This window comes from Chionomys nivalis, chromosome 7 (assembly GCF_950005125.1).
Source record: "Chionomys nivalis chromosome 7, mChiNiv1.1, whole genome shotgun sequence".
In the NCBI taxonomy this organism is placed as follows: Eukaryota; Metazoa; Chordata; class Mammalia; order Rodentia; family Cricetidae; genus Chionomys; species Chionomys nivalis.
The window spans coordinates 78,008,152-78,276,250 of NC_080092.1; the positions used below are offsets into that span (position 1 = coordinate 78,008,152).

At 43.3% G+C, this 268,099-nt stretch overlaps 5 protein-coding genes, 1 long non-coding RNA gene, 1 other non-coding gene and 1 pseudogene across 21 annotated transcripts; 5 read left to right on the forward strand and 3 right to left on the reverse strand.

The window, feature by feature from the left end:
* The first annotated feature begins 2,228 nt into the window (after window positions 1-2,228).
* Window positions 2,229-6,251, forward strand: Rpl19 (ribosomal protein L19). Of its 3 annotated transcripts, none has more exons than XM_057774866.1 (6): window positions 2,229-2,250; window positions 3,257-3,363; window positions 4,030-4,152; window positions 5,275-5,395; window positions 5,692-5,802; window positions 6,045-6,251. In XM_057774866.1, the coding sequence occupies exons 1-6, from the start codon at window positions 2,246-2,248 to the stop codon at window positions 6,166-6,168; spliced, it is 591 nt and encodes a 196-aa protein (XP_057630849.1). In that variant the 5' UTR covers window positions 2,229-2,245; the 3' UTR covers window positions 6,169-6,251. The 3 variants fall into 3 exon arrangements, with proteins under 3 accessions (XP_057630849.1, XP_057630850.1, XP_057630851.1); XM_057774867.1 differs by lacking the exon at window positions 2,229-2,250 and adding an exon at window positions 2,425-2,716; XM_057774868.1 differs by lacking the exon at window positions 2,229-2,250 and adding an exon at window positions 2,425-2,608.
* A 5,485-nt stretch (window positions 6,252-11,736) lies between these two features.
* On the reverse strand, window positions 11,737-30,164 carry Stac2 (SH3 and cysteine rich domain 2). Of its 2 annotated transcripts, none has more exons than XM_057774945.1 (11): window positions 29,653-30,164; window positions 18,292-18,598; window positions 17,107-17,204; window positions 16,869-16,959; window positions 16,170-16,285; window positions 16,005-16,077; window positions 15,852-15,913; window positions 15,155-15,252; window positions 14,797-14,848; window positions 14,387-14,524; window positions 11,737-13,168 (listed from the first exon to the last, which is right to left on the reverse strand). In XM_057774945.1, the coding sequence occupies exons 1-11, from the start codon at window positions 29,740-29,742 to the stop codon at window positions 13,064-13,066; spliced, it is 1,230 nt and encodes a 409-aa protein (XP_057630928.1). In that variant the 5' UTR covers window positions 29,743-30,164; the 3' UTR covers window positions 11,737-13,063. The 2 variants fall into 2 exon arrangements, with proteins under 2 accessions (XP_057630928.1, XP_057630929.1); XM_057774946.1 differs by having other exon boundaries at window positions 16,170-16,282; window positions 29,653-30,163.
* Window positions 30,165-54,008: 23,844 nt separating this feature from the next.
* Window positions 54,009-121,338, reverse strand: Fbxl20 (F-box and leucine rich repeat protein 20). Of its 2 annotated transcripts, none has more exons than XM_057773642.1 (15): window positions 120,960-121,338; window positions 96,562-96,623; window positions 85,402-85,456; window positions 82,884-82,958; window positions 80,710-80,804; window positions 79,130-79,198; window positions 73,082-73,177; window positions 69,914-70,040; window positions 68,464-68,538; window positions 67,282-67,412; window positions 65,422-65,482; window positions 63,974-64,018; window positions 62,725-62,781; window positions 61,331-61,543; window positions 54,009-60,310 (listed from the first exon to the last, which is right to left on the reverse strand). In XM_057773642.1, the coding sequence occupies exons 1-15, from the start codon at window positions 121,005-121,007 to the stop codon at window positions 60,203-60,205; spliced, it is 1,317 nt and encodes a 438-aa protein (XP_057629625.1). In that variant the 5' UTR covers window positions 121,008-121,338; the 3' UTR covers window positions 54,009-60,202. The 2 variants fall into 2 exon arrangements, with proteins under 2 accessions (XP_057629625.1, XP_057629626.1); XM_057773643.1 differs by lacking the exon at window positions 120,960-121,338 and adding an exon at window positions 120,184-120,489.
* A 2,072-nt stretch (window positions 121,339-123,410) lies between these two features.
* Window positions 123,411-124,576, forward strand: LOC130876889 (uncharacterized). Its single transcript, XR_009057372.1, has 3 exons — window positions 123,411-123,543; window positions 123,987-124,158; window positions 124,441-124,576. It is a non-coding gene; the product is annotated as an uncharacterized LOC130876889 (long non-coding RNA).
* On the reverse strand, window positions 123,537-168,955 carry Med1 (mediator complex subunit 1). 3 transcript variants are annotated; one of them, XM_057773591.1, is made up of 18 exons: window positions 168,735-168,955; window positions 163,964-164,070; window positions 160,215-160,293; window positions 153,904-153,958; window positions 153,666-153,798; window positions 152,469-152,497; window positions 145,157-145,228; window positions 144,177-144,251; window positions 143,488-143,561; window positions 141,703-141,792; window positions 140,086-140,197; window positions 138,097-138,221; window positions 137,681-137,799; window positions 135,893-136,094; window positions 132,091-132,186; window positions 131,888-131,993; window positions 128,995-129,135; window positions 123,537-123,817 (listed from the first exon to the last, which is right to left on the reverse strand). In XM_057773591.1, exons 1-18 carry the CDS (start codon window positions 168,757-168,759, stop codon window positions 123,787-123,789), a joined length of 1,671 nt encoding a protein of 556 aa, XP_057629574.1. In that variant the 5' UTR covers window positions 168,760-168,955; the 3' UTR covers window positions 123,537-123,786. The 3 variants fall into 3 exon arrangements, with proteins under 3 accessions (XP_057629574.1, XP_057629571.1, XP_057629572.1); XM_057773589.1 differs by lacking the exon at window positions 123,537-123,817 and adding an exon at window positions 128,551-128,800; XM_057773588.1 differs by lacking the exon at window positions 123,537-123,817 and having other exon boundaries at window positions 124,152-129,135.
* LOC130878937 (U6 spliceosomal RNA) lies at window positions 139,768-139,874 on the forward strand. Its single transcript, XR_009057543.1, has one exon. It is a non-coding gene; the product is annotated as a U6 spliceosomal RNA (small nuclear RNA).
* LOC130876888 (ubiquitin-conjugating enzyme E2 variant 2-like) lies at window positions 147,276-148,476 on the forward strand (annotated as a pseudogene).
* Window positions 168,956-180,026: 11,071 nt separating the features above from the next.
* On the forward strand, window positions 180,027-259,011 carry Cdk12 (cyclin dependent kinase 12). Of its 9 annotated transcripts, none has more exons than XM_057776754.1 (19): window positions 180,027-181,108; window positions 187,036-187,914; window positions 196,148-196,324; window positions 198,013-198,152; window positions 199,494-199,664; window positions 205,482-205,671; window positions 212,190-212,246; window positions 213,024-213,125; window positions 218,761-218,838; window positions 223,611-223,727; window positions 225,090-225,221; window positions 227,841-228,052; window positions 229,293-229,745; window positions 233,729-234,146; window positions 247,436-247,537; window positions 247,999-248,117; window positions 251,670-251,778; window positions 253,980-255,682; window positions 256,027-259,007. In XM_057776754.1, exons 1-15 carry the CDS (start codon window positions 180,066-180,068, stop codon window positions 247,452-247,454), a joined length of 4,188 nt encoding a protein of 1,395 aa, XP_057632737.1. In that variant the 5' UTR covers window positions 180,027-180,065; the 3' UTR covers window positions 247,455-247,537; window positions 247,999-248,117; window positions 251,670-251,778; window positions 253,980-255,682; window positions 256,027-259,007. The 9 variants fall into 9 exon arrangements, with proteins under 9 accessions (XP_057632737.1, XP_057632738.1, XP_057632736.1 ...); XM_057776755.1 differs by having other exon boundaries at window positions 255,576-255,682; window positions 256,027-259,003; XM_057776753.1 differs by having other exon boundaries at window positions 247,999-248,121; window positions 251,670-255,682; window positions 256,027-259,011.
* Window positions 259,012-268,099: the final 9,088 nt, after the last annotated feature.

Here is a 268,099-nt window from a genome sequence, read left to right on the forward strand (position 1 = left end):
ACCCTAGTACTCAGGAGGCAGAGGCAGACGGATCTGAGTTCGAGGCTAGCCTACATAGGAAGTTCAGGCCAAGTAAGGGCTACAGACCCTGTCTCAAACAGCAACAGCAGAAGAGGAGGAAGAGGAAGAGAAAGATGTGTTCTTGATCTGTTTCTTAAGTTGTAAAGTGAAGTGAGTTGTTTGTTTGTCTTAATTATTTGATTGATTGTTTTGAGACGTGGCTCATTATGAAGCCATGTCTGGCCTGGAACTCCTTCTGTAGACCAAGCTGGCCTTGAACTCTCAGATCTGCCTTGCATCTGCCTCCCAAATGCTGTGACTGAAGGCGTTCATCACCACCAAAATGAAGATTTTTAAAAAAGTTGCATTCTTGTGAGGCAGTACATACATGTCTCCCCACACCTCCTCCTTTCCTTTTAAGCTCTCAGTTCATTTAACTGCCTAGAAAATTCAGATGAAAATGATAGGAACAGCTGGGCAATGGTGATGCACATTTTTAATCCCAGAATTTAGGAGGTAGTGGCAGGTGGATTTCTGTGAGTCTGAGGCTAGCCTGGTCTACAGAGCTAGCTCTAACACAGCTAGAACTGTTACACAGAGAAACTCTGTCTCAAAAAACAACAAACAACAAAAACAAAAACCAAGGGGGAAAAAAGAGAGTTTTTTTTTTTTTTTTCCCTTCGCAATAGGGTATCTCTGTAACAGTCCAAGCTGTCCTGGAACTAGCTCTTGTAGACCAGGCTGACCTCAAACTCACAGGGATTCGCCTTCCTCTGCCTCCCTAGTGCTGCACATGGTGGTTCACAACCATCTGTAATGAGGTTTGGTGCCCTCTTCTGACCTTCAGGCACATACACAGACAGAACATTGTATACATAATAAATATTTTTTTTTAAAAAGGGGAGGTTACTTTTGTGTATGAGTTTGTATGCATGCATGCCAGTATGGCTGATATCTATGGATACATGAGGCGGTGGAAGACAGCAACAGATACCAATGAACTGGAGTAGCAGGCAGCTGTGAACCACCAGATGTGGGTGCTGGGAAAGCAACTATAGTTGTCTGGGGGAGCCGCAAGTACTCAATCCTGCGCCATCTCAGCTCTTTTTTTTTTTTTTTTTTTTTTTTTAAAGACAGGGTCTCATTCTGCAGCTCAGACTGCCTGCAATCCTTCACCTTGGCCATCTTGCTACCTCTATCTCATCTCCTGACTGCTAGAATTAAGGGAGGGAGTCAGCTTCTCTGCTCCAGACCGCCATGTTTTAACTCTTGACCCCCAGAACATTCTCCTTGGATGATCGCTCAGGGGTATTCAAAGCCGTTGGGTTTTTTGTTTGTTTGTTGTTGTTGTTGTTTTTTCGAGACAGGGTTTCTCTGGTTTTGGAGCCTGTCCTGGAACTAGCTCTTGTAGACCAGGCTGGTCTCGAACTCAGAGATCCGCCTGCCTCTGCTCCCAAGTGCTGGGATTAAAGGCGTCGTTGGGTTTTTTGTTGTTGTTGTTGTTGTTTAGACAATTCATTTACTCAGCCAACGTAGTTCTTCTACGTGCTTGCTACAGTGAGCCAAAAATTGGTTTCGCTTGCTTGTGCTAATGCCTTCCTTGTAAAAGTAGATGCATATGATTTTCACAAGTGGATGACAGAAATTAGGATTCGGTTCAGTCTACAATGGAGGAAGTATCCGGGGATTGGGGATTTGCAGTGGTACCAAGATAAATTTTTTGGTGATTTAGCCTGCATACCAGTTCTTCCTCTAAGAGAGTGAACGCGAGGTTACCTTTTCTCGCTTTCTGCTTTCATTATCCTCTAACGCTTCGTTCGCTAATTTTCTCCCAGTGAAGAATAACAGCCTTCACTGATGACAGGGCCTCTGCAAAGACTAGGCCATTCGGGCCAAACCCTCCTCACTCCGCCTTCGCGACTTAGTGCGACTTCCGGCCACCCAAATACCCACGTGATCAAATACCCTCACTGCGCATGTCTGCCGAGAGGTTGGACTGAACCATTTTGCCAGACGAAAGGGGTACACCGTCTGTGTTTTAAAGCTTAAAACCGATTCTCGACCTTAAGCATCTATGATCACAATTTTTTAGGAAGGATTTAAGTGTGTATGAGAAGGAATAAGACGAGAGAGCGGAGTGGAAATACAGATGAGAATGGGGTCGGGCTTGGGCTCTCCCCTTCTCAGATAATGGGAGGAGCCCGCGACCAGCAAGCTCTTTCCTTTCGCTGCTGCGTCCGCAGCCATGAGGTGAGCGCGCGCGGCTCTCGGTTCTCGGCCGATGGGTCCGGCGGGGTTTGGCGGGGATCAGGGCCTCGACCCCGGATGACAAAGAGGAGGGGGAGGCGGGCGTGGTGCGGCCGCGCCGGGAGCGAGGGGAGGACACGAGCACGCGCGGCCTGGGGAGGGTGGGGTGCGGGACGCCGGGGCCTGGAGAGAATGTCCCACGAGCGCTGCTCTCCGCTCGGCTTGCATCGCGGGCGACTGCGCGGGTAGAGCGGCGGCATCTGGGCCGCTTGTGGCTCCCTGGCGTGCCTGGCGCTTAGCGGACCTCCGCCATGTGACGTGGGACAAGTCTTGGGCAAGCCCAATCCTCCGTCTGCCGAGGGTGAGCCGCCAGGGAGGCTTCCAGTCGGACGGATGTAACAAACTGGAAGGACGGCTGGACGGCGTTTGTTACAGTGACAAAGAACCCAGCAAGCGCCTGCCCTCCTGGGTAAACAGGCTACGTCACAGTCCTGATCCATTGGTGTCTGTCTGATCCTTAACACCAAATCCTAACTACATCTAAATACTTGTACGGGCTCAAGTCTCCTTTTAGATCCTTAGTTCGGACTTAAGTTTTCTTACATCTGCATGCACCGCCCACAGCCTTAGCAACGATCTTGGTTTGGAAATGGTTGTGGAACACGAAGGGATGGCAAGAATCATGGGACTAGAAAGTGTATTTGGCCCTAGGAGTAACGATGTGTAGACAATAATGCGGTTTTTTTTTTTTTAGAGACAGGGTTTCTCTGTAGCTTTGGTGCCCGTCCCAGAACTAGCTCTTGTAGACCAGGCTGGCCTCGAACTCACAGAGATCCGCCTGCCTCTGCCTCCCGAGTGCTGGGATTAAAGGCGTGCGCCACCACCGTCTGGCTAATGCGTATTTTTTTTTTAAACAATACGCAAGACTTTGGAGAGAAGATTTTGCTTGTGTTTGTCGTTGTCCAGAAGTGACTTCCAGGGCCTAATACTGCTTTCTGTGTTTCCCCAGTATGCTCAGGCTACAGAAGAGGCTTGCCTCTAGCGTCCTGCGCTGTGGTAAAAAGAAGGTCTGGTTGGACCCCAACGAGACTAATGAAATCGCCAATGCCAACTCCCGTAAGTATAATCCTTCACCCTCACCTCCTACCTGCGTCAGGTAAAGGACATCGCAAATATGTTGGCTTTTTATGGACCTAAAAAGGCTTACATTCTACAGGAGCCGTAAAATGAGGTAGAAAATGCAGGTCCTTTATTTGCCTGAGACTAGGATGGAGGTTCCTGCACCTATCCAGTGTAGATTTTAAACTGTATGCAAGATGACGTGTGTGTGTGTACAGTGTTCTGTCTGCTCGTGTGCCTTGGCACCAGATCTCATTACAGATGACTGTGAGCCGCCATGTGATTACTGGGAATCGAGCTCAGACCCTCTGAAAGAGCAGTCAGTGCTCTTAACATCTGAGCCATCTCTGCAGCCTGCCAAATGGAAGTGTGAAGAGAGATTTGAAGACTAGAAGGGTGTTGGATAGGAGAGGCTTGTTAGTATATTGTTTTCCTGACAGGTGATTCCAAGTCATCCTGTGTTGTGTCCACATTTCAGGTATACTAAGTATACTGTGAAATATTTAAAAACTAGAAATGCTTTTTTTTTTTTTTTTTTTTTTTTGACAAGTACACCAGGAATTCATCTTTTGAGAATGTTGGGTCAAGGATATAAGCACTGTTTCTATTTGAGTTTGTGGCTAGGCCTTTGCTAACTAAACAGGTGAATTGATGCTTTCCCAGGTCAGCAGATCCGGAAGCTGATCAAAGATGGGCTGATCATCCGGAAGCCTGTGACTGTCCATTCCCGGGCTCGCTGCCGGAAAAACACTTTGGCTCGACGGAAGGGCAGGCATATGGGCATAGGTGAGAACAGTCTTCCCTTTCTCCTGCCTCTTAAATAATGGGTTCAGAGATCTAGTTCAGTGGTAGAGCAGTCATCTGGGTTCAGTTCCTGTCATTGTCAAAAGACTGTTGAAGTTGGCACTAATTCTGGTGATCTTTTTCTCGCAGCCTTTATTTTGCTGCTTTGTATCTTCTTTTGCATGGATACAAGTTGGAATTAGCACTGGGTTGTGTTTATTCTTAGGAGAAAAATGCTAATGTTAAGTCTCTATGCTGGGGTTTTATACTGGATATTTTTAAGCTGGGGGTGGGGGTTGGTGGAGAAATTGGGACTGTTCACTGCTTGTGCAGAAGATGGGAGGTTTGATTCCCAAACTCATGTCAAGTGACTCACAGACACCTAGACAAAGGTGTGCACGTGCCCCACATAGTTTGAGAAACCGCTTTCTGGGGCTGTGTTTTTTTTTTTTTTTTTTTTTTTTTTTTTTTTTTTTTTGGTTTTTCGAGACAGGGTTTCTCTGTAGCTTTGGAGCCTGTCCTGGAACTCCCTTTGTAGACCAGGCTGGCCTCGAACTCACAGAGATCCGCCTGCCTCTGCCTCCCGAGTGCTGGGATTAAAGGTGTGCACCACCACCGCCCGGCTGGGGCTGTTTTTGAAGAGATGAGTTAGGGTCACACTGCATCCAAAGCCATGCTAATTTTGGGGCTTTTGGTTGTGTGTTTTTGTGGGGTTTGATAGGCTTTCTCTGTAGCTTTGGAGCTTGTCCTGGAACTCACTCTTGTAGACCAGGCTGGCCTTGAACTCACAGAGATCCGCCTGCCTCTCTGCCTCCCCAGTGCTGGGATTAAAGGTGTGTGCCACCACTGCCTGACAGTCATTACCTTCTGTCCTCTGTCATAACAACATGCTTATAGAATAAGAGGACAATACTTTCCATGTTTGCACTAAATCAAGCAGGTAGATCTCAGTTCCAAGGCCAGCTTTGATGCTTCTCCCCAGAGAAGAAATTGAGTTAAACATTTGGGAGTAATATTGTTTAAAATGAAAGAGGGTTAAGTGAGGTGAACTTGGCTGTCTCTAGTAACTGACTTAACAGTGAGCTTGAAGCTATTACTCAGAGTCTGGTCCATAACTTTCAACAGGAAAGCGGAAGGGTACTGCCAATGCCCGAATGCCCGAGAAGGTGACCTGGATGAGAAGAATGCGGATCCTGCGCCGCCTCCTCAGGAGATACCGTGAATCCAAGAAGATTGACCGCCATATGTAAGCCACTTTGTTGGTTTTGTCTTTTCGTAGATCTCTGTCTCGGTGACTTTGGATTATCTAACTCTAGTAGGGTTGCTTTCTTGGTTTCCCCTGTGCTATCAGAATAGCCCAAGAACTGGTTTACTAGGCAGGTTCCATGTAGAAGCTGCCCAAGGAGGTTTGGTTTGGGAACGGTAGTCCCTGTGGTAATGGGAAAGAGACTCTGAACAGGTTGAGTGACTTGGGGAGAGAAGCAGCCCACAGGTGCCATCTCTGGTCCCATCACTAACCAGAGATGTTTCTTGACCCTACAGGTATCACAGCCTTTACCTGAAGGTCAAAGGGAATGTCTTCAAAAACAAGCGGATTCTCATGGAGCACATCCACAAGCTGAAGGCAGACAAGGCCCGTAAGAAGCTCCTGGCGTAAGTTTCCTTTAGAGTCACCTTTGTTGTGGCAGTACTACTGAGGGATCTGGTGCTTCTGGTGTTGCATCTGTTAGGAGCACAGCTGTTGGCTTGCATGTTCCCATGCCACCTGCCCATCGGCGGGACGGCAGCTGCTGTTCTTTGGGGTGATGAAGCTCTGAGGGTGTAGAGTCTGGGGTGTGTGTTTGCCCTAGCTGTTCCCGTGTCCCCAGACTGATAATCTCTTTTCTTTGTACTAGTGACCAGGCTGAGGCTCGCAGGTCTAAGACCAAGGAAGCAAGAAAGCGCCGGGAGGAGCGCCTCCAGGCCAAAAAGGAGGAGATCATCAAGACTCTGTCCAAGGAGGAAGAGACCAAGAAATAGAACTTCCCTAGAGTCTGTACATAGTGGGCTGCCTGTGACCTCAGGTGGATCAGTCATTAAAATAAAACAACCCTTTGTCTGGTGCCCTCTTTTTTTAGTGGTTTTGCCTGCTGCTTTTTTTTTTTTTTTTTTTTTTTTTTTTTTGGTTTTTTGAGACAGGGTTTCTGGTTTCTCTGTGGCTTTGGTGCCTGTCCTGGAACTAGCTCTTGTAGACCAGGCTGGCCTCGAACTCACAGAGATCCACCTGCCTCTGCCTCCCGAGTGCTGGGATTAAAGGCGTGCGCCACCACCGCCCGGCTTTGCCTGCTGCATCTTAATCATTCGAGGGCCCCAGCTGACCACATGAGCCTGGGAGGATGTCAGCCATTTCAAGTTTGGTAGAGGGTATTTTTTTTTTAACCTGGTTTCTGTGGAGTGTGGGTTTTGCAAAATTAGAAGGGATACAAGGGGTGGCTTCTATCCTTGCCTTCAAAATACTGTATTTCAAAACTGTCCTTTATTGGACACATGGTGACCTGATACTTGTGATTCTAGCTCTTGATGGTTTAGAGAAGTTCAAGGCCAGCCTGGCTTCTAGCTTAGCACCCAATAGAAGCTGTCTGTCAAAGAGGCAGGGTTACGTGGCCTGCAGGGTCAGACCTTTCTACCCTCTCCAAGGTAGTGCGTGGGGAAATAGGCTGGAGATGGCTGAATATAAGATGAAACCCCAGAAGCTGCAGCACCCAGGAATTGAGGTTTTTGCCTATTTCTTAAACCTAGTGCATAGGTTTAAGTGATTATGCAGCCATTCTCCAAAGGCTGAGATTTGGGGCATGTGTCAAGCAGCCTGGTCCTAGTCAGAAAAATACTGCTAGAAGCCCGCTCTAGGACTGGACGGGCTATTGTGAGCCTATTTAAATGGGTCTGGCAGTAAATTTCTCACTTAGCTGTGGTAGTGGCTGCCAGGAAGGTTTTCGGTGATGAGCCAAGTATCACTTTTCGTGGGTTAACATAGACTAATCCTCACAGTATAATGAAGTGGGGTCCACCACCTCCATTTTCCAAATGAGTTGGTGAACTGACGAAGGCTTCATAGCCTGAGCTGAGTTTGCTACCATGTGCTATGGGCAGTCAGCTTGATTCCCAGGTCTTGGAGGACTTCCAAACCTCAGTGAGAAGGAACCAATGGGGTGGGGACAGCTGCAGAAAGAGTAAGGGAGGAATGAGTGCTGGTTTGAAATAGGGTGTCCACCAGTGGGGCTGCTGTGAGATGCGGGAAAGAGTGGGAGGAGGCACGGGGACCAGTGGACCAAGCAGCTTTACCTCATCGGTTCTGAGCATGGTAGGAAAAGGGGTGGTTACTCTGAAGCCCTCTTAGGACCTCCCCCATCCTGCCATGTGCAAGGCTTGGCAAAAGGAGCAGTGATTTCTGGATTCTGTCCGTGGAAGCTACCTGCATTTGCTACCTTGAACTCTTGCTTTAACTTCCTAATAGATCTTTCTAAGGTCTAAAAGTGGGGTGGCCTTAGCCAAGCTCAGCTTAGCACAGACATCTTTTCCAGCCCAACTCAGAGGGGAAAGGTTTAGGAGACCACCCAATCTCAGAATCTCAGCCTCCCCCATTGTAGAGACAGGGATCAAGCATGGCTCCCTGGATCCTGAGACCAGGGACCGTTTCCATTCCAGGCCAGAAGGTGGTGCTGTTCGCTCACTGGCTCGGACTTTTCTGGGGCTTTTTGTTGGTTGACATTGGGTTGTCTCGAAAAACCAAAAAAAAAAAAAAGTTAAGATGACAGGTTTTAATGTCAACCTGCCACAAATGAGTAGTGAGCCTCAGCTGAAGAATTCTGATAGTTGCTGGGCGGTGGTGGCGCACGCCTTTAATCCCAGCACTCGGGGAGGCAGAGGCAGGCGGATCTCTGAGTTCGAGACCAGCCTGGTCTACAAGAGCTAGTTCCAGGACAGGCTCCAAAACCACAGAGAAACCCTGTCTCGACCAAAAATAATAATAATAATAATTCTGATTGCCTCTTCTAGAAATGACCTAGATAAAAAAAAAGGGTCACGGCAGATGGAAGGTTAGTCTCTCTCCGTGCTTGGTCTTCCCTCGGCACCAAATTAATTCACCCTTCACTGATACCAGAACTGGCGTTTTCAGGTCTCCATCACTGATTAAGGATAAGGACTTTCTAAGAATTTTCCAGGTTTTCAGTGCTAAATTGAGACTACCAAGGTGCCAGCCAGTCTAAGCAGCATTCTCCCACAGTCTCTGCTTCCATTCCTACCTTGAGTTCCTCCCTGGATAGTGATAGGTTGTAATCTGTATGCTGAATAAACCCGTTCCTCCCCCCACCCCCCACCCCGCCGCCTTTTTTGGTCACTTTATCACAGCCATAGAGATTCAAACTAAGCAAAGGTGGAGGAATCCCAGAACTTGGGAGGCAGAGGCAGGTGGATCTCTGTGAGTTCGAGACCAGCCTGGTCTACAAGAGCTAGTTCCAGGACAGGCTCCAAAACCACAGAGAAACCCTGTCTTGAAAAACCAAAAAAAAAAAAAAAAAAAAAAAAGGTGGAGGAGTCCACCTCTCGGAAGAGCCCCTTCACTGACTTTTCTGTTCACTCATGACCATGGCTCTGCTACTGAGCCACACTCCACTCCGGGGTCATTTCTTTCTGAATGTTACCCCAGGCCTGGAAAGTCCGTCCCTCCTACCATGAGCTCTGACAACCTTTACAGGAAGTGTATGGAGGGCTTCTAGTTTTCAGGGAGCTGCAATCATTAAGAACTAAATAACCATTGAATCCATTCCATGCCCTGGAAATCCAGGCAGTTTAGCACTGAAGATAAAGCTACAGTACAGTATGTACTTAGCATGGGTTCCATCTCTAGCTTCACTACTCAGTCCCTCCACCCCTAAATATACGCCCTCTCATTCAAGAGTATATGACTTGGGTGGGGAGAGATGCTTGGTAGTTTAGAACATTTCCTGCTATTCCAGAAGATGGGAGTTCAGTTCCCAGAACCCACATCGGGCAGCTCACAGCCACCTGTAACTCCAGCTCCAGGGCTACTGATGCCCACATACGTAGGCACCCATATACATGTAACACACACACATAGAAATACATAAAAATAAAAAACAAATCTTTAAAATGTATATGACTAGCCAGGCAGAGTGATACGTGTAATCCCAACACTCAGGAGCCTCATTGCTCCAAGCTTGAGGCCAGCTGGGGATACATAGCAAAACAGAACAAAAGCGCAGAATTGCCGGGCGGTGGTGGTGCACGCCTTTAATCCCAGCACTTGGGAGGCAGAGGCAGGCGGATCTCTGGGAGTTCGAGACCAGCCTGGTCTACAGAGCTAGTTCCAGGACAGGCTCCAAAACCACAGAGAAACCCTGTCTTGAAAAACCAAAAAAAAAAAAAAAAAAACAAAAAACAAAAAACAAAAGTGCAGAACTATTCCATAAAGAACATATATGTCTTCCCAAGGGGCTCGCTCTCCCCCAGGCAAACACCCTGAGCAAACCCAACTCTCATCTTTTTTCTTTCTTTCTTTCTTTCTTTCTTTCTTTCTTTCTTTCTTTCTTTCTTTCTTTCTTTTTCTCCTCCTCCTCCTCCTCCTCCTCCTCCTCCTCCTCCTCCTCCTCCTCCTCCTCCTCCTCCTCCTCCTCCTTCTTTTTTTTGTTCCCCCCAAGACAGGTTACTCTGTGTAACAGCTCTCATTGCCCTGGACCTCACACTGTAGACCAGGCTGACCTTGAACTCACAGAGTTCCACCTGTCTTGTCTCTGCCTCCTGAGTGCTGGAACTAAAGGCATGCGCCACCATGGCTTTAAGTTTTCTACCTGCATCTTCCTTGAGCCCAGATGGAGTGTACTAGCTGAGCTCAGGAAGAAGGGTGTGTGGAGGTCAGAGATGGTACTGGCAGCAGATTTCTGGGGATCCCAGGCCAGTAGGATTGCTGGTTCAGCCAGACCCCCCCAAGAACGGGCACAGAGGAGGACAAAGGCTATAGTGGGGACACCAGCTGTTCCCAGCCCCTAGGCTGTGAGCCTGCTGTCAGTGGTTCAACCACCTGAAAAAGCTGCTGTACTCAGCAGTGCGGCAAACCAGTGGAGGGGGGGGCTGTTCCAGGCCAGCTGCTGACTGGTGGCAGACACTGGGGCTGCATCAGGCTGGAATACAACATTCCCACTTGTCTCCAGTGAGGTGGAAGCATCTATTTCTGGAGGCCCTGGCCCAACATCTCAGGCTGTTCTCTCTCCTAGTGGTGTATGGCACTGAGAGCCACAGGGCAGGGCAGTAAGATGTCTGGGCCACTGATCGCTTGATAATCAGAACAAGTCAATAGCGTTCTCCAGGCATTAGCTTTCCCAAGTATGAAAGGAATGGGTTTGGGTTGTATAAACTGTGCCACCCTCGGTAAACCACTTCCCATCTCTACGACAGTGTCCTCGTCCTTGTCTGTCAAAGGGTCGGTGAGAGGACCCAATAGCATGAAGTTCCTGGCGTGCTCTGTGGGCCGCACCCGGTGTCCCTTTCGAGGCAGGCAATTCACCGCACACCTGTAATCTCAGCTACTCAGGAGATGGCCTGCCTGAGTTACATAATTCTCTCTATAGCCTTCAGAGCCAGGCATGGCGCCTCATACCTGCAATCCCAACCCCTGGGAGCCTGAAGCAGGGCGGTGACTGAGTTCAAAACAAGACCCTGTTCCAAAGAAAAGAAAGCCTTCAGTCTTGGGGGTGAAATTCCCTTCCAGTTCCAGTTCCAGGGCGGGAGATTGTAGGAGAGGGCTGCCCTTCTCAATCTATAAGGCTTTTACTGGATGAAGGGGCCCAAAGGATGCTCAAGAAGGAGGCACCACAGTCTGGTCCCACCTCGCCTACCTAGCTCAGAAGATGGAGGCGGGACCCAGACTGGGATGGACGAAGAGTGTACTTGTCAAAAGAGGCAGATTCCCACCTTCTGTGCCCTGTCACCCCCGCAGCAGCCTCGGGCTCGCTTGTTCCCCCCGCGCCTAAAAATAGCTCGGGACACGCGAGCCGGCGAGTGACGCGGCCGGGCAGGCGCTGGAAGGCGGCCGCTGGGCTGGAGCAGGTGGGCGGCAGAGGGGCGCGCGCGAGTCCCCCTCTCTCTCCGCCAGGCTCCTGATGACGGACCCTGCTGAGTCATCTCAAGGCCTCAGCGTCCACCACGGTCTCCTCCACCATGTTTGAATCTTGGGCTTGGGGGGCTGCAGGGAGAGGCTGATCCCCAGCGCTATAGCACCCTCCGAAGCAGGCGGTCTGCGTCAACAACTGCGCTGTGGGTCCGCCCCCTGCGCGACTATGGGGCGCGCGTGGAATTCAGAAGTGACCTCAGCCCCACCTCCTCCCCACCCCCGCCTGACTCTGTTTCCCGCTTTCCTCTGGTCCTTCCCGCATCTTTCTGCGGTCCCCAAGGGAGCGCATCCCACTCACTGTGACGCCCTTCCTCGCAGAGATCAATGACTTCTACCCTCTACCTTTCTACCCTCAGCCCTCACCCCCACCTCGCTGCCCGGCTTTTTCTATTCCAATCAGACACACAGAGCAGACAAGCTGAGACAAGAAACATTTAATTATGGGCCTGGGGGCTCAGCAACTCCCCCGCAGACCCATCATGCAGCCTCGTGTACAGTGGGCATTGGGCCCGCCCCGGGGATTTTGCTGGGGGGGGCTTCATGGCAGCAAACAGGGCAGTGTGGCTTTAGTCCCCTGTTAGGGGGAAAAGTGGAGCAAAGTGTGTTGGGCGGGAGAAACTGTGTCCTCTCTGTGCATGACTGTCCCCAGAAATTGGGGTAGCATTGACTGACATGATCAGGGCGCAAAAGGAGGTTCTGAGCTTGGAGGGAGGGGGGCTGGCACCAGGGGAGGGGGAGCAGCCTTTGAGGGAGAGGTCCTTTGTCCTGCCCACAAGGACCAGGGGTTCCTAGACCATCGTTTTGTGGTGGCCAAAACGAACATTCCAAATCCTTGCTCTATCTCTCAAGGTATTCCTCCCAGGGAGGGCCCTGTAGAGCCCAGTAAGAAGGGTAAGTTCGGGCCCCCTGAAAGGAGAGTGTTTGGAGAGACCAGAACTCACAACCACAGACTACCCTGGCTGGCTGCTTCTCGCTGCTTCTGGAGTCTTAACAGTGAAATGTTTTGATTAAACAAGGGCCAGTGTCTTGTCCTCAGCTGAGTCTGTGTCCAGGCCGCTCTTGGACACCAATTTTTAGTAGACAAGGTAGGACGAGGCTGCTCTGTGGGGACTGTCTTTAACGAAACAGTCTCGACATGTCACATCCCCTCTGGCCCTCAGTCCTGCCCTTGCTCTGTCCGGACGCATGGGTTTCAAGTAACGGAAAAGATTCTTGAACTTTCCTGAGAATTGAAGAAGGCAGGAGGTGGATTCAGGGCTCTCGCACAGACCTGTTCCCTCTCAGTTGAGAGTGAAGAGCTGAGGAACACCGAAAGGCCCTCTCACAAGGTCCCAGTTGCAAAGGGGTGGGTACACAGACCCAAGCAAAGGCTGTGGGCAAAGAGTCAGGCATGCAAAGGCAGTATGGGCAGGTAAAGTCTTTGAAGACAGCAGGAGGCTCCCTAGGGTGGGATTCTTGTGGCAACCCGACTAGGTGGTACCTGGGCACTGGGTGGGCCTACCTGGAGCTTCCTCACTTCTTCCCACTTTTGGCTTCCTTCCCCAAGTCCCAGAAGATCACCCCATTCAGAATACCCCACCCAAGAAATAAAACCTTCCTCAGCGCAGAAGGCTCCTAAGTGGGGGTGGGTGATGCTTAGGAGAGAGACGGAGAGGAAGGGCGTGGCCAGGATGCCGGCTTCCTCCTCGGGCCAGAAGCAAGGGCCAGGCATGGGCAGGGGTAGCATCTGAGTTCTCTGGGTTTCTGTCAGATCTCTGCCAGGGAGTCGGCTGGCACCAAGCCCCGCTTCTTGCCACTGCTGACGCGGATAAAGCCATCAGCATCCTTGCTTCTGCCCATGCCTACACAGATCTGAGTGGATACAAAGAGAGATAGGGCCTGGAATGAGTATTGCTGATGGCTCCAGAGGACATGCCCCAGGGGAAGGTGGGGTTGGCGTATCTGCAGTGGATGGAGTTGATGCAAGCAGATCCTAGGAGGGACCAACAGCATGACCAGGACCCAGGGTATAGCAAACAGGACATCAGCGTCAGGATTGAACCTGGGGATCAGTTAAACCAATGCCTCAACCCCATTTCACAAAGCAGGTGGCAGACGGAAAGGGGCTTGTGTGAGGTTATGCAGAAAGCCAGAGGCACAGTCAGTGCTTGAAGCTAGCCAGGGGCACCCTAAATCCTAGTACTGGGAAGGCGGAGGTAGACAGGTGTCTGTGAGTTCAAAGCCAGTCTGGTCAACGTAGTGAGTTCCAGGCCAGCTGCATAGCAAAACACTATTTAATTAAAAACAAAAAGAAGCAGGGCGTGGTGGCGCACGCCTTTAATCCCAGCACCCAGTAGGCAGAGGCAGGGGAATCTCTGTGAGTTTGAGGCCAGCTTGGTCTCCAGCCAGGGCTGTTACACAAAGAAACCTTATCTTGAAAAACCAACAAAACAAAACAAAACAAAACAAACAAACAACAACAAAAAAGCAGGGGCTGGAGAGATGACTCAGTGGCTAAGAGCACTGGTTGCTCTTCCGGAGGACTTGGTTTCAATTCTCACCACCCACATCGGCTCACAACCATCTGTAACTCCAGTCTCGGGGGATCCAACTACCTCTTCTGGCTTCTGTGGGCACCAGGCATGCACATGGTGCATAGAAATACATGCAGACAAAACACCCATACACATAAATAAATTAAAAACAAACAAACAGTAAACAGCGAAGCCTCCAGATTCATCATTTAGTGCTCCTGTTTTATTCCGACTGCCTCTGACATCAGCCACCAGCTCAAGTCCTCTGGGAGGGCCTTGCTAGCCTATCCCTTTGTTTGTCTTTTTAAAACAGGGTCTCACTATGTAGCCTTGTATATAGGCTTGAACCCAGGATAATCCTCCTGCCTTAGCCAGGTTACAGATCTACACCATCACATCTGGTTCATGTGCTGTTGGGAGTGGAAGCCAAAGCAAACACGCTAACTCAGCTTCATCTCCAGCTCCAAGGGCTCCAGCTCGACTGTACCAGGCTTTCAGACCTTCCCTTGAGGTACTTGACACCCTTGCTCAACCCCAGGAAGGCCCTGGAACCCACCTGGTTCTCCTTGAGGCTCATGTAGCCCTGTTCCTTGTTCCCAGAGAAGGGCTGACAGCAGCGCCAAACACTCTCGCCTGGCCTCACCCGCTGCACAAAATTGGCTGGGAAGAAGCCAACCCGGTCGCCGATCTTGCCCTGGGGATGAGGTTGGCAGTGAGCCCAAGCACCAGCTTTACCCCTACTCTTTCTCTAGACCCAGGTCCTGCAGACCTTAGGTCTGGTGGGTGGTGGCTTCCGGCCTTGAAAGGCCACGAGGTGGGCAGAGGCAGCTGATTGACGTGGTGACCCAAGGGTTGGCTCTAGGCTTGGCCTGGGAAAGCCGTGGGAGGAAGGGAGGTCTCTGGGGCCTGAAGGGAAGGTGGAACTGCACCTACCAGAGTCCCGCCAGACCCCATCCCGCTAAGTACCTTCCACCAGTCTTCATTAGAGTCATCCACCAGCAGGATCCGGTCTCCAGGCCTGGGAAAGAGAAAGCTGGGGCAGCATGTGGGTACTTAGGTGCCCTGCGTGCCCCTCTCAGCAGGGAGAGCATTCCCAGAGCACCTTGCGGCCATTGAGACCAGACATGGCGGGCTCCCTGGAACAGTCCCGAATTAGGGCGGAAGACAGGAAACTGCACCCATCATCCCGACCAACTCCGACCTCTCTGAACACAGTATATTCAAAGGTACAAGGAAAAAATGCCTGACGGTCCTCATCACCCTGTGTTGCAAGGTCAGTAAGGGTTAGGCAGGACCAAGGGGCTGGAGCACAGAAGGAACTCACTGCAGAGCCAGGTCGTTGTTCTCCTGGGGTAGGAACTTGTAGAGCGCAACGTAGGAGTACATGGACCCCACATCTTTCCGCAGGGACAGCTTTGGGGGCTGTAGGAAAAGTTCTGGGTTAGCGATGGTGGGTCACAGCCTTGGTTCACCCACAGTCCGCTTGCTATGAGTTGGCCTGCCCTGGGGTAGGACAAGGACACTGTGAGGTAAGTGACTCTCTGGTAAGCAACAGGGCCTAGCGTATCTTCCTAACCTAACACAGTCTGTGTCTGCTGCATTCAGGAGCTGAATGCCCTTAGGAGAGCAGGAGTGGAGCAGAGACAGTGGAGACCCCTCCCACCTTCCAGGCCTCTCTTATTGTGGCTTCCCCCAGGGGACTGAGGACACAGGAGGGAGGAAGCAGTGAGTGCCCTATGTACTATGCTCTTTTTTTTTTTTAAGATTTATTTATCATGTATACAACATTCCTTCCATGTATGCTTGCATGTCAGAAGAAGATCTCATTATAGATGGCTGTGAGCCACCATGTGGTTACTGGGAATTGAACTCAGGACCTCTGGAAGAGCAATCAGTGCTCTTAACCGCAGTCAGTGCTCTTAACCTCTGAGCCATCTCTCCAGCCCTGTACTATGCTCTTATGTACACCTTGATCTATGACAAGAAGTGACACTCCTTCCCGTTCTGGCCTTTGGGCTCACCTGCTGTCCCGGGCTCTTCTCCTCTGGTCCTGATCCTTCGTTCTCAGCTGGGGCTATGAATACTGGGGACACCAAGGTGAGACCAGAGCATCAAGCTTGAAGAAGTGCCTTCCCCCCCTCTTCCTGCCCCTGAGGCTGTCTCCTGTGGCTTACCACTATCACCAGGCCCCTCTTCTGAGCTGCGGATGCTGCCTTCCCCATCTTCTGTCAGCTCATCACGTTCACTCTGGGGAGAGACAGGAGGAGGATCAGCACCTGGGCCCACAGTCATGGTCAGATACCCTCCCCCCGAGGGCTCCCCTTCTGTGCCCAGCATACCAGGCTCCGTGTGGGGGACTCAGACGTGCTGCTGAAGCTGGAACGGTTCATCAGTGCCAGGGAGGTGCCATAGCGCAGGGTCTCATAAACTGGGTCCACCTTCCCAATGGTCCCTGCTAAGCAGCCACCTTTAGTGCCTGGCACCTAGCTGCCAACCTGGGTTTACCCCAAGCTCCACCATGTGGGTCCCATGGCTAGAACTCAGCTCATCAGGTTTGGTGGCAAGTGCCTTTACCTGATACGCTAACCTAACCCTAACCAACTCTATTTGTTATTATTATTTGGTTTATAGAACAGTGTCTCACGTAGTCCAGGTTGGCACCCACTTGCCAGCCTGAATTCACCCTAGACTCTATATATGATGGCTTTGAACTGCTAACCTCCCTTCCTCTGCCTTCTGAGTGCTGGAAAGCCTGGCATGGGACACCGAACCCAACTCAATCCCACCTTCGGTGCTGTCTTTCAGGGTCTGGTACAGTGAATCAAACTAAGTAGGTGCTCGAGAAGTGGCCAGTTGAGAGACGAATGGACCAATAAATTAACGGAGCCTACATTCAGGACAGGAGCATTCAGGAAAGGAAAGCAGGGAGCATCAGGAATAAGCGGTACCCGTGTGCCTCAGGCATGGAAACTGAGAAATGTGTGGGGTTTCTAACAGGACATCCGAGATGCGGGCCATGGGGTGTAGGGGCCACTTACCAGTAGGTGGGGACTCTTTGCTCATGACACAGGCTGGTGGTGGCTCATGCACCAGGAGTGGGGAGCTGAAGTTGCGTCGAAAAGAGGTGGACTGGAGCAAAAGGAGGCAGAGAGAAAACACAGAGATACAATGAACCGTGGAGAGACCGGTTCTACCCAAGCGTGGGACCACCCCGCAGGGAGGACCGGCCTTGCCGGGTTCCTTTGCTCATTCTGCCACAGGACAGCCCCTACTCACTGTCTTGCCCGGGCATTGCTGGTGGGAGATCTCCTCGGAGCACCAGAGGTGGACGCTGACTTTGCATGTTTTACACCGCAAGCCCTGCTTGGAGTTTCCTAGGAGAGATGCAGGTTCAGCAAGAGAAACTGGCCAAGAAGGAACACGCCCATGGACAAGGAACACTACAAAAAGCCTGATGGTGCACGCCTTTAATCCAAGCACTGTAGTGGTAGAAGTGGGGGAGTCTCTGAGTTCAAAATCAGCCTGGTCTACAGAGTTCCAAGACAATCAGGACTACACAGAGAGACTATGTTTCAAAAATAAAAATAAAAAAAGAGCCCGGTGACCACTGCCTGAGTCTTGGGTTGGGCTTCAGGGCCTGGCACCTCCCCCTCCTACGGTGAAGATGTTAAATGGCACCAGAGCCATGTCTGTGAGCTTGGAGCAAGAGCGGGGACAACCATCACCTACTGTAAGACTTTAAGACAATCCTGAAGCCATTTTGACAATTCTGAATCCTCTCAGCCTCTGTGCCATAGTGCTTCCCCTCCTCCCCTGGGAACCAAGGACCTAACAGCTACACTCGCACGTACTCAGTTCCTGAACAATTACCCATATACGTGTGTTTTGGTTCAGTCCCCTGGGAAACGGGGTCAAAATGACCTCTTACCTCACCTGATCTGGCAACAACTCTCCAGTCAATTATTGGTAATAGCACTTTTGAATAAGCCAATCAAAATAGTCAAAGAACAACCTCCCTTGCTTCTGTGGCCCCTTTAAAAGTAGCCTGTGCCATCTATTCGGGGTCCCTCGGCTTCCCGAATGCTGGGGGACCCTGTCATGACAGAATTAATAAAATCCTCATGCTTTTGCATCGGCTGTGGTGTATGAAGTGGTCTCTGGGGGCGACTCCTCCTCAGTGTTTGGACACTAGAGTCCAACACTATGACTCTATTGTTCTTGTTCTTTGGCAGAGTTGGCAATGTAGAATGCAAGGCCTAATGCATGGTAGGTAAGGACTCAAGCCATGAGTTAAAGGGCTAAAGCCCAGCCCCACCGACACTCAGTTGGTCTCCCCAGGAAAAGAGGCGCAGTAGGAAGTGTGACCCTGCGTTGCAGAATCCAACACCAGACAGTTCCATGGCTTATTCCCAGGTGCCCACCAGCTCCTCCTCTGGCCTGCCACAGGGTCCAGGTACCTACCGACAATGAGCTGGTGGCACAGCTCACAAGGGCTGGCTCTCTTGAAGGTGTGTTCCTGGAAGCTGTGCAGCCTCACTGGTTTGAGTGGTGCCAAGGGGCGTGGGACTGGGCATGGGGAAGGTGCTGGGGTGGGTAGACCCCCATCTGTGGATGCAGGTGGCGGAGAAGGAGGAGGCAGCGGGGTTGGCGGCGTCAGCAGCACCTCTGTTGGGCACTTCAGCTCAGAGCCTGAGCGGAGGAAGAAGTTCTCCATGCTCTTACTTCGAAGGATGGTTTTGAGGGAGAGGGAGCGCTTGAATCGCTGGAGCTGGGAGAAGACGGGGCGAGCTGTGAGCGAAAGGCTGCAGGGCTGACTAATGAAGCCTCCAGTGGAGGCTGCATGGGAGCCCAGGACCAGTGCCAACAGAAAGAACTACCAGAGATTCCTGCTGCAACCATCCAGCCTCCCAGAGCCCACGGAGAACTGGCAGGGAAATTTAAGGGAGTTCTAACTGGGCAGGCACTTAGAAGTGGTGGGGACTATGGAAGCCAAGTGGCCAATAGACTGCTGGTCTCCTCCAGCAGTGAAGGCTGACCCAGTGAAGTCGGCTTCATCATCACCCCCCCCCACTTTTTTCCCAAACAAACAAACAAATAAACAAAATCTAGACTTTTGGCTAGGTGTGGTGGCATACTTCTGTAATTCCAGCACTCAGGAAATGGAGACAGGAGGGTCAGAAGTTTGAGGCCAGCCTGGGCTACACAGCAAGATCTTGTCTCCAACAAACAATAAAAGTAGACTTTTTCAGGGTGTGAAGGCACAGGACTTTAATCCCAGTACTGAGGGGAGAGGCAGTGAAACCCTGTCTCAATGCAAAACAGAAAGTAAAACTAGGTTTTTGGTTTTTTTTTGGTCTTCTTGAGATGGTGTCTCATGTATCTCAGACTGGTTTCAAACTCTGCAGCCAAGGGTAATGACCTTGACCTTCTGATCCTACTGCCACTATTTCCTTCAGTGCTGGGATCACAGGCATGCAATGCTACCCCAGCTTTACTCAGAGCTGGAGATCAAACTCAGGGCTTCACACACGCTAGGCAAACACTCTTATCAACTGAGCTATAACCCTAAGCCTCCCAAACTAGACTTATGTGAAATGATATAGAAATGATTTTTAAGTATTTTAAAGTAAAATAGTACATTTTTTTCTGTTACCAACCCCCTTACCTCCCCATGTCTTTTTTTTTTTTAAATTTATTTAACTTTATTTTATATGCATTGGTATGAAGATATCTTTTTGGACCTTAAAACATCTTTTTATATAAACAACTTAAGCTTTTATGTTTCTCAACCTTATAAACTTTACATTTTGCCAGGCAGGCCATGGTGGCGCACGCCCTTTAATCCCAGCACTTGGGAGGCAGAGGCAGGTGGATCTCTGTGAGTTTTATGCCAAACAGGTCTACAGAGTGAGTTCAAGGATAGGTTCCAAAGCTACACAGAGAAACTCTGTCTAGAAAAACCAAAATAAATAAATAAATAAATAAATAAATAAATAAACTTTACATCTCTTAAGTTAGTTTCTTGCTTTTAATTTGGTAACAAGTTAAATTATAAATCTATAGCTATCTAATCTTTGACCCCATCAAAGACCCAAGAAGGATATAATATTACTCGAGTAGACAGGAAATGAAAAGCAAACAATTTCCAAAGCCATAGAAATGACAGAGACAGCTAGCTTCCTTCCAAGGATCTTCTGCAATGTTGGGGCATCTACCTTTAGTCTACAGGGCCAGAATATTTGACAGACTATTTTTGTGAAGCAGGAATTTTGAAGGACTCCTCTACCTTGTCTTGGCAAAGTTCAGCAGTTGCCTTCTTTTGTGTCCTGCTTGTCCAATTTGGACAGCATACTGTCCTATGTTGAGGCAATGGTAGTTTCTTGCCCGGTGGTTAACTTTGCCACAATAAAAGCAAATCTTGTATGGGGGTTCTTCAATGCCCATCATTCGTTTTTGAAGTAAATTGGTGATGCCAGGAGCAGTTATCTATCACTGTCATGAAAAGCCTTATGTCATTAAAACATCTTTTTTTTGAAGCTGAGGACCGAACCCAGAGCCTTGTGTTTGCTAGGCAAGCGCTTTACCACTGAGCCAAATCCCCAACCCCTATTAAAACATCTTTTTTTTTTTTTTTTTTTTTTTTTTTTTTTTGCTTTTTTGAGACAGGGTTTCTCTGTGGTTTTGGAGCCTGTCCTGGAACTAGCTCTTGTAGACCAGGCTGGTCTCGAACTCACAGAGATCCGCCTGCCTCTGCCTCCCAAGTGCTGGGATTAAAGGCGTGCGCCACCACTGCCCGACCTAAAACATCTTAAATGCAATATTCTAGGTCTCTGAAGTGTTTGAAGACCACCTATCTAAAATATATCTGTTTGAAAACATACCAAATATGACACAAGTTTGATTATTATAGATGACTAACTACTTACCTGTCTTTCTTTCTTTTTTTCTTTTTTCTTTCTTTTTTTTTGAAACAGGATTTCTCTGTGTAACTTTTGGTGCCAGCCCTGGAACTTGCTCTGTAGACCAGGCTGGCCTCAAAGTCATAGAAATCCTCTTGCCTCTGCCTCTCAAGTTCTGGGATTACACCACCACCCAACTAACCTGTATTTCCAAATTATACATTACATTTTTAAATGAGCTGCATAGATACAATACCTTATCTATGTATCTATCTATCTATCTATCTATCTATTTATGTATTTTGGTTTTTCAAGACAGGGTTTCTCTGTGTAAGAGCTTTAACTGTCTGGGAACTATCACCATAGACCAGGCTGGCCTTGAACTCACAGCGATCTACCTGCCTACCTCCTGAGTGCTGGGATTAAAGGCATGCACCACCACCACCTGGCAGATACAATACCTTAAACAAGAGTAGAAAAACATACAGTATAACAAAATAACCTTAAATTTGTATCAATATATGAATCCATACCAATGTTAAGGATTTAAAACTAATAGTTCTTTTTAGTTTATAAGTAGATCCAATAATCTATTCTTTATCCTGTCATTTCTATATTATATCCCCCTTTTTTTCTGTCAGAAAGAGATCCCTCAATCTAATCTCCTCTGTTTAGCTTTTTTTTTCTGACCATTACCAATAACAACATGTAACCAACCTTCCAAATGTGACAATCATTCATAACACACTGACTGACCAAAACTTCCCTCTTGGGAATACGCCTGTCATGTTCTCTAGATTTCTTTCTGCTTTCTGGGGGCAATGGAATCTTTAGAGGACCCTGAGAAAATTGAGATAATGACCAAATCCTGGAAGAGAGCCAGCTGTATCACCTGTTGTCCAGTCTCTGTGTAAATGGGAATATCCAGGTTTTATCTGAAGTCCTGGCTGGAGTAGTATGTGAGACTAGACCATTTCAGCTAGCAGCTTTGAGGTTGTTCTGGTACAGAATTTTGGGAAACTGCAAATTTTGAGGCATTTTGAAGCTGGATCATCTGGGCTACTTGTCCTTATTGATGTCTGGTTCTTTTTTTCTGAAAACACATAAACCCTGTCTTAAAAAAAGAAAAAAAAAGACTTTATTATTTTAAACTATTTTGTTTTGTTTTGTTTTGTTTTGTTTTTTCGAGACAGGGTTTTTCTGTAGCTTTGTAACCTGTCCTGGAACTAGCTCTTATAGACCAGGATGGCCTTGAACTCACAGAGATCTGCCTGCCTCTGCCACCGCCCGGCCTATTTATTTTTTCTATGACTGTCTATACCCATTTTCTTTTCTTTCTTCAGCAGCTAAGCACATTTTCAAAGGTACTATACCTTTTAGTCAGGCAGTGGTGGCGCACACCTTTAATACCAGCACTTGGGAGGCAAAAGCAGATAGATCTGTGTGAGTTTGAGGCTAGCCTGGTCTATAGAGTGGGTTCCAGGACAGCCATAACTGTTTCACGGAGAAACCCTGTCTTGATAAACCAACCAACCAACAAACAAAACAACCAACATACGTTTAGAGGGTTTTCGTGTCTGGACCTGGCTTTACTGAGTGTCTGCAGGGTCCTCTGATCCTGTGGGAGAAAGCCTAAACTAGCACGTCAGTTGCCATGTTTGACTCAGCATAGGGCACGGTGCCGGTGCATGACGCTGGCTGGTTCAAGCCTGCAGGCGGCGTCCAGGAGCTGCGCCTCTGTACACTGAGCGTCAGCCTACCTGAAAGACTGCATGACTAGGAATCCACATCTGCTCCTTGCCCAGAACTTTCCTTAGCTTTGTTTGGCCTCCACGCTGGATGCCATATGTAGTCTGATTTTTCTTTGGGCCACTAGCTCATAAGTACTGATATGGAGACCTAGTCTTAATTATGAAAGCTTGGCCTTAGCTTAGGCTTGTTTTCAACTAGTTCTTACAACTTAAATTAACCTGCTCTTATTAAGCTATATTTTACCATGAGACTCTTTACTTTTCTTTCCTTCTATGTGTCCAGCTTCCTTCATGTTTTGTTGATGTCTCCTGCATGCCTAGGTTCTTCCTCCTCTTCCTTTCTCTTCAGAAATCCCGCCTACACTTCCTGCCTAGTTATTGACCGTTCTGTTTTTAATTACACCAATCCCAGCAAATACATTTTCACACGGTGTCCAAATATCGCAGCAGTCCATCGGTGGACCCATTTTGTCCTCTGATGCTTGCTGTGGGATGTCTGTACACTCTGTGAAGATGAGTTGCTGGGATGGGTGTAAGAAAGCTGAGTGGGCAACAGCTAGGCCGGAGGTCTAGGCGGGACTTCCAGGGTCAGCGGGACTCCGGGAAGAAGAGAAGTGAAGATGGCAGGAGACCCAGAGCAAGCAGGATGTGCAGAAGGAGAGGTAATAGCTACAAGCCATGTGGCAGAACATAGAGTAATAGAAACGGATTGATTTGTTATAAGAGCTCGTTAGAAACAAGTCTAAGCTATAGGTTAGGCTCTCATAACTGATAAGAAGTCTCCATGTCATTATTTGGGAGCTGGTGGGACAAAGAAAGGCTTGCTACAGGTACTCCCCGAGCCTGCCCTAGGTCAGAACCGCATCAACTCAGGTTCCTCTTGTCAACCTCTTTTTCGTTTTGAAGACAGGGTTGCTCTGGGTGTCCTCAGCTGTCCTGGAACTCACTCTGTAGACTAGACTGGCCTGGAGCTCAGAGATCTGCCCTGAGTGCTGGGATTAAAGGTGTGTGCCACCACTGACCCACTCCTCATGACACCTTCTAACTCCTCCTGAGACCAAAACAGGGGACCTGTCACCTCCAGTCCTCAAGGTCCCCACCACACAGTAGGTACTCAGTCACTACATGTCTGCCGAATACATCACTGGCTGTGGAGTAGGGGCCGTTTCTGCACTGAGGCTGGAGTTCTTCACATCCCTCACTGAGTCTGCCCAGAGCAAGGTATGGTGACCTCCTTATCCAGAGCCTCACCCCTCTCTCTTCCTGTGGAGAGTTACCTTATTTCTGCCCATTCCTTTCCACCAGGATGGAAAAGGGGGGCCTAGGCCAGGCTCCAGGCAGGGAGTCTTGGCCAGGGTTCCCAGCTGGCATGCCAGGCAGCCTGTGTGCTGTGGCTGTCTGCCTAGCACCTGCGTATGCCAAAGGGATGGAAGTAGTGGCCCCTCCAGCCTCCCAGAAGCCAGCAGGCAGCAAAATGGAGGGAGAAGCAGAGGGGATGTTTGGGCACAGGGCAGACTCTGGTGTGCCAGCTGGGAGGCCAGAGCCCTGGGGTGTCTGGCACACTGAGTTGCTCATTCCTTTCCAAACTCAGCTTCCTGGACAGCACTGTGGGCTCCTTTGTTCATCTATGAGAAGCAAGGCCTGGGGCCTCAGATGCCCATGCGCGGGAGCACAGGTGGCAAGCCAAAAAGGACAATGAAGAACTAGACTACGTATACCAGCTCAGGTCAGGCCGCGGCTGCCAGTGCCAGATAGGGCGGTAGGGCTTTGATGGGGTCCAAGAGGAAAAGGAATACCAATACCCCCGCCACCCTTTCTGACCCCACGTCCAGCGGCCGATGTCCTGCTCAGGGGCCTCAAGGCATAGAACACACAGGAGGTAAAATTTCAGAGATGTCCTGGGGGTCGGGCAAAATTAACCTGTTAATGGGGTATCAATCACTTTACTTCCTTTCTCTGAGCCTCAGTTTCCCCACACCCAGGAAGGAGGAAGCGGCTCTGGGCCCAGACAGATCAACCAACTGGAAATTAGGCTCCACCCAGGGTTCTCAGCATCAGAACACCAGATCTGGGCTAGCACCTGACACACAGTCTGCCATGGGCTCCAGAGACACCCTCTGGGGGAGACTGTCATTGTCCCATGATTCAGATGAGGAATGGCTGTCAAAGGAGTTAAATCTCTCCAGCTGGCAAGGACCGGGGTCAGGGCCTGAATGGTGGCTCAGGCTGCTCAGATCAGATAACCAGGAATATCTCACTGCCTTGGCTCTTGCCTTGGTCTCCCCTCCCTTCCCTCAGCCCCTCCAGGGACTTGTCTATTGTGTCGATCAAGGAATTCAGGGTTAGAAGGGACCAGAAATGCTAGACACCTAATCAGTCTCCATCCCACCCCACCATTGCTCGGGTCACGTTGTTTCTGAATAGACTGTCCTCGGTCTCCTCTTGGGATGGGGCGCGAACGCCCTTGTGGGATACTCATTCCATCTTTGGGCAGCTGCAGTTGCTAGGAAGTGCTTCCCTATACAGTACTGGAACTTCCTTTCCTGTGACTTTTGCCTATCAGCCCCCAATACTCCCTTGCTCTGACTAAGCCATTTCCTCCTAACCACAGCAGATATTCCAATATGTGAAGGCATCAGTCATGTTTCTCCTCCCAAAGCCATTAATTCCGGAGTAATCCCTATAAATCTAAGTCCCTCCCCCCAAATCTAGCCTACACCCTTTACTGGTATACCCCCTCTCTGGAATTCATGCCAATGACCACCTCTGCAAAGGTACCAAAGGTGTCTGGAACACAGTGTTTCTGGGCATCAGCGCAGCCTTCCCTCTGCCTGCGGATTTCTTAACTCAGCCGTGGGCCCCAGATTCCAGGAGGGCAGAAAAGAGGGGGGGAAATGGAATTGCCGTCTAGGTGACCGGAAGATGACAAGGGCTTTGGCCAGAGGGTGGGTAGGACATAGTTGTCAAATGGCTTGATGCCTGTGGGAACCCACAGAAGTGGATCTGTTCCACCTTACCCGGAGGTCAGAGTGTTCAGGCCTATTCTGCTCCTTCGGATATATATATATGAATGAGGTTTGACTTAAAGTGTGGCTACTAATGAAGTTATCTTGACCTAGGGTGTGGTTACTTGGTTTAGGTATTGAGGCGGCCCACAGAAGTGAATCTATTCCACCTTTACCAAAAGTCAGAGAGTTCAGGCACATTCCTGCTCCTTCAAGTAGTTGACAGGAGGTTTAACCCAAGGAGTGGCTGCCTATAGGATACTTGACCTAAAGTGTAGTCACTGCACGTCTGGCTAAACAAACAGAACCCTTAACTCAGGGTATGCTTCAGGTATTGAAGAGGTGATTGCTCTGTTTATTCTTTGTGTTATCTTAAAGCAGCCTTTTGCCTCCCCCCTTTTTGGATTGGGGTGCACAAGCATATGGAAAATAAACGTGGGCGAATTCAGTGTTCACTGGATTGCCCTCCCTGTTCTATTCTGTGTCTCTGTCTTTTTCTTTCGTTTCTCTGTGTTGTCTGCCTGGCGTTTCTAATCCACATGCCCCTACCCTGGAACATGTGAAACCTGTTGAGGCTGGACCTCGACAGATGCCCCCCAACGTGGGCCCCCAACAATGCCTGCTTACTCCAGAGATATGAGTTTGGTGGTTCTGCCAGGCCAGGTATTCCAGCTTCTTAGCATCCTGGCCTCTGTAGCTGTCCCCACCATTTTACATTTATTTACTTATTTGTGTGTTTACAGGTGTGCACATATGATCATTCCATGACACGTATGTGGAGGTCAGAAGACAACTTGTGGGAGCTGGTTCTCTCTTTCCACCATGTTGGTGGGTTCTGAGGATTAACTCAGGATTGGTGGTAAATACCCTTACCTGATGTAGTAGTTTGAATAAAAATTGCCTCTATATACCTGTCAATTGTGGCACATGCCTTTAATTCCAGCACTCAGGAGTCAGAGGCAGCCAGATCTCTGTGAGTTCGAGGCCAGCCTGGTCTACAGAGCATATTCCAGGACAGACTTCAAAGCTACACAGAGAAACCCTGTCTCGAAAAAGAAAAAAAAAAAAAGCCCCCCCCATAGATTCATAGGGAGTGGCATTATTGAAAGTGTGGCCTTTTCGGAGTAGATGTGACCTTGTTGGAGGAAGTGTCGCGGGGTGGGCTTTGAGGTTTCACAAGCTCAAGTCAGGCTGAGTGTCGCTCTCTCACTTCCTGCTGCCTGCTGATCCAGATGTAGAACTCTCAGCTCCTTCTCCAGCACCGTGTCTGCTGGCGTGCCACCATGCTTCCCCTTAAGATGACAATGGACTAAACCTCTGAACTCTAAGCCAACCCCGATAAAATGTTTTCCTTTAAAAGAGTTGCCATGGCCATGGTGTCTCTCCACAGCAATAGAACCCTGATTAAGACACCTGATAAGCATCTTACCAGACCCTACCAGCTGTCTTGGCGTCCCCAGTGCCAGGGATCCATTTCTGGCATACACCTTAGTAAGTTGTTTCATTTGGATCCAGTTCCCTCCCAGTGCACCTGCAGACTGTCTGGCGTGTGGCCCAGGTCACCAGGTCTCTTCTGAGCTCCTCAGAGCAGGAGCCCCACCTCCCAGCATCCTCTCCCTTGAAGCTCGCTGGAGGTCCCTTTTCCCTCAGTTTCCCATGCCATCTCTTGAAACAGTACTAGGCAGCCGGCAGTGGGTGGTGTCGGATGTGGTGAAAGATGACTCAGATGGCAAAGCAGGCATAGTGGGGTCTTCCGGGATAACACCAAAGAGGGCGATAAGCAATATTATGGGATGAATGAGAGCCCTAAGAGAAGGTGGGCCTACCTAGATCACTGAGTAGGCTGGGTACAAGGCTGAGACCCTGCCACAGACTAAGCAAGACACTGGGTTCAGACTGGCAAGAAATGCCTGGAGGCCCCAAGCTGATGGCTAAGAACACAAGGTTGGCTTCTGGGCACCCAACCCTTGTTGAGCCTGCCTTGCACTGAGTTGAGTGGGCAACCCCCTTCTTCCTGTCTTTCCTTCCTTGGAGTCTAGAGGCACAAACTTCTTTGGTGAAGAGCTGGAAGGGGGCTATGAAATGACCTCATAGACAGCCCCTTGGCTTACCCCAGTCCTGTTTGAGAGGTTATTTTAGAGGCCTTCACATGGATGAAGGGGGGCAAGGCTGGGGTCCAAATGGCCTGGCACAGAGTGGGCCAGTGTGGTACCCTCCCCTCTACTCTTCCAGACCTTCTGTGGCTCTGACTCAGAGCAGACGACATTGGAGGGTCCTTGGGTTGGAGGAGGGAGACAAGGCCCTGCCAGGATCTGACCCCCCCTCCCCATACAGCTGAGCAAGCAGCCTGTGGGATTGCTGAGGCAGCACCACTCCAGGCTCCTGCTTGCCTTGGGGAATTCCTAAGGAGGGGCAGGAGGCAGACGGGTTCTCATGTGCCAGGCATTGGGAGCCCCTCCATTCTCAGAATGGCAGCAGGGGGACTGTATATCTGCCCAGGATGACAACAGAGCAGGTGAGGAGGCTGAAGAATTGGAACTCGGCGAGAGGTCCAGCTCCCAGGATCCCGTTTGTACCTCAGATAACCCAAGCAATACCCTCCCATTTCAATCCTTTCCAGGAGAGATTTGGCACCCTAAGGGGTCTAAAATGCTGACCAGGAGTCAGAGTCTCACTTTTAAAAGGAATCAGAAGGCCAAGTGTGTGCTGAATCTTGAATGTGAGGGGCTCAGGAATGGTGGCTCACTAAGTTTGAGGTCAGCCTGGAATACACAGTGACTGCTATGCCAACCAAGGATACCAAGCAAGACCTTATCTCAAAGCTGGGTAGAGATTTGGACTTGGAGAGCGGCAGGGTCCCCAGACCCAGGCGGCGCCCGGGTAGCTACCTGGAGAGCTTCAGGCCACCTCCATTCTCCCTGTTCAACTCCCCACTGCGGTAATGACCTTGACCTTGAATTAACCTCACGTACTGAGGGGTCGTCCAGGTGGGCTGAGGTGGAAGAGGGTCGTGGGAAGAGCTGTGCCGGAGTTCGTGACCCCAGGGAGCCCCAAGACACCACCCATTTCTGCTTCGCACACCCCTCCTGGTCACAGGACCAGGATGGTAACAAACACTAGGGTGGACGGGAAAAAAGAGGGAGTCTTGGCCTGAAGTCTAGGGACGGGTAAGGGCTCCCTCCTACAGCCCTTTCTCTTCCCATTCTGGAGCTGCTCGGGCACCTTCCCACAGAACTTCCTGAGCTCCTAGAAGTTGAGGAGGGGGTAGACACGTTAGGGTTGGGAGGCGGAATGTGGCCTCCCCCACCCCTTTCAGTTCCCGCAGGCTGGGCTCCGGTTGCCTTCACAGGAGAATAATTTATTCACTGTGACTCCCACAAGAGTAACAATCATACATAATTAGGGTTAATTATGACATTCATTAATTACGATGACTTCTTTTGATTCTGCCCTCTCTCCTCCCCTCTCCAGGCTCTCCGAGTCGGGGGTGGGGCCGCCTCTGGCTCTGGAGCCGCAATGCTCCAGGTCCCCGCCCGCCACCGACGGCCGAGCTGCCGCAGCCCCCAGCACCGACTCTAAAGCTGCGCACCCGGGGCCGCGGCCTCCAGGGCTTCCAGGCTAACCCGTCCGCGAGGCGGATGCCAGACTGCTGTGGGTCAGAGAGGGACACCGGAGACACACGGAGAAGCACGTAGGGAAGCGGAGAGACGCACGCCCAGAGAGAGGAGACGGTTGTGGAAACGGATTCAAAGAGACCGGAGAGCGGGGGACCGGGTAGCCGCAGACACCGATCTGGCGGCCACGGGAGGGGTGCGCCTCGCACGCACACACACGCGCGTACACCGGCCCCCACCCGCTACACACGGCCACACACGCCCGGCGCCTCCGCTGCGCCGATTCCCTCCAACAAAGCCGAGTTACAACCGCCCAGGAGGGAGCCAGAGCGCGTCGGCGCGCCTCGCGCGTACCGGAGGGTCGTGGTCTTGTGATCAGCTCCTTGGATCCCCTCATCGCGAACCCTCTCCTCCCTCCCGGGTATGGCGCGCAGCCTTAGGAATCACGCGGGCCGCATTTAGCTTCCGTGACCCCAAGGGGACCCGCCACTGTGACCAGAGCTCCGAGCCAGAGATGCCCGGGCGGGGCCAGGCCTCTCGCCCCCCGACTTACCTTGGTTTCTTGGAGGGTGGAGACGGTCCCTGGGGGAGTATGGGTGGCCGTGTCATCCGGTTCATTCTCCTTCTCACTCATTTCGGTCATGGTTGGATATAAAGGAAAAGAGGGTGCGGAGATCCGACGGCAGACCCGCCGGGGGCAGGCTGTGGGTGGCGGGCGTCACTTTGGGAATCTAAAGCCTATTTCCAGTGGCTGCTCTCCAGTGACCCTCAGGGGAAACCTTCCCTGGCAAAGCAGCCCCCTAACCCCAGGCACCAGAGGAGAAAGTTGTCCAGGTGGCGGGGGAAAAGGAGGCAATTACCACGAGCCGCGGGAGCGGGACGACCCGGGATTTGAGGACCAAGGGTCTGCAGAGGATGCTGCGCTCTGCGAGAGGAGGAGGGAAGTGGGGATGCGCGGATGAGCAGAGCGAGGGAGCGACGGAGCTGTCCGAGTCCGGCCGGCTCCGCCGTCCTCTGCGCCCGCCCCCCATCTCCCTCCCCTTCCCCCGCCAGCCCCAGTCTTGCACCCGGCGGCCCCTCCGCCCAGTCCTAGCCTCCCAACTTTGATTTAGGAGGTCGCCTGGTCCCTCCCCCTTTCCTCCGCCGCGCCCCCGCGCAGCTATGCAAATCGAGGTTTTCAGCTATTGGCTGCGGAGGTGGCTAGAAGGGACAGCTGGGTGGAGTCTTGGGGGGCTCGACCAGATGGGGTGGGGTTTGGAGGATAAATAAGTGGTGGGGTGGGGTAGCTTGACACTGAAAAACCCGAAATGGAAGGGGGTTGCGGGACAAAACTGAAGAAGGGCTCGGTCGAGCATGGTAGCGTCTCGAAATATGAATAATTCGGGGCTGCAGTAGAATAGCCGAGAGGGAAAAGTTACAGCGTTCTGATAGTGCAGATAAGAAGATGCTGCACCTTGGCAGAGTAAAAGACAGGACCGGTTCACCCACTGACCCTTTCACCCGTTCACCCTTTCTGCCCAGGAAGGGAATTCACTAAATGTCCACAGCACTACTAAACTTTTAGGCGTTTCCTAAAGCGAGAACAAGCTGTTGTTGGTGTGTGTATACGATCCGCATGCGTGTACATCTGAGTGTGTGTGTGTGTGTGTGTGTGTGTGTGGAACGTGAGTGGCACATGTGTGAGTGTAGTTGCCGGAGGTTAATTTTGGGTGTCACTCCTCAGGAGCCTTCCACCATGAAGTCAGAGTCGGGTCTCTCACTGTGAGCTAATTTGACTGGCCTGGCCTTGGAGTCCCAGAAACCCCTCTCTCTCTCTACTTTCCTAAGGAGGTGAATTTGGCCTTTTTAAAAACAGATGCTGGGGATAAAGTCAGGTTCATGAATGACAGGTACTTTACCCTCTGAACTATCTCAGCAACCCCTGTTTTTTTGTTATTTTCGGGAGAGGATCTTTCTATGTAGCCCAGGCTGGCCTCAAACTCTTCATTTTCCAGCCTCAACTTCCCTAATGTTGAGATCACAGACTGAAGACACCTTTGTTTAAAAAAAATTATTTTATGTACTTTGGTATTTTGCCTGCATGTATGTCTGTGAGGGTATTGGGTTTCCTGGAACTGAAGTTATAGACAGTTGTGAGCTGCCGTGTGGATGCAGGGAATTGAGCCTAAGTCCTTTAAGCAGTTAGTGTTCTTTACCCATGAGCCTTCTCTCCAGCCCCCCCCCCCCAACCAGGTCAAAACTCAAGCCAATCCAGGTGCATGCCTATAGCATCAGCAATTAGGAGCCAGAGGAAGACATGTCTCTGTGAGTTCAAGTCCAGTTTCATCCACATAGTAAGTTCAGACCAGCCAGGTCTTACATAGTGGGACTCTGTCTCAAAACGAAATAATAATTAAACCAAAAGATAAAAAACCAACGCTGACAGTTCTTCCCTGTAGATGGAAAGTAAGTCAGGCAACTATGATCCTTTCTAGTCTTTCTGTCTAGAGCAAAAGGGGTGGGTTTCACCCTCATTCAGGAAGTCACCAAGCCGCAGGAAAATAGGCCCCTCTTAAAATCCTGCACCAGCTGAGTTTGGTCAAGCATAGGGACTGACTGGTGTTCTCTCCCACCTAGTCTGAAGGTGCTTCTCTAATGTGTGGCCATAAACTGGGGCTGATTTCCAAAGCCTTCCAGCACCTTCTTTCCAGCAGCCTTCTGGCCCTGAGTCCAACTTTATCTCACAATGTATGGATGGAGAGACTTCTGGGTGCATGCATGCCCCTTCCTCTGCTGCTGGCGGTGGCACTCAGGGACCCAGGTGATGACAGCATCCAGCTTCACGTGAGGCCTGAAGGGCAGAGTGGCTAGCCTCTCAAGGATGAGATCACCCTTGGAGCGCTGCTCAGGTTATTGTGTCCAGGAATAGAGATCTGTTTTCCAGTGGCAGAAATAGGACAAGGGCAGGGGTGCGGGCTCACTGTTGTGGGGGCTTGCTCCCCTTCCTCTCCAGCGAGACTGCAGCTGCAGGATTCCTCTGGCTCTGGACTCTCTTGAAGGGAGCCAAGGTGGATACTGAGTTCAGCTCTCAAACCTTTCTCCCCAAAGGGACACTCCATGTCAGCCCCTGAGGACCTTCTGGTCGCTCTGAGGATTGTAACCCCATTGTCCGTTCAAGTTCCCTTCCCTAGGTAGTTTAGATTTTGGATGCTCAGCACACTCTGAGAGTCATCAGGCTCCCAGGGCTAGACTAAGCTTGGTGGTGCATAGTGTAATCCCAGGTATTCAGGATGCTGAGGTAGAAAGATCACAAATTCAAAGCCTGCCTGCATTAAAGAAAGATTTTAAGCCCCTCCTTAGCAAGTTATTGAGACACTATTTTTGTTTGGTTTTGGTTTTTTGAGACAGGGTTTCTCGTGTAACAGCCTTGGCTGTCCTGGAATTGACTTTGTAGACCAGGCTAGCCTCAAATTTACAGAGATCCGCCTGCCTCTGCCTCCCTTGTGCTGGGATTAAAGGTGTGCGCCACCACCGGCTGAGACATTATTCCTTAATGAGAACTGGAAACTAGGGAAGGACTGCGGTTTGGTAGTAGAGAACTTGCCTAATATACACAAAGCCCAGAGTTCATTTCCCAGCATTGCAAAATATGAACATGCTTCCTGTTGGGTCTTTCTGTGTAGTCCTGGCCAGCCTGGAACTCAATATGTAGACCAGGCTGGCCTCGAACTCAGATCTACCTGCCTCAGCCTCCTGAGTACATACACCAGCCCTGCTTTTAATTTTTTAATTTTAATTTTATATGTATGAATATTTGACTCCATGTATATATGTGTGTGTGCCACGTGCATGCCTGGTGCCTGTGGGATCCTGAAGCTGGGAACGGAACCTGGTGCTCTGCAAGAATAGCCAGTCCTGGCCGGGCGGTGGTGGCGCACGCCTTTAATCCCAGCACTTGAGAGGCAAAGACAGGCGGATCTCTGTGAGTTCGAGACCAGCCTGGTCTACAAGAGCTAGTTCCAGGACAGACTCCAAAACCACAGAGAAACCCTGTCTCAAAAAACCAAAAAAAAAAAAAAAAAAAAAAGAATAGCCAGTCCTTTACTGAGCCATCTCTCCTGGCCCTTAAAAAAAGCTTTTTGTTTTATTCTGTGTATATGGATGTTTTGCCTGCATCTATGCCTATGTACCATGTATGTGTGTGGTGCCTGTAGCTGTAGAGGCCAGAAGAGGGCATTGGATCCCTTGAAGCTGGAGTTACAGATAGTTGTGAGCTACCATGTAGGTGCTGGAAACCAAACCTGGGTCCTCTGGAACGCAGCCAGTGCTCTTAACCACTGAGCCATCATCTCCCCACTACCAGACTGGTGGTCTATAGAGTCTATTACCTGTATAGTCAATAACTAATGGGAAGACTGTGGGTATGTAACTATATCACCTATGAGATAGTAACTGTGGGGCTGGTGTGTCAGCTTAGCATGTAAAATGCCACTATCACATAAACAGAGAGTGTTGGCACATGCCTATAATGCCACCCATGAAGAGGTATGTGCAAGATAAATGAGAGTTCAAAGTCAACCCCCCTTACATAATGAGTCCATCCTGTGCTACATCAGACTCTGACTTACAGTGGGAGAGGTGGGATGGGGCAGGGGACCGGTAAGATAAAGGCACTTGCTTCCAAGTCTGATGACTTGAATTAGATCCTCGGGTCCCACATGGTGGAAGGAGAGAATGGACTCCTAAAAATTGAACTCAAGCTGAGTTGTGGTGGTACACACCTTTAATCCCAGGGCTGGAGAGGCAGAGGTAGGTGGATCTTTGAATTCAAGACCAGTCTGGTCTACAGAGTGAGTTCCAGGACAGCCAGGGCTACACAGAGAAACCCTGTCTCAGGGGGAAAAAAAAGAAAAGAAAAGAGAAGAAGAAAAACAAAAATTACCTCTGACCCTTTGACCTCCACATACATACCAGGGCACACATGTGCATACACACATACACACACACATGTAAATAAGTGTAATAATGATGACGAATGGTGATTACGTCACTGTCATCCACTCTAAATTGCTGTTGGAGAATGTACGAGTGACTAGAATATCACTTAGAGTAGGCAAATCCAGCTGACTTTTTCCCTTTCTCTCCTTTCTTTTGGGAGATCTGTGTTTTTCCAGTACTTTACCCAAGGGAGAAAGAAGAATGCCTTGGCCATTTGAAGCCTGGTATTCTAGTTTACGGGGTGACCAAGAAGTGACTATCCGTAGGCAGAGCTTCTGACTAACCACAGGGAAGAATTCCCAGGGGAGCAGGTGGTACCACTCACCAAGGAAAACCCAGGAGTCTGGAAGTCGGTAGACAACCCCCCTTCAGGGAGTTTCTGGTCCAGGCATTTGTGGGGCCATGGTGGAGGAGGCAGGGGGCTGGATCCCATGACCTCTGGATGTCCTTCCTGGCTGCAGTTCTTGTATTTCAGAACAGTCTTTCATGAACTAAGTGTGAGTCATTGCTTCAGAGCTGACTACTCCCACTGCAGTGGCTCAGGGACACCGCCGAAGCAGCCAGGGCTGCTACTCAGGGAGGAGGACCACTGTCCCCGCTCAGACGTGGGGTAGGCAGAGCGAGAGCCAGGTGTCTGGAAGGGTAGCCAGCAGTTCCACACTGAAGGGCCCCCCTCAAGAGGGGGGAGGGGATTGATGACTGCTTCTTAGGGGGCAACAGAACTGTACAAGTGGCCAAAACACTTGGGAGACCTGAGACGTGGGTTGCGGGGCCCAACCAGATCCATGTAAGGATGCGACAACGTCCAGCCCCTCGAGGGCTCATTCTTATTCCCGTCTGACCTTTGCTCCCTGCTTATGACCAGATAGAGTCTTAATTTGGGAACGACTTTGGTTTTCTTTTTAGAATGACTGAATTGGATTTGATTAGGTTGGAATGAGTCGGTTGAATAGGGGCAACAGACCGAGGGTGGTGATCCACACAGGCAACCCCAGCACTCTGGAGGGGAAGCCGAGGCGGGAGGACTGCTCTAGATTTGGGTCTAGTCTTGGTTCCATGACTAACCTTAGCTGCCATATTGATACACCTCCACTGAGGAACTGCCTCCATCCGACTGGCCTATGGGCATGTCTGCATAGCATTTTCGTTTTGATTGATGGAGCAGGGTCTAGCCCACCATGGGCAGTGCCTCTCCTGGGCACAGGGTCCAGGGTTCTCTAAGGAAGCTAGCTAAGCAGGAGCAGGGAGGGACCAAACCAGCCAGCAATGCTTCTCCATGCTCTCTCCTCCAGTGCCTGCCTCATGAAGTTCCTTCCATGAGGGACGGTAAAGGGTAGGGTGAAAGAAACCCTTTCCTCCCTGAGTTCCTTCTGGTTGTGGTGCTAATCACAGCAACAAAAAGTGACTAAAAATGGTTTTAGAGTGAGCTCCAGGGCAGCCCAGGCTACACAGTGAGATCTTGTCTCAAACTCCCACTCACGCACAAAAGAGATAAAATAGGGGTGATAATGTTGTGTCTTGGCACACTCCTAAGAAATTTTGTTGTCAGCTGGGCGGTGGTGGCACGCGCCTTTAATCCCAGCACTTGGGAGGCAGAGGCAGGCGGATCTCTGTGAGTTCGAGACCAGCCTGGTCTACAAGAGCTAGTTCCAGGACAGGCTCCAAAACCACAGAGAAACCCTGTCTCGAAAAACCAAAAAAAAAAAAAAAAAAAAAGAAATTTTGTTGTTTTGAGACAGGTTTTATTTTGTAGCCTGGGATAGCTCAAGTTAACATAGTCTAGTCAGGTTCGTGATCACCCTCCTGCCTCATCCCCCCAGGTCCCGAGAGTATAGATGTGTCCCACCATGACTGGCATGCACACACACACATACTCGAGTGCTCACACGCCAGAGCAGCATGGTGGTGATGAGAAGACAAAGAAATGTTGATTCTCTCATTTTGTGCCTTCTACCTCACGGACTCAGGGATCGAACTCGGGTCTTCAGGCTTGGCAGACACTGCCATTACCCACTGGCCCTCTCCCCACATCTTGTTGGGATGAATGAAAAGCTGGCTAAGGTAAGAACATGATTAGAAGGCGTTATCAGTGTCCTTGGGGACCCTTAGCCGTGGAGGGAGCTCTAGAGTGTGAACCCCGTTGAAGCTGGGTAAGGTTTTGGAGCTAGTAAACATTGTCTGGGAGAAAAAACACAAAACAGAGAGCAGATGGCCTGCCTGCTTCAGGGAGCCCAGAACATCCCACCTGCTCCCCAGAGACTCTGAGATCCTTGAAAGACTGAGACTCACTGGGCAAGAGCCAAGAGTGGGCGGGGCGGTGGTGGCGCACACCTTTAATCCCAGCACTCGGGAGGCAGAGGCAGGCGGATCTCTGTGAGTTCGAGACCAGCCTGGTCTACAAGAGCTAGTGCCAGGACAGGAACCAAAAGCTACGGAGAAACCCTGTCTCGAAAAATCCCAAAAAAAAAAAAAAAAAAAAAAAAGCCAAGAGTGGTGACACATGCCTTTAATCCCAACATTTGGGAAGCAGAGATAGACAGATCTCTGTGAGTTCAAGACCAGCTTGGTCTACAAAGTGAGTTCCAGGCCAACCAGAGTTATCCAGGGTGGCTGTGTCTCAAAAATAAATAAATAAACCATTCTGGGGAAGATGATGTCCATGCCTCCACTCCCAGAGTTTGAGACGCCCTGATGTGAAGAACCACTTCTCATATAATTTTTTCTTAAAAATGCCCCCACTGCGGCCCCCCTTCAAGGGGCCTCTGACAACAGGATCATCTGGTCTTTCCCTCCAGCTTTTGAATGGAGTGTCTAAGCCGGAGGAATCCATCTGGCTGGGAGTAGAGTCTGAACTCCCAGCTGGGGAGAACACAGTGTGCTCTGTAGATGCTACTGATCAAGGCTGGATGTCACCCCAACCTCCCATACCTTCCCCAGCAGCCAGTCTGGGACCCCAGAGGCTGATGCCACTGTCATGAGCTAAGGCAGCAGTAATTATGATTTTCTGGAAACACAGAAGGCTCTTACGCAAGTACCTGACACACTTCCCGGCTGTGGCATCTGGGACAGCCAGGTCCCCAGGGGCTGGAGGAGGGCCCCTGCCAGCCCCTGCTGCCACCAGCCTCTGGCACTCGGGATGCTGGCTCAGAACTTGCCTTCCTACTGCCTGTGGCCCTGTCCCTAACCCAGCATGAGTGAGCTGTCTGTGGGCCCCATGTGCCCCAGGCATCCTGAAGGGAACAACATGCGCTCCAGACTGTGTACTCCTCCCTGCTGCCCCCACACTCTCTAGAACCCCAGGATACATGTTCTCTGTGAGGGGACATGGAGGTGGGGACAGTTCCTTCTCAAGGAAGCAACCCCCTCTCTCCCAGAGACTCTCTTGTTTCTTTTTCTCCTGAGGCCATAGCAGCGCAGCTGTGCCCTTGTGTGGGGTCCTTGTCCCAGCAGCCACCCTGGCCCTGTGCTGGAATGCTGCCCCTGGTGGTTATGCCTCTGAGCGTCTCGAACCACAGTCTTCTTTCTCCACCCCCCCCAAGCGTCTGTTACCAAGGTAACAGCAATGCCTTCAGCTTGGGGGTAGTGAGGGCTGAGGGTGTAGAGTCCTGTGCAAGGGGAGAGCTAGGGGTTAGAATCTGGGGTGATGAGCACTGTGAGCCCCCCAAGTCTTTGGGGATAATATCGTGCTGAAGCAGGGGTTGGCACAGACTGGGCCAGGAGCCCTTACTTCAAGTGGACCAAGAGAAAGGAGGGCGATGTGTGGGCGCAAACAGGCTGTGTTAGAGGTGAGGGGGCCTCCAGCCAACTGTGGGGGAGAAGCGCCAGCCTCATGGCGCTGAGATGTTGAGACAGAGATGTGGCCTGCCTTCAACTCCTCCCTCAGGCTGCCGCTGCAGATGGAAAGGTTCCAGGCTTGGCTGGCAGAGTCTAGGCCCAGCTGCAGCATCTCAGTGCTGGGGCCAGTGGGGCTCAGCCCACACCCAAGCAGTGCTGGCCATCTAAGCTAGGAGGTCCTACCTACCAAACGGAGAGGCAAGGGTAGTGGTGATGAATTATATTATAGAGCAAGCGGTGTTGAGTGACTGGAGGCCACAGTAGGGTCTCTCCAGAGTGACTTGGGCAATCTTGTCAGTAGTTTATGACCTTGGACAAGATGAATACCTATTTGACTGTCCTGCCTCACTGAGTGGTTGAAGATACAGGCTGGATCTGGGCTTCTCCCAAGATGGTCTAAGCTGACACTTTTGGGGTTCCCTGCTCCCTTTCTCCCATATATCCCCTTTCCACAGGCTGCCCTGGACACCCATCCTGAGGGAGTTCCCAGATAAGCAGCAGCCCACCCAATCACAAGGAAAATATGCAGATCCGGCTCCTGTGTCACCCTCCTCCACAGCGGGCCACAGCAGCCAGCCACTGCCCTGCAGTGCTGCCTAGGGCTCGCAGCCCAGGAGCAAAATGCAAATATTCAAATATTTTATCCCCAGCTTGCAGTTGGAGAGGCTGAAACTGGGCGGGTTCCGCAGAGGCTGCTATGGCTGAGTCTAAGGGTTCCTTATGAATTTTGAATGAATGAGTGACTGAGGGAAGGGAGGGAGAGAGAGTGGGTGGGTGAGGGAAGAGGGAGTGAGGGGGTGAGGAGGAGGGAGTGAAGGGGTGAGGAGGAGGGAGTGAGGGGGTGAGGAGGAGGGAGTGAGGGGGTGAGGAGGAGGGAGTGAAGGGGTGAGGAGGAGGGAATGAAGGAGAGAGGAGGAGGGAATGAAGGGGTGAGGAGGAGGGAGTGAGGGGGTGAGGAGGAGGGAGTGAAGGGGTGAGGAGGAGGGAGTGAAGGGGAGAGGAGGAAGGAGTGAAGGGGTGAGGAGGAGGGAGTGAAGGGGTGAGGAGGAGGGAGTGAAGGGGAGAGGAGGAGGGAGTGAAGGGGTGAGGAGGAAGGAGTGAAGGGGAGAGGAGGAGGGAGTGAAGGGATGAGGAGGAGGGAGTGAGGGGGTGAGGAGGAGGGAGTGAAGGGGTGAGGAGGAAGGAGTGAGGGGGTGAAGAGGAGAGAGTAAAGGGGGAGGAGGAGTGAAGAGGTGAGGAGGAGGGAGTGAGTGTCAGTGAGCCAAGGAGTGCAGACTGGCTTTAGAGCCCCACTTGTTTGTTTGTTTGTTTGTTTGTTTTTGATTTTCGAGACAGGGTTTCTCTGTAGCTTTTGGTTCCTGTCCTGGAACTAGCTCTTGTAGACCGGCTGGCCTCGAACTCACAGAGATCTGCCTGCCTCTGCCTCCTGAGTGCTGGGATTAAAGGCGTGCGACACCACTGCCTGGCTTAGAGCCCCACTTGTGATTGTCTAGCAGAGTTGGGCATAGGGAAGGGACTAGGAGCAGGGACTGTAACTCAAATCTTCTTTCCTCCTAACTATATGACATAGAGCTATCTACTCTGGAGCCTCAGTTTCCCCATCTGTAGAATAGGGGTTTAACTGAATAAGGAGAAAAAAAGCATCTATCACTTGAAGCAGAATGTTTGGAAAGTACTTTGAAGTTCTATTGAGCAACCAAGGAAGACTTGCTTGTTATTCAAATAGACCCGAGCAGGATGAAAGCAAGAGAAATTTACACAGACACATTCAAGGACAAGCTAGAGTGGAGCGAGTGCAGCTCAAAGCATAAGAAGACTACACACAGATGGGAGGCAGAGACTGGAGATCTGTGAGTTCAAGGCCAACCTGGTCTACACAGTGAGTTCCAGGACAGCCAGGGCTACATAGTGATATCCTAGCCCAGAAAGATAAAGCAAGAGATTACATGGAGGGTTCCCTAATGCCTTAGTGGTGGTGCAGAGATTCTCAACACCCCTTTCTTGTAGGTGCAGCATGAGGCTCAGGAAGGCTAAGACTCGCCCCAGGAACTGTGCGTGAACTATAGTGTGTCATAGAGAGCACATTCAGCTCCACCAACACGCCCCTCTTCCCTCCCTTTTTACTTCATTTCCGTTTTTAAAAAATACGTGTGGTGTATGCAAGTATACATGTTCATGTGTGCACAAAAATGTGTATGTGGGCACGGGCATGCATGTGTGTGCAATTGGAGCCCAGAAGACATCCCATGTCTTTTCAATTGCTTTCTACCTTATTTTGGGGGGACAAGGTCTTTCCATGAACCCCGAGCTCACCCATTAGTCGAAGAAGAGAGCTTCCGGAATCTGCCCTGCTGGCTCCTATGGTCCCTGCTCCTATGGTACCGGGGATACACGGCAACACTGCGTCTGGTACTGAGCATGCCACCTTGGGTCTTCATGCTTGCATAGCGACACTTTGAGGTGACTCCCTGACCCAGAGTGCACTTCTCTTGCTGGGCATGGTGGCACACACCTAGGAAGAGCTTGGAAGGCAGAGGCAGAAGGATCTGGAGCTTGAGGCCGCCCTATACTGCATAGTGAGTTTGAAGTCAGCCTGGGACACAGGAAACCGTAGCAAGATGGCTCAGTGGGTAAAGGCATTTGCCTTCAAATCTGAGGACCCGAGTTCAGTCACTGGGACTCATGTGGTGGAAAGTGAGAGAATCAGCAGCTTCTGGAGGCAGTCCTCTGCCCGCCACATTGCACACCAGCATATGTATGTGCAGACACACACGTTTACGACAGCAAAGGAGCCTGGTGGGGTGGCGTAGGCCTTTAATCCCAGGAGGTAGAGGAGAGTGGATCTCTGAGTTTGAAGCCAGACTGCTCTACAGAGTGAGTTCCAGGACAGCCTGAGCTACACAGAGAAACCCTGTCTCAAAAAACACAAACAAAAATAACAACAAAAGAGTTGGAAGACTAGCCTGGCTACCAGCCTGGACTGCCAAAAAACCAAAAAACAAACAAACAAGAAAAAAAAAAAAAAACAAGAGCCAAGATGGGTGGTGGTGTACACCTTTAATCTCAGCATTTGGGAAGCAGAGACAGGCGGATCTCTGTGAGTTCGAGGCCAGCCTGGTCTACAGAGTGAGTCCAGGACAGGCTCCAAAGCTACAAAGAAAAAGCTTGTCTCAGAGAAAATAATCAACTATGTATTATGTGTGTGTGTGTGTGCACGTGTGTGTATCGTGTGTGTGTGTGGTGTGGGGGCCTGCAGCACCCTGAAGCACACAGGCAGGGTTTGGAGAACAGAAGCACAGACCAGCAGGGCTGGAGAAGAGGTAGGAAGCATGGGATTGGAAGCCTGAGCCAAGGGCCCTATGGAGCAGAGGGGCTCCCACAAGCACATACTGCCTTGGGGAGGCCCTGAGGTGGCCGCTCTGTGCACCACTGCCCAGCGGCTCAGCTTCAACTTGCTGGGAGGCAGGTCCTCCTCTGAGGATGGGGCGTGTGTGTGTGTGTGTGTGTGTGTGTGTACACTGGCTGCAGATTGCCATATGGTGTTTTCTACTCTGTATGACTGTGTGCACACACCTGTGAGTGCAGGTTTGTAAATCTCACAAGCTTTTATTCCATCTTGAATATTCCAGCTGGAGCTCAGGGCCCAGTCCTCTGGCCACCCATGAGGAAGAGCATGGTGTGCTCGGTTCCACCCCACATGGTCCAGAGAGAGCTGGCAGGTGACAGGTACACTAACATTTTCTTAAATGGCCAGGAGCAAAGGGAGAAGTCCTGCCCCTCCACTCAGTGTTCTCTCTCTCTCTCTCTCTCTCTCTCTCTCTGTCTCTCTCTCTCTCTCTCTCTCTCTCTCTCTCTCTTCTGTCTCTCTCTCTCCTGTCTCTCTCTCTCTCTCCTGTCTCTCTCTCTCTCCTGTCTCTCTCTCTCCTGTCTCTCTCTCTCTCTCTCTCCTGTCTCTCTCTCCTGTCTCTCTCTCTTTCTCTCTCTCTCCTGACTCTCTCTCTCCTGTCTCTCTCTCTCCTGTCTCTCTCTCTCCTGTCTCTCTCTCTCCTGTCTCTCTCTCTCTCTCTCTCTCTCCCTCTCTCTCTCTCTCTCTCTCTCTCTCTCTCTCTCTCTCCTGTCCCTCTCTCTCCTGTCTCTCTCTCTCTCTTTCTCTCTCTCCTGTCTCTCTCTCTCCTGTCTCTCTCTCTCTCTCTCTCTCTCTCTCTCTCTCTCTCTCTCTCCTCTCTCTCCTCTCTCTCAATCTCACATTTATTCATTTATTTTCAACTTTTTTGTGTGTGTTTGCTGTGTGGGCCTGTGCATGTCATGGCCGGTTTGCGGAGGTCAGAAGCCAGCTTGTTGGGGTCGCTTTTCTCTTTCCATGATGTGGACTCTGGGGAAGGAACGCAGTGGATGACTTAGTAGCAAGCCCCTCTGCTCACTGAGCCCTCTCACTGGACCTAACTGTTAGTTTAAGATAGGGTCTTGCTAAATTACTCAGGCTGATCTTAAACTCTCTCTGGAGCCCAAGCAGACCTTGAATTTACATTCCTCTTCCGTCAGCCTCCTGAGTAGCTGGGATTACAGACCTGTGTCACTGGACCCAGCTGTGTGGAAGCCTCTTTTTAACCTTTTTTTTTTTTTTTTTCTTTTTTGAGACAGATTCTCACTATGTAGCCCTGAAACTTGCTGTGTAGACAAGGGTGGCCTCAAACCTGCAGCAGGTCCTCCTGCCTCTGCCTCCTTAGAGCTGGGATAGTGTGTGAGCCACTATGCCTGGCTTACAGGAGGGTTTTCAAAGGTGTCTTCTGTCACGCAGGGACTTAATCTTGGAGCCAGATGGACCCCTCACAAAATTTCCTATACTCCTCACTGCTCCAAGGAGGGGGGGTGGCCTTGTTCCTCTTGACCCATGAGGAACTGTGTTAAGGGGTGTGGAGAGGTGAGTCTGTGTACATTATTGCCTTGTGAGGCCTCATAGCCTCCCTTCCTGGGACCCCAGAACCTCTCTGGGCCTGAGGGTGGGTGCATATAGCCCCAGTGCTGTGCCCAGGCCGGCATGCATGACAAAGGCCACGGCAGGGGCTGCAGCATGACCTTTGCTGAATGTGCCTCAACCGGTAATCTTGCTGGGTTTGCCCTTAGGGGCTCAAGGTGCCTCCTGGTGTCAGATTTGGGTTGATTTACAGAGGGAGGGGGGTCCTCAGGGGAGACTTCTTCGGGGACCCCAGGCTGACTTACAGAGAGGTCTCAGGGGAGACTCCTTCCGGGACCCCAGGCTGACTAACAGAGGGGTCTCAGGGGAGACACTTTCAGGGACCCGTGGCAGAGAGTTCTACTCCCTCATACTGTTACCTCCTTTTTCAGTCTATGGAAAAAGAAAGCCAGGCTGTGCCAAGGGTCCAGGCACCAGAGATGGAAACAGCAGTCCAGGGAAGATGATCCTGTTTCCCCATCCTGTGATTAGACTTGGTATCTGGGGTTGTGTAGGGCAGGCTGTGTGATTAGAGTAGGGGGTAAGGGGAGGTGGAGGGAGACTAGGCTGTCTGTGTATGATGAGGACCAGGCTTAATGTGGGGGAAGAGAACACTTCCCCAGGCAGGCTGTTTGCCCAAAAACATAGCAGCTCCATGCCCCAGGACATGGAAGGCAAAGAGACCAACCCTGTGAAAGTCCCCTCCCCTGAGTGCCAACCCCTGGGTGGTTCCCAGTCAGTTACCCTCAGTGAAGGGACAGGTGTCCTGCCAGCATCTGGCCTGTGTGTGGTGTGTGTGTGTGTGTGTGTGTGGTTCCATAGAGAGGTTGGAATTGAGGAGCAAAGGTCCTTTTGGGGATCATGTGATTCTATGTCTACTTGTTCTGTCTCCTAGAGTGAAGAGGTACTTCCTGTGGGATCATGTGAGTGTCCCAAGGCCAGGGATGTTCAGAATTCTGTATGGCATGTGGATTTGGTACAAATAGATGTCCCTTACTCCTTGGACCTCTTGGGACCACTAGAGAGTAGGAGACCACCTCCCCTTACAGTCAATGATTGGCCCTGGAGACACCAAGTTGGTCTATCCCAGTGGGTGCTCATTTTCCAGAGTCCTGAGTGCCCAGCCAGCGAGAGGCTGTTCCTCATCCTCTGTGCATTGCTGGTGTATAAAGGCTGGAAGGAGGCACAGCGGCGGGTCCAGCCTAACCCTGTGCCTGAGCTCTCTCCCAAAGATGTTGTTTTGGTAGAAAACCCGTGACCCAGTCTGGAGAGCTGTGTGGTACCCCTCAGCATCCTGCTCAGGTGAAGCAGGGCATTCAAGGCCTTGTTCTCCAGTTCAGGGAACAGGCAGAATCCCTGCTCTTGCACTTTTTTGGAAAGTTGTCCAGTGTTCTTAGAACTTATTTACTAATTAACTCTGGGATATCGCAAAACACCCTGAGCTCCTCCGGCTCTCCTGGATCATTGCTGGACCTGGCTGATGTTAAAAAGGATGCCTTATGCCGGGCGGTGGTGGCGCACGCCTTTAATCTCAGCACTCAGGAGGCAGAGGCAGGAAGATCTCTGTGAGAGTTCGAGGCCAGTCTGGTCTACAAGAGCTAGTTCCAGGACACCAGGACAGGAACCAAAAGCTACGGAGAAACCCTGTCTTGAAAAATCAAAAAAAAAAAAAAAAAAAAAAGATGCCTTAGGAGTCACAAAAGCAGGGAATAGATGGCCCTTGTTGAGTGAGAGCCACATACTGACAGTGGAGCTGGAGGCCAGCGGAAGTGGAAGAGGACCCCCTGGCCCTGGTGGCCCGTGGGACGCTGCAATAGGAAGCTGCGGATTCTTTGGGGATGAAGGCAGAGAGAGACAGAGCCCCTTAGGGGATGGATGGACATGGAAGAAAGAGGTGGTACCCTCTTCCTGTCATGGAGCCCCTGCTCTGTTTGAAGCAGGAAGAGCTGTCCACAGTTTCTCATACTGGTGATCCAGGACAGGGCACTTGGGGGTCTATGCCTGTCCACAGTCCCTCACGCAGGGGGTCCAGGACAGGGCACTCGGGGTCTATGCCTGTCCGCAGTTCCTCACGCAGTCTTCCTGCTCCAGTATGTGCTTATATGCAGCCACCCGGCTGACCATGAGGAAGCAGGAAACACTCATCTTCCTGAACCAGGCTAAGTTGCCCTGGGGAACTTAAACTTGGGAAGAGGCTCAGGGTATGCTGGAAGGGACCTGCCACTGTGCCTCTCAGCGTGGTGATCATGATCACCTGATCTCTCCCAGGTCAGTCCTATGAGGTGCACATCTACCCCTCCAAGTCGGGTGATGCCAATCAGTGGCCCCCAGCTGCTGTAGGTAGCACCCCCTCCCTTGACCTGGCAAAGACTGGGTATGACTGTTCCTCTGGGCAGGAAGCCAGTGTCACCACCGTGACGTCATCGTGAAGTAGAACTCTCTGGAGTCTATTATTTAATTTGACCCTCACTGTAGCCCAGACCTGGGTGGGTAGGAACGCTAAGGAAACAGACCCAGAAGCGCTGAGGATTTTCTCAAGGACACAGTCAGTCGGCAGCCCAGCCGAGCTGAGATTTGGAAATTCACTGACACAGTTATCCTCATGCATGAGCTCCGTTCAACTAAAAACTGCTGGGCAACGGTGGCGCACGCCTTTAATCCCAGCACTCGGGAGGCAGAGGCAGGCGGATCTCTGTGAGTTCGAGACCACCCTGGTCTACAGAGCTAGTTCCAGGACAGGCTCCAAAGCCACAGAGAAACCCTGTCTCGAAAAACAAAAACAAAAACAAAACAAAACAACAACAACAAAAAAAACATAAACCATGATAACGAGAAGAAGCCCTGGCCTCCCGTACTCCAACCAAGTACACGCTGAGCTACATCCTCCATCCTTGGTGCTTGGGAGGAGGGAAGGGGGTGTGGATGAAAATTTGCAATTCTTCCAATGAAGTGGGACCTGGGACTACCTGCTTGTTGACACCCTGAAAGAAGGAAAGATGGAGAAAAGGATCCTTTTACCTCCAGCCTGACACCAGGGCAAGGGCTGTCCACTGGAGCACCTTCCTGCTGCTGCTGCCTTATCGAGACATCTGAGGGACAGGCGACCTTGGGCCACTCTTTCTCTACCCAGGCTCGCTCCCTGCCTTGCTGGCTGTGAGGGTTCTAACCATGCCTTGCTGCCGACTCTCAGCCTGCTGCTGCGGGGTAGTTGGTCTTGGGATTTGCCTCACAGTTTTTTTTTTTTTTTTTTTTTTCCTTCACAGTTTTGAAGCCCAAAAGAGGTGACTGACCTGGAGAGGTTTGGGAAACAGCCCCTGCCTAAGAGTATCAGACAGCCTGTGACAACACTCAGCCTTCTTACAGGAGTCCCCACTGCAAGAGCAGGACAAAGGCCCCACCTGACACTGAGGCCCTAAAGACTGGATCCAGGGACTGGAGAGATGGCTCAGGGGTTTAGAATCTCTTCCAGAGGTTCTGAGTTCAATTTCCAGCAACCACATGGTGGCTCACAACCATTTAGAAGGAGATCTGGTGCCCTCTTCTGGCCTGCAGGCATACATGCAGACAGAATTCTGTATACATAAATTTTTTTTTAAAAAGATCTTTAAAAAAAAAAAAAAAAGACGCGGTCTGCCAGAGGACTCCTCGGGCTCTGTGCTTGCTCCCCCATCACCCTGACCCTCCATCCGTGGCTGTACTGTTCCTTCAGCCTGTTTCCAGCAGCTGAGACTTCAGGTGGCCAGTCCTGCGCCCTGCCACTCCTTGCCTGCTGTCTTGGTCCCCTCCTCCACCCCTAGCACTGTAACAGGTTGCCTTTTCCTGCTAAATTTTGACCTCATCAATGCCTTTCTTCCAAACAGGGACCTAACCTGGCCCCTTGATATCCCTTAATGAACCCCACCACACCACCGCCCTTGAAAAGGCCCTCTCTGCTATTCGCCATACACCCCTCTTCTGTGGCTGTAAACTCACTGCGGGGTCCCAGAGAAGTGAGGTGGGGCTTAGCCCCTGGGTGTGAGAACGGGGGCGGGGGCGGGGGGGTTGGCATAGAGGATGGCAGGAACCGGATGCACCGACGCCTGAAGGAGTCAGGGTGCCTTGGGGACCTGGCTGGCCACACTCCCCTGAGACTCAGCTTCCCTTCACTGACTCTGTTCTTCAGGGATTCATTTGGACCCTTGGGGAGTAGTCGAGTTAACAGTCTGCTATTTTCCTACCCTAGCCTAAAGCCTCAAGGCTTCTTCTCATTCTGCAGAACAGGTTGTCTCCGCCTCCTGGTGGCCAAATATGGTACAACCACAGACTGTGCCTAATGGCAAGGATCCCGATGGCGCGCCTCTCAGGTCAAGCTTGTGAATCTCCAAGGGAGGGAGAGATGTCTCCTGCCCACAGCGATCATTGATCCCTGGGCTCCTAGGGTTACCTTGGTGGTCTTCACGCCTCGGGACCCAAACTCCAAAGACTCCATCTCAGAGGTGAGGTTATGACTGTATTGGCACCGCTTCCTCAGCTACCGTGGGACGCTGGGCAACTTTCCTGGTGGGGCTGGCATCTGGCAGGGACCAAACTATAAGCAACTGAGGGTGGGCACTTTGGAAGAAAACCTTCTATTTTTGGCTCGCTGTGTGTCCTTAGATTAACTTTTACTGAGGACCGAGTGCTACATGGCACTACTGTCCCTAGCTTTTCCCCTGTGTATTTGGGAACAGGTTCCAGGAATGCTAACTTGCTCAAAAACGTACAGCTAAAAGTGGTCGACCCTGGGTTTGGATCTACACCTCACTCCCATGTCTGAGTTTCTTAGGGCCGGCTGTGGGTTAGTGGAGTGTCTCCTGCCTCCGCAACCCCAGACTCCTTCCCCGACCCTGGTCCTGTGTGCCTCTGTAGGCACTTCTCTGTTGATGCTCACTCGCCAGGACCTTATCCAGATCTGTGGGATTGCTGATGGGACCCACCTTTTCAATACTCTTAGAACCAGGAGCTGGGCACTACCAACCAAAGTCTCCATCCCACGGGAATGAGCACTACAATCTAGACTAGCAGGTGTTTCTGAAAATGTTTGAGCCTGAAGCACCTTAATGACCACTTAAGTGTCATGCCCGTCTCCCTGACAGAGTCTCATGTAGCCCAGGTTGACCCCAAACTCACTGTGTAGACAAGGATGGCTTTGAACTCCTGACCCTCATTTTTCCCTCTCCCTAGTCTTTGGATTATGGTAGTAAAAGCTTTCTGCTTTGTTTTTCTAGAGGAAGAAGCTTGGGCCCAAGGCCGGGAGCCAGTCCAAAGCTTCCTAGAGCAAGGCTAGCAGGGATGGGTGGAAACTTAGCTTGGGGCTCCATATTCGGTTCAAGAGCCGAGTGTATACTCAGTACATTCATGAGGCCCAGGGTTTGATCCCCGGCAGCAAGAAATGAAAGGATTCTATGGCATCCCCTTTCTGTAGCCACTCCATGGGGGCATCACGCAGGGAGAGGTTTTTAGTTTTCCTACATCCCAGGACACACATTCGTCAAGTTACCCGAGAAACACACTCGTAAGCTTCTTCCCTTGTGATGTGGAAGGCAGAATCTCTCTTAGGGCTGGCAACAGAGAAGCGGACACCGAGTTGTTCACTTTTGAAGGGTCAATGGACTTCTTCTGGCTTATGCCCACCTGACAACGCTGGCTTTCTCTGCAGCTTTGGAGGCAAGAGAACAGGCTCCAAAGACACCCAGCCCAGGTGAGGTTCCCATCTCTTCACAGAAGACGATCAGGGGAGGCTTCCAGAATCTTCTTCTGGACTGGAAGAGGCAGATGACCTGCCCTTCCTGACACTACGCTGCCCCCTTCAGTCCCCATCTTCTTGGTCCTTTGTCCTCCCCAAGTCTCTTGGGTTCATTCCCCTGTGACAGACTTCCCTACTCCTGCCTGTTTGTCATTGTTAGTGAGGAGAACGCCACAATCTTACTGCGACCTTCATCTGTGAGAGAACGCCACAATCTTACTGTGCCTGGGTTTCTGTCATTTGTCACCATCATAGGTTAGTTAAGTGTCCCAACTCTTTAAACTGGGGACTTGCCATCAAAGTGTTCTTTTCTTTTCTTCATTCATGCTTTCATTCTTTATTCCATGAGGTGGCCACCTTGACGACACCTTCCTCCAGGGTTAACCATCCTCCCAGCAACCCCTTCCCTCCCACCTGTCCTGCCCATTCCCCAGGCTTCTATCAAGAGATCTCTCTGGAAGAACTCAGTGCTGTAGAACTGTTTGGGAAATTGGCTGAGCGCCTGGTCCTCCTGGCCAATCGGATCCACCACAGTTTTGACCAGGGCCCCAGAGGCATCCTTGTTCTCAGCAAGCAGCAACATGTTCCCAAGGAGGTCCTGACCAGTCACTGACCCAGGTCCAACTTCCTTTCTCTGCCGTGGACTCCATTTGCCCCAAAGACAGGTGTGTCTCCTTGGCTCATCGTTCTTTCAGGCATTGCTGATCTTAAAAGATTAATCTTATTTTGGGGTTGTGGTAAAGCAAAGTGTCCCTCCAGCTGGCCTGAATCCAGCACACACCTGGCTGGGCAGAATGACCCTGAGCTCAAGGCCAGCCTGGGCTGCACAGCGAGACTGTTTGAAAAATGAGTAAATAGGTTTGAGAGAGAGCGACATCTGCCTAGAGAGGGTGACATCTGCCTAGAGGGGGTGACATCTGCCTAGAGAGGGTGACATCTGCCTAGAGAGGGTGACATCTGCCTAGAGAGGGTGACATCTCTGCCTAGAGAGGGTGACATCTCTGCCTAGAGAGGGTGACATCTGTCTAGAGAGGGTGACAGCTGTTTAGCACACCCTCTGCCTCTCAGTTGACACAGGGAAAGGTGAGGCCAGGTCCCTCCAGCCCCGCTCCAACACTTGTTGCTAACAGTGTGGCTGGAAGGATCTCACCAACCTGGCTGTGAGGATCCCTCCTGCTAAGCCAGCATGGCCCAGATGAGGGAGGTGAGGACGTTGCTCTGCCGTGAGTCTGAAGGAACATCTGGCTGTGGAGGGTACTGGGCTCTATGACGGGTAGCGTGGACGGTGGTGTGCTACTTTCAGTGCCCAATTCAGATGACTAGTACTGGATTCTGACCTAAGCCCAGGATTGCTGCCAGCCTGGCTCTATGTGCCCAGAAGTCATGTAAAAATGTCAAGCTGACCCTTAGGTACTGCTTTAATCCCCTTTGTTTTCTGTGCTGGAGGCTGGACACAGCCTCCCTTGCCACTCCTCCTGAGCTGTCCAAGCTGAGGAGGCAAGAAACCCCTGGCAATACAGACAGCGTTTGCCATGAGCAGTGTTGGTTGCTCAACGCTGTACCAACAAAATATTTTACTTACTCCTTCCTTGTAAAAAGTTTTGAATTGGGGCTGGAGAGATGGCTCAGAGGTCAAGAGCATTGCCTGCTCTACCAAAGGTCCTGAGTTCAATTCCCAGCAACCACATGGTGGCTCACAACCATCTGTAATGGGGTCTGCTGCCCTCTTCTGGCCTGCAGGCATATACACAGACAGAATATTGTAAACATAATAAATATTTTTTAAAAGTTTTGAATTGAAAATTAACTTTTTAGCTGGGTGTGGTGGTGTTTGCCTTTAATTCCAATTACTAGAGGCAGGAGACTCTCCGAATTCCAGGCCAGCCTGGTCTACATAGTGAGTTCCAGGACAGCTAGAGCCATGTAGCGAAAAAAAAAAAAAAAAAAACACATAAAATGATTTTTAAAATGTCTGTGCTTCACATACGTGCCTGTGCCAATGGAGACCTGGTGTCAGATGCCATGGAGTCAGTTACGGACAGTTGTGGGCCACCGTGTGGGTGCTGGGAACTGAACAGCAAGTGCTCTTAATCACTGAGCAATCTCTCCAATCCAAAAGGCAACTTTTAAAGGACATAATGTTTGGTTTTATTTTCTTTCTTCTTTTTATTTATATATTCATTATGTATACATGTTCTACCTGCATGCATTCCTGTCCACCAGAAGAGGGCACTAGATCTCATTAAAGATGGTTGAGAGCTACCATGTGGTTGCTGGGAATTGAATCCAGGTCCTCTGGAAAAGCAGACAGTGCTCTTAACCTCTGAGCCATCTCTCCAGCCCCGCTTTAGAATTTCTAAGTAGAAACACTCTTTACACTCTTCAGGGAATGAGATGTGGCCCAGGGCAAAGTAAATCGATCTGACTGGGTCTGGAGAGGTGGCTAAGCAGGTAAGAGAATTGCTGGCTGTTTCCCTAGAGGACCCGAGTCCTCTAGGACCAGCACCCACATTGCAGCTCACAACTGTCTGTAATTCCAAGATCTGACACCCTCACACAGATGTACATGCACACCCAATGCACATAAAATAAAAATTCAAAAAAAAAAATTCATCTGGCTGGATTCCCGCCCCTCTACCCAGTTGATTTGGGCAAAAACTAAGGACTACAGCCTCTGAAACTCAACATTCAGACCTCTTGCATTCTTGAGATTCAAGGACAAACATAGCTGTTCTCCAGCGCTGAGACTAGAAGGCAATGCTGAGGAGCAAACAAGGACTTTGCACATGCAACCACAGACACAGTCTGCACCTGCTTTTAATGACTTAAATAATGGCTTAAATAATCTTTCCCCACATTGAGGTCATTAATTTAGTATAGTTTCCAATGTGTCTTTCTCTTTGTGATCCTGAAGACTTGAGCACAGCCTTGGAGATGCCTAACCGTTGAGCCTCGTGCAGTTTTTCAATTAAAATCTTAAATTACATTTAGTGGGTTGGGTGCACACATGCATACGAGGAGGTACATAGGAGTTGGTTCTCTCCTTCCACCATGAAAAATCAAGATTGGCAGGGCTGGCAGCAGGCAGCTTTACCGCCTCAGAAATCTCACCAGCTATCTTCCAAAACATTTTTTAGGGCTCAGAATAATAGGTTTCATCATGACATTTTCTTTGCTCATTTTCACTCTCTTGCTGAATCTTAAACCTGATGAGCTCTGGCAAGAGCAAGTGACTTGAAAGACAATTTAAACTGACTGGACCGACAGAGGGGAAGGGAATCTTGCTGATCTAAAGACTCGGGCAGCGTCTTCTTCAGAAAGGTAAGGGTTAACAGCCAGGCAGCCACCTCTGCACGCATCCCTCACAGGGACTCTAAGGCCCACAGATGACTAATTCAGACCTCATCTGTGATTTATACAGCATAAAGAATAGATGTCACACACCTGTAATTCTACCAGTCAGCAGGCTGAGTCACAAGGATTGCGACTTGCCTGGGATGCGTGACAGGATACTGTCTTTAACAGTCTGTGGGGGGAGGAGGAAGAAGGGGTGAGGATGTCAAGTGGGATTCAAGATTTTATCACCCCCAAGGGTTTTTATAGTATTGTAGATAACTCTCTTCCCCAACCCCCAGACAAGGTTTCTCTGTGTAGCCCTGGCTGATCTTGAATTAAGAGATCCACCTGCCCCTGCCTTTGCTGGGGTTAAGGGCATGGGCCATGATGCCCGGCTGATAACTTAAAAAAAAAAAAAAAAAAAACATTGTTTATTGACCCAAGCGCCTTTCCTACATTAGGCAAGTGCTTCCTCAGACCTTTGTTTCTATTTTGGTCTGAAAGAGGGCGTCATGTAGCCCAGGCTCACCTCAAATTTGTCATATAGCCAAGGATGGCCTGATCCTCCTGCCTCCACTGGAACCTTTTTCAAAAGGAAGATTTATTATGTACACAGTGTTCTACCTATATGCCGTAAGAGGGCACCAGATCTCATTATGGTTGTGAGCTACCATGTGGGTGCTGGGAGTTGAACTCAGGACCTCTGGAAGAGCAGCCAGTGCTCTTAAACTCTGAGGGATCTCCCCAGCCCATTTTTTTTTTTAATTTTTGCCTTCTGTGTGTGAGTTCTTGCATGTATGTTTGTACATTACATATCTACTATCAGCAGAGGCCATGAGGGGGCATCTGGGCTGCTGAAGACAGTTGTAGCCGAAGCTACAGGTAATTGTGAGTCACTTGTTGTGGGTGCTGGGAACCAAACTTGTTTTTTTAAAGACAGGGTCTAACTATACAGCTCAGGGTGACCTTGGGGTCTGCACTGCCCCCATCTTTCAGGTGTTGCATCAGAGGGATGCATCAGTGCGCCAAGCCAGCAGATCTGACTCTCGCTCATCTTTACACAGAACCTGCTATATTTACCGTTGTGTATCCAAGACGTTTAACAAAGGCTGGATACTGAAATATTTGTTAAAGGGAGGCCAACAAAAGCACCCGACACAGTAGCGTTAGCTACCAGATCTGTATTAGACATTGCTAGTGGAGACAGGAGCTGCCTGCAGTCTGCACAGGTGGTTGAGGCTACAGATCTGAACCTAGACATTGTGACTTCTACACTTGCATGCATCTCTCTGCACTCACTCCACCTGATCCCACCCCTTCCTTGACAAGGGAAAGGCAAGTCCTGCCCAGGAATCAGGGGTTCAGGTCAAGGGGCAGTGCTGGGGATGGAACCCAGGCACACATAAGCGTCCTGCCACTGATTTACATTCTGAGACTTCAGGTTCCAGTTAGAGATTTATTAAGGCTAGGCATGGTGGCATATGCCTTCAATCTTGAAGCTCAGGAGGCGAGTTGGTCAGATCTTTTGAGTTTGAAGCCAGTTTGGTCTGCATATTAAGTGCCAGGCCCGTCAAGGAGAGACTGTGTCTGGTTCAGAGGTTAGGAGCACTTGTTGCTTTTGCAGAGGACCCATATCAGGCTCACAACCGTGCAGAACAAGACATGCACATGGTGCCTGTGGAGGGCATCAGCTCCCCTGGAGTTCCAGGCAGTTCAAGCTGCCACACCTGTGCTATGAACTGATCCCTGGTCCTCTGCAAGGGCAGCCAGTGTTCCAGACTGCTGAGCTGAACCCAGTTAAGGCAGCTCTTATTTATACCATGTTCTTTGAGTTTCTTAAAGTCTTGTGGAGGTGGGGCAGGAAATAAAGTTATTAGAATATTGACTAAAGCTATGGCGTGAACGAAGACAGTAAGGAATATTTACAAAGCAAGGATGCCGCCCCAAAAGCTCCCTCATTCAGCCCCAAGAGCTCTGCAGTTCCAGGGCCACATTAGGATTCACAGTCCAGAGTCAGGCTGTTCCCACAGGAAAATGAAAAGTCTTCACAGCTTATTTCCTTTAATTACATCATAAAACAAAATTAGAACATACAGGAAACAATAATAGTTACATAACAATTTACTTTTTATATTTATATATATATATAAAAACATTTCTTTAGTCCAAAGATTTTTAAAGCAAAAAGAACCGTCTACTGCCTCCTTAGATTTTATTTATTTAAAACAATCTTCCCCACCCCCACATCCTTGGGTGCTGGAAGTATTGTACATAGTCACTTAGCTAATGGAACCTGGTAAGTCCCCACTGGGGAACTGTGCGGGGCCTGGGGAGTGGCTGAGTGTTGGCGCAGGCCTGGTGAGAAACAAGCAAGCAGCGGCTCCCTTACAATGTCCAGGTCAGGCCCGGCAGCTGGGGCGCAGGGAGTCGGCGGAAGAAGGGGTGCAGGAGTGAAGAGCTCCTCAGACAGCACCAGGTACTCATCAGTTCTGGCCCTGAGCAGTCAGACAGGAAGGGGTGGTCCTCACAGTGCTCTGAGCTCTGCACAGGCCAGCACTCAGGTCTGTGCCCTCAGGCTCACTGGAAGGGAGGTAAGGTGAGCAGAACCATCAGGAAATAGTAACTGGAAATAATGCCTGGGAGGAAACAGGAGGCAGCCAGAGTGGATAAAACAGGAACTGAGGAGAAAGGCAAGTTGTAGCCTCTTCCAGACACCCTTTCAAGTGGCGATCACTGATTCTTGGGGGTCACATCGCAGGGAGGAAGAGCTGGCCTAAAGCTTACAGAACACAGGCCAATAGGATCTAGGAGTAAGTGCATCATGTAGGGGTGTGGCAAGGGATTGGGGGGGGGAGGTCAAAGATATCAGGGGCTCACCCCTTCCTGTATTCGTTAGAGATTAACAGTCTTCAAAACTAGGTAAGAAATGATCCTGTGTACAGTAGACGCGCCTTCTATGGAAACCCAGAGAGCACAGCACAGGTCTGGTACTGGGGGTCATGTGTCTCTCAGGAGAGCAGTAAGCTAACCACAGACCAGTCATTTTCAAGTAGATTTTTCTAAGACTTTGGAGGTCCTCATTCTTTAGTGACACGAAATTGAGTGGATGGATGTTTCAGGAGCTGAGAAATGTTAGGCTAAGGGAGAAAACACAAAAGCAGCGACTCAGGGCAGATCCGAGCTAACACAGGTAGTTAGTGGAGCGGAGATCTTAGATCTGGTTCTGGGGGTTGGACAGGAGACACTCCTGTCCCCTGATCTCTTCCTGGGATGAAGACTGTATTCACTGTCCCACACTCACACCCAGAGCAGCAGGAAAGCCCTTCTTGCCACCAAGGGGCAAAGACTGATGAGCTGAAGACAACACACAGTGAACGTGTCAGGCCAGAAGCAGCGGTCCTAGAGCTCACGACAGATGCTCTTCCTGAGGCAGCGCATCCCAGCTCTAGACTAATCCTCTCCCGTGAGCCCTGCCTGCCATTTCTGCATGCCAACTCTTCAAGAAAAAAAAACCACACACACAACACAGAAGGTCACCCACTAGGTTTCTGTTCCATGTGCCACGCCGGCTGAGAAGGGCTGACACTCATCCACAAACTCCTAGTTTCAACTCTTAGACCAAACGCTCACGGGGCAGATGGAGGATGGCAAAAGGATGCTCTCCAGCATTCCACACGTGAGCTGCGTAACAAAAGCTTTATCCTCCTGAACATTACATGCAACTTTCTTGAATTCCCAAGATTTGCTCAGACTCAAGTGAGAGGCTAATACTGACTTTCCTAAATGCCCTGGGCAGATCACAGCCTCCAGAGATGCAGAAACTCAAACGGGCAACACGGGTCCTCTTGGCTTGAGTGGGAGGCTGCAGAAGCCCTTCATATAAAAAGCTCGCCTGCCTCTTGTGGTAGTTCCTGGCAGGTGAGAACAAGAAGGTAGGGTTGAAGCAGCTGGTGCTGAAACAACATCTATTCTCTGCTGGAGAATGAAGGAAGATGTAGTCAGGACACGTGGATACAGCACTTACAGCCAAATTTTATTCTCAAACCAGCAGGGCTAATCACACCCTATTGATACTCAGTTTTCTGCATCTTCCAATGCAAATTTAAGATAAAAATAAAGGTGAGGAAGTGAGATTTACTCCCCCTCATCCTTGATTTAGAAGTTTTTGTCCTCAGGTCATTTAAGGGTTTCTGCTTTAAGACCTCCAACCAAACATCTAGCTCTTCTCAGACAAGGCTGGGCTCATCCCTGGCCTGTCAGCAGGACTCCCGGGACGGAAACCCATCTGTACAAGGCAGAAAAGGTCCAACAGGGTTCTTTCCTCGTCTGCCCTCTCACTGATGCCAACCAGATGAGCTGCCTGACTTGCAGAGCCTTGTGTTTTGTTTTTTGAGAATTTTATTTATTGCCAGGCAGTGGTGGCGCACACGCCTTTCGTCCCAGCACTCTGGAGGAAGAGGCAGGTGGATATCTGTGAGCTCGAGGTCAGTCTGATCTACAGAGCAAGTCTCAGGACAGCTACAAAGAGAAACCCTGTATCCCAGCAGCCAGCCTCCCCTTCACTGTCACAGCTCTGGGGTCAGGCGTGTCCAGCAAACACATGTACCTGCTGAGCTATCTTAGCCCACGAGCAATCATGTTTCTGGTTTCAAAGCTGCCACCGACAAGGTTGCCCACATGACAGACAGGAAGTCACTCTCCTCTTTCCAGTGACAGCTCTCACACTTCCTAGCCATGTCAGGTCAAGGAATGTTCCAAGCACATTTTACAAGATAACTGAGCAAAATCAAATGGACATCAGGGCTTCACAGCTCCAAACAGTCCAGACCGGACCTTAGCACCCACAGCACTCATTCATGATGAGTAAGTTACAACAAACATTCCAAACAGCATAGAATGCCCCCAAAACAAGTTTCCCTTAGAGGTGCTTAAAACGTCGTTCTTGACTTACATGTGCTAAATCAACCTCGTAGTGTGCTTTCATATACCAAATACTGGGGAAGACAGAAGTTACGTCCCTTTAGTCTTTTAGAATCATCAGTTTGACCTCAAATTTAATTCAAAGTCAAAAACCAAACACCAAGAGCCATCAAGTAAGAAATGGCCTGAGCCACTTCCACTTGGCGGCTCAGGATTCACAGCTGTCCTTGATAGCTTGCTCAGACCAGGAAGAGGGATCCCAAGATTAGCCAGACCAGACATACCCCACAAGAAAGAGGTTTTAACAGAGGGCCAGGGCGGGTGCTGGAAGAAACGGCTAACTACCTCAGTAGGGCTGCCGAGCAGTGTGTGCAGCGCCATCGCTGGCAACGCTAAGATCATCTCCCTCCCGAGTCAGCCTGGCGGCCTCCGGCAGGCTTTCCCAGGGGGGGCATTTTCGTGGTAAGCTTTTCCAGGGCTGGGACTACAGCTCAGTGAGAGAACATACTCACTGTGGGCAAGGGCCCTTGCTTCCAGCCATGACCCCGAAAACAACCCCAAACCCAATCAACCAAGCCAGAACCCTACTGAATTCTTAGAAGTGTTCTGCGCGTACAGACAGGAAGCGTTTATATTCAGATGTCAGGGCTTTCCACCTGCTTGAAACTTACCACGAGTCTTAGTGTAACAAGCTGGTGTAGGATTCAAGTCAACACTTGAAAAAACAATCTACTTTCCTCCAAGCATGATGGGCCTGATGTGACTTGAGAAAGGAACATGTCTCCTGCCTGACCGTATGCAGCCAGGGCTGGACACCCACAGACCTCCCCCTTTGACTTGTGTTCTTTGTCCAGAAAGGTTGGGATTTGTCTTAACAGCAGAGATCACCAAGACAAATCCAATGAACTTGCATGTGGCAACACACTCTAAGAAAAACAGCATTTTCCAGACCTTTGACATACTGGTGGGTAACAGACTCTTTCAAACTTTGATGGGAAAAAAGAAGTACCCGAGTGGCTAAGATTTGGGCAATTCAAATGTCTGTCTACGAAACCATTAGTATGCAGGGTTTAATATCAACTTGTTAGGCACTTAGGGGGGAAAATATCAAACGATATAGTTTGGAGCTGACGTTCCCTCAGTTTCTTTTGGTTTTGCATGAGACCCCAGGGATCCAACCCTAAATACACTTGGGCGCGTGTGTATGTCTATGTGTGCGCACCGAGTCTAACTTTATAGTGAATCTGACATGGTGGCTCACACCTATCATCTCAGCATTTGGGAGGCCGAGGCAGAAAGACAATCACAAATTCCAGGTCAGCCGGGGCCAGAGAGTAAGACGTGGTCTCTGGGGGTGGGGTGTACACAGATGTAAGTGCCCCTGCAGCGCCATCCACTCAGGATGCTGGCTGAGGTGGAAGGGAACTGGAGCCCAGGTGCCGATACCAGACAGCTTGGCAACATAACAAATGGTCTCAGAGGGAAAAAAGAAATTTCTTGCAAGGTAATTTGACCATGAGGGGGAGAAGGAATAAAAAAACACAAGTAATTTAGTTTTCAAAAGAACATAATAAAATAAGATTTTAAATAAGTTTAATACGATAAATAAATCTGGTAGTATAGAATTCTAGGACCTTTTCATCTGATTGTTTTCTACATTAATGGAGAAATTAATCAGATTTTATCCTTATATATTCTGGTAGAACCAGTACCTATAGCAGTAAACCAGTCCTTTGAACATCCTGGGATCATACTGGCTTGCACATCTACCTCCTAAAAGCCTTTCCCCCAACACCCTGTTAAACATCACACAAGGCCTCTAACATTGGAGTTTAGAAATATGCTTTAGAAACTCATTTCATTTCTCTTGTTTTGTGTGAGCTTCTGTGAAGAGGCTTCTTCTTAATAAGCCAGATACTAAACCCCTTTCTCAGCTCGGGGGGTGGGGTGAGATGGGGGGCAGGTCCCAGGCTCGGTATAGACCCCGAGCCTCTTACTCCCTTCTCGAGGTTCTCTGGCTGCCTTCATACCATACTCAGAGGAAGGCTGCAACAAGAGAGAGTGTTAGCTGCTACGCTTGGGTCTTCTGAGGTGCCAGCATTATGTACAATCCCGCCAACACTGACACAGGCAGCTGACTGATACAGGGCTCTTCTCGTACCCCCATGGGATTAAATGGGGGAGGGGCTCCAGAAACTAACCACAGCCCCCCGCCCCCCAGCACTGCTGCACTTGGGTAGTGGGGGTTCGCCCCTCACTCCACACGAATAATGCACTTCTCTCTTCTTAATACGCTCACCAGGTTTGGGAGAGGGAAATGTGCAGGGCGCACTGAGCACACCGTGCAAAGACACAACAGAAACCAAAAGGCCAAGTTTCTTTTCATCAAAACAGTTCAACTCTTTCTTAGCCTAACTTTCCTGCTCTTGTTAGAGTTTTCTTCTAGACTGGCAAAGATTCAGGCAGGTCCCCTAATAGTAAAATTTAGATTAAAAAAATATTTATTGATGTTTCTTTTAAAAATGTTTGGTAACCCCAACTAATCATCCAAAATGCAAACTGTAAACAACCAGCAAAGGAGTAACAACTGAGTGTGAGCAGCAGACTACGACCGGGGACGGACAGCCAGGGTGCAGCAGTGAGCAGAGCACGGTGATAGTGACGAACTGAGCAGGGAAGTAAAAGTGATCACATGTGGACCCCAGCAATTTCAATATATAGCTGCTAAGGAAACCTCTGGGCCAAATACTAAAATATCAGATGAATGGACGAGCCTTCTTTGTGAGCATGCTCAGCATGTTGGCATGGAAACAAGGAAGCACAGAAGTTGCATAAGCATCTCCCAATGGATAGCTACCATTTCTAGGATGCAAAGAAATTTTCTTTCTGGTCCCTGGATACATCATCTATTGTTTTTCCATGCTACCTTTCACCCTGGAAGATTGCAGTTACTGATTCAAAATCCCCACAGAAACCCCTTAATAAAAGAAACCACAGTAGCAGTAACACTGGGTTTTGCTGGAATGTCCCCTCCCTCTACCATGGCCTAAGATTTCTTCTGGGCACGTCCAACGGGAATGGTTAGGCTTTACCAGTCCACTTGTTACAGCCAGTATGAACTTCGGGGCCACGGTCACAGAACTGCAGCGTATGGGATGAGGGCATGTGCCTGTGTATGTGCGGCTCTGGGGATCTGGACGCTGCCCTCGCTTTGGAACCCTGCCCAGAATGCTGGGATTGCTTCCACTGGAGAGACTCCACGGCAAGTCTAGCAGTGTCCTTAAATACTCAGTTCACCAAGGCTGACCACCTCCACCGTCATAGGATGATGCAGCACCTGCAGAAGCGCTGTCTGCTGCCCCCTACTGACGGGGGTGGAGTGACAGGTGCGAAGTAGGCGTGGACTTTAATGTTGGGCAAGTGGGTCTGAAACAAGACAGAAACATCACTCAGAAAGTGCTTAGACAGAAGGAGCAATGCTGTTTCTCAGAGGAGCCAAGGGGCTGAAGGGCGGGAGAGCAGGACTGGCTCAGCGCTACTTAGGGTGCGAGGTGCCCCAGGCTCCATCTGCTCTGTGGAGGCGGATGGGAATGAAAACAATTCTAAGCTTTCACCTTGTCCCAGAGAGATTCATAGTTAGAATCCCATAGCTGGAAGAAACGAGACAAGTTTAAAATGATTACTTTTTGAATTAAAACGTCTTCCTAGTCTTTACTATGTCTGAATACTTACTAGGCTTAAGGCAGTGTGGTCCTTACTAAGCATCATCTCTAGACACACCCCTCAGCTCAGTAAACGGGATCCAGAGATGGCGAGCCTCCCGATAGTCAGATCCAGGCATCACACACAGGCAGCCACAGCGGAGGCTCTAAGCCAGGCTTGGAGGCACAGACCTCTAATCTTAGCAAGTAAGAGGAGGCAGGAAAATTATGAGTTCAAGGCCATCTTCTACTACACATTGAATTCAATTAAAGTCAGTCTGTGCTACGTGATACCAGGACACACTGCTCCGCTAGCCTGTGACTGCCCGCCCTGTTGATGCGAGTTCCCGCTATTCTAGGAGCCTTTTCTCTGAGAGAGGAGCTGCAGTCACTACAGTGTTTATCTTGCAGCAAGTGTGGAGATGTTCCAATCTTCCATATCTATCTCCCCCTCTTTCTCCAGGTTCACCTCTCCCTGTACACGTTAGGCAAGCTCTCTACCCCTAAAAGACTTGATTCCGCTCTCAGTCCTCTGACTACCAGGATGCAAGCCTTGCCAGATACTCCCTTTCCTTTAAGACCAGATTCTGGCATGCGGTCTTTTTAGGTTGTTAGTTCTTCTTCCTCTACTAAATATTCAAGAAAATTAAACAAAACAAAGAAATCACGAGACTCTAAATCTGAAAAAAGAACAGGCGAGACAAGAAGGAGATGGGGGAGGGGCCGAGGAGCAGCGCGGCTTTACCCTGAGTCTCTTGATCCCAGCCCGTGTGATCTGCTGGCAGTCATAGAGCTCTATCCGCTCAAGGCTGTGGCAACTCTTCAAGTGTTCCAGGGACGCATCGGTGATTAGCGGGCAGTTGTCCAGCTCAATCACCTCCAGCTGGTCATGGGCGCAGGCCCCATTCCCCAGGTGACGGATTCCATCATCTGTGACCAGCTCACAGTGAGAGAGACTCTGTAACCAGAGAGCAAAGATGGCAACCAAGCATCTTCTGGCTTATGTCCAGTTCCAACCCAGACCCTTCTGGTGACTACAAAGCCACCTAGAGCCACTCATGATGAAGCAGGAATGCAGACCAGAGCTGATGGCTCTGCTTTCAGCATGTACGACTGGCTTTTGTTTCCAGTCTAATTTTAAACATATTCTGTGAATTCATGGAGTGACTGCGAACAACCTCACGAAATCAGACAGTCAGGTAAAGGTACACCCCCTTTAATGCCAGCAGAGGCAGGAGGATCTCTGTGAGTTCAAGGTCAGCCTGGTCTGCACAGGAAATTCCAGGCCAGCCAGGACTACACAGTGAGACCATGGTGCCTCCAAAAAAAAAAAAAAGTCCACTCCCCAAATTAACACTTCATACCTGTAGGAAAGACAGGGCTCAAGCTTTTCATATTCAACGTTTTAGGAAATCGGAACTAAATACTGAGTATCTGACTCAGGGCACAGATTAACAACTAGCTAAGGATGACCTTTACAGCTATCAGGAACTAGCATCACACGTAATCTGACTGGTTTCCCTTCAACTCTAGTTCTGGGAAACTGAGAACACAGGGCTCGCCAAATATACAGTGTTTTGTATTCTGTTCTGGATACAGAGACATCAACCAAAACACCTGCTACAGAGTCAGAGGAGCTTGTCCTGGAAGACATGGCTCAATCCTGGGTTTTTGCACTACAAATGCACACTATTATATAACCCAGGATGGCCTCAAACTCTGGGTTCTCCTCCTGCCTCAGCCTCCTGAGTGCTAGGCACAGGCACACAGCATCACACATGGTTAGCAATGTAACTGGTAAGATACAGTAACACAGAACACGCTAAGGTGGGGACGGTGAGAGGGCTCAGAAGGTAAAGAACTTGCCAAGTCTGGTGACCTGAGTTGATCCCTGGGATCCACGCAGAGGTGGCAGAAGGGAATTAGCTGCAGAAGGTTGTTCTCTGACCTGCACATGTGCATCATGGCACACATGTGCACACAATAATAGGTTAGAGAGGGCCTGAGTTCAATTCCTAGTACCCACTTGATTCATAAACATGCGTGAAGGCAAAACATCCATACACATAAAGTAAATAAATCTAATTTTTTGAATAAATAAATAAATTTAAAATACAAAACAGTGAAAGTAAAACTCACCAATACTTGAAGCCGAGGACAGTGTATAGAAAGCTGGATTAATGTGCTGTCTGTGATCTGAAAAAACAAATGGGTAAAATCCTATCAGCTTAATGCAATTCATGAATTGTGCTCTAAGCAACCATACCTGTAGTTCAGGTGCCATTAAACAACACACCTTTCGGCTTTGTGCTCCAAGCTACAAGAGCCGGTAGAAAACAGAGATGACACGCAAAAACACCCAGGCTTTCTAATCTCCATCCTTATTCAAAATTCTTTAAGAACTACAGATATTTACTTCTCAAACATTGTCTTTAACATACAGTGGTCAGGAGCCTACAGAGGGCTGACGCATTGGTTAAGAGTGTGACTCTATCCCAAGGACTGACGGGAGGTTAGACAGCAACACTTGAGTCAGTCAGCTCACAGGAATCTAATACACCCTCTTCTGGCCTCTGTGGCTCACTGTGCACATGCATGTGCACACATATACAATATAGACATCAAACTTCAAAGGTAATTGATACTATTATGGGGTTGCTAACTCAGACAACTCCTCGCTTTAAAAAAAAAATTTCTCTAAGATTTGCCTCAATTGCCAGGCTTCTAAAAACCTTTTCTGGGTTCATTGTTTAAAATTTTGTTCAGTTTCTTTCAAATTGTGCGATATTTTAATTAGCCATCTGAGTATTTTAAATTAAATCAAAATCTGTCCTCTTAGAGCTCCTGTTCACCAGACTTTAATGATGTCCTTTCTTTGGACCAGAAGAGGGAAAAGCCAGAGTATATGATCCATTAAAAATCAATACCAAAGCACCCTTAAATTTTTAGGTATCTGGCCCCGCACCTCCTTAAGGCAAACCACCACATAAGACAATTGGAGTCCCTTCTGGAACCTGAGAGGCTTACGACTGTGATAGAAGGAAAATGTTTCAGAGTGATGCTAGGACTGGAAATAAACCCTAAGGTCGCCTCTTTGCAAACTCCTCTCCAACCTGTATTTCTATTACACACAGCCGAGAGCAGAGAGAGAACTGGTGAGGGCAGAGGGACTCACACAGTAAAGATGCAGGGGGTGCTGAGGCACAAACACGAGCTGAATGGACGGGAGATACTAATCCACTAATCCACGGTAGCTGGGATGCAGCACCTGGTCAGTGACTTTCCTGGTGGGCTGGAGAATCAGTGACACTGTCAAGTACGTCAGTGTCCTCCATAAGGGAGAGCTTCAGACATTCAGACACACTGTCCCTGAGAACAAACCTCTCACCTGAACACACTCTTCCAGGTCCATCTTCTCAAGCTCGTGGCAGTTCTATAAAGGACAACGACAGATAATTCAGTGCAAATTTTAAACACTGCAAACCACAAAAGTCAAAACAGCTAAGTGACCGTATGTATTAAACACACGCTTTAAGTCTTGGTATTTCAGAGTTGCTGTTAGCCTAGTGTCATTTTCAATTTTTGGTTTTTTGAAACAGGGTTTCTCTATGAAATGGCCCTGGCTGTCCTGGAACTCGCTCTTGTAGACCACTGGCCTCAAACTCACAGAGATCCACCTGCCTCTGCCTCCCGAGTGCTGGGATTAAAGGCATGCACCACCACTGCCTGGCTACTACCCAGTTTTTCTATTATATCTTTTTGTTTTTTGAGATAGGGTTTGGCTCTGTGGCCCAGGCTACCTTCAAATCCATGATCCACCTGCCACAGTTCCCCAAGGACCGTGATTATAAATGTCCATCGTCATCCCTGATTAAATAATAAATTTAAGAAGGCTTTGACTACACTAAAATGTCTCAATTATTTAACATTTTAAAAATTAATACAAGGCTAATACAGAGATCGTGTGTGTGTGTGTGTGTGTGTGTGTGTTTCCACTAGAGTCTCTCTGTGTAACAGCCTTGACTGTCCCGTATCTCATTCTGTAGACCAGGCTGGCCTCAAACTCACGAAGATCTGCCTGCCTCTGTCTCCTGAGTGTTGGCTGGGATTAAAGGGGAGGGCCACCACTGCCTGGCCAAAGAGATATTTCATAACTAAAAAATAACTCAATAAAAATTGTTTTTTGGGGGAAGAAAGGAAGTTCTATTCCTTCTTTTAGCCAGGTATGCTGGCTTTCACCTCCTCAGTACTTCATGGACTGGCCTAAAAGCAAATTACATCCCCCTTGTTCTTTAATACTGACAGAAGTCAATCTAATTTAAATGTTATTGAGCCAGGAAGACCTGGGCGCCAGGACAGGCAGGCTACACAGGAAAGCACTGTCTCACCACGCAAACAAAACAATCACCACCAAAGGCGATGGTTTTCTGTAGTGATTTGTACAGACCACTGTATTAAAATCACCTGGAAATACACAAAAGTCTCTAGTGACTGGTGTAATATTCACCAGGCCTGTATCCCCTTGAGCATTATTCTCGCTCAATCACGTACCAAATCAAAGTCTTATGAAATACCAGAAGCCTCGGCTTGGGTCAATTCACCATCCTCATGAAAACACGAAAATTCAGGCCTTACCAGAGTGCACGTCTGCACTTCCAGAGCTGACCACCTTTTCTGCGGACATCAGGTCGATAGCTCGTGCACAAGAAGGCTCAGACAGCCGCAGAGAACGCAACCCTGGTCTCACACCTATACTACTCTTTTTGCTGCTTCCTCAAAAATAAAAATGCCCAAGAAAACCTATGGACATAAGGTAGAACCTAGAGAAATACTCACCCTCGCCAGAGTAGTGAAGCCCACATCTGTTAACTGGGAACATCTGGCCACTTCCAGTATTCTATTCAAAGAACAACGTGAAAAGAAAGTTAGGTCTTGGTTCGTGAAACCTGGTTTTACTAAAACAGCAAGAATTTAAGAAATTCCTGAATTGACAGCTTATAATTCACAGTGACTTTAATAACTAAACAAGTCTGTACACAGGTCTTGCTGTTTGTTTTCATGTGGTTATCATAAATGGTCCTGTCAATACCACATTATCAGGGAGATGTAATCAAAGAATACAGAGGAATATAAATGAAGCTTGTAGTTAACGACCAACTGCATTAAAAACTTCCTTGATGGCACACTGCTTACCCAGAGGGCAGCCTGCTCCTAGAAAACAAAAGGAGATGGAGATAAATACTTGGCTTCAGTTCATCTGCTGCTGACGTAAACTAGTCTGGCTTTCATGTAGGTCTCTGCAGATTTCAAGAGCTTTAAAAACTCGACGAGAGGACAGGTCTGTCCCAGGTATGAAGTCCTGTGTTCAAAGCTGCCTGTCTCCTGGGTATGCAGAAGAAAGCCAGGATGGCAGCCACTCTCCTATTCAGCCAGCTGCTGACCACTGACCTCATACCCACAGGGCTGGGAAATCAAAGGTTGCTCTTTTCTGTGTAAAGTCAGGTAACAGCTGTGCTATGTGATGGTGCCAAAGGTCACATTCCCTTAAGAATCTTTATAACTGAAGCCGAAAGGTAAATCAGAACTCAGTAAATCATCATCAGGTAAGAGAAAACAAATGCTGCAAAGTGAACATGGCCACAGCCGTGCAGGAAATTCTCACAATGGAACAGACACACGAAGGTGGAGCTGAAGAGCCCCGGCTTTAAGCAGAGAAGGCTGACACAGACTGTCTTCTGGATGTTTGGTTATTTCTCAGCCATGGAGAAGACCTCTACTCTCAGACTGAAGGCACTATAACCTAGGTACTTTCAGCATCCACAGTTAGGCCACCACTAGGCAATCATCAAAAAAGTCTTTAGATTTGAAACTTTATCTGAACGGAAACACTCTGGGTAAGCATCCAGACACTTTCATATTCAAGCAGAGAAGACCTACAGAATAATGTAGCTGTTCTAAAAGATGATAAACATGGTTAGGCATGGTGGTGCACGCCTTTAATCCTGGCACTCAGGAAGCAGAGGCAGGCAGATCTCCAAATTTGAGGCCAGCCTGCTTTACATAACAGCCAGAGCTATATACTAGAGAGACCCTGCCTGAGAATAAAAATAAATAAATAAATAAATAAAAAGGAGGGTAGAGGGGAAGAGTGGAGGAAGGGAAGGGAATGGAGAGAAATGTAGAGCTCAATAAAAACGAATAGATAAGTGAGGATAAGCACAACACAAGAGGGTGTCCTGCAGAACTAAGTTTAAAATTTTTTCTTCATGGATTACAACAACATAATAGCCTCAGGACGGGGCTTTCAAAAGTGGAGAAAGCAATCTCCTTGAGTTCGAGGCCTGCCTGGTCTCCAGAATGAGTTCTAGGATAGCCAGGACTACATGAAGAGTCCCTGTCTCGAAAAACCAAAGTAGAAAAAGGAATTTTAAGAAAAGTACTAACTTTTCCTATATGATCAGTAAGATCAACTCTTGATTCATGTCACTTACAAAGCCAGTAGATAGCCAGCTAGAAGGGTAGTGGCCTTGCAGTGACCTTAAAGTTTCAAAATTCACTTACAAAGCCAGTAGATAGCCAGCTAGAAGGGTAATGGCCTTGCAGTGACCTTAAAGTTTCAAAATTCCAAGGAAAAACATGGATAAAGGCAGCTTCTTCATCCCTTGATTTTTTTTGAGCTAAATGAACAATGTTTACCTAAGACGAGGGCAGTTCTGACCTAGAGCGTTCAGGATGGCATCTGTGATATTGGAGCACCCAGAGGCACAGAGGGACTGCAACTTATGACACCCTCTGCATATGGTGATGAGACCTTCATCTGTGATTTGCTAAAACAGACACAAAAGTGAGAAAAATCAATATACATTATTTACAAAAAATACTTCTGTGGAAGCAGCAACACTTAGAAGTCTAGGCAGCCTGAGCATCCAGAGACCACCCCAAACCTAGAGGCAACAGTCTCCTTCTAGCTCCTGCTGACTCTGTGGCTCTGTTTGTGTGTGTGTTTTTTTTTAAAATATTTATTTATTATGCATACAATATTCTGTGTGTATGTCTGCAGGCCAGAAGAGGGCACCAGACCTCATTACAGATGGTTGTGAGCCACCACGTGGTTGCCAGGAATTGAACTCAGGACCTTTGGAAGAGCAGACAATGCTCTTAACCACTGAGCCATCTCTCCAGCCCCTGTGGCTCTGTTTGAAGGGGAGGAGTTAGACCAGCTTGGGGAATGTCATGGTGAAGGTGTAATTAAAAAGTTATAAAACCTAGAAAACAGTTAAGGACATCAGTATTTTTTTCTTTTTTGAGACATGGTTTCTCTGGGTAACAGCCCTGGCTGTCCTGGAACTCACTCTGTAGACCAGGCTGAGCTCAAACTTCAAGTATAGCTGAAAATGTCAGAGTTGGTTTATGAGCAAACACAGGTAACCCTAACACTGGAAGGATGGAGGCAGGAGGATAAGCTCAAGATCATCCCGAGCTATGTAATCAAACTATGTTGAAATAAAAAAATATAAAAAAGGGAAGGATATATAAACATTTGTGCGGATCTCACTGTAACTCAGGTTTGCTTTGAAATCACGGCAATTCTGCTTCAGGTTTTCAACTGCTGGGATCACAGGTATGATTTATTATGCTTGTTTGTCTTTGAAATGGTTTACTATGCAGTCTAGTCTGGTCTAGACCTTGCTACATAATCCATGCTGGCCTCCAACCCATGATCCTCTTGCCCCGATCTGCTCAGTGCTGGGGTTTCAGTGCAGGGACTATAGGTGTGCTATTATCATGCCTGTAAGATACTGCTTTTGACGTAACTTTCGTAATAATGTTACTAGGAGAAATTACTAATACAGAAGCATTATGGGAAGGGATGCTTACTAAGCAAGTTTGCAAGTTCAAAGTCACCAGCTCAGGGCAGTGTGCACCTATGTACTTGAGAGCTTCATCTTCTAGCTGGAAAGATGAAAAAATAAGGGATTACTGACATTGTTTCAAAGTAGAAAAAGACTATACCCAGTGATCAATACATTCTCAATATAGCTTACCAAGTTGCAAAGGAACAATGAACCACCAAAAACAAAACAAACAAACAAACAAAAAACCCCCAAAACCAAAATCTAAAAACAAACAAAAAAAAAATGATCACATCTCATTCCTAGTAGTAATAGTTACCAGGATTTTAGAAGTCATTTTTTTCATACCAAATTCTTATCATTACTATCAAATCCAGAAAAAGATTAAGGATAGGATTCATTCTCTTTTGTGAAAGAGTCTAAATATGTAGTCCTGGCTATTCTGGACTCCCTATAGAGACCAGGTTGGCTGTGATCTCCATTCCTGTGTGTGCCTCCTGAGTGCTGGGACTACAAGCTTGAGTCATCATGTCTGGATATGTGTTTTATTTCTAACAAATTAAATATTTATAATAAGTTGTGAAAATATTATAAAGGCAAAGCAATTTTCACGTGCTTACATTACAACCCATACAGAGTCTGTGCTGTCTTTTTAACAGTTTTCGGGAAAAGGAGCTGAGAAAGGACTTGCCAGAGTCTATCTGCTACTGAGCAGCGCTGGGTCATAGTGATGCATCCCAATCAATATTTTTCAGGATTCCACAAATAACCAGAAGCTCACGCTGCTGTTTAAGGCAATTGTATACCCAGAGTTCTGCTTCAAACAAAGGAATGCTTCCTATTATGGTAAAATCGAGGGCATCTTTAACGGAACCCACAGTATATCGTTAGCAATCCCCGGCAACACCAGGCACACCTAACCCCACTACTCTCCGATCGTTTCTTTCTAACGCTACCCGACCAGTTTATTTCCTCTTCTTTTCATTACCCAAGAAACGGAGTCTTATTTGTTTTTAATATCACTTTTTTTTTTTGAAACAGAGTCTTACGATGTAGCCTAGGCTGGCTTTGAACTCACAAGAATCCTCCTGTCTCAGCCTCTCAAATGCTAGGATTAAGGAATGTACCAGCACGCCTGGGTTTGAGAATTTAATGAAAAGAAGCGCTATCCTGTGGCGTCACAGCAGGAGGTAAGATGCAGCTGCTGTGTACCTGGCACCCCTGTGGACAGTTCCTGCTGGTTACAAGTATAAATCGCCAAGATCGCCCTTTCTGCCTAAGCAGCTCTAGAAACTTTCTCTTTCGTGCAGACAAGCGGCTCTGCATGAGTGTCTCTCCACCTTGTCCCTTCTGCCCCATTTATGCTTTGGCCGGGTATCAGTTCTCCCCATTCTTCAGCTCTGAGGTGTGTCTTCACAGTCACCTCCAAAGAGCTCACAGACCCTCACTTTCACAAGCCATCCACGGAGCATTACCTGTGTGCAGCCTTTTAAGAACAAGGCCTTGAGACCCCCACAGCCTCTCACTAGTGCTTGAATGCCATCCTTGGTTACTTGGTCACACCAGGAAATGTTCAACTGCTCCAACAGTGGACACCCCTCACTTAGGATAAAACAAAACAAGACAAATGTATCACAACCTCCACTCCCATTGCAGTGTTCACATGGGATGGTGTCACTCGGCAGGGAACTTGAAACCCAGTAGTTCACCAACAAGCACAAAGCACAGACTGTTTTCCAGGTACAGATTGGAAATGGAAATTAAATGACTAGTTTAACTTTACAGAGTAACTAATGACAGTTCAGTCAAGCTCAGATTTTTCCATCAAGGAATTTTACTGGTATCAAAGGCCTACTAAACTTTTTTTTTTTTTTTTTTTGAGACAGGGTTTCTCCGTAGCTTTTGGTTCTTGTCCTGGAACTAGCTCTTGTAGACCAGACTGGCCTCAAACTCACAGAGATCCGCCTGCCTCTGCCTCCCGAGTGCTGGGATTAAAGGCATGCGCCACCACCGCCCGGCCTAAACTTTTATTAAAAAAAAAAAAAATCAGAAAGGCTCTATATATTTCCTTATCTGGGACATTTCTATAGAGTACTATTTCCACAGGCCGAAGTAAAGCTAGATCATGTTCAACCTTTCTCCAGAATACACTAGCTTCTCCTCTGAATCTCTAAGTGTACTCCACATGAAATACTGAAGGATTTTAAATCTATCGCTGCAAACACTGCTTGAATGGTTCTAAGTTCCTTATTATTCCTATTCCTGCTTATAGAAAAGTCCTAAAATAAAGCCAGGAGATCTAGGTTTAAGCTCATCCTCAACATAAATCGTCTGATTCCAGGCAAGTCACTTTAAGAAGTTTGTCTGAGGGGGCTGGAGAGATGGCTCAGCGGTTAAGAGCATTGCCTGCTCTTCCAAAGGTCTTGAGTTCAATTCCCAGCAACCACATGGTGGCTCACAACCATCTGTAATAAGTAAGGTCTGGTGCCCTCTTCTGGCCTGCAGGAATACACGTAGACAGAATATTGTATACATAGTAAATAATTTTTTTTTTTTTAAAAAAAAGAAGTTTGTCTGATTAGCCACATCCTGTCCCCAGTTTGCCCAGACTGAGACCCTCATGCCTATCACCCGCTAGCACGGTAATACAATGTATGCTTACAAGTTTCTTTCCACCCACAGGCTCTGTGAAACTGATGGGCACAGCATCTTAGACATTTCATGGCAACTTCAGTAGTACCCAGAACCTTTTCGATTTCTTAAAAAAATCTACACATGCTTGTCCTATCTATTGCATAAGATAAATAAATGAGGTCATTTGTAGGAAAGTACCTTATAAATGTCAAGGGTCACCATATTTATGGCCCTACATGCCAATCAGCTTTAGATTCATTGTATTCATGAGGAAGTTCCAAAAGGAGCCATGTTTTATGTCACTTACACTCTCTAATTCTTTCTCTCGTTCTGAGATAGGGTCTTGCTATGTAGCCTTGGCTGGCTTAATACTATGTAGCCTCGACTGAGCTTGAATGTGCAGTACGTCTCGGGCCTCAGCCTCCTTAGTGCTGCGACTGCAGGTATGCAGCACCATAATAATATAGTGTGGCTAGCACTTTAATTTTGTTGTTGTTGCCTTTTCTACACCAGAGTTCTGGCTGTCCTGGAACTCATTCTGTAGACCAGGCTGGCCTTGAACTCACAGATCTGCCTGCCTTTGCATCCCAAGTGCTAGGATTAAAGGTGTGTGCCACCATAGCCCTGGCCCAGCTTTACTTTCAATGTGTGTAAGCAGAAGCAACACAAAGAACCCTAATTATTAAGGAAAGTCTAATTAAAAAGTAGATTTCCAAAGGGAATGAGTATTCCACTCTTTTAAAATACATTTTATTTGAGAACTGAAGGCAAGTTCAAGGCTAGCTTAGAATATATGACATGCTAGTTTAATTTTTTTTTCTAAGTCAGGTCTGGTAGGTCTCTATAATCACAGCTACTTGAGAGGCTGAGGCAGGAGGATCATAAATCCAAGGCCAGCCTGGTCTACATAGAGAGACACTGTCTAAAAATTAAAAGACAAAACCAAACCAAAGAACCCCAGACACTTCTGGACACACAGGCAAGTTTATCTCTGAGTTCCAGGGAGACCTGGCGAGGACCTGTCTGAAGGAAAAGAGAGGCTGGGCACTGAACTTGGTGACAGCACTTGCTTTGCCTGTGTAAACCCTAGGTTCAACTGTGAACCTTCTGCAAACCTTCCATAAACAGTCTGTTTTCTAGACTCAGTCTTACTGTGAAGTCCAGAGTGGCCTTCAACTAAGGATCCTCCTGCCCTAGCCTTCCCTGTGCTGGGATTACTGGTGCGAACAACCTCCACCTTTACAGCACTCAGACAATATGAGAACACTCAAACAATGAGCACTGATCACGGCAGGCGGGCCTTCCTTCCTTCCTTCCTTCCTTCCTTCCTTCCTTCCTTCCTTCCTTCCTTTCCTCCCTCCCTAATTCCCTCTTTCTTCTCTTGTCTGAGTGTTCTGTCTGTAGGCCAGAAGATGGCATCAGATCCCATAATGGATGGCTGTGAGCCACCATGTGGTTGATAGGAATTGAACTCAGGACCTCTAGAAAAGCAGCCAGTGCTCTTAATTGCTGAGCTATTTCTCCAGCCGGCAAGGCAGCTTTGAAAGTACTTTATCTGTGTCAGGTTGAAGCACATGAAAGTCTTCAAGCCCACCCTGTTGAATACAGGCACGACTTTCTATAGTGCAGGCTGACAGTATCTCATGTAATTCTCGTAACAATGCTACAAGATTACAAGGAAAAGCTCTTCAGGCCACGTTCAGCCACAGCTGTCAAGACAACCTGGCTCCCGACTCCATTCTAACCACTAAGCTGTAAAAACATACGGCATTTCCTCTATGAGTGTCTGCTTACTAATGGATAACCCATAATGCTCTGTTCAAAATCCCTAGTTACCTCTGGACTTCATATTAATGTACCGGTGATTTAACGTGAGCAGGGGCAAGAGAAAAGGTCTCCTGGGGACTACAGTACACATTCATAAAACAACGCTGTCTTCAATTCTAACTGTATTATCAGTTGTTTTTTCAAAGTATGTATTAATAGGCATAGTGTTACAGGAAGTTTACCTCAGAGCTTTGAGAGACATGTTTGTTATTGATGTACAGGAAGCCAAGTCGAGGTGTCTGAGTTTGGAGCAGAACTTGCTAAGGCTAGTACAGGTACTGCAAACAGAAAAAAATAATGAATACACATTAAAAATAAAGCAACCTGGGTACCAAGACGGCCCAGTGGGTAAAAGCACTTGCCACGCAACCTGAATGATTGGGGTTCAGTCCCAAGGTCCCACAGTGGAAGACCCTCCCAAAAGTTGTCCTCTGACCTCATTCCTGTGCTGTTGTAATTGTGCGGTTGCACTAACAGTCACACAAAAATAATAAACCTCAATTCTGCTGTATCACACCACTTGTCAGCAAATATGCATCTGTGTATCAGAACTATAACAACAACAACAACAACAAAGCCTGCTTTGGGAACTGCATGGAACTCCATCTTGCTGATGTGTATTCCAAACTTGAGTCTGAACTGATCCTCCATTTTAAGTTGTCTTTGCTTTCTCTTAGTTAAGTCTGGTAGTTTTCAGTGTACAGGACTGGTACACCCTTCACTGCATTTATTTGTAAATACTGATTCCTTTTGAAGTTATTAAGCTAAATCTTCGTGAAGTTTGCCTCTGTGTGTGCCCATGTACAGATGTGGCCACAGGACCTTGTGTGCTCTTCTTCAGCCTCGTTTCTTGGCACAAAACTTCTCACTGGCCAAGAGCTCACCCAGAAGATTAAGCTGGCCACAAGACCAGGGATCTGTGTGTCTCTTTACAAGTGTGCGCCACCATAGCTAGCCTTTTTTCCCCCCTTTTTTTGATTTTTGAGACAGGGTTTCTCTGTAGCTTTTGGTGCATGTAATGGAACTAGCTCTTGTAGACCAGGCTGGCCTCGAACTCACAGAGATCTACCTGCCTCTGCTTTCCGAGTGCTGGGATCACAGCTAGCTTTTTAAAAATATTTATTTATTTATTATGCATACAATATTCTGTCTGTGTATATGTCTGCAGGCCAGAAGAGGGCACCAGACCTCATTACAGATGGTTGTGAGCCACCATGTGGTTGCCGGGAATTGAACTCAAGACCTTTGGAAGAGCAGGCAATGCTCTTAACCACTGAGCCATCTCTCCAGCCCTCACAGCTAGCTTTTTTTTTTTTTTTTAAAGATTTATTTATTTATTATGTATACAACATTCTGCCTCGATGTATGCCCGCACGCCAGAAGAGGGCGCCAGATCTCATTACAGATGGTTGTGAGCCACCATGTGGTTGCTGGGAATTGAACTCAGGACCTCTGGAAGAGCAGCCAGTGCTCTTAACCTCTGAGCTATCTCTCCAGCCCCCCACAGCTAGCTTTTTAATGTGGGTTCTGGAACTGAACTCAAGAGTCAGTACTGAGGAATCTCTCAAAATCTGTTTTTTTTTGCTTGAGACATCAGGGTCTCATGTAGCACAGGTTGGCTTCAAACTCACTATGCCACCAAGGATTGTCTTCATTTCCTGATCTCGTCTCCAACCTCCTATGTGTTTTACACTTCCTGACTTGAAATTTTTTTCTTAAATTTCATTTTTTCTTTGTGTCACTAATATACAGAAACAGATGTTTTTGAATACTGATCTTTTAACCAGAGGATTATTATTGTTTGTTTTGTTTTTTGAGTGTTTCTCTGTGTATCCTTAGCTGTCCTGGAACTTGCTCTGTAGAACAGGCTGGCCTCAGTCTCCTGAGTGCACCACCACACCCTGCAGACAGTGGTGGCGCACGCCTTCACGCCTTTAATTACAGCACTTGGGAGGCAGAGGCAGGTGAATGTCTGTGAGTTCGAAGCCAGCCTGGCCTACAGAGTGAGTTCCAGGACAGGCTCCAAAAGCGACACAGAGAAACCCTTTATCAAAACAAACAAACAAAAAATCCATTTCTCTATGTTCTCTGTGTAGCCCTGGCTATCTTGGAACTTACTATGAAGACCAGGTGGGCCTTGAGTCTAGATATTCACCTGCCTTATCTGCATTGACATGAATCACCACGCATGGCAAAATAACTTTAGCATCTTACATAGTTGAGGCTAGCTGGCCTTGCTCTCCTGACCCCTCTTACCTTTGGCTCTCCAAGTGCTATGGTTTCAGGTGTACACGACCAACCCAGAATTACATGTGCATGTGTATGAGGCACCAGATCTCCTGGAGCTGGATGTGGTGCTAGGAGCCGAACACCCCCACATCGTCCACACCCATCATCCCAGACAAAGGGTTTTGGGCTAGACTGGGCTACAGAGAGTTAACGCAATAGCACGTTTGTACTGGGGATTACACTGAGGCCCTCAACCCTGGGTGCCAGTGTGCACTCCCTTGTTAGCCATGCATAAACTGGGAAAATTCCCTAAAATTAATGACTTAAAATAGTATTTCTTTCAGTTTCTGTTATTTTGCATTGATGCCTACTTAAAGTCTCCTAAGACTATTCACAAATTAAGAATGGTTGCACGGTTTTGTTGTTGGTGGTTTAAAAAAAAAGAAACAGGATTTCTCTACATAGCCCTGGCTGCCTAGGAACTCACTCTATAGACCAGGCTGTCCTCGAACTCAAGAGATCTGTCTGTCTGCCTCCCAAGTGTTGGAATTAAAGCCACCATGCCTGGCTTGGTTTTATATTTTTATGCTTATTCTGTTAAAAGAAAATGACCCTTTTATGATATGTGAAGTTACATTTAATTTTTCTTTTTCTTTTTTTAAAATTTATTTATTTATTTATCATGTATACAATATTTTGTCTGCGTGTATACCTGCAGGCCAGAAGAGGGCACGAGACTCCATTACAGATGGTTGTGAGCCCCATGTGGTTGCTGGGAATTGAACTCAGGACCTTTGGAAGAGCAGGCAATGCTCTTAACCTCTGAGCCATCTCTCCAGGCCCACATTTAATTTTTCTATTTTGAGATAGTTTCATGGACTTACACAAGCTGGGTAATCACTATACCCAAAGCTGTTCTGAAACTCAAGAAAATACTCCTGCCTCAGCCTCCCAAGTGCAAAGACAATAGGTACGGAATCTTTATGCCTGGCAACTTATTTCCATCCTACTCAAAAGACTTGAGAGTTTTTTCCTCTGTTGAAGACGTCTAGTTTAGCTCTTTAGTTGTGGAGAGAATACTGTTCGTTACTTATTAATCTTGTTTAATAAGTACTATGACTATGGTCTACTCAGGACTATGCTCTAAGTGTGACAGAAAACCATGTGTATTCTCCAATTACTGCGTACGCAGAGACAACATTTTCCATTCTTTTGTTTATGTATATTTTGGAGGGACAGTGTCTTACTATGTAGCCCTTCAGGGCTTAGATCTTGCTATGCAGATCAGGCTAGACTCCAGCTCACAGAGACCTGCTTGCTTCTGCCTCTGAGTGCTGGGATTAAAGCATTAATGACCATGCCTAGCCACCCATCTTTTTATATATATATTTTTTGTATGTGTGTTGCCAGAGACTGAATCTAAGGATTCATACATGGTGGTCACTCCAAGACGAGATGTTTTCGATAAAGGATCAGAGTGGTCTAGCCTGGCCTTAACCTCCAGAACCTCTCATCTCTACTTCCCAAAGTGCTGGGATTTGAGCACACCTCCTTACTGAATTCTATTTTTCCCGAGGGAGGTTTGTTATTTATTTGTTTAGTGTGGTCTAGAGACTCTAATGGAAGTCTGTCTCATCCAGACCTTTGAGGCTGCTGGTGTTTCTACTCAGCCCTTACTCAGCCACAGCTTCAGCTAAGAGCCCAGCTCTCTTAGGTGTCATTTCATTGATAAATGAAGTAAGCCCACCCACGCAGTAACCCCAACATGTTGGTTTTTTATAATCTGCCTTGTTTAGAGATTATTTAGAGCTTCTCTCAGAGTTGGTGGGCCAGGAGCCCCGGGCAAGAATTTCACAGACTCGAAGCGAGGGTTTTAGCTAAATGGTAGTTTGCTTAAGACGCACAAGGCTTTGCACTCGATGTTTAGTACTAGTATTTATAGATAAGATGCCATGTCTAGGATTTTCAAATAATGGCAAAATTATAGAGGATAAATCAGTAAAAGGGGTCAATGGAAAAGAATGTCCACAAATGTTAACAACTGAAGCTGGGTCATGGGCTCTCAGTGTTCATGAGAAGCACGCTAGGCCATGCGCTCCACCTCCTGCACTGAACGGAAGTCAGGAGAGGGAATTTCTTTACTAACATGGGTTAGAATTCAACTTGAGTTTCAGTGCTTACTTGCTTTCAATTTCTAGGAACTGCTATGAGACCTATTCCTCCTCCACCCCATTTTTGTTTTGCTTGAGACATATAGTTCAGGCTGGCCTGGAACTCACTAAGTAGCAGAGGCTGGTCTTGAACTCATGATTCACCTTCTATCTCCCAAACATCAAGCACTGGGGTTACAGACACATGTAACTTTTTCCTATCATGCCTTGTGTTTTTGAGACAGGATTTCATAGGCTGGCCTTAAACTGGAGATTCTCCTAACTCTGCATATATGCAAGCAGAAAAGTATAATAAATTAATCTTAAAGGAAAAAAAAAAAAAACTTAAGTTTCCTGAAAAACCCCAATCAGTTTAGAAATAATACTTATTAATATTAATAAAACTCAGTGCTAGGGATCAAACCCAAGGCCTGAGACATGCAGCATATAATCCACCACAGAGCTTTGTAATTGTTTTACTCTGTTTTTGGTGGTACTGGAGATCAAACTCAAGGCCTTACATATTCTAAGTAAGTGTTCTTACATCTCAGTCTTTTTCATGTTTTTTAAAAGATTTATTTATTTATTTATTTATTTATTTATTTATTTATTTATTTATTTATTTATTGTGTATAGAGTATTCTACCTACATGCATGCCTGCAGACCAGAAGAGGGCACCAGATCTCATTACAGATGGTTGTGAGCCACCATGTGGTTGCTGGGAATTGAACTCAGGACCTTTAGACGAGCAGGTAGTGCTCTTAACCACTGAGCCATCTCTCCAGCCCCCTTTTCATGTTTTTGAGACAGGGTCTCATGGCCTCAGCCTCAAACTAGCCCTCCTGCTTCAGTCTCCCATGGGCTGGGATTAGAGACACGAGCTGTTACCCAGTCCTCAGTCCACTTCTTATAGTAAAAGAAGCAACAATGTGACCTCAGAGAAAAGGACTAAAACACAAAACATACATTCCGTGCTCTAGGCGTCTACTTCTCTCAAGTAGCTTCAAAGATTCATCTTTGCAGGAGTACATTTTGAATGGCAATTCCGTAACCAACCGAGTTCATAACTGTCAGCACACTTCCATGGCTTCACCTCACTTGTCTACACTGTGTTCAAGTGAGGTTTGATTTGCATTACTACCAAAGGGTACCCCTCAGAGGAAGCTTTTCTGTCTGCTTGTGCATTCTACTGTGACTAGAATATTCTATAATATTACAGAATATATAATATTATATATATTTTTTTATATATCATGAATGACAGGCACAGTCATTTTCTTTTCTTTTCTTTTTTTTTTAGAATTTTCTTTATGATTTTTAACTTTCTATGCACTGGTGTGAAGGTGTCACCTGTGAGGTCACCCTGGAACTGGAGTTACAGACATTGTGAGCTGTCATGTGAGTCCTCTGGAGAACAGTCAGTGCTCTTACCGCTGAGCCATCTCTTCACCCCCACAGACATTTTCTTTTAATTTTATTAGCTGTTTACGTCTGTGTTTATGATTTTAATCTTTTTATAGAATTATCTGCTATGTGTCTTTTGATAATTAGCCCTACAGTGCGTACATTAACTGCAATTTCAAGTTGCATTTTAAGTATCAAAGATGAGTTCAAAATAAGCTTTCTGTTTCACTTCTGCTTTCAATCAGTTTTTCTTTTTAGGATTCTTCTTGGACTAGGGACACGGCCTACAGGTACACTGCGAGGCCCTGGGTTCATCCCTAGCATCATAAGTCCAACAAAAACTCATTCACAGTCAAGAAAATGAATCAATGCCTACAGCCAGTCACAGCTAGAGTAGGACAGACTACGGACTATGTATGGTGCGCCCTCTGAAACTCAATACTTACGCGTCTGTTGTCTTTGTACACCCATTTAGATTCAGTACTTCAATATTCCTACAATTTTGGGCAAAAGTCCTTTATAGGGAAAGAAAAGTTAAAGTTATAAATAAGATGAGCAAAACCCTAGATATAAAAAGGCATCACCACTGGTAATACTGGTTGTTGGCACCCATGATGCCGTAATATGCAAAATACACACTTGGTTTTCACTCCTAGCTTTTAGGATAAAGGTCTTAAGCCCCTTGCAATTTCCTGAGTGACAGGTCAGAGAAGTAGCATTTGCTCTCATATTGGTTATTTATGTCTTTGTAATACACCTCCATAAAGCCACTGAAAACGGGACCAGAACTTCTGGGTGGCTGTGCTGAGAGGGTGGCGGGCTCCAACTCCAGAACGACAGATGTTCCTGTGGCCCTGTCCCGTCTAAACCTTCCCCTGTGTAGCACTTCCTATGGCTACTCATTCATGCACTTTATAATGGAACTTAATCGAACCTGATGTCCCTCAATTATGGGACTCATTCTAGCAAACTAGCAAATCTGAGACACGTCATCAACACCTGATTTGTACACAGTAACGTGCGTGTGACTTCCGACTGGCATCTCCCGCAGAGACTGACTACTGGGGCCGATCTAACTGAACAGTTAGTGTCCATGTTGAATGGAAGCATCCAGTATCTGCAAAATCAATGAACTGGATGCTGGGCAGAGAAAAAACAAACTATACATCTGTTGTGTGGGGTGTGAATAAGAAGAAAATTAATTTCCCACAATAAAATGCTCTTTAAGGGGCTGAAGAGATGGCTCAGAGGTTAAGAGCACTGATTGTTCTTCCAGAGGTCCTGAGCTCAATTCCCAGCAATCACATGGTGGCTCACAGCCATCTGTAATGAAATCTGCTGCCTCTTCTGACTTGCAGGCATACATGCAGACAGAACACTGTATACAAAATAAATAAATAAATCTAAAAAAAATGCTCTTTAAAGCTGTAAATGTTTCTTTTTTTAGAATTCTCAGAAGGGTCTCACTGCATAGCCCTGGTTGACCTTGAACTTGCAATCTTTCTGCCTTAACCTCTTAATTTCTGAGATTAAAGGTTGATCTTTTTTTTTTTTTTTTTTGGTTTTTCGAGACAGGGTTTCTCTGTGGTTTTGGAGCCTGTCCTGGAACTAGCTCTTGTAGACCAGGCTGGTCTCGAACTCACAGAGATCCGCCTGCCTCTGCCTCCCAAGTGCTGGGATTAAAGACATGCACCACCACCGCCTGGCAAAGGTTGATCTTTGAGTTAACAAAAGCCTAAAAATCGACTTACTTAAGGTCCCCAGGAACTGTTTTAATTTGAGAGCTTTTCTATTCTATCTGCTGTGTAGCGCAGGCTGACTCAAACTCACTCTCCTTCACAAACACGCTAACTCTAGAGTACGCTACTACACCTGGGTCCTCACTTCCTATCAGATATTTTGTTATAACCAATGTATATGCTTGCATTTTTAACAGCTTAGAAACTTAAAAGCTACTTTAGCCTTTCTGAGTGAGATGGTGCTGTCTTCACTTCAATCTAAGAGGTTGAAAGTTATGTTTTCTTACCTTAATGCATTATCTCCTACTCCAAGACACCCACGAAGACTTAACTTTCGTAAAAAGCCTCCACATCGTTTTGAAATATTTTCTACTACCCGACCCTATAAAGAGACAGTTAAGCAAAAAGATGGCCTATGTTACTCTTTTGACAAGAACACATCCTTTAAAAAAAAAAAAGATTTATAAACAGAAAAGGCTTGTAAGAAGTTTCTTCCTATGAAAATTTCAACTTATTCTGAGAAAGTCTTTCTGATTAACCCTTCTACTCAAAACACAAGCACAGTCTATATTCTTTCTTTGTTCAACTAGGATAGCCTGCACTCGAGGAGCGGTGGCATCCAGTTCTTGTGGAGCTCTGTATGCACGTACGTGGCTCACTTGGGGTAAATGCAGACATGGAGGAGGAGCACCTTCCACACTTAACTTCTCTGTCCTCTACAAGGACTCACCATAAAGCTTTGCACACAGCAAGAGCTCAGTGAGCAGGAACCACCTTGCTGAATGATACTGTGGGTCAGGTTTTTAAAGCATATATATCTACAAGATCAGAGAATTGTGGTGTAAATGCACCATAATGTTAGCGGGTTGTTTTGTTTAATTTTATGTGCATGGATTCTGGTTGCATGTATGCCTGTGCATTTTGCACGTATGCAGTGTATCACATGTGTGCAGTGCAGTGCCTGTGGAGGCCAAGAGAGGGAGACTGATTACCTGAACTGGGTTAGAGAGGGTTGTGAGCTATTCCATGTGGGTGCTGAGGGTCCTCTAGAGGAGCAGCCAGTGCTCTAATCTGATGAGCCCACTTGGGCATGGTCTCTTATACTATAAATGCAGTTGTAAAGCCTGCGCTCACTCTCTTGCTTCTGGCTCTCACTTCTGGCTGCTAGACTCTGTTTCTGTTCCCTGTTGGTGCAGAGGACTGTTATCTAGGACAGTGATCTTTAAGTCTCCCCTAAATAAATAACCCTTTATTATTCATAATTCTGAACTAGTGTGGGATTATTTTGTGACTTCCGCCATCAAGTCATCTTTTCAGCCCCACTGTTGTTGATTTTGAGACACATCTCCTACACTCAAGGCTGGTGTGCGTGATTACTACGCAGCTGAGGATGAACTTGAACTGTGTGGTCTGTGCATGTGTAAACAGGCCTTCATCTCTAACTGTTTCTTCATTCTATTTTTTGAAATAGGGCTCCTCCTGAACCTGGAGCTTCCACTATGGCTAGCCAGCAAGCTCCTAGGATGCACCTGTCTTCGTCTCCCCTCCTTCAGTCTGGAGTTACAAGGTGTACCTCCACTCCTCACTTGTACATAGATGGTGGGGATCTGAACCCAGGTCCTCATGCTTGCATGGCAAGGACTTTATCTACTGAGCCATCTCCCACCCTGACCTTGAATGTCTTTCAGTTCTTCCGGGCTCTGTCTCTAAGTGCTGGGATTATAGGAATGTGCTTGCCTGGATGCTGTTATACTTTTCTATTTAGAGTTAACAGGCTATACTAAAAATTAAATGAAAAAGTAAACCCACATGCAAGAAAATCACCTCTCGTTAGTTAAAACAATTTAATAATTCTAGTTTTAACCATTCTATATTTTCCATAGAAGCTATTTCCACTTTTGTTCCCCTGAGAATCAAAATACACATGAAGAATAAACACAAGTATCATTCAGCAAGTTTAAGCCTCCTGACTGTATAAAATTAACATAAAATAACTTGCTTTACATGAGCAAAACTACAAAACACAAAAACTACAAAATAAAATCTGGTGGTCTCAGTTCAGGACTAAAGTTATTAAAGAACTTAGCATTGTATCAAGGAAATAAGAAGAAAATTAGGGGCAGAAAAACGAGTCAGTGGGAAAAGTGTGGCCCATCATGCACGAGGCCCTGGGTTCGAATCCTTGTACTCCCTTCCCAAACAAGCTGTTGCATGTTTGGAGCCATAGGCTCACTGTGCAGCCAGAATGGCCGCCGACCCATCCTGATCCGCCTGACTGCTGAAACTTAAGCCAGCGTCATCATGTCCACTTCAGAAAATCCGGAGGACACTGGAGGCTTTCGTGAAGTTCAGCTGTACCAAAAATAATTTCTTCAGTGAAAATAAAAAAAGATTAATATGTCTAGGATTAATACTGTAACTACTAATGAAATAAATGGGGCCACACACCACGTAATTATACCTCAATATCCCTCTGGAAATCAAACAGGTCAATTCGTTGCCAGTTACTGCCATCTAGAGCTAGGACGTTCCAGGCCTAATTTGAATAAAAAGAGAAAGAATGAGCAGAGGTTGAAATGAAAACAGAAATTGGCAATGTTTAAATTCACACTTCAACTAACAAGTAACTGAGACTGACCAAAATCCCCCTCAGTCCCCACCAATAACATCTGTGAGCACTTGCAGCACGGTGGGGCGGTGCGGGGGTAGTGGCGGTGAGCCTGGGACACAGTCTTTCTAATTGTGTTTTCCTTATTATCAATGTTCTCACGCAGGTATGCTTTATAATTAATCAATATCCTGTCCGACTTGACTCAGCGACAGCTTTGTTTTATTGCTTGTCATGCTGGGGACCCATAACCCTGGGCCTTGAACATGCTAGGCGAGCATCTACCACCGAGCTGCACCCTGCTTCGGCCTCCTCCGCCCTAGGATGCCAGGCCCTGGACTCGGGTAATTTTAATACTGCAAACTGTTTAGTCATCTCGTACACTAGAGGCAGCAAGAACATTTGTTAATCTTTTCAGCATTCAGGATTGGGTGAGAAATGATTTCAGTAAGAGATAATTTGTTGTGGATCACTTGGTATTTTAAAGACTTTAAAAGCTTCCCCTAATTAAATAACAAAAGCCAAGTACTGTTCAGAACAATAAATGTACAGTCCATTGTGTGTGTGTGTCTGAGACAAGGTCTCACTATGCAGCCGAGGGGTGTCCTCAAACCCAAGATACTCAAGTACCAGGGTTAAAGGTATGAGCCACTATAGCCAGCTCTAAAGTATCCTTCCTTTCTATTTATTTATTTATTTGTTTGTTTGTTTGTTTACTGAGACAGGGTTTCTCTGTATAACTCTGGGCATCCTGGAACTCACACTCTGTAAACGAGGCTAGCCTTGAATTCAGAGAGACCCACCTGTCTCTGCCTCTCAAATGCTAGGATTAAAGACATGTGGCACCACCACGCAAGCTTTAGAATATTCTTTATTATGACAAATTTAAGAAGCAATTTAATGTAGGTTATATTTACAGCCATTTTTCTGAGAAACAATTTTTTTTTTGATACCAGGTCTCACTGTATAGCCTTGGGTGACCTTGAACTCTGCCTCCGAAGTGTTGTGGTTAAGAGCTTGGGCTACCATGTCTCACTTTTGTTTAAAATTTTTAAAACCAAATTCTAGATATTCTGAGAAACCAAGGGTAACCACCATAAGGTCATTAGAAACATGTTGGGGCGTGGCGGTAAGCAAGAAGCTATTCTAAAACTAGGTCAGGTTCTCACGTGGCCAACGTCACTTCTCTCTTTGTGGCTTCACATTTTTCCAGTGGTTTGTTTGTTTTGTTCTTTCTTTTAAATAGCTAGCTACAGAAGAAACAAAAACTCTTAAAAACCACATGTTTAAGAGATTCTTGAACTAAATATATCTCTGATTGTGTGCTAGTCCTTGCCAGGTTCTTCAGGGAGCAGGAAGCATGCAGAACTCAGCCTAAAATTAGGAATGACAGGTTCCTCCCTAGAGTCTGCATTAAAAAACAAAACAAAACAAAAAACCCTCAAAGTGTTGGCAGCATGGCTCGGGGTTAGGCCTGGCCCAGTGTACGCCAGGCCTTGGACGCTCCCCAGCACTGCAAGAGCAGACACCTTCCCCCAAAACAATCCCTAACTCCCGAGAACAACAGACACCAATGCACCAGCCATCCGGACTTAATGACATTTGGCGCAGTTCCCTTCTTTCCTTAAAAGAAAACCACAGTTAAAACTCTCTTGTGAGCACCCTGGATGATGACTTCAGCTCACATGGAGTCAGGAAGAGAAACTGCTCACTTGTAAGAACAATGCTTGCACTTGCAGACCGTACAGCATAAAGAAGCATAACACCACTGATGATTTCCAAAATGGTATGCAAATAAGTATGGCTATCAGGATGGGAAAAATAGTTTAAATTACCATAAAGGGGAAACTTCCACACTAAGGTTTGATTTCCGTATACAGTGGCAGCAGGAGTTAACTGGTGGTTGAAGAGACACCTGCGCCCACCTAACACAGAAACAATATTTTATGGGATCTTCAAGAATGCTGGTCTACTCTGCAGCTTTTGCCTCCTTTCCTGTCATGTTTGGAAGAAAGACTATGTGGAAACAACAAGAATTAGATGTTCAAGAGTCTAATACAGACGTATGCATGTCTATGTACCATTGTAAAAAGAACTATAAAAACAGGAAATTACAAATTTGCTACATTTTGTTGAATCAAGCTTTGTTATCATTAGCTGAGTCAATGCTTTCAATGATTATAATATATAAATGTTAGGAATAATACATAAAACAGAACCCATCATAGAACCATATGGGACAGATGGCGTACTTGGAGTAGAATAGTATCTTCTGTAGAATATACAAATAACACCTAAAATACCAGTTGGCTCCAGAAGCTATCAGCCTCAGAGCCAGGAAAGGTCCCTCTAACCGTGCCAGCCATCTTACCCTGGAGACCTGAGCACAGCGACACAAGGTAACAACATCCAGGAAAGAAAAAATCCTAAGAAGAAAAGAGAGGCAACAAACTATCAGTTCTCTCACTCTTACACTGTCTCACACATTCTTTCCTGCCCACCCCCGTGTTGATCAGGATGACCTTGAACTCCTGATCCTCTTGCCACAGCCTCTGGAGGGCTAGGCTCACAGGTGTGCAAACACCTTATCTATAGTTTTCTTTATTAAAAAGTTTTAGTGTTTAAAAACTTTAATAAGTTTCATTATAATTTAACTTATGTATATCATTGTACACTGCTTTAGTCATCCCTCTAGTATACTCTTCTGTCTCCGCCCACACCTTGCTAGTCCTCTTTCCATGCCCAAACAGCTGGGCAGTGGTGGCACCTGCACCAGCACTCAGGACAGGGACGCAGAGGCAGGCAGAGTTCAAGGCCAACCTGGTTTACAGAGCTAGCTCCAAGGACGGCCAGGCTGCTATAGAGAAACCCTGTCTTTAAAAAAATGGAGAAATTTCTCATGGATTTAGCCTGTAATGATAACACTCAATTTCATACACACATGAACACCTCCACTGGCTAGAAGCAGTTCTTTCAAACAAATAAAATAACTGCCCACAATGAAAGACATAGCAGTTGAGGGCCAGCCTCTGACCTAATTATACAAAGTGTATAGTTCAAGAGCATTAAGCATTGGCCCTTACTATGCAATCTCTATCACTTTATCTTGTCAAAAGAGAAACTTTTTATTAGACAGTAATTCCCCATTATCTATCTCCCTTGCAGCTTTTGGCAACCACCATTCTACTTTCTCTCTGGGCAAAGTACTTGCTATTATTTCCTTTGTAAAGTTAAATACTAGTTCATTATATATAAACACTGTATTCTATATATTCATTCACAGATACTAGTGTTACTTTCCCAATTGTTACTATGAATTCTGTTCCCAAGGACAGAAATACCCATCTGAGTCCCTGTTTTCAAATGTTTCAGATATATACCCAAGAGCCGAATTCTGTTTCTATCAGCTGTACCATTTTAAACACCTATACCAGTACAAAAATGGTCCAACTGCCTATCTTTGTTAACGTTCATTACTTCTTGTTTTTTAGCAGCCACACTAAAGGCTATGAAATAAGAACTGGTATCTCTCTGTGCCTTGTGGTGGGTGTTTGGAGGCAGAATCTCACTCTGTAGACCAGGCTGGCCTCAAACTCAGGACACTTTTGTGCCTTGGCTCCCATTTGAGTCACCACGCCACAATGTGCTTGGCCATGTGCGTATTTTGAGAGCTTTGTGGCCGCACTGTGAAGTTCTTTGCGCACTCGATACTACACTTTTTCTACGTGTAAGTGGTTTCTTCCGTTCTTAGGCTTGCCTTATTGCTGCAAAATGTGCAAGTTTTATATTATGATGCAGAACAAGTCACATAGTTTTCTTTCACTTCCTGAGTGTGTGGTTTTATACTCAAGAAATCATTTTCAGGTATTATGTTACGAAGTCTTCCCCCTATGTTTCATTCTAAAATTTTTATAACTTTAGCTTATGCGTTGTTTTTTGGGGGAGGCTCTATTTGAGGTCAACACTGTATATGGTATACGGTAAGAGTCTAACTTCATTCTGAGGGTGTGCTGCTGGGCACCAGCACAGAGTGTTGAACATGCGTCTCATTAGTTACCACTGAACCACATTCATATTCTCCAGTTCAACGTCACCTTTTGAATGTGAGTCATGTTTTCCCAACATCACCAAATTCCCTGCAAGGTGCCTCTGTCACAAGTCATTGAAGGCAGTATCTGTGTGTGTGCTGGAAGTCTGTTCTGACTACTTTCCCACTAGGCTTTATGTCTTCTTCTTTTTTGTTTTTGTTTTGTTTTGTTTTTCAAGACAGGGTTTCTGGGCGGTGGTGGCGCACGCCTTTAATCCCAGCACTTGGGAGGCAGAGGCAGGCGGATCTCTGTGAGTTCGAGGCCAGCCTGGTCTACAAAGGGAGTTCCAGGACAGGCTCCAAAGCTACAGAGAAACCCTGTCTCGAAAAACCAAAAAAAAAAAAAACAAGACAGGGTTTCTCTGTAGCTTTGGAGCCTGTCCTGGAACTAGCTCTTGTAGATCAGGCTGGCCTCGAACTCACAGAGATCCGCCTGCCTCTGCCTCCTGAGTGCTGGGATTAAAGGCGTGCGCCACCACCGCCCTGCTATGTTTTCTTTCAGTATCACACAATTTAAGTATTTTCAGTTCTGATGCCAACATTCCTTTCTTGTTCTTTCTTCTGTAGGGCAGGACTTCACTATATAGCTGGGCTATGCATGAACTCCTGACCCTTCCACCTCATCTTCCAGAATGCTGAATTACCACCCAGCTGCAGAAAGTGGTTTGGATGATTCAGATAGTTACATGGTGTCAAGAAGAAAAAAGGAAAACTAACAATAGCACTGAATTGTTACAAGAAATTTCCCTTATCTGAAGGCTCTGCTGTGTTAGTCCACAGTCCTCTTCACAATTTGAGACAGGGTCTCAGGATGCCATAAACTCACCCTGTATCCCTAGCAGGCTTGAATTTGTGATTTTCCTACCTCAGTCTTCCAAGTGATTGGGCTCACATACCTGAACTACCAGGCTCATCTTAGATTTCTGACACCTTTTTATTTGTTCCACATAAGAGACTGATAACTAAAGGCTGGGCAGTGGTGGCGCACACCTTTAATCCCAGCACTCGGGAGGCAGAGGCAGGTGGATCTCTGCAAGTTTGAAGCCAGCCTGGTCTACAAAGCAGCTTGGTAAAGTAATTGTCTTGCATGCTCAGGGACCTGAGTACACACCTGGCTATCTCGTGTGTTTGATGTCATTTTCCTGAGACATGGTTTCACTATGTAGCCCTGGCTGACCTCCAATTTACACAGGTCTGACTGACTACCTTCCAGCCAAGTGCTCCACCTCCAGCTCATGTTTCCTTTCTTTTTTTTTTTTTTTTTTTTTTTTTGGCTTTTCGAGACAGGGTTTCTCTGTGGTTTTGGAGCCTGTCCTGGCACTAGCTCTTGTAGACCAGGCTGGTCTCGAACTCACAGAGATCCGCCTGCCTCTGCCTCCTGCCTCCTGAGTGCTGGGATTAAAGGCATGCGCCACCACCGCCCGGCTCATGTTTCCTTTCATATTTATTTCATTTTCTGAGTACGATTGTTTGACCCAAATACATGTACAACCTATATGCCTGGTCCTTACGGGCATTAGAAGAAGGCATGCTATCCTCTGGAACTGAGGTATGAGTAGCTGGGAATCAAACCTGGATCCACTGATGAGCCGTATTGCTGGCTCATGTCCTGTGATTTTGTGTCTGTTAGGAGGAAGGGAGGCTGAGACAGGGTCTTTCCAAGTAGCCCTGGTTGTCTCAGTACTCTCACTCTGTGGACCAGGGTGGTCTTAAAAATCACAGTCTTTGCCTCCTGTGTTGAGGTTAAACGTGTGTGCCACCATGCCCAGCTTTCTCATATTACTATGTTGAACTGCCTGGAGAAGATCTATTGCTCTAAGTTAAAGCAGGAGGGACTGAGAGATGGCTCACAGGTTAAGAGCATTTGTTCTTGCAGAGAACCTGGGTTCAACTCCCAGCATCCACATGGTGGCTCACAACCATGTATAATTCCAATTTCCGGGGATTCGGTGAGGACACCAGACATGCCAATGGTGCACATACAAACATAAAGGTAAAACACACATTAAAAAGATAGCATAAAACAAAAGCACTGGTTTGAGTCTCAGCACCCACATGACAACTCACAACCACTTGTAACTCCAGTCCCAGAAGATTTAATGTCCTCTTCTGGCCTCTATAGTCACTGTGCACATGTGGTACGCAGACAAAACACCTAGGCACATATAGTAAAAATAATGTGCCGTAGGAGTACTAGTGACATGTCTTTTTGACCATATTGGGCCATTAGCAATGCCATTTTCTATTCCAAAGGCATCACAACCAAGTTCTGTGGTAAAGGAATGCGTAAGTGGTAAATGGGTGTTACACTGACAGGCTCACTGTAATGATGATCACGAAGCACACAATGAACAGATACAAAGGCTACAGAAAAAGCAGCGCTCCCATGCCCTTTCTAGGAGCTCCCTTCTCAGACTGATCATATGTTCAATTATCAGGAAGCTCCTGGAATATTTTTTTTCTTCCTTGAGGAAATGCAAAAGTAGGACGAGCCACCGGGTGTGGTGCTGCACACCTGTGATCTCAGCACTGGACAGGTAAGCGGATCTGAGTGTGAGGCCAGCCTGATCTACATAGTTGAGTTCCAGGATGGCCAGAGCTATGCAGTGGGAACATGTCTCAAACAAAAAAAGGTAGGATATTGTTTTACTGAGGTAAAGGCGCAGTTATTAGAATTCTTATTTTTCAATAAAAATAATAAATCTTGTTCACTTGAAACACAGAAAATTATCTCTGATCCACAATTAAAACAAAGACTATTTTCACAATGTCTGTAACCCCAGTTTTAGGGGACCCTATGCCCTTTTCTAGTTTCTTCAGGTACCAGTCATGTACACGGTATACACGTGCATGAAAAAACAAAACAAAACCAAACGAAACAAAAAACCACCCAAAATTAAAAAAAAAAAAAATCAAGAGGCAGAGGCAGATGGACTCAAGGAGTTTGTTTTTGAGACAGGATCTCTCTACACAGTCATAGCTGTCCTGATGACTTCAAACTCACAGAGATCCACCTGCTTCTGACTCCCAAGTGCTGGATTAAAGGCGTGCACAACCAACTCTGAGTTTGAGGCCATCTTGGTCTAGGCTAATCATATCTCAAAAAACAAAACAAATCAAACTAGCAAAGCAAAAGATTATACGCTATGAACTTGCAAGAAATACAGTCAAAGTTTTAATCTCTATTCTAAAACCCATGTATAAATGTACTGCCAATAACAGCTATAAGAGTTTAGACTTTAAGCCTGGTAAAACTTTTCTCAAACACCAAACAACAGAAAGTATACGGGAACATTCTTTTTTTTTTTTTTTTTTTTTTTTTTTGGTTTTTCGTGACAGGGTTTCTGTAGCTTATATTGGAACTTTTTTGAGAGGTAGTTAGCTTATGAGGAAGACTGATAGTGCTTTTATCAAGGTTAAGGTCCTTATAAAAGAGTAAACCGCTGGGCGGTGGTGGTGCACACACCTTAAATCCCAGCACCGGGGAGACAGAGGGAGGTGAATCTGTGAGTTCAATGCCAGTCTGGTCTACAGAGTGAGTTCCAGGATAGCCAAGGATACACAAGAGAAACCTTGTTGGGGGGGGGGAAGGATAGCCCCTCTTCTGACTGTTACAATCTACCTAAGAAGATCATCCCCAGTGGCCCCTCTTCTGTCTGACTGTTACAATGTACCGAGAAGATCATCTCCAGGCCCCCCCCTTCTTCTGACTGTTACAATGTACCAAGATCACCTCCAGTGACCCCTCTTCTGTTACAATGTACCAAGAAGATCATCTCCAAGGGCCCCTCTCTTCTGTCTGACTGTTAAAATGTACAGAGAAGACCATCTCCAAGGCCCGCCCCCCCCCTTCTGACTGTTACAATGTACCAACCAAGAAGACCATCTCCAAGGGCCCCTCTCTTCTGTCTGACTGTTACAATCTATGGAGAAGATCACCACCAGGGGCCCTTCTTCTGTCTATAAAAAGCAACACCTTGATCTTGGACTTCCTGGTCTCTAAAACTCTTGAAAAACCAACCTCTGGTCATTATACATTTTATCTAGGCCCAGACACTGTCATACCAGCACACGTCTTTGTGCTATCTGAAGTCTATCAAGAGCCTGCTGAGGGAAATCACTCTTGGGGAACCCTAACTGAAGGAAACTCAGGCTCCTTCACCGGGCTCCATTCTGCAGTGACTGCTTTCAGGATTAGGCTAACTGGCTAAGATCTGAGAAAAGACTTTATTAGGGATCACTATTAACTACCACTGTACCCAGAGTGAACAAGGAAAGACAGTAATCCAGTATTTGCTGGCAGCCATTATGTACTTGTAAGGAAAAGCAGCTTTGGAGCCAGAATGAGGCTGGTTACCACAGAACACAGGAAGAAATTTGCTTAAAACCTTGTAGATCCCTAAACCAATCAACCTGATAGCCTGGTTTATTTTTGTGTATTACTTTATATGAGATAATCATACTGTTTGGCTTGAGCTGGAAGTGTTAATTACTGGCAGCTGAAAACAGTTTTAGGTCAAATGAACTATCTGAAACTTGCATGTTCTAGATGTTAGTGTTGTCTTAACTGCTGTACAGAATGCTACAAGGTGTCATAAAAATCTGTGATTAAATTTGCTTACAGAACATTATCTTGTATCTAAGGAGATTTCAATTTGTGAAAAGCTAAGAAAAGCTTTACCTTTAAGCAGTGATAAGGGCCCTGGCAAATAGGTCTGACGATTTGACCTCAATGCCCAGGATTCACACAGAGAATGGAACGAACCAATTCCCAATTTAGTCCTTTGACATCCACACATGTGGCACAGTTATCTGCAAAGCCTCACTATCTTCCAGACATTCCCAGGTACTACTTACTCCCCCAGACTCAGAAAATTACCACTCTGCGCTCTGCCTCCATGGACATTATATACTATGGGACTAGAGTAATAAGGTCTTTTGTGTCTGACTTTTTTCTCTGTGTAGCTTTGGAGCCTGTCCTGAAACTCAGTTTGTAAACCAGGCTGGCCTTGAACTCACAGAGATCCGCCTATTTCTGCCTCCCAAATGCTGGCCTTCAAGGCATGTTCCACCACCACCGGGCCCAGACTTCTTTCAATTAGCATGTTTTAAAACATACACAGAGGTCATAGAGCATTCTATCTCTATGATGTTACTCTAATAGAATAATTAACAATACTTCATTCTTTAAGTTAAAGTAATGGGGCTGGAGAGATGGCTTAGTGGTTAAGAGCATTGACTGCTCTTTCTAAGGACCTGGGTTCAATTCACAGCATCCACATGGCAGCTCACAATGGTCTGTAATTCTAGTTCCAAGGGATCCGACACCCATGGCAAAACATCAATGCACATATAAAATAAAAATAAATAAATTTTAAAAAGTTAAAGTAACAAACAGTTCAGTCTGTTTACTCTTCAGTTTAAAAAAACTGGGCTATTTATACTTTTTGACTATTATTAGTAATACTGCTATAATCATTCCAACTGTTTTATTATATTTAATTTATTTGATGGGTAAAGGGTACCAGGGATCAAGCACAGGTCTTCAGGCTTGGAGGAGAAAGCCTTTAGTCACTGAGTCATTCTATCAGCTCTCATTCCAATTATTATAACTATAAAAGTGGGAATGCTGATGATATGAAATTTCTAAATTTAGCTTTTTGAGAACTGCCAAGTGTTTTTTCCATATACTAGTTGTTTTTGTTTTGATTTTTGAGACAGGCAGAGGCAGGAGGATCTCTGTGAGTTCAAGGCCAGCCTGGTTTACAGAGTGAGTTTCAGGATGGTCAGAATTGTTACACAGAGAAATCCTGTCTTGAAAAAAGCAAAATGATAATGATGATGATGAAAAACACAGTAAAATTATAATTGACATGCTTTCCATAACATAACAAAGTAGACAATTTATGAAACAACTCAAGTTATCAAGACCTATAATAAGCGAAATATGGTGGTTTAGTCTATAATCTCAGCACCTGGGAGACTAAGGCAAGGAGGTTGTCTGAGCTAAAGAGTCAGATCCTGTTATCAATAAAACAAAAGCAGGCTGGCATCGGCCTATAATTCCAGAACTTGGGAGGTGGGGGATAGAAGGGAAAGCCTGCACAAGGAGACCCTTTCTCAAAACCAGCAAAAACCAACAGAAGAAACCGAAAAAAAAAACACTCCCTATGATAAAATATACATAAAAAGCAATAATAAAAACAAACAAACTCATTTAAAAATTACTGCAGTAGGGTGTGGTAGTGCTTGACTTTTTTATCTCAGTACTCAGGAAGAGGAGTCAGGTGAACTGTGAGTTTTGAGGCCAGCCTGGTCTACATAGTGTATTCTAGGACAGTAAGGGAGACCTTGTCTCAAAAACAACAAGCAAATAAAAAAATTCAAAAGCAAATCACCTCCATAAGGATATAATGAAGACAAATAGACCAGGGCCATAGCTCACTGCAGAGTGTTTGCCAAGCATTTTTTGAGCCTCGGGTTTGAGTCTTAGTACTGAGCAAGAAAGGAAACAGACAGCAGAGTCTGATCTTCTTGTTTGTTTGTATAGTTCTGGCTGGCTTGGAACTTGCTATGGGCCCGAGCTTACCTCCAACTGAGGCATGTTCTGAAGTGGAACTGTATTTTCTTATCTTACAAGCCAGCTCTCCTCCATTCCTTCCTTTCTTTATGAAGATAACAGAAGCTGAGCTCACAAGATAGTTTACTACCTTTTGGCCTTAAATCTTCCACACAAAAAATTTAGTTTTAGAAGCCTTTTAAAACCTTTTATTTAGTATGAGTGGTGGGGGTGGGGGGAGACAGGACACTGCCAGTGTGCGTGTTTGTGTAGAAGTCAGAGAACAACTTGGTAATCCATTCTCTCTCTCTACTTTCCATGGGTTATGGAGATCAAACTCAGGTCATCAGGGTATTGTAGCAAGTGCTGAGCTCGCTTATTGATCCAAACACGAGGAACTGTTAAACAGCTCACCAGGAATTGTCATACTTGCCAGTGTGCTGGCACATGCCTTTACGCCCCAGGCCTTTACAGGCAGGGGTTCAGGCCAGTTGGGACTATAACTAATCTCAAAAAACAGGCAGAGCTCTGTGAGTTCAAGGTCAGCCTGGTCTACAGAGCAAGTTCTAGAATAGCCAGGGCTACACAAAGAAACTCTGTCTTGAAAAACCAATAAATAAATAAATAAGCTACTGAGGTCAGGAAAAAAAAAAGCCTCTCATGCTCTGACTGATGAAGTGGAACACTAATATTGCTCATTATTAAACAAGAAAATGTTCACTCTCAGATTTTTTATTTTAATTTCATGTTTGGAGTAAGAGTCTTTGGCCCAGGCTGGTCTTGAATTTACTATGTAGCCAAGAATAACCTTCAGTCTCTGACCTTTCCTCCTCCACCTCCCAGGAGTCACACTCACTGCAGACTGATTTTTTTTCTTGTTCTTGTTTTTTACACAAGTTCTCTCTATAAGCCTTGGCTCTCCTGGAACTCACTCTGTAGACCAGGCTGGCCTCTGCCACCCGAGTGCTAGGATTAAAGGCGTGCGCCACCAAGTCTGGTTCAGACTGATTTCTAATAGTTCCATCCATGTCAATGATGTCTAATATTCTCCAACAAAAAGTGACTGAAAGCCACATGTAGCTTGGAAGACAGCAGAGAAGACTCAGACCTCCTTATCTGTGCAGCGTTGTCTGTCTACGGCACCCCAACATATCACACAATACCACAATCCACATGTGATCAGGTCTCCTATATAAAGCAGAATGAAAAGAACTATTTAGGGTTTTTATGACTTTTATCCTGAAAAAATCATGGGTGGCAGTAAGTTTAGAGAGGTGAAATCCGAAAGAAAATGCAGATGACCACAAACAGTGGAAAGGAAGAGATGCAGAAGGTGGGAACATAAATTCGACCGAGCTTGAATGACTTCTGAAAACTGTATGCAAGGACTCTAGTCCAAGCAGCCAAGGCTGATTCAGCCCAAGTACAGCAGTGCACTCCTGTAATGGGCCCGAGTGAGTGAAGCAAAGGAGTCTCCAAGCGTGAGGGTCACTGTGAATCTGTCTCTAGGAGTCAGGAGCGATTGTACATTCCTTTAATCCCAGCACTTGGGAGGCAGAATCCTGAGTTCAAAGATAGCCTGGTCTACACAGTGAGTTCCAGATCAGCCAGGGCTACAGAGTGAGACCCTGATTACAAAAAGACTAAGAAACAGCTATCTTGGCCAGCTGTGGTGGAGGCAGAGGCAGGTGGATCTGAGTTCAAGGCCAGTTTGGTCCCCACAGCTAGTTTCAAGACAGCCAGGGCTACATAGAGAAACCCTGTCTCAAAAAAAAGAAAAAGAAAGGGAGAAACCGCTGTCCTGCCCTGTCCTTGAGCACAATAATTTGTTAAATATCAAAAGAAAATATATTTTCCTTCTCAGTAATGATACCCTATATAAATACAGAATATTCTGTGTAGGGACTCAGCAATTTCCCAAATGTCAATTTTTTCCTAGGGAATTCTTAAGTGAGATATCTCTAAATTAGAGGCTGCATTTTGAGTCATGGATAGTGCTACAATGTAGTTTCTACAAATCAAAGCATTGTAAAATCCTAATCCTAAATATAATCCAAGGAAGAAAAGAACCATTGCTTTCACTTTTAAAACAAGAGGACAGGCCTCGCGGTGCATGCTTTTAAACCCAGCGTTTGAGAGGCAGAGGCCATGGTATCTCTCACTTCCAGGCCAGCCTGATCTATATAGTGAGATTCCAGGCCGGTCAGCCTGAACTACATGTAAAATCCTGTCTCAAAGGGAAAAAAACAGTGGCTGGGCACTGGCGGCACACACCTTTAATCAAAACACAAAGGAAGCAAAGGCAGGTGGACCTCCGTGTTTGAGACCAGACTGACTACAGAGCAAGTTCCAAAACAGCCAGGGCTACACAGAGAAACCCTGTCTCTCAAAGGGGCAGGTTGGTGGTGGGGATTTAAATCTACACCACAGAAGGAACATAAAAAGGCTTTAAAAACAAGGAGCAATAAATAACTCCATGTAGTTCCCAGTACAGGTAACATTTTAATATAAACATGAAGGAGTAGGAAAATGGTATGGCCTAGAATTTCTCTTCAAAAGATTGAAAATTTTCTGTCTTACAATAAGGCAAAGTCAAGATACAAAATCATATGCAGGTCTAAGTTGAAACACTGCTAACAATTTTTAAAAAACTGTTACAATAAATTAAAAATTCCAGATAATATAGACCAAGCAGGTATAGCCTGTGAGTTGAGTCTCACTGAAGGCCACGAACTTACCCTAACACATCTGCAGAGGACAGTGTCAGAAGGCTGGTCTCTCCTGACACTGGAACACTGGGAACAGAACACTAGCAACAAGTTTATGCTTAGCATGCAAACACGATGTACACCACCAACCGAAACAGAATTAGGGCTCAGACGTACCTTAGTAGGAGTTCTTTGGGAAGTTTTTTATTGATTACAGCTTCATCACTGTTTGAGAACATCTGTTAAAAAAAAAAAAGCCATTGCATCAGGCATTAACATTTGATCATGTTCACAGGTGGGATGGGAGGTCTCCCTCTGGAGTCAAAAAAAAAAAAAGTGGGGAACCAGCAAAATGATTTAGGAGGTAAATGCTGCCAAGTTGATGATCTAGTTCAAACCCTGGAGCCATCATCAGGAGAGAACTGATGGCTGACAGTTGTCCTCTTTTTGGGGGGTGGGGTTCAATACAGGGTTTCTCTGTAGCTTTGGAGCCTGTTTTGGAACTCACTCTATAAACCAGACTGGTCCCAAACTCAGAGCTCTGCCTGTCTCCACTGCCTGAGTGTGCCCCACCAAAAATCTGTAAAGGTTGTCCTCTTACCTTCCTCACAATGGGGATCCATAGCCAGATATAAAGGCCCAAGGTATGGTGAGACAATACACCAGCTTCCTAAATTACCTTAACCTTATATCCAATCTAGCACCTACACTAATCCAGAAACCCCTCCCCTCCAACCTCAAGAGTTCCCTAAACTCTAATGGCGGAAGCCCCTCTCCCAGGTCTGTTAAAGGGACTTTCTCTGAGTTACAGTTGGAGCTCCTGCTACAGACCCCAGAGGTAGGTGGATTTGAGTTCAAAGCTAGCTTGATCTAGACAGCAGTTTCTGGACAGCTAGGACTACAGAGATCCTCACTGAACACTGACTAGAGAGTGCCATTCACACAGAGCTGGAGGACACTGCTGTCCTAAAGCTAATGAGTTCCCAAACTAGAAACACGGATTATGTCTCCATTTATTTAGGATTACCTTGATTTCTGCCAGTACTGATAGTTTTTCAGTACATAAGCTTTTAATGTTTATTTCTAAAAGTTTCTTATTCTTTTTAATGCTACTGCAGAGGGATCACACTTCATTCTAGGATTCCCAGCTCCAGCATACACAGCGCATCATCTTTCCATCCCTCTGTTTGTGACCTCTGTGCCTTTGAGCCCAGTCTATCTTCTCTACACAGCATGAAATTCAATCCTATTATCTACTCTCACAACCTAAGCCTTTCAAAAAATTAAACAGTAACAAAAAAACCCACTATTGAATCTCACTATTGTAGCCTTAGCTGGTCTGGAACTCACTGCACAGACCATGATGGCTTGAACTCACAGGGATTCACCTGCCTTTGTCTCCTAAGTGCTAGTACTAAAGGTAAGTGCCACCAGGCCCAGTCACAATCATTAAAGAACATATGCCTTTTGACGGACATGTTTAACCCATTTCTCCTTGATTAGACGCGTCTCTCAGTCTACGTGTTTCTAAATGTGTTATTTTATTTCTTTCCATCTGAACGGCCCTGAGTGCCATCTCCTGTGCTTCTTTACAGAGCCAAAATGGCGTTTTCTCTTGGGGGCTGTACTTGATTTTGTTAACCAGCTTCCAAGGCACTCAATGGTGAATGAGTAATTTTGCTTTGTTCCTTTCTAGGATGTGCCTGATTCTTAGAGGTAAGAAAACTGCCTTGGTCACACCCTGATGCTAAAGCTGGGGGTTAAAAGCAGAGCATCTCAGTAACGCTATCCCTCCTTTACTTCCTTTATGCTTTTGAATAGATATTTTCTGTTGTCCATTATAATGCCTTCGTTTGAAAGATTTATTTACGTGTATGAGGTTTTGCTGGTTTGTGTTTCTGCACCACATGTATGCCTGATGCTTGCGGAGGTCAGAAGAGGGAGGCTGATCGCCTGGAACTGGAGTTCTGCACAGCTGTGAAGTGCCCATGCAGGTGCTGGCAATCAGAGCTGCTCCTCTATGAGGACAAGTGTCCTTTTCTTCTTTTTTTTCTCCTTTTGGTTTTTCTGTAGACCAGGCGAGCCTTAAACTCACTGACCCACCCATCTCTGTTGAGAGTGCCGAATTAGGGGCATGTGTCACCAGCAGCAGCAAGGAAGAACAGTTTCTTTTTATTTTATTTTTTGTTTGTTTGTTTGTTTTTTCAAGACAGGGTTTCTCTGTAGCTTTGGAGCCTGTCCTGGAACTCACTCTGTAGACCAGGATGGCCTCGGGAAGAACAGTTTCTTAACTGTTGAACCATCTCTATATTTCCTAATTTTTTTCCCCTTATGTTTGTTTGTTTTTCAAGATAGGGTTTCTCTGTGTAGTCCTGGCTGTCCTGGAGCTCAGAGATCCACCTGCCTCTGCCTCTTATGTGCTGGAACTAAGGGCATGCACCACCACCACTTGGCTTTAATTTCTTCATTTAGAAAATGTTTTTGAAATTATTTTCCTAATGGTTGCTCTAGCAATTCCAGTATATACCCTAACTAGCCACAACATATTTCAGATTGCTCACTTTCTATAAAATACAGAAACAACAAGAGAACTCTGCTTTTAAAATTATATATTAATCTGATAAACCAAAAACTATATAGTTCTTAATTACACAACTTTCAATTTAGCTAAGACAATAAAAGGACAGCTTATTTATAGTCTTTTATATTTACCTCTGTAACTAACATTCATAGTGGTTTTTCTTTAAGGTACCATCTGGTACCATATTCTTTAGTTTGAACAGCCTTTAATAATTCATGTAAGACAGATCTGCAAACAAATGTCTTGGTGCTTGCTTATTAGGGATTTAAAAAAATTTCCTCTAATGTTTTGAGCTTTGGTTTGAGTTTTTAAAACAGGGTTTGATCTATAGACCAAGCTAGCCTTGGATCCATATGCCTCAGTTTCTGAACAACAAAGTTTCTCTGGAGAAACAATTATCAGTAGGTCTGTGCATCTATGTATCTGTGTGTGTGTGTGTATCTGTGTGTGTGTGGGGGGGAGGATTAATGCTGGAGATTATTAGCATGTAGCATGTAGAGATGATGTCCAAAAGCTCAGGAGCTCTGATGTCCAAGGGTAGAAGAGGGATGTCTTAAGAGCATGGTGAGGGAAATACCAGAGAAACTCTTTCTTTCTTTTTTTTAAATATTTATTTATTTATTATGTATACAATATTCTGTCTGTGTGTATGCCTGCTGGCCAGAAGAGGACACCAGACCTCATTACAGATGGTTGTGAGTCACCACGTGGTTGCTGGGAATTGAACTCAGGACCTTTGGAAGAGCAGGCAGTACTCTTAACCTCTGAGCCATCTCTCCAGCCCCCTTCTTTTTTTTTTTAAAGAATTATTTATTTATTAAGTATACAACATTCCTTCCATGCATGCCTGCATGCCAGAAGAGGGCGCCAGATCTCATTACAGACGGCTGTGAGCCACCATGTGGTTGCTGGGAATTGAACTCAGGACCTCTGGAAGAGCAGTCAGTGCTCTTAACCTCTGAGCCATCTCTCCAGCCCCCAATACTTTATTTCTTATGTAAGTTTCCACAAACCCCTAAAGTTGACACAGAATTTGTTTTTTTTTTTTTGGTTTTGGTTTTTTTTTTTCTTTGTTTTAGTTCGAGACAGGGTTTATCTCTGTAGTCCTGGCTGTCCTGGAACTCATTCTATAGACCAGGCTAACCTCAAACTCAGAGATCTGCCTGCCTCTGCCTCCAGAGTGTTGGAATTAAAGGCGTGCGCCACCACCCAGCCAAAAACCTTTTTTAAAGAGAGAAATTCATGTAACAATTGTTTTGAAGTGTACATTTTAGTGGGATCTTAGTACATTTTAATATACTTAAAACTGCTGTGCTATTACCATCTTCCTAGCTCCAGAATGTCCTTATCCCCTCAGAACATTCTGTATCTATTAAGAAATCACTTGGGAGCCACACTGTTCCTTATAATCCAGACAGCCACTGTTTTTCTCCAGTATATGAATTTTCCTATGCCTGGTTACTTCATACAAAGGGAATAGAAACATGCTGTGTTATGCATCACTGATCTCTTTTAATAATGGCTCTGAGTCTTTAAAGACCTCGAAAGAACAGTACTCAACTTCATATGGAAAAGCAAAAAACCCAGGATAGCCAAAACAATCCTGTGCAATAAAAGAACTTCTGGAGGCATCACAATCCCTGACTTCAAACTCTACTACAGAGCTATATTATAAAAACAGCCTGGTATTGGCGTAAGAACAGACAGGAGGACCAATGGAACCGAATAGAAGACCCAGATATCAATCCACACATCTTTGAACACCTGATCTTTGATAAAGAAGCAAAAAATATCAAATGGAAAAAAGAAAGTATATTTAACAAGTGGTGCTAGCATTACTGGATATCAACATGTAGAAAAATTAAAATAGACCCATATCTATCACCATGCACAAAACTCAAGTCCAAATGGATCAAAGACCTCAACATAAAGCCAGCCACACTGAACCTTATAGAAGAGAAAGTGGGAAGTACACTTGAACGCATTGGCACAGGGAACCACTTCCTAAATAGAACCCTAGCAGCACAGACACTGAGAGAAACAATTAATAAATAGAACCTCCTGAAACTGAAAAGCTTCTGTAAAGCAAAAGACACAGTCAACAAGACAAAATGACAGCCTACAGAATGGGAAAAGATCTTCACTAACCCCACATCAGACAGAGGTCTGATCTCCAAAATATACAAAGAACTTAAGAAATTGGACACCAAAAGATCACATAACCCAATATAAAAAATGGAGTACAGACCTAAACAGAGAACTCTCAACAGAAGAATCTAAAATGGCTGAGAGACACTTAAGAAAATGTTCAACATCCTTAGTCATCAGAGAAATGCAAATCAAAACAACTCTGAGATTCCATCTTACACCTGTAAGAATGGCCAAGATAAAAACACTGATGACAACTTATGCTGGAGAGGCTGTGGGGAAAAGGGAACCCTTCTGCATTGCTGGTGGGAACGCAAGCTTGTACAGCCCCTTTGGATGCCAGTGTAGCGATTTCTCAGAAAATTAGGAAACAACCTTCCTCAAGACCAAGTAATACCACTTTTGGGTAAATATCCAAAGGATGCTCCATCGTCCCACAAGGACATGTGCTCAACTATGTTCATAGCAGCTTTGTCATAGCCAGAACCTGGAAACAACCTAAATGTCCCTGACCAATGAATGGATAAAGAAAATGTGGTACATTTACACAATGGAGTACTACACGGCAGAAAAAAATAATGACAGCTTGAATTTTTCAGGAAAATGGATGGAGCTAAAAAAATTATTTTGAATGAGGTAACCCAGACACAGAAAGACAATTATCACATGTACTCACTAATAGGTGGTTTTTAAACATAAAGCAAAGAAAGCCAGCCTACAAACACAATCCCAGAGAACTTAGGCAACAATGAGGACTCTAAGAGAGACTTACATAGATCTAATCTACATGGGAAGTATAAAGTTGAAAAATACAAGATCTCCTGTGTAAATTGGGAGTGTGGGGATCTTGGAGGAGGATTAAAGGGGGAGGGGAGAGGCAGGGAGAACAGAGAAAAATGTAGAGCTCAATAGATATCAATAAAAAATGTAAAAAAAAATGGCTGTGAGATTTCTCTACACTGCAGTGCTGTCAGTACTTCACCTCTTTTCACGTCCTCTGCATATACACTTTCTTCATTCATTCACGTTAGTGGTCACCTTGGCTGTTAACAAGCCTTTTGGATATTGTGAATACTGCTATCAGCATCAGCATTGTTTTCTTTTGAGAAAACAGCACTAGCTGTCCAGGAACTCACTCTGTAGACCAGGCTGGCCTTGAACTCAGAGATCCCTGCCTCGGCCTCCAGAGTGCTGGGATTAAAGGTGTGCACCACCACGCCTGGCCATGCATACCTATTTTTAATTCATCTAGGCAATGTGACACTTGGATAAAATTTTAAAGAAGTCATTAAATTGATTTCTGCAGTGACTGCACCAGTCTACGTTTCTATCACAAACAAAGGCTCACATTTCTCTATGCTCCTGCCTACACCTATCTGTGATGTTCTGGGGACAGTGTGTGTGTGTGTGTGGGGGGGGAAACAAGCCTTCCACAACCAGCTCTATACCTATTCAAATCCTTTAACCTCAGAACTGGGCTGTTTTATTGACTAGCAAGGGTTCCTTGTAAGGGTTCTAAACACTAAAGCTTTCTTCAATATAGGACCATGACTTCCATTTTTTAAGGTAATCTGTTTAAAGTCTCAGGGGTCTGAATACACAGTTAAGTGCTTTTGTTCTTTGGGTTTTTGTTTGTTTGTTTGTTTGTTCTGGGTTTGTTTTCAAGAAAGGGTTTCTCTGTACAGCTTCAGAGTCCTTCACAGAAGGCATTCTGCAAACCAGGGTGGCCTTGAATGCTGCCTGTCTCTGCCTCCTGAGTTATTTGGTTTTTGAGGCAGAGTCTCACTGCGTTGCTTGGGCTACTTTCTAACATATGAACTCAAAGGGATCCTACCGCTCAGCTTTTCTGGTTGTGACTTTTGGCATATGACAACCAAGTCTAGCTAGAATTCTTTCTATTTTCTTTCTGGTGGTGCTGGGAACTAGACCCAGAGCCCTACACAGGCTGCCTAAACGCTCCATTGCTAAGCAACACCCAACCCCACAATCTTGATCATGTTTTTTCTGAAACCCTGAATATCATCCAACGCTTTCTGGCTCTTCACTGTTCCTTCTGCTTGCTTCAGGCTAGAGATCCTACCACAGACTCCCAAAGGCTGGGTTGTGGGTACATATCACATCTGAATAGCTAGTATTTCTGATCAAAGTCAGCTGTTAACCATAGTGCTCTTCTTTGTATATGAATTATTTTCTTTTTGTTTCCAGATTTTGTCTTAAAACAGTTTGATAACAATTTAGCCAGGTGCAGATATCTTTGTATTTACTCTACTTTAAGATCACTAAATACTGGACTGTACAGATCAATATTTTCTTTCATCTGGCAGGGCATGGTGACCCACACGTTTAATCCCAGCACTCAGGAAGCAGAAACAGGCAGATGTGTTAGTTTGAGGCTAGCCTAATCTACACACTGATGTACACAATAAAAACCCAGAGAATTAGGATTCAACCTGAAAGTCAGAAAAAGCAAAACAGCCAGCCACTGGCTCTTACCTCTACTTCAGTCCAAATAGAGATCCTGTCCCCAGGAATTTCAGAGTAAGACTGTGCGTGAGAGCTATCTCCTCCCATTTTATAGTCCTCTCTAGAGCTAGGATTAAAGGTGTGCACCAGTACCGCCTAGTTTCTAAGGCAAAGTAGTGTGGCTACTGGGACTAAAGGTGTGTCATCACTGCCTGGTCTGCAAGGTTGACCAGTGGGACTGTTTTATTCTATGATCTTCAGGCAAGCTTTATTTATTAAAATACAAATGAAATATCACCACACAATGACTTCTAAGTCAGCCAGGGATACACAGAAAGACCATGTCTCAAAATAATAAATACGGGTATTTTCATCAAATTGTTGGTCACAGGCTCAGCATTATTCCCAGTAGCCCAAAGACAGATGTAAGCTGAGTGTCCAAGTACAAATGAACGGATAATAAAACGTGTCACATGCATGTAAGTGGAAAGTTTAAGATAAAAAGAAGCCTCTAGGCTCCCACCTTTCCTTATGAAGGAAGCACACTGAGGAGTTACTTAGCTTTGAAAGGTAGCTCTCAGCTGGCTACAGAGTCCATGCCTGCAACAACAAAGCTTGGGAGACAAATGCAGAAGGATCATGAGTTTGAAGCTAGCCTGGGCTAAATACTGAGACCATATATATCTATAAAACCAAAACCAACAACGAAAAGACAAGGCTGAGGAGACTATCCAGTGGGAAGGGTTCTTGTTACCCAAGCATGAGAACTTGAGTTCAAATCTCCAGAATCTATTTAAAGCCAGATGGGCAGTGTCAGGCAGATGGGAGGCAGACACAGAATCTCGAGGGCTCACAGAACAGCTACAATGACGATGAGTGACCCGTAAGGTTGTCCTCTTTCCCAAGCCCACTGTGGCACGGGCACAATCATACTCACGCAGATGAACGTGGCTGTGAGCACACAGATCAAACACATAAAGGCTAAAAGAAAACAAGCACTGTGCAGTGGTAACGAGTGGTTTCCAAGGCCTGGCCTAAGAAACACAGCGGCATCTTCCGGAATCACTCCTGCTATCACATAAGAAGTCTAGGCTAGACTTCCGGACAACAATCATGTGGAAGCCGGAATCAGCTGACGGCAGCACCAGTCTCGTGCTCTAATTAAGGCCTATTACACACTCCAGAAACAGTCAAGAGGGATGCAGCCTGCTGAGTGACCTTTTAAAAAGACAAGCACACCTGCCAGGGTGAGCTAATCATTGTAAGCTACTCAATGGTACTTAACGTTAAGAGGGTACAGGACAGCAACTACTAAAAAAAATGGCACTTCATTGAAAGAAAATGTATAACTTGTGGTCTCCTTTTCATAGATTTGAACAAACTAGTAGCCTGGGACAAGTCAAATCTTATAGCAGTAGGAACACTTTGGGGAAAGTTTAAGAGAGAACAGTCATAAAGAAACCCATAATTAAAGATGGATTTGTTTTGGTTTGTTTTTTCAAGACAGGGTTTCTCTGTATAGCACTGGCTATCCTGGAACTTGCTCTGTAGATCAGGATGGACTTGAACTCAGAGATCCTACTGCCTCTGCCTCCTGCATGCTGGGATTAAAGGTGTGCTCCACACCACCTGGCTGAGAAATTTTAAAAAATACTTCTCCTATAAGTAGTTTTTACAAGGTTTGCCATTCCCTCACTCAACCAACACCAGATGTTTTTTCAATTGGCTGTTTTTCTTGCCAGAATCCAAAAGGAAAAACATTTTTGTATGCTAATAAATTTGAAACAAAATAAGATTATAATTTCCCCACCCAACAGCTCTTCCTTAGTAGAAATATAATTGTTTCTTAGAGACAAACTGTGGCCAGTATATTACCACACCCTGACTAAGATATCTCAAGATAAAAACACCACACCACTTAACAGTCAAGCTCTCTGTGATAGACACTTATAACATCTGACTCAACAGCACACATTTTTCCTTTATGTTGTTTCTACCTTGTCTACTTGGCGTACATCCACCACCAATTCTTGGTTTGCACTTGGCTTTAAAGCTGTTTGTGTATATACACACATCCATGGAATGCCCTGCCAGAGGAGGATGTCGGGTGTCCCGCTAGAACCCTTGAGACAGGGTCTCTCACTCACCTGGAGATGTTTTCCAGATAGGCTAAGGCAGTCAGCAAACTCTAGCAATTCTCTTCTCTCTGTCCCCCATGCCCAGTGCTGAGGTAAAAGGCAGATATAAGACCACATATGGGTCTTACACGGGTACTAGGGATCTGAACGTGGGCCACCATAATGGTATTATACACGCACCGAGCCGTTTCCCGTTCTTTGCACTTTCATTCCTTTTTCTGCTGAGTATTTTGTCTGCTAACTTGGTTTTACTATATGAGCAATATTTCAGGTCCCTAAGGACTCCTAAGTTTAATTTCCAGGACTCATACTGAGGAAGGAGAAAACATGTCTGCAAGTTGGCTTCTGACTTCCATGGTTCCTTGTGGCATGTGCTAAATAACTGTAGTATTTAAGTAAAATGCACAAATCGTATGGCTCCTGCCTTCTGAAGACATAATCACAGAAAGCATTATTTGAGACTACACTAAGAGGTTAGAAGAGGCAGTAATATTTTGTAGCCAGTGACTGCAGAGGGGATGTGAGAAATAGTTTTATTCTGGCCATGCAGGTCAGGAATCCCTTTTTTTGCAGGGGGTGGTGGCACATGTATTTAATCCCAGCACTCAAGAGTGCTGTTTGTTTTGTTTTTTTAAGCAAAGTCTCTCTATTACATAGCTCTGGCTGTCCTGGAACTTACTACGTAGACCTGGCTGGCCTCAAACTCCCAGAGATTCACTTGTCTCTACCTGCCCAGTGCTGGGATTGAAGGTGTGAACTATCATGCCTGACAGAGATCATAGCCTTTAATAACAGCAAACCCAATCACCTCTACTTTCACAATATAGGATATCCTTAATCCAAAACATCAAATGCTTCAAATTCAAACTTTTTGAGTGCCACAATTGGAAAATCTTCACCTGACCTCATGTGAGGGAGCACAGTCAAAACATAGCACATTAAAATAGTGTATAAACTTATGTCAGTCTACAAGTAGATGCAAATGAAACAGATCAGGGCTACGAGATGGCTCAGAGGTGAGGAGCACTTGCTGCTCTTCCAGAGGTTCTGAGTTCAATTCCCAGCACCCACACAGCAGCTCACAACTGTCTGTAACTCCAGTTCCAGGGAATCCAACACCCTCATACAGACACAGATGCAAGCAAAACACCAATGCACAAAAATAAAAATAAATAAATCATAATGGGGAATGAGGTGAAGCACATGTTTAATCCCAGCACTTGGGACGCAGAAACAGGCAAATAGCAAGTTCAAGACTAGCCAGGGCCGGGCGGTGGTGGCACACGCCTTTAATCCCAGCACTCGGGAGGCAGAGGCAGGCGGATCTCTGGGAGTTCGAGGCCAGCCTGGTCTAGAAGAGCTAGTTCCAGGACAGGCACCAAAAGCTACGGAGAAACCCTGTCTCGAAAAAATCCAAAAAAAAAAAAAAAAAAAAAAAGACTAGCCAGGGCTACAGAACAAGTTCCAAGACCAGACAGAACTACACGGAGGAACAGTCTCAAACAATGTTTTATAATAGTCTCAAAGACTGTTTTATATAATTATGTCTCCAGAGGACAGGAGTGAGATTTTATTTTGGGGGCAAACCAGGGCTTTATGGCTACTAGGCAGCTAGTCTATCATCCCAGCTCAGCACGACATTTTCTCCAGAGTTTAAATGTCTACAAGGCTATTTATCCTCTCCCCCCGCCCCATACACACCAGCAATTCCTACTGATAAGTCTTTACCCTTTATTTATTAGTAGTATTGTATATATTACATATTATCCTTTATAATTTACCAATATCCCCTAATTAGATTTTCAACTCCGCCAGGACAAGATTTTGTCTGTCTTGTTCATTTTCACACCCCCTGGTATTCATAACAGCAGGCACATACGAGGTACTCTGTAAATATTTGATGACTGAATTAGTCATTAGCAAATGTGACTGAAGCGGGTGTGGTGATGCACTGATGCATGCAATAATCCCAGCACATGGGAAGCGGAGGCTGAATGATCATGAATTCAAGTCAGATGGTACCATCTTCAAACCTGTATCTCTGGTAGAGACAATGACTAATCAGGTAAGAGCTAGTCTGACAAGCAGTGCTGGGCCCTGGCTTTCCCAAGCTGTCCTCCGACTTTCACATCTGCCTGTAGCACACAATTACCTAGTCCCTCTTACAGGCATAAAACTAATACAGATATGCTCTGTGTGACTATCACAGTGACTCAAAATATATCTATGTAAGTGCCTGGAGTGGTAGCATACATGCCTTTAATCCTAGCACTCAGAACAGAGGCAGGTAGGTCTCAAAAAAAAAAAAATTCAAAATAAAGTATGTATGGGAAGCCAAGGAAGCCCTGAGTGAGTGTGAAAGGAATGGAAGAAGTCCTGAGAGACTGAGTATTGTTGACAAGGACCAAAGCCTCATAGGAACAGGAACTGGCAAAGCCTTCTTCCAGGTGAGGCTTAGAGGCATGGAGGATTACCAGTGTTTCTGAACCAACTGCCTGGTGTGAAACTAGCAACTGCAGCTTTTTCCTTCTGGATGACGGCAGCCTGAGACTGCTCCCCACCGAGACCTCCTACCCCTCCCTCTTACAATATATATACGAGATGCTCTTATGATAGATACAGGAGGCTCCAGGATGCTCCATAGTTGATGCTGCTCCATCACCTGACCTCAGTTTCTGTGTATGTGTCTGCCATTTCTTCATTCCCTCATTGCCCCCATCAGGACCAAATTGTGCTGGACAGGGTATGTACATGGTGTGTGTGTGTGTGTGTACGATCATTTATTAGTAGAAAGTAATGTACAGATACCATTGTTTCAATGTATAAAGCCAGATAAGGGGCTTTAAATGTAACCTAGCAGGAAGAGTACTTATCTAATGTGTCAAAGGTCTTGGGTTCTATCCTCACTACTGCAAAAGCAGGAGTGCTACAACATGCCTGTGACACCAGACCAGCACTTTGAATGTGAGGGAAGAAATCAGGAGCTCCAGGCCATCCTCCGCTACTTAGCAAGTTGAAAGCCAAACAAGGAGATCTTGTCTTAAAACAAAAGAAAGAGGCCTGTGACCCACACAAGGAAGCAGGAGAGTTCTATAGGCCAGCCTGGGCTACAGAGCTAGACTCTATCTCAAGTAACAAAATAAGAAAATAATTATCAGGTCTGAATGGCCTACCTGCTTTTGAAATGGAATTAAATGGGTTTTCCTGTGTTGACAGAACTCCTGGGCTCAAGCCCTTCCCCTGCTTCAGCCTCCCAAGAAGGTAGGGATTCAAGCACCACTGAGCCTTCAGGAGGTTTGTGTATGGAGCACGGCTCCTCCAGTAGACCTACACTTAGCTCCTAGAACCCATGTCCAGGGACTCACGATTGCCTGTAACCCAGTTCCACTGGGCTGCTTGGCACACTGCACTCCTGTGTACACATACGTACTGACATTCATAATTAAAATAAAAATGGCACTTTAGGAGTAAGTTCCCTTTACAGATTTCCATTGTCTAACTCTAAGGTTCCCTTTACTATGATTCTCTGCAGAGAGATTAGACAGTTAATTCATTGTCAATGTCTTAAATATCTTTATAATCCTAGTAAAGAAAAGCAAATGAGCCTTTGTGGTCTTAATGTGATGCTTTGGATACCTTGCCTGTTTCTGCCTTGACTATGGAGAAAAGTAGACGTCTGAAGGCTGGGATAGGGGTGGGAGTCTGCAGTATTATGACCATGCAAATGCTTTTGCTGAGAAATGGGTATAATGATTGTGTGGCATCCTGGAGTTTGGCATGCTGTGGTTCTCAGCGCTTAGCAACTGAAGAATTTATATTTACAGGGCCCATTTACCAGCATTAGCTTTGAAGCCTGGGTTTGAACTATGGCTTAGCTACTTACCATCTGTATGACCTTGGAGAAGTTTTTCAGATTACACTCTCTGTGTCTGATTTCCAGTCTCTATAATGGCTATAATACTTCCACTGTGAGGTCTAAATTCTAAGTTTGTGTAGCATTAGCAGACTCCCTGCCATACAATGAAGGTGCCGGTAATTTGTGCTTACTGTTGCCACTTTGTAGCATAAGTGTTTGTAAATAGGCCTTTTTGTTGTTGTTGTTGGTTTTTCGAGACAGGGTTTCTCTGTAGCTTTTGGTGCCTGTCCCGGAACTAGCTCTTGTAGACCAGGCTGGCCTCGAACTCCCAGAGATCCGCCTGCCTCTGCCTCCCGAGTGCTGGGATTAAAGGCGCGCGCCACCACCACCCGGACCTTTTTTTGGTTTTTCGAGACAGGGTTTCTCTGTGGTTTTGGAGCCTGTCCTGGAACTAGCTCTTCTAGACCAGGCTGGTCTCGAACTCACAGAGATCCACCTGCCTCTGCCTCCCGAGTGCTGGGATTAAAGGTGTGTGCCACCACCACCCGGCTGTAAATAGGCTTTTGTGTGTGTGTGTGTGTATATGTGTGTATGTGTGTGTGTATGTGTGTGTGTGTGTATATGTTTTTCAAGACAGGGTTTCTCTGTAGCTGTGGAGCCTGTCCTGGAACTAGCTCTTGTAGACTAGGCTGGCCTCGAACTCAAACAGATCCACTGCCTCTGCCTCCCAAGTGCTGGGATTAAAGGCGTGCGCCACCACCGCCCAGCTGTAACTTAATATTTTAAATACTTTAAAAGGCCTCAGTTTCTTTTTGTGGATTTTGCTGTTGCTCCATTTTAAAAGAGTTTCTCACTACAGCCCTGGCTTGCCTGGCTGGACTTCAACTCAGAGTTCCCTGCCTCTGCACCCCACCAGTTTTGGTCTTGAGAACAGGGTACCATGCAGTTGTCGATAACTTCAGCTTTTTAATTCTCTTGCTTTCACCTCTAAAGTGTTGGGATTTTAGGTGTATGACCCTACACTCGCTAAGAACTTACTATTCAGAGGAAAGATCTTTTACAAAGGGAGAACTATAACTGGTCATCTCCTAATTTGAGTCGGTTTTCCACGTTGGTTACTAAACGAGAGCCCCCCTGAATTCTCGTCTGAAATGTGGAAAGAACTCAGCAGCACTTCATTACGGCCATCACTGCACTCATTGTTGGCAGCTGTGATAAATGTCTGCCGAGATGAGACGCTGGCACTGAATTCTAAGTTGACATTTTAAAACACTGGATCAGTCAGCGTTTACCCCGGAAACTGGCTGTTCTTCCCGCTCTAATTGTAGAAAATACAGCTATGATGGAACTGAAGACAGGCAGGAGATGCATTTGTTCTGTGAAGGAGCACTGTGTTGCTGACACTCAACACTCTTCCAACCCTCACCCTCATCAGCTGTTGACAACCGTTTCATGCTCGGGATGTAAAGACGTTTATGTAGAAAACACATTACAACTTATTCCTGCAATACACTTATAGAAAACTGATTTTGAAATGTTCTTTGAATAAGTAAAAATATGTGCTTAATGTTGTAACTTCCTAGTGCATTATCATGAACTGTAACTGTAAAAGAGGCTTCATTAATATTCAGTATTCTTAGTCACAACTGATGTGTTATATAAATGCCTCTGAAATGTAGCTCTGCCTCTAAAAAGTACAACAAAAATATAGCTTTGCTAAGGTCAACATATTCTCAACATGTTCCTTAAGAGAGACTAGAGGAGGTAGAAATGTAGTTGAGCGAATACTTATTTAGCATGCACAAAGCCCTGGGCATGAATAGCAGCACTGTGTAAATATGGGGAGGTAGAGGCAGGAGGATCAGAAGTGCAAGGATACTCTCAATTGCATAGGAAGTCTGAGGTGAGCATGGATACTTAAGACCCTGTCTCAAAAATGGAACAATCAAAAACAGTCAGCACTGCACGGGGCGCTAAAGCAGGGGGAATGCTGTAATTTTAAGACCAGCCAGGGCTATATAAGCGAATTCAAGGCGAGCCTATGCCACTTATGCAAGACCTTGTTTCAAAAACACACCTGCTGGGTGGTGGTGTTGCATGCCTTTAATCCCAGCACTTGGGAGGCAGAGGCAGGAGGATCTCTGTGAGTTCAAGACAAGCCTGATCTACAAGAGCTAGCTCCAGGACAGTCAGGACTATTACACAGAAAAATCCTATCTTGAAAAACAAAACAAGAAACCACATGAGAATAATTGTATTTACTGTGTTGTTTTGTTTGTTTTTAATGCTGGAGATCTAACCCAGGGAGTAACCATGATCTGCCACTGAGGAAGAACACTCAACCCACCAGTGCAAAATAATTCTATTTACAGAGACCTTATATTTCTCCAGCAGTTACGTGACATAAACTGCATGAGTTTATCAAACTTTCATGTAAACACAGGAATCGAGATCTCAGGGGACCTAATCTTGGCATTGCTGTGAACACTGAGAACTGAGGAAATCCATTTAACTTTGTCTTTATGGCTTTAAAATGAGATTGCCAATAATCATTTCCTCGTCATGAGTTGAACTGATGTCACTTAGAAATTTAACATCAAACTCTTATTGTATAATAGAGCTTTTCGAGCTATGATATTATTAAGGAAAAATAGCTGAAAATAAATTTTCCTTACTGCAACTCTCCCAATTTTCAAAGATAAATTGGTAACCTGTGTGGCCTTCAAATCTGACACTGAGTTTTTACATACTACTCATCCCTTAAAATGGTAGTTTTCGCCAGAGGGTGGTGGTGCACGCCTTTAATCCCAGCACTTCCCAGCACTCGGGAGGCAGAGGCAGGCAGATCTGGACAGGCTCAAAAACTACAGCAAAACCCTGTCTTGAAAAACAAACAAAAAAAAAAATCAAGGATAAATGATATCCCACAATCCAATATAACTCTCTGTTGTTAGCTGTGACATACTAGAATCCTTTTGACTAAAATGCATAAAGACATATCACTATAAAATTACAGTTGGAAGCCGGGCGGTGGTGGCGCACGCCTTTAATCCCAGCACTTGGGAGGCAGAGGCACGCGGATCTCTGTGAGTTCGAGACCAGCCTGGTCTACAAGAGCTAGTTCCAGGACAGGCTCCAAAACCACAGAGAAACCCTCTCTCGAAAAACCAAAAAAAAAAAAAAAAAAAAAAAAAAAAAATTACAGTTGGATGTCTTTTTTCCTGAGTTACTATCTGGGTTAGGGTCTACCTAAAAGTTCACTAAGCCTAGAAGGTCAGGGAGGAAAACAGCACAAAGCACTTAAATTTGGTCCCTCTCTCTCTTGGATTTCTTAGAATATTTTACTTTGAATATCTAAAAATACAATTCCAGAACCATAGCACTACACTAGCTAGAGTATTAGAATTTTCAATTGTTTCCAACTTGTTACAAGTTAGGAAACAGTATCTCAAGGGAGAGAAACGGTTCTTTAAACAATAACAAAAGTACTCATTAATTTGCAAGGAAAATGAGGCCAAGGTTTGAAATGGAACAGTTTTGGAAATTAAAATTTATTTTATATGTACTTTTAAATTTTTACATAGTGGGTATTGAACCCGTGGCTTCACTCATGCTAGGCAAGTGTTCTAACACTAAACTATTTCCCCAGCTCAGAATTGAACAACTTTTAAGAGAGCTTGTGGCTCTTCCAGGGGACCTGGGCTCAGAGAAGAGTGCAGTTCTCGGCACCTGCATCAGGTGGCTCACACCCAAGTCCAGCTCCCAAGGATCTGATGATCTCATCTAGCCTGGGTGGTGCTTGTCTTTGAACCCAGCAGTCCAGAAGCAGAGGCAGGAAGATCTCTGTGAATTCCAGACCATCCTTGTCTACATAGTGAGTTCAGGTTAGTCAGGGATACTCAATAAGACCCTGTCTCAAAAAAGTAAAAACAGATTCAACAGCAGCACCTGTCTGGCCTGGTGGTGCAGGTCTCTAATGCCAGTTTCAGGCGAATACCTGAGGACCCGCAGTTCAGGGTCACTGGGCAGGCTCAAGGTCAGCCGCTGGGTTGTGGAGCAGTAGGAAAGATCTTGCCCAGTGTGGGGAAAACACCTTAACCCCATACTGACAAATGACCTAACTGGAAGAATACTAGAGTTTGAAAGTGTGACTACTTTCAACATAAATGATGACTTAGTAGGGTGTGACAGCTCACACCTACACCCCAGTATTTAGGATGCTGAAAAGAGAATCATGAGTTGTAGCCAGCCTGAGCTTTCGAGAGTTCCATTCTAATCTGAGTTATGGAACAGGAGTCTATCTCAAGAAAGTCCAAATAGGAAACAAAAGAAAAAATATTTTAAAACAGGAGGTGGTGGCCCATGCTTTTAATCCCAGCACTCATGAGGCAGAGGTAGGTGCAGGAGGATCTCTGAGTTCGAGGCCAGCCTGGTCTAGAGTGAGTTCTAGGACGGTCAGGGCCATTATACAGAGAAACTTTGTCTTGAAAAAAAAAGCACTTTGTGGAGTTTTTGCCCAGTGAAGGTTGTCAGATATATGCGAATGCAGCTCGGAAGAAGAGGGCCTGACTAGCATACATGAGGTCCAGGTGCAACCTGAGTCTAAAGAATCAAGAATGGAAACAAACCGTCAGGTAACTGTTTTCAAAATCAATCCCTACAATGTTCAGAACAAATTCTTGCCATGTGTTGTGCATACACCTTCAATTCCAGTACTCTATAGTCAGAGGTAGGTAGATCTCTGTTGAGTCTGAGACCAGCCTGATGTATGTATGGAGTTCCAGGGTGGCCACATGGGAGACTCTATCTCAAAACGATAGAAAACACGACACAAGACAACTAACAACAAAGACAGGCCTGGCAGTTCTGCCTGTAATCTCAGGCTTTGGGATGAAGAGACAGGAGGACTGGGAGTTCAAGGTCAGCCTTGACTACACAGTAATTTTGAGGTCACCATGTCTTAAAAACACAAAATCAGGGGCTGAAGAGATGGCACAGAGATTAAGAGCACTGGTGGCTCTTCCAGAGGTCCCAGGTTCAGTTCCCAGCATCCACATCGCAGCTCACAACTGTAACCCCAATTTCAGGGAATCCAATAACCTCACACAGACATACATGCAGGCAAAACACCAATATACATAAATAAATACATCATTGAAAAACAAAACAAAAAGAAAAAATCCACAGAACTGGGACTGGGAAGATGGTTCAGCAAGTAAAAGTGCTTATCTACTCAAGCATCATGACCCAAGTTCAACCCTCAGAACCCAGAACCCACAACAGGAAGAATAAAGTGACCTCAAAAGAAAGTTATTCTCTGACCTCTACACTGTGGACCTGTATTCACACAATTACACACACACACACACTACTTAAAAAAACAAACTGAGACACAGTCTAAAACAACAGAAACAAAAGAGGGAGCTAGAGAAATGGCTTAGAGGTTGATAGCACTGGCTGTTCTTCCAGAAAACCCAGGCTCAGTTCCCAGAACCCATATGGCAGCTCACAACTATCTCTAACTGCAGATCCATGGGATCTGATGCCATCTTCTGGCCTCAGAGGACACTGACACACATGTGGTGCATATACATACATGCAGGCAAAGTACTTATACACATAAAATAAAAACAAATGTTTGAATGGGTAATATGCAGGATGTTCTTCGGAGGGTATAAAAACTTAAGGAAATAAAAATGGAGTTTTAATGCTTTGTTTGAGATGCTGTGCTTTGTTCTGAAATCTGTCATACCAGTGCTGTGAGACTGAGGCTGCAAACTCTTTTTTCTGAGGCTAGGTCTATGTTGTTCATGCTGATTTCCAACTCATGGGCTCCAGTGTTCCTCTATCTCTGCATCCCAAGTGTCTGAAATAACAGGTGTCCCCCACCAGGCCAGCCTGAACCAAAGTATGAGAGCCTTGCAGAAGAAATGATCAAGGACGTCTGGCTTTGTATATTTATTTTTGAAAAGTCACAGATTCACAGGTTACTAAACCAAAAGGTACTTAAATAATTGCTTAGTAAAAAAAGAAGGAAAATCACCAGGCCAAATAAACTATTAAAAGTTGGCCCAGAACTCGGGGAGGCAAAGACAGGCAAATCTCAGTGAGTTTGTGGTCATCCTGGTCTACAGAGTGAGTTCCAGGACAGACAAGGCTACACAAAGAAACCCTGTCTCAAAAAACAAAACAAAACAAAACAAACAAACAAAAAGGTTGGTTCATGGCAAAGCCTACATGGACAACCAGATCTCCAAAGAGATACAGGATGTTCTTTCATGGCACCAGACAATTTTTGTTATTTTGGATAAAGTGAGTTGGCAAAACAACAAAAGCAGGCCAACAAAACAAAACCAGAAAACAAAGACAAGACCTAGTGTCATTGATGTCTGTAGTATTATTTATTTATAAGAAAGCGAGTGAAGCATAATGAATAATGAATATAGATTCAGTATGTCCAAAATAGTGTTTTTCACTTCCTAACTTACAGTCTTAACAACTCCAGACACTGATTATAAAATATTCAATGTCAGCTAAAGGTAACACTATGGCTTTTTAAAAATGTTAATTAAGATTTAAAAAAAAGTTAAGAACTTTTCCCCATCATTATTGTATCTTTACTACAGATCTATTAAAAACATGGCAAAGTCAAAACTGAACTGAAAAAAAATCTCAATTTGAAGCTAAGGGCCAAGACTAGATATTTAAATATGTCTCTTGGCAATCTGAGTGTTAAGGTAATGCTGTTTAACACAACTAAAATAAAAGACACACTCATTAATTTGACAGCATATACAAAATAAAATATATTCGGTGGATTTTAGGAAAAGCACGTTTCCACACATTTAATGTGCTTTATGGTGAGGTACACTAAAAACAGAATGATATGAAAAGATTAAGTGTAGAAAAATAGAGATTGGTGAGCTGGAGATCATTTAACTGTTCCTGGGGGGGACACAAGTTTGGTTGCCAACACCCACACCAGGGAGTTCATTATCGACTGGAACTCTAGATTCGGGATCCTATCTCTGACTCCCACAGCACCTGCACTCCATGTATACGCACATGCACACACATATACAGTCACAAATTTAATCTCTAAAAACAAAAACAAACCCCTCTAGAGATTAGAATCTTGGTCCTCAACTGTTTCGTTTTTCGAGACAGGGTTTCTCTGTAGCTTTGGAGCCTGTCCTGGAACTAGCTCTGTAGACCAGGCTGACCTTGAACTCACAGAGATCTGCCTGCCTCTGCCTCCTGAGTGCTGGGATTAAAGGTGTGTGCCACCACTGCCTGGTTCTTGGTCCTCTACTGTTAAACTGCACAATTTTAATACCTTAACCTCTTGGGTCCTAACTTTTCCTTTTTTTTTTTTTTTTTTTTTTTTTTTTTTTGGTTTTTCGAGCCTGTCCTGGAACTAGCTCTTGTAGACCAGGCTGGTCTCGAACTCACAGAGATCCGCCTGCCTCTGCCTCCCAAGTGCTGGGATTAAAGGCATGCACCACCACCGCCCGGCTGGGTCCTAACTTTTCTTGAATTTAAGATAGAAGAATCAAAATTAAGATAGCATGTGGGGTGGAGCCTGAGGACTATTGGAAGTTTCATGCTAGCCTGGGTTACACTGTGAGTTTCTGGCCATCCTGGGCTATCGTGTGAAACCCTGACTCACAGTGTGGAGCTGGAGAAATGCCTTGAGAGTTAAGAGCACTTGCAGCTCTTGCAAAGAACCTGGATTCAGCTTCTAGTGCCAAAAGGGTACTTCACAACCATCTGTAACTACAGTTCCACAGGATCTGATGCCACTTTCTGACCTCTGTGGGCACCAGGCAAGTGTGAAGTAAACACAAATGCATGCAGGCAAAACAATCAGACACATAAAATAAAATGTATCTTTAAACTTTTTTTAATTAAAAAAAGACACAACGTAACAGAGCACGAAGCAGGAAGTTTTACAGCTCTAGATCTCTTTCATTCTCTATCCTGAACTCACCTACTTTGGCTTTACACAGATGTTGCATATTTGACTTATATAACCAGTGATCTCTTAGTTTTAACTTTATTTTTTTTTCCCCTTGGGGACAGTGTTGGAGGGCACGAGGTTTGAACAGGGTCTCGCTCTACAGCTCAGGCAGGCTTGGAACTCAGTATATAAACCAGACGGACTGGAACTCGGACAAATCCCACCTCAGTCTCCAAGTGCTAGGGTTACAATTTGCAGCCACTAAGTTCAGTTTAGCGTAGAAACTTTTTTGTGTACCTGGCTCTGAGAGTAAGATATAAAGCATGTGGCCTCTGGTCACAATATTCAAAAATATAGAAAACAGTCCCAAACTGGACACTGTGGCACCTGCCTGGCATCCCAGAAAGCGAGAGACAGTGTAAGAGGATGACTGAGAGTTCCAGGCCAATGTTGGCGACATACTGAGAATTCGCCTCAAAAAAAAAAAAAAAAAAAAAAAATGAAGGCTGGGGATGCAGCTCTTGTAGGGTCTTGTGCTGGCTCCCCAGCACAACAAAGACAAAACAAAGAAACACACACACACACACACACACACACACACACGGGGTGGGGGGAGGACGGGACAGAGGGGGGTGAGAGAGAGAGAACATTAGAACATTCCCCATAAAAAGGTTACAATGAATCAAGTATGCAAAGAGAAGTCTCTTTCATCTCTGGGTGGGGCAAGAATCTTTCATTTGTATTAGTCATGGCCACAATTTGAAATTAGCTATTATTTTCTATATAGATTTCCTCAACTTACAAAAATTCACATTCTGAGCTTACCGACTTAGAATTAATCAGCCCCTTATAAAAGATTATCTTAGTTCTGAGGATTTTTGTTTCGTTTTTATTTTGAGACAGGAGTTGTCTGTGTCCCTGGAACTCTCTATTGTAGACCAGCCTGGCCTTAAATATGCAGAGACCCGCCTGCCTCTGCCTCTTGAGTGCTGGGATTAAAGGTGTGCAAACCACAGGCTGGCAATTTTGAAGATTTAAAATTTCATCAAGCCGGTCATGGTGGTTCACATCTCTGTGATTCCAGCACTTGGGTGAGTGGATGAACACCTCAAGGTCACTGACTATCAGAGCCCCTGTCTCAAGAAAAAAACAAAATAAGTAACTATTTGAAAGTAAGAAGCAACAATGTAGTTCTAAAGCATAAATGCCAGTAAGTCTTTTCCACAACCTAAAAGGGAATAGCAAATTGGTAAAAAACTCACTGCAATTCAGGTTACACCCCACTCAATTTTCAGCATTTTGGACTGAGTACCCCTACACTGCCAAAAGTCTAGTTAGTAATTTCAAAGGTTTTACAATAGTACTGAGTTTGAAATTGCCATTTTAATCTTAGTGGATGTTCCACTTTAGAGCAGTACAACGTCCTACATAGGTCATTTTTATTATGCTTCCCCCCACACCCCATCCCCGTGGTTAAGCTACACATAAAACTCTAATGTAACCAAGGACTTTGATTTTCTCCACTTCCTCACTGCACCTCAATACTGTAACGCTGAATTTAAATTTTCTGCGCAGGTACACTACCTTAATCTAGCTGTAACTTTATGGGTTTTTTTTTTCTCCGCATACTCTTAAAAACTACAAACACTAAATAGAGGTTCCATTCCTAGGTAAGACTTTCACCCCAAGCCCATAAACTTTTGCCTTGTTTTCATCTTTCAAAAGAGAGCTGAAGGAAAACACTGCATGTTAAAAATACAACGCGCGAGGGGAGGAGAGAGAAACACCAGTGAGAAGTAGGCTGGGACTGGAGTGACCCCAGGTCGGCCTGAGTCTCTGCCAGAGAAGGCCAGGTAACATTTACTCTTGCTGTGTAAGTTCCTTTGTCTCGCAGGCTACCAATGAAGCCTCTTGCACATTACTGTACTACTGTATTTCTCAGTAGTTACAATACTTCTCAATGGGATCCCTTGCTCAGTCCGTGAATCCTCTTTAAAGAGCTTGCTGACGATCTACTATTCAATTCCAAGACTACAAACCTCCCACTGCAGAGGACAAACCTAAGACAAAAACAGAAATGAATTCTCCGAAGGCTCTTGGACCTTCCTCACAGTCTCTGAACCGATATCTAAGTTACAAGTAACACTGACCCACAAAAGTACAGGCTAAACGGGGAAGAGGAAGTATCAGAAGAGCACCAGAAACCCAACAGTCGCCTCTAGCATCCCAGTTTCCCACCCCCACTTCCTACTTCCACCGAGGACTCATCGATTCTCGCTCAGGAGGTGGCAAACGCTTCACGAAGGCAGCAGGCGCTGACCAGTCGGGGACGGGTGCTTTCACTGCGTGGTGGAAGGAGGCTAGCCAAGGGCTGGGCAAAGAATGGGAAGCTGAGTGTTATGGGGGGAGGGGGGATTTAGGGCGCCAGGGCTAATCCCGTCCGGGGCCGGCGGGTGGAAGGGGCAGCGGGCGAGCCTCCCGCAAGGCGAGGCGAGCCGGGGCGCGGAGCTTTCGGGTCGCGAGCAAGGGAGGACGCTGACTGCCCCACCGGGGCGGGTGGCGGGCCGCACAAGGGAGGCGACTCCGGTAGGGGGACTGTTTGGGGTGCGAGAACTGGCCTTCCTCGCCGCCCGAGACCCCTCCGAGCTCACACCTCAAACCTGCTCTTGGTCACTCCGTTCACGTCCCTCCTCATGGGGCCAGCGGGTGCGGCCCGGGCAGGGCGCTGCGGCGTGCGGAGTGCAAAGACAGGGGCCAGGGCAGGCCCGGGAGTTCCGGGAGCGGGAGGCGGCGGCGACGGTAACGCGAGGCCCGCCCGTCGGACGCGGAGGACAGACCGCTCGAGTCCCGCGGGGCCTCCACCACCGCCCGCGGCGTCCGCGGCCGCGACGACTGCCAGTCGCTAGCTCGGTTCTCTCCAAAGCCTCAACTTCAACCCAAAACAAAAACACTCCCCACCTGCCAGCAACGCCGCTCCTCATTGGGCAGAGCCGCCCGGGCCTCGGAACGCCGGGGGAGGGGAGGAGCGCTCGGCGGCAGCGGCGGCGCGAGCCCACCCCTCCCCCACCGGGCGCAGCCCCGGACGGTGAGCCCGCGAGCAGTCGGAGCGTGGGGCGGCCGGGCGCGAGCCCACCCGGACGAGGAGAGGCAGGGAAGTGCCCCAGTGTGCGTGCGTGCAGGGGGGGGCTGTGGGGCGGGTGCGAGTGCGCGCGTGCTCGCGGACCGGCGTGGAGAGCAAAGCAGGGACGGACGGACGGACCATCACCGGAACCCTCTCCGCCGCTCTGAAGACTCACCGGCACGCACCGACCCACGCGGAACCTGAGCCCTCAGCTTAGTGTCCCCAGCCCTAGTCTAGTCACTTCCCCGGGGGCCTGAGCTGGCACCCACATCTTCCTGGCCCCCCAACTCCCGCCCTCTATCACTCACTGTCGCCTTGAACCCAAAGTGCAGCAGGCGGTCCCTGCTCGGAGCCATTTTCCTCCGTTTTCTAGACGTCTCTGGGTTGGGGTAGTGCTGCCGCCGCCGCGGGTGCTGCTGCCGCTGCCTCCCCCGCCCCGGTGAATTGCATTCCGGGGTGCTGCGGGGAGGCCTGGGGGGCCGCTGCGGGGCGGCTGTCTCTCAGTGCCTGGCTGCCCAAGGCATGAGCTGGTGGCACTAAGAGGCGGACCTAGCGCCCAGCTCTGCCCAGGGACTGGTAGCGAAGCTTCACCTCGGGGTCAGGGGGTGCAAGGCCCCAGCACTGCACCCATTCCTTGGGCCGGGGGAGGGGCGCACGCCGGTGGGGTGGGGGCAGGCTAGGCACAAGGGCCTGTGGCATCCCCGCCCCTCCGGCCGGTGGCGCCCAATGGGCTGTAGTGGCTGCTTGCCCTCCAATCAGGGCGCTGGTTGGTGAGAGCCTCAACCTGACGCCATTTAGGCGGGAGAAACAAGCATGTAGGAGCGAGTAGGCGGGGGGGGGGGGGGGGGGAGCGTCTGCCCACAGGAAACTAGGACTTTCATTGGACTAGGCTTCTATAGTCCGTGTCATCTTATTATTAATGTAAACTCCAGCCTTCAAGATTCCTAAACCTATGACCTATTGTCCATGAATTAGGAAACAATCTAGAGTGAGTTACCCCTTCAAAGAGACACAAATTACACAATGTACTAATCCTGAAGTATTAAAAACTACCATAAATTGCGCCCGTGCTCTATGAGGCCACAATACTGCTTTTAATTGCATACTCAAAAGCAGTTATGAGTTTGCCTCATACTCTTTTTAGTTTTAATTAGAATCCGATCAAGATGAAAATTTACAAGTGACAAATGCTGCGAACCTTTACAAAAACTTATTTTAGCTTGCTTACCTTAAAGCACTTTTTTTTTTGGAAACAGAGTTTATGTAGTAGCTCCAGTTTTCCTGGAATTCAAGGGCTCCACCTGCCTCCGACTCCCCAGTTATGGCATTTAAGGTGTGAATCACCACGCCTGGCCAAACTTTCTTTTTCCCCCTAAAGAGGACTTCTTACACAAACTTATTTCAAAAAAATTCAGTTCTTGGGCCCACAAAAACCTAGGTCCACGTTATATTGTCTTTGAATCCTATATGCTTTTAAAGCATTTCCTTTACTTCAGCCAATGGAAAAAAAAAACAGCAAAATTTAGAAACATCCCAGCAAGAATTACTGGTGAATTTATAACTGCAATTCAGGAAAAAGTGAGACAAACTGACACACAGATGAATCAAATATAGGAAAAGAAAAAACCCTGTCTCTTAGGTCTACCAACTGTGCATTCCTTTGGTCAATTTAGAAAACTGGTTTTTATTAATTTGGACTTGTGAGAGGCTTACCAAATGAAAATACTCAAACAGGGCGGTGGTGGCGCACGCCTTTAATCCCAGCACTTGGGAGGCAGAGGCAGGCGGATCTCTGTGAGTTCGAGACCAGCCTGGTCTACAAGAGCTAGTTCCAGGACAGACTCCAAAACCACAGAGAAACTCTGTCTCGAAAAAAAAAAAAAAAAAGAAAGAAAAGAAAAAAAGGAAATACTCAGACAGTAAGATTCCATGGTGACGACTCATCCCTGTAATCCCACCACTCAGGAGGCCAGAGCAGTAAGGACTGCTAGTACTAGATCATACTATGCCATAGCAAGTTCTTGCTCGGCACTGTCTCAAAGAGACAAATCTCAGAACAAAAGACCATCACCCCAACTCTTGGGAAGGAGGATAGAGTTCAAGGTCTGGCTAGGCTACATAAAACCTAGTCTCAGAAAACAACAGAGGTCAGCCTGGTCTACATAGTGACCCATTTTAAAAACAAAACCTTCAGAGGCGCATTACTTTTTATCAAAGAAATTTATTTGTATGTAAAGCAACAGTTTTTTGTGATGTTTTAGAGGGGGGGAATCCCAGAATTTGTCCACTTTCAAAAAATGAAAAACAAAATATTTACAGAACAGCCATACACACAGAAATTAAATCAGAACTACTGTAAAGACCCTTCCCACTGCTCCTTATGGACATTTCTAAACTCAGAATTTAAAGCTCTGCTCTATCACTGAGCTTGTTTCCCAGCCTAGTTTCTAAGATAACACTTCCTGCCCCTCCAAAAGTTAACTCAAGAAAAATAATTGGGGGCAGGGCTAAAGAGGAAAATAAAATACAAAATGAGATTACCCAGGGATTGTGAATGTTTCCTACACTGACATCTGCTGTGACTCAACTTTGGATACTATGTGACTCACCGGCTCCTCTGAAAATTCATGATATTGCTGTTCTAGATTTTCAGACCTTGGCCTGACAAAAGAAAAATCCCATTCAGGAGTTATCAACCTGAAGCTGGCTTTGGCAATTATATAAGGTCCCCTTCCTCACCTTGGAAACACTTGTTTTAAGATACACTGAATTTGAATCTGAAAAATTCTTGTACATCAGAGCAGACTTTGTCCAAAGACCCTTAACATGAAGCCAGAAGACAGAAGAATCAGGTCAAACTAAAAATACAAGAAGTCCAGCAGCAGCAAACAGGTAGATGTTGTTGACTTCATGTCCATGCCGTCTTTTGAAACAGGAAACTGAGTACACCTGAATGGGAGGGAGGTGTTCCAGGCTTGGTTTTTTCTGCTTCTTCTCCTCCACCCTGTGGAGAAATGTAGTGCTCCCTGGTTCCCAGGCAGGGTGAAGCAGTTTAGCCCCGGCTCCCTGTTAAGCAAGTTCAGATGCTGGGTCATTGAGTGGGGTGTGCCCATCGACATTTCAGGGGCTTATCCTTCATCCAGATCCTAACTCGGGATTCTTTGATCTGGGATGAAGACAGAAAGAGAGAAAAAGCTTCCCAGTTTACTCATTTTGGTATTTGTTGGCTCTGCTTGGGGGGACTGAGCCCCTTATAACTATGCAGTACATTTCCCCATGAGATCATCCCCACCCAGAACAAACTTTAACACCATATAACTTTAACTTTCCTGCAGAAACTAAGAGGAGAGGATTCAGAACCAGGTGACAGACTTCTGAGAAATCCAACCTGGCTGTATATCTGAGATACTGCCACTGCATCAGCACCACAAGATAAAGACTCCAGTGTCACCTTGCTCATGTCCTCGTTAGTGTCACCCAAGACAGTGAACTCTGATAGGGTAACAGGTAACTTTTCTTGCTCCATTTTACAAAGTTTTGTTTCCTATTTATTGCCTTGGGACACAGAAATGGCAGAGTTGTTGAGAATCGATGACCAGAAAAGGGAGAACGCCACAGGAAATGAGAAACAGTCAGGAAAGAAAGCCACAGTACATTTTCCAAGTCTATGCTAACTCCAACCTGCAGAGTGTTGGATATAGAAATCGTCCGCACTGATGAAGTCACTCCACTTTATAACATACACAAACATGAATCACCTGGCTTTTTTTTTTTCTTTTTGTAATCCAGAAGAGTTGTGCTGGGGATTATGCCTCATCCCGCTGACAAAGATCCTGAACGGAATCATCAGGAATGGCACAGTGCAGGTGGCAAAATCAAAGTAAGGCCGCGGATTTTTGAGAGGACCCTCCAAATACTGAGAACTTCTGTTGCACTCAAAACGGTCTCCTGGATTTCTATATTTATGAGAAGGGTTTCATTTGATGTCCCTCAGAATCCAGACTCAGACCTGTTTCTCCAAAAAGGTCCAATTGTGTGCTACACAGTAGCAAGGTTTATCTTCATGCTCACTTAGCATTCCAGGCCCATTACTTCAAGTGAGCTTGAAATTGTTTTAAGTGAACTATGGCTGCATTTTTTAAAACTGTTTATCTCGGGGAGCAGACAGTAGAGTGACTTAAGTCTGAACTCTTCCTCCTCGTGATGAAGAGAAACAGAGTCCAGCTCTTAGGAATGGCATCAGCTCTCCTTCAAGCAAAATGCTGGGATGTAGACTTTTGGCACATTGTGGAACTAGGAGAACTATTAGTTCTATACTGGTTTTCATACCTTAGGGTTTAGAATCTGAAAACCCTTACACCCCCAAAAGCTACCCTTCCTTTTTAACAAAAAAAGATAAATCTTTTAACTGCATAGGGAGGTAACTTCTATTATTCCTATGTCTGAACCCTGTGAAAAACCTCCAAAGATAATAGTTTTGGTTTTTCTATTTAACTCCAAAGACAGGCTCTGATTAACCTGTGTGGTCTTGACGCTGCAGCATCAGCAAAAACTGCAAGCTCCCCACCACCAAACAAACCTTGCCCTTCCTGCCTATCATTCTGTACCATAACCTTCATAGATTTAAGAACAAACATTGCATAAAAACAAACATTACGGATTAAAATATTACAAATAAATAGCTAAAATAATTTTCCCTCCCCCAATCACTCCTAGGAAACAGACACCAAACAATGCTTTAAGTGTCCAAAACTGCCAAAGTCCTTCCCTTGCCCATGCTTCAAATGGACAACTACCAAAGGTGAACAACCTTCATGCAAATGCATCAAGGAATGTATTGCTTTTTCATTTTTCTGCCCAGCCCTTCAAATACATGCACTAAAATGAGTTTAAAGCATGTCCTGAAAATGGAAAAAGGGAGAAAAAATATATATGAATATTTCCCACAACAGTTTCCCTCCCTTCCCTCTCTATACCCTTCCCACCCCTCCCTATCTTAAACAAGTATTTTTTAACATTTTTCTGGCAAAGGAATATGACTTGGTGAATAACCAACCCCATGGTCCCTTTAGTAGGGTTTAGATATACTTTTATAAATGTACCCAGCGTGGTGTAGAGGCCATGCCCATTAGAAATCTCAAGCACAAATCAGGCCTATCTGACTCACCCCTTGTGTTGGTTTACATGTAAATGTATCATTAGTTTCTTCTCTAGACTTATCTGTTTAGAAAATAAGGTTCTTAATTGCCAATCAGGGCCACATCCATAAGATCATCATCTTCTTCCCCAATCATAAAGTCAGGGCTGAGCCTTGAAGGCCTGTCTGCAGATAAGATTGGGTTATTTGTCATAGACAATGTCTGATCTGAAGAAATGGGTGATTTAGACCAATTCTCTGGCTTGATGCTGTGAGACTTTTTCTTGTCTCTGTCTTTGTCTCTGTCGCGGTCTCTGTCTTTGACTTTCTTCTTTTCCTTTTTGTGCTTCTTATGCTTCTCTGTGCTGTATTCTGGAAGTGGTCGGACCCCGTCATCGGAGCTCGGACTGTTCTGGTAAGATTTCTCCGCTATGGAGGAGCCTGACTCACTTTCACTGTCCACATTCTGGGGTGTATAAGCTGGCGACTTACTGTGGCTGGGAGAACCACGCTCATGCTTTGGAGTGGAACCACTGATCAATGGAGAACCATAGTTTTTTGAAGAGGCGATCTGTGGCCTCAGCCCTTCTCCACTACTTTCTCCTGGTTTCTGTAGAGTCACTTTGGCTTTAATACTAGGGGAGCCTCCATCATGTTTGCTGATGATAATTTTTGCCACACCCGTGCTCCCCACATTTTTTGACTCTGAGGTCTTCTTAGAAGAATCCACTGAGCCTCCTGAAGTAGAAACCTTTGATTTGTCTTTATCGCTTTTCTCACGTTTGCTCTGGAATTCCCCTCCTGCCACGTTATGTTTAGAGGACATGGGATGGTTAGAATTTGTGCTTACTCCCATCTGACTCTCCATTGGATCCTCACCCCCAGGCCCACTGGTGACAACCCCGTGCTTCAGCTTATCTATAACAGCTGTCAAGGAAGGCTTCTTATTCCTACTGGGAGATTTCCCTTTGGAACTCCCATGCTGATTCTGAGAGGATGACATGGAAGAACCACTTGAGGAAAACGAGGAGGAAGATGGTGTACAAGAATTAGATGCTGGGGGAGTTTTCTGAGACATTGAGCCTGAGGATCCTGACCCTGAAGATGACTTTGTGCCAGAACTTGAACTAGTTCCTGACATATGAGAACCACCAGAACCTGAACTGATAGGGGACTTGGCTTTAGAGGATGGGGGAGTCCCAGGAACAGGCTTCATTGGAGAGGCAAGCTTATCTGATCCTCCAGGAGGCCTTGAATGAGAAGGGGATATGTTTGGTTTACTTATAGAAGGATTCATAAGTGATGATGGCTTGCCTTGAGGTTTCATCTTGGTACTGCTAGACCCACTGCTCAGACCATGTTTGGTAATGGGAGACGAGCCTGGCTTTCCCCCAGTCTGAGATGAATTTTTTGACTGGCTTGATCCAGAGGACCCCTGGCTAGAATACATACTGCCACTTAGCTTGGAACTTGATGAGCCTTCAGACTTACTGCTTTTCATCTTGCCTGAGGTGGAAGCAGAAGACAAGGAAGAGGAAGAGGAAGAATGACTATGGTGGCTTTTACTGCCAGAGGAAGACACAGAACCACTGCTAGTGTACTGACTGTGAGAGGAAGGCTTGCCCACCATCACTGTCCCCTTAGGAATCTGAATAGTGATTTTGGGGATGGGTGGGGTGGCAACACCTGGGGGAGTCTGAGACCTTCCTGAACTGCCTGGAGATTTGGATCCACCTGTACTGGTGGGTGGGGTGAAAGGCCTATTAGAAGAACTGTGAGATGGAGACTTGCCCTCAGTGTCTGCTTTCTTCCGCTTTGGAGGCTTATCTTTGCTCTTTCCATCATTGGAAGGAGTTCGGCTGCGCTTGCCTGGTTTGCTGTCTAATCCAGGGCCTGATACACTGCCAGCACCAGTGCCATTACCTTCCTTTACCCTCTTTTGAGGTTTTTCTTTCCCTACTTCTCCTGTGGTCATTAAAGGACTCTGACTACCACTGTGGTGTTCCATAAGATCTGCAGAACCCAAAGCCTTACCAGCTACTGATACAATACTGAAGTCAACTGTGTCAGCTTGGCTACTGCTCTTAAATTTTGTCTCCCCATTATCACCCCCAAGTATTGGCATCCCTAAAGTATTTAGTGCCTGAGATGCAAATCCTTTGAAATCATCATTATCCCCACTCTGACTACTTTCATCAAAATATTCTTCTCCAAAACCACTTTGGCTTTGGCTGTTCAACAAATCAGGATTGAAATCTACTCCATCAGGGAAAAAATGATTGGTAGGAGAATCACTACTGGGGCTTGCAGCTGCATCAGCAATAAGGTCAGCTGGATCAGTGTATGGATTTTCATTATTATTAGTTTGAAAGACATCAGAGTCAAAGAGGGCACTCTGAGAATGCCCAGAACTTGAAGAATCTCGAACAGGGGTGCCAATGGGTGGGCAATCATCACTAGTGCTGGGAAGCTTTGAGGCTTCTTCTGCAATGTCTGAAAGGATATCAGTTACATCTGGGCCAATGCTGTCTGAACTGGATAGTCGGACCATCCTTTGAATACTGGGCTGGGGGTGAGGCACTGGTTGGGGGTAAGTTGTAGGGGGAGTACTACACTGACTTGGAGCTGGAGTGATATGTGGTGTGTCCAGCGCGTCAGCCGTCATGCTGACATCAAACATAGGGTTCTGGGAGTCAACATCCATTGAAAAGAGCTCTCTCTGAAACTCGTCTTCAGTCTGGTGCTTGGATTTGTCAGGTGGCGCTCTTGATGACTTCTTCTTCTTGGTCTTGTTGCTCCCTGAGCACATTTCCATCCGGGGTGATCCGGAAGAGGAGTTCTGCCTTTCTAAAGGGCTGCTTCCATAAAGGGTTGAGAAATCCTGGGCAGGGTTATCTTTAAGAAGGTTCATGAGCATCGGGTGGTTCTTGGTGTTGCCGGCCATCGAAGAGACAGGTGGCGGCGTGTGATGAGGAGGGGTCGGACTCGAGCCAATGGTAGACCCCCCGTTCCCTGTGATTTGCAACAAACTGGTAAGAATTGGGTTCTGAGACACCTTGCTGAAGTCCTCCCCATGGCCCACCGACTCATGCCGATCTCTGATGCTCATGCTCATGTTAAACAAGGTGGTAATGGGACCCCCCGGAAAGGTGTTGGTTGGTGTGGTGGTACCACTCATTGGGTTGTTGCCTGTGGCCATGCCATACCCTGGGCTGCTAGCCGGGGGCAGGTTCTTTTTCACCATGTCTTCAACTGTCTCTGCAATGAGGGACAGTGCTGGGGTGTCAGCCTGTATGGTTTCAGCCTTCCTCCGAATAGCCCTCATCGTCACAGGGATGGACATACATCTGTAAGATAGGAAGAAAGAAAGTAAGGTAGCACTGGATTCATTAGCTGATGAATAAAACCTAACATTTATTGGGAACAAAGAGCTGTACTTTTGCCTGAGATTTAGTTAAGCCTCACGAGGTTTTAGTTAGCAATTTTCAGATAAGTAATCTGTAAGACAAGAGTAATTTTACCAAATTCTAAAGCTTTACGTATATTAATCCTAAAAAGAACTGTGATTCAGTAAGCAATTATTTTTTAAACATATTTATTTATTTATTTATTTATTTATTTATTTATTTATTTATTATGTATATAATATTCTGTCTGTGTGTTTGCAGACCAGAAGAGGGCAGCAGACCTCATTACAGATGGTTGTGAGCCACCATGTGGTTGCCGGAAATTGAACTCATGACCTTTGGAAGAGCAGGCAATGCTCTTAACCACTGAGCCATCTCTCCAGCCCCCTCAGTAAGCAATTATTAACTGCTTATGAAACACACACTAAAACTAAACCAGAGTCCAAAAATAGTTTACAGTGAACTAAAGAAAGCTAGTCCTCAAGCATGGGTAGGACAAGAACTGTGAGTTCAAAGCCAGGTTGAACTACAACAGCCAGAGACCCTGTTTCAAAAATAAAAGTATGGAGGACAAGGGAAGGAACTGTAATGATAATGGAACTTAGTAAGAAAATGCCTTCCTTTTGGGGGTTTCACATGGCCACAGGTGATATAGCAAAAGGACCTGTGAAAAGTACTGATGCTGCTGTGCAGTACTGCTTACTTTTAACTCCCAGGTAAATTTACACTATGCACATTATTTTGAAAAAATTTTGCTTTAGTATGTATGTCAGCAAATTCTGTCCTAAGCTAAACAACTTGTAAATGTTCTGCCTTAAAGACACTAAATTTTTGATATTTTTGCCAGATATATGTAAAATGAAGAGCAGTGCTACAATAAAATTTAATGGGAATCTATTAAAATGTGTTTTGAGGCGCGGGGATGTGACTCAATTGTTACAGTGCCTGCCTGCCATGCACACGGTCCTGGGCTTCCTCCACAGCACAAAATAAAACCAGGAGGCTGGGTCTCTAATGAAAGCACTCGGGAAGTTGAAACAGAATGACCAGAAGTTCAAGTCATCCTTTGTCACATTATCAAGGCCCGCTTGAAATACAGAGGCCCTGTCTCAAAACTTAAATGAACAACATCTATTTTTAAAAATAGGCTGTCAGCCCTCTACTTTAGAAAGAAATATTAAAAAATTACATATTAATGTTCCCAGGAAGCTGACGTAAATATTACTTGCCATGCATTGCCATTTAAAATGGTATATCTCGGGCTGGAGAGAGGGCTCAGAGGTTAAGAGCATTGCCTGCTCTTCCAAAGGTCCTGAGTTCAATTCCCAGCAACCACATGGTGGCTCACAACCATCTGTAATGGGGTCTGGTGCCCTCTTCTGGCCTGCAGGCATACACACAGACAGAATATTGTATATATAATAAATAAATAAATATTAAAAAAAATAAATAAAAAATAAAAAAAAATAAAATGATATATCTCTTAAAATGTGATAAAATAAGTTAAAGAAAAAAATCTTTAGACCAGCCATGGTTAGACCTGCCCTTTCAACTTAGCACTCCAAGAAGAGGCAGGCCAATCTCTGAATTCAAGGCCCACCTTTCCTAAATAGCAAGTTGTAAGTTATATGTACGCAATAATGAGAACCTGTCTTAAAAAAGAAAGAAAAGAAAACATGTATCTTTTTCCAGCTCACTCTCTCTCTCTCTCCTGAAAAGTATTTTAATGACAAGGCTTGAAATTACCAGCCTTGGGCTGGAGAGGTGGCTCAGCAGGTTAAGAAGCTGTTCTTCCAGAGGTCCTGAGTTCAATTACCAGCAACCACATGGTGGCTCACAACCATATGTAATAAGATCTGGCGCCCTCTTCTGGCATATAGGCATATATGGCAGTACAGAACACTATATACATGATAAATAAATCAATCTTAAAAAAAGAAAAAGAAATTACCAGCCTCACCCCTATGGCTTTCACAGTAACAAACAAAATTCACATTTTTTTAAAACCAAAAATATAGTGAATTCAAATAAATGGCAATGTTTTTCTTTTCTTTTTTTTTTTTTTAAAAAGATTTATTTATTGCCGGGCGGTGGTGGCGCACGCCTTTAATCCCAGCACTTGGGAGGCAGAGGCAGGCGGATCTCTGTGAGTTCGAGACCAGCCTGGTCTACAGAGCTAGTTCCAGGACAGGCTCCAAAGCCACAGAGAAACCCTGTCTCGAAAAACCAAAAAAAAAAAAAAAAAAAAAAAAAAAAAGATTTATTTATTATGTGTACAGCATTCCTTCCATGTTTGCCTGAATGCCAGAAGGGGGCACTGGTTCTCATTATAGATGGCTGTGAGCCACCATGTGGTTGCTGGGAATTGAACTCAGGACCTCTGGAAGAGCAGTCAGTGTTCTTAACCACTGAGCCATTTCTCCAGCCCCGCAATGTTTTTCTTTTAATTTTTTTGAGACAGTTTTTTTATCTTTTAAATTCATGTTAAAAATAAAAGCATATAGCATGGTGATGCACACCTTTAATCCCAGCACTCTGGAGACAGAGGTAGGCAGACCTCTGAGTTCTAGGTCAGTCAGGGCTATACAGGGGAAACCCTGTCTTGAAAAACAACATAAATAAATAAAAGCATACACATACACAATTTGTACGAATCTTAGCGAAATTCTGATGGACAAAGGGCCACCACTACCTTTGAACAACTTTGGCAATGAAGTCATCTGTGCAGATGAGTGCATCTGACAGTCCCTTGTAGAGTTTACAGCTCACATGTGTTGAGTCCTGCACATCCATTACCACTGAAAGACAAATTGTACAGATACTTGTGATACATTCAGCTTCTCACCTTTCAAGAAAAGATACACCCCAGAAAGATGTTTCCACCTAACAACTCACCACACACAAGGGAGTCATTCACAGGGTGCTGAAAAGATACACTGAATCGAGACTCTGAGAGGGGACATACTTCAAACTGGAGGAGCCCAGGAGAGTCTGAAAAAAATAAAACAACAAGGAAAAACATAATAACCATATTTAAGACATAAGATAAACAAATAATTATCTTTATATAGACAGTGAAATAGCCAGCTGACCACCAGGCTCACACATGGCACAAATACATACAAGGCAAGCAAAACATTCCTGCATATAAAATAAAATATAAAAAAAATTACGATGCATACTGTCTTGAGAGTGAATTAAGAAACCAAAAATGGGCAGTGTGGCCCAGTTACAGAAGAAGCAAGATGTGACTGCATCGCTGAAAAAGAAATGTGGGAGATGTGGCACTTTCAACCAAGAAAGAAGTTCAATGCTTTAAGTGGGACTTAAAGGGCCGTCCTAGTAAGAAACTTGAAAGACAGCACTGAGAGCAATGTGGACTATAGATGCCCAGCTCAAGTGGTTTCAGAGGGGAACAATGGTGGCGACTGGGCTAGAGACCATTCTTTTGATATTTTGGTTAAGAATGTAGCTGCTTTTGGCACTTATCCTAAAAATCTGCTGAGACTACATTGAAGAGTTTTGGAATAATTTCATTGGCAGAGACAACCTAATCTTGATTATGTCATGTGGCTATTAGAGATCATGCATATGCAGATCTACAAAGGAAACCAGCAAGCAGGGAAATATAAATATAAAAAGAACAGTTTGAAGAGGTATAGAACAGCAGGAAATTTAATGTTTGAGCCAACTCTCGTGCTCAAGAGATGAGAAATCTAAAGCAAGACTTGATGCAAAATGGAATAAAGGGAGTAGTGTCCTCACTGCAACTAGTAAAAAGGAAAGCTCAAGCAACAAAGAAAGCCACCAGCAAAGCTTATGCATATGTATTAAAGGAGGTGGCTAGGACCATCTCAAGCATAGCTTGGTCGCATTAGTCACATGGTTCTGGCTTTATAGTCATAAAGGATACAAGAGTAAAGGGGTTCTGGAGTTTTCTATGAGGTTAAGGAGAGCCACTGAGGCAAGATGTGTGGCAGGGTATCCCTGCTTAGAACCCCAAAAAAGCCACTGTGTGAAGCTAAAGCTTGGATTGTGTTGGAGACTCCAAAATGTTGGAGATGCCAGAGCTATGGTATATTTGCCAAGTGGAAGCAGCTGAAGATAGAAAAATATGTTGCAGTTAGCAAATCTGGAAGGATGGAGCCATCTAAGTCCTTAGACACCCAACAGAGAGCTACAGGATTTGAAGTCTGCCCTGATGGGTTCTGTATTGCTTTGAACCATTATTTTATTATTTTCCCTTTTGGGATAGTAATGTATATTGTATGCCATTTTATTTTGGAAGTAGTATGATTTTTAATTTTATAGGGGATTACAATTAAAAGGTTGCCTTGAGTCTCAGAAAACAACAAACAAAAATGGCTAAGAAAAGATTTTAAAATGTATGATATGGTTTTGTTCTGTAGTCTAGGCTGCTCTTGAACCCATAATCCTCTTGTTTTATAGCCTCTCTAGTACTGAGGGATGGCTATTCACCATCATGCATAGCTCTCAATTAGAGGGTTTCAATTCTATTTGACAAGTAGCCATAAAACCCACGTTTTTTGGGTTGGTTGTTCTTTTGTTTCTGATCCACAATTCCACCAACTAGCCCAGGGCGACCAAGAACTACTGTTCCACTACCATTCACCTCCCTTTACTGGCTAGTATGGAGATTAAAATCTGTACCATGAAAGCCAGAATAAAACCTACTTTCTATCAAGGTATTTATCTGTCAACTATGCATCGTATAATCTGGTAAACAGAGAAATACGGGCTATTATCTAAAATGAATTGAGGTGGGCATGGTGGCACACATCTTTAATTTCAGCGCTTGGAGGCAGAGCAGATGGATCTCTGTGAGACTGAGACCAATCCAATCTGCATAGCAAGATCCGATCAACCACGAAAACAGTGACACCAAGTCTCTAAGAACACACAGACACACACATATGCACACTTATACCATATACATAAAGCTTATCATTACAGATTTGTTTTGGTTACTGTTTTTAGATTTGTTTTTTGCTTTGTTTTTTGCTTTTTTGGCAGGGTTGGCAAATTGAACCCAATGACCTCACCAGTGGCAAGAAAAATTATACCTAAAGTCACAACTTTAATCTGTTGTTTTTTGTTTTTTTTTAAAACAGGGTTTCTTAGTGTAGATCAGAGATTCTCTTGCCTCTTCCTCCCAAACACTGGGATGCACCACTATGCCAAGCATTCTGGTTCTTAATCCAAACATCTAGTGGCCTAGGCCCAAATCTTAATGCATACATCACATACACATACAGTTTTTTTCCTGCTTCTCATTTTTACATGGGAATGGTAGTACATACCCATAAACCCAGCACCTGAGACTTAGAGGTAGGAGAATCAGGAGTTTAAGAGCAGCTTCCACTGCATACTCAGTTCAAGCTTGTCGAGGTACGTAAGACCCTACCTCTAAACAAAATGTCTAAAGCACTTCTCTAGATTTACATTCCCTGTTTCTTGTTGCCTACAACTTCCACTGATTCGTACCCAACAAAGATCACCATCACTAGAATGTTACATAACAAAGGTAAAAAATAAACTAGAGTAGACAAAATTGACATAAAAGCTTCAAATGTGTTAGAAAAACAGCCCTTCAGAATCCAGACAGAAAAAGGAAGGGTCATATGTCTTAGCTATTTAGAGTTATACCTAGATTTTCCAAAGAATGGAGGTGGAGTGGAATAGTATCGTAATGACAAGATCAAGCACTTTTTAAAAAAAAAAAATAAATCCTTTTGCATTAACTTTCTCTGTCTTTAAGTGAGTTTATCTCATGTGCATGGTATGGTTTTTCTGTGTCTTTTTGTTTTTTAATTTATTAGGTATACAATGTTCCTTGTGCAGGTACATCTCCATGCCAAAAGAGGGCACCAGATCTCATTACAGATGGTTGTGAGCCACTACATGGTTGCTGGGAGGGAACTCAGGACCTCTGGAAGAGCACCCAGTGCTCTTAACCTCTGAGCCATCTCTCCAGCCCCTAGATCCAGCACTTTTAACAACCTAAACTTTAGTAACAACAAACCATCTATCAAACTCCAGCAAGATAGGAAGTACAGACACAATGCCTAGGTATGTTTCTGTTTTCAAAAAGTGGGCAGGAATGGTCATGCAGACCTTAATATTAACATAGGAAAAGCTGAAACAGGAGGATCACCTCAATTTCAAGGCTAGCCTGGGAAACATAGTGAATTCAAGTTCAACCTGGACTACAAAATGAGCCTTTTTCTCAAAAATAAAAGCAAAAGAACCAGGTGTATGCCTTTAGTCCCAGCACTCAGGAGGCAGAGGCAAGCAGATATCTGTGAGTTTGAGGCTAGCCTGGTCTACAGAGCTAGTTCCAGGAATGCTCCAAAGCTACAGAGAAACCCTATCTATAAAAACAAAACAAAAAGGGGCTGGAGAGATGGCTCAGAGGTTAAGAGCATTGTCTGCTCTTCCAAAGGTCCTGAGTTCAATTCCCAGCAACCACATGGTGGCTCACAACCATCTGTAATGGGGTCTGGTGCCCTCTTCTGGCCTGCAGACATACACACAGACAGAATATTGTATGCATAATAAATATTTAAAAAAACAAAAAACAAAAAAAAAAGTCATCTGGGCATGAGCTACCAAATTCAAGCGCCAATGGAGAAGTCAACATCAACCTTCCTAGGTATAGCAAAAGGAAAGAGAGTACCTTCTTTTAAAACAGTTCTTTTGACACAGCTTCCAATTAGGGTGTTATAGGCCACTTGGTGTCTGATCATATTCAGGATAAGAGGAACTCTGCCAGGGTGCTGAAAGGTGATTTTGCTAACCAGTGTTCCCTGCAAGCTTTGGCCATCTGGAAGAGGAGCATCCTTATTGAGGAAATAGCAGTGCTGCTGACCTGGGAGAGCCTAGGCAAAAAAGACCATAAATCAATGATATTACTTACACTGTACCTAACCACAAACTATTCTGAAAGAAGAATACAAAAGGAGGGAGCACACCAAAGCAAGGGAAGTAATGAATTTCACAAACACACACACACAGAGACACACACCTTTCAATACCTGATATTATGAATACCAACTAGTTATTCATTTAGCTAAAAGCTATCTGTCTATTAATGTACTATTAAGGTAGATTCCTAACACAGAATACACCTCAGAAACTTAATTAGTGGTTCCTAAAGAGCTACAAAACTGTATAGTTTTAATGTAGCTCGAATTGTTGTATAAAGGAGCGTCTCTGTTGTATAAACTAAACTCTAAACATTCATATGAAATTCAAGACCAAAAAGTTTGGGGTCTTTTATATTCATGAACCTCAGCGTTTTGTTCTCCATTCACATTTAGAAGATCTTTCTCATTCTAAATCCACAGTGCTTAAATGGGCTAGGGCCAAAGAGACGGCTCAGCATTTAAGAGCACTTGCTGCTCTTTCAGAGAATTTGGGTTCACTTCCCAGCACCCATCCACATGACAGCTCAACAGTCTATATAACTCCAAATCCAGGGGAATCTGACACCCTCTTCTGGCCTTTCTGGGTGCACAAATGTGGTACACTTACATACATGTAGGTAAAACAGTCACAGACATAAAAATAGAGTTTCTCTTCATATGCCTGGCTGTTCTAGAACTAGCTCTGTAGACCAGCCTGGCCAAACTCACAGAGATCTGCTTGCCTCTCCATTCCAAATGCTGGGATTGAAAGTGTGTGCCACCATGTCCTCAAGAAAAAATTCTTAAGATCTTTAACCTCCTGTAAGTTCAAGTTAGCATTAAAAGATTTTCAACTGAGAGTACCTTTCATTTTATTTTATTTTATTTTATTTTATTTTATTTTGAGATAAGGTCTTGCTTTATAGCTCAAGGTGTCCTCTAAGTCAAGGCAATCCTTAAGCCTATGACTCGCAAATGCCATTAAGTACTGGCTTTCTTTGTAGATATTCTCAGTGTGCCTATAGTCATAGCAGTCTAGAGATCTGGTTTAAGATCATCCTGTTAAGTTCAATGCCAGCCTGGGCTACATGAGAACCTGTCTAGAAAAAAGATGAAGGGGTACAGAAAAGAATGCTCCTTGGTTAACAGTCACTTGCTGTTCTTCCAGAGGACCCAGGTTGGTTCACAGCACCTACATATCTGTTCACATTCCCTGTAACTTCAGTTTAGGTAATCTTAAGGCACCAGACACACATATGCTGCAAAACACCAACACACATAAAATTCAAGAAATATATTTATATATAATAAGTATATATAAAGTAAATAAAAATATGTAAGTGTGTATATATGCATGTGTGTGTACAAATAAGTGTATGCACACACAGAAAAGTACATGGTTGTTTCTTAACTTCAAAGCTCATTCTCTTTTGCTTTATTATGTTTAAGATGACTTTTTTTGCCCAACTAAAGATGATTAAGCCATCAGAAAACAATTATCAGACCTCACTAATGCTAAGAAGTACCAACAATGTTCCAGACCCACTGTGCCTACTTACAGCATAAAACCGCATGTTGTGATTCAAGGGTACAGGGTCTGGATCCTTTGACAGCTCAAATTGAGTGATGAGCTCATAGAGGGGCATGTAAGTCGGCGGAGTCTCAAATAATGGGATTCCTGGAAATACAAGGACTGATTATAATGATCACATTAAGATAAAATTAGTGACAGCTCTAGTTTCCATTCATGGTTTTCTTATTTATTCACCTATGTATTCAACAAGTCCCTATTAGTATCTAACACCTAATGTCTGTACTTATAAATACTTCCTTGAGGCCTAAAGAACTGTAAATTATTTAAGATAATCTGAAGTTTCCCATTCACATTTATAACTAGTAAATTTTATTTTAATAGGTAAAACCTACTTTTATTACAGTTTGGTAAACATTCTTTAAAAAAAAATAGAGAGATTACCCGTGCAGTTCTGCAGTTTCTGAACAAATGCTTTAGATACTGGGATTGGCTGAGGAAATTTCAAGAAGAAACAGGCAGGAAGATCAACACTGTTGGCACTAGTAACTGAGGAGAAAGAAGGGGTCCTGCAAAAAAAAAGAAGAGGGAATATTTTCCACTTTGAAAACTCTGAACACCTTTCCTTAGACATGTATATATTATACAGACCCATATAACATCTACCAAGCAAAAGTTCACTTTTGTACTTTCCTACCCATAATTTAAAAATAAATTATCTTGCCGGGCAGTGATGGCGCACGCCTTTAATCCCAGCACTCGGGAGGCAGAGGCAGGCGGATCTCTGTGAGTTCGAGGCCAGCCTGGTCTACAAAGGGAGTTCCAGGACAGGCTCCAAAGCTACAAAGAAACCCTGTCTCGAAAAACCAAAAAAAAAAAAAAAATTATATATATATATTATTTATTTTATTTATTTATTAGGTATACAATATTCTGTCTGCGTGTATGCCTGCAGGCCAGAAGAGGGCACCAGACCTCATTACAGAATGTTGTGAGCCACCATGTGGTTGCTGGGAATTGAACTCAGGACCTTTGGAAAAGCAGGCAATGCTCTTAACCGCTGAGCCATCTCTCCAGCTCCCAAAATAAATTATCTTGTTAAGTAGGAAATATTTAATGAAGGATTTATAATAGGATTAAGGGTCTAATTCAGTGTGATGGTATGTGCTTCTCATTTGTATCCCTGAGTTCAACCCCAATACCAAAACCCAGAAACAAAATCTGTTTAATTTACTTAAGACAGATAATATGGTCTAAAACTAGGTGGTGGCGCACGCCTTTAATCCCAGCACTCAGGAGGCAGAGGCAGGCGGATCTCTGTGAATTCGAGCCCAGCCTGGTCTACAGAGCAAGTTCCATGACAGGCTTCAAAGTTACACAGAAAAACCTTGTCTCAAACAAACAAAAAAGAGCCAGGTGGTGGTGTGACGCACCTTAAATCCCAGCACATGGGAGGCAGAGGTAGGCGGATCTCTGTGAGTTCAAGGATCTACAAGGGCTAGTTTCCGGACAGACTCCAAAGCAACACGGAGAATCCCTGTCTCGAAAAAAACAAAAACAAACAAACAAAAAACCTAGGGGCTGGTGAGGTGGCACAGAAGTTAGAAGCACTGGCTGCTCTTCCAGAGGTCCTGAATTCAACTCCCAGCAATTACATGATGGCTCACAACTATCTGTAATGAGATCTGGTACTCTCTTCTCACATGGAAGTATACATGCAGGAAATAATACTGTATACATAAATAAATCTTTTAAAAAATGTGATCTACAGGAAATGTTGACATAGCTCAGAACATGCCTTTAATCTCAGCACTCAGCAGGCAGAGGCAGGCGTATCTGAGTTCAAGGCCTGCCTGGTCTACATAGTGAGTTCCAGGACAGCCAGGACTATCACAGAGAAACCTTTTCTCAAAAAACAAAATGAGAGAGAGAGAGAGAGAGAGAGAGAGAGAGAGAGAGAGAGAGAGAGAGAGAGAGAGAGAGAGAGAGACTATCTAGTCTAAAGGAAAGGACCAGGATTCAATTTCCAGCACCCAGTGGCAACTTAGACCATCTGTAACTGACAGCCTCTTCTAGCCTCCAGACGGTGCACAGACACACATATAAAATTAAAGAGTGCTTGCTTTGGCAGCACATGCACTAAAACTGCAACAATAAAGAGAAAATTAACATGACCCCTGTGCAAGAACGACATGCAAATTCACGGACCATTCCATTTTTTTAAAAAAAGAAAAAAAAAAAAAGAAAAATATTAACTATAACAAATTTGTAAAGTATGTGTCCTAATGTCAAACAGTAACATTCAGATAAGATGACTATAGAGGAAGGCAACATCTAGAAAATCAAGTAAGAGAAAAAAAACAAAGTATTTCATACTGAGTTTGATGCTGAAAAAAATGGACTTCACTACTTCCAAAATCTAATACAACTTACCATTTGTTGTCAACTGGATGTGACCCCATAATTAATGGGGCAATTGGGAGTTTGTACATAGTAGAGGTTCCTTCAATTGTCACTGATGCATTCATGCCCAAAGATCGAGGAACTGGGAATATAAAAAGCAAAAAGATTTTCTTCCTCATAATATAGATTATAAGGATAACACTAAAAGAAACAAAACCAACAAATAGCAATGATGGTTCCGGCTCTGTAAACACAGCATTAGAGAGAAGAAGAAAAATGCTGTGCTGAGGCCCTGCCTGAACAACCCACTCTCAAAAATAGAACAAAGCACAATAAAAAGAAAAAAAGCCAGACATCATTAGAGGCTACAGACTGAGTCTGAGGTCAGCGTGAGGAGCAAGACTTTATTTTTCAAAAGAAACACAACAACAAAATGCAAGCAATCAAACAAAAAATCCTGCACTAGGAGTCACAATCAGATACTCTAATTGCCACAAAACTTAAATGCTACAAGCTACCTTTCCACAGCCAATCAGTATTTCTTTCTGCTAATAATTAAAACACTATAGCCCAAGGGGGGGTGGTCGTCTTAAAGAGAGCATTATCAATACTTATTTTTACTCACAACTTCCAAATGTATTTAAATGTGTTTATAATTGTTATAATTACAGGACAGAGTCAATGATTGAACTTATAATGAGGTCAAATAAAGTACTGGGCTATTTCTTGCTCTTTTGCAAACACAAGCCTGGTGTGGTATGTACATCCAGAAGGTCAACATCAATTACATAACAAGTCTGAAGCCAATTGACGCCACCCCTCCCAGTTATGACTACATGACATCCTTAAAATGTCAAAAGCAAAAAGTTAAAATACAAAGTGCCATTCATAGTCTCGAAACCCCCCCAAAAAAAGAAAAAAAAAAGCAAAGTGCCATTCATTACTGCACTTTTAGTAACATTTATTTATTTGATCAATTTTGGTATTTATTTATTTGATCACTCCATAGCTTAGGTTGGCCTTCAACTCAGGTTCCCCTGCCTAATCCTCTTCAGTACTGGCATTTAGGCATGTCCCAAACCCAACCTTCTCCTATAAAGTAATAAGAAAAACTGGTTACTTTAAGTCAGTAATTTATATTCCATCATGAACTCATTTACACCTTAAGCTTATATACATACATACATATATATACACATATGTATGTATATGTGTATATATGTCGTGTGTTTAGGTATACAAATACATACACATGTATATATGTGAGGTGTATATATGATGTATGTTTGTGTTGTATCTGGAACATGTTGTAAGGACAGAAAATTCATTAGGAAATAAATAATGAATTACAGGGATGGAGACTGGGCATTTGAATTTTACAAGTATTTTTAACACATTAAAGAAAGGTAAACATGGTGGTGTACGCCTATAATCCCAGCACTTAAGAAGTAGAGGCCATCCTGAAGTATACAGCCAGTTGAGGTCACCCTGTCACACATCCAGCTGGGAGGTTTACACATACAACCTCAGTTCTTAGAAGGCTGAAGTAGTACGTATGATCACTACCCTGTAAGTTTGAGAGCCAGCCTGTGCTACACAGTAAATTCCAGAACAGCCTAGGTTACAAAAGGAAAAATAAATGCTTACCATTCTTTTCATGCAAAATGATAGGAGATGCAGTCTTATCATCCAGCAGGTCAGAAGGAGAGGCATAGTATTTCATGTTCATTAAATGACCTATCATAAATGAAACATTATTTACAGCATCTTTATTAATAAATTATACTTTTAAAAAGCCATTCATACCTGTTGTGGTGTTGCTCACCTATAATCTAGGCACTTGGAAGGGAGAACAAGAAGCTAAGGAATCTTGGCTACATGAACCCCTATCTCAAACTAACAAGAAAAGGCTGGGGATAGCTCAATGCTAGAGTGCTTACCTACAATATCCTGGGTCCAATTAAATACTTCTCCCAAAACTCCTAACTAAATACATACACGAATGCTGAGTGTGATGGCTCACACTAGCCAAGATTACAGAAGGAATGCCACAAATCCAACGCCAGCCTACACTATATATATAATAAGTTCAAGACCCACTTGGAAGACAGTGAGACCCTAAAAAGCTGGATAAAAATGTAGTTCAGTTGATAAGAGTATTTGCCTAGCATATCTGCCTAGGGTTTGGGCCCCGGAATTGCATAGAACTCAGAATCTATGGAGAGATGTTTCAAAAGATAGAAACAATTGCTATACTCCCAGAGGACATAGGTTTAACTTGCAGCATCCATATGGTGGCTCACAGCCATTGTAATTTGAGTTGCAGGGGATCCAAGTTCTCTTCTGGGCTCTATGAGCACAGCATGCAGACATTTGTACAAGCAAAATACCCTTGTACATTAAAAAAAAAAAAAAAAAAAAAAAAAAGTAGAGCCGGGCAGTTGTGGTGCATGCCTTTAGTCCCAGCACTTGGGAGGCAAAAGACAGGTGGCTAGCCTGGTCTACAGAGCAAGTTCCAGCATAGCCAAGGCTAGACAAAGAAGTCCTGCCTCAAGAAAACAGATACAAAATCATTTCTATAAGCCTATATGTAAAAAACTATTCCACAGGGAGAGTAGATAGTTCAGAGGTAAGGACATTTGCCACAAAGTCTGACAATCTGAGTTCCCAGGGACCTACATTGCAGAAGGACAGAATTGACTCCCATTAACTGTCCTTTGACCTCAACATATTTAACAGAACACCAACACACACACACATAAAGAGAGAGAGACAGAGAGAGAGAGACAGAGAGACAGAGAATATGTAATAAAATAGAGTTGCAAAGATGTGAAAAGTCATGTTCTAAACCAGCTCATGAAATCTGACAATAAATCATTGATTCTGGGAACAATATATTTCACCCAATAAATAAAAGGGAGAGGGCAAGTATTAACATTTTAGAAGTCATTACAAGTAACTGGCAAATGTCTCCTTTAGCTTATGTCTTCAGAAGCTCCAGGTAAAATTAAAAGTAGTATCTCCTCAGGACTGAGCAGATAGTTTAGTGGGGCAATTCCTGGCTTAGCAAGCACCAAAAAAGAACAACAAAATGGTAATGAGGGTACTGGAGAGATGGCTCAGGGGTAAGATTACGTGCCGTGCTAGCAGGAGCACCTAGTTTGGGGTCTCAGTACTCATGTAAAAAGCCAAGCATGGCAACATGCACACGTGTAATCCCAGCACTGGTGCTTACTGGCTGCTGGTCTAAGTTCAGGATCCCTGAGAAACCCTGTCTCAAGGGAATAAGGCAGAGTGGTAGAATAGGACCTCTCCTCCTCTGGCCTCCACACAAACATGGATACCACATTCACATACGTACATATTAAAATAAAACAATACCCTTAAACTAAATCTAGACATTTTCAAAATAATCAAGATAAGATAACGTACCCCCACTCCGTGGAGTGAGATAGCCAACACTTCCATGAAGGATCTTATCCAATGGAGTAGCATTAGTTGCCTTCCTACAAGACAAATGATCTACGTTTGACTGAATTTAGTACCTGGCAGTTTCAGAACAATCTGATACTGAGTTAAACTCACAAAAGTTTTACAATACTATCGGAATGACAGAACACATGAGAAATGCATTTCACCTCCAATGAAAGGGTCTATTTTCAAGTAAGCATCAATATGTAACACAGTAAAAAGTAAACTAAATCAGGTATGTTTATTTCCATAAGTCTGTAACTTGAGAGCATTATACTGGTGCATCCCATGTTAGCCAGCTTGGACATCCTAGCGACACTCCATCTCAAATTAATGAATAAAAAACAAATAAGACTACTATTTATCAGATAATGAATCCAAGTTTGAAAATATTTCAGATAGAGTCTATGGAATAAGAGTCAACAACTAAGAGAAATTAATACTCAGAAAATGGAAGGCAATCATTGGGGAACAACAGCAAAAGCAGGTATGTATAATATAGGTGTAATACAGACAAATGCTACATAGTTATATGAAGAGTTATGTAATCAGATATATCCAAAGTACACCCATGTAAAAACTAAGACCTTAAAAATCCTCTGGATGAGAAACTAAGAGTCATATAAAATGGCCTAAGCAGCCAGTCTTACCAGTACATAATTGCCATTTTAGAAAGGTCTTGTTCTAAGGATTGGAGAGCCAAATACATTTTAGTCTTCAGTTTGCTAGAGAGCAGATGAGAAAATGAGTTAAACACTTAAAAAACAAACACATACAAGCACTAATACAGGCCAGGCAGATCTCTCTAAGGTCAGGCTAGCCTGGTCTACAAAGCAAGTTTCAGTCTAGCCAAGGTTATAGAGTGAAACCCTATCTCAAAACAACAATAGCAAAAGCAAAAAGTACTTAAAGGGTTGGAGCCAACTCACAGGCTTTACTCTTACTAATGGTTAAAAGGCACAAAGCCAGGTGTGGTTTGCACACCTTTAATCCCAGCACTCAGGAGGCAGAGGCAGGCAGATTTCTGTGAATCTGAGGCCAGCCTGGTCTACATAGTGAGTTCTAGTACATCTAGAGTTATACAGTGAGATCCTGTTTCAAAAAACCAAGTCAATAAATGAATGAATGAATGAATGAATGAATGAATGAATGTTAACAGCTGGACACACCTGTCTCAACACTTGAGATAAAGAAAGGGGAAACTGAGGAATTCAAGGGCATCCTCAGCAACACACTGAGGTCAAGCCTGGGCTACTATACTATTTTTTCTCCAAACTAAACAAAAGTTTACTTTTAGAACCACCAGAGCTTATGTTTATTTCCCTTTAATAAGAGTCATGGAGATTAATAGGATCCAAACTAGGCTAAAATAAACAGGAAAGCCAGTCTCATATACTGGAAATCAATACAGGAAGGCAAAAAAACAAAAGACATGTACAGAAAATAAAAATTTAAAAACTAAGAAACACATACTTAAAGTCAGAAGCTGAACTATAGATTACAGTATGAATAGAAACCAGGACTAAACATACAGCAGAAGAGTTAGAAAATGTGTACCCAAACCAGCTCACAGACATTCTCATTATTCCAAAATGAAAACTTATATAAATGAATAGATGAAATTACTTACTTGTCTCCTGGAAGGTTATACAGATTAACAAGACCCTTAAGGTGCTTAGAAAACTCATCAAAATTCTTTTCCCTGTAGGGAATTCAGGAAGGTGGAGAAGAGAGAATACAACATAAAATTACTACTTTATTCTACAAAAAAAAAAGACCCAAAACATGGCTATCTACATTATTTTAATAATCTGCTCACATTGTTATCACGAAAAGAGCTTTTGTTTGTGTTTTAGATTTTCAAGCAAGGATTCTGTACCCCTGGGTGTCCTGGAACTCGCTCTACAGACCAGCTTGGCCTCAAACTAAGAGATCCTCCTGAGAGGGCATGTGCCACCACCTCCCAGGTGCCAAAGAGTTTTACAGTCAATGAAGAACAGGGGGAAACACTGGGGGCTGGGAAGATGGCTCAGCAGTTTAGATGGCTGCTATTTCAGAGGCCCTGCTTTCACTTCTTAGCGCCCAGAAGGTGCTAAGTTTCCATCTGTAACACTAAGTTGTTACAAGGCATCTGACGCCCTCTGTTCACCTCCACAAGCACTGCATGATATGGTACAGATGTAACATCCACACGCACAAAATTTAAAAATTGAAAACAAGAGGGCTGGAGAGATGCATCAGCATATTAAGAGCACTGGCAATTCTTTTTTTTTTTTTTTTCTTTTTTGAGACAGGGTTTCTCTATGGTTTTGGAGCCTGTCCTGGAACTAGCTCTTGTAGACCAGGCTGGTCTCAAATTCACAGAGATCCGCCTGTCTCTGCCTCCCAAGTGCTGGCATTAAAGGCGTGCACCACCACCACCCGGCTGAGCACTGGCAATTCTTACAAAGGACCTAAATTCAATTCCCAACACCAACATAGGCTCTATAATGGGATCCGATACCTTCTTCTGGCATGTAGGCAGACATGCAGACAAAGCACTCATATACATAAAACATAAGTAAATAAATCTTTTAAAAAATTGAAACAAAAATTTAAGTCAAAAAGTAACAGAACTTGGTGCTGTATTCCTATTAGCAAGCACTCCAGAATCAGAGCCAGGAGGATTGTGAGAGATCAAACTGGGTTACCGGGCAAGACTTAATTTCAAAACCAAAAAGAAAGGGAAAGTTGAGGGAAGAAGAAAAAGAAAAGGAATAGGCCTAACGTCAGAGAATAAAGAATATACTAGTGTGGTGGCTGGTCTTTGATCCCAATATTCAAGCTTAAAATTTTGTTAAGAAAAAAAAAAGTCAGGCAGTGGTGGTGCACATCTTTAAACCTAGCATTCAGGAGGCAAAGACATGAGGATCTCTGTGAGTTTGAAGCCAGCCTGATCTATAGAGCGAGTTCCAGGACATCTAGGAATATTACACAGAGAAACCCTGTCTTGAAAAACCAAAAACTATGAAAAACAGAAAGTGGTTGAAACGTAGTAACAGTTTTCTTTTCTTCCACCCTTTACCATGTGTTAATTTCAGTTATAATCCACAAAAGCTCATTTGAATAATTTTTTCTCTTTATGAAAAGGATTCTCTGTGTAGCTCTGGCTGTCCTGGAAGTCACTTTGTAGACCACGCTGGCCTCAAACTCAGAGATTCGACTTCCTCTGCCTCCCAAGTGCTGGGATTAAAGGTGTAAGCCATGGCTACCACTCAGCTTTGTTATTCAACCTTAAAAGAAAATAATCCTATGACAAAAATAAACAGCCCAACAATGACAGACACTTTATCCTCCATACTGTAAGCACTTAAACAGCAGAATGCCAATAAAAAGAAATAAGAGTGGCAGCAAGATATATTCCCTAACATGTTATTACCATGCATACTAGGACTAAAAATATCAGCTAAAGAATAACTTTCATTTTGAAAAATGAAACAGGTTTACATATTAAACTATCACTAGTTCCTACGTTAATACAATCTTCTACTCCAGGTGAAAGTCATACTCACTCATTCTGGAGTATCTGGGTTACACATTTTGGTAAGCTTTACAAATTCAATGAAATGGCTATATGGTTTATTTTACATTACATTACCACTCTTTGTATGCTTGTTTTAGTTAGGGTAGTGCTTTGTAACTCAGGCTAGCCTGACATTATGTACCCAAAGCGGCCTCAAAAGTGAAGCAATTCGTGGTAGCAGGTGAAGATGGCGGTCTCCACAGGAGTTAAAGTTCCTCGGAATTTTCGCTTGTTGGAAGAACTTGAAGAAGGACAGAAAGAAAGGAGTAGGTGATGGTACGGTTAGCTGGGGCCTTGAAGATGATTAAGACATGATACTTACAAGGTGGACAGGCATGATTATTGGGCCACCAAGGACAAACTATGAAAACAGAATATATAGTCTGAAGGTAGAATGTGGATCTAAATACTCAGAAGCTCCTCCATCTGTTAGATTTGTAACAAAAATTAATATGAATGGAATCAATAATTCCAGTGGAATGCTCAGGATCTCAGCCCATGGAATGGTGCCACCCACAGTTAGGGTGGATGCACAAAGCATACCAGTATTAGCAAAATGGCAAAATTCCTATAGCATTAAAGTTGTCCTCCAAGAGCTAAGACGTCTAATGATGTCCAAAGAAAACATGAAGCTTCCACAACCACCAGCAGGGCAAACGTGCAACAACTTAGTTTAGTGGATCCCAAACTTGTCTTAAATCAAAAGCCTTCTACTCATGTTAATATCTTGATTAAATATCACCAGGCAAAATACCCACACATTAAGTAAAAGAATTCCAGCTGGTAAACATGACCTGGACAGTTGTAAGAATATATTTAATATATGTACACCTATTATGTTTTCAGGTAACAGGAGAAGTGCAGCACAATTTTTCTTTCTCAAAGCACTGTCATTTAGACATGAGCCTGAAGTATTCAAAATTGAATTCAGGTTTTCAAGACAAAAGCACGGCAAAGGAGTGTCAGGTGGCAGTGGAAACCTTTGTCTTTCTGAACAATAAAGTCTCAAGAAGGAAGAGCAGAAATGGCATGCTTTATCCATGCTTAGACTACAGAACTGTTTAAAGTAGCAGGTATAATGAGTAGTCACAGTTGTGTTAACTCAAAGCGGTGCGGGTGTGGGTGCTGACTACTATTAGCATCAAAATAGCTTCAGGATTGTTTTGATACCTGTATTTATAATAAAAAGATGTTTGGGGTATTGATGAATCTCTGTTAAAAGCTGTTCCCGTTTGTTCCATGTAACAGACATGATAAATATTTGTTTACAGTCTTTGTTTAATAAAATATGCTTAGAGGTTTTAAGTGAAGCAACGAAAAGGAAATAGGTGTATGGATATGTGATTTCAGATCAAAGTTAGTCTTGAAATGTAAATAAAATGCGGAATGTGTCCTCAAAAAAAAAAGTGAAGCAATTCACCTACACTGGCCTTGGGGTGCTAGGAATAAATAAAGATATACACCATCATGATTACAGTACAGTTTCTTATGGTTTATTTATTTAATTTATTATGTATGCAATGTTCTAACTGCACTTATGACTTCAGGCTAAAAAAGGGCACCAGATCTCATTGCAGATGGTTGGGAGACAGCATGTGGTTGCTGGAAACTGAACTGAACTCAAGAACCCTGGAAGAGCAGCCAGTGCTACACTATGTCACAGCTTTTAAAAGATGGCTACAGAACTGGCTCAGCAGTTAAAGAACTGGCTGGTCTTACAAAGGACCCAGGTTTGGTTACCAGTACCCGGTGGCTCATAACTGTTCATAGACAAGACAACTATGTGGTGAACATTCATACATCTAGGCAAAAATATTCATATACACAAAATAAAATAATCTGAAAAACAAAAATTATGGGACTGGAAAGATGCCTCAGCAGTTAAATGCACTGACTGCTCTTCCAGAGGTCCCAGGTTCAATTCCTAGCACCCATACTGCAGCTCAAAGCTCCAGTTCCAGGGGACCCAAAACCCATGGCAAAACACTAAAGCACATTAAAAATATATAAAGGTTGAAATTTGGTATATTTGACCATAAATAAAATAAACTACTAACACAGAAGCCTGACTATAAAACCTGCTCCCCCAAAGTTAAAAATCTTTATAAGGCATTCACAGCTATCTGAAAATTCCCTTATGTTCAAAACAAAACTGAACTTCCTCAAATTACCAGGAAGTCTTAAATATGGGTTTAAATTTAAACAATGGAATCCCATTCAATTCAAAGGGAAAAATCAAGTCAGTAGGAAAACCCACCAGATAGAATGATATCATCAAGCCTACTACTTTTATTGTGACAGATAATATATAGCTTTCTCTCAATCTTAAGTGAAAAAGTTTGTTTTCATGGTATAGAAATATTCATAATTCTCAAATATTTCTGATTCAATGGTAGGGCTATGGGATGCTTAATCTTAAATGTTAATTAGGTGGGATTTAAAATCACTGGGGAAACAAGACTCTGGGCATATCTGTAGGAAATTATCTAGGTTAGGTCAATTGAAGTGGCATGACTCATTCTAAGATGTGGGTGGTACATCTATGAGCTGAGGACATAGACTAAGAAGAAAGAAAAAAGAAAGAGAAAGAAAACAAGCCAGGCATGCTGATGAATACCTTTAATCCCAGCGTGGGAGTGGGGGTCTGTGAGGTGTTAAGACAGGATTGCTCTGTGTAGCCCTGGTTATCCTCAAACTCCTCACTCTGTACATCTGCCTGCCTCCAGAGCACTGGGATTAAGGTATTAAGAATTCTTAGCATTCTATTTATTTTTGAGCAACAAAATATTCCTAGGAATCCTTTAGTACTTCTTACCCAGTTGTGATTTTATCCTGCAGATCATCTGACAATGTGTTTATGATGGTGTATGTGTGTGTGTACATGTAAGTACAAAAATATATAATTATGTATGTACATGTATATAAATAGATTAGTGGCTGGGGAGTGCTGGCGCACGCCTTTAAGCCCAGCACCTGGGAGGCAGAGGCAGGCGAATCTCTGTGAGTTCAAGACCAGCCTGGTGTACAAGAGCTAGTTCCAGGACAGGCTCCAAAACCACAGAGAAGCCCTGTATCGAAAAACCAGATAGATAGATAGATAGATAGATTAGATAGATAGATAGATAGATAGATAGATAGATAGATAGATAGATAGATAGATAGATAGATAGATAGATAGATTTGAATTTTGTGGGGCTGAAAGAAATTGAACCCTCAAGGTCTTATAAGCCAGGCAAATACCCCACTACTAAGCCATTTCTCCAGCTTATACAGATAATTTTGATTATCATAATTGAGTGGATACTGATGAACTACAAGGGGAGAGGCCAGGGATGCTGTTAAATGCCCTGTAATGTACTGAGTAATTCATTTGAACAAAGAAATGTCAGTAAGGTTATGCAGGTAGTGCACACCTGTGATCTCAGTGCTTAGAATGAAGTATGAGATCAACAGTTCAAGATTACCCTAGCTACACAGTGAATGTGAACGCAGCATGGACTAACACACTTTCTCAAAAAGACACACACAGCCAAGCCTATTGGCAAATGCCTTTAATCAAATCATTCCAGAGGCAGAGGCAGGTGGATCTCTGTGTGAGTTTGAGGCCAACCTGGTATACAAAGATAATTCAAGCCAATCAGGGCTATAATACTCTACCACGAAGAAGAAAGAGAGAGAAAAAAAGACACAAAATTATCTGTAATACTCTTAATTTCTGAACATAGGTGTAAAAATCATCTTGACTCAAAGCTAGGTATGATAAAGTGTGCTTATAGAAATTGAGACGAGAGTTCAGGAGAACCAGCAGTTCAAAGGCTGAAGTGGGAAGGTTAATTCAGTGGTAAAGGGTTTCCCTAATATGCTCAAGACCTTGGATTCAATACCTAGCACGGAAGGAAGAAAGGAAGGAAGGAAGGAAGGAAGGAAGGAAGGAAGGAAGGAAGGAAGGAAGGAAGGAAGACCGATCAGATGTAGTATTGTGCACACCAATAATTCCAGCACTCAGGAGGCAGAAACAGGCAGATCCCTTTGAGTTTGAGGCTAGTCAGGTATACAGATGAGTTCCATGACAGCCAAGGCTATACAGTGAAACCCTGTCTCAAAAAAAAAAAAAAAAAAAAAAAAAAACCCTAATAGTAATAATAATAAAGTTAAAAAATATGAAAAGTTAAAGGCCAGGCTGGACTATATACTAAATTTAAGGCCAGTCTCAACTACACGGTGAGACCCTATCTTAAGAAGAGCTAAGATGGGGGCTGGAGAGATGGCTCAGAGGTTAAGAGCACTGACTGCTCTACTGGAGGTCCTGAGTTCAATTCCCAGCAACCACATGGTGGCTCACAACCATCTGTAATGAGATCTGGTGCCCTCTTCTGGCCTGCAGGCATGGAGGCTGAACATAATAAATAAATCTTTAAAAAAAAAAAAAAAAAAAAAAAAAAAGAAGAGCTAAGATTAGAACGCCTCTAATCCCAACATATAAGAGGTAGAGGCAGGGTCGGGCAATGGTGACATGTCTTTAATCCCAGCACTTGGAAGGCAGAGGCAGGTGGATCTCTGTGAGTTTGAGGCCAACCTAGTCTGTAGAATGAATTCCAGGCCACACAGAGAAACCCTGTCTTGAAAAAAATAAAACAAGAGGTAAAAGCAGCGGAATGATCAGGAGATGAAGATCATTCTTGGCTATACAGTAAGTTCTGAAATCAGCCTAGGCTACATGAGACCAAATCTCAAACTCACGTGAACTCAATTCTAAACACAAGCAGAAACAGACTGAGAAATGCTAATCAAGAAAATAAATCCAGCCGGGCGGTGGTGGCGCATGTCTTTAATCCCAGCACTCGGGAGGCAGAGGCAGGCGGATCTCTGTGAGTTCGAGGCCAACCTGGTCTACAAGAGCTAGTTCCAGGACAGGCACCAAAGCTACAGAGAAACCCTGTCTCGAAAAACCAAAAAAAAAAAAAAAAAAAAAAAAAAAAAAGAAGAGGGCTAGAGAGATGGCTCAGTGGTTAAGAGCATTGCCTGCTCTTCCAAAGGTCATGAGTTCAATCCCCAACAACCACATGATGGCTCACAACCATCTGTAATGAGGTCTGGTGCCCTCTTCTGGCCTGCAGACATACATACAGATAGACTATTGTATACATAATAAATAAATAAATAAATATAATTAAAAAAAAAAAATAAATCCAAAAAGTCCAAGCTATAGAGAACAGTAAGGAGATACACCTTTATGCCTAGCTATTTAGAAAGTTGAGGGATGATGACACAGAGTTTCAGGTCAGACTGGACTCTAGAGCAAGACCATGTCTATCTCCCTCCAAAGAAAGAACAGGACTACCTGTCAGTGCAAAGGAATATACCAATATTATATGCTTACCTTAACTGCTGTACAAGCTCTGGACAGCTCTGGAATCAAAGAAATTATGTTAAAGCATTAAACTAAATTAACAGAATTGAAAATAGAAGTTTTATATTAATTACACATGCTTTAAAACAAAAACAAACTACAGAAAGCCCTTAAATCAAGATATCAAAAAAAAAAAAAACGATATCAAAAGCTCCGTGTGCATGTGTGTGTGTACACGGAAGTCATCTATTGTCTTCCTCCATCACTCTCCTTTATATGTTCTGAGACAAGGTCTCTTGCTGACTTGGAGCTTACCCTGCAACTCAATGTTTCTTTCTTTTTTTTTTTTTTTAAAGATTTATTTATTATATATACAATATTCTGCCTGCATGTATCCCTGTGGGACAGAAGAGGGCACCAGATCTCATTACAGATGGTTATAAGCTATCATGTGGTTGCTGGGAACTGAACTCAGGACCTCTGGAGGAGCAGCCAGTGCTCTTTTCCTCTGAGCCATCTCACTAGCGCCAGAACTTGCTGTTTCCATGAGGCCAGCAGATGAGCCGGCATCCAGTCCCAGAGACGCTAGCACTGCGATTATAAGTGCACCCTCTAATCAGGTGCTAAGGCTCAGAACTCAGGTCCCCAGGCTGATGCAGCAAGCACTTCACTCATGGAGGCATCTAGCCCTTCAAAAGCCTTTTCTTTCTAGACAGACATGCACCATGAATTTGGGGTGGGATATTACAAATCAAATATATGAAATCAGTTATAAAGGAGTCATCTTTTTAAGTAGTTTGTTTAAAACATTATGGTCTCCAACATCATCCCTGGAATCTAAAACTGCTTAATTATACACATTTTATATCCATTTTTATTTCAGGATTTTTCATATTATCTGTCATGATTGTAATCTTTTAATAGGAATTGAAAGACTATTTCTGTATCTCACAATTTGTTCATTAAACCCAAGCTGTAGTTTGTTAGTATGAAATGAAAAGGGTCCCTATAGTGTTTCCACCCATCAAAGCCCTTGTATATAGCAGAGGACCAAAAAGTTTATTCTAAAACTACCAATGTAGACCCATCATATCTCTACAGTAGCTTATAAAAACAAAAGAAAAACAAAAACAAACTTAAGAGACGAGCTATACAGACCCCCAACAATTAATTTTTAATTATGTTCCTAAGTAAAGCCCATAGACCACAGTGAAATGTCACACATACCACAGGATTCTCCCCATGGTGAGCCACTTTGACATCACAGAGCTGTCCTGCAGGATCTAACTGCACTTCCACATAGAACATATCTGACGTGATGTAACATTCAGTGCCACTGGCACTGAGATGAGAGCCCAGTCTAGGAGGAACAAATTAAAACAAAAGTTAATAGAAGACACGTAAAATGCTACCTATAATTAGCACTGTGTTGAACATTTCTGCCCACAGATTAGAGATTACATACCCATTCTGTCTGGCTATTGATTCCAAACGATCAGTCATCGCTGGCAAAGATGTTACTATAAAAAGATGGGGGAGAGGAGAAAAGAAATTAATAAAGAATATTCCAAATAAATTAATATATCCTTCTGTGCAAACACATGATGTGGGAGTGATTTCTTTCTAATCTGTTGCTTTCATTGGTTAACTAATAAAGAAACTGCCTAGGCCCATTTGATAGGCCAACCCTTAGGTGGGTGGAGTAAACAGAACAGAATGCTGGGAGAAAGAAGCCGAGTCAGTGAGTCTCCGTGATTCTCTCACTCCAAACAGATGCAGGTTAAGATCTTTCCTGGTAAGCCAGCTCGTGCTGCTACACAGAATATTAGAAATGGGTTAGATCAAAATGTAAGAGCTAGGGGCTGGAGAGATGGCTCAGTGGTTAAGAGCATTGCCTGCTCTTCCAAAGGTCCTGAGTTCAATTCCCAGCAACCACATGGTGGCTCACAACCATCTGTAATGAGGTCTGGTGCCCTCTTCTGGCCTGCAGGCATACACACAGACAGAATATTGTATACATAATAAATAAATAAATATTAAAAAAAATGTAAGAGCTAGCCAATAAGAGGCTGGAACTAATGGGCCAGGCAGTGTTTAAAAAAATACAATTTCCGTGTAATTATTTCGGGTAAAGCTAGCCGGGTGGCAGGACACAGCCCCGCCGCCGCTTCCACAACAGAGAGGCCCCCTTATAGATATGAATAATTTGTATTGGTATGGATTATAAGGTTAATTTTGTTATATGTATATGTATTTTTGATATTAAGGTATTGTGATTGTGTAGTTTATTTAAAAATGTAACATATATAGGTTGTTAATGGATAATCATTGATAATAGTAAAGCTTGTAGGCATGTTAGATTTTTTTAGATATATAGAGATATATTTTAGTTGGATAGGCATTTTTTATATCTTTTAAAGACTATAAAATACGGCATTTTAAATGTTTTAATAATTTAGGGCTTTTTATGACAATGAGATATGTCTGCTCCTGGCAGCACCAAACTACTTTAAGAGGAAGATGGACATCGAAGAGGCTCGTTATGGAGTTTGATAGCCATTTGGGCAAAAAACCGCTTTTGTCTGGACTACTGTATAAACTGGACACAGAGAACCCTCAGAGAGAGGACTGTTAAACTTGTCTAAAGGTGAGATGTTCTTTCGGGGTTTTTGACTCATAAAAGAGTTTGCAGGACACAGCAAAAAATGACTAAACTGTCTTTAAAATTTTCTGTTTTATGAAAATGTCTGCTAAACACTATGGGCCTGAAGGCCAAAGACGGATGCCCCAACGGTACAAAAGAACTTTGGGTGACTGTCCAGGCAGCGAGATGTCTCTGTCATTTCTAGAGTTTTAGATTTCTTGTTTGCTTAGGTAATATTATATCCTTCTGGAGTCTTTGATGGAATTAAAGAATGGATACATAGTTGTAGTTTTCCTTAGTTATGATAAAAGATAAAATAGATATAAATATTTTAATTGTAAATCTTGCTTGATAACTGTTTTGCTATATGTAATTTTACTATGTTAAAATGAAAGCCTTCCTTTTTATTTAAACAGAAAAAGGGGAAATGATGTGGGAGTGATTTCTTTCTAATCTGTTGCTTTCATTGGTTAATTAATAAAGAAACTGCCTAGGCCCATTTGACAGACCAACCCTTATGAATGCTGGGAGAAAGAAGCCGAGTCAGGCAGTCGCCATGATTCTCCCACCCGACACAGACGCAGGTTAGGATCTTTCCTGGTAAACCACACCTCGTGGGGCTACACTCATTATTAGAAATGGGTTAAAGCAAGATGTGAGAGCTAGCCAGTAAGAGGCTAGGGCTAATGGGCCAAGCAGTGTTTAAAAGAACACAGTTTCCGTGTAATTATTTCGGGACATAAGCTAGCCATGCGGGCAGCCAGGTGCCGGGGATACAGCCCTGCCGCTCATATTACTACAAACACATAAACATATTTAATAGTTCAGACATGCAGACACTTATAATCTGCACCAAGTTTAGCTGTGACCTAGGACTCAGGAGACAGAGATGCGGTAACAAGGTAAACAGTGATATCTGCACGAGATTGATGCATAGTCCACATTGTTAGTTGGGCTGGGTTTAGAAGCACCAAGTGGCATACTGCTATGCATTGTTATTTTTGAGACAGGATTTCTATGTGTAGCCCTGGCTGTCCTGGAACCCACTCTGTAGACCAGACTGGCCTCAATCTCAGAGATCTACCTGCCTCTGCCTCCTGAGTGATGGGATTAAAGGCGTGTGGCACCACCATCCAGCAACTCTGTGCGTTTTTGACGGTGTTTTTCTTTTATTTTTCATATATATATGGGTTTCTGCTTGCATCTATGTCTATGCATCTCATATGTGTGCCTGGTGAACACAGAATCCAGAAGAGGGCATCAGATCCTCTGGAACTGGAGTTATAAATGGTTGTGGGCTGCTGGGACTCCAACTCTGGTTTAGTGAAAGAAAAATCAGTGCTCTTAACCACTAAGCTAATGCTGCAGATTAGAGTTTTAATTGAGGTGCTAAGCTCACTCTGAACATGGGTGGCACAATCCTATAGGTAGGGTTCCTAGACAGAACAGGACAGAGGGGAAAGTGAACTGAACACCAGCACTCTTCGTTGCATCTCACTGTAGGTGCGATGTGACTAGCCACCTCACTCTGGCTGCCATGACTTCCCCACAATGATGGACTGTACTGTTAAAATGTGAGGCCAAAAACAAAAAAATTTTCCTTCCTCAAATTGCTTTTGTTAAGTATTTTAAAACAGAAATAAGGAAAAGTAACCAATATTAAGATCTATTTATGGGGCTGGAAAATAGCCCAGAGGTTAAGAGCACTGGTTGTTCTTCCAGAAGTCCTGAGTTCAATTTCCCAGCAATCATAGAGTGGCTCACAACCATATATAATAAGATCTAGTGTCATCTTCTGGGTTGCAGGAATACAGGCAGGCAAAAGACTGTATACATAATAAGTAAATAAATAAATATTAACAAAAAATCTATTTAAACCAGATGATGGCAGCACATGGAGATAATCCCAGCACTCAGGAGACCAGCCTGATTTACAGCCAAGCATATAAAAAAAACCCTGTCTCGAAAAGCCAAAACAAAGCAAAACAAATGAAAACAAAACAAAAAAAGAAAGAAAAGAAAGAGAAAAATTGTGAGACCAAATGATAGATAACTAACACTTGGGGGACAGAGGTAGAAAAACCCAAGAGAGACAGGCAAGAAAAAAAAAAAAACCATGAACACCAGGCATGGAAATGCACACTTGTTATCCCATCCCTGTACTGTATACATAAGTTTCAAGTCAGATTGGTCTATGTACCTAACAAGAATAACAACAAAAAGAACAGAAACCCTGTTGCCTTTGGGGTCCTTGAACTTGCTCTGTAGACCAGGCTGGACTAGAATGTAAAGATTCACCTGCCTCTGCCTGTGGAGTCCTGGGGTTAAAGGCAAATGCTATCACTGCCCAGGATCCTCCTTTTTATTATTACTCCTTATTTGAGTCAAGATTATCTTTATTTGAGTCAAGATTATCTTTTTTTTTCTTTTTTTAAAGATCTTTTTATTTGTTATGTATGAGGTATCCTGCCTATATATACCTGCAGACGGGAAAAGGGCACCAGATCTTATTACAGATGGTTGTGAGCCACCATATGGTTTCTGAGAAATGAACTCAGGACCTCTGGAAGAGCAACCAGTGCTCTTTTTTTTTTTTTTTTTTTTTTTTTGGTTTTTCGAGACAGGGTTTCTCTGTAGCTTTGGTGCCTGTCCTGGAACTAGCTCTTGTAGACCAGGCTGGCCTCGAACTCCCAGAGATCCGCCTGCCTCTGCCTCCCGAGTGCTGGGATTAAAGGCGTGCGCCACCACCGCCCGGCTGCAACCAGTGCTCTTAACCGGTGAGCCATTTCTCCCACTTTGAGTCAAGGTATCTTTAACTTAGAAAAACAGTATGAAACTAATACAGAGGTAAAAGCAAAGGTGATCAAGAGTTCAAGGTCATCTCTGACTACATAAAGACTTTTTGAGGGGCTAGAGAGATGGCTCAGCCATTAAGAGCAGTAGCTCCTCTTCCAAAAGACCCAGGATCAATTCCCAGCACCCACATGGCAGCTCACAACTGTCTGCAACTCCAGTTCTAGGGGATCTGACATCCTCTCGCAAATGTGCATATAAAATAAAATAGAATTTTTGACCTGCCTGATTATATGCAACCATATCTAAATAGAGAAGGGGAGGGGGCTGGAGAGATGGCTCAGTGTTTAAGAGTACTGCCTGCTCTTCCAAAGGTCCTGAGTTCAATTCCCGGCAACCACATGGTGGCTCACAACCATCTGTAATGAGGTCTGGTGCCCTCTTCTGGCCTGCAGACATACATACAGACAGAATATAGTATACATAATAAATAAATAAATATTTTAAAAAAATAGAAAAAGAGAAGGGGAGTGATGGGAGAGATGACAACAGTTAAGAGCACTTGTTGCTCCTGAAGACGACCCAGGTTCAGTTACCAGCACCCACATTGCATTTTCCAAACATCTGAAACACCAGTTCCTGGTGATCCAATGCTGTCTTCTGACCTCCACTGTCACTGTAATCACAAGGTACACTTATGTTGAGGGGTGGGATGGGGGGTAAGGAGGGTTAATGGTAATCCCAGCACTCGGAAGGCAGAGGCAGGCGGATCTCTATGAGTTCGAGGCCAGCCTGGTCTATAAGAGCTAGTTCCAGGACAGGCTCCAAAAGTTACAGAGAAACCCTGTCTCGAAAATTAAAAAAAAAAAAGTACACATACACACAGGCAAAACATTCACACATACAACATATAGATCTGAACAAATTTAAAAAATAGAACAAAAGGACAAAAGGGAACATGGATATAGTTAGTATTACTCTTCCCCACCCCCAGTACAGATGGTTTTGCACATATCAGCCGAGCATTTATTATTTAATGTTAAAAATAAAGTTATAGTCCTGTATGAGAGCATATACCTATAATCCCAGTACTCAGGAGGATGAGGTAAGAAGATCTTCAGATCAAAGATAGCAAGGGTATCAACTTGTAATAGTTAAGACCCTATGTCAAAAAGCCCAAAGTAAAAATAAATAAATGTTTCAAAGCAAGCATGGTGGTAGATACCACAAATCCCAGCACTTGGGATGTAGAGGCAGACAGCTCTCTGTGAGTTCAAGGTCTACAGAGTTCCAGGCCAGTCAAGGAAACATAGTGAACCCCAGTCTCAAAAGCAAAAAGCAAATAAATAAACAATAAATGCTTCGCGATTGGGATTTTTTTTTTTTTTTTTTTGGTGTTTTGAGACAGGGTTTCTCTGTAGCTTTGGTGCCTATCCTGGAACTAGCTCTTGTAGAACAGGCTGGCCTCGAACTCCCAGAGATCCACCTGCCTCTGCCTCCCGAGTGCTGGGATTAAAGGCGTGCGCCACCACCGCCCGGCTGGGATAATTTTTTGAACTGAAAAAAAGCATTTATCTTGTAGGCCTAACAACCTGAGCTCAAGTCCCATTCCTTACACCAGAAAGAAAAAAAGCAACTCATTAAAGATTTCCAACTCAAGACTTCCAGTACTCAGGAGGCAGAGGCTGGTGGATCTCTGTAAGTTTGAGGCCAGCCTGGCCTAAAAATGAGTATCAGGACAGTCAGAGCTGTTAACACAGAGCAACCTGTCTTGGGGAAAAAAATTCTGGTTGCTGGAGAGATGGCTCAGCGGTTGAGAGCACTGGCTGTCATGATGATGGGTCAGTCATCTGTAATGAGATCTGGTGCCCTCTTCCAACCTGCAGGCATACATGAAGATAAAACACTACACATAATAAATCTTTTAAAAAATTTTTAAAAAAATTCTGACCTTCGCATGTTGTTGCATGTAAACATTTGCATATCTCTGTGTCTCTCTCACACACACACACCATAAAGTAAACAAGTCAATAAAAATTTTAAAAATTTGCCAGGGGGTGGTAGCACACGCCTTTAATCCCAGCACTTGGGAGGCAGAAGCAGGTGGATCTCTGTGAGTTCGAGGCCAGCCTGGTCTACAAGAGCTCCTTGTCTTTTAAAAAAAAAATTAAATTAAAAATTCCATAAATGAAAATAAAGGCAACATCCAATATAGAAAGTTATCTTCCTTAATTTATATTTCTATTTAAGTTTAGAATTCAGCCATGCCCCAAAATCCACCTTAATGTCAGTTTTATTAAGTTTTAGTAAGATCAACAATTTCAAAGGTGTGTACATACCTTTGAGGGCCTTTTGCAATGTCTCCAAACAGCTGACCAAATGCTGATGCCCTCCAGAACTCATGACGACCCTCTTCTCCTGTATCAAATCACAAAACAATTGAAACAAAAACATCAACCAAAAGAATGTTTCAGTTAAACACATGTTTGTTATCCTAGCAGGAAAGTTACTGACTGAAAATAGATCACAGATTCTTTCTTTTCTTTTGAGACAAGGTTTTTAGCCCAGGCTGGCACTGCTTTCTAGCATTGGATGACCACCACTGCCGGGCTTCACTGTTGCATTTTTATCTTCCAGAGGCCATGAACTTCTCGGCATTACTGAAATTTTGTTTCTGAGAATTATTCAACTAGGAAGCAGATGCAGGCAGAAATTTTGTTTCTGAGAATTATTCAACTAGCAAGCAGATGCAGGCAGATCTCTTTGTGTTGGAGGCCAACCTGGCATACAATGGAAGTTCCAAAATAAAGCTGTTACACAGAGAAACCCTGTCTCAGAAAGAAAAAAATAATACTTTTCTTTGTATGCAAACTAAATAAGGATGCACATGCATTCATTTATAAAATCATAGTTTCAGAAGCCTTATTACCAGGATGGAGATATAGCTCAGCTGGGAGAGCAATGGCCCATATGAACAAAGTCCTGGCTTCAATCTCAAGGCATGGCAGTAACTGGTCATGAACATGTAACAAAGACATGGTGGCATTTGCCGGTAATCTCAGCACTGAGAGGTAGGAGGATGTAAGCTAAAGGTGACTTCAAGGTCACCCTCATATGTAACCTGGATCATATGAACCTTACAAAAAAATTATGTTGGGGGGCTGGAGAGATGGCTCAGTGGTTAAGAGCATTGCCTGGTCTTCCAGAGGTTCTGAGTTCAATTCCCAGCAACCACATGGTGGCTTACAACCATCTGTAATGAGGTCTGGTGCCCTCTTCTGGCCTTCAGGCATACACACAAGAAAGAATATTGTATGCATACACACAGAAAGAATATTGTATACATAATAAATAAATAAATAATATTTTTAAAAAAATTATGTTGTTTGATCTCCAAGTTTGAGGCCAGTCTGGTCTACAGAGTGAGTTCCAGGACAGCCTGGACTATAGAGAAACCCTGTCTTAAAACAACAAAACTACACTAAGAACATTCACCCATTAATTAAAAACAACAACAACAACAACAAACAAACAAACAAACAAACAAAAACACTAGGAGCTAGAGAAAGGGTTCAGGATAAGAGAACTGGCTTGCTTCTCCACCCACCCCCGAGACAGGGTTTCTCTGTGTAACAACAACCCTAGTTGTCCTGGAACTAGCTCTTGTAGACCAGGCTGAATTTGATCACAGAGTTCTGCCTGTTTCTGCTTCCTAAGTGCTAGGATTAAAGGCATGTGCCACTACCATCTGGGGAACTGGCCATTCTTAAAGACCAAGATTTGATTCCCAGCACACAACATGTTGGCTCACAACCATCTATAACTCAAGTTCCAGGGGATCTGATGACTTCTTCTGGCCAAGATATATGCAGACAAAACACCCACACATACAAAACCAAAAAAAGAAACAAAACTTGGAAAAGCAAACCAGCATTATATGCTTTCATGAGAAAACATAACTTCACAGAGATTACATAATTTATTCAAATCACATAGTAGCAAGTACTACAATCAAGTCTGATATACAGGGTTTGGTTTTGGTTCATTTATTCTCTCTTGCTAGTGAATGAACTGTGTATCTTATACATGCAAGGCAAATGCTCTACCACTGAAATAATTACACACCTTGCCTCTAAAACACAGTTCTTAGCCGGGCGGTGGTGGCGCACGCCTTTAATCCCAGCACTCGGGAGGCAGAGGCAGGTGGATCTCTGTGAGTTCGAGACCAGCCTGGTCTACAAGAGCTAGTTCCAGGACAGGCTCCAAAACCACAGAGAAACCCTGTCTCGAAAAACCAAAAAAAAAAATAAATAAATAAAAATAAAACACAGTTCTTTTCTTTAAAGATTTTTTTATTTTTAAGATTTATTTATTTATTGCATATACAATGTTCTGCCTGCATGTATGCCTGTACGCCAGAAGAGGGCATTAGTTCTTATTACAGATGGTTGTGAGCCACCATGTGGGTGCTGGGAATTGAACTCAGTTCCTCTGGAAGAGCAACCAGTGCTCTTAACCTCTGAGTCACCTCTCAAGCCCCTAAAATACAGTTCTTTATTAACAAATTTACCTCTTTTATTAGCAATAGTCTAATGATTGGTCAGGTAAATGATAATGAACTGGACTTACCCTGGAGCTAAAGGGAACTTTGGTGGGAAGGAGAGAATAGTCTCATTAAACTATAATATATACACAGAGGTGTTAAAATATAAATCGCTGACCGGGCGGTGGTGGTACACACCTTTAATCCCAGCACTTGGGAGGCAGAGGCGAGTGGATCTCTGTGAGTTCGCGACCAGCTTGGTCTACAAAAGTTAGTTCGAGTACAGACTCGAAAGCTACAGAGAAACCCTGTCTCGAAAAAAACCAATAAAAATAAATAAATCACTGTTTTTTCATGATCACAAAGTGAAGTGAAGGAACACTTAGCATAATTGTTACCACGCTTTTCAAGGGTTCCATCTTCCACTGAAGTAGCTCAAGTATCACCACACCGGTTTATGACTTAGAGGGAAGTAATAATACGACAGGGAAAGACACTCATTCACAGTGAATGGGCACCAAACAAGAGTTAAGAAAAACAAAGAACAAATAAAAAAAACCTCAAAATGAATGAATGAGACCCTATTTCAAACAGACCAGAGAAAAACTAGATAGAGTAGAGATGGCAGGACTCAACTGTAACCTGGGCACCCGGGAAGCCAAGGCAGGATGGCCTCAGCCATAGACCAAGCTGAAGGCCGACCTAAGCCACACACAGACCCTGACTCAAAAGGACTGTGCTATAGGCTACTCGGGAAGCTGAAGCAGAAGGATCTGTACACTTTTCAAAGGCTGCCTGAGCTACACAAGTTCAATGCCAGCTTGGGTAAGTGCCTGACCAAACCAAGTTCAGGGCCAGAGACTAACAGGTAAGATTCTGCTTCTTGCCAGGCGGGCGGTGGTGGCACATGCCTTTAATCCCAGCACTTGGGAGGCAGAGGCAGCAAGAACTCTGTAAGACTGAAGCCAGCCTGGACTAAAAAGTGGAGTTCAAGGACAGTTAGGGCTACACAAAGAAACCCTGTCCCAAAAAAAGATTCTGCTTCTGAACCAAAAACAATATTGCTCTGTACTGACAATGAACAGCACAGCAGAACAAATATGTACACTATTTATCCTGTTTTAACTATTGTCAAGTAATGTAGAGATTTGCTTAAAGTATATAAGAGGATGTTTAAAATATGCAAAGATAATGCTTTTTTTTCTTTTAACGTTTTTTGAGGCAAGGTTTCTCTGTGTAGCCCTGGAACTCACTCTGTAGACCAGGCTGGCTTTGAACCCTCAGAGATCAACCTGTCTCTGCAACTGAGTGCGGGGATAAAAGGCATGCCAACAAGTCCCGTTGACAAAGTCTTTTAAAACAAGGAACTTAAGAACTCATGGATTTTAGGATCTATGAGGAGTCCTAGAATACCCCTGTAGATACGGGAATTTGAGCCACTTCTTCCTAAGCTGGCCTCTGAAATCAATACCCACCATGGATTCAGAAAGATTGCTTTATTAAGTAATTCCCTTAGTACTTAACCCATTTAGCCACAATTCTCACCATGACTTGACGCACAAGCTTAATGGTTTCACTCCAAGGTCTATTTTGGTTAAATTTTGCATGGAGCCGTTCCAAGAGGGAACTCATCTTACTCAGCTTTTCCGACTCTGTAACAGAAAACAGAGAACATCATTAGACACTCTGACATCAAGACCTCCCACCATTTCTCTTACAGAGAATCCCTGTATTTCACTTATGAACTGCCAAAATATTTTTATTATCATTTACTCTAAAACAAAGAAAGCTAGGCATGGCTGCCCACAGCTTCAATGCCAGCATTGGAAAGACTGAGGCAGGTTTGTGAATTCAAGGCTAGCCTGAGCTACAGAGGAAGATCATGTTGTAAAAGTACTTGTACACACAATATTTTCTAACTTATTTTTCTAAGAGACAGGGTCTTACTATTCCATTTTGTAGGCCTTGAATTCTTAGACGCCAACAATCCTCCTGCACTAGGCTCCTGGGTAGCTGTGATTACATGTATATACTATGTACGGCTTAGAAGATAGTTTTCAATTCTTATGCCAGGAATGGTGATGTACACTTTTTATCCTAGCGCTCAGAAGGAAGAAGCAGTCATATCTTTGTGATGTCAAGAACAGTCTAGTCTATATGAGACCCTGTCTTAATACAAACAATAAAAACCAAGAGGCTAGAAAAACGACTAAGTAGTTAAGAGCACTAGCTGCTCTTCGCGAGGAACTGGTTAGATTCCTAGCATCCGTATATCAGCTTACAAACATCTCTATCTCCAATACCAGGGGATCTGACACTTTCCTCTGGCCTCCTGAGGCCCAAGGCACACATGCTGTGCAGACGTACATGCAAGCCAAATACCCACACACATAAAACAAACATTTAAAATACTACTAGTAACAAAAACAATCTGGATGTCTGTGGATGTGTATAAGTACAGGTCTGAACCTACCACAGTACCCGTGAAGGTCAGAGGACAACGTGCTTCAAGCTGTCTTTGTCTTTTATTATGAGGCCAAGGAATCTTTCTAGCCTAGATATTTTGTTGTTTTGTTTGGTTTTAGACAGGGTCTAAACAGTCTGGTTTTGAACACATAGAGATCCCCCGCCTCTGCCTCTTGAATACTAAGATCAAAGCAGTGTTCCACAATGCTTTACCTTCCTTTTAAGCACACTAGCTGAACTTTTGAAGGATCTGGGTTCGAATCTCAGAATCCACATAGCAGCTCATACCATATCTAACTCCAGTACCAGAGGATCTGATGGCCTTGTCTGGCCTCCAAGGACACCAGATATATACTTGGTACCCAGAAATACATGACGACAAAACAACCACATACATGAAATATTCTTTTTTTAAGTGTTATCAACCAAGCAATGGTGGCACACGCCTTCAATCCCAGCACGCGGGAGGCAGAGGAAGGAGGATCTCTTTGATTTTGAGGCCAGTCTGGTCTACAAAGTGAGTTCCAGGACACCCAGGTGTAGCACAATTAATAAAAATCCAGAGACAGAAACTGGGGTTCATCCTGAACCATCCACTGGCTCTTACCTTGACCTCAGTCTGAAATGACAATCCTGCCTCCAGGAATGTCAGAATGAAACTGTGTGTGAGAGCTGTCTCCTCCTATTCTATATTCCTCTATAGGGCTGGGATTAAAGGCATGCAACACTACCGCCCAGTTTCCATGGCAAACTAGTGTGGCTACTGGGATTAAAGTTGTGCATCATCACTCCCCTGGTCTATAAAACTGACAGTGAGGCTGTTTTACTCTCTGATCTTCAATAAAGTTTTATTTATTAAAATACAAATGAAGCCGGGCGGTGGTGGCGCACGCCTTTAATCCCAGCACTTGGGAGGCAGAGGCAGGTGGATCTCTGTGAGTTCGAGACCAGCCTGGTCTACAGAGCTAGTTCCAGGACAGGCTCCAAAACCACAGAGAAACCCTGTCTCGAAAAACCAAAAAAAAAAAAAAAAATAAAATACAAATGAAATACCATTACACCCAGGGCAGACACCCTGTCTTTAAAAAAAAAAAAAAAAAAAAAAAAAAAAAAAAAAAACAGTTACTTATATGTGAGGTTTTTTGCCTGCATGGATGTGCACCCCATCTGTTCAGTACTCAGGTGGTCAGAAGGTGGCACCAGGACCCCTAGAACTAGAGTTACAGATGGTTGTGAGCTGCCATGTAGGTGTGTGGGTTCTGGAAATCAAACTCTGGGCCTAATGCCAAGAGCAGTAAGGGCTCTTAATCACTTAGCCCCTTTATTCCTTTTTAAGATGGTGTCTCAAGGCCCGTGCTGACCTCCAGGTCTATTGGGCAGATGACCTTGAAGGCTGAAGTTAAGGCATCTGTTGCCATATAAGAGCATGAGCTCAATTCCAGAATCTACAGTGGATAAAGGTAACTGACTCCTGCAAGTTGTCCTCTGATTACCACACTCACCCTGAGGCAGATGCACCACCTCTAAACAAATAAATTTAAGGGATGCCCTTGACCTCCTGATGTTCCTACCTCTACCTCCAAACTGCTGGGTTTATAAACATGAGCCAGATCCCAGGCTTGAGTTTTAGCCTAGATTATCCTCCTATGGATGTGTGCCACTATAAACAGACACCCTTGGGGGGGGGGGGTCCTCTAACTGGGACCTGGGGATCACTGATTAGGCTCACTGAGAGAGCTCCAAAGACTTGCCAGTCTCATCCTCCACAGGACTGGGGCTCAAACTCAGGTCTTTAGCACAAGAAGCATTTTCCCAACCGACTAGACTGTCTAGCCTCTCCACCTCCACCCCTGAGGGAGGGCTCCTACAGCCCAGTTAGCCTTGAACTTGCTGAGCAGGGGAGGACAGTCTTGAAGTTCTTCTCCTCCTACCTCTACTTCTCAGTAGTGCAATTACAGGCATGCTGGACCCAGCTTCTGACAGTTAATTGGAACCAAAAAATATCTTCTAATTACATAAATACACATGTAATATCTTGAATAAAAATTTTTAAGTACAATCTGAAAAAAAAATGTAACTAGTTTTCAGTATGAAAACACTGACTTCATTAATTTGGGGGCATAATTGTTACTTCCCCTTTTTTCCTTCTCTTTTGGTGCTGGGGATTGGACCTAGGAAGATGAACACCCTTGCTCTAACCACTGATCTATACCCCCAGTCCCTAAATCATTTTTTAAGTTAACATACAAAGAAATGGGGATCATGAGGCCAGACAGTGGTGGCGCACGCCTTTAATACCAGCACTCAGGATGCAGAGGCCAGTGGGTTTCTGTGAGTTTGAGGCCAGTATCGTCTACAAGAGCTAGTTCCAGGACAGCTAGGACTGTTACACAGAGAAACCCTGTCTCGAAAAAAAACAAACAACAAAACAGAAAAAAAAAGGAAAAAAGAAAGAAATGGGGATCACTTTGGCATTCTCATGCATCTAGTACGTCACAATTTGTCCTAATTCTTCCTCCGACTCCATCAATGCCCCGACCTCCGCACAGCCCTGCCTTCCACTTTCATAGCACATTTCATTAACCTTTCTTCCCTTAAAATCGCCTCATGCCAGGCGGTGGTGGTGCACGCCTTTAATCCCAGCACTCAGGATGCAGAGGCTGGTGGGTTTCTATGAATTCGAAACCAGCCTGGTCTACAAAGCAGTTCCAGGACAGCCAGGGCTACACAGAGAAAGCCTGTCTTGAAGAAGAAAAAAAAAGTATCCTCACATGGGTCTGCATTTTCAAAGTCAACACATACATAAACACATACTTAAGTCTAGACTCCTCATAAGAGGGAAAATGTGGCATCTGTCTAAGTATGGCTTATTTCGCTGCCCCATTTTCCTACATGGGTCATGGCTCAGTTTGGATAAACCAGGTGATATGCATTAAGGTAGTGAGGGGAGGATCTGAACCAAGATTCGGGAGGCAAAGGCAGCTGGATCTCTAAGTTCCTGGTCACCGGGCCTACAGATAAGAGTTCCAGACCACACAGGGAAACTCTGGGTCAAAACACAAAATAAATAAATGAATGAATGAATGAATGAATGAATGAATGAATGAATGAATAAATAAATGAATAATAAAACAAACAAACAAAAATAATTGCTGACCGTACAGGGTACAGGTTTGTAAGCTGGTACTTGGGAGGATGAGGCAGGAAGATTGTCCTGAATTGAAGGCTAACTTAGGCTACACAGGAAGACCTTGTCTCAAAACCAAAAAGATTCAATCTCCCCCCTTTTTTTTTTCTGCCCTCTTCTGGAAAATTGCTTTTTTTTGCGGGGGGGGGGGGGACTGTTCCTAACACATCCTTCCAATCTCTCTTCAAAGCCACTGTTCAAACACAATCAAAAGAGCAGCTTTTGAAATGCACGACACAGGACTTGAACTCTGATAAGAGACCTAACCGTGTCTGTCACTCACGCTAAGCCCTCCACGGCCCTGGCACACTGTTGTGCCTTACTGTCATAGCATATTCAGACATCGCTCGCGGAACAAAGAGTAAACAAGTTTCCGTTTTCACTCTCCCGGCGAGACACCAGGTTAAGCGACCCTGAGGCTCAACCAACTCGTGCTGGTGCGGAAAACCTTTCACAAAGGGGGAGGGGAGAGCACCTCGGAGCTGGCGCTCCGTCCTCTCCAAGACAGGGACGATCTGATATACACGATCTAATACACACATTCCACCGGACCCAGTTCCGTGCACTGTGGCCCTGGAGGGGCGTGGGTCCCCACCTCCTCTCACAGATTGGCTCGCCACACTTGTGTCCCGCCCCCTCTTGCACCCCCGCTCCGTCACTCACCCTCGGTTTCCCCCTGAGCCTTCATCCTGACAGCGGCGAGGTCTTGGGTCGGCCACGGGAGGGGAAGCCTTTCCCCACCACTAAGAGGGGAACCAAGTTGGCTTGCGCTCCGGGGAAGCAGCGCACCAGAGGCCCCCACTCTTCCGGGGAAGGCTCAATCTGAAGTCCCTGGCGGCAAGAAGAGAAGGGTGCTCGCGGCCGCCGCCATCTTCCCCAACGGAACTTCCCAAAGATCGCGAGATTAATCGTGTTCCTGTGAGACAGAGGAAGACGGAAAAAAAGCCCCGAAATCTCGCGAAAATTGGATGATTCGGCCTTCCTTACCGCGGGATTTCGAACAGGCCCGTTCCCGATTGGCTCAGTTTGCACACCTTTGCGTTTTCAGGTGCGAGCTCTTAGAGTTGGCGTCTCTTGGAAACATTCTGTTTTTTTTTTTTTTTTTTTTGCTTTTTCAAGACAGGGTTTCTCTGTGGTTTTGGAGTCTGTCCTGGAACTAGCTCTTGTAGACCAGGCTGGTCTCGAACTCACAGAGATCCGCCTGCCTCTGCCTCCCGAGTGCTGGGATTAAAGGCGTGCGCCACCACCGCCCGGCCGGAAACGTTCTGTTTTCATTTTGACAGATATACAATTAAATTAAAAGCTTTAGTTCTTTGGATGGGCAGTGATGGCGCACGCCTTTAATCCCAGCACTCGGGAGGCAGAGGCAGGCGGATCTCTATGAGTTCGAGACCAGCCTGGTCTACAAGAGCTAGTTCCAGGACAGGCTCCAAAACCACAGAGAAACCCTGTCTCGAAAAACCAAAAAAAAAAAAAAAAAAAATTTAAAACCAGTCTGGAATTTGTGAGACTTTATCATAAAAGGGGGGGAGATTGCTGGAGAGATGGCCCCCTGCTTAAGAGCACTTGTTCTTGAAGAGGACCTAAGCTCAACTTCTCACACCCACAAGGCAACTTGCAACTGTAACTCCAGGTCCAGGGAATCCAAAACCCTCTTCTGACCACCGTAGGCACCTGTGATGCGCAGGCATATGAGAAAGCAGACTCCCACACGTAGAAAATAAATAAATTTTTTAAAATGTCTTTAAAGGAAGACGAAAAGCATTCTGGTGCTGAATCACATAGGTTTGTGTGTGTGTGTTGTTTGTTTTGTTTTACTGTTTACACTGTCTGCCCTGCTAGACTGAAGCCATAAGACTAGTACTGTCTCTTATACAACTTTGCATTGCTGTGCCTGCCATGGTGCCTGATAAACATTAGATGCTTAAAGAATTATTTCAGTGAGCTGGAGAGGTGGCTCAGTGGTAAAGAATACTGGCTGCTCTTCCAGAAAGGACAAGAGATCGATTCCCAGCACCTACATACGTGTTGGTTCACAACCATCGACAACTTCAGTTTCAGTGATCCAGCCTTCTGAACTCCCGGGCTAGGTATCAGGATGCATCTGTTGCACCTACATTCATGCAGGCAAAAGATTCGTGCATATAAAATAAAATAAGGGCTGGAGAGATGGCTCAGCGGTTAAGAGCACTGACTGCCCTTCCAAAGGTCCTGAGTTCAATTCCCAGCAACCACATGGTGGCTCACAACCATCTGTAATGAGGTCTGGTGCCCTCTTCTGGCCTTCAGGCATACAATCAGAATACTGTATAAATAATAAATAAATAAATATTTAAAATAAAATAAATCTGAAAAGTTTTTTAGAATGATTTCACACACCACACAAAGAGATGACTTTGAAAAACAGTAGCCTAGTTTGTCACGCTGAACTTGACATTGTACAAAAATGAACAGTCATATTGATCTAAGAATGTTTTTTTTTGTTTTTTGTTTTTTTTTGTTGTTGTTTTTTTCGAGACAGGGTTTCTCTGTGGTTTTGGAGCCTGTCCTGGAACTAGCTCTTGTAGACCAGGCTGGTCTCGAACTCACAGAGATCCTCCTGCCTCTGCCTCCCGAGTGCTGGGATTAAAGGCGTGCGCCACCACCGCCCGGCTGATCTAAGAATGTTAAGCTTAATTTCCCCCTTTGTACAGAGGTCAGGCACTAATTATAATCAACAAGGACTTACATATATCAAACATAGAAACTATTAAAGTATTATTTAAAATTATTTAGAAGATGATACCATTACTTGTGAGGTTTTGTTATTTTGAATATTCTTGGTTTTGAGACAGGCTTCCTCTTTTACCTTCATAAACTGCTACTTGACCATGGACCATGTTTGTCTCCTTTCTATGAAGAGGCAGTCCTTTGTCCCCTGGGACAAATATCCCTTTCCCCTTCTCCCTCTTCCTCTGTCTCCTGTCTTTGTCCCTTGTCCCTACTCTCTGCCCCTCTGGGCAATACATCTCCTTTGACCTGAGAACTTGGTTTTAAAGTCTCTCAAGCATGCATTATTTGAGGTAACCCACACTTGTGTTGATAAATCCTCATAAACAAAAATGACAAGTTCGAGAATAACTGCTCCTTATAGTTTGGATTTTTTTCCCCTAGTTTGCTAAATTTTAATCAAAACCTAAGTTTATTACCAAACACACTTTTTTCTTTGAGATTTTATTATTTTTATTTTATGTGTATGAATGTTTGCCTGAATGTATACCTGTGTCAATGGAGGGCAGAATAGGACATCGGATCCTCTGAAACTGGAGTTACAGGTGGTTGTGAGCCATCATGTGGCTGGGTATTGAATAACAGTTTTCTGGATGAGAAACAAGTTCTCTTAGTTGCTGAGCCATCTTTCTAGCCCCAAACACATGCAATCTTAACACTCTGTAAAAGGACTGTGAGTTCCAGGTCAGCCTGGGCTACATTTGAGAAAGTCCTTCAAAAACAAACAACAACCAAAACCAACCAGCAGTGATTGGTAGCACATGCCTACCATTTCGGTGTTCAAATGTCCTAACAGGGGCTGGAGAGATGGCTCAGAGGTTAAGAGCATTGCCTGCTCTTCCAAAGGTCCTGAGTTCAATTCCCAGCAACCACATGGTGGCTCACAACCATCTGTAAGGAGGTCTGGTGCCCTCTTCTGGCCTGCAGGCATACACACAGACAGAATATTGTATACATAATAAATGAATATTAAAAAAAAAATATGTCCTAACAGGTAAGGTGCTTTATATGAGTAGGCACCATAGCAGAATACATCTAATAAGAAGAAATCTTTATACATATCCGCAAATGTACAAAGATTTTTTTCTTTTCTTTTTCTTTCTTTCTTTCTTTCATTCATTCATTTATTTATTTATTTATTATGTATACAATATTCTGTGTGTATGTCTGCAGGCCAGAAGAGGGCACCAGACCCATTACAGATGGTTGTGAGCCACCATGTGGTTGCTGGGTATTGAACTCAGGACCTTTGGAAGAGCAGGCAATGCTCTTAACCTCTGAGCCATCACTCCAGCCCCTCTTTCTTTTGTTTTTTTCTTTTTGGTTTGTTTTTTCAAGACAGGGTTTCTCCGTAGCTTTTGGTTCCTGTCCTGGAACTAGCTCTTGTAGACCAGGCTGGCCTTGAACTCACAGAGATCCACATGTCTCTGCCGAGAGCTGGGATTAAAGGTGTGTGCCATCACCGCCCAGCTTCTGTAAACGTTCTTAGTGTATTTGTGTATTTGTGATGTATATGGGGATGCTTTTGTGTGATAGCACCTTTCCTAGGCAATGCACACGCGCGCACACACACACACATCTACTCACGCCTAGACAGGTAGCTCACTACAAGATAGGGCCAAATTCCAACTAGGTAAACCAAAAAGATTTACTAGAGTTACTGCAGGAATATGACTGAGGGGTTACTTCCAGAACAGAAATGATTCAAAGCCCACCCCAGCACGGTGACATCTCACAAAAGCTGGGAACCTGGAGCACACTGTACAGCTGGTGGTCATCGCCACAGGTTGGACAATCTCTTTTCCAAGTGACGTAGTTGGTCTAAACTTCTTCAAGGCAGTTAAGCTGGCTTCTGCTTCTTCCAGGCAGCAGGACTTGTTTAAGAATCTTTGTGAGCCGGGCGGTGGTGGCGCATGCCTTTAATCCCAGCACTCGGGAGGCAGAGGCAGGCGGATCTCTGTGAGTTCGAGACCAGCCTGGTCTACAAGAGCTAGTTCCAGGACAGGCTCCAAAACCACAGAGAAACCCTGTCTCGAAAAACCAAAAAAAAAAAAAAAAAAAAAAGAATCTTTGTGGCGGCCGGGCGGTGGTGGCACACGCCTTTAATCCCAGCACTTGGGAGGCAGAGGCAGGCAGATCTCTGTGAGTTGGAGACCAGCCTGGTCTACAAGAGCTAGTTCCAGGACAGGCTCCAAAGCCACAGAGAAACCCTGTCTCGAAAAACAAAAACAAAAACAAAACAAAAAAAAGAATCTTTGTGGCTTAGATTTTCTGGGAATATCCTTTGTAGCTTGGCTCCTTTGCTCTGGGGAAGAAGGGACCTGGTGAATTTGGTCAGTTTTAGGGACTTCCTGAAGCGATTTTAAGTTGTTTACCTTGGGGTTTAAGGAGTGTCTCTGAAGGGTAGGATCCCCACCACCACCACCGTCCACAGGGGTTCTCTGTGTAGTTCAGGCTGTCCTGGAACTCACCATATAACCCAGGTGATCGTTTAACTCACAGAGATCTTCCTGCCTCTACTCCTCGAAGCTGGGATAAAAGACATATGTCATCATACCCACTCTGTACCCAGGATTTTAAGTGCTTTAGACACTACTATTGAGTTATATTACCATCTAGGTCTTTTTCAGATCCCTGTGTCGTTCTAGATTAAAAAAAAAAAAAAATGCTATAATCTAAAGCTTCCTTGAGGTCTTCTGTTAGTCAGGTTTTTTGTTTTTTTGTTCTTTTGTTTTTTTCTGTTTTTGTTTTTTTGTTTTTGTTTTTGAGACAGAGTTTCTTTGTTTTGGTAGAGTTCTTTTTTTTCTTTTTTAAAGTGTTCTTTACTGCCATGTATGCCTGCACGCCAGAAGAGGGTGCCAGATCTCATTACAGATGGTTGTGAGCCACCATGTGGTTGCTGGGAATTGAACTCAGGACCTCTGGAAGAACAGCCAGTGCTCTTAACATCTGAGCCATCTCCAGCCTTTCTTTCTTTTTTTGTTGTTTTTTGGGTTTTTTTTGTTTTTGGTTTTTTTTTTTTTTTTTTTTTTTTTTGACAAGGTTTTTCTGTGTATAGCCCTAGCTATCCTGGGACTAGCTCTTGTAGACCAGGCTGGCCTTGAACTCACAGAGATCATCCTGCCTCTGCCTCCCTAGTGCTGGGATTAAGGGCCTGTGCCACTATTGCCCGGCTTGGTAGAGTTCTTGCTTAGCATGTTCAAGACCCAGATTCAAACCCCAGAACTGAAAAAAAATTTTTTTTTCAAAATCTGTGTGTGTGTGTGTGTGCTGACAGGGTCTGTCTGCTTGCTTCTCTGTCTAGACTAGATGGCTAGCAAACTCCAGACGGATACAAAGTATTGCGCAGTAAACAAAACAAAGCACTCACGATTGTGCAGTAAACACTTTGCTGATTGAACCATTCTCTAGCGTTATTTCAAACCTTTTATTAGGACTTGGCCATCAGAACTGTGTGCTGATGGACAGTGCCAGTCCTCGCTAGGAGGTGCTGCACGAGGTCTCTCTGACTGCTATCCCCCGTGCCAGCACAACCCAGTGTTGCTGGGCAGACACCAGAGAAGACTATTAGCCAGCCTTATCAGAGGAGGTGACAGTACCTTTAAAGGTCTTTGCCCAATGAGTTTTTTTTTTTTTTTTTTTTTTTGGTTTTTTTCGAGACAGGGTTTCTCTGTAGCTTTGGTGCCTGTCCTGGAACTAGCTCTTGTAGACCAGGCTGGCCTCGAACTCACAGAGATCCGCCTGCCTCTGCCTCCCGAGTGCTGGGATTAAAGGCGTGCGCCACCACCGCCCGGCCCCAATGAGTTTTTTGTTGTTAACTTTTTTCTTTTTTCTTTTCCCCAAGACAGAGTTTCTCTGTGACTTTGGGGCCTGTCCAGGAACTAGCTCTTGTAGACCAGGCTGGTCTCGAGGACAGGTTCTAAAACTACAGCAAAACCCTGTCTTGAAGCCGGGCAATGGTGGCGCACGCCTTTAATCCCAGCACTTGGGAGGCAGAGGCAGGTGGATCTCTGTGAGTTCGAGACCAGCCTGGTCTACAGAGCTAGTTCCAGGACAGGCTCCAAAACCACAGAGAAACCCTGTCTTGAAAAACCAAAAAAAACAAAAAAAACAAAACAAACAAACAAACAAACAAACAAAAAACCTGTCTTGAAAAACCGAAACCAAAAAACAAACAAAAAAAACCCCGCAATCCTTTAGGATCGATCATATCATCTTATTTCTGGTGTTTTTTTTTTTTCTTCAATTATCTGGAGCTGAAATCTTTAGGAGGACACAACTGCTTCTAACCGGTTGAGGTTCTTTTTTTTAAATTTTTTAAAATTTTTTTTTGGTTTTTTGAGACAGGGTTTCTCTGTGGTTTTGGAGCCTGTCCTGGAACTAGCTCTTTTAGACCAGGCTGGTCTCGAACTCACAGAGATCCGCCTGTCTCTGCCTCCCGATTTTTTTTTAAATTTTATTTATTATGCATACAGTGTTCTGTATGCATGTATGCCTGTAAGCCAGAAGAGGGCGCCAGATCTCATTACAGATGGTTGTGAGTCACCACGTGGTTGCTGGGAATTGAACTCAGGACCTCTGGATTAGTAGCCAGGGCTCTCTCTCTCCCACTCGAGGTTCTTATTATAAGGGAGAGCACAGGCAGAGAGGTAGAGACATCTGAGAGCGTCCAGACTGAACGTGACCAGCCAGGCGACTGAACCCAGCCATGTGAGGAGAGAGGGGAACGAGAAGCCAAGAGGCCAGGAGAGTGGGAACCAACAGCTCGTGGCCAAGAGAAAAAAAGAACTACATAACCAAAATGGTTGAGTTCTGTAGGGAGTAGCAGCTGGGGAGAAGACAGTGAGCTGGAGAGGTTGAGGTGGGGGTGGTGTGAGATGTTCTGTGGAGCCTGGACTGAGTCCCCTTTGATATGTTAAATAGGCATGGCAGGTGGCCATTTGTCCTGGGGTTTGAGACCTAACACTTTCACATAGAAACTGTCTATTCACATAAACACAAATGTCTATACTCAGTGTAGCTAGGAAAATGTAAAGTTTACAAAGCTTATAAATCTCTTAAGTTTGAGGCCAGCTTGAGTAAGATGGGACTTTGTCTAAAAATAAAATGAGCTGGTAGTGGTGGCACAAACCTTTGATTCTAGCTTGTGGGAGTCAGAGGAAGACAAACAAACTTCTATAAGTTCTAGGCCAAGAGCTCCACATCTCCCCCTCCCCCCAATCTGGGATTAAAGGCATGCGCCACCACCGCCCGGCTTAATTAAGTTTATTTTAAAAAATGTTTATGGTTTCTTTTTATGGGCATTGGTGTTTCGCCTAGGTACATGTCTGTGTAAGGTGTCTGATTCCCTGGAGGTGGAATTGTTACAGACAGATGTGAGCTGCCCTGTGGGTGCTCTGGAGGAACAGCCGCTCTTGCCCTCTGAGCCCTGTCTTTCCTGACCAGGATCTGCCACTGCAGAGTTCCAGCACCCTACCTCTCTGGTGGGTGTGCAGACACAGTGCTGAAGCACTCTTGAGTCGTGGAGGTCAAGGTTTTTCTGCAAAGTGATACAATCCTCTTTTTCCCGTTTTTTCCTTTTATTTTTTATTTTTTTTTGGTTTTTCGAGACAGGGTTTCTCTGTGGTTTTGGAGCCTGTCCTGGAACTAGCTCTGTAGACCAGGCTGGTCTCGAACTCATTTCCTTTTATTTTTGAGAGCAATCTTTTTTTTTAAGAGTTCTTTTTTTTTTAGATTTATTTATTTATTATGTTTATAGTGTTCTGTCTGCATGTGTGCCTGCAGGCCAGAAGAGGGCACCAGATTTCATTACAGATGGTTGTGAACCACCATGTGGTTGCTGGGAACTGAACTCAGGGCCCCTGGAAGAACAATCAGTGCTCTTAACCTGTGAGCATCTCTCCAGCCCCGCAATCATTATTATTATTATTATTATTATTTGGTTTTTTTTTTTATTTTTTTGGTTTTTGAGACAGGGTTTCTCTGTAGCTTTGGTGCCCGTCCCGGAACTAGCTCTTGTAGACCAGGCTGGCCTCGAACTCACAAAGATCTGCCTGCCTCTGCCTCCTGAGTGCTGGGATTAAAGGTGTGCTCCACCACTGCCTGACCGCAATCATATTTATTTATTTATTTATTTATTTATTTATTTATACAGTATCCTGCCTATAGGCCAGAAGAGGGCTTGTGAGCCACCATTGTGGTTGCTGGGAATTGAACTCAGGACCTTTGGAAGAGCAGTCAGTGCTCTTAACTGCTGAGCTGTCTCTCCAGTCCCCCTCCCCCGCAATCATTATTTTTCTCATTGTTATTGTGAGAATTCATGGAATTCACAATTTCCTTTTTCACTTTTTTTTCTCTGTGTAACAGCTCTGACTGTCCTGGAACTTGCTTTGTAGACCAGGAGTTTACTAATTTTGTATTTAAAAAAATCTGAGAGGCCCACATGGCAATACTTGCCTATAATTTCAGTGTTTTGACACCTGAGCAGGTGAATATGAGTGTCATGCTAGCCTGGAGAACTTCTCCACAACAGCAGGAGAGGTGAAGGGATGAGGAAAGAAAAGGAAAAAAGAAATTTTAGACACAAAATTTCCTAGGATAGAATTTTATTGCTGAGTGGTGGTGGTGCACATCTTTAATCCCAGCATTAGGGAGACAGAGGCACGTGGATCTCAGTAAGTTAGAGGCCAGCCTGGCCTACCTGAAAAAAAAAAAGATTTTAATCCACCAGAAAAAGTGTAATGCAATAGAAATACTCCTTAGGGAACCACAGCTGGTATTTCCTGTACCGAGTGCAAATGTGCTTAGATCTAGCTATTCTGAGTCTCATTTTCTTCTCTTTTTTTTAGAAATTTGACGTTTGTGATGGCAAAACATCAACCTTTTTTTTTCCCCAATTTATTTTATTTACATAAGTGTTTTGCTTGCATGTGTGTCTATGGGAGGGTGTCAGAAGCCCCGGAATTGCCATGTGGATGCTGGAAACTGAACCTGGGTCCTCTGACTGAGGAGCCAGTGGTCTTAACTACTGAGCAATCTCTCCAGCTCAACAAAACATCTATCTTAGGTGTAGTATATCCCAGAGTTTTCATCCAGCGGCCCTTCAACTTTTTAGGATAATCTATCCTTGTATAAAACTTGTACAATGCATCCAGTCATTTTTTTCTTCTTTTAGTTAGGGTCTCACTATGCAACACTGGCTGTTCTTCCTCAGCCTCCGGAGTGCTGAATTTAAAGGTATGCTTTAGCAGGTCAGGTTCAAACTGACTTTTGTTTGTCCAAGACAGGATTTTTTGGTGAAATTGAGCCTTGACTGTCCTGGACTTGATTTGAATAACAGGCTGGTGTTCAACTCACAGTGATCCAACTGCCTCTGCTTCCCGAGTGCTGGGATTAAAGGCGTGCATCATTACCACCAGGCTCAAACTGACTTTTAATACCATTCTTTTTATTTTATTATTTATTTGTTTTTTCGAGACAGGGTTTCTCTATAGCTTCGGTGCCTGTCCTGGAACTAGCTCTTGTAGACCAGGTTGGCCTAGAACTCAGAGATCCCTCTGCCTCTGCTTCCGGAGTGCTGGGATTTAAAAGCATGTGCCTGGTTTTTAATACCTTTCTTAAAAGGTCTTCAGAATCTGGATTTAAGTAAGCCATTCAGAAATGGAATCCCTTTTCCAACCATTATTAACTCCATATATCATTTGCATCTACTTCAGTCGTTGTTCAGTGGACATTTAAATTTATTTAAAAGGCTGTGAAAGGGGGGAGTGGTGGCACAGACCTTCAATCCCCAGCACTCAGGCTCAGGCAGAGGCATTTCAGTTTTTGTGAGTTCCAGTCAGGGTTACACAGGGAGACCCCATCTGAAAAATAAAAACTAAAAGAATGTAGAAAATTTAAAGTATTAAAATACAGGAGTAAGTTGTAAAAACAAAGATCCAGGAAAAACGTTTTCGCTTGTCATCCCAGCAATAGGGAAGCTGGGGCTGAATCCCGCAATTCTGAGGCCAGCCTGGGCTACAGGGTGACATCGCTTTGGCGCTCTGCACTAACTTTTCTACCCCTAAACTAACTTCTATGAATCTGGGATTCCTCGCCTGTAAAATCGCAGTGAAGACAGTGTTAAATTCCTTGCTGTGCCTGCCTCTGCTCCCGAGTGCAGGAATTAAAGGGGTGTGCCACCACCACCCGCCCCAGTGGTTAATCCTGAGGACACAGAAGATAAATACAGACTGCCTGGCACTTAGTAACAAGCTTTGTTTAAACGTTCAGACTTCCGTTGTAAGAGCCCCAACGTTCATCTGTCCCTTGTTTAAAACAGATTCCCAAAACCGAAAGACTTCTTAGAAGCGTGCTAAAACGCGTCTCCACCCGAACCTGGCAGTAATTCCCCCACGAATTATCAGTTAGGTTTAAGTTTTAAAGGTGAGCGCCGCAACTTCCGCTTTCATAAAGCCTCTCTCAAAAGGGGGAGTTGGAAACGTATCGCGAGAGTCTAACGGGACGCATATGGGGCTTGGGCCCTGCTCTCGCGTTGTCTGGCGAAGTAATGGATCGCGGTGAAAAGGAAGCACGAAGTATCGCGGGAGCCTAGTCGCCTCTCGCGAGACTTCGGGCGCTCGCCCCTCCCCCTCCGCCAAGTGCCGTTTCGGTTTAATCTAGTGTGTGACTGAGTCTGGGTGAGGGAGCGGGATGTGTATGTGAGGTGTCGGGGTGAGGCGGAGGCTAGAGAAGGGGGCTCCCTCGGGAACGAGGGACAAAGCGGGAGGTCAGGCCACGCAGGCTGCCGAGCCCGGGCGCCGAGTCGGGCTACCGGGTAGAGGAAGGGCCCGCGCAGTCCTCCCGGGGCGCCAGAGCCGGAGTCGGCCCCTCAGGCTCGGGCACTCGGCTTCCTGCTTCCTTGCGGTCCCGGGCTCGCGGGCCTGAAGATCGGCTCGGCGCGGGTGGGCGGCGGCGGCGAGCAGACTCGAGTTGCTGCGGGTGTCTCGCTCCTTCCACCGCCGAGGAACTCTCATTTCTTCCCTCACTCCTTCCCTCCCCCCCCCCACCTCATGTAGGAGGGCGCTGAGGAGGCGAGAGGGAGGAGGAGCCTGGCCTGCGGTCCCTTCCCTCCCCACCCCCTTTTAGGGGTTCCTTGGTGGGCGTGGAGTCGGGGTCGGGGGGGAGGGTGGGGCTTTTTGGAGTGCTGGGGAACTTTTTCCCCTTCTTCAGGCTCGGGGAAAGGGAATGCCCAATTCCGAGAGACATGGGGGTAAGAAGGACGGGAGCGGAGGAGCTTCTGGAACTTCGCAGCCGTCATCGGGAGGTGGCAGCTCCAACAGCAGGGAGCGTCACCGCTTGGTGTCGAAGCACAAGCGGCATAAGTCCAAGCACTCCAAAGATACGGGGTTAGTGACCCCCGAAGCAGCATCTTTGGGTACAGTAATCAAACCTTTGGTGGAGTATGATGACATCAGCTCGGATTCAGACACCTTCTCGGATGACATGTCCTTCAAATTAGACAGGAGGGAGAATGATGAGCGTCGTGGAACGGATCGGAGTGACCGCCTGCACAGACATCGTCACCACCAGCACCGGCGGTCTCGAGACTTGCTAAGAACTAAGCAGACCGAGAAAGAAAAAAACCAGGAAGTCTCCAAATCTGGGTCCACGAAGGACCGGATATCAGGAAGTTCAAAGCGTTCAGCGGAGGGGAGTGATGACTATGGGAAGGCACAAGTATCCAAAAGCAGCAGCAAGGAATCCAGGTCATCCAAACTCCACAAGGAGAAGACCCGGAAAGAACGTGAGTTGAAGTCTGGGCACAAGGACCGGAGTAAAAGTCATCGGAAAAGGGAAACACCCAAAAGTTACAAAACGGTGGATAGCCCCAAACGGAGATCCAGGAGTCCGCATAGGAAATGGTCTGACAGTTCCAAGCAAGATGACAGCCCTTCAGGAGCGTCTTATGGCCAAGACTACGACCTTAGCCCCCCAAGGTCTCACACTTCTAGCAATTATGACTCTTACAAGAAGAGTCCTGGGAGTACCTCAAGAAGGCAGTCAGTCAGCCCACCTTACAAAGAGCCTTCTGCTTACCAGTCCAGCGCTCGCTCACCCAGCCCCTATAGTAGACGACAGAGGTCTGTGAGTCCCTATAGCCGAAGACGGTCATCCAGCTACGAAAGGAGCGGCTCTTACAGCGGGAGATCACCCAGTCCCTACGGTCGAAGGCGATCTAGCAGCCCTTTCTTGAGCAAGAGGTCTCTGAGTCGGAGTCCTATCCCCAGGTGAGCTGTTACCTGTCTTTCCTAAGGTCGGGTGGGTTGGGAGCGGTTGGCAATTCGTCCTTACAACGTTTTGTTAAAGCTTGCAGTGTTCGTCTTTGGCTAGGGTGGCTAGTCATTTAGGTAAGTCTGGCTTTTCCCTTAACCCAGAATTGAGAAGTAAAGATTTCACATGCCTCCAGCTGCTCAAGCAAGGTAGGTAGGTACTTGCAGTAATGGGAATGTTCAGTTGTAAGAAATCATGCATTTGCCTAGGGAGTGCATGATCTCCAAACTTATTTAGAACCACTTGTTGCTTTGTCTTAACTTTGTAAGTCATATTGATACCAGTGCTTAAACTCTATTGAAATTAAGAAGAAAAACGAGAAATTACAAATTTTCATTAAACAATTTATTTAATTTTATGTGCATTGGTGTGAGGGTGTCAGATTCCCTGGAACTTGAGTTAGAGACAGTTGTGAGCTGCCATGTAGGTGCTGGGAATTGAACCTAGGTCCTCTGGTAGAACAGCCAGTGCTCTTAACCTTAAGCTGAGCCATCTCTCCAGCCCCATGAATTTACATTTCTACTATTTTGAGTCCGTTTGCCTATTATCCTACCAATTTTGTCTTCTGGGTTACCAGATCTAATTAGTTATATATATCTTACTGAATACCCCTATCTTGTAACTTTAGTAAAAATTGAGCTAATGAGGGTGTTTTCTTTTTTTGGTTTTTCGAGACAGGGTTTCTCTGTGGTTTTGGAGCCTGTCCTGGAACTAGCTCTTGTAGACCAGGTGGGTCTCGAACTCACAGAGATCCGCCTGCCTCTGCCTCCCAAGTGCTGGGATTAAAGGCGTGCGCCACCACCGCCCGGCTGGGTGTTTTCTTTTTGACATACAGCCTAGCAGAAAGTGATTCCAAAGAGTTTGAATTTTTTTCTAGCACCACTGTTGACTTATTTTAACACTAGTACTTTTTTTTTTAAAGATTTTTGTCTTTTTTATTACATATATGAGCGTTTTATTTCCATCCATGTATGTGTACATGCTTTTATGGTATCCTCAGAGGCCAGAAGAGGGTGTGGAGTCTCCTGTTTCTGGAGTTACAGACAGTTGTGAGCTGCCATGTGGGTGCTGGGATTTGAACCCCGGTGCTCTAAGACCACTGAGCTATCTCTCTAGCCCAACACTAGCAATTTTTAAAGTTTTCCTTGAAATATATGGTAATAATTGTCTTTAGCTTGATATTTTTGTAAGAAAGATGTGTTAATTTGAAATTGCCTATGGAAAATTGTGTTCTTGTTTCATGTCTGAACCCATCTCTTTCCACAAAAACAATAGGAGCGTTAGTGTTTTTGGTTTTTCGAGACAGGGTTTCTCTGTAACAGTCCTGGCTGTCCTGGAACTCACTCTATAGACCAGGCTGGCCTGGAATTCACAGAGATCCACCTGCCTCTGCCTCCTGAGTGCTGGAATTAAAGGCATGTGCCACCACTTTCCGGCAGGAGCTTTAGTTTTATCTGAGTGGAATCTTAATATTTCTTTGTAACCTTTGGCAAATGATTAATTTGTCCATACCTGAGTTTCTATATGTGAAAAATAGGAGTACTTGTTTCAAGGCTGTTGTGAAGATTAATAAATATGAAGCATGTTACTGTATCTTGTGCCTAGAATGTACATTTTATGGGTGAAAACCACAGGTAAAGATTAATTCATGCATATGCTTTGTAAGTCAGAGTATATTTCACTGTCTTAAAGGTAATTACAACTAAAGTGTATTTGCCTACCTACAGTGCTTAAATTTTCTTAGTATTTTCTCATTCTGGTATTAGAAAAAAAATCAAACATAGGTTGAAAGAATTATGATAAACTTGCAGATATCTAACACCTAAATTCTGCAATTAACATTTTGTCACGTCTGTTTATCTTCATTATTTCATCTTTTGTTTAGGTTCATCTCAAAATTGTAGCAAACAGCATACTTTTATAAACATTTACCATGCAAACCATTTCTTAGAGTTCATAATTTTTTAGAGAGGTATGATTTATATCTATTGGAATACGTAAGTGATAAATGTACCATTTGTAATATTGCATAGTTATAAAAGGGAATCTAAGAATTTTGTGTTTTTTATACAGAGTTTCATTCTGTAACCTAGAATGGCCTGAAATTTGCTGTGTATCTTATGCTGGTCTGAAACTGGCCTGAAATTTCCAGCAATCCTACCTTAACCTCTTGACTGTTGGGATTACAGAGATTATCTATAAAATTAGGCAGAATATTTGTTTTCTTTAGAGTATTAACATTAAGGTTACTTGAAAAATTTTTTACTCTTGAGTTCAGAAATTTAAAGGGTTAAAAGAGAATTTTGGGTGAGAGTTTTTGTTTTGAAATCATTCTTTTTAGATTCTTAGATATGTGCAGATAACATGTTCTCTTAAGTGAACTGAGAAAGTTGTGTTCCTTAGTTGAAATGAATGTAGTGATGGCAGGTATAAACCTAGTAGTGTGTGGAGACAGTATGCTGGTGGGGTATGCAAATATAAACATAAAATATTGGAAACATGCACTTTTTGTTGTGTTGTACAGAGCATTATTTATATTCATCCATTATATAATTTTATTTATTGCAATTCCCAACAGTAAGTAGCAAAAAAAAATTATAGAGTGTGGAACCTGAGCAGACTGGCACACATCCATAAGTTCAGTGTTTTGAGAAACTGTAGCAAGAGAATTTTGATTTCAAGGCCAGCCTGGACTGTTGTTTGAAACCTTATCTCAAAAAGACCAAACAATGGGCTGACAAGATGGCTCTCTACCTGAGTTTGAGCCTTAGAACCTCATCTAAGGTGGAAGGAGAGAACTGACTTCAGAGTTATCCTCCAACATCCATAGATCATATACATACACAATAATAATAAAAATCTATTTCTTTCTTTCCTTCCTCCCCAGCTTCCTTTATTTCTTTATTTTTTCTTTTCGCAATAGAGTTACTCTGTGTAGCTCTGGCTGTCCTGGAACTCACTCTGTAGACCAGACTGGCCTCAAAATCAGACTCAGAGATAAATCTGACTCCGCTTCTCTAGTGCTGGGATTAAAGGCATGTGCCACCACTGCCCCACCAAATTTCTTTATTTTTGAGATAGGTCTTATGTAGCTATGGCCAACTTACAATTTTTTATATAGACCAGACTGGCCTAGAACTCAGAGATCCACCTGTCTCTTGCCTCCATAGTGCTATTAAATGCTTGTGCTATCATGCTGACATAAGAATTGAAAAGGCTCCTTTCCCTCCAAAAAGAGGGCTGATGATATAATTCAGTTTACATAGAATGGTTAAGGCCCTATATTTAATTTTCTATTTTTTCAAGAGAGGGTTTCTCTGTGTAGCTTTGGCTGTCCTGGCACTCTGTGATAGATTCTTCATTTGGGAAAAATAGACTGGGGAAAAACACCATTTTGGTTGTGGGTCAGTGCTTGGGAATGAACTCAGGGATTTTTGCATGTTAAACAAGTGCTCACTATGTAGACCAGGCTGGCCTAGAACTCAGAGATTTCACCTGTCTGTGATTCTCTATAGACATTATAGTGTGTCACTAAAGGTGTTTGCTATAACACCCAGGCTTGACACCTCTTATTTATTTATTTGGCACAGGGTCTCATTATACAGCCCTGGTTGGCTGGAAATTCATGTAGACCAGGCTGTCTCAAATGCCTGCCTACCTCTTCTTCCCAAGTGCTGGACTAAAGGCTTCATGCTTCGCTTTAGTCAATTTTAGTAGTTTGGATTGGTTTTCTTAATGAGGATTTTTTATTTTTTTTTCGAGACAGGGTTTCTCTGGCTTTGGAGCCTGTCCTGGAACTAGCTCTTGTAGACCAGGCTGGTCTCGAACTCACAGAGATCCACCTGCCTCTGCCTCCCGAGTGCTGGGATTAAAGGCGTGCGCCACCATCGCCTGGCTGGATTGGTTTTCTTCACACTGAATCTTGAGCAGGACAACGTAAAAACGTAATTAATGACACTTAAAATAATCTGTTCTGTAGATTTCCAGATTTTATTTTACAGTCATTCTTCATAATTTTTTTTTTTTTTTTTTGACTGGAAAAATGGCTTAGCAGTTAAGAATATTGACTGTAGCTGGGCAGAGTTTGAAGCCAGCCTGGTCTACATATCAAATTTCAGGCTAGCCAGGGCTACATAGAATGATCCCATTTCAAAAACAAAACAAACAAGTAAGTTTATTTGTACATGTAGTAATTTCTTGTTTTATGTGTCTTAAAAAGTTGATTGGAAATCATTTTTGTGTTAAAGGAACTAAGTAAGACCTTTAATATGAGCACTCTGGAGATGAGGACACAACTTTGTAATAAGCTGAGGCTGTAAGTAGTACCCTAGTTAAAGGGTTAGAAGTTGGGCTGAAGTGTTAGATCAGTGGTTAGGAGCACTGGTTGTTCTTCAGGAGGAAGATTCCCAGCACCCATACAGTGACTCACAAACATCTCTGAATCCAGTCCCAGAGATTCTGATGCTCTTCTCTGAACTCTGTGGACAGTGGACACAAACATGGTGCTCTTACATAAATAAAGGCAAAGATTTATAAAAAAAATTCTTAAAGTAAGCTTTGTGACTATGACTACATAGTGGGCAATTTTGATGCTTTCATTTTTTAATTTTTTTAAATTTATTTTTCCTATTTTCAAGACAGGGTTTCTTTGTTAGCCTTGTCTGTCCTAGAATTAGCTCTTGTAGACTAGGCTTGCTTTGAACTTAGATCCTCCTGCTTCTGCCTCCCAAGATGAGATTACAAATAGGAGCCAAGTCCTAGCCAAATTAATTTTTAGTTTTACTTAATTCAAATGTATATTCATGCATGATTTAGAATCTTTAAATTTCCTTTTTTGTTTTTAGATAATAGTCTCAAGTAGCCCAGGCTGGTTTTGAGTTTGCTGTATAACAGAGGATGACTTTGATTTTTTTCTTTTTTAAATCTTTAAAATTTTATGTGTGTTTGCATGCATGTATGTATGTGTTCCATGTGCATGCCTTGTGTTCAAGGAAATAAGAAGTGACTGTTGGATGATTTGAGCTACCAAGTAGGTGTTGGGAAATGCGTTTAACCACTGACTTTTTTTTTTTTTTTTTTTTTTACTTTTCAAGAGAGGGTTTCTTTGTGTACCTCTAGCTGTCCTGGAATTCACTCCGTAGATCAGGCTGGTCTCGAACTTGCATATATATGCCTGCCTCTGCTTCTGAAGTGCTGAGAATAAAGGTGTGCACCACCACCCGGCCAATCCTTTTCTGTAGTGCCAACTTTGAACCTCTTTCTCTGTGTGTATCTGTGTATGTTTTCTGAGATGGGGGTCTCAGTATGTAACTATGGCTGTCCTGGAATTCACTCTGTAGACTAAGATGGCTTTGAACTCACAGATCCACCAGCCTGTCTGTCCCAAGTGCTGGGGGTAAAGGCATGTACCCCAATGCCCAACTTGGTTTATAATTATTTTATATGTATGGATTGTTTGACTGTATGTCTGTGTACCATGTACTTGCAGTGATCTGGGAGACAATAAAGGGAGTTGAATCACCTGGAACTAGAGTAACAGTTAATTAAATACCATGTGGGCTTTGGGATTAGAACCCCAGACCTCTGGAACTTCCAGTGTTCTTAATCACTGAGTCAGTCTCTCCTAACCCCATTTTTCCCCTGATTTTTTTTTTTTTTTTTTTGAGATGGTAAGCTTGTCTTTGAACTCAGATGTTCTTATGCCTCTGCCTTTCAAGTGCTAGGATTAAAGGACTGTGCCACCATGCCTGGCTTTAATCTTCTTTTAAAATTGATAACTCAGAATGGGATCCAATTTACAGATGTAGACCCTGTTTTGCTGACCTATTGTCTTCTTTTATCTCTGTTTATTGTCTATTTCAAACTGCCTTTTTTCTTTTTTCAGTAGGAAATCCATGAAGTCCAGAAGCAGAAGTCCTGCATATTCAAGACACTCTTCTTCTCATAGTAAAAAGAAGAGATCCGGGTCACACAGCCGTCATTCCAGTATCTCACCTGTCAGGCTTCCATTGAATTCCAGCCTGGGAGCTGAACTCAGTAGGAAAAAGAAGGAAAGAGCAGCTGCTGCAGCAGCAGCAAAAATGGATGGAAAAGATTCCAAGGGTTCACCCATCACTCTGACTAAAAAAGATAAAGTTGAGGTTAAGGAGTCAGTGTTAGAGTCTAAAAAGTTACCCAGAGGTATAAAGTCAGAAAAATCTATCCCAGATACTGAACTGATAAATGTAGCACATTCAAACACAGAGGTAAAAAATTGTTTAGATGTAGGTAAAGTTAAGTTGGATGAGAACCTGCAGAAGCATCCTGTTCTTAAGGATTTGAAAGCTCAGGGAGTAAAAGACACTAAACCTGTAGCACTGAAGGAGGTGATTGTTACTTCTAAGGAGACAGAGACGTCAGAAAAGGAGGCCCTTCCACCTCTCCCCACAATTACTTCTCCACCCCCTTTACCATCTACTACCCCTCCACCTCAGGCACCCCCTTTGCCACCTTTGCCTCCACTACCAGCTATTCCAATGCAGCCACCTCTGCCTCCTCCCCAACCACCATCTAGTCAAGCTCCTGTTTCTAGTGCTTCAACTTTGCCCTCTTCTCCTCGCCCAAGGACATCTACTCTGTGCTCTCAGACAAATTCTCAGCCCCCTGTACAGGTTTCTGTGAAGACTCAAGTATCTGTAACAGCTGCTATTCCACATCTGAAAACTTCAACATTGCCTCCTCTGCCCCTCCCTCCCTTGTTACCTGGAGATGATGATATGGATAGGTAAGTTCCATAATAGAATGGAAGAAGTCAGTTTTCTTGATCAATACTGTATTTGCTTTTTAAATTTTTTGAAACTATTAGACTGCATATCTTTTCAGGATGCTTTTTTTTTTTTTTTTTTAAAGATTTATTTATTTATTATGTGTACAACATTCCTTCCATGTGTGCCTGCAGGCCAGAAGAGGGCACCAGATCTTATTATAGATGGCTGTGAGCAGGACTTCTGGAAGAGCAGACAGTGCTCTTAACCGCTGAGCCATCTCTCCAGCCCCTTCAGGATGCTTTTATTGTTAGGAATTGCTTTTTTATTTTTTAGTGGAAAACAATCCATTTTGTTTTGCTTTAGACTAGAGAATTAAAACTTTGTGGTTTTTTTCTTTTCATTTTAAAAAAAAACAAAAAAAAATTACATTGTTTATTTTCAAGTGTGTATAATGTGTCTCAGTGTGGAGACCTGAGGAAAATTTGGTGGGAGTCAGTTCTTTTTTGTCCTGTGTATCCAGCCTCAGGCTTGGTGGCAAGTGCTTTTACCTGCCGAATTATCTTGATGGATAGCTTTTGGGGTTGGGCAGGGGTAGGGTGCTGTTGTCCTCACTGTGTAGTCTCAGGTAACCTTAAGCTCACAGCAGTCCTGCTTCAATCTCCTGAATGCTGGAATTATAGATATGTATCACTATGCCTGACAAAAATTAGATTTTATGTGTGTGTGTGCTTGTATGACTATTTTGTCTATACATATGTATGTGTACTGTGACTGTGTGGTCAGAAGATGATGATGGAACTTTTGGAATAAGAGTATGGATGGTTCCAAGCTACCATAAGGGTGCAGGGAACTGCACTCAGGTCTCTGGAAGAGTAGTAGTTAATTACTCTAAATTATATCTTTCCAGCCCCACTTTTACTCAATTTGAGTATTTTTTGTTTGTTTATATGCATGTGTGTGAGTCTGTATGAATTTATGTACACCACATGAATGTAGGACAATGTAGGCCAGAAGTTATTGGATCTCTTAGGACTGTAGTTATAAGTATTGGTGAGCTGTCATGTGAGTACTAAGAACCAAACCAGTTCCTCTGGAAGAGCAATAATCACTCTTAAACCCATGAGCCATTTTTCAAGGTCTAAGTGTACTTTTTTTTTTAAATTTGTGTGTGTGTACATATGTGTGCATCAGAGTACAGAAGGCACCCTGATACCTCATGTCTTACATAACCATATTTCTCCGCCATATCTTTTATTTTAAAAGTTTATTATGGGGCTGGAGAGATGGCTCAGTGGTTAAGAGCACTGGCTCTTCTTCCAGAGGTCCTGAGTTCCATTCCCAGCAACCACATGGAGGCTCACAACCATCTGTAATGAGATCTGGTGCCCTCTTCTGGCCTGCAGGCATACATGCAGACAGAACACTGTATACATAATAAATAAATTTTAAAAAAAGTTTATTGTGTGCTTGTGTGTGTGTGTGTGTGTATGTACCATGTTTGTTTGTTTTTTTTTTTTTTTTTTTTTTTTTTTTTTTGGTTTTTCGAGACAGGGTTTCTCTGTGGTTTTGGAGCCTGTCCTGGAACTAGCTCTTGTAGACCAGGCTGGTCTCGAACTCACAGAGATTCACCTGCCTCTACCTCCCGAGTGCTGGGATTAAAGGCGTGCGCCACCACCGCCCGGCGTGTATGTACCATGTTATACATGTGGAAATCAAAGGGCCACTTTGTGGAGTTGGTTCTTACCTTTGTTCCTTACATAGGTTCCAAATGGAGCTCAGGTCAGCAGGGTTTCATGACAAACATACATCTTTACACCCACCCAGCTATCTCAATACCCCTGTTTTCTTTTTGTAATATTTTAATTTTAATATCTATAAAGAATTTTTAGAGTGATACTTTTTGCTTGTTTGTTTATTCCTTCAGAGAGGGTTTTCTCTGTGTAATGGCCTTGACTGTCCTGGAACTTGACCAGGCTGGCCTTTAACTCACAGAGATCCTCTTGCCTCTGCCTACTGAGTGCTGGGATTAAAGGCATACACTACCACCTCTGGTGGATGATATAATTTATAAAGATCACTTATCCTAGAGTTAAAAAAAGAGCAGTATGTAGAATCTTTGATAATTAGACTATAACTTACAATGGGATGATCTTAAATTTTTATTAGTATTTTGAGTGTTGATTACTGAAATGATTATGAAGCATGCATCTTTTTTTTTTTTTTTTTTTACTTTATGTCAATTGGTGTGAAAGTATCAGATTCTCTGGAACTGCTGGGTTACAGACAGTTGGGAGCTTCTATGAGGGTGCTAGGAATTGAACCGGGTCCTCTGGAAGAGTCAGTGGCCTTAACTGCTGAGCCATCTCTCCAGCCCCAAAGTGTTAATCTTTTTTTTATTAATTTATTAATTTATTTATTATGTATATAATATTCTGTCACTGTGTGTGCCTGCAGGCCAGAAGAGGGCACCAGACCTCATTACAGATGGTTGTGAGCCACCATGTGGTTGCTGGGAATTGAACTCAGGACCTTTGGAAGAGCAGGCAGTGCTCTTAACCGCTGAGCCATTTCTTCAGCCCCCAAAGTGTTAATCTTATAAATGACATTATGAAAGTTGTTTTTTTTTTTTTCAATCTATTGGCCATACTAGCTGAAGAAGACCTCCAAACAGATATGCTTTAGCCATATAGAAGTCTATAGTCTTACTGGTTTTTCTGTTGAGATCTTACCCTCTTATTTTCTAGGGGATGAGTTACATTTACTGTTGTAGACCTCATTGTAAATAGAAAAATGAGTGCCATTTATTTTAAATTGCAAACCTATTTTCCAACTTTTTCTTTTTTTTTTTTTTTTTTTTTTTTTTTTAAATATTTATTTATTTATTATGTATACAATTTTCTTTCTGTGTGTATGCCTGAAGGCCAGAAGAGGGCACCAGACTTCATTACAGATGGTTGTGAGCCACCATGTGGTTGCTGGGAATTGAACTCAGGACCTTTGGAAGAGCAGGCGATGCTCTTAACCACTGAGCCATCTCTCCAGCCCCCCAACTTTTTCTGATATCAGTAGTTTGACATCAGTAATTTAAGTATGATTCTGTGTGTGGGTGCATGAGTATGTGGAAGTGGAGGTGTGCAAACAGAGGCCTAAAGTCAGTCTTGTTCCTCAGGAGTCACTCACCTTGTTTTTGTTTTGTTTTAATTTATAAATATATTTAATCTAGCTGCGGGTGAGCCATTAATACTAATACTTGGGAAGCAGAAGTAGGCAGATCTAGTTTGGTCTACATAGTGAATCCCAGGACAGCCAGGTCTATTAAAATCCTGTCTTAAATTTTTTTTTTTTTAAATTTGAATTATAAATGTTTTGCCTGCATATTTGTATGTGCATTGTAAGATTGGGTTTCTCTGTGTTGCCCAACTATCCTGGAACTAGTTTTACGGAGCAAGCTGGCCTTGAACTCACAGAGATGTCCCCCCCCCCCTTTGCCTCCTGAGAGCTGGGATTAAAGTGTGTGCCACCACTGTCTGACCAGGTCAGCTCTTTCTTATATACAAGAATTACAGCAACCTAATCGTCACAGTTGAACCTTTAAAAAAATGGTGAATGAGCCAGGCGGTGGTGACGCAAGCATTAGGGAGACAGATCTCTGTGAGTTCAAGGCCAGCCTGGTCTACAGGAGTGAGTTCCAGGACAGGCACCAAAGCTACAGAGAAACCCTGTCTTGAAAAAACAAAAAACAAAAACAAAAAGTGAATGAGAAACCACAAACTATACATACAGACAGAGTGTGTACATCAGTATTTCCAGTATTTCCTAGGAACTATTTTGGCATATAACATCTCTTTATGTCAGGTTCTCTATCCATACTTTGCACATTTAGTGCCTTATAGTAAAAGCTGTAGTGTTTGTTAAATTTGGAATTTTATGGATCTTCATTTTTTTTTCTAGGTTTTTAGTATATTGAAATTTACTGAAGCAAGATTTTGACCCCTTCAGATTGGTGTAGTCTGAACTGATAGTACATGTCTTATTAAAGACTCATCCTTATAAACTTCCTTAAACTAGAATCATCTTCTTTTTTTTTTTTTTTTTTTTTTTTAGACTAGTCAAATGCAGTAGTGAGAAAGGGGGAAAGTGTAGAACAGGAGTTCAACCTGTAACTGACTGTGAACAATCAATTGAGATAACTCACTACCTTCGGACCATTCTTGTAGAATGTCTTTTTTCTTTTTTTTTTTCTAAAAAGACTGTCTCTCTTTGTAGCCCTGCCTGTCCTAGAACTCTCTTTGTAGACCAGGCTGGCCTTAAATTGATAGAGCTCCTCCTGCATCTGCCTCTTTGTGTATTAGGATTAAAGGCATGTGTTAACAGGCTAGCAGGATGCACATTTTTCAATGGTAATAAACTATATTTGAAGCCATTAAATAAATCTTTGAGAAAAAAAAAGTCAAACATAGACTTAGTGATAGTCCTAGACATTTCAGATATTTTGAGTTTTCTTGTTTTCTTAAGTGAACAGAACTAGGAAAATCTCTTAAAATCCTGAAAAATTGAGACTATAAAGAATATTTTGACAGTGTTTTTTTGTAGAATTATAATTTTCCTTTATATATTTAAAAATTACAAAAATTTTGAAAGCTTATATTCTTTTCTCATCTTTTGCTAATAAACTTTTATGCTAGGAAAATCTGACTGTAGATTCTTATGAATGCTCATCTTTACTAGGAGTATTTAAATAGGAAGCGTTCGTGATTATACTTTATTGACTTCCCAGTTGTGGTTTATGTGGTACAAACTAAGTAGATTCCTTAATTACTCATTTATAGGGGATTAAGATGATAAAAACTAGTAAGAAGCATTACCTCTTTTTTTTTTTTAAAGTTTTTTTTTTTTAATTTATTTATTATGTATATAGTGTTCTAGGCACCAGATCTCATTACAGGTGGCTGTGAGCCACCATGTGGTTGCTGGGAATTGAACTCAGGACCTCCGGAACAGCAGTCAGTTCTCTTAACCTCTGAGCCATCTCTCCAGCCCCAAGAAGCATTACCTCTTAAAATTATGTTCTTGGGGGTTTGTTTTTGTGTTTTTGTTTGTTTGTTTTGTTTTTTGGAAACAGGGTCCCTTTACACACGCCCTGGAACTCCACTACAGAGGCTTGGCTGGCCTTAAACTCAGAGATTAGCTTGCCACTGCCACTTGAATGCTGGAATGAAAGGCATGTGGTAAATGTGGGGGGCCAGCCACGATAATGTTAAGTCTGGGCAGGTCACCCAAAGGAAGTTCTTTACTTCCAACCATTATCACCTGGTACTCTGGCCATCCATAGATTTAAATAAGAGGCCTGAGTCTCAGTAGTTTACCACGAAGCAATACCTGGTAGCCAGAAAACACCACAAACTGAGATTACCCGACCCCCACTCAAGAGCAGACCATTCAAAGGAAATGTATATAGGATCACCTGCCAGCACACCTCACCAGGACACCCCTAGACAAATGTCAGCCAACCAGGGGGTCTTGAACCTCAGAAACCCCTAACCCTCACCTTTTCTACTATAAAAACCCGATTCTAATTTAGCTCGGTGCTCTCTGTTATTCCAATACGTTGGACGTGCAGAGAGACTGAGTTTGCAAACTTGATTAAAGTAAAGGCTCTTTGCTTTTACATATGGGACTCGGTCTCCTTTGTTGGCTTTTGTGAGGACCCCACGGATTTGGACATAACATTTGGGTGCCGTTTGGGATCCCCCAAAGCCTACTAGGACTACCACCTACAGCCTTCAACCGGCCTATGAGTTTTTGTTTCATGTTGTTAAGTTTTCTGTGTTCATGAAACATGCCTCTCATGTCTGTGTCATGAGTTTTTGTGAGCGGACCCAGAATCCATAGTGCCTGAAAACGATCTGCGGATGCGCGAAAAGATCACAGTCGTCATGCCTGGGGAGACGTTCTTGGGCCCTTCTGCAGAGAGTGGTTCTCTCTGGGGAGACACGCGGGTCTCTCAGTTCTATGGTGAGACACGCAAGTAGCGTGGTCAGTTGGCTTTTGTGGGGACCCCGCAGATTTGGGCATAACAGTAACAGCACACACACGTGCATGCATATACACAATTTTAAAATAAAACTATTTTTAAAATTTGTATTTACCAGGCTTTATAACAAATATCTATAATCGCAGTACACAGGAGGCTAAGATAAGAGGATTGCTGGGAGTTCAAGGCCAGCCAGAAATACTAGTGAGATCTTGCCTCAAAAATAAATAAATAAATAAACAAACAAAAAACAAAAGCCCAAAAAGATTACAATTTCTAATTTTTAGAAAGCTGACTTTATCTTATTCCTACTGACTACTCTAATTTGCTAGCTATATGATCCTGTAATGATCTTAAAATAATTTTGCTGTCCCAAAGACATCCATGCAAGGAAAAAAAAGAATAATTTTGCTGCTTGAATTTTTTTTTTTTTTTTTTTTGCCTTTTTAGTTTGAGAGGTTTTTGTTTTTTTTTTTTTTTTTCCTTCTTCGAGATAAGGTTTCTCTGTAGCTTTGGAGCCTGTCCTGGAACTAGCTCTTATAGACCAGGCTGGTCTCGAACTCACAAAGATCCACCTGCCTCTGCCTCCCGAGTGCTGGGATTAAAGGTATGCGCCACCACTGCCTGGCCCCTAAATTCTTTTTAAGTCTTTAGTCATCAAGTGATAAATTGTTGGCCTTTTTCATTTAAATCTTTGTTAGAGAAAGTTAACTTTTGTTAAAGAGTAAGTTTCATGAATTATATGAGCTGCAATCATACGTTGTGACGTTTTAGAACTTGGATTGCACATTTTATTTCATTACAATAAAAAGTATCATTGAATAATTTATTATTGTTTTAAATATTGAAACAGTATTACATATAGTCACTGGCCTTAATGCTTGCTGTGTAAACTGGGCAGTGGTGGCATACCTTTAATCCCAGCACTCGGGAGGCAGACTCAGGTGGACCTCTGAGTTAAAGGCTAGTCTTGCCTACTGGAGAGAGTTTCAGGACAGCCAGGGTGGTTATTCAGGTTCACCCTGTCTTGAAAAGCCAAAAAGAAAAAAACAGCAAAAAACAACTTGGCAGTGTAATTGAAGCTAGCCTCTTTTAATTTCTGATCCTTCTGCCTGAACCTCACCAAGTTTAGATCCTTCCTTCCCCTTCCTCACCAGATATACTGGGTATTTAACTCAGGGTCTGGCACCTGCTAGGCAAGAATTATATCACTTTGATCCAGAGAAATGGCTCAGTGGTTTAGAGCACTACCTGTTCCTCTAGAGGACCTGATTTCAATACCTTCATGACAGTTTACATTTCATCTGTAACAACAGTCCCAAGGTATCTGGTGCCCTCTTCTGACCTCTGCAATCATTGCATGCATGTAGTGTATAGACTGTACATATAAAAATAAATATTAAGTGAGTTCAAAGCCAACCTAGTCTACAAAGTGAGTTCCAGGACAGCTAGGACTGTTACACAGAGAAACCTTGTCTCAAAAAAACCAAAAATCAAAACAAAACCAAAACAAATTAAAAAAAAATTGTAATTAAAGTATACCTAAAATATTAACATATTAAGAACATTCCCCCACTATTTTCACACATGAAGAAATAGGCGTATTCACAATGCTTACTTCAAGAGATTTTACTTTACTATTTGGTAAAATGAAAACACTTAATCTTGCTCTTTAATAAATTGGTTATATTAATCAGTTAATTAACTAATATACTTCAATAAGTTCTAACTTTTTAGTATTTTTTTAGATTTATTGTTATGGCTATGAAAGTTTTAGTTACATTAATGTATGCATACCATGTGTATGTCTGGTTCCGACAGAAATCAAAGGAAGGCATGGTATTCCTTGCAACTGGAATTATTTATAGTTGTGAGCTGTCAGATCTGTGCTGGGAATTGAGCTGCAGTCCTCCTAAAGAGCCTATTTTGGCTCTTAGCCATAATTCCATAAGTAAAATCTTTAATCTTTTTAATAGTTGTGCATCATAGTATTCTTTTAAAGCTTATTTGAATAGTCTCTGAGTAATCTTTTTTTGGTTTTTCGAGACAGGGTTTCTCTGTGGCTTTGGAGCCTGTCCTGGAACTAACTCTGTAGACAATGCTGGCCTTGAACTCACAGAGATCCACCTGCCTCTGCCTCCCAAGTGCTGGGATTAAAGGCGTGCACCACCACTGCCCGGCCCCAGTAATCTTTTTATCCTCTCATCTCTACTTAGTCCAAAAGAAATGGTTCCATCAAAGCCCGCAAAGAAAGAGAAGGAGCAGAGAACTCGCCACCTACTCACCGATTTGCCTCTTCCTCCTGAGCTGCCAGGTGGTGATCCATCTCCCCCAGATTCTCCAGAGCCAAAGGTGATTACGCCTCCTCAACAACCGTATAAAAAGAGACCAAAGTAAGTTTATCAGTTAAACTGATAAAGTTTAAGTTTAAAGTTTAAGTTTTTTTGAGACAGGGTTTTTCTGTTGCTATGGTGCCTGCCCTGGAACTCTCTGTAGAGCAGACTGGCCTCGATCTGACAGAAATCTTCCTGCCTTTGCATTCCGAGTGCTGGGATTAAAGACGTGTGCCACCACTGCCCAGCATATGACTTTTTTATTTTATGTGTATGGGTATTTTTTCTTTATGTAGTTCTGTGCCTTAAATACTCTCTTAAATACAGAGAGTCCCAAAGAGGGTGCTAGGTCTTCTGGGACTGCAGTTACAGTTAGTTGTAAGTCATCATGTAGGTGCCGGGAATTGAACCCATGTCCATGACTTTTAACTGCTTAGTTATCCATCTCACCAGCACTTTAGGGATTTTTCTTCTTTTTAGTTTGTTTTTGAGACAGGGTTTCTCTGTGTAGCTTTGGAACCTGTCCTGGAACTCAAGACCAAGCTGGCCTCGAACTCACAGAGATAACTCACCTGCCTCTGTCTCCCGAGTGCTGAGACTAAAGGCATGTGCCACCATGGCCTGGCTAGGGATCTCTTTCTAATTGAAGAGTATTCTCTTCTGTTTTTTATCTAAAATTTATATCTTTTACAACTCATAGAAGTGGGAGTTAAAAAATACATCTTTTATTTCATTTTCATTGGAAACAGTCTTTGCTAGGATGCTTTTCTATTCCTACAGATCTTAGTTACTGTTTTCTCACTGTGAAGAGACACTATGGCCGAGGCAACTCTTGTAAAATAAACCATTCAATTGAGGGCTTTCTTACAATTTAAGGCATTTAGTCATTACCACGGTTGCATGCAAGCACCATCCTGGGGGGGAAAAAAAAAAGCACCATCCTGAGAACTACATAGGCAGGTAGTGGGAATAACAATGGGTCTGGCTTCGGCTTTAGACACCTCAAAAACCACCTCCAATACACACTTCTTTCAATAAGGCCACACCTGCTAATCTTTCTAATCCTATCAAAGAATTTCACCACTTGATGACTAAATATTCAAATATATGAGCCTATGACAGCCATTCTGATTCAAACCACCAAGCATAATACATAGCTAACATTTTTGTTGTTGTTGAGACAGGATCTTACTATGTTTTTCTGGCTGGCCTGGAGCTCACAGAGATTGCATGCCTTTAATCCCAGCACTTGGGAAGTAGAGGCAGACTGATCTCTTGATTTTAAGGTCAGTGTGCTCTATAGTGTGAGTTCCAGGACAGCCAGAGACCTAGCTACTTAGTGAGATCTTGTCTCAAGCGAAAAAAATACAAACACCAAACCACATTTCTTTTGAAAAGCAATCCATGTACTTGGTGAAAACTCACACATTCTGCTGCACTACCAACTTGTATCATTTTGAAGTCAGAATCCATTATAAACACTGACAGTTTATTATTTATTTTCTGCCATTTCAACAAAAATTTTATAAATAAAACTGGACAATGGTAGCACACACCTTTAATCCTAGCACTTGGGAGATAGAGATTGATGGATCTTGGTGAGTTTGAGGCCAGCCTGGTCTACAAAATGAATGCCAGGACAGGTTCCAAAGCTACACAGAGAAACACTGTCTTGAAAACAAAACAAATGTGTAAAAAGACAGTCATTTAAATGGCAAGGTAACAGTTTTTATTGGTTTTCTTTTTAGAATTTGTTGTCCTCGTTATGGAGAAAGAAGACAAACAGAAAGTGATTGGGGGAAGCGATGTGTGGATAAATTTGACATTATTGGGATTATTGGAGAAGGAACGTATGGCCAAGTATATAAAGCCAAGGACAAAGACACAGGTAAGTATTTCCTTAAAATTCTTGATGTCAGAAGCATAATAATTTAATAATTACTAATACTTTAAATAAATTTAGTAAAATAAGTTTTAGATTTTAATTTGTTCTCTTAATTATTAAGTAGATTAAAATGTTCCAAAAAATAGTTTTGTCAATTCTTAGTTTCTATTTACTCTAGGACCTCCCTGTACTAAGTCCTTTACATAAAATAACCTAATATTTGCATGTAACCTCTGCCCATTTTCCTGTATAATTAAATTATCTATAGACTATTTGTTACCAATAAAAGCAAATTATGAATAAACATTATTATCATTCAAGGATTTTTGAACATGTCCAGTTCAGACACTATCTCCTTCCAGCTGGAAATGTTTTTAGTTTATAGTAATTTGTCCATGAATGACATACAAAATACTGAGAGCTGACTGATATGGTAGTTTATTATTAAAATTTTCCTTTTGAGCTAGTTCAGTGGTAGATGGTTTGCATACATTTGTGAGGTTCTGGATTTGATTTTCAGCATTACAAGCTAAAATTTTAAATTTTCTACATTTGTTGTCTATTCTGAATATTGATTTGACTTTTTGATAGGTTTTGTTTTTTGTTTTATATTCTGTTTTAGTCCTAGAATTTGAATTTAGGACTTACACAAGCAGTCTATCAAAAAAGCTGTAATCACAGCCTTCTTTGTTGTATATTATACACTGTTGCTTTCTGGAAATTCTTGTTTGTTATTTTGTGGGGAACGTATTTTATTTATTTATTTATTTATATAACTGATTTAACTTTTATGTCCAGTAGTGTGAAGGTGCCATATCCCCTGGAACTGGAACTACAGACAATTGTGAGCTGCCATGTGGGTGCTGGGAACTGAACTTGGGTCCTTTGGAAGAGCAGCCAGTGTTCCTAACCACTGAGCCGTATTTAGCGAGTACACATACATGTGTCTGTTTCTGGCTTTGGTTATATTTGTGTCACGGTACACAGCAAGGAGTCTGTTTTCTTCTACCATGTGATATCGCTGGGGAAGCAGAGGTAGAAATTTAAGTTGGAGACAGCTTAGTCTACTTAGCAAAACCTTGTCTCAGAAATGAGAAAGAGAGGTAGGAAAAGAATGAGATTATGTATCAGCTTGAAGATAGGAATAAGGCTGGTTGTGTACCCTGATGTTAAAAGGCATTCTTACCGTAGGCTCAAAGCTCAATCTCAGCCTCTTAAAAAAAAGAAGGGAAACATAGAGGTTTTATGTAAAAAATACAAAAATGCGTACGTCTGAATACCGGTTCATGACAATGACTAATAACTGCAGTTGATTATAGTGACAGTCCACTTATATTTTTGCAGGAGAACTAGTAGCTCTGAAGAAGGTTCGACTAGATAATGAGAAAGAGGGCTTCCCAATCACAGCCATCCGAGAGATCAAAATCCTTCGTCAGTTAGTACATCGAAGTGTTGTTAACATGAAGGAAATTGTTACAGACAAACAAGATGCACTGGATTTCAAGAAAGACAAAGGTAATAGCAGAAATTTCTGCATCTTTAATTTCATGTGTATGAGGTTTTATCTGCAAGCACACATATGCCTGCAAAAACAAAAACTGCTCTTAACTATAGAGCCATCTCTCTATCTCCATTTATATGAATTTTGGGGGGTGGGCAGGGAGAGTTGACGGGGTTTCTATCTACATAGTACTAACCATTCTGTAACTCACTAAGTAGACCAGGCTGGCCTTGAATTCAGAGTTCTGCCTGACTCCGCCTCCAGAGATCTGAGATTAAAGATAAGCCCAGCATTTATTTATTTTTGAGATAGAGTCTCCTTGTAATGCTGACTCCTAGATATTTCTGTATGTACACTTTACTATCTTCAAACATGAACTTAGGTATCTACTTTCCTCTGAGTCCCAAATGTATTCTTTTAAAAGATTTATTTATTTATTCGTGTACAGTGTTCTGTCTGCATATGTGCCTTCAATCCAGAAGAGGGTGCCAGATCTCATTTTAGATGGTTGTGAGCCATCATGTAGTTTTTGGGAATTGAACTCGGGACCTCTGGAAGAGAAGCCAGTGCTCTTAACCTCTGAGCCATCTCTCTAGCCCCCAAGTGTATTTTTATCTGTATAAATGCTTTTGTCTGCGCGGAGACCAGAAGAGGCACTAGATGTCCTGATACTGGGATTACCAATGGTTGTAAGCAGCCATATGGATTTTTAGAATTGAATAGAGATCCATTGCAAGAGCTACAAGTGTTCTTATTTACTAAACCATACTTGCTATGTAGAACAGGCTGGATCTCCTGCAGCTGGAGTTGTAGGTGGTTGTAAGCCACACATTGTTGTTACTGGGAACCAAACTTAGGTCCTCTGCAAGAGCATTATGTGCTCTTAAATGCTGGACTATCTTTCCAGCTCCTATTTTGTTTCTTAAGACAGGGTCTTATTATGTAGTCTAGGCTGGTCTCCAGTTTCTTGTTAACTTCTTCGTTCAACAGCCTGCCAAATAATGTGATTATAGTTTTATACTACCACACAATTTTATTTTTCCTTTCTTAGCTTGCTTACCACTGTGTGAACTTTTTAGGATATTATCTCACGAAGCTAGGCTAGCCTCCAATCTTTTTATATAGGTAAGGATGACATTGAACTTATTACCCTCATGCCTCTATCTTCCAAGTGCTGGGATTAAAGTGATGTGCTGCCATGTATAGTTCTGCCAGTGTCAAATTTTTTTTGACAGGTTGACCTCAGTCTTCTTTCTTTCTTTTTTTCTAAGATTTATTTATGTGTACAAATATTTACATGTGTATGTGCATGCCATATGTGTACAGTGGCCACAGAAGTCAGAGTTGTTGTCAGATCCCCTGGAACTGGAGGTATAAGTGATTGTAAGCCACCATGTGGATGCTGGAAATTGAGCTCAGATCTTCTGCAAGAACCATAAGTGTTCTTAACCACTGAGTCATCTCTCCAGCCCCAGAGTTTTGCTCCACCCCCTTCTCCCCCAAACACCTATTTGATTACTTTTCAACACAGGGTTTCCCTACGAAAATCTGGATGTTCTGGAACTCTCTTTGTAGGCCAGTTTAGCCTCAAGCTCACAGGGTTCCAACTGTTTCTATCTCCAAGTGCTTGTTTTTGTAAACTTGTTTTATTTCTATTTTATGTGTGTGGATGTTTTGCCTAAAATGCATGTTTGCATTTTATACATCCAGTACTGGTAGAGGACCTATAACTGACGTTATCGACAGTTGTGAGTAACAGAATGGGTGCTGGAATCAAATCTGGATCCTCTGCAATAACAGCAAGTGCTCTTAACTGCTGCTCCTTCCCTTTAGTCCCAAATCTTACTTTATTATTATTATTTTTTGGGGGGTGTGTGATGAGTTAAGGTGATTGCAGATGAGGGCTTTAAGAGATAGCTCCCTCATTATGAGGACCTGAATTAAATTCCTAGACATCACACAGAAAATTTAGGCATGGCTGAGTACACATGAAATCCCAGTGCTAGGAAAGCAAATGGGCAAGTCGTTGGCACTGGCTGGTCAGTCATCCCATTGACTAAGTGAATTAAATAAAGCAAGAGACCCTGTGCTTAAAAACAAGTTGGGACTGTCCAGATGGCTCAGCAGGTAGAGGTTCTTTCTTTCAGGATTGACAACCTAGATAGATCCCACAGGTGACATGAACCATTTCCTCTTTTTTTTTTTTTTTTTGGACCTTCCCATGCATGCCACACACACACAAACAAAATAATTAACAAGAAAAGACAATGAATGCCACCTGCAGTTGACCTAAAATATGTATTAGCAGATTAAGCTAGGTATGGAGTTATATTACTATAATCATAACTGGAGGCTGGGGTGAGGATCACAGGTTCAAAGTCAAATAAGTCTATGAAATATGTTTGAGTCCAACCTAGGATAATATATAAAAACTTAATTCTTTTTTCAAAAGAGTGGTTTTTGTTTGTTTGATTTTGCTAAATAGCATTGTTTAATAAAATATACATTTTTAGGCCAGGTACTGGTGGTGCTTGCCTTTAATCTCAGCACTTAGGAGGCAGAGGCAGGCAGATAGATGTATGTGAATTCGAGGCCAGCCTGATCTACAGAGTGAATTTCCAGGACAACCAGGGCTACACAGAAAAACCCTGTTTCATAAACCAACTAAGCAAAACATGCATTTAAAAAACAATTACTTTATGTGTATGGGTGTTTTGTCTGCACATACCACATGTGTGCATGGTGCCCACAGAGACTAGACATTAGATTCCCTGGACCTGGGATTACAGACATCTGGGTTCTGGGAATCAAACCTGGATTCTCTCAAAGAACATCCAGTGCTTGTAACAGCTGAGCCATCTCTCTAGCCCCCTAAACATTCTTTATGAATAAATTTCAAGGTAGTATGTAAGATAAAATTACTTAGTCAACTGATTTTTTTTTAAAATATTTATTTATTTGTTTATTATGTATACAATATTCTGTCTGTGTGTATGCCTGCAGGCCAGAAGAGGGCACTAGACCCCATTACAGAGGGTTGTGAGCCACCATGTGGTTGCTGGGAATTGAACTCAGGACCTTTGGAAGAGCAGGCAATGCTCTTAACCTCTGAGCCATCTCTCCAGCCCTAGTCAACTGATTTTTATAGTAGTTTTAGATTGATTTTAAGAAATACAGTAAAAATTTATATAGCCTTAATTTGAAGCCATCCTTGCATATATTCCCCAACATTGAACCTAGTCATGCATTCTACAACTAAGTGTGTGTGACTGTTACCATAGGTATGTAATGAACATAATCATTTATGTTTGTGTAATTACAGTCTATGCTGCTCACAAATAGTTAAACATCTAAGTTTTTTGTTGCTTTTTTTTTTTTTTTTTAAGATTTATTTACTTATTATGTATACAATGTTCTGTTAACACATACATACCAGAAGAGGGCACCAGATCTCATTATAGATGTCGTGAACCACCATGTGGTTGCTGGGAATTGAACTCAAGACCTCTGGAAGAGCAGCCAGTGCTCTTAACCTCTGAGTCATCTCTCCAGCCTCTTTTGTTGCTTTTTTGAGACAGGGTTTTTCTTTGTAACAGTTCTGACTGTCCTAGAACTCATTCTGTAGACCAGACTGTCCTGGGACCATTGGTAACCTCAGCTCCAGGGTAATCTGACATTCTCTTCTGGCCTCCTGCACACTTTTAATCAGTAGTATATACCATCACATAGATACATATAATAACAAAAAACCCCACAGCTGAGCCATATATCTAGTTCTTTCTAAGAAAAATCAAAGGTGCTTGTAAGGTGCAGTATGGATTTTAGATATGAATTCCTGGCCCTCTAGTAGAGCACCAGTTCTCTGCACTATCTCACTATTTCTAGTGTTGTCTGGTCTTAGCGTAGTCTTCTCCAAGGTACTCCTTTAATACCGTTTTTCTTTTTTGGAACTTTGAACTGTTTGAAAATGTTCAGGAAACTGAGAATGTGTGTGTCCTCATTCTGTTCATCACCTCCCCTCCAAAAAAATGAAGAAAGGAAAAAAGAAATGCAAAGGGGTGAGGAGCTGTCTTAGTGGATAAGTGCTTGCCATGTAATCATGAAGACCCAAGCTGAGCATAACAGTGCATGTCTCTGATCCTGCATTTCGTAAGGCAGAGAGACAAATGAATCTCAGGGACTGAACTCACTGCCCAGTCTCTCTAGCCAAAACAGTAAGCTTAGTAACTAAACAGTAAGTTTAGTGTGAGACTGTCTGAAAAAATAAGGTGGAGAATGGTAGAAGAGGACAATAACCCAGAGTCAACCTTTACCCTTGATACCATGTGTACATGTGAGCCAGGGTGTCGTTGTGCACATACTGTGTGGACGTGCACACTTACACAAAAACATTCTATTTCTTTGAAAAATAAATGCATACCATTTGGGAAATGTGAGAGAGTTCTTGAATTCTACCCTATATATTAAGAATCCCTGCCTTGTACTGAGGATGTAGCTAAATTATGGATTACTTGCCTGGTTACACTTGATACCTTGGGTTGGATTTCTTTTTTTTTATGGTACTATTGAACAGAATTATAAACCTGGAGGATTTTGTTGTGTTTTGCTAAGGTTTCAAAATGCCCAGACTTCTCTATAACTGAGTAGTTAAGGGTGACCTTTAATTTCTCTACCACACATGATTTATGAGGTATTGGACTCAAACCCAGGGTTTTGCTAGGCATAGTGGTGTCTGTCTTTATCTGAGCACTCGGGAGGTTTAGGCAGTTTGGGTCCAGCCTGGTCTGCATATCTACATATCTGCAGTGTAGGTTCCATGCCAGCCCTGTTGGAAAACAAAAACATAGTACAAACCCAGGATTTTATGCATGCTTGGCAAACACTCTCCCAAGTAAACTACAGCCTCAGCCTGTAGGACTGAATTCCACGTTTACAACATTGGTATAAATTCCAAATTCCCTACACCTATTTTTAGTGTGTTTCTTACTACTTTTTACCCATTTCTGAATTTGTTTATGTGTTAGTCTGAGTTTATAGCACATGTGTGTGGGTGCCATTGAGTTCAGAAGACATCAGATCTTCTGAAGCTGCAATTATAGGTAATTGTGAATTGTGCTCCGGAGTTAGAGGCCAACCTGCATAGTCAGCTCCAGGCCTGCCAGGGCTACATATAATAAGATATATACTGTTTCAAAAAAGGGAGTGGAAAGGAGAGTTGGAAAAGGTGATTCAAAGGACCCTTATTTGCTTACCAACACTCACATGTCAGTTTACAACTATCTGTAACTCCAATTCCAGTGGATTCAGTACCATCTTCTGTCCTATGCATGATTCGTGCGTGGATGTGGTGCATTGATATACGCAAACAAAACACTCTTCCTATAAAATAAAATATGTCAAGAAAAAAAAGACCCAGTTTATAACAAATGGGCATGGTTGTCTTACACAAAATAAAACAAGTAAAACTATAATTGCCAGCTAATTGATTTGTCCCAGGGTCTGTAACTGTTAATAAACTTTTAATCTTGAAGTATATAATATATAAATATCAAGTTCTCTTAAAACATAAATAATTCACATATAGGTAGTATGGGTATCAAGATTTATTGATTCATTACTTATTTAGTATAAATTATATTATAAATAAATAATTGATTATTGCAGTAGTGTTATTTATCCTTAGAAAAGGAAAATTATTTTATTAGTCTAATTTTTAGGTTATTCATCTATAAAATCGGTTGTTCCAGGGAGACTCTAGTTAACCTCATTTATATTCAAATTTGGGAATTGTTATTTCAACTTTCTTTTAAATTTTTTTTCATGTTATGTAGGTGCCTTTTACCTTGTATTTGAATATATGGACCATGACTTAATGGGACTACTAGAATCAGGTTTGGTGCACTTTTCTGAGGACCATATCAAGTCATTCATGAAACAGCTAATGGAAGGATTGGATTACTGTCACAAAAAGAATTTCCTCCATCGGGATATTAAATGTTCTAACATTTTGCTGAATAACAGGTAACATAATAAGCAAATGAGGCTAATCACATGTTCCCTTTCTTTTGGATTTTGGTCTAGATAATTAGGATATAAGCAATGCAATTTTTTTTACTTGTTATGCATGTTGAATGTGTTCATTTATTGTTGTCTCTCTCCTTTTGACCTCTCTTTTGTATCATCTTTCCTGATGTAATGTTAGAATTAATAAAATAGGATTTCAAATATTCTTTAATTGCCAACATTCTAGAGTATTAATCTACTAGAGAATATACCATATAGTTAAAAATAGTGCTGTTATCCAGAGAAAACTTAAATATATATTTGGTTCTTAGTATCCTTCTTTAGTGGAAAGAAACGTCCCTCCCCTGTCAACTGACTTTGTCAGTTCTTTTAGAGGAAGGCCTTGCCTCAATACACACACAAATTCTCTCTCTCTCTCTCTCTCTCTCTCTCTCTCTCTCTCTCTCTCTCACACACACACACACCAAATCCACACTCACAGGTTGGTGGTGGTTGTGCAGCTGAGTTAAGGAGTAGAGCTAAACAATTTAGCTTTTCAATTCAGTAAGAATTTTTAGACAGATGTAACATGAAGGGGGGCCAGGCTTGCTTGTTGGGTTTCTGTCCTGCCAGGTACTCCCAGCTGTTTAGCCCCAAAGAAAATCACACATAGGTCTCCATAAATTATAAGCTGATTGGCCCATTAGCTCTAGCCTCTCACTGGCTAACTCTCACATCTTGATTAACCCATTTTTCTGATCGATGTTAGCCATGTGGCTCATTACCTTTTTTCAGTGGGGCAGATCACATCCTGCTTCTTCGGTGGTCTGGGCAGGAGTGGGAGGAATCAGCTTCCTCCTTCCCAGAATTCTCCTGTTCTCATTACATCATTTCTACTTCCTGTCTGGTTTTCCCACCTATATTTCCTGCCTGGCCAATCAGCGTTTATTTATAACATGATTGACAGAATACAGACATTTCTCCCGCACCAGACAGAGTCTCAGTATGTACCACAAGTGGTTTTTAACTATGATTCTCTTTCTCAGCCTCCCAAGTGCTGGGATTAAAGGCATACATCACCATAACAGACCATGTTTGTTTGTTTAATTTAGAATCACCTGAAAAGATGCAGCTTTGAGAATTAAATAGAAATTATCAGAAAGGCCGGGCGGTGGTGGCGCACGCCTTTAATCCCAGCACTCGGGAGGCAGAGGCAGGCGGATCTCTGTGAGTTCGAGGCCAGCCTGGTCTACAAGAGCTAGTTCCAGGACAGGACCAAAAGCTACGGAGAAACCCTATCTCGAAAAATCAAAAAAAAAAAAAAAAAAAAAGGAAGAAGAAATTATCAGAAAGATTGACAACGAAGAACCAAAATCTCTAACATTGCTTTTACAAAAACACGTGAAAGAGAGCATGGCTGCAATGCCAGCACTGTAGAAGCTAAGGAAGGAAGACTGAGGATTTGAAAGTAGAGTGGGAATAGAGCTCAATTCGTAGTGCCAGTGTGCACCCACACCTGGGTTTGATTTGTAGTGCCACATAGCAGTTTCATGGCCAGCCTGAAACTGAGACTCTTAGCTTCAAAAAAAAATTAAATAAATGGTGTATTATGTTTAGAAAACGATAAACATAATTATAAACATTATTACTAGAGCATGAAGTAAAGCAATTATGGTGAAAGGTGAATCTAAATTGTTACTAGGAACCAGTTTATGATTATGTATATCCTACTGAAGAGGTTTCTGTTACCTACGGTTTGGGAGGGGGGCATTCAAAATGTCTTTGTAAAGCAGTACTTTAAATTATATATACTTTAATGCCTTTATTGTGAGGGAAGCAAGACATATAAAGATTTATTCTTAAACCGGAACTATGTTTACATTCTTATAATCGCAGCTAGTAGGAAAGTTAAAGTGAGGGAATCAGGAGTTTATGCTAGCTTGAACAATTTAGTAAGACACCATTTTGAAAAAAGTTTTTTTTTTTTAATCCGTTCTCTTCCTGTCTCTGCAACTCAAAATATTCTACTAAGTCTATATCAATAATTCATAGTTCATCTGTAGTCTCAGCTACTTGGAAGGCTGGAGCAGGAAAATTGTATATTTGAATTTGCCTAGTAACTGGTAAGACTTGCTGGGCATAGTGGTATATGCCTTTAATGTCAGCACTTGGGTGGAAGAGGCAGATGGATCTCTGTGAGTTCAAGACCAGCATGAGCATGATCTGCATAGTTCCAGGACAGCAAGAGGTACATAATGAGACCTTGTCTAAAATAAAAAAGATCTGTCTAAAGGTAAGTGTGGTAAACACCTTTAATTCTAGCCTTTGGGAGGCAGGGACAGGTTTTATCTTTAGGAGTTCAAGGCCATCATGGTCTCCGTGGTGAGTTCCAGGCCAGCCAGGGATACATAGCAAGACTCTCAGTGAAGAAACAATTGGCGACTGGCTCAGCAGTTAAGTGCACTGGTTGCTCTTCCAGAGTACCCTGGTTTAATTCCCAGTACCCACATGGCAGTTTACAGCTGTTTGTAACTCCGAGATCTGCCATCCTCATACAAGCAAAACACCAATGCATATTAAAAAAAAAAAATCCAAAGCCACAGAGAAACCCTGTCTCAAAAAACCAAATAAATAAATAAATAAAAAGAAAAAAATAAGAAAAAAAAATACAATTGTTTTGTCCTGGAATTTTCTGTAAACCAGACTGACCTCAAACTCAAAGGTCTGTCTGCCTCTGCCTACTGAGTGCTAGGATTACAAGTGTGCACCACCACTATCTGGCTGAAAAAAAAAAACAATGAGTAAACTAGGATTATAGCTGGCTATAGCTGTGGCTCAGTAGTATAGCCCTAAACTGTACAACAAAAGAAAATTTAATGATAGCTGTCAGTTTGAGGCTTTTTGGCACTTAGTATTTTATTTTCTTCTTCCTGAGAGGATATCTCGAAAAAAGTAATAATTATAGTTCTGTTTTATGTATATTTTTAGTGGGATCCCCTTTGACTAGTCCCTGACTTCCAGAGTCATAGAGATTGAAATTTTATACTAAATTGAAGTCCGTCATGGTTACTAATTGAGATGTGGGAAGCCACAAGCCAACTTGATCCTTCAAGTTTCTAATCCTGCTCGTTTTGCTCTATACTCAGTGGTCTTCATTTTTATTGGGTGCCACAGAAGATAGGGTCTTCTCCATCAGCAGAAGTATTTATTAATTCTTCAACCATTCCAGGCTTAGCTCTGAGGGTTCTGTGAATGGCTATGTATGTTGGACATATTCCAGTTATTTAGCACAAGCACAAGGTGGTTATCAGGGGTGGGGGGAGAAGAGTATCTTTAAGTCAGGCTTGGTGGCAGAGGTTTATCTACATAATGAGACCCTGTCTAAATAACAAAATTAAGTCGAATCCAAGAGAAATGGCCAAAGAGACAGGAATAAGGAAAATAATGACAGCAATATGGTCATGTTTAAAAAGGGAGTAGTCATAGATATCAGATTGCAAATTATAATACTTAAAAAGAAAATTTGCAAAGTATAAGGTCAGAGGTGACATTAACACACAGTTAAGGGAAGGAAATATACTGTGATAGACAGTTGAATTTCAGGAAAATAAGGTGCTAAGTACTTGAAGATCATTTCAAAAGACATTTTAAAGTCACAGTCTCAGAAAGGATTTTTTGCTATTTATATGTGGATCTGTTTTCTTTTTGTCACTGGAATATAATAAATAAAATAATAGCAGTTTTTGTTTATGCCGAAATTTGGCAGTACTTCCACATCAGAGTTTCAGGCTAGCTTGAGCCATAAGACCTTATCTTTAAATAAATAATTAATAAATGTGCTGGGAATATAGCATAGTTTTATAGTTCTTCTCTATCATATATGAGGTTCTAATTCAGTTCCCAGCATCACAAAAGAAACAGGGACAGTGAGATGGCACTTGCTGCTAAGCCTGATGAGAGTTCACAGTGTGGAAGAAGTGAACTGACTCCTGACATACACACACCATGGCATACATACAGAAATAAAGACTAATAGCCACCTTTAATACCTGCCTAGAAATAAAGACTAATAATTACCTTTAATTGCACTTGGGAAGCAGAGACAGGTAGATCTCTGAATTTATGGCCAGCCTGGTGTACAGGGCAAGTTCCAGGACAGCTAGAGCAGCACAGAGAAGCCCTATCTCAACAATAACAACAAAAAAAAGCAAAAAAAAAAAAAAAAACCAATAACCAAACAAGTGAAGAAATACTTTTCTCAGTCCCTACTGTGATTCATGTAGCAGATGCTGGTGATGTCAAAGGATAGCAAAATTTCCATAGATATATTCGTGAAATGTAATCTTTGGTTCTCCTTTGTACCCTGATTTTGGTTCCTCTTGGGACCTCAGGATAGCAATAGTCAAGGAATTGAGGTTTTTTGTTTGTTTGTTTCTTTTTTGCTGTTTTGTTTTGTTTTGTTTTTTGAGATGGGTTTTCTCCATGTAGCGTTGGAACCTGTCCTGGAACTCATTCTGTAGATCAGGCTAGTCTTGAACTCACAGAGATCCACCTGCCTCTGCCTCCCGAGTGCTAGGATTAAAGGCGTGCATCACTACCACCTGGCTGTCTTTCTTGATATTTTTTTATTTTTATTTTATAATTTATTTATTATGTATACACTGTTCTGTCTGAAGACTAGAAGAGGGCACCAGATCTGTTACAGATGGTTATAAGCCACCACATGGTTGCTGGGAATTGAACTCAGGACCTGTGGAAGAGCAGTCAGTGTTCTTAACCTCTGAGCCATCTCTCCAACTCATTTTTCTTGATAGAAGATAAATATTCCTTTACTTTTTTTCTTTTCTTTTTAATTTGCTTATAAATTAAACTTTAAAATGTTATGAGCCAGGTGAAGTTGTTCATGTTTATAATCCCTACATTTGGGATGCTAAAACTAGAGGATTATCATAAATTCAAGGCAAGACTGTATGATGTAGTGAGATCCTGTTTCATATAGTAAAGAAGGAGTATTTTGGGCAAATGGATAAAAGGTGTTCAGACTCTTTATGATAATGGTTGATTTTAATGTAAAGTTTTGCTGCTATTACTTTTCTTGTTTCCATAGTCTGTCCCTTTGCTCATACTTTTGGGGCCACCTCCTGGGATAACCTCTTTCCTATACCCTCTGATTATATATTTATTTATGTACATTTGTGTTTTACTTGTGTGTATGCCTGTGTAAGAGTGTTGGCTCCTCTGAAACTGTAGTCACAGACAGTTTTGAGCCACCATTTGGGTGCTTGTTATTGAACCTGGGTCCTCTGGAAGAGCAGTCAGTGCTCTTAACTGCAGAGCCATTTTTCCAGCCCGTACAATCTGATTTTTGTCTTACCTGAGCTATCAGGTACCTTGAATGTTCTCTGCCACTCAGCTGTATATCTCCAGTTATTTGTGCTATGAGACAGGATCATACTCTGAGGCCCAGGCTAGCCATGAACCTGAACCCCTTGCCTCTAATGCTAGGATTAGAAGTATGTGCCATCATGTTTGCCCTTAACTATCTCTTAGTCTAGAACAGACCATTTCTCCCCACCCCTTTCATTATTAGGTTATTACTTTAGCAGGTACTAGACACAGATGTCTGCCGTAAAATAAATATTTAAAGGTGGCGGTGCACACCTTTAATCTCAGTATAACGAGGCGGCCTCTGTGTTCAAGGCTAACATGGTTATAGAGTGAGATTGAGGCCAGACAAGGCTATGTGGAAAACTCTTGTCTAAAAATAGTAATAGCCGGGCAATGGTGGCACACGCCTTTAATCCCAGCACTCGGGAGGCAGAGGCAGGTAGATCTCTGTGAGTTTGAGACCAGCCTGGTCTACAAGAGCTAGTTCCAGGACAGGCTCCAAAACCACAGAGAAACCGTGTCTCGAAAAACCAATAAATAAATAAATAAATAAATAAAATAAAATAATAAAGAAACAAAATTAATTAAAACTGTTGTGGGAGATGCATACCTATAGTTACAGTTCTTGACGGGGTTGAGATGAGATGATGATGCTTAAGTTTAGTAGTTGGACACCATGCTGGGTAACATATGTAGACTCCATGGTAAAAATGAACATGAAAAGATAGAAATCAGATTTAAAAATTCAATAATATATGTGTGTGTATATACATATACATATTTTTTTTTTGTTTTTTTTGTTTTTTTTTTTTGTTTTTTCGAGACAGGGTTTCTCTGTGGTTTTGGAGCCTGTCCTGGAACTAGCTCTGTAGACCAGGCTGGTCTCGAACTCACAGAGATCCGCCTGCCTCTGCCTCCCAAGTGCTGGGATTAAAGGCGTGCGCCACCACCGCCTGGCTATATACATATATTTTATGAGGCATTACAAACTTTGTTAGGAGAGGCTAAAATGGGGAGGGTAACCTTTTAGAAATATTACGCATTAATTTTTTTTATAATCCTTTTAGGTTTAGTTGGCACTTATGTTTCCAAGTGTAGTTTGAGAGTTGTTTCTTGTGAAAATAATTATTTGTTTGTTTGTTTTACAGTGGACAAATCAAACTAGCAGATTTTGGACTTGCTCGGCTATATAACTCTGAAGAAAGGTAAGGCATTCATTAAAACTCCATATGGGAAGGTTTATTTGTATCTCATAATTTTAGGCCAACTTTGAAATGGCAAGAGCACTATCTCAAAAGAAAAAAAAGTAAAACTGTATGGGAATTAGAGAAGAATCCTTTTAATTTTTTGATACTCAAATTCTACAAATTATAATGACTATTAAAACTCCTTAAGTATTTGAATGTGTTCCAGCCTAAATGTTTTTGATCATTCGCTTATGTTGCACTCAGTGTGGTAGAACTCACAGAAATACACACCTACCTCTGTCTGCATAGTGGCCTAGTGTTGGAATTAAAGGTGTGAGCCATCATGCCCAGTCTCATTCATTTTTTTAAAAAAAGACTCTGTTTTTAATTTTGTGTGGGTTGCTTTCTCACTCTTGACTGAAGTGGTATCAGATCATCTTGAAGTTGGGTTTGTGTTGTGTCATGTGTATTTGTGTCCATTTATGTCTGAGTGTCTTCCACATGTGTGTGGACTGCTGGCCTTAAAGGCATGTGCTGACATCTCATGTACCACCTAGATCTTAGACATTATTGGCATTCTTCAGTCAGCCCTTCATTGACTTAAGTTAACACAGACTGGACTAGAAGTGCTTTCATCTTTCACTTCTGTACAGCTTCCTTTTGACCTGCTAATTTGCTGTTGGAATTGGTTTAACAATCTTATCTTCAGTTGGCAGCTATTTCCATTGGTTTTTAGTTACACATTTTCCATCAAATGCCATTGTACATTTACAACCTGATGGTTTTATGTTTCAGTCGCCCTTACACAAACAAAGTCATTACTTTGTGGTATCGACCTCCAGAACTGCTACTGGGAGAGGAGAGATACACACCAGCCATTGATGTTTGGAGCTGTGGGTAAGACTCTTTTAGCCTTTTGCTTTGTCTGTAATTCACATAGTATTAATATATACTGTTTACTGTCTATGTTAGCCCTTTGTCTTTCATCCTAAGTGTATGTACACTTACACACATGCATAAATATAGATAAAAGTAAATTATATTTTTTTTCAAAAAAAGGAAACAATTTAGCAACTTGTTTCAGTTGCCCAGTCTTTCCTGAATCTGGTAATGCTTCTATCTTAGCCTCCAGTTAGCGTGTATCACTATGTCCAGCTTATCTCAAGTCTCATCATTGTTGTTTATTTAACAGTCTCTATAGAAAACTAGATCATTTATTCTATAGACTTCTCACAGGCTGGGCATCTGTTGTTGTCACTGTCATTTTAAAAAAAAAAAAAAGAAAGAAAATGCTAGGAATGGAATGTAGCTCAATGACTTGCCTGTCTAGTATGTGAAATCCTGGGTTTAATATTCAGTATTACAAAAGGCTAGTTATGGCCGGGCGGTGGTGGCGCACGCCTTTAATCCCAGCACTTGGGAGGCAGAGGCAGGCGGATCTCTGTGAGTTCGAGACCAGCCTGGTCTACAGAGCTAGTTCCAGGACAGGCTCCAAAACCACAGAGAAACCCTGTCTCTAAAAACAAAAACAAAAAAAAACAAAAACAAAAAAACCAAAACAAAAGGCTAGTTATGTCATTTTGCTTACCAATTTTCAAAGTAGTGAGGTGGTTTCTCTACTGTCATGCAAAATGACTTGTTTTATTGGTTTTCTTATTATGTTCATTAGGAACTGATAGATTTACATATTTGATGTAACAATTGTACTCTTTTTAAAAATACATATTATACCAAAGAGAAACCCTGTCTCGAAAAAACCAAAAAAAAAAAATAATAATTATTTGTGAAAGTGTGTGAGAGGGAAAGAGAAAAGAGGAGAATAGACGAGAGCAAGCATGAGCATATACCACGCTTCTGGGAGTGCCCATTTAATCCCGAAAAGGGTATCAGATCACTTAGGGCTAGAGAGGAAGTTGTGAGCTGACTGATAAAGTAGTAGGAGCCAAACTCTGGTCCTCTTCAGGACAAGAAAGTGCTCTTGATATTCTAGCCATTTATCCAGTTTTTATTGTACTAATTCTTTTTCAGACTTTCTCATTTTTGTCTAGTCTAAATTTGATCAGGTTAGTTGTTGAATACTCTTGATTCATTGTTAATAATCTTTAATAGTTTTCCTCGTTTTCATGTTCCAGCCTTCTATCTGCTGTCAGCCATTTCTCTTAAGAAATGTTCCTTTTTGATCTGTTTACTCCCACCCCCTTCTCTTCCTTCCTTTTCATTTTCTACTCAGGGTATCTCTAGCCCTGCCTATGTTGATTTATACTATAGACCAGTCTGACTTCATATTTGTGGCAGTCTTCCTGCCTCTTCCTCCTAAATACTGTGCTTGTAAGTGTGTACCAACATAGCTACTCTGAATTTTTTTTTTCCTTTTTAGCTCAGGGTATCATCAAGCTCTTTGTATAGCCCAAGAAATCCTTCAACTCCTAATTTATCTGCATCTAACTGCCAGGTATTCGGATTGCAGATTTGTATACCATTCCTGGCTTGAAAATGAAATTAGAAGCTACATCTATGTTAAAGATCAAAGTGCTTTTATTTTTATTTATTCTTTGGAGACAGGGTCTTGTTATATAGCCCTGGCAGGCTGGGAAGTTGATATATAGTCCAGGCTGACCTGGAGCTCAGCCACCCTGTCCCCTCAAATGCTTAAGCATGTACCACCATGCAAGGGGCTTAAATATTCTAAATGGCCCACATTTGTTATTAGTAGGTGGTGTGGCACACTGCTGACACCTTTCATTGGTTATGATTCCCACATCCATACTTTGTAAAATAGTGTGTCATCTTTTTTTTGTGTGTGTGTGTGTGTTTTGAGGCAGGGTTTCTCTGTGGTTTTGGAGCCTGTCCTGGAACTAGCTCTTGTAGACCAGGCTGGTCTCGAACTCACAGAGATCCGCCTGCCTTTGCCTCCCGAGTGCTGGGATTAAAGGCGTGTGCCACCACCGCCACCCTGCGTGTTTGGTTTTTTGTTTTGTTTTGTTTTTTCAGTCTGTACATCCTGCTAGCTTACTGTGGTGACTAAAATGTTGATTACATGATGTAGTTTTTCACACCACTGGAAACTGAAATAAAAGAAAACTCTGAAGTAGAGACAGTATGGTGGCACACGGCTGTCATTTTAGCACTTATATGTACAAATCTGGGCAGAAAGTATAAAGAGTAGTTTAATTATATATGAAGCAGTTGACAAATGGAGTCAGGAAGATCAGGAATTCAAGATCTAACTGGGTGGCCGCGGCAGTGTAGACCTTTAATCCCAGAACCCAGAAGACAGACCCAGGTGGATCTCCGAGTTCATTAGGCCAATCTAGTCTACAGAATGGATCTAGGACAGCCAGAGCTGCATAGAAAAACCCTGTGTGGAACCCCCCCCCCAAAAAAAGTACAAGGTCTTCGCAGGTTTCTCAATAAGTTTGAGAACACTGTCTCCAAAATAAATAAAGCTATCTATTCCTTTGTGATTTTCTTTTTTGATGCTTTCCTATTTTACTAGTTGATTTAAAACTGTGCTTAAAAGTTAATTTGACAGTTAATAATGAAAATAAACCTTAATTTTGCTTTTTCTACCTCTTACTAAACTTTGAAAGACTTAGTTACCCACTAATCAAATTAAGGAAGACACTAAAAAAGTTAATAAAGCAAATTGTAGGTGATGTAAAATTTTGTTTTAGTACATTTTAGGCTAATAGAATGAGGCATAGTGAGTAGTACAGGCCTTTAATCCCAATTCTTCAAAGTCAGAGGCAAGTGAATCCATCTCTCTGATGGACGCCAGATTGATCTACATAGCAAGTTCTAAGCCAGCCAGGTATAAGTAGTGAAACCCTTTCTCAAAGAAAAGACAAAAGAATCAGAAGAGGAGAAAGAGGAAGAAGGCGATAAAAATACTGGTAGAGGGGCTGGAGCCAGTAAAGTTGGCTCAGTGATTAATACCACTTGATGCCCTTGCTGAGGAACTGGGGTTTGGTTCCCACCATCAATCCATAACTCCAGTTCCAGGGGATTTTGATATCTTTGATCTCCAGGGCATGTGCATAAACATGTTCATACCTCCATCCCAACACACATAATGCATATAATTTAAAATAAAATTCTTGGGGGTTAGAAAGATTGCTCAGCAGTTGAGAACACTTGGTGCTCTTGCTGTGGGTGACCATGGATCAGTTTCTAGTATACAGAACAGGCAATATTCGTAATTCCAGCTCAAGGGGATAAAATACTTCTAGCCTCCAAGAAACCCACATATAAATAATAAAAAAATAAGCCAGACAGTGGTTGTGCACACAATCCCAGCACTTGGGAGGCAAAGACATCTCCATGAGTTCAAGGCCAGCCTGGTCTCCTTAGTGATTTCCAGGACAGGCTCCAAAGCTACAGAGAAACACTGTCTTGGGAAAAAAACCAAAACAACAACAACAAAAAAAGCCAAAGCTGGGTAGTGGCATCACACGCCTTTAATCCCAGCACTCAGGGGTGTCAGAGGAAGATGGATTTCTGTGAGTTCAAGGCCAGCCTGATCTACAAGAGCTAGTTCCAGGACAGGCTCGATAGCTAGAGTGAAAACCTGTCTCAAAAAACCAAAACAAAAACATTTTTAAAGTGGGGTGTGAATATGATCAAAATACATTTATAGAATTCTAAAAGAATTAAGGAAACATTTTATTTAAATAAAAGTGTATACAGAGGTGGCTGGAGAGATGGCTCAGAGTAATAGAGCACTGGCTGCTCTTCCAGAGGTCCTGAGTTCAATTCCCAGCAACCACATGGTAGCTCACAACCATCTGTAATAAGATCTGGTGTCCTCTTCTGTACTGCAGGATACATGAAGGAAGAAATCTATATACATAATAAATAAAAATCTTTTTTTTTTTTTTTTTTAAAAAACAGTGTATACAGAGTTCAGGGTGGTGGTAAAGGCCTGAAATTCTGACATTTTGGAGGTGGTGGCTGAAGAATTGGGAGTTCAGGGCCAGCCTAGGCTACATGAGAATATATGTCCCTAAAATCCAACAAAAAGTACATTAAAATAATTAGCACCACAATATTGGCATTTTTTAATTTTTTTGTATTTTAAATGTTTTGGAAACCAGATCTCTTTATATATCCCTTGACTGTCCTGGAACTCATTATGAAGACTGCTAGGCTGGCATCCAACCCAGATCCAACATTCTTCCTCCCAAGTGTTGTGATTGAAGGGGTGCACCACAACCTTCAGCGTATTTTTATTTAGGTATAGGTAAATGTCTGTATCTGGGTATGTGTCCACCAATATAGTGCCCATTGAGGCCAGAGGTTTCAGATCCCCTAGAGTTGAAGCTACAGATTGTTTCAGACAGAGGAAATGTATGGAGTATTTGTATTTTTTCCCCTTTACATTTATCTGAAATACTTTCAAGAAATATCATCTTATATAGCCATAGTATAATCATGAAAATCAAGAAATTTAAAATACTTGGGCAGTATAGTAGAAACCTATAATTTTGAACCCCATCATGGAGGCAGGAAGATCCCAATTTTGAGGTCAACCCAAGAGCTAATTAGGAAAGGAAGTTTAGTATTGTATAGGATAAATATATAGTCCTTATTTTAGTTTTATCCTTATACTAATAATGTCCTAGAGATAACTCTTTGTTTACTTCAGGATTGAACTAGTCTTTTTTTTACTTTTTAAAACCATTTCTCTGCTGTTGAACATCCTAGTTTCTAACTTGTAGGTTCATGTGATCTTTCCACCAAAGTTTTTATATTAAGAGTTTTATTTATTTTATTGTGTGTGCAAATATTTTGTTTACGTGTATGTATTTATGTTTTCCCTTATATGTCTGGTATATATAGAGCTCAGAAGAAGGTATTAGATTCCCTGGGAATGGAATTACAGATTGTTGTGAGCTACCATATAGTTGCTGGGAATTAAACCCAGGTCCTCTTCAAAAACAAGTGATCTTAATCACTGAGATACCTCTTTAACCCTGTTGTTTCTTTTTCTAATGTTTTATTTTATTTATATTTGGTTACATGTGTGATGTGTATGCATGTGAAAATGTGTGTTTCCCCTTTTGTTATTTGCTGCTTGGCCCAACTTCGAAGGATTCTCCTGCCTTTGGCTCCCATCTTGCTATAGGATCATTGGGATTATAGGCACACCGCCACACTCAGCTTTATGTGCCTTCTGTAGATTCAGACACAGGTCTCAATCTTTGCTTGACCCACTGAACCATCTCTCTGGCTCTGAGTGTCCATTTCAAAATAACACAAGTATTTAGACAAAAATCATTTAAAAGCCTTGATGAAATTGATTTTAGCTGATAATACATTGGTTTCTTTGTAATTGTATTGCCAGAGAGGTTATCATAGTATTGCATAGTTCTACAAAGAAAGTTAATGATGAAAAGTTAATAATCTCTTTATAGAAACAGCTAACCATCCTTGTAAAATTGTCTATAATTCCTTAGATTATCATGGTTATCGAGACATAATTTAGATAGGTTCAAAGGATTTCTTTCTAACCTTTAAATTTTATTCTTTTTAGATGTATCCTTGGGGAATTGTTCACAAAGAAACCTATTTTTCAAGCCAATTTGGAACTGGCTCAGCTAGAACTGATCAGGTACTGTTAGACATATGCCCTTAAACTTCTTTCACTCTTAGCCTATTTTCATCTGAGATTTTTACATAACCCCAGGTAGTAGAAGTATTTCATGTTTACTGATGATAAATTTTAAATTTAAAGTAATCTTTGGCATAAACTTATAATTTATTAAAGGTAAAATTAAACTTGTATAGTAATAAAATATATATGCTTGTTTATTTTTATAGTTGAATTTATTTTAATTTTTAATTTATGTGTGGGCATGTGCATATGGATGTCAGCCTTATACTCTTATAATGTTTCGATACATGGACCTCATGGTTGCATAGAACCAATATACTACTACTTGTCCAATGACTTCCACAAACACTCATGTACAACACACGCAAAGAAAGAAGTAGAAAAAAAAAACCTTATTTTTAGATACTGGGTGGGACTGGGGAGATGGCTCAGCAGATATGATCACTGACTTGCTCATCCAAAGGACCTGAGTTCAGTCCCTAGCATCCAAATACCAGCTTAAAACTATCTTTGGCTCCAGTTCCAGGAAATGTGACACCCTCTCACAGATATACATGCAGGCAAAACCTCAGTGCACATAAAATAAAAGTAAATGTTAGAGAAAGTACACCAGGCATAGTGGTACTTGTCTTTAATTCCAGCACTTGAGAAACTAGAGGCAGAGTTCTAGACAAGTCACTACATAGTGATACCTTGTTTCAACATAAATAATGTAAATAAAAGAAATAGCTGGAAAATCATTTTTTTAATGAAGCTCCAGTGATTAACTCAAATAGTTTCTAATATCAAAATATTCTAACATAATACAATCTAAACATAGACTAATTTGATACTTACATCCTTAAGAATGGTGGTAGGGATTTGTTTTTAATATTTATTTTTACTTTATGTACATTGTTGTTTTTGCCTGTATGTATGTCTGTTCGAGGGTGTCAGATATTGGAGTTACAGATAGTTGTTAACCCCTGAGCCATCTCTTCAGCCTGTAGGAATTTATTAAAAGCTTTTCTTATTTTGAGGGAGGGACGGGGTAGTATTCCTAGCTGTACTAAAGCTTGCTATATAGACCAGACTAATTTGGACCTCACCGACATCCTCCTGCCTTTTGAGTGCTGGGATTAAAGGTTTGTACCACCATGCCTGGCTAAAGCTTTTATTTTCCTTCCTTTCTTTCCATGTTTGTTTTTTTCAAGGCAGGGTTTCTCAGTACCCCTGGCTGACCTTAAACTCCAGAATCCCGACTAACCGTGCCTTCAGAGTGCTGGGATTAAAGACATTTACAACCACACCCAGCTAGTTTCTAAAAGAACCAGAAGCTAAACATATAGTAAGACACTGCAGTTTATAACATGATAGTCTCAAATCTGAGCTGAATTATTTTAGACAGTGTTCATTAGCATTTTGTGGGATTATACCACTCACAGTGCAAGTTGTATGTTCAGAATCAAGATTCAATGAAGACATACAACACAACACTGGGGAATGCTGTCAGAAACATCTCAGACTTAGCACACATTTGATTTCTAGTTAGCTTTTTGGTTGTTTTATGTATTACTGTTGCCAAATTTGTCATGATCCAGTTATGCAACCCTTCGTCATAACCCACACTTTTAAAAGTAGATAATGAATAGATAATCAAATCCTCCAATTTATATAACATTTTCAATTATTCCATCAGATGATATTATGATAAATTTCTCTTTGCTCATCCAGCTTGCCATCTCTTTTGTGTCAGCCTGTAGACATAGAAATTCAGTTTTAGGGGAATGGAGAAATGGCTCGGCAGTTAGTGTAGTTCATAATCATCCATATGTTTTTGTTTTTCAAGATCAGGTTTCTATGAGTATCCTTGGCTGTCCTTGAACTGACTCTATAGAGCAGGCTGGCTTGAACTCATAGAGACCTACCTTCCTTTGCCTCCCCACTGCTGGTATTAAAGGTGTGTGCCACCATGCGTTTTGAATTTTATGTATTTGAGTGTTTACTTGCATATATGTAATTGCACCACATGCATGCTTGGTGTCATTGGAAGCCAAATGAAGGCATTGGATCCTGTAAAACTGGAGTTACTAGAGGCTGTCAGCTGCCATGTGGGTGCTGGAAATTGAACCCGTATCCTACTTAAAGTGCTTTTAACCTCTGAACTTCTTCTCTGACTCTATAATGTCAAAGTCTTACCTTTGTGTTTTTATTCTTTGTCATATACAAATATGCTTTATTTGAGAACAGTGTTGCTTTTAATACTAGCTGTGTAGAAGGCCAAGGCAGTACGAATCATTAAAGTTTGAGTTCAAGGCCAGCTTGTACAAAGTGAGTTCCCCCATCTCAAAAATAGAAATAGAAAAAACTGGCAAGATGACTCAATGGGTAACGGTACTTGTTCCAAGATTGATGACCTGAGTTCAGTCACTACTACTCAAGATAGAAGGAGGCACTCTCAAAAGTGTCCACTGACTTTTACAAATGTAAAAATACAATTGTTGAAAAAAGTATTTTTCGGACCAATCTTCTTGAAAAAAGATCTATGAAGCTTCAGCTCCTCATACGATGCCTTGTGGTGGATGGTGGTGTCAGTGTTTGTAAAGCCAAATGTGCAGTGGGCTAGTGAGATCACTTCTTGGGTGCACAGGTGCTTACCATTATGTTTGACAACAAAATTCTATCTGCAGGACCCACATGGTAAAAAGAACTGACTCCTGAAAGTTATTTTCTGATCTCCACTAGTATGGTGTGGCATATGCACCACTTCCCACAAAAATGCATAAACATAAATGTAATTGAAATCATTAAAACAATAAAAAGTAAAATGGGAGCTGGGTAGATGGTTCAGTGGTAAAGTATTTGCTGTGCAGTTTAGGATAAGCTGAATTTGATCCTCAGAACCTATATATATAAAGCTAGGTGTCTTATTGCATGCTTGTGGCATCAGTGCTAGTGAGGCAGCAATAGGCGATCTTGACCCTCACTGACCAGAGCCAGTTTATCCTCTTCAGCAAAGAAAGGGCCACAAGAGAAAATTTGTCTCAAAAACAAGGTGAATAATGTTTAAGGAACAGCTTCTGAAGTTTATCTCCATATACACATACATACCCATAAATAAAGCATGCTGTTTTTTCTTTTGTTTTTGTGTGGTTGGCTGCTTTATTCTTAGCTTTAGCTCAGTCCAAGGAAAGAAGTGTTGCTGGCCATGGTAGTGCACACCTTTAGTCGCAGCATTTGGGAGACAGAGGCAGGCAGATCTGTATTTCATGGTCTACAGAGTGAGTTCCAGGACAGTCAGAGCTACAGAGAGAAACCCTGTCATGAAAAACAACCAAACAAAAAACATAATTCTTTGTGGAATACATGTTTTCTTTCTCCTTTGACCGTGTAGGTCATGTCGTGACCTGAGAATTGAACTCAAATCAGGCTTGGCAGGAGGAGTTTTCTCACTGAGCTGTTTCTGTAGCCACAGTTTTAAAATGTAACCTCTACATAGACAATTTGAGGATGCCTTGAAGAATGGAATTTGGGCACCTCTTGCTATACTTTGCTTTTTTTCATTTTTCCTTTTCTTTTCTCTGTTCCTTTCCTTTTTTCTTTTGGATTATATTTGTTTGATTTTTCATTTTAAAGCAGAGTCTCTCTTTATAGGCCATACTGGCCACAAATTTACAATCCTTTAACCTCAGCCTCCTAAGTGCTGGGATTATAGGCATGTATGACATTTCCTTTTTCTTATTAATAAAATGTATTGGAAAAATATAACAAGCAAATGTAGATGTAAACAGTGATATATAACTCATTATTGTAATAATAAATGCTCAGTTATCTATAAACATTTCTTTCTTTTAAAAAAGGAACAAAGTCTAGGCAGTGGTCGTGCAGACCTCTAATTTCAACCCTCAGGAGGCAGAGGCAGGTGGAGCCCTGTAAGTTTGAGGCCAGCCTGGTCTACAGAGCGAGTTCCAGGACAGCCAGGACTGTTATATAAAGAAACCTTGAGCTAGTTCCAGGACAGGCTCCAAAGCCACAGAGAAACCCTGTCTCGAAAAAAACAAAAAACAAAACAAAACAAAAAAAAAAGAAACCTTGTCTCAGAAAAACAAAACAAGCCCTCCCACCCCCCCCCCAAAAAAAAAAGAAAAGAGAGAAAAGAAAAAAGAAGCAAAACAGGTTCTCTGTAGCCCAGGCTGTCCAGGAACTCGCTCTATAAACAAGAATAGATTCAGCTGCCTCTAACTCCAAAGTGCTGGGATTAAAGGTGTGCACCATCTCTTAAAATTTTTCCTATTTGAAATTAATTCTGTCAGATGTGGGGTGGCCTCTGGAAGAAGAGACAGGTTCTTGAACTCTGTCTATGTAATATGTCCAAGGCTCTCCTGGTCTATGTTATGTCCTGGAAAGCCGGGCCTACATAATAGAGAGACCTGGCCTGTTCCAAGAGAAGGGGGGAAAGAGAGGGGAGAGAGGAGAGGAAGTTAATTCTAAATGAATAAGATAAAATTGATGATAAGAATAAAAACCTTTTGTAAAACATGCTTTATAAAATATGTGAATCATTTGGATTGTATTTTCAATAGTTTTCTCTTGCTGTCTTTCAGTATTTCCAGTATGTTTTCTTATAACCAATTCTCTTATATTGCTTCTCCTTAGAGCAGTAAAATCATACTTTACTTTTTTTGATATCTACTATGTAATAAGTCATAGATTTCCCAGATCCAAGAAAATAATTTCTCCTTCGAGAAACTCTAGAAGTCATTTTACGTGGCTTTTTGCTTTCTTTTCAGTCGTCTCTGTGGTAGCCCTTGTCCAGCAGTGTGGCCTGATGTTATCAAGCTGCCCTACTTCAACACAATGAAACCGAAGAAGCAATATAGGAGACGTCTAAGAGAAGAATTCTCTTTGTGAGTTTAGCACAATCTTATATCTCTTTTCTGTTTCCAGCTTTTGTTGGGACTTGATTTTTACTGTTAAGCCCAATTTATTACAACAGCATTTTAATTACATTTCATTTTAAAAAGATTTTTTTATTTTGACCTGGTCAGCAGTTGTGCATGTTTTTTATCCCAGCACTTGGGAGGCAGAGACAGGCTGATCTCTGTGAGTTTGAGCCCAGCCTAGCCTACAAGAGCTAGTTCCAGGACAGCTAGGACAGTCAGAGCTACACAAAGAAACCCTGCCTTGAAAAACAAAACAAACAAACAAAAAAGATTTATTTATTTTATGTGCATTGGTGTTTCACCTGTGCAAGGGTGTTGGATCACCTGGAACTGGAGTTACAATGTGAGCTGCCATGTGGTTGCTAAGAATTGAGCCCAGGTCCTCTTGAAAAGCAGCCAGTGCCCATAATCACTGAGCCATTCCTGTAGCCCTTGATTGCATTTTTGTTGTTGTGGGGTTTTTTTGTTTGTTTGTTTGTTTGTGTTTTTTTGTTTTTGTTTTTGTTTTTCAAGGCACAGTTTCTCTGTAACTTTGGAGCCTGTCCTGGAACTCGCTCTATAGACCAGGATGGCCTAGAACTCACAGAGATCTGCCTGCCTCTGCCGCCCAAGTCCTGTGATAAAAGGCGTGCGCCGCCGCCACCACCATCCAGCTAGGAGTCCAATCTCTTTGCCCATGTGGGTCCCAAGGATATAATACTGGCTTGGGAGCAGAAACCTTTACCAGATGAGCTGCCTCAACTAGCCCATTGTAGACGTGTTATTTTATTCTTTTATTTTATATATGTGCATGTTTTGCCTACATGCATGGATGTATACCATGTTTGTGTCTGGTGCCTGCAGAGGGCGGAAGAGGGTATTGAATGTCATGGAATTGAAGTTTGAAAGAGTGCAAGCTGCCATGTCTGTACTGGAAATTGAACCTGGGTCCTCTGTAAGAGTGCCTAGTGCTCTTAACCTCTGAGCCATCTCTCCAGCCTTAGACATTTTATTTTTGAAGAGTTTTTTCTATCAGACTCTATTTCTAATTTTCTCTTCTGAAGGCCTTGGACAAATGAAAACCATTTTATTTTCAACAACTTGTGGATTTCCTTATAGTCCTTTTGATCTTCCTAAGGAAAGAGAACAGAATTGTTGCTTTTTAAGTTTTTACGTGCATTGTAGCATTTCTTAAATCAAGGCTCAGATCTTGTTGCTTGCATCAGCCAGTTTCCAGTTTTCTTGCTCAGTTTTACTTGGAAATGGAAATTCATATAATTTTTGATATGGTTTGCAGGTTTGAGAACTAAGGGAATGTTGTGAATTTTTGATTTCTCTGTTCTATAGCATTCCTTCAGCAGCTCTTGATTTATTGGACCACATGCTGACACTTGATCCTAGCAAGCGTTGCACAGCTGAACAGACCCTGCAGAGTGACTTCCTTAAAGATGTGGAACTCAGCAAAATGGCACCTCCAGAGTAAGTATTGTTGACTGTATAATGATTCTAAACTTCCTCCTTGACTCAGAAAATGAGAAACTTAAAAAAAAGATTTAAAATCAAAATAACTACAAATGAATATGTCAGTGCTGATGGAGTGTTAACTGTGGATAAGGTTGGATTAAGTAAGGAATAAATTTAACCATATTTGTTTAGTCTGGTTCAAGCTATTTTCTTTTGTTTCTAGATCTCTGTTGTTTATTGTGATAAACAATGTCTTTGAAAGTATTCCTTGTAGGTTTTGCTCTTAACCATTCCTTCTGTTTTAATCATTTATGTTGTGACTATGTATTTTCTACACTGCAAGAACAGTTCTAATTTTAAATAGTTTGTATCATTGTCAGGTTAGTAATTTTACTTATTTTTTATACCAGGTTATTCTTGAGCTCATACAGATCTGCCTGCTTTTGCCTCTTTGAATTTTTATGTAAATTTTTAATCTTAATGTATCTCTTTCATCATAATTTTTTACTTTCCTCATTTGTGTGCGTGTGAGCACACGTGCATATATATATAAGCCACAGTGTGTGTGTGTGTGTGTGTGTGAGAGAGAGAGAGAGAGAGAGAGCGCATGCGTGCATATATATATATATGCTACAGCCCTTGTATAGAGGTCAGAGGACAACTTGAGAGTCAGTGCTTGGATTCTGCTGCTAGGGCCTTTGCTACCTTGGCCATCTCTAGGGCCCTCTTTCATGACAATTTTATGAATAGAATGTACATTAGAGGATCTTCCAAGGTTCTATACCCACATTCAACTTCATGGTACATACAAGATCCTTTGTCTTTGAACTTATCACTGTCAGTATTAATAGCTTTTGTGCTAGATTTATTTTTGTTTCTTTGGTTTTTTTGCTGTTGTTGTTTATGCCAGTACTATGATCCTTGTACGTGTTAGTCAAATCAATATTTTACCACTAAGCTGTGTTCCCAAGCAGCCTCTTGTTTTTGCTGGATTTTTGTTTTGTTTTGTTTTGGTTGTTGTTGTTTTTATATGCTTGTTTTTTTATTCATTTTGCTATTTTTTTATGCATTTATGTAAATGGTTGCCTGTGGGGGCCAGAAGATGGTGTCAGTTCCTGCAACTTTCACTTGCCGGACATGGGAACTCAAGTTATGGGCAAGAACAGCCCAAGCTCTTATCTACTGAACAATTTTTCCAGTTCTTTAGTGTGTTTGTTTGGGCAATTTTTTTCTTGTTGTTTGAGTTGTGGGATGGTCTCACTGTGTTGAATTTAGAGTCCTCTTGCGTCATTAATTTTCTTGCCAGACAAAGGAATGGCCAGATATGGGGGTAAACACTTTTAATTGTAGCTCAATCAAGAGTTCGAGGTTAGCCTGATATCTTCCAAAGAAAAGGAAAAGGATTTAGATAAGTACATGTATAGGTGGTAACTATAAATTTTATTGCTCCAAAGATCTATCCAAATTTATTTTGATAGATTTGATATATATTTTTTTGATGTTTAAGCTTTTTACTGAAATTTGGAAGCTAGTATATAGTTTTTTTTTTTTTTTTTGGTTTTTTTTTTTTTTTTTTTGCTTTTCGAGACAGGGTTTCTCTGTGGTTTTGTAGCCTGTCCTGGAACTAGCTCTTGTAGACCAGGCCGGTCTCGAACTCACAGAGATCCGCCTGCCTCTGCCTTCCGAGTGCTGGGATTAAAGGCGTGCGCCACCACCGCCTGGCTCTTTAAAATATTTATTATGTATACAATATTCTGCCTGCATGTATGCCTGCAGGCCAGAAGAGGGCACTAGACCTCATTATAAATGGTTGTGAGCCACCATGTGGTTGCTGGGAATTGAACTCAGGACCTTTGGAAGAGCAGGCAATGCTCTTAACCGCTGAGCCATCTCTCTAGCCCGTTAGTATATAGTTTTGTTTGCTTGTTTGTTTTTTGGTTTTTGGTTTTTTTTTTTTGAAACACAGTGTAACCCTGGGTGTCCTGGAGCTCACTAAGTAGACCACGATAGCCTGAAACTAACAGGATCCCACCTAACTCCTTAAGAAAGTTGATGATATCCAGTTGTGGAAATTCAGTGAATGAGTTGCAAACTGATGATTAAATCATGATATGTTTATATAGTCCCAAAATTTAAAGCACTATGTCTTCTCTTTTCACACTGTGTGTATGTTAATGCTCTTGCCAGGCCACATGTGAAAGGTCAGAGCCAGTTGTGGGAGTTGATTCTCTTTTTCTATCATGTAAATTCCAAAATTATACTCAGGATTTTAATGCTAGTTGGCAAGTTCATTTCCCTACTGAGACATCTCTCAACCCTTTCCTAGTCTTTCATAACTATTAATAAACTGTTCATTTCTGCGCTTACATTTATCTTCAACTGAAACACAGCCAGTAAAGTTCTCTTTATTCATTTTATACCAACAAAAACATTATTTGACTATATAAGAGTTTCAGTATTATTTCTTACCACATAAATACTTCCACAAACTTCCACCTCCAATAATTCTTTTTATATTGCATTCTGACATTTTTGTTCTTAATTCTATTTTTCATGTTCCTTTCTCTTCTATTTTAATTCATTATTCTTACATTTAATCATTACTTATTCCTCCTTTGTTTTGTGTTTTTCCAGCCTACCTCACTGGCAGGATTGCCATGAATTGTGGAGTAAGAAACGTCGACGCCAGCGACAAAGTGGTGTTGTAATAGAAGAGCCACCTCCGCCCAAAGCTTCTCGAAAAGAAACTACCTCAGGGACAACAGTTGAGCCTGTGAAGAACAGCAGCCCAGCACCACCTCAGCCTGCTCCTGTCAAGGCAGAGCCTGCTCCTGGGGATGCAGTAGGTCAGTGCTGGGATGGAGCCTCTACGTCTATTAAGTTCAGTTATATAGATTTTGATAGTAGAATGCATATATGTTCATATCCTTGTGTTTTTGTCCAGTGGAATATTAGGAGAAAGATTGTTGTTTCCATTTCCGAGGAGAAGATAAACCTTATTTTCTGCGCATGATTCAGAAAGTTTACAGCAGAGTATTCTCATTCCTTAAAATAAGGAATGTTGTATTTCTCCTAGATTGTGGGTGGCAGAAACCAATCAATTAAATAAGTAAATTTTAAGGTTTGTTTGCTCATGGCTTTTTTTTTCTTTTTTCTTTTTTTTTTCTTTTTTTGAGACAGGGTTTCTCTGTGGTTTTGGTTCCTGTCCTAGAACTAGCTCTTGTAGACCAGGCTGGCCTCGAACTCATAGAGATCCACCTGCCTCTACCTCCCGAGTACTGGGATTAAAGGTGTGTGCCACCACCGCCCGGCCATTTTCTCTTCTATATTGACCCAGTGACTTTGAAATTAGGAATTTACTGCCTCAGCCTCCAATAGCTGAGATTACAATGCTATTTTCAACATTCGGTACTCGTTAGAATCATCCAGAAAACTTTAAAAATAAATGCCCTCAGATTGATGTGGTGGCAAACAACTGCAACACAGCACTGGGGAGGTAGAGTCAGGAGAATCAGAAAGTCAAGGTTATCTTTCACTACATTTGATCTTTGAGTCCAGCCCTGAATACCAGAGATAAATATCCCTTTAATAAATACCAAATCTCTTGGAATGTTAGGCACCTCAGTTTTTAAATCCTAAAAGTTTTTACATATACTATTGGTTGAAAATCACTGACCTTGAAGAATATAGACAAAATATAATCACTTTTATATATAATTCATACATGCTTTAGTTAGTCTTTGTATTTTATTTATTTATTGTTTTAGTTTTTATTTTGTTGGAGATTGCACATAATATATTAGGATTCAGAAGACAACTTGTGGGAATTGCTCTACTATATGGGTCCGGGGCTTTATACAGTTGCCATACTAGGCGGCAAGTGCCTTTTACCTACTGCATCATCTCACCAGTCTTAAGTCCTTGAATTTTTAAACAAAATAAAAAAATAAGCTGTGATATTAAACTATGAGGCTTTCGAAATGAAGCTACATCTTTGGATATTATGCATTGCTTTTGCCAGTTGAAGTAGACAAAGGATCTTTTCTTTCTTATCCATCTTATATTGGCTCCACTGTCATCCTACAGGTCTTGGCGACATCACACAGCAGCTGAATCAAAGTGAATTGGCAGTCTTATTAAATCTGCTACAGAGCCAAACTGACCTGAGCATCCCTCAAATGGCACAGCTGCTTAATATCCACTCCAACCCAGAGATGCAACAGCAGCTGGAAGCCTTGAATCAATCTATTAGTGCACTGACTGAAGCCAGTTCCCAGCAGCAGGACTCAGAATCCATAGCCCCAGAGGAATCATTGAAGGAGGTATCCTCTGTATCAGTGGTCATGCCTTCAGCAGAACAGACAACTCCTGAAGCTTCAAATACACCAGCTGACATGCAGAATATGTTGGCAGTTCTCTTGAGTCAGCTGATGAAAACCCAAGAGCCAGCAGGTGACCTGGAGGAAAACACCAGTGACAAGAATAGTGGGCCACAGGGACCCCGAAGAACTCCTACAATGCCACAGGAGGAGGCAGCAGGTAAACAGACCGGTCATGAATCTCATTGAGCTCAGGTGCTGTTGATCCTCTTAAAAAAAATCTCTTAATGTTTTCTTTTTTACATCATTGATCTCAGTTCTGTAATCTAGTCTACAGGAGAGCATAGCACCAAATGATGTATTTCTTGGCCAGCTTTTTCTTTTAAATATCAAAGCACCTTTCATATACTGATAATTTTTCCACTTAAGAAGGTACTGGTAAGTAAAATTCCTGTGTTCTAACCAAAGAAATCAAAGCAATAGGTAGTGCGGTATCTTGAACCACTACGTATGTGGTAGCTAGCTAATCCTAGTAAATCTGACTTTTAAATAAACATCAAATTGTTCTTTACATCTAATGCAGTGAATCCTGGATACCAGAATTTTATCTGGAAGATAACAGTCAAGAAAGCCCTAATAAAATATTTCAGTTTCTGAAAATAATTGGGGAATTGTTCTAAGCAGATAACACCTTACATTTTCTTTCCAAAAAGTAATTGTATACAAAAGTGATTATTTTTAAGTCTATGTTTCTGAAAGAAACAGTGAAACCAGGAAGTAAGCATTATGAAAAGAAAAAACAAAATCTGAAAGGGGATAAAAGTGTGTTATACCTTGTGTCACATTACCACATCCATGCAGTTTATTAGAAGGAAAAGTATTGTAAATTATCTAGTCAATTCTGATTGACAATCTGTTTGCAAATTCCGTCTGAAAATGTTTTCAACTCCTTGGAAATTTTCATTGACCTTGAAGATTCCATGAATTGGGGAAAAAGAAGAGGCACAGAGACTGAAGAGGTATAATGAACTTTAGGGTCCCGCATTTATATTTCATCTTGGTTGGTTCAGAAAATATATTTTTTATTTTCACTAGTATAAGGTCAAATATATAACCTGGTTTCTTTTTTTTTTTTTTTTTGTATGTGGAAATTATTAAAACTGAAAGATAATAAAATTAACCTTTTGTTTTATGAATAGGAAAACTGCATCCTAAGAAACTTTAAGTAAGTCTCTGCTCTGCTGATTATTGGCAGATGAAGCTAGAACTTGTACACTCACATGTCCTGATTCACTTTGTTGTTCTGTGTGATGATTCCAATTGTTTTTAAAGAGTAGTAGAGAAGGCTATATAAAGGGATGGAGAGGTGGCTTATAGGTTAAGAGCACTGGCTGCTCTTGCAGAGGACCTGGTTTCAATTCCCAGCATGCATTCAGTGACTGACAGCTGCCTGTAATTCCTGTTCCAGAAGATCTGATGCCTTCTGACCTCCACAGGGACCAGGTACACACATGGCAAACAGACATACATGCAGACAAAACATTAATGCTACAAAAATAAATATTTAAGATTAATAAAAAGAAAAAACTATGTAGAATTAAAGTAAGCTTTTTAATTTCATGTCTCAGATTCTGATCCTACCTGTTATCCACCCAAAAATAAATAATTTCAACTCAAAATCTGGAAGAACTTGGTCAAATTAAATAGCATCCTTATAGAGAAATATTCACCAAATAACCAAGCCAACAAGCTGTCAACCACATAATGAAATTGAACTAAAAATAAATCATAGCATATAGCTAGATATTGGATTAGGTTTTTAGAGCCAAGTGTAAAAATGTCGTAACTAAACATGAATACAAATGATGGTTGTGATGTCATACATTTTTGATCCCAGCACTCAAGAGGCAGGGAAATGTAGATTTCTGTGATTTCAAGACCAGCCTGGTTCTGCATAGGAAGTTCAGGCCAACCATTGATCTCAAAAAAAAAAAAAAAGAAAGGAGGGAAGAAAGAAATTGTCTACCAAACTCTGCAACTCTTTATTATAGTTTTTCCTGGATTATCTAGTGCTTCTGCTATTATGTAGCACAATCTGACCTCAAAATTTAAGATCTTCCCGCCTCATGCCACCACACCCTGGTGCCTCATACTTGGCTGTTTCACTGTTCATTAACAATTCCACCAGAGGGCAGACTATAAATAAGAAAGGTAATGATTTTCTTTTGATAATTTAGTTTTCGTGTACTTATTAAGAAAGTGTAATGGTTGAAACTATTTTTCCATTTATTTACCTCCCTCCATTAGTATAAAATTATTATAGATTGACAACATCAGCACTTTAAATCCAAAGACAATATAATTTATAATTTATATTTTTAGTTTTATTTCTTTAAGAAGCTTTATTAACTTTAGTAGTTATTTAATAAAAAGTGGTATAACTGGAAGAATGTAAACTTAAACTGCCATTTTTCACAGCTATGTTTTTTAAAGTTGGTTTGGGTTTTCTTGTTGTTCCCCATCTCCCTAACCCCCAACTATTAAAATTCTTGGTTTTCATTTCATGAATAGGCTCCAAATACTTCCTTTTAATGTCACTGGTACTTAGATGTTCTCTTGTAAAGATAGATAAGTAGTGTTGACAGTAAAAGGCTCTGAAATATAAATACATATAGTTCAGTTACCCTATCCTTTCAAGTCATTCTTCAAATTCTAAATTTTAAGTAGCCGATTTATTTTTCTGCCATAAATTATTTTTTACCTAGTATTCAGATAACCAGCCAGTCAACAAGTAACTTGGAGTTTCATATTATAAAGTGTTCAGAACTGAAAGTTGGTACCTTGCCTCCCCTTCTGTCCGCTTGTGCTTCCAATCTCAGAAGCTCTGGACTGTTTACCCTATTGTTGTTTTATGTCGCACATGGCCTTTTCCACTGCAGTGTCAGGATTGTGTTTTGTTTTTAGAGTACTTTCATGTGCATACTGGGGGGGTGGAAACTTAGTTACGAAGTATATGCTAGATAATTATACTACAGAAATATCAAATTGTAACCAAAAATTGACTTTGGCTTGTCTAAGTATGAACATTACATCACTAACTAACAAAATAGAAGAATGATAATTGAGATGTTTTTAAATGTTTCTATAGGAAAAGGAAAAATTTGTCATTTGAAAGATAAAACCACAACATTAAACCTTTTCTTTAGCAGGTCGGCTCTCAAATCTTCGAAGGCATTTTCTCTCAGTAGTTGTGTGGCCTCCAACTCATGGCATTTTACTCTCATCTCTCGCTTTGATAAGAAGTCATTCTCAGGCAAATTAGGCAGCAATAAAAAAGCAAAATTTTGGACATATTTCAACAAAGAGATCTTAGTTATAATTGAGTCTAGTATTAGTTCAGTATATTTATGAATAGTAAATTCTTAACGCAGGGTGAACGTGTTTTATCAGCAGTCCAGTTCTGCATAACACTGCTGGAGTGATTTTTCTTTTTCATAGAATAAAAAAACATGCAGAAGATTAGAAAATAAAATAGAAAATTAGAATAGGCTTACTTTGGTCTTTGCAATTGTAAATATTCTTCCTGAATAACGGTGTAGTTGGTTAATATCCAACTTGAAGATATGGTTATGGGGAGAAATGACTAAAGTTTGTTGAAGTGAAATGACTTTTTATACATATCAAGTTTTTTCTTGATTGCTTCTCTCCTGTATATTCTTTTAAGTTGTATTTCAGGTTAGTTTTATATCATCGAACATTGTGTAAATGTGTTAGCCAGGTCTGTAGGTTATACAGAAAGATTATGTCCTAGAAATGTGATGACAACATGTATATTGTTCCTTCTCGTCTTCCTTCTTTCTACTTTATTTTCAAAAATGTTTTGATCTATAACAGCAGAAGGGATGGAGAGGTTGCCAACAATCTGAACGGCTTTTTAAGGAATGAAATCTCAGACAAAAAAATTCAGAACAATCATTTGAAACATAACATCTTTTATACCAGCTATTAGATCGATAATACAACTGTTTTACTTCTAATCACTTGATTATTTTATTTATAAATTTCAGTTTCCTGATCCCAAGATTTTATTTAATGAATCTGGTTACTTGTATTGGTATTTATCTATGTTGGGTAGTATGTGTTTGTGTTTATAATCACATGTGATTTTTAAGATGGTGTTTAAAAGAAGTAACCCTTCCACAGCATGTCCTCCTCACATTCTTCCACCAGAGAAGAGGCCCCCTGAGCCCCCTGGACCTCCACCGCCGCCACCTCCACCCCCTCTGGTTGAAGGCGATCTTTCCAGCGCCCCCCAGGAGTTGAATCCCGCCGTGACAGCCGCCTTGCTGCAACTTTTATCCCAGCCTGAAGCAGAGCCTCCTGGCCACCTGCCACATGAGCACCAGGCCTTGAGACCAATGGAGTACTCCACCCGATCCCATCCAAACAGGACTTATGGAAACACTGATGGGCCTGAAGCAGGTTTCAGTGCCGCTGACACTGATGAACGCAGTTCTGGTCCAGCCTTGACAGAATCTTTGGTCCAGACCCTGGTGAAGAACAGGACCTTTTCAGGCTCTGTGAGCCACCTTGGGGAGTCCAACAGTTACCAGGGCACAGGGTCAGTGCAGTTCCCAGGGGACCAGGACCTTCGTTTTGCCAGGGTACCCTTAGCGTTACACTCAGTGGTTGGGCAACCATTCCTGAAGTCTGAGGGAAATGGCAACTCTGTGGTACATACAGAGACCAAATTGCAAAACTATGGGGAGCTGGGTCCAGGAGCCACTAGGGCCAACAGCTCAGGAACAACTCTTCAGTGGGGGGGCCCAGCTCAGTCTTCTGCTTATGGAAAACTCTACCGGGGGGCTTCAAGAGTCCCACCTCGAGGGGGAAGAGGGAGAGGAGTTCCTTATTAACCCAGAGACATCATTGCCCTTGAAAATTCCTTCCCTATCCATCTTTCCATCTAGTCCTCTGAACCTTTAATCCCTTGCCAGAGCAAGGTAATCATCTATATTTGGCTATTGCAACGATGTCCATTGTTTTCCTTGCTCACTTGCTACTAGCAGGCGACTCAATGATCTTGGCACCAGTTCCTCCTGGATGGGCAATAGCCAGAATATTTACTTCTGCTTTATGTAGGAGCTATAATAGAAAATATGGAGAAAAAGAGACATTTGGTTGAAAAGTAATTGTTGCATTAGCTTATTGCCTGCCCTTGAGCAGAAGAGACAGGACAGTTTTGTTTTGAGATGGCTCTGGAGAGGCTTTGGGTTTCAAAAATATTTTTATTTTGTTTTTGTTTTTTCTCTCTGTATGTGTGTGTGTGTTTGTGTGTGGTTTCTTTTGAATTTTTATTTAGTTCCCCACCCCACCTTTAAAGAGAATAGTATTCACAAGATCTGAGCTCCTCTTAGGCTTTTGCTAGAAAGGAAACAGTGGCTTCAATGTTTCCTTTCTCTCTACCATCTCCCATTTTTGCTTCAGTTGAGCATCTTGTACATACATTTTCCAAATAAATTAAGTTTGCTCAATTTTGACAATTTTGCCCTCTTCCTGCACTTAAAGCAGGCTGTAGAAAGTGGCATTCTTGGGCAAGAAGGGAGATTTTACCCAATTTTTGCTTTACTTTTTTCTCCTCTTTTCCCCTCGCCTTTTTTGTCCCCCTCTTTTTCCTTCCACTATGTTCCTGCCCCTATTCTTTTATCTTTTTGAGGCATTTGTTTGATAGAAAACATAGTAGAGATGCCCAAGAACCTGGAATGATTCTTTTCTTTCTTTTTTCTTTTTTCTTTTTTTTTTAAATAAAGGAAAGGAAATTCAAACTCTTACATTGTTCTCTGTAACTCTTCAATTCTAAAATTTTCGTTTTGTTTTTTAAGCCATGTTATGATGGGGAGGTTGATTTGTTAATGATAGTACATTGCTGCTGAGCTGGTGTTTAGAGGTGGTACCTCCATACCTAGAAGGATAATAAGATCAATGAGCATGTTGTTTACATGTATATTTTTATGTTTTTTAAAGCCTTTCAAACAGAGCCTTTTGATATTGTCAGAGAAAATCTTGGAAATACATGGATATATAACCTAGCTTAGGGTGTATATCTGAAGATATATCGATTTCTGATACCTTTAAAGAAAATGCTTTAAGCAGCTTACCATGTGAAAGAACAGTATTGATAAGTATACATCACAGCATGTATAGCCTATTTCTTATAGAGAACATTTTGATTGTGGTAAAGGGTATATAAAATATGATTTCCTGACAAGAACCTTGCCTTATCAAAACAAAATGTGGAAGAGAGAAAGGATCTCAGATTACTTGAGAGACTTCTCATTATGGCTTCCATTACTTCCATCAGCATCTGGAGTATTTTAAAAACATATATGTCATATATTGATGTGCACAGACTTGGGAGTTTGTGAACTGTAGGTTAAGCTCCCTTTTACAGAGAAAAGCAAACATACTTGAGCATCTTGGAGAATAGTTTTCAGAATTCAAGTGAAATTTCATGTTTCAATACCAAGTTCTTAAGTTAAAAAATATATTTAGAAAGATGTATTAATTTAAAAAAAAATGTTAAAGAGGTGAAAGAACCCTCTCCAGCTACATAAAAACTATTTTCCCCTGTTACTGAAATAAATACCAGTGTGTATATTTCTTTATTTTCTGTGTTTTGGTATGGCTTTGCCACAGGGCCAAACACTAATAGTAAGTGAACCTTCTAGCCATTTGGCTTTGATAGCTTTTTTATGCCAGGATGTCTGGTTAGATATCCTAGGAATACTGAGATGCTATCCATAGATTGCATTAAAGTTTTATCTGTACTTTCAGTCTGCTACTAGTTAGTCCTCAGACATGGGCCTTATTTTAGGATATTTTATTATAAGGTGTTGAATCCCAGTCCCCTATTTTTGATTAAAGAAACTGAGCAGGGATACTTTCTAAAGTATCTGTTCAGTGAAAAAAAAAATTGTTTTCCCATCAAATATGAATAAATTTCTCTATATATTTTCATTGTATTTTGGTTATAGATAGTCATCAATAATGTTTTCCCTTCCCGTCTGCCACTATATTTTTAATTATGCCAAATAGTCTAAATAATTTACGTAAACTTCCATTTCCCCATCCCTGCTAGGGAAGGGGGTGAGTATGTGAATGTGTGTATATGTATGTATGATCCCATTTCACCCCCACCCTCATTTTGGAAGTGTAACCTATAAAAATATTTTTTTATAATTTTGACTACTTCTGAAAGCAAAGGAAAATAACTCATTTAACTATCCTGAAATCTATGGAGGAAGAAAAGGTATTTGGTCATTTTTCAGCTACACTATATATAAAACATAATGAAAGTAAAAATTTGTTTGGCTGAATTTTCAACCCAACTGATTAAAAAGTAAAAACCTAGTTAATTCCATTCAAAAATGATTTGTGTTTTAACTATTGTAGCATTATTAAACACATTATTTTGAACAGACGAGAAATCTGATTTTGTTCATGAATAAGAGACAAAACTGGCTTGACCATGATCATTTTTTGTATGTGGTTTTAAAAGCACATTTGCTTAACCCAGTTTCCTTATTTTTTTCTATCTCTCTATATGGATAAGGATTCACAAATGACATAAGAAATATGTATTTAAAACAGGGCAATTAGCACAAGTTTGTATGTAGTACTTTTGTTAGCTTATGCCATAATCACCACCCAACATGTGTATGTGTGTATGTGTGTGTGTGTATAATATGCGTATATAGGTACAGTGCTAAAGTGGTTACCAGCAGGTTTTGAGAGAGAATGGTGCATTGGAAAAGTGTCAGTTGCCACCTCATTCTCCCTGATTTATAGGTTCCTGACACTGTATTCCTTTCTCTCTCTTGTTTTTGACCCCCATTGGGTGTACCTTGTCTATGTACAGATATTTTGTAATATATTAAATTTTTTCTTTCAGTTTATAAAGATGGAAAGTGGAGATTGGAAAATTAAATATTTCCTGTTAATATACCACTTTTGCTCCATTGCATTTACTTCTAATTTCTGTACTCTTTGAGCATATCTAATCATATATGAAGGACATTTTTTCCTTTATGTTATGGGTTCTCAATTTCGGAAGACTCATAAACTACCAAAACAAAAGAAAAATTCTCAGGGTTTGGAGAGGTACTTGAGAATACTAGAGTAGAAACTAAAGAATTAAAAATTGAGTTAAGGGAATCCATAAGAACATGATTTTAAAAAGAAAAAAGTAGAGAATGGATGGTAGTATGAAGCCATCAAGAGTTGAGCTTCATGTACCCTGACTGACTCCTCCTGGCAGGAGAGGTAAGTGGGTTGGAGCTCAACAGTCATCAAAAGAAGCTGGTAAGAAGCTGTTTAGACCTAAAGGATACTCTGAAACCAGGATCTCCACCATTTCACCCAGTCTAGTTTCCAGTCTTATAGAAGAGGATCAGCATGGGGGTTAATGTGTTCAGCAACCTTTGAGATTTCCTAGCAGCAGTAAGCCAAGAAATGAAGTAGAGCTGTTTAAAGGTTAAAATCTTATATTATTCTTAAGATCTTTCTCAGCTCTACCAGAGGGGAAAGTTGTTTTAGTTCTGCTTATAATTTAAAACACTAAGAAGTCCTTGACCATACGTGCTACAGTCTAGCTAGGAAAAAGGCAATAAAATCTATCAGGAGAAAGGAAGAGGAAAAAATGTCTGAACTTTGTATGTGGGATGAGCAAGTTTTAGAAGTCTAAGTGGCACCCAGGCCATGGAAAATGAAGGATTAAAAGCTGCTGCTGAGGATTGCTGACTTGAGCTAAATTTCTGTTTTTGGTATCCTTTGCCTAAGGCAAAATCATACTCTTTTTGACCCTGAAGGAGAATGGAGAGCTCAAGATATTTCCAATTCCAAGGATTTTGTTAGTAGTCTCTGCAGAGACAGTGACTTGGTTTTAGGTCATTATGCATTTCATGTCTGTGACTAGATGTGAATTTCCAGCTTCCAGAGTGTATTGCTTCTGCTTTATAACAGTGACTGTCTTAATTCTGTGTCTAAAGACAGAGGACTAACCTGTACTTTTTTCTCTTCATGCACAAAACCATTCCATGTAGAAAGCCTTTTCAGTACCCAAATATCTTTAGCACTCTTCTCCCGGATACACATCCTTAATTTTAAAAAGGCTAATGCCCATAGTAAGTTAACACTGTTTTTCATTGTAAACTAGGGGTTCTTTTATTTTAAAATTGTCCTACCCCTCCATTGGATTTTATAAATTTACTGAGTGACTTTTCACAGTTTAATAATTCTGAAGGGCTAGGTGGAACGAGAATGAGGAGTCCCTTAGTGAAGAAATAGCCTACCATTTCAAGGAGAGACAGTCTGCTGAGTATTTTAGTTGACCTGAGAGGTAAGGTGAGATTCCTGGACACTTAACTGATTCTGTTGTCTGGCTAGGTTTTCTTATATGTGGGAACACCTCCCACAAGTTCCTGTAGCCTTAGACTACTCAAGTAGGGGATTCCTCTAGCCGAGGTTGGAAGAGAACCTTTGGGAATCATTGGTGGTATCTGTCCTATCCTCCTCACTGGGTGGCTGTCATCCTATCTACCTACTTCCTTTCCTTTTCTTGCTTCTTCTCCTTACCTTTTTTTCTGTCCCACTCAGGATCCTACTAGGATGATTTAAGTCTACCATAATTACTAATAACTTAACTCTGCTGGGTATCTAGAGTTATTACCATTTCATGGTTTTTGAAATTTTTCCAAACAATTCAGAGAACAAGTATCTAAATCTTTAGCTTCTGGAGTGAGATTTAAAGAGCAGAAATAACCATGCTTTCTCATTGCAAAGGTATGAAAGGAACTTCTGTGTTATGTTTCAGTAATCTTGCTTCCACTCTTTGAATCTTCACTTCTTCATCTCCCTCATCCTTAGGGTGTTGCTTTTGCTGGTGACATTTCTAAGTTCAGTTGTAGATGATATATATGGGGAATAAAGCTTGTTGAGAAGAAGGCTATCATACCGAGTAGAAAGCAAATACAGGTTGTTTTTATGCTCTGGTGATGATCACTAGGGTGCCAAAATATTTTGACCACTAGGTTGCTCTCATATCTTTTATCTAAAATTAGTAATCCAGTACTGAGAAAGACTAATGGGGAGTTAGTCTTTCATAATCCTTAGGTAATTGTTGGTGATGCTTTCTTATTACACAGTTCTCAACTTCAACATACTTCTCTGAATTAAGGATATAGGCACACTTAGATATAGGATATAGTTCACTTAGATGTACCCTTAGGACCTGGAAATAAATGAATTTTTTAAAGATAATATTTTTAATTTTTCTGTGTGCTTATGTACCATATTGTGTGCAGGTGTCCAGCAAGTCCAGAAGTGGGTATCTGATCCCCTGGGGCTAGAATTATAAGCCATTGTGAGCCACTTGCTGTGGATACTGGGAACTGAGCTCAAGTCTTCTGAAAGAGTAACGTGCTTTACCACTGAGCCATCTTTCTAGCCACCATAAATAAATTTTTTGGTGTCTGAATCTAAGGTAACTGTAAATCTTACTTGATAGTTGTAGAGAAATAAAGAACAATGTATCCAAACAGCCATCTCAGGTTGTTTGAAGTAAAGTTCTAAAGGACACAGCATAGTAGCCAGTGAGATGAACAAAGCCTATCTTCTCTCCCTGTGAGTAGGGTGCTTAATGAGGGATACTACTAGTGAAGATCATTGTTAGACAACACTCCACCAGGCTAATGCTTCGGAGCCTGATGTGTCTAGATTTAACCTCTCAGGAAGAACTCAGAAACTTCTAACTTGCTTCAGACCGGTATTTGTAACTTGTATTAGGACTCAAATGCTTTATTTTTAAAAAAAAAAAAAAAAATACACCAAAAAACAAAACATAAAGAGGTGGTACAAATAGGTCAGGAAGGGAGAACTGCAGCTGTCGTGGCAGTGGTTTATGAGGAGGAAAAATTGTGCTTAAGCTAGTAAAACTTAGGAGGGGTTTGCTGTTTCACTATTCTGTGGTGGTCCTATTAAGGTAATTCTGTTAGTCAAGAGTTTCCCTTGGTCACACTGGTACCTTTAGGCTTAGAATGGACCTAGAACCCCCAGACTACCGAGTAGCTTAAGGACATTCCTTCAGGGTGTCTAAAGAACATCAGCAAAAACAAATTCATAATTTTTTTTTTGAAACTGTCTCACTAGCCTCAAATTTAGAGATCCACCTGCCTCTGGAGTGTAGGTAGGGATTAAAGGCACAGGCCACCATGCCTGGCCTATAAACAAAAATATTAAGCAAAGAACTAATATGTGACATTTGCATACCAATGCTGTCTGTATGGTTCAAAAGTAATTCAAAAATAAGAAGTAGTGTGAGAAGTTAAAAGTTACTTGTATTTTCCAAGTATTTATTTGTTATTTTTGAGACAGGGTCTCTCTCTGTAGTCCTGCCTATCCTGGTTCTAGACTAGACTGGCCTGGTACAGAGTTGCACTTGCCTCTGCCTCCTAACAGTTGGGATTGAAGATGTGCCACCACACCTGGCTCAGGTTTTAAGGTCAACCTTCAAACTGCTCCTTTTCCACTTGATTTAGATGAGCAATGCATAGAAGAGCAGAATATATGAATTAAGAGTCTCAGAATAAATGAACCAGAAAAGAATATTAGCTTGATTATTTCAGTGCCATCTGACAAGTGAAGACAGACCCAGAAAAGCAGAGAAGCCTATCTTGGGTGAAAGAAGCAAGAAAAAGGGAACTCATGTTAAGATACCTACTATGTGCTAAGCACTATTGCATTATGTGTGTGTGTGTGTATTCACATACACACGTACAACCAGGGACTCACTACATACCCCTGGCTGGCCAGGAACCCACTATATTGACCAGGCTAGCCTTGAACTTTGCCTCCCAAGTGCTGGATTAAAGGTGTGCTCCATCACAACTGCTTTTGGTGTTTTGATTCTTGGGCAACTGAAGCCAAAAGTTGGAAGGAATAAAAGGCAAATGTCTTTGAAGATCCTGAGCTATGTGCAAGAGATAAGGGGAATGGTAGGCTACTTTTTCCTCTGTAATCAACCACAAGGATAATCTAAAATAAGTGAAGAATCAACATTTTAGGATGAGATTGGGCTAAGGAAATAATCACTGCTCATTTGAAAGGAGCATATAACTTCACTATTCTAAAATGATGGTTAGGGACAGGTCTTACAAGGAGAAAGATTACACCTGGCATTAGAATTGATTTCCATTCTAGAAATTGGGATTATCTGGGAATATAGGATTAATTTTAGCTATAGTAGGGAATAGGGCCCGAACATGGTTAAGCCAGTCTATAATCCCAGAATATGGAAGGCAGAGGCAAGAGGGTCAGAAGTTTAAGGTCATCGTCAGCTACGTAGAGAGTTCAAGCCCATTCTGGAACGTGTGAGGTCCTGTTTTGTTTTTTTGTGAGACAAGGTCTCACTATATAACTCTGGCTGTCCTGGCACTCAGTACATAGACTAGGATTTCATGCAGAGATCTGCCTCTGTCTGCCTCGCAGGTGCTCGGTTAAAGGTGTATGCCACCACAGCCCAAGAGATCCTGATTTTTGTTGTTTTTTTTTTGTTTGTTTTTGTTTTTGTTTTTGTTTTTTTTTTTTTGGTTTTGTTTTGTTTTTCAGTACAGGGTTTCTCTGTGTAGCTTTGGAGCCTGTCCTGGAACTTGATCTGTAGACCAGGCTGGGATGTGTGAGATTCTGTTTTGTTTTTTTGTAAGACAAGGTCTCACTTATATAGCTCTAGCTGTCCTGAAACTCACTACACAGACTAGGATCTCATACTGCCTCTGCCTCCCGAGTGCTAGGATTGAAGGCATGTACCACCACTGCCTAGCTATTAAAAAAAAGATAGAGTTTTCATCCTTAAGGTGTCCTTAAAGAAAATGTTTAAATATTATGAGTCAATGAGGTAATTTTGTGTGTGTGTGTTTTGCCTGTGTGTATGTCTGCACCTTGTGTGTTGCCTAGTGTGTGGGCAGAAGAAGTCATCAGATCCCTTGGTACTGGAGTTAAAGATAGTTGTGAGCTACCTTGCAGGTACTGGGAATCAAACCCGGGTTCTCTGGAAGAGCAGCCAGTGTTCTTAACCACCGAGCCATCTCTCCAGCCCCTCCCTTTATTTTTGTTTGAAATCATGAAACTGAGTTTGTAATTTATTTTCTCTTCGAGACAGGGTTTCTCTGTGTAGCCCTGCCTGTCCTGGAACTCACTCTGTAGACCAGTCTGACCTTGAACTTGGTGATCTGCCTGCCTCTGTCTCTTAAATGCTGGGATTAAAGGTGTGCCACCACTACCCTACCTAAATTTATAGTTTGGAAAGACCTGATGTCCTTTGGAGCAGGTGGCAACCTGAAAGTTGACAGAGATACAGTGTCCAGTCCAGAGAGTTATGCCATGACAGCACCTTCATTGAGAAGCAGGAATATCACTAGTTAAGTCATGTCCGGAATACAGGACAGCGTGATAAGCAAGAACACCAAGAGAAGGTCCCACCTTTAGAAAGCTACTGGACTTAGTTGAGAGAGATGTCTTACACCTGTCTGAGGTATGGGGAATTGATATTTTTTGTTTAGTTTGCTGTGCTTTTTCATTTGAGACAGACTTGAGACAAAGGCTGTGTCACCTAGAAGAGCTTCAACTGTAGTCCAGGATGGCCTCATAATTCTACCTCAAGAGCTTGCTGATTATAAGTCTGTAAATAGTTGTGCAGGTTATGAAGTAAGCCTAAACCCTAAGAAGAAGCCAAAGCAAAGAAATAAGTAGAAAAGGTAGAAATAATCAGAATGAGTCTTTGAAAGTAATGGACTGGAGAGATGGCTCAGAGGTTAAGAGCAGTGACTGCTCTTCCAGAGGTCCTGAGTTCAATTCCCAGCAACCGCATGGTGGCTCACAACCATCTGTAATGAGATCTGGCTCCCTCTTCTGACTTGCAGGCATATATACAGACAGAACACTGTATACATAATAAATATTAAAAAAAAAAAAAAAAAGTAAAGATGGCAAGACATAGCTCATAGTCCCAAGTAATTTTTAGGAACCCAAGTAGCTCCTGTCCCACTGTCTCTTTGTGACTTTGGGGAGAAAGAAAACTTGGGTTTTGTGCCCCATATAAGAAGATCATCTTACTAGCATGGTGGAAGGAGTGGGAGAAGAGGGCATTATGTGTGTTCTCTGTGAGGACTGGAACGAAAAAGATGTATTAAGAAATGAAGTTCAAGAACCAATTTTACTGGCCTGAAATAGGATTCAGAATTTGGTTTGTTCAGGAGTAATAGAGGAATAAAGCAGAGTGAGCTAAAAAATTATACTGGAACCTTTTCTAACTTTACTGGGCCAAGGAAACAGTTCTTGAGGATGATTTTATTCTTTTTTTTTTTTTTTTTTGGTTTTTCGAGACAGGGTTTCTCTGTGGTTTTGGAGCCTGTCCTGGAACTAGCTCTTGTAGACCAGGCTGGTCTCGAACTCACAGAGATCCGCCTGCCTCTGCCTCCCAAGTGCTGGGATTAAAGGCGTGCGCCACCACCGCCCGGCTGATGATTTTATTCTTATCCAAACTTGAAGCACTAAGGACTTAGAGTGGAACGAGGGGAATCCAAAGGATAGGCGTTAGGCTTGCTAGCAGCATGGGTGTGAATGGAATGGATGGAAGGTGGGTTCCAGATGAGGATCCCAGGACACAGTTGAGCTGTTGGTATGTTAGGTGAGAGGTGGCTGCTTTGTGTTTTAAGAAGCAGGTGATTGCTAGCCAAATGCAATTTGCCTTTGTTTAGTGTTACAGATGGTAGGACCAGGCCCTGCCAAGGGAGGACAGTAGAGCATGTGCTGTGCCCAGATGTGCCCAGTACCTGCCCCAAGAAAGTCTGGATCTGGGAAAGAAAATAGAGGGTTTTGTTTGGTTGGTTTTGGGTTGTTTTGTTTTTGTCTGTTTCTTCCCCTTTAATGCTTTGAAAATGGGAATTGACTAGCCTGTGGCAGCATGTGCCTGTGGAAGCACAATTCTCTGGTTTGATTCTTGGAAGGCCTTTTTCTGTCCCTCCCTGGGGATCATTTGTATCTCTGGTTCCTGTTCCCAGAGCCATAAAGTGGGAGCCCCCATTTATTAATTGGGTTGGGACTGGGGAGGGGGTCGGCAGGGGACTCTTTAGTGCAGCAGGCGGGGGTCTTCCCGAATGAGCCCATTAGCCAGCCCCAACGGCAGCTGAAACGGGGCCGCAGCCAAGTCCTCTCAGTTTCAAAAACCCTCCATCGCCTGCAGCAGATCAGAACAAGGCCTGCGGGAGCCCTTAGCTTCTGATTGCAGCTGTGAGGAAGGACAAAACAATTTATAGGAAGCCAAGTAGCTCCTGTCTCACTGTCTCTTCCTTTCTGACTTTGGAGAGAAAGGAGGCTGGGATGCCGTGTCCACTCCTACTAAGGCTTCTTGCAGGCATGTACAGGCCCACAGTAGGAAAGCAGGACTGTGCGGGCTTTGATGCTTATTTCTCTGCTATGGATGTATTTACATGGCCTTTCTTCCCATCTACACACACTAATGTTGTCCACTACTCATATGGGGTTCCCTAGAGAAAATCCAAGTGTGTGTTTAGTCTGGCAACTTGAGGGTGGGGAGCTGCAATCTCCTGTTTGCTTTGTCAAGATCAAAATTAGATCTTAGATCCCTTCCTTAACTTTTCCTCTTAGAAGGACTTGGCACTTAAAGGAAGAACTCTTAGGATTCGTTTTTCCCCTTTAGTCAAAGTATATTAGAAAAGCATATACTACAGGGGTACTTCTTCCTACAGTGGTATAGAGAAGAGTGACAGGCACAGATATCAAAGGGGATGAAGGAGCATTTAGGTCTTGCACTTTGCTGAATTGAATCATCGATTTCCAGAGCTAGAAAAGAGGTCATGTAGTCCAGCCTGTCCTTTTAGAGCAAGATGCTAAGGCTTAAGGAAGGAAAGTCTGTCTCATTCACAGTCATGCAGTGAGACTGTTGAGCCATCTATGACAAGCTCCCAGAGGCAGAATTTAACCTACATGAGTATCAAGTTTTCAACTGTTAGATTGCCTGTTCCTGATAACCCAAAGATACTTCAAGAAAGAAGAAACTTGAGATTCTGAAAGGGGAAAGACATTGAGAACTAAAAGTACATTTAAAGTCATTAGTATGAAACTATGTCATGTATTTCTGTCTTCAAGAATAATCTTTTAGTGACCAAGTGTGGTGACATATACCTTTAATCCTGTGGGTAGAGACAGGCAGATCTTGAAGTCAGCCAAGGCTATGTAGTGAGACCCTGTCTTAAAGAACTGAGACTCATTCTGGGCCAGTAAGATAGCTAAGCTTGCAAAGATGCCTGCTGTCAAGCCTAACAAATTGAGATCCATCCCCAGGACTTACGTGATGGAGCAAGAGAACCAGCTCCTGCAAGTTGTCCTCTGACCCCCACAAATGCACTGTGGCACAGGCACCTCTCACGTACACGTATCATAAACAAATAATGTGATTTAAAAAAAAATCTCTGTGACATACAAATTATATATCTATAGATAGATAGATAGATAGATAGATAGATAGATAGATAGATAGATGGAATCTACTTTATTGAGGAAAAAATGGAAAAATTGATAGCCACAGACAAAGATCCAAATGCTGTTAGTTACTCCAAATTTCAAAGAACCCTTAGCCACAAAGTAGGAGAGCTGATAGTTGGAAAAGATCCGCAGAGGCAACATGAAAAATTCATACTAAATGTCATCTCAGGCTCTTTGGCATTATAATAAAGATATGTTGAAAAGAATCAAAATGTATATATAGAGAAAGCCCTTCTTTAAGGCAAGACTGGGAGCAGGTGTCTATGAATGGGATATAGAATTATAGGATTCAAGGCAAAACAAACTACTCTCAGATTCAAGACAGTTGAATATTCTACTTCTATTTGTAGGCAGGGGAAAGTAGTGTTTGGTGTTCTTGGACCATGTATAAGGAAAAGTGTTTCACAGTGGTCAGAGCTCTAAATAGGTTTAACAAGTGGGACAGGTTCTGTAAGTCCTCTCATCCTGGAGCTGTGTCTACTGCCCTTTCCTATGATTGCTTTCCCTGGACATAGGAAATTGGGAGCCTGTAATAGTAAGGAGGGAAATGCTGAAGGAAGCAGAGAAATACTGGGCAACTTGGAGATAGGTATGGGCTGTGTTAGGGAATCTGCCAAGTGGATATCATCTGGATAACAAAGGGGTAGATCCCATTATATCAGTTACAGTTAGTCTATTGCACTATAGTTGGTAGAATGGAGGAATGTGGGATTGATCTCCATGCAAAGGCTTTGTCCCTTCCTAGGGAATGAATGATAGGCCTACTTGCCCAAATTGCATCAAGTCTGCTCCTACAAACCTTTCTGTTTCATAATCAGAGCCATTTTCTGCCTCAGAACTCCTCTTAAAGAAACTTTGTTGGACATGAGAACCTTAAATCCAAGATGGTGATCTGGTCTAAAATTAGGTTGCCTCCTCCAAATGACAGCCTTGCATTAACTGTGTATTAACACTAATGCTCATTGCCCTTTCTTTATAGTAATTTCGTGTTTCACAGCTTCTATTTCTATTGAATTTCCCGATACATGATAAGTATTGGGGCATTGGTTTTGCACTTTACCAGCCTGGGAGCTAGTTCCTTGGAAGTAGGAATCAGAAACAGTCAACTCCTCTGAAAGCATTCTTAAGATTCATCTGACAATTTTGGGGGAATTCAAGCTTAAGAGAATTGTAAAACAGGAACTATCACACTATCGCTGGAGGCTGTCAACACTATAATGTATGCATGACCAAAGACCCTCTTTGTTGTCTGGTCTCTTGTCTCATGTCTCATATAGCCTCTTTTCTTTACAGATGGCAGCAACAGAAATGACCCCTGAAGAACTCGGGGACATCCGTCAGTTACCTTGCATCCAGAGCCTGTCAAACAGTCTCATCCACAATACTTGAAGCCAGGTATTGAAGTCTTAAGGACTTAAAGTCAGTCAGAAGCCACTAGCCTGATTTTACATGGAATAGCACTTCACTCATGGCCAGGGAAATTTCTTATCCTCTCCTGAGATCTCCAGAAGGGTTCCAGAGCTTTTTTATTTGGCTTGTTCTGGGGTCCTACCTTCTAGTTACTAAGTTCTCTTCCAGCTAGAATGGGTGAGCCCCTCCCTAGCAGTAGCAGTCACTTCATTCCTGTGTTGAGATACTCCTCTACAGTTGAGTACCAACATTGTTATTCAGTTACTGTCAGTCTCTTTAGGATAGATTTCTCGCTTGCCTATACCCCTTCATACACTAAACACTTTTTTCTCAAAAAAAAAAAAAAAAAAAAAAAACCTTTTTTTTTTTTTTCTATCTTTAAGTCAAGATAGGACAGTACTATCTCTTCTCGTTCCCTCTAACCACCTTCATTACCTTCTTTCTAGGTTCAGTGGAAGATTCTACCTATCCAGATACTGCCTGAGGCACCCGAAGTAGAGACCTGCAGCCTGCCTCCTCTGTCTTCAGTACTCAGAACCAGCACCTCCACCTTCCTTCCCTGCTAGTAGGTTGTGCTGTTTCACCCCCCCTCTCAAATGATGACCTCTGTCTGTCTCTCTCTCTTGTGTCTGTTTCTCTCCCTCCCTCCACCCCCTCATATGAGATGGGTCTGTAGGTTCTACATTTAGCTTCTCAAGGAATTGTTCAGTGTCTCCACAAAGGGAAGTCATTTGTCACTCAGCTCTTTGTCTTAGTAATCTCCAAGTCTTAGTCTTTATAGGTCCCCTTCTAATGCCCGTCACTTTTTCTGTAATTAGAACCATTTCCTCATTTAGGAAGGGACCAGTAAACAGAGTCTTTGACTCTGGTGAAAAATGACCCAGTAACAAATACCTTTTCTCTTGAAAACTGCAAGTCTGAAGGCCCACTGGGGAAAGTACCTAGATCTTTTGAGAGTATTTATCTAGTGTCTGTTCTTAGGACCAGCATCTTAGGCCAGGCAGTGATGATACACACTTTTAATCCCAGCACTCAGGAGGCAGAGGCAGGTGGATCTCTGAATTTGAGGCCAGCCTGGTCTGTAGAGCTAGTACTGGAATAATCAGGGCTATACAAAGAAACCCTGCCTCAAACAACAACAACAGCATCTTACCCCACATACCTCAGGGAGTAGAAAAGGAATAACTGTAGGGTAGAATCAACCACTAGTGTTACTGTTTTAAAAGCAAGGGTGACCACTTTATTCTGGGGCCTGTGGAGAGTTATAAGGGGGTGAGAGCATCTTCCTGCCTCCTGGATGCTAGAGATGACACTGCCTTATCCTTTTGACTCTCTGGCCCCTTTCTCAGCAGTGTTTCTGTCACTTCTGCAACCCAGACAGCCAAAGCAACAGGCCTGGATAAGTGTCTAAGTCAGGTGCTACTTCCCCTGGGAGCATATATGACAGAGTAAGAGAGATAAAGTAGATGTTAGAAAGCAGAAGCTATCCCAGGAAGTAGTCAGGTAGCACATATACTAAATGTTTAGCTCCTTGACGTCATTAGAGAGCACCAGCACCTACCTCAAAGCAGTCTACCCAGTAGGGCAACTGCAGTTCTGATTTCTACCACACGAGGGCACTGCTGGCCAATTAAAACTCAAACCCCTCGGAAACAGTTGAATGAGGGCACTCTTTCCAGGGACAGGATCAGAACACTCCTGGAGAGCCAGAGAACCTGGACCAGAAGCCAGAAAAAATAACTACCACTTGTTATTTCTTTAAAATGACCCAAAGCCTATTCACTTGGCCCTTCAGGCCTGCTGAGTAGGTGCCTGCTGAACGTAGAACTTCCAGGTACTCTCTCTTTAAGGTAGGCCATTCCTGACTCCAGCTGTCAAACCCACTGCCTCCTTGCCCCAAAGATGTTGAGTTGCAGTCCAGGAGGGTAGGAATGTTTATATTGTAGAGGGGGAAAAGTTTTTTTTTACAAATATTCAAAGAAAAGTATCTTTGATGGTGAGAAAGTATTGAGAAACTGAAAACTGAGAAAATGGGTTATCTCATCTCCCACATGACACCCTCTCCAACACAAATTTACAGAATTCGAGTCTAGTAGATCTTTGTATCTGATCAGGCAAAGCACATCCAGGACTCCAGAGAGCTCTGAGCCAAAAATATATCAGAAAACAGCATGAGGGGGACTGCTTTGGCGATGAGCCTCATGTCTACCCTATGCCGTGTCATGGCTCTGCTGGGCATGCCAAGTGACGTGGGACCTATGGGACTGAGGACTCCACAGTTTACCCTCAGATGGCCTTCCAGAATGAACAGGCTTAGGGAAATGACAGAGGTCTTCCTCCTTCCCCCATGCCTGAAGGCCCCTCCCCAGGAGGACAGCTTGATTAAACAGTCGGTGCTGCTGGAATTACTGCACAGCTGGTGCTCCCCCCAGCACCCTGAGCAGAGCAGCAGTGCAGATTAAAATCTCCAATTAGCGTTAAAGTGAAGTGAGGAGGTGCGGAGGCTGCCAAGGCAGCCAGGCCAAAACCCTGAGTTGGCACCCTCGCTTCTACCTAATTCTGAACGCCACCCTTAGTCCTTCCTAACAGTGTCTAGTGTCTGTTAGACTTGTGTCACTTGGGGCCAGAGGAGGACCTTGGGTTGGAAGCAGATACCTTGCCTGGCAAGATGCTAAGACTCCATAGGAAGGAAGAAAATGAGATCATCAATGACTGTCAAGGAGCTGCCCTATGCGCAGTCTACTAGGCAGCCAGGCCATGGTCACATGACAATGCTACTGCTGCTGTTTTTTGCTTAGAGAAAGCCAACAGGAAAGGCTTCTCTGAGTTTTTTTATCTAAGGTACTCTGGGACATGGTATTCACATGAGCATTCATCTGTGTATATATTTTATCCTATCTGACCCATCTGTTCCCACCCAAATTATGGCTCTTTCCTTCCTCTCTCCATACTTTTCCCAGCTTTCTTGTAGGCAGGGGTAGACATAGCCAAGCTCAAGAGCATCACCACGCCTTGACATCTGGGTCCCAGTCAGTTTCCCTTTATCTTCCTAGTTTGGGAAATATCTGAGGTATACCAAGATGAATCAGACCCTTCCCACCCCTGAACATCTTATCCACACCAAAGATTCCTCTGCCATTTACACTTGTGCTCCTCACCTATCAGATCCAGAAGCAGGGCAGTACAGCTAGCCATATGATTGCCCTCTGCCCCTTTAAGAGAAGTGGAGGTGGTGGGTACCCAGATGACTTAACCTACTCACACCTCCAGAAATTAGACACCAGGGCATGGTGCCACCCTCCCAGACTGGCACATGCTACCCTGGCAGAGGTTCAAGCACACCCCCTCATGTCATACTCCTACCCTATGTCTTCCTCTACTCCCTCTCTCCACATCTTTTTTTTTTTTCTCAGCTCAAAGCACAGCTGAGCCTTAAAAGGGGGGTGAGGGTGGAAAGAGCAAGCTGGGGCAGGGGGGTGTAGAGCGCCAATAGCACGTTTTCACCTGCCATTTAATTGGATGTATTTTTAATTAATGGGACCTCGGGGACCAACATGAGACAATCTGATCTCTGAATAGGGACAGGGGAGGGATTGGATAAGGGAGGAGGATTGGGCCACTGGGTGCGGTTACCAAGAACCCGGGCCCATCAATCACTGGCCACTTTGCGTTCTGGCACGGAGAACAGTGAGGTGGAGGAGGAGGGGAGGCACTGGAGAAAGGTGCCAGGATTTCCCCCCAACTGCCAGGACCTCCAAAAGAGATGGAATTGTGCTGATTGACTCAGGTCTGCAGCCTAAATTTATAGCCAAAGTAGTAGGTAAGGCTGTTTTCTTGCTCCTACAGTTGAGTATAAGATTATGAAAGGAAAGTGGAGTTAAACTTAGAAGACCCTGAAGAGAGAGAATAGGAGCTAGGGACTGTAGACCTGGGACTGTGGTCAAGAAGAGAGTTTGGGGCCCATTCTATACATTTCTATGGGAAATAAGTGCCATAGAAGTTACAGGCAAAACGGCATGCAAATGAAACCTGGTGACTTCGGGTCTGAATCTAAGAGTCTTACTGTTGTAAGAAGGGAACTTGGAGCTCAACTTGCCTGACCCCCTTCATTGTACAGATAATGGAATCCAAGACCCAGAGAGGAAGAACCAATTGAATCCTGCTCTGAAGTTGCTTTATGTTTTGGATTTGGAGAGTTCCTGGGAGCACAGGGCAAGACAAATTAGGTAGGTAAGGAGGGAAGAAAGCCAAACGAAAACTATAAGCATGATGTTCTGTCCTCCACGTGTCAAGTGACTCTTGTCACGGTCTCCTGAGTGCTGGAAGCAGGTTAGGAAGACCCAGCAGGTGCAGCTAATAAGAGATGTGATATGGGAACATCCCCCTTTGTGCAGCCTGTTCAGAGGACATTATCCATCTTTGCCTCCAACCCCTCTCTATAGGATTTTGCCTTGTTTGTGGTGGCACACGCCTTTAATCCTCCACTCAGGAGGCAGAGGCAGGCAGATCTCTGTGAGTTCAAGAGCAACCTGGTCTACAGAGCAAGTTCCAGGACAGGCTCCAAAGCTACACAGAGAAACCCTCACTTGAAAAGCTAAAGAGAGAAAAAAGAAAGGAATTCATGCAGTATTCTGGCCTTGGAGTCTTAGACCCCTTCTGGCTCTTGTAGTGTTGATTTATCCTAAAGAGAAGGACACATTTTCCAGTTGTCTATATCCCCCATTCCGTTATTTCCTTCACTGCTCATATGCTAGGGGCAGGGAAAGAAGGATGAATGGAGGTAAACAGAGGACTTTCCTACCAAGTTGCCAAAGGTGGTATTCTCAGCATTCTTTTCTTTTCTCAAAATCTTCAACATTCGTTGATCTGTGGAGGCTAAACTGGGCTGGAGGCAAGAATAGGATGCAGGGTTAGTAGGCAATACCAATAGAATTTGCCACACTCTCCAGCTCTCATTCTTAACTTCCTTCCATCCCTAGAACTGTCTTCGATAAGCTTAGTAATCTGTTTTTACACTCAGGTCTTTGAGAAAAGCAGGATCTGATCTACCTTAGACTGTCAGAGGCAGTCATGGTCTGTTACTTACAGACAGGGTGAGAGGCCCTCATATCTCCCTAGGATGATCTGATAAAAAAAAAAAAAAAAAAAAAAAAAAAAAAAAAAAAACAAAAAAAAAAACCTTCTAGACCCCTTCCTGCTTCCAAGGGCCTCAGGGCAGTCCATAGCTGGAAATTGTGACAAAGGCTGTGCCAAAGGCTGTCCTGTCAGGGAGATGAGGAAGAAGAGAATATAGGATGTCCACATTTTAGAACTGAGACCTAGGGCTGGAGAGATGGTTTAGCCATTAAAGGCTAGGCTCACGGGGGCTGAGGAGATGGGTCAATGGTCAAGAGCACTGACTCTTCTTCCAGAGGTCCCAAGTTCAATTCCCAGCAGCCACATGGTGGCTCACAACCATCTATAATGAGATCTGGTTCTTCCGGTATGCAGGCAGAACACTGCATCATAATAATATACATAAGAATCGTAATCATTTAAAAAAAAAAGAAAGGCTAGGCTCACAACCAAAAATTTAAGAACTGAGAACTATAATTCACCTGTGGAACTGGCTGCTCAATGTAGTTGAGGACATTCAAAGTGAATACTGTGTGGGGATAGGTGGCTCTTCACGGAGCTGTTGTTTCTAGTCTGCAACACAGAGCAGTGAAGATTAGCACACAACAAAGGAGGGAAGGTAACTACTTCTGTATACAAGCCTGCTACTCTCCTTTTTGCTCTTGGTAATTGGTTCACAGTGTACTGGCAGCATAGGGAAGCATTCACTCTACATTCTGGATGTTCTCTGAGGAATAGAGCTGCTCTAATTCTACCAGGTCTGCCATTTACTCTCAAGGTTGTCCTGGGGTCTTAGATCTATAGCCTTAAGTCCATGGCTAGAACCTGCTCTGAAGTCCAGAATAAACTCAGGCTCTTTGTAGAAAAATACTTAGATAGGACATACATATGGTAGCAGTATCCAGAATTCCCTGTCTTCTAGAATAAGTCAGCATTGGCCTAGCATTTAGATTTTACTCTAATGAGGCCTCTTTCTTCCTTTTCCCTTCAGTTTTCCCATGGGTTTAGAGTAGATCTGGAAATCTGAACCTCTTACCCTGCTATTATTATACAAACTGGGCGATGGTGGTGCACGCCTTTAATCCCAGCACTCAGGAGGCAGAGGCAGGCAGATCTCTGTGAGTTCAAGAGCAGCCTGGTCTACAAGAGCTAGTTCCAGGACAGGCTCCAAAGCCACAGAGAAACCCTGTCTTGAAAAACAAAAAAAGAAAGAAAAAGAAAGGAAGGAAGGAAGGAAGGAAGGAAGGAAGGAAGGAAAGAAAAGAAAAGAAAGCTATTATAACATTATAACAGATCTCCCTGTATCTTGCAGAGCCATAGACAGAAAGGAAAGCAGAGAAAGGCATTGACAGAGGTACCAGTGCTATGGTGCCAAAAAGAAACAACGGGCCAGAGATGAAGCCAGGAGGAGATGTCTGCTTCTGAAACAGCATTCTTGCCCCATCTTCTTCCTTTTACATGCCGCTGAGGTGATAGGACCAAGTGTGCCAGCTCCCCTGGCTGGTGCGCCTGTTCCACTGTTCAGGCAGCCAGGACTCTGCCCTGCACAGAGCACATACTAGGATCTCACACTCTGTTGCTCACTCATCTCTGTCTGTGTTGCAGATTCCTAAGGATGAAATAGAGGTTGTAGCCCTGTGGTAGAACATTGGTGTACACTGGGGCTCACTGGATACATACTTGTCTGTCTGTAGGAGGGGGTGGAAGAAGCTGCTGCAGCTCAGCAGAGCTTGAGGTTCTGGTGACTCACAGTAATGGGGGTGGTTCATGAAAACAACAGAGGGGAAGGGGGATCAAGTCTGCTAGAGTTTTCTTTTGCCCCAGTCCTGCCCACTCTGAGCTCTATAGATGAAAAATCTCTCATTGAGATTAGGAGATGTTCCAGCTATGAAAGAAAGGGAGAGATGAGAAACAAGTAAGCAGGAGATACTGAATTTTCCTAGTGAAGAAAGACTGAGGCATCACCTGCTATCTCCACAGGCTACATGGAGAATATTTGACACCCGTTGTGTCAGGGCAGCCCAGAAATCCTGGGTTCCTTCCTAAAGAGAGGTTTTCCTGGCAAACAGCTATTACTATTGTTCCTCAGTAGCCTGCCTAGGCCTTTGTATATCCAGCTAACATAAAACTTGGGGCAAGGGGGGTGTTGTTTATTTGTTATTGAGACAGTCTGATTATGGAGCTGGCCCAAGCCGGCCTCCAAAGTCTCCCAATGTGCTGTAACTATAAGCATGTACTACCATGCCTAATGCCAGAAATTTCTTTTTAAAGATTATTTTATGTGCATGGGTGTTTTGCCTGCATGTATGTCTGTATGTGAAATGTGTGTCTGGTGACTGTGCGGTGGCCAGAAGCGAGCAGCAGATTTTCTGGAACTGGAGTTACAGATGGTTGTGAGATGCCATGTGGGTGCTGGGAACTGAACCTGCATCTCTGCAAGAGCAGCAAATGCTCTTAACCACTCTGCCATCTCTTCAGCCACAATTTCTTAATAGAAAAACAAAAACAAAGCAAATACTACTACAAGGCCAGACCCAAGAAGGATTGCCACCTGTGCTTAGTGCTCTCCTCACTAGAATCAGACAGGCACCTTGGACCAGAGAAGCATCTAGAGACACTTAGACTGCTGAACAGGGTATTGATACAGGCTGGGAAGTGACTGCAGCCACCGATGTTCAGAAGTGCTGGCGTTGTTCTCCCTCACTGGTCAGATATGCATCTCCATTCTCTCTCAGTCCGTGACTGGAATTGACAAAAAGAACAACAGAGATTTTGGATACTGGTATATCTAGGTACATGATAATAAACACCCTGACCTCTGGCCTCATAGAAGAGAGGCTTGGGCGGGTATTCTGTGATAGATTATGAGTTCTTGTTTGTCTTTTTCTGTTCCTTTTATTGTTGGAAGCTCTACTTTCTAACTAGAATGAGGGTGCTCTTCCCATCTACTGGTGATCCAGAAATGACTTTGGTTGGACAAGGACGGATTAACTATTCTTCACGCAGGAAGATGAGGTCAGTTTTCCTCTTCCTCCTTCCTGGCAGTGTAAGGAGCGCTGGGACCCATTACTATAGCTTAATTCTGACCTAAGCTATCGTATCATCTGGCCCTGGATATAAAGCTTGTACTATGAGGGGAGCCTAGATATACAGTGAGGTATGGGCAGGAGTGGGGGACTTTAGCCCCAGGAAAGATACCACATTCTCCTTGATCCTCCTTCCCAAACCCCTTTCTTTACTCCCTTTCACCTCCCACTGGCCAGCTCAGTTCTTGGCCACCTGATTACCTCCAGTCTGACCAGATATGGTAAGTAGTTATCCCTCCTTACACACACCTCCTCCCACTTCTTTCTTCACAGCTGAGAGATAGCTGAATTTGAATTGTTTCTACCACTGAATATCACAGGATATGAATTATATTCCCAGCCTCTGCTGCCCAGCTTGACTCCACTACTGCCTTTGGATTGGGAAGCTCTCATCAGCCCCTGCAAGTATACCCAGGCCTGAACTGCCATGTTTGTGGCATCAAGACCCTGCTCTGGAGTAGAGGGCGGCTTTAGAGGTGCAACTGGGGCCTTGGCCCTAAATGTGTGTATGCCTGTGCATTGGGCACACTGGTTTATTAGTGTTATTTCAGCATTGTGATGCAGAGAGAGTAAGTGTAACAGCTGCTCCTTGCTTGCAGTGTTTATTGTTACCTAGAGACAACCTCCTGGCTTTTTCCCAGATTCCCCCCAAGCCCAGCCCCCTCCCTGCCCTGCCAACAATCCTGTTCTCTCCACACTGATGGGAAATTTATAGCTTGCCTATATCATACCATTAACTCTCTCCTGTCCATAGGGTATATGGGTCAAGGGAAACCAAAGTGGAGATTGGCATGCTTTGGACCCAGAGTGAAATAATGTATAAAGAACAGAGGGAGGAAGGAGAATTATCCTTCCATTCTATGTCCAATTTTAGGCCCCAGTTCTGCAATCCAAGTAGGTCTGACACTGCTTAGTTTCTGAGATCAGATGAGATCAGTCACATTTGCGGTGGTAGAGCCATAACCCAGTTGATCTCCTGGCTCTTGTATGAGAAGAAAAGAAGAAAGAGTTTTGGATCTGGTCTTGACATCTTCCTGCCAAAATTATTCTCTTCCCTGACCATCTCTTTAGTCCTTTATTGGGTTGTCTAAATGTGAGCAAATACAGCAAGGTAGTTTTGGAATGGAAGGGGAATCCAGAGTGGCAGAATCCATAGCACCGCCTTCTTGTCTGAGCAAGGTAACTGGATGTCACATGGAGGCAGGAGGTTCTAGTTTGAGAAATGCTGGCTAGACCACCACAATGGAATTGATGTCAGACATGAAGCCTGCTGTGGAGCCTGTTGGGAAAACATTTACCTGCTAAGGTCTTAAGAGACTTCAGGCATTCTTCCAGCTGGCTTTCTTGATTTGGTTGGAGTTCTCTTCTTCTGCTTGTCTTTCATGGTCCATTTTCTTGAATTGCTTCTAATTTGATACCTTCGGGTAGATCCAAGTGACTGAGGAGAGAGAAGTGCCCTATTCATAATCTCAGCAGAGACAGACAGAACCCCTGCCATCTACTTAGTACTTTTCATGGGGGAGAGCCATGTACCTATTCACCATTCACATGGAAGCAGAAGAGAGAGAAAATGATTTTAATGAAAAAAAACTTACTCGTGGAATGAAGTAGTTCTCTTCATAAACTGTCCTGCCTATAATGAATTTGTCTGTGCCTACCCAAGGAACATTGAGTAACATGATTCTTTTTCCAGATCTCCTTCACATAGATAGCCTCAGCACAGTTTCCTCACAGTGCAATACTCTTTGAGACTTTGAAATGTTGTTTTTAGGGTGGTTAGATTGCATTGTAGAGGCATTCCTGGGTTCTGGTACCAGCCATACTTCCCTAGTTTGAAATGCAAACAGCAGTAATCCCTTGAGAAGCCCACCTCCACATTCTTGGGTATGTCTTACATTTTTGTTCAAGTGCCTTTCTTTCTTTAACTGCAGTGATTAAAATCTCTTAATTCCATTGTTTCAGAACATTTTAAAAAATAAATGCAAATAAACTATTTTTCAAGATTGTGACAATTTCATCATAGTGTATAAAGCCTAATCCTCAAAAGGTCTCAGTCAGCAGTATTTGATACATTCAATTATTATTGGTTTTTGTCTGTTTTATTTTTATGTGTACGGGTGTTCTGCTTGTTTGTCTGTGAACCATGTCTCTACCTGGTACCCACAGACATAAGAAGCTGTCATCAGATCTCCTGGAACTGGAGATACAGATTTGTTATAAGCTACCATGTGGATGCTAGGAGTCATCCCAGGTCCATTTCAAGAGTGATAAGTGCTCCTAATCCTGAGCCATCTCTCCAGCCCCAAATTCTACTGTCTTTATGAACTTGCAGACCTGCCATTGCTTTAAAGATTGCATGATTGCCTGTAGATTATTTCTATGTGTTTGTGTGTACATACAACCTTGGGAGATTGTCCAGACATTTCTTCATGATATGAAGGAAAGGTAGAAGTCCCCCTGTAGAGGAAGTAACCACAATCCCTCTTTTCAGTTTTCCTAATTTCTGTCCCTCTATAGCCAAGAGAAAAGCCACTGTTTCCAGACTATATCTAAGCTTCATTCAGGATAGATCTGAGAGCAGTAGCCAATAAGAAGTATAGCAACTAGCACTTATCAGGTATTTCAGTTTGTTAAATGTATTTATATACATTATCCTACTGTCTATCCACCAGGCATTTTACTGTGTGTATTTTGTATATATATGTTTAAAGTCTATTGTATTACCTAGACTTACTGAAATATAGGGCTCACTTCCTATTGTTTGTTTTAAAGATTTACTTTGATTTATGTGTATGAGTGTTTTCTTTCATGTCTGATGTCCACAGAGGCCAGAAGAAGGTGTTGGATCACCTGGAACTCAAGTTACAGATGAGTTTGAGCTGCCATGTGGGTGCTGGGAAGCAAACCTGGGTCCTCTGCAAGAGCAAGTGCTTTTGCCAGATTTGGTGACCCACACATTTAATATCAGCATTTGAGAGGCAGAGGCAGGTGGATCTCTGTGAATTTGAGGAGAGCCTACAAAGCAAATGTCAGGAGAGCCAGGGCTACAAAGAGAAACCTTGTCTAGAAAAACAAAATAATAAGAAACAAGTGCTTATGATTGTTTTGACACAGGATTTCTCCGTATAGCCCTAGCTGTTCTGGAACTAGCTCTAGACCAGACTGGCCTCAAACACAGATATCCACCTGCCTCTGCCTCCTGAGTAGGATTAAAGTCATGCCTAAGTTTAATTAATTAAAGCTTTCAGACTGAAGAGATGACTAAATGGTTAAGAGTACTTATTACCAAAATAATTTTATCTTGTGTATATGAATGTTTTAACTGCATGTATGTGTATGTATGTGACTCAGCCTTCAGGTATATGTAGAAGGTGTGGCAAAAGCCGACATTGGACCAGTGCATGCAGATCAACAACAGACAGACAAGCCTGATACCATTGGGAAACTCCTTGAGGGGCCTCTCGCAGGCCCCCAAGCCAAAAGTGGCCCAGTCATTCTCAGTACCTGTGGAGGACATGTCTCACCAGGAAAATTAAATCCAGAGCCTTCTGTAAAGGACCATACTGTTTTAATGATGGCATAAACATGGAGGATTAATAAAGAAACTGCTTTGTACCTGTTGATAGGGCAGAACTTAGGTAGGTGGGGAAAATTAAATGGAATACTGGAAGGAGGAAAGCAGAGTGAGACAGCCACCATGGAGCCACCAGAGACATACGTGCCGAATCTTTCCCGGTAAGCCACTACCAAGTGGTGATATACAGATTAATAAAAATGGGTTAAATCAAGATGTGAGAGTTAGCCAATAAGAGGCTAAAACTAATGGGCCAAGCAGTGATTTAATTAATATAATTTCTGTGTGGTTATTTCGGGGCTAAGCTAGCCAGGTGGCCGGGATGAACAAGCAGGCTCTTCTCCCTGCAACATGTATGTATGTACACTAAGTGTGTGCCAGGTCCCCCTAGACACCAGAAGAGGTCGTTGGATCCCCTAGAACTGGAGTATTACAGGTGATTGTAAGCAGCCACTTGGATTCTGGAAACTGAACCTACGTCTTTTTCAAGAGCAGTAAGTGTTCTTAACTGCTAAACAGTCTCTCCAACCCACATGGTGTTTTTTTTCATTAGCTGTAGATCAAAGCAGGACCTTGCAAAGCATATACAAGCTCTCTTCTACTGAGTTACATGCCTAGCACTATGCAAGTTTTGAGAGTAGTTCTGACTCTCATGTAGTTCTGACTGGCCTTGAACTCTGTGTGTAGCTGAAGGTGACCTTGAACTCTTTTGGGTGTCTGGTTGGGACATGCACACGCTTGGTACATGTGGAGATTAGAAGACAACTTGAGAAGCTAGGTTCTCTTCTTCCACCGTGTGGGTTTTGGACTGAACCAGGGTCTTGGGCTTGGCAAAAAGCACCTTTACCGGATGAATCATCTTTTAGTATCTCCCTCCCTTTTTTTTTTTTTTTTTTTTTTGGTTTTTCGAGGCAGGGTTTCTCTGTGGTTTTTGGAGCCTGTCCTGGAACTAGCTCATGTAGACCAGGCTGGTCTCGGACTCACAGAGATCTGCCTGCCTCTGCCTCCCAAGTGCTGGGATCTCCCTCCCCTTTTTTTTTGACACAGGGTTTCAGGCATCCTGGGCTGGCTTCAAAACTTATTGTAGCCTAAGAAGACCCTAAACTGGTGATCCTCCTTCTGCTTGCTGATTGTTGTTAGGCTTACAGGTGTGAGCATTTTTTATTTGTATGTTTGCACATGTACACACCACTGAATGCATATGGAGATTTGGGGGAATTCTCTTTCTGGGAATTGAACTCAGGTTATCAGGCTTTGGAGGCAGGTGCCTTTGCTCACTGATCATCTCACCAACTCACCTTTTTAGATTTTTTTGTGTTTGAGAGTTGGCCCAGACCCGGAAGAATTAGATCCATAAGAGCCAGAATTACAGGTAGTTAGCCAGGCAGTGGTGGTGCACACCTTTAATCTCAGCACTCAGGAGGCAGAGGCAGGCGGATCTCTGTGAGTTCGAGGCCAGCCTGGTCTACAAGAGCTAGTTCCAGGGCTGGAGAGATGGCTCAGAGGTTAAGAGCATTGCCTCTCTTCCTAGAGGTCCTGAGTTCAATTCCCAGCAACCACATGGTGGCTCACAACCATCTGTAATGGGGTCTGGTGCCCTCTTCTGGCCTGCAGGCATACACACAGACAGAATATTGTATACATAATAAATAAATAAATATTTTTTAAAAAGAGCTACATCCAGGACAGGCTCCAAAGCTACAGAGAAACCCTGTCTCAGCAAACAAACAAACAAACAAAAAAACCAAAAAATTACAGGTAGTTGGAGGTACTCAACGTGGATGTCATCAGCTGAACTCAGATTCTCTAGAAGAGCAACAAACAAACCACTGAGCCATCTTTCAACTCTTTATTATTTTCTTTTATTTTATGTATACTGGTGGTTTGCTTGAATGTATATATGTGCACTATTTGTGTGCTTGCTTGGTGCCTATGAAGGCCAGAAGAGGGCAATGGATTTCCTGGACCTGGAATTACAGATAATTGTGATTTGCCAAGTGGGTTCTGGGAATCCAACCCTGGTCCTCTGGAAAAGCAACCAGTTCTCTCAACCATTGAGCCATTTCAACAGTCCCCTGTTTATTTTATAATTATGTGTATACATCTCTGTCTGATTGTAAGTATGTGCACATAAGTACAATTGCCTTGAGAGGTCCAAAGAGAGCACTGAATACCCTGAAGCTGGGTACCTGGCGTGGGTGCTAGGAACCAAACCCAGATCTGCAGCAAGAACAAGTGCTCTTAACCGTTGCACCATTTTGTCAGCTCCACCCTATGCATTTTTAATAGTAGAGTTACTGGGCCAATGGATACAAATATCCACTCCCCAATGGTTATAACTATTTTACTGATGTACTTTAATGAGAATAATACTTATTACTAATCTTCCTTTTTTTTCTATTGAGAATATTTTGTACTCTTTGTATCTGTGTGTATGTGTATGTTTTGAGACAAGGTCTGTGTGAGTCCTTGCTGCCCTGGAGCTTTGTATATAGGCTGGCCTCAAGCTCACAGAGTTCCTCCTGCCTCTGCTTCCCAAGTGTTGGAATTAAAGATGTGCACCACCATGCCTGGTCTTAATCTTCCTCTTTTGAATTCTACAACGGAGGCATGTAGTGATATGAAGATAGACTGCTTGTTGGTTCCTGGCCACTTAGCCCTGAAATAACCACACACAGAAACTATATTATTTAAAACACTGCTTGGCCAATTAAGTGTATTGCTAGCTAGCTCTACATCTAGAATTAACCCATCTCCATTATTTTATTTTATTATTTTTATTTTATTTTATTTTTGATTTTTCGAGACAGGGTTTATATTTTACCACAATGCTCGTGGCCTACCAGCAAGGTTCCAGCATATGTCTCCAGCAGGGCTACATGGCTTCTCTTCCCGTCTTCCTTCTCCCAGCATTCAGTTTAGTTTTCCCTGCCTACCTAACTTCTGCCCTATCAACAGGCCACGTCCCTAAATTCTGCCCTATCCAGTTTCTTTATTCATTAACGGTAATCACAACATACAGAGGGAAATCTCACATCAGAGACACAAGAGTGAGTCACTATGGAGACACTATCATAGCTAGATGATAGCTTGCTTGCATCTTTCCTTTTTTTTTTTTTTTTTAATATATGTGTTTTTTTCTGAGATGGGGTCTGTAGTAGTCCTGTGTAGTTCTGGCTGTCCTGTAGACCAGGTTGGCCTTGAACTCAGAGATCCATCTGACTCTGCCTCCCAAGTTTTTTTTGTTTGTTGAGACAGGTTCTACTGTAGCCCTGGCTACCTCAAACTTGTTGTGTAGTTGAAGATGACATTAACTTCTGATCCTCCTGCCTTTGCCTCCCAAGTACTGAAGTTAGAGGTGTGTTTCACCACATTTTGTATTTATAGATTTTTTAAATGAAATAATTTTAGATAGACATTCAGTTTAAGGAATAATACCAAGTTGGGCAGTGGTAGCACATGCCTTTAATCCCAGCACTTGGGAGGCAGAGGCAAGTGGATTTCTGTGAGTTCAAGGCCAGCCTGGGCTACAGTGGTAGTTCCAGGACAGGCTCCAAAGATACAGCGATATTCTGCCTCGAAATCCAAAAAAAAAAGGAAGAAAGAGGAGGAAGAGGAGGAGGAGGAAGAAGAGGAAGAAGAAGGAGAAGAGGAAGAAGAAAAGAAGAAGAAGAAGAAGAAGAAGAAGAAGAAGAAGAAGAAGAAGAAGAAGAAGAAGAAGAAGAAGAAGAAGGAAGAAGGAAGAAGGAAGAAGAAGGAAGAAAGAAGAGAAAAGAAAAGAAATAATACCCAAATCTGAGTCTACTGGTTGGTGCCTGTAATCTCAGCACTCAAGAGGCTGAAGCAGGAGAATAGCTTAAATTTGAAACCAACTTGGCCTACAGAATGAATTCCAGATCAGCCAAGGTTAAAGTGAGACTGTGCCATTATGAAAAACAAAGCCGGCTAGGTTTGATGGTATACCCCTTTAATCACAGCGCTCAGGAGGGTTTTGTGAGTTTGAGGTCAGTCTGGTGTGCATAATTCTAGGTTAGTCATAACCACATACTAAGACTCTGTCCAGGGGGAAAAATTTGGGAAGATGGTTCATTGAGTAAATATGTCTGCCACATAAGCATGAGGGCCTGAGTTCAGATCCCCCACAAACACATTTGTAACCCAGCATTGGGGTAGGGTGGAAACAGGTGGGTCTCCAGAGTTTACTGACCAGCCATCCTGACCAGTTGGTGACTCTTTGGTTCAGTGAGAGATCCTGCATCCAAAAAATAAGGTGAAGAGTGATAGAGGAAGATGCCTCAACCTCTAGGATCTACATGCATAATCACACATGTACCCACACATAAATATATTACACATATACACACAAAAACATGAGGCCCCTGAATGGTATCACTTTGCAAAACTAATAAAAATGTATCAATAATATTGACACAGTCCATTAATCTTGTAAAAATTTTTGTGTTTTCAATTATCTGTGTGTGTTTTGGGGGTGAGGTATGCATCATGCATATGGAGGTCAGAGAACTACCTATGGAAGTTGATTTTTCTCCTACCATGTGGGTCCTGGTGATGGAACTCAGGTTGTCAGACTTGGTGACAAGGAGACTTGCTGATCTATCTCACTGGCCCCAAGATATTTGTAGTTTTACTAAGCATATGCATGCGAGTGAATAAATGCTATTATGTCCTGTGTTCCATTTATATATCCACCTCTACAGTGAAACTACTGAGCAGAGGAGCTAGAGTGTAGCTTGGTGGTAGAGGGCCTTCCCCAGCTTACCTAGCTTTCCCAAGGCTCTGGGTTCAGTCTCCAGTACCCACAGAAAGGAAGGGAAAAAAAGAGTGAGAAAGAAAGATTTGTAGTTAGATCACAGCATCCCATGTGTTTAAGATCACACCCATTAAGCCGGGCGGTGGTGGCGAACGCCTTTAATCCCAGCACTTGGGAGACAGAGGCAGGCGGATCTCTGTGAGTTCAAGGCCAACCTGGTCTACAAGAACTAGTTCCAGGACAGGAACCAAAAAAGCTACGGAGAAACCTTGTCTCGAAAAATCAAAAAAAAAAAAAAAAAAAAAAAGATCACCCCCATTCCCACCCCCATTGTGTGTGTATAATATGGAGTCAATTCTCCATTGAGAATTTACCCTAGATCATAAATTTACATAGTCAGCAAGAACCTTTATCCACTGAATCATCAGGCCAGTCATCTACCCATGTCTTTTTTTTTTTTTTTTTTTTTTTTTTTGGTTTTTTCGAGACAGGGTTTCTCTGTGGCTTTGGAGCCTGTCCTGGAACTAGCTCTTGTAGACCAGGCTGGTCTCGAACTCACAGAGATCCGCCTGCCTCTGCCTCTCGAATGCTGGGATTAAAGGCGTGTGCCACCACCGCCCGGCCCCATGTCTTAATTCTTTTTTTTTTTATTTTTTTATTCTTTTTTAATTAAAATTTCCACCTGTCCCCGTTTCCCATTTCCCTCCCAAATATTGCCCCTCCCCCCACTCCCCTTTCCCTATCCCCACTCCTCTTCTCCCCCCCACTCCATTCCCCCTCCCTCTCGATACCGAAGAGCAGTACAAATTCCCTGCCCTGCGGGAAGACCAAGGTCCTCCCACTTCTATCTAGGTCCAGGAAGGTGATCGTCCAAACAGGCTAAGCTCCCACATAGCCAGTTCATGTATTAGGATCGAAACCTAGTGCCATTGTCCTTGGCTTCTCATCAGCCTTCATTGTCCGCCATGTTCAGAGAGTCCAGTTTCAACCCATGCTTATTCAGTCCCAGTCCAGCTGGCCTTGGTGGGCTCCCAATAAATCAGTTCCAATGTCACAGTGGGTGGGTGCACCCCTCGTGGTCCTGACTTCCTTGCTCATGTTCTCCCTCCTTCTGCTCCTCATTTGGACCTTAAGAGCTCAGACCGTTGCTCCAAATTGAGTCTCTGTCTCTATCTCGATCCATCGCCAGATGAAGGTTCTAAGGTGATATGTAAGATATTCATCAATATAGGATAGGGTCATTTCAGGTTCCCTCTCCTCAGTTGCCCAAGGTACCAGCTGGGGACATCTCCCTGGACACCTGCCATGTCTTAATTCTTGGTGCCGTTAACCTTCCCTCTTCTAAAACTTTACTACTTCAAAGGTGCAATCAATCTGTAACATTTTAAGATTGGCTTTTTTCATGCAGTATAATTCCTGGAGATCCATCCAAATTTTTGTATATAACAGTGGTTTATTCTTTTTTTTAGTCCATGGTATAGGTAAATCACCACCACTTTATTATGTTCTGGCCTAGCCTAGTCTATTTTTGAGACAGGGTCTTATATATCCCATACTGGCCTTGAACTTCTGTTGCGGGAGGACCTTCTGCTCCTCCTGCCAATAGCCGCTGAGATACCAGCCTATTGGAGCGTGGTCTCTCTCTTTAAAAAAGCGGCCACTTCCCTCCTCGCTCTCTCTTACTTCCTGTTCTGCTTCCAGCGACTAGACTCCTGATTGCACAGAGGGCTGTTGTCTGGGACGGTGATCTGTAAGTTTTTTCCCCTTTAAATAAATAACCATTATATTAATCATAATTCCAAACTAGCGTGGGATTGTTTGTGACTTATGCCTTCGCCTTCAAACTTCCTATATAGCCAGGGATGATGCTGGACTTCTTAGTTCTGGGATTACAAGTGTGCACCTCCACACATAGTTTATACCATTAATTTAGCCATTCATCTGTTGATGGACAACTGAGCTAATTCTACTTTTTGGGCTACAAATAAGTTTCTTGAACATTGTCTCCAGGTTTTTCTGTGAACATAATTATTTTTAGGATATGTTTATTACTTTATTATGACACATTTATATTTCTATTTTTTAAATTTTATCGATTTTTATTAAGCTCTACATTTTCTCTGCTCCCCTCCCTGTCTCTCCCCTCCCCTTCAACCCTCTTCCAAGGTCCCCATGCTCCTAGTTTACTCAGGAGATCTTGTCTTTTTCCCATGTAGATTAGATCTATGTATGTCTCAGGGGCCTCATTGTTGTCTAGGTTCTCTGGGATTGTGATTTGTAGGCTGGTTTTCTTTGCTTTATGTTTTAAAACCATTTATGAGTGAGTACATGTGATAATTGTCTTTCTAGGTGTGGGTTACCTCACTCAAAATAATGTTTTCTAGCTCCATCTATTTGTCTTTAAAATTCAAGATGTTGTTATTTTTCTCTGCTGTGTAGTACTCCATTGTGTAAATGTACCACATTTTCCTTATCCATTCTTTGGTCGAGGGGCGTTTAGGTTGTTTCCATGTTCTGGCTATGACAAACAATACTGCTATGAACATAGTTGAGCACATGTCCTTGTGGCATGATTGAGCATCCTTTGGATATATACCCAAAAGTGGTGTTGCTGGATCTTGAGGAAGGTTGTTTCCTAATTTTCTGAGAAATCGCCACACTGGCATCCAAAGGGGCTGTACCAGCTCGCACTCCCACCAGCAATGCAGGAGTGTTCCCTTTTCCCCACAACCTCTCCAGCATAAGTTGTCATCAGTGTTTTTGATCTTGGTCATTCTTACAGGTGTAAGATGGAATCTCAGAGTTGTTTTGATTTGCATTTTTCTGTTGACTAAGGATGTTGAGCATTTTCTAAAGTATCTTTCAGCCATTTTAGATTCCTCTGTTGAGCGTTCTCTGTTTAGGTCTGTACTCCATTTTTTTATTGGATTATTTGTTCTTTTGGTTTCTTGAGTTCTTTGTATATTTTGGAGATCAGACCTCTGTCTGATGTGGGGTTGGTGAAGATCTTTTCCCATTCTGTAGGCTGTCGTTTTGTCTTTTTGACTGTGTCCTTTGCTTTACAGAAGCTTTTCAGTTTCAGGAGGTCCCATTTATTAATTGTTTCTCTCAGTGTCTGTGCTGCTGGGGTTCTTTCTATTCAGGAAGTGGTCTCCTGTGCGAATGTGTTCAAGTGTACTTCCCACTTTCTCTTCTATGAGGTTCAGTGTGGCTGGCTTTTTTGTTGAGGTCTTTGATCCATTTGGACTTGAGTTTTGTGCATGGTGATAAATATGGATCTAGAACATAATTATTTTTTTCTTTTGAGACAGGGTCTCACTCACTGTGTAGATTTGACTGGCCTGGAACTTGCTATGTAGAACAGGCTGGCTCATGACTGCCACTGCTTCCCTATTACTGGAATCAAAGTTTTGCTGATCAATAAAGTTTTCTCATTTTGTACTCACTAGCAATGAGTGAAATAGCCCATTTCTCTTGGTTAAATGTTTTATAGTCACAATTATTAAACTTCTTGACCCTTTGGGCATGGCATTATTATCTCCATTTTGTAAATGAGGATATTTGAAGCTCATAGTAAGTCATTTTCCCAAGATCACATGCCGTTAAGTGGAAAGAAGAACTTGGATTCCAAGATAATTGAGCCCTTTCTACCACATCAGACATTGTCAGACTGGAGGCCTCTACATTTAGCTAAGGTTTCTGGGAAGAGTATGGGCAGTACTGGCAGAGAGAGATGCTGGAGGCGAGGATATTTTTGGAGTAACCTGGGTCTAATTGGGACAACATTGGTTCATAGACTCAGAGCAGCTGTACTGAAAAGTGAAGATGCTATGGTGTATGCCCTTGATGTGATTTCCCCTTTAGCAGAGGCTGATATGAATGTAGCCCTTGAGCAATGTCCTTGCTGACCTGAAATCTGAAATGGGAAAAGAGGATCTAGCTTTTGAATGCATATCAAAGATCCTCCTTGGAAATGGAGTTGAATGTATCTCAGGTCAGAG

Excerpts from the sequence above, each read along its gene's own strand:
- Rpl19 (XM_057774866.1), top strand. Across the intron at positions 5,396-5,691 it reads AAGAAGATTGACCGCCATAT|GTATCACAGCCTTTACCTGA; the intron begins GTAAGCCACTTT and ends TTGACCCTACAG. Across the intron at positions 5,803-6,044 it reads GCCCGTAAGAAGCTCCTGGC|TGACCAGGCTGAGGCTCGCA; the intron begins GTAAGTTTCCTT and ends TCTTTGTACTAG.
- Stac2 (XM_057774945.1), bottom strand. The coding sequence starts at position 29,742 with ATGACCGAAATGAGTGAGAAGGAGAATGAACCGGATGACACGGCCACC. Across the intron at positions 18,599-29,652 it reads CCACCCTCCAAGAAACCAAG|CTCCAGCGATTCAAGCGCTC; the intron begins GTAAGTCGGGGG and ends GTCTTCTCCCAG. Across the intron at positions 15,253-15,851 it reads AGAAGAGCCCGGGACAGCAG|CCCCCAAAGCTGTCCCTGCG; the intron begins GTGAGCCCAAAG and ends CTTTTCCTACAG.
- Fbxl20 (XM_057773642.1), bottom strand. The coding sequence starts at position 121,007 with ATGGCTCCGAGCAGGGACCGCCTGCTGCACTTTGGGTTCAAGGCGACA. Across the intron at positions 96,624-120,959 it reads ACTTTGGGTTCAAGGCGACA|ATGTTCTCAAACAGTGATGA; the intron begins GTGAGTGATAGA and ends TTTTTTTAACAG. Across the intron at positions 73,178-79,129 it reads TGTACAAAGACAACAGACGC|TACCTGTACTAGCCTTAGCA; the intron begins GTAAGTATTGAG and ends TTCTGTTTGCAG.
- Med1 (XM_057773588.1), bottom strand. The coding sequence starts at position 168,759 with ATGAAGGCTCAGGGGGAAACCGAGG. Across the intron at positions 153,959-160,214 it reads ATTGCAAAAGGCCCTCAAAG|TAACATCTTTGCCAGCGATG; the intron begins GTATGTACACAC and ends ATCTTTTTATAG. Across the intron at positions 141,793-143,487 it reads TCTCACTCCACGGAGTGGGG|GTCATTTAATGAACATGAAA; the intron begins GTACGTTATCTT and ends CATTTATGATAG.
- Cdk12 (XM_057776749.1), top strand. The coding sequence starts at position 180,066 with ATGCCCAATTCCGAGAGACATGGGGGTAAGAAGGACGGGAGCGGAGGA. Across the intron at positions 187,915-196,147 it reads GGAGATGATGATATGGATAG|TCCAAAAGAAATGGTTCCAT; the intron begins GTAAGTTCCATA and ends ATCTCTACTTAG. Across the intron at positions 229,746-233,728 it reads GCCACAGGAGGAGGCAGCAG|CATGTCCTCCTCACATTCTT; the intron begins GTAAACAGACCG and ends ACCCTTCCACAG.